Raw genomic sequence first — 283,486 nt, 5'->3', positions numbered from 1 at the left:
TCAGACTCTGGCTGCGCAGCTCCGCTAGCAGCTGGAGGCTTTGCAAAGTAAATATTTAGAATACTCACCTGAGCACTGGGAACACCAGACAGAGCTCTCTGGATGTGTCTCCTAAAGGGAAACCTGACGAATGTTTTTCAGCTTAGCGGTCCTATTCTGAATTTATATGTAGAGAATCTCGATGTAGCATGATATCGATAATAGTTGCATGAAATTATCCAAACTGTAAACAAGAGAGGAGAGGGAGTTAAATTAGTTGTTTACATAGTATTTTGCATGTTCCTGCACACGTGGTGCAAACGCTCACACAGCCACATTATAAATATTTATTGAACCAGCAGAGCTTAACAGATTCCTCTTGTCCCCTGCAGGTATCAGGCGGGTGGGGAGAAGACCGGACCAGCAGGGCCAGTCTGGATCCCAGCACCAGGGCGGACAGGGCGAAGGGCGACCTGGAGACAAGAGGCCGGACCGGAGACCTCCTCGCGAGCGGCGCTTTGAGAAGCCCGCTGAGGACAAGCCTGAGGGAGGTGGAGAGTTCTCGGCGGACAAGTGAGTATCTGTGATGAATGATGAAGAGCATATTTAAACAAGCTGAGGAGCTCCAGGCTGGCTGGTGTGATTGCAGGACCAGTGTGGAGGCGGATGCAGAGTTTGCTGCTGTTGATACAATCTTATCTCACTTAACCTCAGCATCACAGCCACCTGTAAATTACTGGGTGTGGGAGGTGGGCTGCTCTCTCTGACATTTCTGTGGAAATTGTTACTTACAAGATCAGATATGCTTGTGTGTTGATGATCGTCTAGAGATGATTGCTTCTCAAACGAGGTCACGGCTGTCCACTTTTCTAAATCGTGTCTGTGTCCCCTGTCAGGCCTTCTGGAGACAGGCCCCCGAGAGGGCGTGGTGGCGGCCGGGGTGGGCGTGGTGGAAGAGGTCGAGGCATGGGCCGAGGAGACGGCTTCGACTCTCGTGGCAAACGAGACTTCGACAGACACAGCGGCAATGACAAATCGTGAGTCAGCCCTGAACCGAGACGTCAGCGGCCCACCGAGTAGAAATCACTCACCAATTGCATGTCATTTTCAAAGAGAGCCGCCTTCTCGAGCTCTGTGCCGCGTTTATCATCACAAGAAAGTGTTTCTTAATGATGTCTCAGATTAGGATCAGCGCTACCATTTATTCTCTCGGCCAAGTTAAGTGCGCTAATCTGCTTTTGACTACAAACACAAGGTCAAGAGTTGTTTTTTTTCCAATTACTCTTCATTGTGGGCTGAGGGGAATTTTTCGACACATTCTCAATGTGTTTGTTTTTTGTTTTTGCGTCAGCAATCAGAAAACTGAGGAAAAGCGCAGTGGCTCACACAACTGGGGCAACGTGAAGGAAGAAGCGAGGTAAGTTTTTCCCAAACGGACACATGGCCTGTTTTGTCAGAGTGTTACTGTCAGTGCACATCTGATATTTGTACAAACGCAGAAATATATTGTGGTTTGATTTTTGCATTAAAACAAAGATTTTTGATCTGTATGCCACAGGACACTGCAGTCTGACATTCTGAAATGTTTACAGCTCAGTTCTAGATTTTAGTGTTAGCTAATATTAGCTTACACTTTGTGAGCTAGCTTGGAAAGGCTCCACTGTGGGATGATGTGTCAGCTGGAGGCAATTTATGATTATTGACAAGAAGTATTTCTTTATTCCCAGTGAGGCTGAACAGACTGCCGCTCCTGAGACGACCCCAGAAGGAGAGGAAAATGCACCTGCCGGCTCTGAGAACAAGTGAGAATCCATTTACTGTCAGATGTTTTGAGAGAGAGTGCGATGAATCTCACCTGTCTAAGAATTCCACTTTAAAAAAAAAAAAAAAAAAAAAAAGTATTATGTCATCAGGCTGTGATGTTTTGGATTTTGGATGTCAGTGTGTGTCGCACACAGTATTATTTCTGCATGCGCATTCTGCCTCGAAGCTTAAGTGCAAATGGGATAAACATTGTCACCGACCGTTTGGCCTCAGGATTAGAGAGCATGTATAGAGGTAAGAGGATTGGCTGTTTGAGGACTATGGCGCTACATTGTTGTGTGCTCGCATTCCAGAGAGAACGAGGTCGAAGAGGTGAAAAATGAAGGTCCCAGAGAGATGACCCTGGACGAGTGGAAGGCCATGCAGGACAAGGAGCGCACCAAGGTGGAGTTCAACATCCGGAAGCCCAACGAGGGAGCCGACAGCCAGTGGAAGAAGGGATACGTGCTGCACAAGTCCAAGAGTGAAGATGTGAGTGTGATGATTTATGATGTTATGGGACAGCAGAAAGCTTTTTTCCACAGTGTGTAGATCAGATGTTTAAGTTTAGCCTTCTGTCTCTTACTGATGAGATGATAAATGCTTGTTAAACCAGTTCATGATGTTACACATGTACTAATTTGCAACTCACTTTTCTTGCACAGAACAAAATGCTAAGACAATAGAAATGTGCACTTTGAAGGCTTACAATCCTGCTCAAGTCTTACTCCCTTTTTTAGGATGTCAGCTCAGATGTTTCGGAGTGCATGACAGAAGGTTTACTGCACAGACTGCTAGTGTTTGAGCAATGTAGTGTTTTATTTTGTGCACAATAGCAGTTTTTCAGTTTTTTTAAAATACCAATATCATGTTGTGTTTTGTTTTAGTCTGCAGTGCATTAACTTTAAACAAATCAAATAAACCTCCTTTGTTTAATGTGAAGGCGATGAAGGAGAAGTTGTAGTGCACTTCACAGCATTTATCAGCAGATAGCAATGCTTCCTGCAACTATTGTGAGAATTTATTGAACTCTGGCGGTGCCGTTTATCTTGACTCATGCCTTAGCACATCTAGTAACACTAACTCTCTCTGTACAGTGGCAAACTTCGAATTCGCTTCCTTTTTTCAAGCACCTGTTCTGCAGAATTCTCTGCTGCTTTTAGACTCAATGTATACTTATCGTGCTCTCTGAGGTGTGCTAGATTAGCAGATAACAATGGCCTCTGTGTCTCCCTCTGTTTGCTTCTCTTCTGTCCTGCTCAGTGTGTCATATGTTTAGGTTTTCCTCCACCTCTTTTAGCGATAGTAATATTTGTAATAAATGCAGCCTGTTATCAGCAGTGGAGGCGAGGCTTCCTGTCATGAAGTGCTCTGCATGCTGGCTGATGCCGATTTACTCAACCCAATTAATCAGCCGACTGATTAGTAGATCTATCACTAGTGCAGATCCAATGTGAGCACTGCTGATATTTACATTGCCTGCTGGTAACCTGATGACTTTAGCTTCTGACCGCTCTCTTCTTGTCTTTGTAAATGAAATGGCTGTGATAAAAGTTGCCACCGCCGAGATTTTGTCGTCTTGCCTTTCTTTGTATGTATTTAAATAGACAATTGTCACAGGGCTCGCTGTGATGTTCGCTCTGCAATTTCTGTGTGAAGGTAGAATCAGGTACACTCACTCTAGCTGTGGTGGAGATCATGTGGTCTTCTGGCCAGTTAGTGAGATATTACATCTAAAAATAGCTTTCTGCTGATGTTCATTTTGTTTCGTTTCCAGAGGCCTGTTGGTGCTTTGATTGACGCCGCAGAGACGGAAGCAGACTCTCACACTCTGTACCACAAGGTGTCTACATCTCTCACACTGGTCCTTCATCCACACAGTCCATGAAAACATTTGGTGTTAAATCTGTAATAAACCGTCTGTTACTGAGTGTTTTAATCCACCCTCAAGTGCTGAGAAGAGTCTAGAATGTTTCATTTTTACTTGGCTGGTTCCAAACAAAATGGAGAAGCACTGCACACAAAGAAACACTTTGTTGTAATGCTCTCTAACCTACTTGTCATCGTCCGTACTCATCAGCAGGGCACCGCTGACGAGTCCAGTGACCACCATTTCCGCAAACCAGCCAACGACATCACATCTCAACTGGAGATCAACTTTGGAGACCTGGGCCGCCCCGGCCGCGGGCGTGGGGGCGCACGTGGAGGCAGGGGAGGCCGCGGCGGGGGAGGCAGCAGGACGGCACGTGGGGGAGGACGGTCCGAAAAGGTAACAACAAAAGCTGTTATCGCTGCCAACGACAAAGGTTTAGTGTCGTTCACAAAAAGCTTTAGCCCGCTGACTCCGAACACGCTGTAAAACCACTGACTTGGAAAACGTGGTGTGGAACATAGAGGAGCTGAAATAACAGACCAGTGACCACATGCTCCACCAGGCAAAACAGCCTCCCTGACAATGGTGAGGAGGACGTCTGTTATGACAGTGCAGGGGTTAGAGTATTGAACTGACATGATGGCATCAAATCCATACTTCTTTTTAACCCTGTGAAGCCTGACCTATCCAAGAAATAGCCAGAAAATTCAAATTTTTTGGAACTGTGATGTTTATTAACCCTTTCTAGCAAAATCCACATAAGAAATGCCGTATCATTTTGTTTATGATATATTTTTTGTATCACATTCTATATGTTGGGCAGTTTTGGGAACTTTTTGCTCACAACAATATTGATTTTTAGGAAAAAAAACTAATTTTGTCCTATTTAACTATTTATCATGTTGATGAGATAGAGGTTCAGAAACTCATGTAGCAAATATGATACAAATGATTATATAGGTTTTTTCCTAATCTAAGGCTGCCACTAGCGGCAGCCATCCACAGTCTAATAAGCCACCACCCAAATAAAGCATATCAAGAACACTATTACTCAGTCCAGGAATTTGATACAATTAAATATAGACTTGGGATTATTTATTAGCATTATTAAACCTTACAGAATATTGGATTGTTTTCAAGCAGTACCTTTCAAACTTAGCGCTTAAAGTGTCTTAGTAAGGTGTTGAGCAACACTGCTGCCAAAGTATCAATGACCTTTCCCTCAAAGAAACCAGTGGACTTCAAAAAAAAAAAAAAACCACCTTTGCAGTGAGGGTTTATGCCCTGCAACTCTACTATGTCCATGTCTATTTACTCTTCTTACCGTCAGTCTGATCAAGTCGTGCTCTGATGTTCTCAGCCACCTCAGGAAGAGCTGCTCTTCTGGTTTTCCTTGCATATGTCACAAATGCACGAGCATTGCAATCATGGAATATGCACTGTCAACCACAATTTCCTACCCTTTCAATTGGTATCTTCAACAGAGGTCTAAGTGCATATGCCAGTTTAGTCACTCTTTCTGTTGCAACCAGTTGAGAAGTCTTTATGACTGAAGCTCCTGCCATCTGTACCTCAACAGTGAACCCTCTTTAAAAGTCACTTAGATCTTTTCCTCTTGCCGTTTTCATACTAAATCAGAATGCCTTGGACCCGCTCAGCATTGTTGTACCTGCAACAGACCATAGTTGGATGTTATTTGGTAAATTATAGCATGCTTTGCACCTGTGTGGAAGCATCTGCATTTGTTGTTTGTACACATTTATTTAATTAGTCTATATTTAAGTAACGTATGAGTATTATGTGATCAAACTTGGAATTTTGGTCGCTCACATTGGGCCTTTTGGGGGATGATTATGTTTGTCAGTAAGCATCATCCATCTGCGTAAAGGTGTAAATGAGTTTGTGCTGCTTTCTATGTTTATACTCAAGCAAAATAAGCAGTGTTTAACTATTTTTATTCCCAATTATTACTATTTTGGCACTGCTGATTGTTCTTTGGCGCTTACTAAAACCTCTTTGGGGGTCACCAAAATTTCCTCTATGAAGCAAAAACCCTGCAGACACACAGTACCGTCTCAGCACTAGTTTCTCAAAATGCATGTTCGCTAGCTGATTGCTAACTTTCTTCATGCTGTTTTGTGTTTTGTGTGTAGCTTAGAGAGGGTCATAATATTGCCTCCAAAAATGAGAGCAGTGAGGACGAACCAAAATGTTGCAATTTAGGGCCAGAAAAACAGTCAGATAATGAGCTGAATAGATGCTGAAATGCTCCACACAGCAGAGTTGGCTGATAAATGACATAAGTGATCCATTGTTAATGCAGATACACTGCCCAGCCAAAAAATAAATCGCACGCTATAATATTTTGTTGGGCTGCCTTTAGATTTGAGTATGGCACTCATTCGCTGTGGCATCATTTCGATAAGCTTTTGCAAAGTCACAGCATTTATTTCTGTCCAGAGATTCATCAATTTTTCACCAAGATCTTATATTGATGATGGGAGAGTCGGACAAAATCTTCTTCAGCACATTGCAAAGATTCTCAGTGGGGCTGAGATCTGCACTCTGTGGAGGTCAATCCATGTGTTAAAATGACGTCTCATGCTCCCTGATCCACTCATTCACAATGTGAGCCCCATGAATCCTGGCATCGTCATCTTGGAACATGCGCATGCCATCAGGAAAGAAAACCTCCACTGGTGTAAAGACCTGGTCCTTCAGTGTATTCAGGTAGTCAGCTGACCTCATTCTTTGGGAACATAACTTTGCTGAACCTGACCAACCCCAGATCATAACCCTAACCCCCACAGGCTGGTAGGTACTAGACATGATGAGTGCATCACTTCATCCTCCTCTCTTCTTACCCTGATGCACCCATCACTTTGGAACAGGGTAAATCTGGACTCATCAGATCACATTTGTTCCTTGAAGATGATGGTTCACCACTATCCTTCAGATTTTAATTATGCGTTGGACGATTCTTAACCTGATTTTAGTGGTTTCATAAATCTCCTTAGTTGTTTTCTTTGCTTGATGCAGGCCAGTAATTTGACCCTTCTGAGACAGATTAACATCCTTTCCATGACCACAGGATATGTCTTCCAACATGGTTGTTTAAGAAATGAGAAGCTCTTCACTGCATCAGCTAGGGTTAAATAAGTTGTTGCAGCTGAAACATATTCACCACTGCAGTAATTATCCAATGGAAGGCTCTTACCTATTTGTTTACTTAAATCCAGGTGTTGACTTTTTTTTTTTTTTTGTTTTTGCCAGACAGTGTAAATTGATTATAGCAGCTTCAATACAAGTTTTGTTAACCCGGTCCTGCTTTTTGTGTGTTTCCGCCCACCAGGCCAGTGGAGTGTCAGTCCCCAATGTGGATGATCCTGAGGCCTTCCCAGCTCTGGCCTAAAGGTTCCCTCTTTCACCACCAGCCCACCCATCAGCCCTTCCGGGGCCCCTCCTCTACGAGGCTTGCATGCTTACCACATCTTCAAGTATATAAGAAAACAAAGAGAGAAAAAAAAATAATGACAAAAAAAGACTGTCATCCCATACCACTCACACCACCAGAGGACTAAAATTTTACCTGTTTTAAAGGAGAACAAAAGACAAAAAAAAAAAAAAACGGCGGAAAAAGGACCTCTTGTTACACTGAAGTTTTGTATTTAGGAACATGAAAGCAGGGATGTTTTCATACTTTTTTCTTTTTTTTCAGAGATTATGCATACTTCATTGATATTTTTTTGTGCTGCTTGAATTTATGCATTTCTGCAATTAGGTTGAAGTGTGTTTATCTCTTTCCCCCCCAAAGCTTTTGTGCTATATATTTTTTTCTCATGACTTCAGCTCAGTATTATGGGGTAATCTTTAGGAAAGACTTTCTACTGGAGTTTTTTGTTTTCTCCCCCCAGTAAGACACACTGATGTGGTAGCACTACACTACATAAGAAACTTGTACTAGATGTCTGAAGTATGGCTTAACATGCATTTAAAGTGTAATTACTCGGATCCTGACTACCCATCCCTTTGCGAGGCACAAATTCAGGATGGGTAACCAGGCAAAGTGACTTCCTACTAAAGCTTGGTATTTTTCTGCTTGTTGTGCAGTGAAAGTTAATGCCTCTTTTCCTTTTTATTTTTTTTTTTTTTGATAGCTTGCCTTTTTTTGGTGGACCAGTGGTTAGTAATGCTTCGTATCCCCTGATCCAGATGTGCTACCTGTGTTTTCAGGGTGTCCCAGGGTCCAGTGTATCTTTAGGCTGGTCCTCTTAGGTCATACAGACTGTACTACTTGTAACTTCAGGACCACTAAGCAGATATTTGTATTTTTTTGTTAAGGATATACAGTGTGTACGTGTGTGTGCGTGTGTGTGTGTGTGTGTGTGTGTGTGTAGCTGTGTGTGTGTGTTCAGTAAAGTGCGACTGAATGTGTGAATTTGACAGCTAGTTACTTAGAATTTAAGTATTCCTCTGCTATGAACTTGCCATTCTCAAACAGTAGACCGCAAGTTCTTGCCTGAAGTAGTTCATACTGTCTTTTGAGAGGCGATTGTTGAAATGTAGGTGAGTGTGATAGATAGACCATGGACATGTCTTGCTTTTAGAGAATCTCTGCTGTCTTTTAGATCTCAAAGCATTTGGTTTTATCAGCGCCAGTCCTCTGAAGATTCGTTTTTTTCTTCCCCTATCTTTCCAACATATTTGCTGTTATTTTTTTTGTTTTGTTTTTTTATCAGTGCTGAAGCATCAATGCATAATTTGTCTGAAAGAAATGTTGGCTGTCATCGTGGAACAATCATGAGCTACAGAATGTAAGCTAATGGTGCTTTCAGCCACCTGTGTCAGCGTTGCCAGTGAGCGTTTTTTTTTTTGTTTTTGTTTTTAATAAAGCGGGTATATTTCACATCGGGAAGGGGTGGGGGGGCGTTACACTGAAGACATGGAGTGAATTTCAAAGCTTTACATGTTGTGCTCTGCAAAGACTTCCTGGCGACCTGCCGATACAGACGGCTGGAGCAGTTTTCTTGTACGACTGTTTGAGCCACGTGACGATGAAACTTTTCCCTGCAAACATCCCTGTTCTAATAAATTGCTTTAGAGGTGTTACATGTATTCTGTCGATGGCCGTCGGGTTGTTTCAAATCAATGCTGTGATTTTAAAGGTGTATACAAATGTGCTGCCGACTCTTTATTGCTTTAAACACGAGGGGGTTGTGGTGTATTACAGCTCATGTCATGTAGACGTAGGGTCTGGTTTACACTGTTGCCAATTTGGAGAAGATTCAACTTTATCGTCATGGCAGAGTGCGGTAAAATGAAGTCTGCAGATCCCAGCTTGTTGGGAAGCTGGGATCAGTGTAGGGTCAGATGTGGTTTGGGGCCTTGTTTTTGGTCCCAACTTGGCATTTGCAACCTCAACCTTCTGGTCATAAGCCCAAAGCCTTAACTACTGAGCCACTAAATAGGGATGGTAGTAGTTTATCTGGTAAACCAAGCAAAGCAAATGCAGTCTAATACAACATCTCTGCAATAAATCGTACCTTTTGTTGAAAGTTTGGAAGCTGTAGTTAAAGGGCCTTTTAAATTGGATGGCATTTTTTTGAGAACTGTCAGTCTAGGCTCATTTTTATCATTTTATTGGGCAATGTAACTTGGAAAAAAAAAACAGTAGCATCACAAACTACAGCCTCCAAATGACCATAAATCCCATACAGTTCATTCCTTGTGATTTGTATTAAACTGCATTGGTTTTAGGTTTAACCCTTGTTTTCTACTACGAATTCAAATGTGTTAGGACAATGTTTTCTCAGTTTTTTAGCGACATTTTTAAACCAAACTCTTCAAATGTCTTCGATATTAATCTGATATGTGGCAAAAGTGGGAAACAGCCGCTGCAACTTAAAATCTGTAAATTTTCACCCATTAAGCTTCAGAAAAATGTAGCTGGACTTCTTTTTTTGGGTCTTTAACCTCAGCCGCAAGAGACTCATTAATTTTGAAAATCTGTGATGAATCTGCTTTTCAAGGTTCAGGTCCTTGGGTTTAGTGAGTTGCGATATGAACAGATGAAAGACAGATAAGAGGAATTTTAAAGGCTGTTTTGAAGCAATAAAGAAGTAACCTCTTGTATGAAAGGTGAAACAGTTGCAGGTAGCAAAAAAAAAAAAAATCTTCAAGATTGACTAAAACACCTCAAATCTACCATTCAGTTCCATATTTTGAATGTAAAATACAACTTAAAATTATTTATAAAACTTTTCAGGTGTCAGTTTCTGTACTTATACTGCTTTTATATTAGAATATGATATTTTTAAGCTGTCTTTTAAAAAGAGATTTTTAAAAACTGTTAAATCCAGATGTTTTACTTCCTTAAAACTTCCGATACTTTCAACTGACGTTGTGCGCATGTGCAGACGGGTTCACAGGTTTCCGTTGGAAGTTGATCCTCGCTGCGGTGCGAGCTGGACGTTAATGATGGCGGCGACCCGAAAATGGAGGCACGAACCCCGCGACAGGAGCTCGGGCGCCGGCAGAGCATCCTCCGGGAACGAGAGGGACAAGTCCGGTGATGGCCCCACCGTGCTGGTGAAGCTGTTAGCGGCGGCGTTTTACGGAGTCAGCTCGTTCCTCATCGTGGTTGTCAACAAAAGCGTCCTGACCAGCTACAGGTAAGAAGAGCAAAGTACGAGTTATAGAAAGGACGTTTGACCAACTTCTGTCAGCGGTGACAGCTAGTAAATGGAGGCAGTTAGACAGCGAGGAGAGGGTGAAGTAAATGAAACTAATGTTGTTATCCTGAGGAAAGAAAATGTTTCTGTCCAAGGTCAACGCTGGACGTACGCTGAAGTCAGTGCTACTCACACATCTTTCTGAGTTCACAGGTGTTGTGCCAGAAACTGATTGCTATCCTGAGCAGCAGTTAACCTCATGTCTCTGCAGTGTTTTACCTGCTCTGTGCCCTTAAATACAACCAATCCAGCTGATTCTACTCGTTAAAATAGCTTTAAAGCACCAATTTCAGATCATATTATGCCATTTTCCGCTTGCCAAAAAGTGACCGCAGCCCCTACATTGTGACTGAAATGAAATTAACCCTCATGTTGTTCTGCAGGTCAAAACTGACCCGTTTTAAAGTTTGAAAATGTGGAAGAAAAATATATTTTCACAGTGAAACTTCTGATGTCCACATTTTCAACATTTTTTGGGAAATCTTTAAACATTTTTTGGTGGAAAAAAAGACATGTTAAAAATGTTTCTGAAGAACATTCACACAAAAAATCAACCAAAATCCAGCGAAATTCGCTGGATTTTGGTTGATTTTTATGTGAATGTTTTTAAAGAAAATATTAGAAATTTTACTGATATATATGTAATCATTTTAGATATTTTTGGAAGATTTTTTTGGAAGATTTTTACTCATTTTTTGAAAATATTTACAATATTTTTTTTTGCCAAATTTGGGTTTTTTGTTTTTTTTCTTAAATAAAACTTTTAAGGAATTATTGGAATTTTCTTCCTGAAGGTTTTGCAAATTTTCAAAAAATTTTGGGAATTTTGCTGAATTTTTGTTTTTTTTTTTCAGACAAGGAAACAATATTTTTTATTGCCTGTAAATGAAGATAACAGGAGGGTTAATACATCATAAAGGAAAAATAATGACTGATTTTGTGTAGTAGCATCTTTCGGAAACAAACTTACAAAATGCTTTATACTAAAAGAAATGTCAAATCGGAGAAATAATGATAGCAAATTCAAACAAATAAGATCCCAAACATGCAGTATAAGCAAGATAAAATAGTTATTGTACTTAAGAAAATATCACAAGTCTTAAGAAGAGATTTAAAAGTACTTGATGTCATATTTGTTAATTTTATACATCGGTGCCGTCTGTAAATAATGTAAATTACAGTCTGATTGCCAAATGTAAGCAACTATATTACACAGCCAAACACATACAGCCAAAATATCAGAAACCATACTGTAATATTTCCCCATAATCATAAAAGTCATGCCTGATTACACTTTGGTCACAATTATTCAGGTGATGGTGGAAACATTTAAGTTTCACAATGACATACCTCTGCTATCACCACTGATATAGAGTTGTGTATGTTTGACCCAGATAAAAGCATATAAACTGGATCAGTTTTTTTTGGAACATCTGTGATCAAAACACAAAGAAAGCAGAATTGTTTCCAGAAAATAATTAAATTCCACTTCATAAAAGTTTCTTTCATAATGGATTATTGCTGCAGCATGAAAGTAGTCAGTTGCTAGTGAGACTATTGCACTAGAAACTTTATGAGCAGAGGTGTGGAGCTAATATTTGTTCACAAGGCACACCTGTAGTGATGATAACTTTCGAGGCACTGTTGCTGCACGATGGCAATTTTAGCCAACTATAACTGAACACCTGATCAAAGGTTAGACTCACTTTATCAATAATTTCAATACGTTGAAAATATTATCAGCCAAAACATCCAGCTAAGTAACGTTAATAATAATGAACTTTATATCAACGGCTTTGGAAATAATTAGTTGTATAGTACCTTTGAAAACTGGATTTACATTCATAAACAACAATAAAACAATAAAAAAGACGATAACACAATAAAATATTATACAAATGCCATTCTGTATGTGTTCTGACAGTAATGAGTCGCTTTTTCTACAGTGTTAAGCTAAAATATTGAAAATATTGCTAATAATAAGTAGTTTTAAATGATAGCGTGGATGCAGTAGGTTGTAATTAGCGCAGATTAAGCAATATACAGTGGGGAAATACACACAAGTATTCACTGAAGCTGAATTGAAAACACACATTCTTAGGAAAGGTTGCAGTTCAGGCAGACTCAGGCTCATCTAATAGGCTCATACATGCAGTCTATGAATAGAAGAAGCTTTTTTTTCCCTGCAGGCATTGTGGATGCAGCACAAGCTGTCCATGCTTAACAAGCTGGCTTTGGAATGTTTCTTAACAAATGTGTCGCAAACAAAGAAACCATCAGAGGAGAGAATGATGAATGAAAGGATGTTACTAGTTTGCTCAGTAGTTTATGTCTGAAAGGCTACCAGCAGCTACAGGCAATTTTTTTTAGGATTCACAATTGTATCACTGGTACAATAACTGCATTAGTTCAACAGCAGAGTAAATTTACTATATTGACCCTCAGGTGTCAATTTAAAAGGGAAAAAAACACCCTTATCCGAAAAAACGTCCTAAAAATATATATTCTTATTATTTTCCAGTTACTCTGAGTTAGACTTTTTTAAACCAGTGTCAGTCTTGATCTCAACAGATGTATATATTTGTTCTTATTAAGCATTTTAATCTTTTAAATGGCTTCTTTTTTTTTGCATAATGTCACCATTTTTTTTGTTTGTTTTTTTTAAATAAAACTCAAAAAATGAATTATCTTCCATATAATTATGGGCCGGTGACATTTTCTGATTAGCACAGTCTTGGATGTGTCAGTGTTCAGCATCAGTTTGATGATCATCAATCAAATGATTTTGATGTATTTTTTATTTTTAAAACTCACACCTTGGAGTCCAAAAACTCTCCTAAAAATATTCAAAAGTGAATTATTTCCCACTTTGACAGAGTTTGGTTTTGTTAACAAACATCAGTCCTGATCATAACTGCCAAATATTCATTCATTTTCAGCTTACGTGAGGCTTTTAATTAAAAAACAACATATTTTCCATATAATATGTGATAAATGTCCCTTTATTACCCCTGGACCTGTCTAAAATACCTTCCCCATCTGTATTTCAGAGCTCACTTGTGCATATAGTCGACTCCCTGTGGTGTCATTTTAGGAGGACGATCACTGTGGCTCTGATCAGTGGTACCATGGCTTCTTCTGCCTCCTGATTACTGTAGCAACTGTGTTTTTCGCTGGTCACCAGGCGTCCTGTGACCTTTTGCTTCTTTATGAAGTCAGTTACCTTAGACATGGAGCCACGATGTAGATAAGCAGCGACCAGGTCCAAAGTTGAGAAGGTTTTGGTGTTCACAGGTCAGTTTATAGCTGTGTTCATCAGAAATCAAAGGTGTACAGAGTTGTTTGAGCCATCACAGGTGTATTCACTTGCATTGAGTCTGTAACTGAGGGCCTATATTTTCACTTTCATATGAGCAAATAATCTACCTACCTCTATCTACTTAAATATAATGCAGTTATTGAAAGATGATACAATTCAAGTCATTTGACATTTAAGTGACATTGCACTGGGGTGAAATGGGAGTATTCTATCACTCATGTCAAGTAAGACTATTTAGGATTTGTAAGGATTTTTTTCTAAAAGTAACATCAGCTGAAAGCAATTTCATATAACTTTTTGAAACAACAGTTTCTTTCTCTTGCAAATTAAACACCCTTTAACTGTGCAGCCTTGCTTGGTCTAGTGTGAGCTGTAGCTTATAGTGGTTAATGTTAGTCAGTGTAATCAGATTACTGAGTCATTTCAAGCTGCATAGTTTTGCTTTCAATGGTCGAAAGTATTAATCCTTGTCTGTATTGTGTAGTGTACTGTGTAATACATAAAATGTGTCTGCAGCATTTTAATGGTGGAGCAGGAGCTAACTCAAACATCAGTACATCGTTCTGCGGCAAGCACTGGTCCCTCTAAGCTGCGCGCGTGCGCAATTGCGCACTGCTGACACGGTCTCCGCGCACAGAAAATCTGCGCTGCGCACAAAAAAAAAATCCAACCTAAATTGTAAATAAAATAAACACGTAACAATTAATTCTGTGCTATTTTTCAGTGTGAGTCAGTGAGTGACCGGTGACTGGCTGCTGCAGCCAATGATGCGATTCACATACGCATTTACCATAGACTGTATATAATGGTGTTTACGCAGCTAATCAACGTCAGGCGTCCTTATGTGCAGCCATCGTTGTTCTCATAAGCCGCGATTCCACAAGCACCTACTCGGCGCGGTGCGGCTCGCCACTATTGTATCTGACTCGGCTCGTCTCGGTTTAGTTGTTTTTCCATATCGCCTCATCGTGGGTGGAGTCGTCATAGCACGGCGAGCCGAAAGTCCCTGACGTCATTTGTGTGCGACACAAACGCAACGTAACGGAGGAGATGGTTCACCTGCTGCTCGGTCTGTGGCTTTCTGTCAGATTCAATAGTAATAGTCGGAGAAAGCTGAGAGCGGCGAGTCGGAACACTCAGGAGACACACAGGAGAGTTTGGGAGGCGATGCAGCAGTATCAAGCTGAAGACAAGAGGATATGAACGAGACGACATATGAGGGTAAGCTAATGCTAGTTCGCTAGCTATCGTATCAGTCCTGTGAACGACCCTGTAATGGCTGCAGTTTATCGCTATTAAGTATTAAAATATGTATGCTGTGTATGTGTTTCAGATGGCTGTCTTGTGAGACTTCATGGGATTTACCTGAAGCAGCAACACATGAGCCTGTAGTGGCACAAGGTGTAGAGGAGGAGGACAGAGATGTACAGGATGCACTGATGCACTACGTGTCATGCAAAAGTTAAGTTATTCTTCTCGATATACTTCTGTTTTTCTGTCCCCGGACCGCTATTGTTTTCTTTAATGCAATTCTGACAATAAACTTTTGTACCTTTTGCAGATGTGTCTATGCTCTTGTTTATTTGTGAAGGTTAGCAAGATTAAATGAGAAATTAAAACACCAAAACATTAAAACAGCTGTTTTAAGAATATTCCAGTTTGATAAATCAGTATTGCTTTGGTGTAATTCAGTCAACGGAATTATGAACCATAAAAGAATTTGTGTTAAAACATGTTAAATCCCATTAAACATAAATGCATTATTAGGGAATACAGAATTGTTTGGTTCAGACTGTTGACTCTTTTCCTACCAGTGTCTTAACAGACAAAATGAAAAGTTATGATGCAATCACATAAGTCACAAAATAGTTTATTAGTCAGCAGCAAAATCAAAACTAATTACAATGTGCAAAGTACAAACTGTGGTGGGCCTGTCCTACAGTGGAGGGCTAAAAGTAAAACTATATACAACTAAATCTCAAGTCTCTGGGAGGTGGACTCGCTGGCTGCCCACTGCCTGCACCAGCTGCCCCAGTACACCCAGAAATGACTGGTTGAAGGCAGTATTCTGGGCCATCTCCTCCCGCTGCAAGGCCGCTTCATTCTCTCTTGCCTCGCTGAGGAGCAACTGGATGTTCTCATCATGCTGGGCATGACTCCGCTCCTTCTCAGCCTGCATCTCCACAAGTACACTTGGAAGGTCCAATTTTCTGTTGCACCTTTTCCTCTTGCCTAGACCAAAGACAGAAAAGTGATCAGAATCAGCTTTAGTAAGTACACAACATACAAGGAATTTGGTTTTGGCTGTTGGTGTCACACTAGGAATATGGAAGAGAATAATAAAATATAAAGAAACTATAGAAAGAGGAACAGGGAGGAAAAAGAAATAGTAGCAAAATTAAAACAATATATACAGAAATTCACAGCTAGACTGGAATAAACACATTAGCAAAACGATAATTGCTATAAACACAGTAGTGCAAAAGCAGAGAATGCTGTTCATGGTGAAAAAAAATACATGTCCACAGGAATAGTGACTATTGTACAGGTGTGTAGGAATGGCTCAGCTGTTTATTACAGTGATGACAGTGGGGAAGAAACTGTTTTTTGTGTCCGGAGGTTTTTGTGTACAGGGATCTATAGCGCCTGCCAGAGGGGAGGGGGGAGACAGTTTATGTCCAGGGTGAGTGGAGTCTCTGATGATGTTTTCTGCAGTCCGTACTACAGGCTGTAGTCTGTTTCTGTCCTGCTGTGTGGCTGATCCAGAGGTGCACAGGACAGACTGGATGACTGCAGTGTAGAACTGGATCAACAGCTCCTGTGGCAGGCCATGTCTCCACAGCTGTCGTAGGAAATACATCCTCTGCTGAGCCTTTTTCAGGATGGAGTGGATGTTCATCTCCCACTGCAGGTCTTGAAAGACTGTAGTCCCCAGGAGCTTGAAGGACTCCACGGCTGTGATGTGTTTAGCCACCCGTCCATTGATTTTCAATCATGATCATGTCTTTGATAGTTTTACTTTAATAAATTTTTGGCACTCTTTAACTGAAGCACAAGCAGTACCTCCTCCACACAACTAAAAACAACATGGTGTGAACTTCATTTCATCTTGTGCATATTTTGGAGTTGCTAAGAACAGCTGTGTTTTCTTATTTCTATGTATATTTTCATCCAGTCATTCAGTTTCACAGTTACCTAGTGACTATAAGAAGAATGGTTGCAATACTACACTGCACCAGAACGTAAATTAATTAGAGTGACTTGCTTGTTAAGTCAATGGGAAAAAAAATGCAGCTGCATGTGTTCTGTTTATGTGTCACTGTAGCAACATGTAGCTTTCATCAGGCGTTCCTGAGCTGGCATGCTGCACAGTTTGCATTTACACCTGCCTGAATTCTTGGTCGTTGGTCTCACTGTTCTGATCATCCTTGCAGACATTTACACCTGCAATAATAATAATGCGAAAATCAGCCATGGTCTCTGTTTACCGTGTCTTACCGGTGATAAGAAGTTGCTGTTACGTGCTGGAGGTTGATGTTGACAGGGTCGGTGTCCGAGCTGGTGCTGGTGCAGGAGAGGAGCCGCTGCTGGTGCTGGAGAGGAGGCAGGGGAGCTGGGGGCTCCATGACGGAGGTGGAGCAGGCTTCGTATGTGGAAAGGATTCTTGAACAGAAATGAACATTCACCCTAAGTACACGAAAAACACGACATTGTAACTTGTGAAAAAAGTAAACCTGTACGACCACTAGCTTAGTTCGTCATGCTGACTGATGTATTAGCTTCTGAGAGCTAAACGTTAGAAACAGCAGCACGAAAGACAAGCGGAGCACGGAGCTAGCGCTGATTGCTAACTAGCTAGCGCCGATGGCTAACTAGCTAGCGCCGATGGCTAACTAGCTAGCGCCGATGGCTAACTAGCTAGCGCCGATGGCTAACTAGCTAGCTTATTGTCTGCTACAGGAGACAACAACGTTACTTTCTAAATATACTTGTTTGCTTAAAGGGAGCTTGCCACCAATGGGATAAATGATGTAAAAGTTTCTTGAAGTCACAAAACACTCACCGTTCTCGAACGCCTCCAATAATGCAGCAGCTGAGTCTCCCACCTGTTGCTCGTCGGTGCGGTGCCAGTAAATAGCTTCCATTAAACCTCTTCCAACACCTCATGGTTGACCCACGCCGGCCGTTGTGGTCCTTGGTGGACCAATAGTCATTTTTGAGCTTTTTCAGCTTCTCCCTACGCTGCTTCTGTCCTCTTTATATACAGTCTACTGTATACGTGGGTGGCCATCCGCTCAGAGACCTCCTGATAAACTTTCTTCATCCAGCTCCCTCTGTATTCTTTGGTCCGCCACCAAAGACAGAAAAGTGTCGACCTCTTCATTCACCCACAGTACAGGTCTGGCGGTCATATTAAAATTATGACGAACAGAGAGTTCCGTGAAGAGCAATGCACACCGTCGCTGTTTAGCTTTTTTTAAATGCACACACCGGAGTGTGACAAAAAAAACGGCATCAGTGGTACAACAGGCATCATCATCCCCATTAAAACCAACAGCCCCGGCAGCTACAGCCCCGGCAGCTACAGCCCCGGCAGCTACAGCCCCGGCAGCTACAGCCCCGGCAGCTACAGCCCCGGCAGCTACAGCCCCGGCAGCTACAGCCCCGGCAGCTACAGCCCCGGCAGCTACAGCCCCGGCAGCTACAGCCCCGGCAGCTGTCCCAGCAACCATAGTCCACCCAAATTCCATACCACCATTACAGCCAGCAGCAGAAACACCAACATATACTCAAACTCTTGCAGAGAAATGTAAGATTTTCTGTGCGCATGTCCTCTCTCTGTCTCTGTTTCCTCCCTGTCGCTATGTCTTTCTTCATGTCTTTGGGTGTGTGTGTGTGTGTGTGTGGGTGGGTAGGTAGCAAAGATAGCAAAATATATATCACTTGCTTCTTTCCCCTCATTTAATTTTCTTAATAATTTTCTTCTTTTCTTATTTTGATAGATGTTAAGGACGCTTGGGCAGGAAAAGAAGTCCATGTCCTCCTCTCCAAAATAGGAGCATACAAATTATATTACTGGGACATTCACAGAGTTGGTCCCGACATGGAGTTGGAAAGCGAGGTACAATATTAAACTTTATTATTTGCTATATAGATAGGTTTTACAGCTTTACAAGTCAGCTTTAAAACAGTCAATGTATTTTTATGTTAAAAAAAAATACTATCTTATGTGGCTTAATTTTTCTTACAGGTAATCAATGCATATTTGGCAGTCATAGTGCGTGAACACAATCGCCAGAATCCTGCAAAAGCAGCATTCATTGATTCATTTGCTATGACTGCAATGTGGCAAAAAAGGACTCAGAGACTCAAGGTAAGCATTGGTATTATGAATGTTATGTATTTTCCCTAAGATTTCAATATATTTCAAATGTCAAAGCTAAATGGAAAGCTAATGCTTTCAAGATTCCAAATACATCTATTGTAAATCTTTATTTCACATATGTCAAGAGATACTGTGCTTGAAACTGTTTAGTTGTAGGAATCCACATTTCTAATAGATTTTTAATGTGCAATTCATATTTGTATCAAATTATTCCATTTTATTATTCCATTCAATTTTAGATTAAACCCCTGGAGTACGACATTATTCTGGGAATTGTAAATGAGCATCATCACTGGACACTTGTGGTAAAAAAAATTATAAATAAAACATAATATAAAAAGAGTAAACATACTAATGCAGTGCTTGGTATAAAATAGAGTAGGTGAAGAAATAATGTCTCATTAATTTTTTTTCATGGGAAAACTATTTGTAGGTCATCTACCCACAAGAAAAAAAATCCTTGTACTTGGATTCGCTGGGGGAGTCGAAGGAAGCCATTAAAAAATGTTTGAACACAACAAGGTGAGGATACTTGTTTTAAAAGCGTGGTAATAGGCATGTCAACTATCGCTACAAATTGGCACACATTTATGTAATATCAATTTAGAAATTAATCTTTTATTTCTGTAGGGCTTTCATGCGAAAAAAAGGCTGCAACTTTTCAAGGTGGACATGCGGTACTGTACAACACACACAACAATCTGACAGTACATCGTGTGGAGTCTTTGCACTGAAGGTATGTTTGCTTTGCAGAGTAATGTCATCATCCTCAAATTTCTGGATTGTAACACGACTGTCCTGTTTTTTCCCCCAAGACAAATAATATTACGCTTTATTGAGATATCTAAAACTCAGAAGTTATTAAGTTACAGCAGATTAATATCTCTATATGGTGACATATAAGCTCATAATTACTAAGAGGGATAGCTTAAGGTTATGTTAAAATGTCTTTTTCAGTTTGCAGAATGTCTGTTGCAAAAGGAAGACACCAGTTTTCCTGCCACGAAAGAGGCCATAAACAGACACAGGCTAGAAATTGCTGTTACTCTTCTCCTGGAAACTGGTAGGAGATATTTTGGTATTTCATAGACTTGTCCATAAAAATCCTGTAAAAATGTTACAACTGTATCATAGTAAATACTCTCACGTTACCTAAATATTAAGCAAATTTTGATGCATGACAATATCACACATGCTCTTATTTTTTCTGTCCTCTTTTTTTTCACAGATGACCTGACAGACAGATGCCACTTTTGTGGGGAACAGGAACATGAGTCCGATGTGAACTGGGTAACTTGAGCTATTCAGTAACAGTCAACTCTAAATCTGAAATGGAATACTCTTTAGATAATGGGAATTGTCTTTAATGCTTATGTTAGATTCTTCTGTTCTACCTAGGACTATTGTTTTATTTCTGCCTTCGCTCCACTTGAAGTAATATTTGTTGAATTGATTGCAACAATAACACAACAGTAACAATGTACAGCTTCTTGAAAGACATCTTTTTTAAAACCTGGATTCTATGTCTTTCAGATTCAGTGTGATGTTTGTTTGCGGTGGTTCCACCAAATGTGTGTTCAAGGCCCACCAGCAGAAGAGGATTTTGTTTGTCTTGCTTGTTAAAGTCCTTAGCTGGATGAATAGTATCTAGAGTTGTAATTGTTAAATAGTTGGACCAGTATGTTAGTTGTGTTTGTTATTTTTGTTATTTATCTTCAACTGGATATGCTTTTTTCCTAAAAACAAATGGTGATTGTGTAGTTATTTATATGTTATTGGTAAGCTGAGTACTTTTAAGAGACGTTGTTTTAACTGTATAGTATTAAAGTGTATTTCCTTTTTTCTGCAAGATGCATCTTTTTTATGTAACAGTACTTACTTTTTTAAAAATAGTTTTATAAGTTGAGCATTTTGTAAAACAAATTTTGCAGTAAGAAAAAAGCAGGCTGAAACAATGTGTACCCCCTTATAACTTTAGCTGTGATTAATGAAATTGGTCCTAATTCACAAGTTTTGTTGTGCATGACCACAAATGTCTGCAGAATAAACCACATGATGTTAGTACATCACCTGAAGAATATAGAGGGGGGGTACATTTTCTGGCAGGTCCAGCGAATGAGGCTGAAATAATTTGTACCCCCCTATAACTTTAGCTGTGATTAATGAAATTGGTCCTAATTCACAAGTTTTGTTGTGCATGACCACAAATGTCTGCAGAATAAACCACATGATGTTAGTACATCACCTGAAGAATATAGAGGGGGGGTACATTTTCTGGCAGGTCCAGCGAATGAGGCTGAAATAATTTGTACCCCCCTATAACTTTAGCTGTGATTAATGAAATTGGTCCTAATTCACAAGTTTTGTTGTGCATGACCACAAATGTCTGCAGAATAAACCACATGATGTTAGTACATCACCTGAAGAATATAGAGGGGGGGTACATTTTCTGGCAGGTCCAGCGAATGAGGCTGAAATAATTTGTACCCCCCTATAACTTTAGCTGTGATTAATGAAATTAGTCCTAATTCGCAAGTTTTGTTGTGCATGACCACAAATGTCTGCAGAATAAACCACATGATGTTAGTACATCACCTGAAGAATATAGAGGGGGGGTACATTTTCTGGCAGGTCCAGCGAATGAGGCTGAAATAATTTGTACTCCCTTATAACTTTAGCTGTGATTAATGAAATTAGTCCTAATTCACAGGTGTTGCTAAGCCTGTGGAAAGTGAGTTACAGCAACAACTATTGCTGGCAGTGCTGCAGCAAATGCAGTGTGTTAAAATGCTCACAGTGGTGTTGATTTTACTGTATCAGAAGTTGGACAGATTGATCTAAAGAGTGAATTATAGCGCGTTTGAATCTAGTACCCACCCAAAGAGTATTGAGCCTACGTTTAGTCAGTAGGGTGATCGCTTACACTTTATTACAAAAAGGAGAAGGAAAAGACATTATTAGGCAGCGCTATCAATATTATTAATTAGGCAACACGCGATGTATAGCAAAAGCATTTATTTAGGTTGAACTGTCATGTGCTAAATTACCAAACATGTTTGACAATCAAAGCGTGATCGTAACAATCCGCATTTTGTTTTATTCATAAACTACGCTGATATCTAAACACAGAATTATAGCTCCACCCTTCCGAATGCATGCGCGCTCCCGTGGCAGGGGATACACTTTCTGACGGGGCTAACTACTTTGGCACGACACCTGTCTTGTTTTCGTGCTGGAGTCGCTCTCGTGTGTCGTCACTCCCTGTCCAATCAGTGGCCTGCACTATGTAGACGTCACATCTCGGCTCACTTCATCTCGCTTGGAACCTCAGCCGAGAAGGTATGGAAAATCGTGCCTGATACCATGCACTAATCCATATGGAAACGCTCGCAAACAAAGACGAGCCGAGCCGCACCGCGCCGAGTAGGTGCTTGTGAAATCGCGGCTATAGATATGAATCAGTAGATAGGACACGCCCCTTTGAGCTGCTTGCTTCGGCGAGGCTAAGCTAGTGGGGGCGAAGTTTCAGTGCATTCCGTTGATGTAGACGGCGTGAAAACGGAAACAACAAGTATGCCGGCTCACTGTGCTGCATACAGTTGCACACTGCGTCGTACGATTGAGACAAGGGAACTTGGAATGACTTTTCATAGGTAAGAATAGTTTTTGGCTCTTTTCCCAGTATTAAATCTTGTTGAGAGCTTCCAGTCTATGAGAGCTAACTAGTTAGCCACTAGCAAAACACTAAGGCGAGCTAGCAGCTTGACAACCAAATACCAGACGATTAATAGTAGCTGTAGTATAGTTGTACAAGCAGTAGTAGTAATACTAAAAGTACAAACAGCAGTAGTAGTATAAACAGCTGTTAGAGGCGTAGAAGTAGTATCAGCATTTGTAATAGTACAGTACTTATAAAGCCTAACTCATGTATATCCAGATTACCATCTATGTTCTTCCTCCAAACCCATTTTATGATTGGGATTACAGGCAGTTCTTTAGGACTGCTCTCAAATAATTGAAATGTTACTAAACAAGGCTATACTTATCAAATTAAATAGCTCTGGTCTCCAGTATATTGGCGAATTCGGTTCTTTGTACTTAATTTATTAGCATGATTTCTTTTTAATATGTTGTGTACAGACTTAATTACTTCTCTGTCTACTTTTCTTACTCCATGTAGGTTTCCCAGAGACTATGGGTTGAGGAGGAATTGGAAGTTTGTCGGCTTAGACCTGGTGTCATTCCATCAGTGTTAAACTTCCCGGCTCATCTTGGAAGAGTACGTGCCAGAAAGACTACAACCAAGCAGCCTTGAGATCTTAGGCAGCGTCTCCCTGAGGTGGGTGTCGACGGTGTTCACAGTCAGGTCTGTGGTAATCCTGTCAAAAAACAAAACAGAAAAAAATCTAGATTATAAATCAACATGTAACCAAAGCACTCTGTGCATAATGCCATAGTATAGGATGTAGTTCAGAAAATGTCAAAGTATAGTATGCTTTACTCAAGAATAACATAGTATGGCCTGTAGTTCATAGTACAGCATGTTGGCAAGAAATAAAACAAAACATAGATTATTATGTGGTTCAAAAAGCGCAAAATGATAGGATTTTGCCTAAAATTGTCATGTATGATATGTGGTTCAAAAAATGTCATAGTGCAATATATTGTCAAAATAGTATGTTATTCAAGAAAACATCAGAGTATAATATGTCATCTAAAAAATGCCATAGAATAATAATTTCATTGCACAAGTAAAAGTATAGTAACTTTTAAAACTGTTCAAATTCTATGTTGCAAAAAAATTAAAACAAAAAAAAGTCACAGTAATATGTCAATTAAAAAAGCCTATAGTATAGCGTGTCGCCCAACAAACATCATAGTATAGCATGTCGCTCTAAAAACATCACAGTATAGCCTTTAGTCCACAGCTGTCAGTAGGTGAGGAGCAACACAAAAACAGTCCAAACACTGGTTTCCAGAGGGTTAGATGAGAATTTATTTGAAAGAGGAAGTTTACAACAACACAACGTGTGAGGGGGTTAAAAACAAATGGGTGTTAGTAAAATAAAAATAAATAAACAGAACTAAAAGTGAACTTCATGTTGGCATTGATGGGCATTCCAACCAGGAACAAAGTAAAAGATAATCAATACGAAAAAAAAACTCTTCCTGTTCACCTCTTAAAACCCCAAAACACACCACAGTAGCACCCTAAACTAAAACTACCAATGGGTTCCCTGTTTTCCTTTTTGAACAATTCAAAGGTCCCTCTCTATCTCCCCACACATCCACCAACCACTGGAACACATCTCCAAAGTTCTGCCGGGCCAGCTCAGCTTCCCCTCAGAAGAAGTGCCGCCACCTGCCAGATGAAGGAGTCTTTTGAGAGGCAGCTGGCATCGTGATTGGACTGTACTTTGGTCTGTTCCAATCCAGCTTCAGTTCCAGAGACGGCAGGCGGGACGAGTCAACGGAGGCCGGGTGGACGAAGGCATGCAGCTGAGTACAATCCAGAAAACAACAGAGGAGGAGTGCAGGGCCAGAATAAGCAGAGTAGCATCGTATGTCTCTTAGAAAACATCATAGTATAGCCATTGGTCTGAAAAAACGCCATCATATACATCGTATATTGTACAAATAACAAGTCAAAGGAAAGAGACATACAATGTAGAATTGTAGTAATTGTGGGCTGACTGATTTACTGATTATCGGTATTTTATTTTTTACTGATTTACGGTAATAAATACATTTAAAAATGGTGCTACTTTGGCTCTGAATCTTTATCTACCTGTGGTCGCTCTGTCTTCTGGAGTGATTTGATTGGTTATACATCACGAATAAAACTCCTTTAACTTAACATCTGTAAACAAAACAAAAACGTATCAACAAAGTTTTCTGTTAGAGTTTGTGTTCTTCTAAGTTTAACTCAAGATTTTAAATACTTTCATTTACTGCAAATGAATATCTACTCCAAATGTCTCACTAATAATCATTATCAGCCTTAAAAACCCACAAAACACCCCTCTATACTCGACCACACTTAGTACAGTCCGGTTCCCCCTTCTATAAATCTGCTTGGAATCTTCCACTTCCTGTTTGTCAAAGTGGCCTTCTACCTGGACAGGTTTTGTTGGAGCTCATGCAACAAACATTTTGGGTAACTGCACTTTAATATGGATGGATGACACTGAATTAGAGTCTGTTTTAATGAGACTGAGTTAAGATGTGTAGCTCTGTCATTAAATAGGAAATTATTTCTCAGAATTCACAGAGAAAAGTCTGAAATGTTTGCTAGGTTAGCGTCCCACATGTTCTTTGGCTCAGCTAAAGCTAACTCTCTCCAACTTCTGGATCTCTTGAGTTGCTTGTTGTTAAAATATCTTGCTGTAGGTGCTGAAGCTCAGAAAATCTGAGACGTTTGTTCAAAATAAGCTCATTCTCAAGTCTTCTCTGAACTGTCCTCGTTTGTTTTAACTTTCCCTAAACTTAGGAGTTAATGACAGAGCAGCACATCCAGACTCAGTCTCATTTATGTAGAGATTAAACTTCAGTGTCATTCATTGATGTTAAAGTGCAGTTTTTCAAATGTTTGTTGCACATGCTCCCGACCAAACCAGTCCAGGTGGAAGACGATGTGAAGAGAAAGCTCCAGAGGATGAATATCACACATTTACGTTGGAAATAAATGTCCTTTAATTTGACATTGTCATGCAAATGATGTTCAAATCTTTGAGTGTTTTGTTGATGTTGGTTTCTAAATGTTTTTTGACACTCGGCCCCAAAGATTAAAACCTTCTACGGCTCACAAGCTGCAACAATTCACACATTATCAACTATCTTTCTGACTAAACTAAGATAAAAAGTGAAAAACTGCCTGATTCCTGCATCATGAATGTAAATCTTGTTGGTTTTTATGACAGTAAACTGAATATATTTGGGTTTGACATTTTATAAACAAAACAAGAAATGAATTACTGGAGAAAATAATCAACAGATTAATGGACAAAGAAAATATGTTTTCCAACATATATGGCTGAATTACTCCAACATTACAAGATACATACAATTTTAATTCTATTTTATTTATATAACGCCAGTTACAGGTCAAATTGTCTCAAGACGCTTTATTTTATATTTTTTTGTCATACTTAAAATATGACAATGTAAGAAAGTTAAAGCTCTTGACTAACCCAATTTATTTGGTTTTTAAGAGATTAATCGACAATTAAAATAACTTTCTCCACTAAAACTAATAAACATGAGGTCAAATAGAAGGAAGAGTTTTAAATACTGCAGTCCCACGACGACAAGAATAAAGTTTGTCAACAAAAAGTAAATCTGCTGGTGGATTCCATTAAAGTCCTAATAAATGATAATAAAGTATGATACTAAAGGTTTGTGGTGCTAAAAATGTCAAAGTAAAGATATGAAGTTGGAACATGTGGATGGAGGTTGATAAAAGTTGACCTCCCTTCATTCCTCTGGAGTGACTCCATGGATTTTATGGATGGTGGTTAAAGACCTGCTCTTCTAGTGGTCTTCCTTCTAGTCGCTGTAAAAAGTCAGTCCATCCTGGCCGACTTCAACACCTCTTCATGACAACTTGTTCTGCCTCCGACCTGGTGGAAACTCCAGAAACTCGGGAAAACCTGTCGAGACTCGAGGAACTCGTGGAGACTCGAAAAACTCGTCGGGCGGGGGAAGGTGTGGTGGGTGGTGGGGGAGTAGAGGGGGGAGGCCGCCACCCACCTCCCCGCCTACTCTCCGCCCTGACTCCACCCAGGCCCCGCCTTGGCTCCACCCATGTGGTCACTTCAGAAACTACGATGCCAAAGGGACGACGAATTTATTTCTTTTCATCTGATCTGTAGCTCAGTGAGTTAAGGATTTGCCTATGGAGCTGCAGGTCGCTGGTTCAAGACCAGACACTTCTTAAATTTTTTGAAAATCCTGACAAAGACAAAGAGAGAAAATTGCCGGTGGTGGGTCTTGAACCTGCGACCTTCCAGTTGGTAGTCTGTCTTCTTTTCCCCTGAGCTACTCGCTCAGATACTAATTCTTTGTTTTTTTGCGCATTTATCATCTATTTTTTGGCGTTTTCAAGGTTTTTTTTAACTCGAGTCTCGACTCGACCGTTTTTCTCAGGAGGTTGGACTTCAGCCTTTGTGCTGGAGGGTGGAACCCTCAGTTCCAAGACTTTCCAAAGCCTCCACACCTCCCGAGTCCTCAGGACCTGAGCTTTCACACAGTCTGAGGGCTGAAATTTTCTAAGTCCCACAGTAGTTCTCTGTTAGTCTGAACCTTCAGACAGTCTAAGGACTGAAATTTTATAAGTTCCTGAGTAGTTCTCTGTTAGTTTGAACCTTCAGACAGTCTGAGTACTGAAATTTTCTAAGTCCCACAGTAGTTCTCTGTTAGTTTGAACCTTCAGACAGTCTGAGGGCTGAAGTTTTCTAAGTCCCACAGTAGTTCTCTGTTAGTTTGAACCTTTAGACAGTCCAAGGACTGAAATCTTAAAAGTTTCTCAGTACTTCTCTGTTAGTTTGAACTTTCAGACACTCTGAGGACTGAAGTTTTAAAAGTTTCTCAGTACTTCTCTGTTAGTTTGAACATTCTGGTTAACAGAAGCCTTAAAACTTGTGACCATAAGTCTTGATTTCACATTTAGACCATCCATCTGAGTTCTTCTCAGACCTTCACCTGTGGGTTTTTTAGAAATCCTCAACAAACTTTGATTCTCTTCACTGAACAGTAAAGTTAGTGGAGATCAGAAGGTAACATTAGTTTGATCAATGCCTTCAACTACTAGTAGACTTCATCTGGAAAGCAGTTTTCTGAAATGAGTTCTTAGTAAATCTGTCCACAATCAAACCAAGAACATAGAAAGAGGAAATGTTTGAAGAAACAACTTGATGTTTTCATTTCAGACTAGAAAACACTTGAAGACCTTTATCAGTTTTTGCTCTTTTTCATCTTTTTATTGTCTCTTCTGTTTAATTTGATCTTCTAAAGTCTAACTGGTGTCTTTTCAAATGTTTTGTCTTTAGTTTGATTCTTCTTAAATGTTTAGTTTTGCTCTTTTCTCACCTTTTATTCTTTTCTAATGTCTGATTTGATTTTGAAATGGTTTGTCTTTTTAATGTTTAATTGTTGTTTTTTCAAATGTTTTATCGGCTTGTTTGAAAAATTCCTTTTTCTTTCCCAATGTTTAATTTTTTGATTAAATCTTTGTTAAGGTTTTTCTTTTTAAATGTTTTACCACCTTTAAATGTTTCATTTTCTTTTTAAATGCTTCATTGTATTTTCTGTTTAATTCCTATTTAAAGTTTTATTGTCTTTAAGATTTAGTTTTCGAATTAAACATTTAATTTTTTTTAATTAAATGTTTTGTCTTTTTAAAGGTTTAATAATCTAATTAAATGTTCTGTATTTTTAAAAAATGTTTAATGATCTAAAATATTTCGTCTTTAATGTTTAATATTTTTGTTTAAAAACATTTGTTTAATTTCATAATTACATGTTTTGTATCTTCCATTTAATTATCTAAATTTTTTGTCTCTTTAATATAGTTTAATTGTATTTAATGTTTAATTTTCTTGTTAGAAGTTTTATTGTATTAAATGTTTTTTCCTTTGATTTAATTGCTTTTTTAAATGCAATTTATTTCTTTAATCTTTTTTTGTCAAGATTTTAACCCCAACCTTAAAAATGAAATAAACCCTTAAATCACAATGAAAATACTTCTGTTGTCACAATCATGAGTTAGTCAATTATTCACTTTATCAATTCAACTTTATTTGACACTTTTCACACAGATGACAAAACTAAACAAGCAAAGAGAAAAAACTACGCTAAAACTATGATTAAAACTCAAAAACATATTTTTTAAAAAAAGATTTAACATGGTAATAAAACATGTGTCCAGGGGATGGAGGGAGTTTATTGAAGTCTTCTTGGGCTCACATGGGAAATTATTTAAAATATAAACTTGATATTCAGTCTAAAGAAACTGGAAACTGCAGAGCGACAGAAAAACCAACAATATCTCCTGTTTTCTCCTTTAATGAGTCGACTCTTCTTGTGCTTTCAGACCAAAGAACTACAGACTCTTCACAACCTGCTCAAAATGTTTCTGCTGCTCTAAAGTCTGGTCTCCAGAACTTCCTAAAAACTCTCAAAATCTCTTCTGCTGCAGGTTGCTTTGTAGAACTGTTGCAGAAAACCTCACTAAACCACATGGAGGGGCCTCAAGATAGTCGTCCAAATGAAACCATACAAAAACCAAACTAGCACAACCCAAACACTAAAGTCTCCTGCAGCCTACCAGAGAACCTCTGAGAACAGAGAATCAGGACAGGAACTCTTACCTTCTGGACAACCAACGCTGGTTCTCAAACAAGAATACAGAATGTGTCTGACCAGAAACCTCTGAAGACTCACTACAGCCAAGATAAAGACACAACTCAGCTGCACCAAATCCACTAATCACTGCACACATTAGCACCATGTGCTAACTGTGGCTAAAGAACCTCATTTACCAAGACAACTATCCAGTACAAAGCCCTAAAACACACCAAGAAACACATTAAAGTCTATTTTACTGCTGGAAGCTGCAAGCCAACGCCTAACAAACTAAAGCAACGGAACCAAACCCAGTTCAGTGGAGAGAAGCAGAGGAAATGTTTGTCTGCAACTAAATAAAGCAGGAAGACACTGAGCTGCTCAGGTGTTCCTGATAACACCAAGCAGCCACCTGGACAGCCAATAGGAACACAGCTTCCTGGAAGTCCAGAGCGCTGGCTTAGTGAAGGAAATTTAATTTATAGTTGAAGCAGAAAGTTAATAAAGAAAGTTGAAAACCACCTTCTGATACCTGAAATCTCTGAGTTTTCACACAAAGAACACCTGAACATGTCAAACTTGTTCCATAGTAGAACCATCATTGTAAAAACGTCATAGTATGGTGTGTTGCTCAAAAAACATTAGGACCCAGCTGTCAGGGGACAAACATGTAAGAAACATGAGAACAGAGAGAACCCAACCAGTAGGTCACAGTTTATCATCCCCCAGTCATCTCCTGAAGTCCATATGGTGAGAGACATCAGTATCTGGTTGTTCATTTACCAGAGGATGCTTATAATCATGCTGATGTGGTCTGTACTCTACAGTATTTTAGTGACTCAATAAATGCCTAAGTTGTTTTTTAAAAATGCTTTTTAGTTTTTAATAAACATTTAACAGCCTATATGTAATCAATAAATGGCCTTTGCCTATCTTAAGAAAAATTCACTCAGAACTCTGATATGTTAACAGTACTAAATAAATCAATAAATACATGCATACACACAGAAATAAGTTAATACATTAACTGTGTTAAGATAAGATTTAGATTTTTAAAAAAGTTGTTTATGTTTTTGCAGAATCCAGTATTGCTCACTGGTTGGTCATTACATTTTATTAGTTTGATTTCACTGTTTAAAATGATGCCACCTCTTTTCAGACAGAACCTGTGATAATAAAACAATACAAAATTTTTAGTTCCGTGTTAATAAAGCACTTAAAGCTTTAAGTATGGCTAAATGCTTTTTTCAAAATTAAATATATCACTCCTTAGGTGGTAGTGGCCCCAAGTTCAGTAAAGTTGGAAAGATATTAACAGATTCGGACTTCCAGCATCAATAACTCATTAGATATAGGTTGTCAAAACATAAACGGTGCCTCTTTCCCATTGTTGCAAGGCAGACAATGTGCTACAAGCCCAGTTTTATCAAAAGTAGCTGTCTTTCAAGCTACAGGAATAACATTGGTGTCTATGGAGTGAACAGGGTCCGTCTGCAATTTGCAAAACCACTGCAACAGTAAAGAGAGACAAATATTCAATAACTTCACTCTTATACATTGTAGTGTCACTAAAATCACTGCAGCCTTCAACTGGCTCCTGTTGACAAAGTGTTTTAACAGAAATGTAAATGCTGTAATTTGATTCTTTTAATGAACCATGTAACTTGAATGGATGTGATGCTGGTGTGACCACAGTGCACACGTCTGATGTTGCTCACAGTGGTCCAAGGGACGCTCAGGGAGTTTGTGTGTTTGCTCAGACTCAGGAAAAATTACAGGGAACATTGGCGGCAAGTAATTATGTTTAAGTGCAGTAATTTAGGAAATGTACTTGGTCACTTTCCATCACTGTTATTACACACTGTTCTGCTGCCAAAATGCTGTTTTAAAAATTCTTTTAGTCTAAAAATACCATAAATTAACCTTGAAAAGTGCATGAATGCATAATGTAAACTCTTCTTCATGTGATTAACTGGGAAGTGAACCAAAAGTTGACCCATGAGCTGTCACTTGAGAATTTGCATTATTGATTAATATTTTTTTACCCGTGTGTTTTACAGATTTCCATCGTCAACATGTGTTGGAATTGGCCAAGTAAGCATCTCTTAAACTAACCCACACTACTTCCTGCTTGCTTCATCACAAAGCCTGATATTTTATTTTTCCACTTGCTTTTAAACCTCTGCAGATGCTGGCTACAGTTGTAGTTCTCAGGACGGGGAAGATGCTGGGCATTATCTCATTTCCAGACATGGATCTGAGTATACCACGCAAGGTCAGGAGTGAACTGTTGAAGCTGAAGTATACATTATAAAGCAGTTGTCATATCAAAGATCAAAACTCTGACTTACATCTGTCTTTCCAGATGTTCCCGCTGCCTCTTTTGTATGTCGGGAATCAAATATCAGGACTGTTTGGAACGCAGCGACTCAAGTGAGAACTTGCTGGCCATTGTTCTAACGTTATACCAACAATAATTTCCTAATAAATATGCATGTTGTGTTTTCCCTTTCTCAGTTTGCCCATGTTTACAGTCCTGAGGAGGTTCAGTATTTTTCTCACCATGGTGTTTGAGGGCATCTTGTTAAAGTAAGTTTAGCTCTTTACTTTCTCCTCACTGTTTACCCAGACTGTTGAGCGCAAATGAATCATTTCTTCCTGCAATCCTCACAGAAAAAAGTTCTCCACGTCCATTAAGATGACCGTGTTCACCATGATCTTTGGGGCTTTCATTGCTGCCAGGTGAGACGACAACAGACACCAACGTCCGCTGTTTAAGCTGTGTTTAAGCGCCTGTTTAATTCTTTGGCGTGCTGTCGTTTTGTTCCGTATAGCGCCGACTTAGCTTTTGACCTCGAAGGATATATATTCATAATGCTGAACAACGCTCTGACAGCAGCCAGCGGGGCGTACATGAAGCAGAAACTCGACTCCAAGGTGAGCAGGGCAGCAGATCGCACAGTGCGACGCTGCTACAACATGAATATTCCTGATAATACGCTGCTGTTCCCGTAGGAGCTGGGCAAATACGGGCTGCTGTATTACAACGCTCTGATCATGATTGGTCCCACTGTGGCGTACGCTTACTACTCAGGGGATCTGCAAACAGTAAGGGAGTTTTCCTACTACAAATTGGTGTGTTTCATTTTTTCAGACAGCTGGTGTAAGCGCCACTAAGTGTGTGTGTGTGTGTGTGTGTGTGTGTGTGTGTGTGTGTGTGTGTGTGTGTGTGTGTGTGTGTGTGTGTGTGTGTGTGTGTGTGTGTGTGTGTGTGTGTGCGTGCAGGGGATGGAGTATGAAGGCTGGACCGATCACATGTTTGTTGTGCAGTTTGTGCTCTCCTGCATCATGGGGTAAATACAGTAGATGCCTATTACTATGGAATATAAATAGGTCATATCCGGGTCTTGTCTAATTCTGCTCCAATGTGTTGCACAGGTTCGTTTTAATGTACTCCATCATGCTGTGCACGCAGTACAACTCAGCACTGACCACCTCCATCATAGGTTGTATTAAGGTAAGTCATTTCCTTTTGGTTTCTGATCAGTGTGTGAACTATAGGACAGATTTGGGCTTTTATTGACCATTTATATTAATAAGAATATGAATAATAAGATTAAAAGTAGCTGCTGCCTGGTTTCAGCACCACAGAGAGTTAGTTTAGTTGAAAAGTATGTATATTTTTCTGGTCTTTATATTGAGGTGAATGGAGTTTCTGATGTGTCATGCTTCCATGGTGATAACAAGAACATCATGCATGATGGTGTCTTTTATTTAAGTGAATTACTTATGAATCACCCTCATGCATGAATTATACAACAAAAATGCAGGGAAATAGAAATGTATGGCAACAAAGTATTCTGTCGGTGTCTTAGATGCCAACCAAAATTGAATAAATCCTGTTTTTCTATGCAAGCTCGTGTCCTCTGTCGTTCACATTCTGGCTCTGCTGATAGATGATAGATTTTAGTAAAAAATACGTGTCCAGTGACTTTCTTTGCCACATCCCTAGAATATCCTCGTCACTTACATTGGGATGGTGTTTGGTGGAGACTACATCTTCACCTGGACTAACTTTTTAGGTCTTAACATCAGGTAAGAAGTATACACACACCTTAAACTGTTACATGGTGAAGATGAAGTTGTGTGTCTGGGAGAACCTTTGTGTTTTTGTTTCCCACAGTATCGCCGGGAGCCTGGTGTACTCATACATCACCTTCACACAGGAGCAAAAAAGTAAGAGCTGTTGAGCTGGATCAAAAACCCCACTGTTTTTGTTTGGAATGATCTGAAGTATTTTTGCTTTAAATTGAACAGAAAAGGCCTAAATCATGGAGTCCCACATCGACACTGAAGAGCTACATCCAGCACATTTCATGTTTTCCATGAACTGTATGCGGATATATTTTTAAAACCTTCTTTTATAAACACTTGACTTTTGCTACAATGATAGAAAATTATTTTTTGATTCTGTGTAAACTTTTTATCTCTGATTTAGATAAAATATGCTAACTTTTATAATTGTTTTTACTGATTAAATGCAATGGCACTGATATTTTTATATGAGAAATCAATAAAATTAAGATAATTCTGACTTTTTCCAGTTCATTTACTCCGTTCACTCATAATACTTATCTTTCTATTAAGTTGTAAAGGGTTACTTTCTCTGTATTTAATTCTATAACTCACAACACGACAACTCCAATTCATTAATACATTTATTAAATATAGCCAATGTTACTCAATTCATAGTCAGTCTTGGAATACACTTCATTTTTATTCATGTCATCATTTACAGAGGAAAAAAGGATATCACTGTCAAAAAGGGAAACAAAATAAACAAAAAAAAAGACTACATGGATCAACATTATTAGAGACAAACTTATCTTAATTTCTGAATGTAAGTTCAAAAGCTGGAGTACAAAGTAAAACATTTATGCATTAAGCCGAACAGCTACTGTACCAAAACAAGTCTTCCAGGTCACACGTTCACATCAACCAGGTGTGTTTAACTGCTGGAGATCAACTGCTCTGAAGACACTTACTGAGGAACCACAGTAGATACTGCTGGACACGAAGCATTCTGAATAAGCAGCACACAGAACCACGATGTGGAGCTTTTCTGCAGCAAACTGTTGAGGTTTGAGCACAGGAATGAGAGGTACTGCCAAACAGAGAGGAGAACTGGAATGGCTACTTTTTCATTACATCCATCTCAGAGAAACAAAGGCGAAACAGCTTCCCAACAAAAAGCACAGCCTAACAAGAAAGACCAGAAAATACAGAGATGAACAGACAGACGGTTATAAAAAAATGTACCAACTGCTCAAGGTAAGAAATCTATACAAACTTTACATGAAAAGTCACAAACATTCTGTCTCGTAAAAACAAAGCGTTGAGCAAAGCACTGACTCTGAAAATCCAAAAATACAGAGATCTTCTACATGAGTTATATTACAGGACATCACTGATGTCAGCTGCTTTACACAAACAAACCTGCAGGGGGACTAACCCGTCGGTTTATTTACCTAAACAAACATACGCGAAGACAGAGAAAGAAGTGAGGGAGTGAAAATGTATTTCTGCTGGGTTCTGACACTACTCCTCATCAACAAAGATGAGAAACATACAATCAAAGTGCAACTAAAGAGAGCTAGCGGCTCTTGTTTTTGCCTAATTTGCATCTTTTCGACAACTTAAGCACATAATCGTTTAAAACATGTCCCGTCTCATTATCAAATCCTTAACAGCACACAAATGGCTTGAACAGCAATGACCCATCATTAGATTTTTTTTTCCGTTATAAAATATAAATATCTCTCGCATAAAAAAATATCACAGGTGATTTATTTTCTTTAAAGTACAAATAGAAAAAGAAAATTCTTGGCAAAATTTTGTCAGTCTCCAAAAAGGGAGATGATGAGTAGAAGATGTTTTGTCGGACATGACCTAGTTGTGGTACTTTGGGATGAGCTGAGTGGGGAGTCGATACATGGATGGATGGAGGAACAGGGGCTGAGCTGGGGCCACTGCTGCCCCTCCTGGAGGACCAGCTGCTGATTTTCATTGACCTTAAAGTGAGTCTCTCCTGTGCTCACAGGTCGATCTTCCTCATCCTCCACTCCCCTAAATTACCCACTGGTGGAGAAGTAGCAACAAATTTTCCACCCCAAATCAGAGTCTGTTAGTCAACACTGCTGAGCCGTGCAGCCTTCAGTTCTCCTGCATCCTGGATGGTTCCATCTCGCTTTGGCCTAAAGGTTCTGCCTCCGTCCTGCACCTCTTGGCTGGCCGGTCATGAGCCATCGCTACCGTGTCTCTGTGGTCCAGAAGAGGCTCCAGAGAGCCGTTTCTGTCGTGGCTGGGAGCAGTGGGTTGGCTGCAACCGTTGGAATTGTTGTCTGAAACCAGAGGAGGAGCTTCTGCCAGTGGATGTGATGGACCGTTGGACTGAACTCCCTCAAGTTTGACTTGATTTGCTGGAGGCAACGGAGCGCCATCCACTGGGTGGGTTGAATTGTGGCTTGCGATACCTGTCAGAGAAAAATAAAACCTGAGTGATAAATTACAAATTACAAAAACTGCAGTTCTATCAGGCCACTCAGATCAATGTGGATTTACCAGACCAGATTTAAGATCCTATTACATCTACTGCCTGTAGACACTACGATCCTATTATGACTCTTGAACTTGTTTTATGACACTTATCCAGGATGTTTTCTCCTGACTAGATCCTTGCTTATGTTGCATCAACTCTCAGATGTACGTCTCTTTGGATAAAAGCGTCTGCTGAATGAAATTGTAGAATTGTAGAAGATATTACTCTCAGATTTCAGCCTTTATCTGGATACAACAGGAGGAATGTGATGTAATTTCTGGCACTGACAACTTTCAATAATAATCTCTTTCCCACCAACAAAAACAAGATCAACAATTATGGGTGATGTTGCTGTAGAAGTTACTGAACATAATTGGTCAATGCCGTGAGCACCGTGAAAGAAATCCCTAACATTTCAACTGCAGTATGACGGAGGCAGAAACTTATAAACCGATATCTGAAAACCTTGAAGAAAAACTAAACAGATGGCTATTAATAATATTTTTTAGAACCTTAATCAAAAGGCATGTTATATTTATTCTTTATCTTTAAAATTTGTCTGAGAAAAACTGTAAAAACAGAAAGAGAACAGTTCTTTCAACATGCCATGTGTGACTTTGTTCTGGGAAATTAACCAAATTGAAGCTCTACATCATGATATTCCATCTTTTTTAAAGATATCCCCCAAAATAAACTGTGTGGTCCAATCAGATTTTTTAGCTCCTAGTCACAACCTTGAGACCATTAATAACTCTGCTGCCACCAACCGTCTACTTGTACTTTTTTAAAAAAAGGTTTTCTCTTGAACTGCAGGCTGTGTTTACTCTGGCCTGATAGGAGACGAGTGTGGAAACCATGTACAAAATCTATAGAAGGTAGAATCCCCTTTGTTTCTTCCAGTTATGGCGCTTGGAAAATTACTGTACATGTTGATGGAAGTTTTAACTAAATAATCTGAGGGGTTCAAAATTATTTTTTTCTAACTTATGGCATAATACTGTTATGCTGCACAAAGACCATTTTTGAACTCTCTCTACTTCAACCCATAACTGTGCTGTTTCCATAAAGGTGCAGAAGGTGAAAAAATTGTCATGTTAATAGTAATTAGTTACTTTCATTCCTTGGATAACTGTTTTTTCAAGTACCGTCTAATGCAGAAAATAGAATTGTGTTTTTTTTTCTTGTAAATTGCTGTAGACTCAACTGATAGTTTGATATTATTTTGGTTAAGGGCTGTGTTTATTTGAAAACTGAAATAACCTCTAGTAACTGTGTGTGTGCACTCATACGAGCACTTTGTATCGGCTCACCGTTCTGACTGCTGCTGTCTTCCCTCTCAGAGTGGCTGGTGCTGCTGCTGGAGGTGGTGGGAGGAGGTGAAGCCGCCCTGCTGGATGCTGCGCTCTCCGTCTCATCCAGTAATCTGTCCATGTAGTCTCTGGTGACACACAGCGACACACACTCCGTTACACACGACATTAGCTCTAGATACATTTTTTAAAAGTGTGCAGGTAGATCTTTTGCGTTATCAAACAGTGAGTACAGGTGGGACCTCGTTGAGGTGTAAAACACTCGAAGTAAGCTTCTTGTTTCATTACGTGTACAGTCAATGACAACATGTAGTAGTTAACGGACCACCACCCATGATGTCTTCACGCTGAGGTTGTGTTCCATACAGCAACTTTATCAGTTACACAAAGCTCATGTAATTACTTCCAAATCATTTTTAGAAAAATCTAAATATTCTTATTTTGTAAGAGATTTCATGGAACGGGTCTGAGGAATCTTACAACATGAAAACAGCATGAAAATCCATCCTGACAGACTGCGTTAGTGCCAGTCTTGATTGATTTAATTCTGGCTCAACTTCTGTTGTTTCTGTGGCTGGTCTAACTGTTCTGTCTTGGCAGAATGTTATTATACTACACCTATAATGCACAGAATGGGAATAAGAAATGAAAAACAAAAAACTAAACATTTTCATCAGTAGTTTTGATCTTTGTAGCCACAAATTTCTTACTGAAATACCACAAACAACAAATACATCAACCTGAAACATCAATACTAATTTTTCCATTAATAGTTTTGTATGAGCAATGTTTTTCACAATGGCACGTTTTCTGTATTTAAAAAAAAAAAAAAAAAAAAAAAGACTTACGTGACACCAGGGTGAAGGTTGTATTTCCTTTTCCCAAGTCTGGTTTGCTGTGCAAAGAAATCATAACGCTCAGACTTCTTCCACATGTAATAAAAGGCCACACATTCTCCTACAGACCTAGTTCTCACCTGAAAGATTTAATTCAGCAGACATGAAATAACCATTATTACCATCGTCTGAAGAGATCACTTCAGTGCAAATTCAAATAAAAGACAAGTCAAATTTCAGTTTTGACAAAGGTTAAATGATCTACAGTCATTTTAACATTTAAAAAACAGAGAAATTTGATTTGTCTCAAAAAGCAGCAAAGTCAAGCAGATTCCAAACCTTAGCAACAACCAGTTAATAATAAACACATTAACACAGATGTCAAATTAATGTTGTGGGTATCAAAATTATGTAAGTGCAATAAATGTATGATCAGAAATGTTAATATTTAAACATTTCTCTTACCTTGTTGGCCTGTATTAAATGAAAGTCTTTGCCATAAGCTTTTAGTCCTTGTTCAAAATTTCTACATTCTTCTTCAGTCCAGACAGATAATTCCTCTGTAGCAGAGAAGGTCAGTGTTAATGTTACATCTGTATTAAAATCTTTATAGGATAAAACTATTAAACTACTAAACCAAAGCAAAATGTCTTAGCAAAGTCTGCTTACCTCTGGCTGCTTTTACATTAAATCTTAGTCTTCTTAAAGCTTCCTCTGTGTCAAAGTCACATTTCACTAGTTCATACAATGCCTACAGGGAAAGAAGTAGGTTTAGATTAGTCGTGTAAACAGTTAAACATATGATACACCAATTCATGTGTGATTTATTACAAACTTCAGATGTGTTGCTCTCACCTGTTCGTTATCTTTGATATGGGATCCCTCTGGGATTGCATCCACTCCTTTCTCATCCCCCGTTCTCCTCGACGCTTCTGTCAAGAACTCCACAACTTTCCCTTCAGGAAGACACTCAGGGTTCCACAACAACTGGTCATCGTTTTCATACACTAAAGGATGAGTTCAAACAAAAGAGCAATAAGAAATCACCTTTGTATCCACTAGAACTCACATGCAGATGTAAACAAACCACCAGCTTACCTTTCTCATTGTCTTTATATTTACACAGGCCAACAGGAGTTTCTGCCTGATACATGGAACCCACCATGATCTCCTGTTGTGGGAAAATGATATATCACTTATTAATTTATTGCAAATAAGAAACTTGCTTGCACCATTCATTAGAACATGAATACACAAAGCCATTTCTGGACAAATTTGGATTTCTCTGAATATATTTTTCTGTTCTGTTGTAAAAGTTCCCTCTGAGAAGTTCAGTTTAATATTTATGCAGTCTCACAGTATAATTTTGAACACCAGAGATCCAGCCAAATTTGACAGCTGCGTATTTCTAGATGTCTGAAGGACTTAGTTTTTTCAACATGAAAACTGATATAAATAAGACATGGCTTGTATATAAAGTTCTGTCATAATTTAGTGTTTAAAACTAACCGTCCTGTTTTTGGTCGTTCAGGATTCAGGTATTTGACAGTGTAGCACAAATTCAGCTGTAATCTCACAGCACAAATGTCTTGTCAACAACATACCTTTTTCCAGTCTTCAGATGGAACATAGTCCTCATCCTCATCTGACTCCTCCTCTGCATCATTATTACCTGAGGCACAAGGCGAGATCTGCTTAACCCTCAAAACCTCATTAAAAATTTTAAATCCATCACCATGTAAAGTTGCAATAAGAGAAAAGACACGAAAAAAAAAAAGACAGTGCATACTTTCAAAGTACTTTAGTTTCTGGGGACGAATAAGTTCTGCTGTGCCAAGCGACCGGACTGAGCGTGTGCGACCCTCAGAAGTTGACTGGGCTTCACCCGCCTGACCTGATGAATTCTTTACATCCTCACCCTGAAATCACACAAAAAATAGAAGCAATGCTGACATTAGGTAAACAATGATCACATCCACTACTTTCAGTTCAGTTTAACTCACTTTATACAGTAAGATCGAGACCTTTCACAAGATGAAGAGCTGAAGATACAAATGCTGATTCTTTTTTTTTTTTTTATATCACAGATCACTGTTAGTGAGTACAAGTGATTCCACTCTTTAATGCAAAGCCATTCATTTGTGCTCCCTTTTCAACCAACAATTCTGACTTGGGCATCAATTCTCAGGACAGTCTCTGGCTCTTACTGTCAAAACTGAAAATGGAGTTACCTATTTGTATAAACTTTATTTTTTCAACCAACTTATTTATTGCCAATGTTTACATTTAATGCAAGTTCCACATGATAACTTGTTGACTGACTGCACAGTGTGAGCAGAGAAGTTGTGGGTTCTGGCACTCTGTGAGTCAACACGTCATACAAGATAAAAAAAAAAAAGAAAACTACCAGCATGTTATAGTTGTATACCATATAGTATACCCTAAGTATAGTAGTAGCTGTCAGACCGTCAGGTAACAATGGGTGCGCTGGTACCATGTTTCAGGTGGAGCTCATGCTTTAAATGTTTTGTTTGTGAGGTACAAAGACATACTGACATTTAAGTTTATGGAAAAAAATCACTCTCAATATGCCAATAAAAACACCAAAGTACCTCATTTCTTTTTAGTTCGCCAGTGCTTCTGCTGCTCTCATCATTATCGAGGTCCTCTTCCTCATCCTCTTCCTCGTCATCCTCTTCTTCCTCGGGTTCTTCCTCTTCCTCCTCATCCTCATCTGCTGGCGATCTGCCCCCATAACCGTAGAGACTCAGCAGCTCATGAATGGGCATCTCACCCTCCTAATAAAACAAAAGTGACATTGTTTTCTAAATTGTAAAAAAAAGTAGTTATTATTTGAACAATTTGATGTTGATCACAAATTTCAGTGTCACAATCAGATTTCCAATAGGACTGAACAATCTGGGAAAATGTCTAATCGCAGTAATAGTGGCAGATTTTGTAACTGCAATTTCATTTGATATATCATTTTATAAAAGTCAACCTTTAGTTCAACATTAACTAGTAACAAATTACAACATTTAAAAGCATTACCACACGACGCAGAATTTCTCTTGGTGAGAAATTCTGCTTAATGTATTTCCTAAACTTCAGCCTTTGCAATTTGCAGGTTCAGGGTCTTGATCTGGTGACTTTATTTCAGGCCAGTGACTCAGAACCTTAACCTCAGCTTGGCACACTTCAAGGTTTTACTTGCTTTCTTTATTTAATGTGAATCAAGGTATTTATTTATACATGTAAAAGTATTTATTTATGGTTTTCATTATTGTAATAAAATTAAAATGATCACCCGTGTACCTTGATAAATAGACTAAATTGGTTGAAGTAAAATGAAACTTTTTCCTTTATTAGAAACAGGACATTAAAATGACTTATAATTACCAACAGAACGCAATGAAACATTTCATTGTGAGATATTTTTTAGCTTTATCAACCAGCCCTACTACTAGACACACCATGCTTTCTGACAGCTGCACTGTGCCCTCATGCAGTCCCATTTTTGGCATTTGGGAACCAATTTAAAACAGCAGAAGACATAAATCATTATTCTCATGTTATCTCAGAATTAGAACCAACCATTATTATATATTAGAAAACCTGACACTAACCCGTGCAAGATCTTCAATCTCATTGGCGTTGGTCTCATCTGCTGCCTCCAACATTTCTTCTTCCTCCAGCGTTCGTTCATCGTCAAAGTCATGGACGAGCATGTCAGCTGATGGATCGAAATCATGGTCGTCGGAACCTGCTGAACCTCCTAGAAAATTAACCACAAATAGAGACACTGAAAATTTAGAATGTAAACATAGTGATATAAAATGTCTGTGGGAGGAAATTATAAACAAATGCAATTAAGATACAGTCAGTATCTTTGTTTATATATATATATATACATGAATTACAGACATTACAAATTCATTCTTAAATTGTTTTTAGAATTCATTGAACCCTTTTTAAGGAGTATTTAGCTTGGGTATATCTGGGGCAACGATTACTAAAAATCAAAGAACTTCATCACACTAATGCAGAGATCCTCAAATCTAATATTATCAAATGCTCATGTAATTCGAAGTTTTATTTCATGTGAGGGTAAGTTTTTTTAAACTATAGCACATCTGTTCTGACAATAAGTGGGAGCTTGTTCCACAGTGAATGTATTACCCTGCTTGCTATGACTGTGGGGATTTTAACAGCAATTGATTGTCTGATTTGAGGTGCAGAAAAAAAGATCAGCAGTTCTGAGATGTAGAGCAGAGCCCGACTATGAAGACGTCTAAAAGTATTAAACGGAATCTTAAACTGAATTTCATAAGGAATCCATTGTAATTCTCTTAGAATTGGAATAATATGTTCTCTACGTTGAGCGTTTGTAAGCAGTTGTGCAATAACCAGCATTGTTTAGGCAAGTGAGTGACAAGTTGCATAAAATGAGGGTGTGATTGAATTGTTGAGGCATGTTTTTGGAGAGCACTGATATCATGAAATGCAAATTGTACATAACAAGATTGAAGATTCCTAATGATAGCATAATCAATATAATCTCAATAAAATCTGATTTAATCATCCATCCTTAGCCTGAATATATTCCAACAATACAGTATATTTAGGTTTGACTTGTGGTTACAAAAATAGCATTCTTTAGTTTTTAAATAATCATGATTAAAAATAGATTTTACTATGATGGAAGATCAAACTGGGTGTAAACAAACCATCAGAAAACGCTTAACAATGTATTCACTTTTTCTTAATATTTAAGAAATGAACTGTATTTCATTTAAGCTTGAACAACAGACCTCAAAGCTATAAAATCGTCTAAACAGAAAGGCTCCAACTATATGTAAGTTACCTGGGCTAGCATTCCCGAGGGAGGGCTGAAAAAAAACACAAAAAAGAGGAGCATAAATAAAGTTGAAGAACAGCTTCAGATGCCAACATCTCATTAGAAGAGCCTCAGAAACTACTTATGACCTGCGTATAACATGACATGCTCAAGTTACTCCGGTAGAGGAAGATAAACGGGAGTTCAGAAAAAGCGCGCCCGACCCTGTGCCCTAAAAGCTGCCTCTAGTCCGGCAAGAAAAGAAACAAAGAATACCGTAACCGTATCCGGCGGAAAAATAGGAAGCAGCTCGGTAGCGACAATATCACAGGTACAGCTCTTAATTCAGCCACAGTAAGCTGCACTAGCCGAGTACTTGCTAGGTTAATTCTCCCAACTCGCTCACTCACTGCAAGTTACAAGCTAGTTAATTCTCCTTTATGCTGTGTATTTACGCTAACGCGTCCAAGTTGAGCTTGGTACCAACTGCCTGCAAAAAATGACTAGAAAACAACACAGAAAATGTCAGAGGCAGGAAAGCCCCGCTACGTATCCGATTAAAGACGTTAACACGCACAGTGAAGTATTCTTGAACAAAACCGCGAAGTAACATCGCTAACGCCGCAGCTACCTTCCGTCGGGGCTAGCCGAGCTAACGCTAGCTAAACCCGAAGTTTACTAAACATGCTTGAGTCAAGAAATGTTTGTTGTTTAGCAACGCAAACTGCTCGTACTTAATTTCGCGCGTGAAAGCTATAACACGCAAACGATGTACACATTCGACTGGACTAACTATCCCGCAGTATACATTTATTTTTTCCGAATATTTATTTCACTTTCTTACCTCCGCCATGTTTGCAATCCTGCAGGGTCACGTCAGGGGTCAGCGGCGGTTCCCGGATGTAGAGCCCCGCCCACCTGCAGTACAGAGCGTGATGCTTCAGACTGCAGGCTGCAGAGAGGCACTGATCTGTCTCCTAATAACGACATTTAAAGCTTTACTCACACATATGAATTAGATCGTTTTAGACATATTGTTTAGACTTAAAATTAGATAGTTATTTAGAAAGAAATATGTATATGTGGAACTTTCTATGTCGTTTTAAGTTGCCTAAATGCATTGATGTTAGTTCCTCTTGTAAGACATTTATTGCAGCAGAAATACTGATCCACTGATATTTAGAGCGTATAAGAACATACATATTCCTAAAGTTTTATATACAAGTTCAGGCTTTCAGTTTTATTCATAACACTGGCCCTTCAACCATTTGTTCCTGAAAAGAGCCCTCTGAAAAATGAAGAAGAATCTAATCAAAGATGTCAAGTTCATGGAATATGACTTTGTACTTTATTGTCATCACTCCAGATGTGCTCAGACCTTTTTACATAACTGTATAACTTGTGCAACAAATCACAACAGTGCCGTATATGAAACGTATTGTGCAACAAATCTATCAAAGTGATGTTATGAACATAGATTTATGCAATCTTTTGTTCTGAAAGTCCCAGCAGATATTTGCACTAGAAAAGCCCAGAAAGCAGGTAAGGTTCCTACAGCACTGACTAACAAAACCTCCAAGTTCTATTAATGTTTAAAGAAAATGTTTAGCCTAATCTACAAAGAATATATTCTATCTATCTGTCTGTCTGTCTGTCTGTCTGTCTGTCTGTCTGTCTGTCTGTCTATCTATCTATCTATCTATCTATCTATCTATCTATCTATCTATCTATCTATCTATCTATCTATCTATCTATCTATCTATCTATCTATCTATCTATCTATCTATCTATCTATCTATCTATCTGTCTGTCTATCCAGATATGTGTGTGATGGATCATCGCTGTCAACAAGACTTCAATCTTCAAAATTTTAATAGAATGAAGTGATTTAAGTTTCCATGCTAGCACAAATAAAACAAAAAAAAACCACCATGATTTTTGGATAATAATTCTTGTTTTATCACTTTATACATGGCATAACATAAACCTTTAACAGCAGAAAGTAACCATGACAAATGTGTGACTAAAGTAACTGTTTGGTTCAGTGTGTCTATTATTTACTCAAAGTAAACAGCGTAAACAGTCGCCACACCAAACAGAGATCTGTTCTTGAAAGAATATGAGGCTGTGGTGTCGTTAGATTTGTCCCACAGACAGCGGCTGTCCATTTGCATGCTCTGCCCGGTGATCTGGCCGATGTGGACCAAGATGATGATTTTATATCTGGGGATCATTAAGTCCTTCACACGGGCCCTAATCACCTAGGAGGAGAATGAGCCTGAATAAGGCAAGAATTTAAGTGCATTCAGAAAGAGATACATTTATTTTTATTTACCTCACATATTGTTTTTGTCATTTTTTGAGACCACTCTCCTTCATATCTCTCCTCTTGGAGGTAACTGGTGAGGACATCCTCCAGTATGTCTGTGACCGCAGCGACAGAGAAGCGCTTATAAGGCCCTGTGGTCCAAAGAACATAAAACAACAATCACATGATGAATAAAACTAACTTCATGTGTGATATTTTGGATAGCAGGGTTAAAAAAGTGATGCATCTTAAACTCAAATAATAATACGATTTTGTCTCAGCTCGTATTCTAGATTAACCAGATTCAAGATTCAAGACCTTTATTTATCACAAACACAATTATACATAGTATAATGCGCAGTGAAATGTATTGTGCACCTGTTCCAGACCTAAACAATAAGAATAAAATACAACCAGTTGCACATATAGTATTTTGGCAGTTTAAGGACAACATTTTACCTCTAAACATGCAATTTTTGGAGTCATATTAAAGTATAGACTTAAACTAGTCAAATTAAATAAATTCATATTGGAGCCCAAATGTGACGTTTTAGATGCACTGCACCTGTGCTGTTGTGTGTAGCTTGTGCTGCTGTTGTGGTGCATTAAGGTGAGTGTTATCTCACCCATCTGGTACGTATTCTCCATTGTTATCGCCATCCGAGTATTGTCATCATGGTGCAGTTCGTCTAAACACGACACGGTGCTTATAGAGCTGAAAGACAAATGCCAAGATAAGACGCCTCCACATAAATAGTAATTTAAACATACTGCACTAGGTTTCTGATTAGCAGTCATAACCTGTGGCAGATATGATTAGTAAAAAACCGTTGACAAAAATGCAAGAACAAAGCTGGATATGAGTTAATATTCTCTGCAAATTGTACTCACTCCTTTGTCCTGACAGTTGAATCTTTTCGTCTGGCTGCAATGTTTTTTTTTTGGACTCTCTCTTTGACCAGACTCCACATCCCAGCTTTTCCTGCCATTAGCTTGCGTGAAAACCCAAATAAATTAACATGTACTCAAATGTCTGCAGTTGTATGTATAGTGGATTACTACAGTAACTTTGAGATTAACAATGTGCAGAGGTTTTGGAGAGTAAAAGTGAGGAAAATAATGAATGATTTAATAGTTTTTAGGTGTCATGAAATTTCATAGGAAGTACACTAAACAAATGAACAAAAAATACTCAAAAAGTACCTAAGACCGTTTCACAAAACTAGCAAACATTTAAGCGCTACAAACGTTACAAGCTTGTAAGTTAACTGAGAGCCGCGTTAGCTCCTTTAAATCAAATATATTTGTGTTTAGGCTAACTGGACACAGAACAGAGGCTCAGTAGACAGTAAGTACAATTTTAGAGGACATTTTTTTCACAATGGGTGAAACAAAAATAACACTGAGTCAAATTTGACCCATTTTACCGGTTTCAGGAGATCTCGAACCGAGTTGAACTAACTGACCCCCAGAGCTTGGTGTTGCCATGGTAACACGAACAGGTAGTGGGAGGGGTTTCTGCGCCGCTTGCTGAAATCTCGCGAGATGTACAAAAAGTAAACACAAGATACTGTATTATACGTATCCTATACAGTTTTCTTAATGAGTTTTGGATTTCGAGGTATTTTTGCCTCACTCGACTTCAACAGGGACAGTGATCATTTAAACAGTGATAGGAAATTCAATTTAGAAATGTTGGGAAAAAATATTATTAGCTCTTTGGACCATTTGCTATGTTTGAGGTACTGACAACATGCTAAACAGTGAAGCAGATGGTCAGCTGTCATTTCTTTTCAGTATTAAATTCGATTGCATTATGCAATCCTTACTCTGTCTGCTGATAAAGACTGTGAGATGTGTTTGACAGTTCTTGAAAAAGCAAGTAGGGGGATCTTGTGTTGTTCTGTTTTTTTTTGTTTTTTTTTTATAACATCCTAATAATTATTGGTTAACTCATTACTGGCCTGGTCAGTTATCAGATCCAGTCTTCAGCATTTTTATGATTATTGGAACAGTTATTTTTGGAAAAATTAACACTTTACATCTTATCAGTGATAGTCTATTAGCACTGAAGGATAAATGTTGAAAAGTTCTCTTTGATTTAACATATGTAAAGCATGAATAAAAGAAAGGCTTTTAAATGTGTTGTAGTTAACGTTCTTCCAAAATTTTCACTTCTACTGCAAATGTAGATCAGTTCCAAATATCAGCTATTGCTCTACGTTCATAGCAAAACTGTGGATTTACATTTAAGGTCATTTTACATTGTGGCTTACCATGTGTGCCCAAACTGTGCTTTTATATCTTAGAACAAAAAAAAGAGGGAGAAACAAGCTTCATATTTCTTCTTCTTTATTACCAAGTAAAACAGGTATTACATTATATTGATTTTTTAATATATTTACTTTCAAAATCTTTGGATGGGAAATTTACATGAAATGTTTGCATATTCTGATTCTAACGCAGTGAAAGAATACAGCCAAAAAGTTGTAGAAAAAATAAACTTACAGAAAACCTTCGATATTGGAATATATAGTGTATGTTCAAAAATAAGGCAAAGAAAATTAAAAGCATCGTTAACAGAGAAAAAAAGTGGCCTCTTCTTATTTAACAGAAAGAACCAGTTTTTCTTTTCCTAAAAGGAAATAAATGAAATGTTACACCCGGGCCCGAACTGTGAGTCAACACATTAAAACCTTCTGTAAAAGATGATGTCCAAACACTTATGAACGTGTGGCATGAGGCAATGAACCGTTTCATGAAGAAGAGTGTGTTACGTGTGCGAGTCAAACACAGGAGGATGTCAAACACCTATATCAGATGCGTGGAATGGGTATATCAATGGACACATGCCAGATTTATTGACAGTGAGTTTCTGAAGGTGCATCAACAGCAAAAACAGAGAGCGGAGGCTTAAGTGAAGGCAAGAAAGTCTCCTCTCGTAGCACAATTATACAATAATACACGCATCATGACCTTATTGAAATGGACAGACTGGTATTGCATTGATAAGACTGGTGATGGGAAAAAAAATGCAGATTTCATGCGGCACCATTTTGGAGTTATTCATCAACAGTAACACTTCTTTCTTTTTTAGTTATTTTTTTTGTACAAGAAACCCGCATGTAAAAACACTAGATGACGTGAGTGTTGACATGTGTGTCGTTACGTAGAACCAAATGCATTATGGGTGCTGACATCAATAAACCAAAGGACAATCACAGACACATCCATATGCCCAGAGAAGTATTTGAAACATAGCTTTTTATGTACACTTTTTACACTTAAATATTGCTATTAGAAAATGATAAAACATTTATTCAACATGGTGGAAAAGGAAGAAAATAAAGCAGGGACATAAATAGTGCTGTCTTCTTGATAGACACTTCTTTTTGTTATTCTGTGATGTCCCCCAAAGGTTCCTCCTCAAGACCTCCATCAAAGATTACGGTCAAAGGAATTGGCCGAGTTTTAAAGCAGCATCAAAGGCAACTCCTACAATCTTCAGCTCAGGTCCCTCAGTATCTCTCTGGAAGGTCCTTTTCCTCAAAGTATGGCACTCTCACATCTGGCTCTGTATGTGTCAAGCATCTTAAGGGCCTTTCAAATATAACAACTTAATAAATCACCCAAACTGCTCCAGCAAAAGTAGCAGCTTCTCTCATTCCCATCACCTCGTTAGAATGCAGCTTCACCAATAAAACACTGCCACAAACACCACTTATGTTCTGTAACAGGAGAACTTTGAGGCATCTCAACCGGGGCTGTCATGATATCAGATTTGCTACACTATTATCGCGGTTAAACGAGTCCACGATAACTAGATTATCTCAATATCTATAGAAAATCTGAAAAAAAGCTCTGTTTTGTGTAGTAGTCGCACGATGTGGCAGCAGCTGACTAGCTAGTTGCTGCATGTTCTTCTTTTTTCTGTTTTATGAGTGATGACAGCAGGCATTAAGGTGTCTACCACCACCTGCCAATCCACCAGAAAGAACTGGCAATGGATTACTTACGGTGTTATTAAATATGCATTATCAACATGGTTTCAGATACCCGTGACACCCCTAATTTCAACATTGCACTTGCCCTTAGTGGAAATGTAATGCTTTTGTTCTTCACCAGGTCAAACTGACACGACTCCTAAACAGAAAACTGCAGTCAGTGGTACGGATGTTAAAGGCTGCATTATGGATCTGCATCAATCCTGAGCTCAGACAAAGATGTACTGGCTGCACATGAATGCATTTTGTAGAGAAAGTAATCACTCACTCACTTTTATGCTCAATAATATGTCTGTGTGTTTGCTATTAGCCACAATCAAGTCATTTCTGCTTGGCTGTTGTTGTCTTCAGTCAGACCTCAAGTAGGATTATCTGTTTCTACGGTCGTAACCAGACAGTAAAAAAATCATGTTCTATGTGTTTTGCTAAACAATTTTCCTCAGTTTCTGAAAAAAGGTCACAAAGTCAAGAAAAGATGTGAGGGAGAATTCGTTAAGGACAACTACAGTGAAGAAAATCTACATATACTTATTCTATGCTACGTTAACATGTGATGGTAGATCGCTGTGGATGCTGCTGTATTATCTTCTTCTCTTTCATAAAGGATGGACCAGTGTATCCTATGCAAAAAAAAAGAAAGCAAGAGAGCAGTGCAGCACCTTTCTTATCATTTACAGCCAAAACCGGCCCGCCAGAGGGTCCAATCCGGCCCACGGAGCAACTTTGTAAAGTGTAAAATTACAGAGAAGACATTAACTGCAGATTGTAAATTTGTAAAACTATAAATTTGTTATAATTTTCAGACCATGACAAGTTATTTTGATCATAAAATACTAGATTGCTCATTGTTCTTTTGTCGTTTTGTGTCTCATTTTTGTAATATTTTATCTTGTTTTTTCGTCTGACTTATTGTCTCATGTTTTTATCGTTTTGTGGTTCCTTTTTTGTCTCGCTTGTGTTTTTTGTCTTATTTTTGTCATTTTATATTTTGCTTTATTCATTTTTGTTGGTTTGTAATTTTTTTTGTCTTGTTTTTGTTGCTTGTCCATTTTTTTGTTGCTTTGTAACTTTTTGATCTAATATTTTGTCTCTTTTTTGGTTTGTTTCATGTCATTTGTCTCATTTTTTTAATATTTTGTCTTGTTTTTGTTGCTGTCTGTCTTTGTTTTTTGGTCAGACTTTGGTCATTTTGATCATTATGTAAACCGCTATATCGTTCAGTTCCAGATACCTGTGACTAAATGTTTTGTGCCTTTGTAGATACACTGTGATCTGGAAGTTGTAACGTGTAAATGAGAAACTGAGGCATAATGTTGCTGTAATTTCACTTATTTTTCTGAAGGAATTTGAGGTTGTTCACAATGCTTAATAAAAAGATAATTCATTAAATGGGAATATTTTTAAAATGTACTTTTTTGCACTAAAACAAAGGAAAAATTTGGAGTTATCGCTATTTATAGGCTGTTATGCTGTGATTTTACTGGTCCGGCCCACTTGAGATCAGTTTGGAACCTGAATTAAAATAAGTTTGACACCCCTGATTTACAAAGTTCAACAAGCTCTTATCATGGCTGCCAGTTTAAAACTTCCAGGTTATTTCCCTCAGCTAGGTACTTTCCAAAACAAAAAGACTACTGAACCACAATCTAGGAATCACTGAGAAAATGGCAGACACACACCTCAACTACACATGAGCACTTCAGTCAATTTTGGTTAATTAACCTTTCTGAAAGTCTTTTTTATCTGTTTTTGGTGGAGATTTTATCACCTTTTAAGGGATTTTAGCACCATGTTAGAAAACAGTAGCCTATCAATGCATCCTAGCAACATAGGCATAAATCTGCAGTTGTGTAAATGCCAAGCAAGCAAACAGACTTACTGAGCATATAACAGATGTTTGCTTGCTCAAATGAAATTGTCCTAATCCATCTGAAAAATACCATTCATGTGCTAGTAGAAAATGATCATGACCTCTGATCAAAATGTCCCATCAAGAGCTCAGGATTGAGGCACAAATATAATCCCACATAAAAAGCACCTAAAGACTCAAAGTGCTGATGTTCATCCAGCGCTGCAGGTGGATTTAAACTGGATGCGACACTTCCAAGGCTCTCTAAGCAGACGGTTTACTCTCGGTTTTAAAATGCACTTTGGTGACTCAAACACAGGTGGACAGTCCAGAGAGATCAGCCTACGTCACCTCCGTTAAAAGGCCAAAAGGTTGGATTGGTGTTTACACTACAAAAGATCTGAGGTGAAATGCATTCCAGACAACTTCAGTATGTAGTTTAATTTATCGACTCACAATGCATCTTGGGAGTTGTTCATACTCTATTCAGTGCTGTCCACTTGTGATCCAGTTGCCCGGGACATATTTTAAAACCAAGTGTAAACAGGATCTAAATTCTGCTTAAACTGCAACATATGGTGGAAATGGAAATCTGATCTGAGGTGGCAGTGTAAATCAGATGTTACCACGTAGCCAGTAATTTAGAGGAATAAAACTTCAGAGCAAACCTATACTACACTTTTTCCTCCATTTTCTATTCTTTTCCACCTCGTTTAAGATTGTTTCACTATTAAATCCTCTATTCACATGATCTTTGACAGTGCATGTGCAGTGACAACCAGTCAGATAAAAGAAACTGAAATGAATAAGGCTGGATCACTGTATGAAATCCACAGTAATTTTCAACAAGAACAAAGAACCAGGGTTTTCCTATGTTTTACTCCATGTAAGTGTTCCAAGTGCACGAAACTAATGATTCATATTTACTTGCATAAACTCAGCAAGAGTCAGTCTACTGAAGATGGTGTTAAAAAGTCAAATATTATCTCGTCTGTGTGTTGTGACCTGTTGTTCTATTAAATCTCATTAACTGTAACGGTTGCTAAAGATACATTTTCAAATGCACTAAACATGGGATGGATCCATATTCTTCACAGTCAAAAGCCATTGATTTTCTTGGTTCTGTTCACAAACAGCTCCACTAATTATCTGCCAAATATTTCCCTGTGAAACAAAAGGAAACATGTCAGAGAATGAAGACGTTCAGCCTGAAACTCGTGTTCGTCAGCTGTAAATTTGTGACACTTCGACTGACCTGCAGCAAATCTCTTCTTGACCAGCGAAAGCCGATATCCAGTCCCAACCAGCTGGATGTCGCAGCCCGACAGAGTGCTTCCCTCGCTGGTGAACTGGACCGCCAGCTGGGAGGGTTTACAGGGACCTTCGATCATCTGGAACCGGCCCAGGAGAGCCCCGACTCCTGCAGAGCACAGACAGCTCACATTTGTGCAAATATAACAACATTACTCACTACAAACATCACAACTCCAGCCTGAAAGCACAAAACTGTGTCCTGTGAATGAGTTTTTTTGAAAATCCAAATCACAAAAGGAAGAATGTCAATAAAAAATGTAATTAAAAATGTGTACTTTTTGGCCATCAGATTTTAAATTTGACTGTAAATGATCTTTACAATCTGATCATTTATGATAATATGTATGGAATCAGACTGTGGGGGTCTGGGGAGGGTGGGTTGGAAGCTGGAGTTCATCTTGTCTTGAACGTATGACTTGGTATGGTGGCAGTATTTCTCTGTATTCATTTACTCTCCCTTATTTTCAATTGCAATTTAGTTTAAATAATTGACTCTCAATGCACCCTTAATTTGTTTTCTTTTTTATTCTATTTTATTTATTTACTATTATTACTATTATTTCTTCTTCTGTTTTATATCTGCAATGTGTTACAACGGCATGATGTACAATTTCATGTCCTTGTGTTTGATTGTGAAAATATAAAAACCAATAAAACTCTGATTTAAAAAAAATAATGTGTACTTGCCTCCATTTTCAGACCTGTGAGACAGGCTTGGTAGCTTCCACTGTATCGTCTGCTGCTCCGGATTCCTTTATGAGAAAACATTTAAATGTTATACAGGATATGCTGCTGTGTAATATGCAATAAATTCATGTTTACATGTTAAAAACTGTCTTTTTTCTGTCCACAAAGGTATTTTTTAGTGTCATCTGAATGGTCATGGTGTACACAGAAGTCTAAAAACAGTATCTCTGTGCAGTGCGTGTATCTAACACTGAGCTAGCGGCTACACATGCACTACCAGTCAAAGTCTGGACACACCTTCTCATTCAATGGCTTATATTTAATTATTGAATACATTGTAGATTGATACTGAAGACATTAACACTATAAAAGAACACATATGGAATTGTGTTGTAAACAAAAAAGTGTTAATCTTTAGTATTAATCTATAATGTAGAAAATAATACAAATAAATAAGAAGCACTGAATGAGAAGGTGTGTCCAAACTTTGACTGGTAGCGTATTACATTATATTAAAATATAAGCAGCGTCTACAAGTAAAGAGGCGGTGCCAAGTCAATTTTAACTTTACAACATAGCATCTAAACATCCCACCATTTGGGTGGGAGGGTAGGACACTGTACTGGCTTGACCTTAGCTTCTCCATATGCAAAACCAGGCCTTGATGTGAGTCGTCCTCACCAGGTGGCTGGTGGGATCATGGCCTGCAGTTTGGCGATGCCTCCGTCAACAGGAACCAGGAAGTGGATGTTGTGAAGCGGCACAGGGGCGGCCATGGCCTCCGTGTTGTATTTGTAGTCTATTCTAAGGTCTGTGTTGGTGGCATCCCCTCGCCAGCTCACTGCCAGGTTCAGAGGAGTGGACTGGATCCCATCTGCTGACACCTGAAGGGGAAAAGAGGACAGTTGGATACAACAGTCATATTGGATTAACTTCTTTTTTCTTCCTATAGAGCTTTGGGTGGTAATGAAAAGGCAACAGTTGTAACTCCTTCAGAGGAGTCACAGGTGTCTCGGTGGCCTCGATCACTGCTCTCTTTCTTGCACGGTATCTCAGTTTCTTAGGATGGCCTGCTTTATCTTAGATTTACATGTACTATATTCCTTCTATTTCTTAATGATAGATTTACCTGCACTCCAAAGGATATTTAGAGACTTGGAAATGTTCTTGTATCCATACCCTGACTTACATTTTTCAATAACCTTGTGCCAGAGTTGCTTGAAGTGTTCTTTTGGCTTCATGGTGTAGTTATAAACTCCTGGTTATAAATGAATCACCAGTGACTAAACAATGCCATCACTTATGTTTTATATTTTAAATAAGTTAACAATAATTTGTAGCAATCTGTTTTCTCTTTGACATAAAAGAGTGGGGTTTTTTGTCCAAAAAATGTAAATTCTTTCATTCAATTCAAATTAACTTGACAACGATTCAATGTTGAAAATTAATATTACAAAAAATGACCAAGACAAATAGAAAAATATGTACAGTAAGGGCTGTCTGAGGGCATTTTTTAGTTTCTGACTCTGGGAAAGTGGACAAAACATTAAATTTTTTTAAAAAAAGACAATATTTTTCTTAAATATTTATTCATTCACTTTATGGAACATTATAAAATTACCATCCCCTGGAATGTTTCATTTGAAATTTGTAGAATAACATATTTTATGTCCAAAATAAATCCTATTAAGTATCATTTCTTCTGACCATGCAGTCACTCCGATAAGAACATCTCAAATGATGTCAATTTTTTCTTGGGACACCCTGAATTTTTATTGTTTCCATTTGACATTTTATGGTGCATTTTTTTTCAAATTAATACCTTTTTTTATTCATTTATTCATAATATATTTTACACATCATTGTTCATTTTGTATGTTATATTTTCTATTATATTAATTTGATATTTTTCTGTTGTGGTGGTCATTTTACTCTTTCTGTTTTCTGTTGAAGCAACAGAATTAGTTATTGGGGATCAATAAAGTATTTCTATCCTATAGTCTATTCTATTATTCTATCTCTTCAAGCAAATAACATATTGAAGCTAAAATGCTGTCCAAGGTAATTGTGTAGTGAGAAGCTGATAGCAGATATGTGATACCTGATATTTGATCATATCCACGTTGTAGTACGTCGCCTGAGGCTTCTGTTCAGCCACTTTCTTCAGATGGCTCATCAGGTTTGGCATATTTACCCAGAACTCCTTGGTGTCGACACTCTCTGTTGTGGAATCACTAAGAGATGGAAGCAACATATTTGATTCAGGCAGTAACACAATGAATTTTGTGACCAACATAATTAGATACTTACATATGTATTACAAAAACAAATACCATCTGTTCTATGGTGTGTGTTTGCCTGCGATGTTGTTCTCACCAGCAGAGCAGCTGTGGATTGGGGAGGACCTGCTCCAGCCGGTTGTAGTTGCTGATGCTAAAGGTGAGGATGGGCTGAGTTGGGTGACTGGCAAAGTGCCGAGTGATGCCTGCAGGGAAGGACAACACCATCTCCCCTGTGATCTTCACAACACATCTGGGACAGAGAGAGGAACAGCTCAGACTGAACCAAAACATACATTTACACATTCCCGTTGGTATCAAAACTAGAGTCAGACGCTGCTAGTTCATGTCACTCATTGTCCTGACAAGATTCATGTGAGAACTTGGAAATTCATGGGACTTTAATGTAATCTCCAAACACTAGTTATGCATTTTTGAAGTTTGGTGGTGTGAGATAAATTGAATAATTTTTGCGATTTCTTCCAAGCCTCACTAATCCCTGATCCATCACAAGGAAGAGTTGGAATTTGAACTGAACATCCATCAAACCCTGATGATGACAACTGGCAAAGTAAAATTTTCAGATTTATTCAGTGCTTTTGTTTAGTACATACATATTTGTACTGTGTTGACTTCAAGGTTTTTATCTCTGTGTGATACTATCTACTCACTGGCCATTTTTTTAGGTACATTCTTGAAATCTAATGCAAGCCAATGTAACACTTATGCCATGAATTTTACATTTACAAAGTTTCTACATTTTCCTTCTCTTTGTTCTTTAATGCAAATTATTATACTCAACTAAACAACACTCAATTTAAAACTGAAAACAGCCTCTTTTAGCATCAATCCACACTGACAGTACGTCAGAACATTAGTAATGAGTAATGGCTTACTTGCTGGGGTCAGCGCCTTTAAAGTAGGCATTGATGGTTTCTGTGAAGGCAGCTGCCACTGGCAGAGTGTCCTGTGGCCCCATTGTGAGTGGACTGGGTCCTCTGGAGCATCCTAAAACACACATAAGCACAAAAACACTTTAAAACATCTTCATGTCAATCATGCCTGTTCTGCTAAGTTATACTCTATCTGCCTAAAAGTTAAGTCATAGATTACACCCAGAGGATTTTAAAGAAAGAAAAGCAAAAAAAATATTTAAGCAAAACTGCATCCTCAGTTATGAATTTGGATTCTAGGTGAGTGAGCAGGACATGGGATGGGGATGGGCTGCAATACTCAGGTTAAAAACAGGGCAGATGCTCTCAGTCCATGCACTGGTGGAACTACAGCAGCACTGAGGCTCAACTCACCTTCAAAAGCTAAATAAAACCTGCCGTGGTCAAACCATACCAGAGGCTGTGAGGCCTCTGAGTGAGCAAAGACATGAGGAGGAGAGAATCGTGGAGAAGGACAAGACGGTGAGGTGAGGACACGATGATGACCGACAGACAACACGTGGATTCAGACTGAGATGTGCAGCTACAGTAAGGAGGAGCACGGCTGCTTTGTACCTGTGGTGGACATGTTGAGGTCCCTTCCCAAGGTTGGAGTGGACGCTGCACTCTGCGAGGTAATGGAGGAGATGGAGGAAGAGCTCTCAGCCCTGGCCAGGGGGGCAAAAGGCGGTGGGCTGCCTGAAACCGGTGGACTGAACGGCCGAGTCTGGAGACAAAAAGACATACGCTGATCAGACACAATATATCAAAGTATATGTCAAAGTAGTAGACACATAAAGCACAGCACTGATGCTTTCTTTGAACAATGAACACACAGAATATTTCACTTTTTTATTTAAACATCAAAAGAAAAAAGAACAAGACAGTGGTAAAGAAAAGCAATGAGGCTCCACATGTACCAGGTCTGTGATTGGTTTCCCCGGGGGCAGCTTTGGTCGCGAGGACGGACGAGGAGGAGGAGGTGGAGGAACCGGGCTGCCTCGAGACTGAGGCGTGGCAGGACGAGCTGGAGATGAGGGGCCTGCAGCACATACCAGTGTCTGTGGTTAGCACTGCCTTCAGATCACAGCGACACAGATTTTTATTTAGCTCCCACATTAGCGGCCTCCTTGCTTTGGGCCTGTTCGCGTCAGCTCAGTAATGTTTGGAAAGAAGCGAGAGTGGGCGCCTCTATTTGGTTCTGGGATAAAAGAAAGGCATTGTAGTTCTGATTCATGCAAAAAGCCGTGGCAAGATTCAACCACTTGATGTCTCCATTGATACCAGGGATCCTGTACTTCAAATAAAGGTCTGATATGTGATGGCTATTATCTATGATCACCGCTGAAGGTTCGTAGATTTTCTAATTGTTGAAGAAAAATATTGAAATATTTTCTGCATCTCTTACTCAGCTGCAGCTTCTTCTTCGCATTTGCTAAAAATAAACATCTGTAAATTATATTTTAAGTATGTCACTTCCAACATTAAAGCTTCTAGAGGTACTGGATCTCAACTGTTATATACTACAAGTGCATCTCATAAAATTAGAATATGTCAGATAAAGTTCAATATTTCTCCGAAAACTATACATATCCTAGACTCATTACACATAAACTGATATATTTCAAGCCTTTATTTGCTTTAACCTTGATTATAATGGCTCATAACTCATGAAACACCTTCCAAAATCGATCTCAAATATTCAGAATATTTTGCAAAGGACCACAGAGATGTCAATCAAGGACCCTTAGACCCTCCCACACAGTCCTGAGAAGGACTCTAATCAGCTAATTAACTAGAAACACCTGCAAATATTGATATTTTATGAGATGCACCTGTGCATCAATGAAATATTGTTGTTGTTATTTTACAATTACAACACTAGAGGTCAGTAAAAGCCCCATTTACTCTTAACTGTTCAACGATTCCATGTTTTTTCCTCTGGGGACACACATAGTTATTATGTAATACCAGTTTTACTCACCTATCTGAGATCCACTACTGTACTGAGCTCTGTAGATTATTTGGATTGCGTTTCTGTCCAAACTTTGGCAGAAAACTGTCAGACAAGTTGCTAAAATTAGCAACAAACCTATGCTTTGAATCTGAGCTGTGATCATGTTAAATCATCATTGTGTTTGTTGTGTTGGCACCATAATTCTCACTTTTTTTTTTTTTTTTAAAATAATCCCACTTGGCTCACAGTAAAAGCAGCCCAAACAGACCAGAGTACTCACTGCTGCCTGAGTAGGGCCCCGGGGAAGACATGATAGACCTGTAGGTGGTGGGAGGAAGAGGAGGCGGCGTCCCCCTGAAGCTCGGCGTCAGCTCCCTGGGAGAGCCCACGAAGTCCGGTATATCATCTCTCAGGTATGAACCCTCCGGAGTCCTCTTTCCCCCCAGGACCAGAGGAGAAGTGACTCCCCCCCGAGGCGACCTCCGCTCTGCTGGCAGAGGAGGCACAGGGCTGATGGGCGCAGGGGAGGAACAGTACTCCGCAAACTGCAGCACCTCCTCGTCGATCGCCTCCTCATCGAGGCACAGAGGAGGCGAACTAGAGGGGGAGAAGTCGGGGGGCAGGGGGGGAGCCGGTTCATCTGGAGGAGGAGGTCCGAGCACGATGGAGGGAGGCGAGTCTGGCGGCGTGAAGGGAGGAGGAGACCCGGGGGAGAATGGAGGGGGTGAAGGCGGGGGTTCGTTTGGTGGCGGGCCAGGAGAGAGGCAGGGGGTGGAGGGGGTGGATGAGGGGGTGTCTGGAGGAGGAGAGTCTGGCGGTGGAGGGGGAGCGGGCTCATCGGGCGGAGGAGGCCGGTCGTCGGTGAAGGTAACCCATCTGGGAGACACTATGTCCTCGCTGGGGCCGAACACGTCGTCCAGGTTGGGGGCCGGGGAGCCTCGGTAGGAAGCGGGGGAGAGGACGTTCAGATAGATGGGGGCAGACCTACGAGTTGCCCTTCCATTGGGTAGATCAGCTGCACGGGATGTAAAGAAGCATTAAAATCACAGCACATTTAACTGAACGGCTGATACAGAATAAGAGTTTAAATGTGAATTTACCAGCAGCGTCTGAAGGATAGCCGTAATGACTTCTTGATGGAATGTTTTTTGGAGGAAGCGGAGGAGGAGCTGCAACGAGGGCAACGGTTCAGCGTTACTGCAAACGTAGACAGCTGATGTGATTACTACTAAATATAAGGATAAGGATAAACTTTATTGATCCCACAGTGGGGAAAGTTCACTGTTACAGCAGCTCCAAAGAAAAAGTATAAAAGTATAAAGGCAGTGCAAGAATATATAAGAAAAAAACTGTGCAAAAATTTCAAAAACATTATATACAGATTTTTTTTTTTAAATACCATGTAGAAGACTATATACAGGAGGATGAGGTATCAGTTATCGCACAAGTAGGTGGACGCATGTGTAAATTGGGGGAAGAAAAAAGCAGCAGTAAACAGTACACAGTGAAGTTTATAATGCGGCATTGTACAGTCTGACAGATGCTGGAATAAACAACCTGCGGATATAAATATTAATAATTACATTCAATTATTAGTACAGCAAAACCAAAGTGAGGTTCACTCATTCCAGCTCACCTCCTGTTGGGAAACTTCTACTCAGCTGTGATTCTGATCGTGGTCTAGAGTCTCCCCACATGTCAGCAGGAACCACTGCCAATGATTCAAAATAAAAAACAGTCAGTAGCGCCTTTGTAAAATGAGTGTAATCATTCATGTGAAGTTATGTCCTTTGAATAGAGGACAGACCGTCATATCTGGCATATTTGCTCTCTGAAGGCAGCCCGAAGAAGGCAGGAACGTTCTGCGACAGTCTGTCACTGCAAAAGGAGACAATCAGACACGACCGTTATGTAACGACTATCTGCAGCAGAACAGTAACATGCAGTCTCAACCTAAGGGTATTTACTGTAATTTGTCAGGATGACAGACCTAGGCGTCTCAGGGGCAGGGCTGGGTGTCGGGGTGGAGCGTCGGGGTCTTGCGATCTCCTCACCTGTGAGAAAACACAGCGAAAACTCAACTTCTGCCAAACCAAGATGCTGAACATGGTAAACAATTCACCTGCTAAGCATTAGCATGTTAGCATGTGTGTAAGCATTTAAGTCAAAACAATGGAACTCTGATATTGGATTTTTGTTAACATCTAATATGCTTACATTTTTCAAGCCATTTTTGCTCATAATTTTACATGTTTTTCCACCAATTTGCAGAGAACATCGAGTTTCTCCTGCAGAAGAATTAACATCTTACTATGCCTGCTCTTATAGGCTACTGGCAGGTACAGATTTTAACTACAGTACTTTTCAAATGAACATATTCACTCCGCAAACAAGAAAACTACTTCAACTTGCACGTAAAACATGCCATATTTATTTTTATATGACATTTTCAAAGAGAACTGAGAGATTTTAACTTCATGTCATTGTTGATTTTGAGCCAATGCAGATATTCCATTATAAAGCCTTTCTTGGCCAATTCTATAATTGATAGAAAATTTATATTATTGTGCATCTATAGTCAAAACACTGCTGATACTTCAAAAAAGCTATTTCCAAATAGATATACTTACAGGACAAGTTCCTTTTTATTTGCCCCTGCAAAAAAACAGAATCCAAACAGAAGATATATTAAGGATAGAGATTGCTTTTGTGATATATTGTGAAAGTACACACCTCAAACAGACGAGCATCTTAAATCCTCTGATTCAAGATGTTACTTTTTTCTTAAGAAATTAACAAACCAGTAAGATTAGCTGGCAATTTTTTTGCTTTACTTAATTTAATATTGGCTTTAAAGGTGGATCCCTTCAGTCACATCAAGAAAATACTGATTTGTGTCAGAAACATATAAATTTCTCTCACCATATTGTCATAGTTTCACTCAAGATTTTGAGGCTTTTTACTAAATCCCAGCTGACTTATCACTATTCTTATTTTGCTGTGCATTTCTTCACTTTCTACAGTCCACAGTTTAAAACAGGTCAGGCTACGGAGGTTACAATGTTGTGTTTGAGGCTGACAGCTTGGAAGCAGCCAGCAGATGGAGTGAGAAACTCACCGGACTGCGTCTCTGAGACCAGCAAAAAGGAAGAGAGAACAGACCTGGGTCAGAGAGTGAGTGACAAATCAGTCAAATGGACACCAACTAAAACTGCACACACCGCATCTCTTTACTTCAACCGCAAAGCCTTAATAATGCAACACGAGCCATAACACCCCGGACAAGACGAATGTTACACTGAATGTAGCAAATCACTTGGAAGCGCCACTGAGACCAGATCAGTAGGTTTGGAGCTGAATGTGTGTTATGTTTACTTTGCATTATGTAACACAGATGTGCTTTGCCAGATCAGGTTAAGTAAAGCTGTTGCTAAAACAGGTAAAAACTGATTTAACTAAAAGTTTTCTCGTGGCCTAAAACGGCACAAACACAGAGAGTGAGACAGAAATTGCATGCAGAAGAAAGAGGGAAGAAATAAAGCTTAAAACTAAGCATTTTATCAAGCATTTCCACCGAGTGGGGACATGCCATGCAGTCTGTCTCGGTGGTGGTGGTGTGAAAATGCGTGACAAGCTTACCGGACTTCTCTTCTACAGGAGGACAGCAGATATGTGAGAAGGAAAAGACAAACGCAGAAAGAGGGTTAAACAGATTTGCGACGGGGCTGATACAGATCAACAGCTGTGTTTTGTGCCCTTCAGAGCTGTGCAGCATGAACAAGAGCGCTGATCAGCGGCGCTCACCAGAGATGGAGACAGCGCGAGGCCTCCCACCGAGGCTTTTAGCTCGTCCATAGATGGAGTGGCACACTTGGCACTGTCCGACACCAGCGGCTTGATCTTAATTTTGAACTTTTTCTTGCTGTCCTCGTCGTCCTCCGAGTCGCTGGAGGAGAAAAAGTGCTTTTCTTTGGAAGCTGGTGAACCCTTGTCAAGGGCAAAGTGGAACGAGCATGATGCGCTTTACAAACGATGGAGAGTAATTCAACCTTCTGCAGGATTTAAAGCCAGAACAGCGCTGCAGCAGAGACATCCACTACGTCTCAGTCTGATGTGTCCCAGTTAGCAGTATCATACCTGCTGTAACTCACACTCCTGCTCAGCTAAATCACCCTGCTCATGGGAAGACTGTAGCGAGCTCTCTATGATTCCAATTCAGACATACAGCTGCTGACACCTGCAGGAGCGACAACTTAAAATACCAGCGTCGGTGCTTAATGAGACTGTGGCAACTAGAAAGCCTATCTGAATGTGACGTGGTTCAGTCTGGCTGCTCCCCTGCTCCTTTCTTTTTTCTTTTTTTTTTTGGCAGCGCAAGGACACACACATGCAGGGACTATTGATTTGGCCTATTTAATGCTGAGAAGCACTCAACCAATGAGTCACTCAGCCAAACAGGTCAATAGTTTTTGCAGGCGATGAGACTGCTCAGTGAAAGGATATCATCGCCCTCATCACCGGGCCGGAGGCTGAAGCCCTCCTCATCCACATCAGGAGAGGCCTGCAGAGGAGAGAAAGGAGAGGTGGCACTCATTTCTAGCTCATCACACACTGTAACAGAGGCCCCGCTAAACTGTTCGGCGCTGCATAGAAATGCAGATTAGATTTCACAGATGTCTTGCCCGAGACGCTCGGCTTCCTGGCGGAGGCTCCTGCTGCTGACTCACTGAATATGCAGCTATCGCTCTATCTGCACAGTTTACTCGGTAATTTTAAACCTCACGTCACATGACACAGAGTGCAACAGCACGGTGAGTATTTCGTGCCAGGGCTGCTTGTTCAAAAACCTAAAAACCGAAGGGGTTCAAGAAAAAGCACGCCGTAGATACTCACATATCTGTCCCAGTCAATCTCTCCGTAGAAACCATTGGGAGCCCCGTTGGCCTTTTTCTAGCGGCAAAAACGGAGATGAAATCATTAAAAGATGGTATTATTATACCGTGTTGAATGTCAAGTGCAAATTCTACACAGATATATGGTTTCACTAGTGTAGTTCATGTCATCATCCCTATACCAAGTATTAGTAAATGCTAGTTTAACCCTCGTGTTGTCCTGCGGGTCAAACTGACCCGTTTTAAAGTTTGAAAATGTGGGAAAAAATTTATTTTCACAGTGAAACTTCTGATGTCCACATTTTCAACATTTTTGGGAAATTTTTGAAAATTTTTGGGTGGAAATAAAAGAGATGTTAAAAAAAAGTGTTTCTTTGGTTGATTGTTCTTAAAGGAAATATTAGAAGTTTTACTGATATATATATATATCTATATATCTATCTATATATATATATATATATATATATATATATATATATATATATATATATATAATCACTTTAGATATTTTTAGGATTTTTTTGGAAGATTTTTACTCACTTTTTGAAAATATTTACAAGAATTTTCTTGCCAAATTTGGGGGATTTTTTTAAATAAAACTTTTAAGGAGTTATTGGAATTTTCTTCCTGAAGGTTTTGCAAATTTTTAAATTTGGGGATTTTTTTTTTGCTGAATTTTTGGATTTTTTTCAGACGAGGAAACTATTTTTTGGTGCCCGTAAATGAAGGCAACAGGACGGTTACCATAACCGATTTTGATGATTATATCCAACCAAACACAGAAGGCCAAAGTTGTGACGTTACACATTATCCTTTAGCTGCTATATGCTATAAAACTAAGACAAAATACATGCCAACATCTTATTAATCCACCATGTTGTGCTTTCCTCTGATAAACAGCATCACACCACCCACAGAACAGAAAAAGAAGCAGGAACACTTTCACTTAGAGCTAAAAATGTACATACACTTCCCTTCTTTCCACTTCCAGTTCCTTCTTTGTCAGGTGAGCTCCTGTTTGGAGTAACAAGGAGAAGGAAAAAATGAGAACGTAGGGAAGCAGAGCCAAGTTTTGTTTCAAAGCATTTGATACTACTACAATGTAACGTTCTTGACTTTTCCAAAATTATATGCTTTTTAAAATGAGGTAAGTTAGATTTACTGAAAATGTGTTCTTTAAAATTCCTCTTCTGTTCTATGCATAACAAAGAATACCTTTTTGTGTTAAATATTGTATAAAATCCAAGCATTTGTCGAAGAACTTTGGTCAAGAGTGCTGTGGTTTGATATGCAGCAGTTTTTTTAACAAATCAGTGGTGTGGTTAAGAGAATGTGCCGTGTTGCATGTCAGAACGGTGGATGCCTTTTTCTGAATGAGACACTCTGCTACTTGTGTCTGCTACAGTCCTTACCTGCTTAGCTTTTGTTTAGTTTGGCTAAAAGGTTGGTTAAATCAGATTGAGGCGGGATAAGATGGAAAAGCTCTGGGACAGTTTTGCAGTGCCTGGGTGCACAATTTGTTAATTCACGAGCTGGAAAACTGCAAGAACCCAGTCATACTTGCAAAGGTAAAGTATCAAATCAAACAAATCTGTAAAATTAGTACATGTAACGTTCTAAAAAACAAGACAAAACAGAAAAACTTGTAGGATCAAGTTCTAAAAACAAAACAAACTTATAATACTAAAATATTTAGGCCACAAAGAGCAACCAAAGCTCTTGAAAACATGTACTGTTTGTGTCAAGTGTCAGTGAAGGAGGAATATTTGATGGAAAGAGATTTATTCCAAAGCTTTCTCTGTTAATCCCCTTTACCCCCCCCTACCCTCGACTGTGGATTTAACCAACTTTTTAGCCAAACAAAACAAAAGATAAGCATGCAACCACCATAGCAGGCACAGATAAAAGAGCACGTTCCTCAAAAGATGGAACCGACATGCAACAATGTGCAACAACCTGAAACATCAACTTTGCATTTCATTGTGTTGTCAGTGAGGGGCTAAGCAGACTCACGCTGTCTCTGTGTCCTTGTCTTTTCTTCGTAAGCCCAGGGCTTTCCTGGTTCGGTTTTTCAGTCCTAACACAGACAGGGAGAGAGAGCAACATCATGAAGAATTAATTTAAAGTTTTAGAGCCTAATATAAAGCTAACTATCTTGTCATTAAAATGCACTTCAGAGCAAATAACACTGAAGAGTAACAGGCTGGTGTGTTGTAACCCGAGGATGAACATATTCCTTGTGGATTCACACAGGAAATACAGTAACCACACTACGCGGATATAAATTAATTTATCGATTGGAACAAACTCGCTGCCATCTGGAGAGAGAGTCTCCACATAAAATGAAGCAGTGCTGATGTAATCCTCCTAAGTGTCCCCTTCCTGACTACATAAAATGGAAAGGAAACACAAGCAAAGGTTGATCAATGTGTCCACTTCATTAGTGAGATTCAGGAGAGAGCAGGGAGGGAGATCTACTCCAGCATCCCGTCAGAAGAGCTGAATGCCAAGATGCCTGCAGCAGTGACGGTTGGCAACATGCAGCGAGGAAATCAGGATGACGGCGATACCAAACAAAGAGACACATTTCAACGTGTGAAAAGCCTAAAGGTTCTCCAGTACAAGAAAACGATGCCTGGTTCATTGTACTGCTGCGTTTGTGTGCATATTCTGGGTTTGCTGTGTCAGTAACTAATAGTTTGTAAGGCCGATGGACAAATTCGACACCATTTGCAATTAATAAAAACAAACTCATCATTAGTCAATTAATGTATTACTCAGCTGACAGAAAATGTAAATGTTTTTAGTGAAACCTTTTCTCTGTTGGCGATTTTAAAGTTTGTCTTCTGATTGTCAGACAGAAAATGCTGTATGAAGATGTAATTTGGTTTTAGACTAATTGGCGATAAATTGATGACTAAAGTAATCTGTGGTTTTAGTCCTAAAGATGAACACATTTGCTGAGTCACACCACACACTGTAGGAGTGTAAGGATTTCAGATTTACAGCCATGCTAGTAGCTCCGTGAGGCTGTATTTAGAGGCACAGTCGTGTTTCGAGCTAACTGCTAACATCAGCAAGCTAACACGCCAACACTATCATTTTCAATTACCATGTTCACCATTTACATTTAGCATGTTAGCATGCCATCATATTGATATCTACTATGTACACCCTATATATCTTTAATGAGTTAGCATGCTAAGATTTGCTAATTAGCAGTAAACACAGTGCACAGCTGAGCTTAAAGATATTTTATTGGCTAACAGGCCTGATTATGAGGAAAATCTGTGTTGTGTAATATCATTGTTCAATATTGTGGTGATGATACAACCTGCAATGAATAAACATACTGAAATTGTTCCTTTGTTTTTTTTAGCTTTAACTGGTATGTTGCTAACACAGACCCCAAACAGTGAACAGTAATATGCCCACTAAACGTGCTTTTATTGAACAAGCTACACATGAACACCAAACCAAACAAACAAAACATTAATTCATATAAGGCATTTTAACTATATAAAGTTGAATTTTCAATTATCCAATTCAATTCAATTCACAATATTTTTGTCTGAACTCAACAAAAACATCAACCAACCTCAGTTTTCTTGCCTTCTGTAGGCGTCATGTGACTGTAAGTTAAATGTTCGGGGATAATATTAGCATGGTATCTGTTGAAGCAGAAACAAATAGGACCACCATGTTTATTCAATATGTTTATTCACTGCATTTCAGGAAGTGTTGTGGTGGTAAAAATGCTATTTGTTGGTCAATGCTAAGCCCTGTGACTGGTTTGTTTCCATAAACAGAAAGTCAGAGGAGCACCAAAGCTAGTAGGACTCATTCTGTGGGAACCATGAACGTCTGTGCAAAATTTCACAGCAATTCTTTCAGCATACGTCGAGGTATTTCAGTTTATATTTAATGGACGCTGCCATCTAGAAAGTCACGTTGTTAGCATACGAAAGATAAAAAAAACAACTGACTAGCATCTGATTTTGACCATTGAAGTAGGCACAGACTTCTCTTTGGACTTACAGTTAATGAAGTCTAATGAATGAACTGACATCGATAATCCACTTGCTTCGCAGGTCAAAGGTCTGAAGGTTATTTGATTTCATTCAACATGTGCCTGCATGATGGCAACGGATAGATTCACAGGCAGGACAATAAATCACACAGGGACTTTTTGCCCTATTTTTACTTTTGTGTGTGTGTCTGTGAGGATCAACTGTGTTGTGGGATGTGTTTTGCCAAAAATAGACAACTGACAGGTTTGCATAACTGTGTTTTTGACGACAAGTGAGCACATTTGATTCCCAAATCCATTCAAGAGCAACAGGGACACGTGTGATGGACAGTTGGGTGGATGAACATTTTGTGCTGCTCAGAGGCAGCTGAGGCAGTTTGTGGTTTGTTTTTTCATCATCTCTTTCTGTAATCTGTGTGCTTTATGTGTTAAACTGGACCATACTCCCTAAAGAGAGATTTAGCATTTATAGAATCCACTACTATATATTACAGTGAAAAGAGGAGCACAAAGTTGAAAAAGCTTACTTGAAAATCCAAATAAATACTGAGTCATTGATTTAGTGAATCATCATTGCAATCCTAATAAAACTAATGAATACTACAAATGTGAAAACTGGTGCTCAGTATCTTTACTGAGGAAGGACATGTCAGGGTCTGTGATGCATTAGTAGCTCGTTGTGCTGCTCAACAGCAAACATTATTCCTGCATCACAGCTCTTCATCAGTGCAGACAGCTCAGCACCGGGAGCCTTCTCTCCAGTCCTAACCGGCATGTGTCTCATGTGATAAGGAGTAAAAATAAAGTATCAATCCGGCCGACATTGATGCGTATCAAACCTGCTGAACTGTACGACACACAGTGAGCGAGCACAAGCGGCCTGCTCAGGTTGACTGGCTGCATAGCGATGCACATCACATTGTGCATGAGAGCAGGATTGTTGTTTTTGTAACCCATTTACAAAGTTTGCCTGAGGAGAGAATCATTAAACACAGGGATCAGAGTAATTAGTGATATTAACTGTAAATATGGTGGAATTAGGCTCTTCTTCATGACACTTCACAGGAACTAGATCTTTGCACATTGCGTGTGGTTCAACTACAAATTATATATACTATACTTTACTGCTAACCCTTTCTAGAATAACATAATGCGATGCATCATGATTCTTTACTATAGTCCCATCTAGAGGTGTCAGGATATACTGGTATTGATAAAAACCCTGATATTTAAATAAGACAATGACATAAGTAATCCAGAAACTATCTGGTTGACATTCCAACATAGTAGTTGGCAATATCACACCATAATGCTAGCTATAACTACAGCAATCATGTTGGAGATGACAGACTAGCAAGGCACTCTACAAACAACCAAAAAAAAGACCTTTTTAAAACAAAATTTTCTACAGATATTGCAAAAAGAAATTCTTATTGTGGATTCCGTTTTACACGGTATTAGTGTAGTGAAAGTATGACACTGAGACACCTAGAGTCCCATCATTCTAGTGTTCAAAGTATGGGCTTGTATTTATTGTTTTTTTATTGTATTCCTAAAAGTTCTCTTTGTCTTACATGAAAAAATGTGTATGTCTGTAAGCAGTATCGGAAGAGGTAACTGTTTTCAGGCAAGTCCACTGTATCTAGAGTTTTGAATGTACCTACAGCCTGATAACATTTCTTACTGACCTCTATATATTATAATGGATATATTACAAGAAATTAAAGAAATGTTAATTCAACAGACTAACTTCCAAATACCTAGGGAGGCCCTTTACTCCAGCTACTTCACTGTGGTATGAAATTCATTACACGCTAAACCTGACTAAGATAAAAAGTCTTTTTAACATTCTTTTTGTAATGGTCAAATGTTTCCGCAACTTTTTAAATCCAATTAACTTTGAGAAAGTTGTTTGCAACACCAACTCTAAACCACATGCTGGTGTCCAAATGGCTTTGCACTTACACTGATTAGCTACAACAATAAAACTACTGCCAGGTGAAGTGAAAGACATTGATCATCTTGTTACAATACAATGTTCTGCTGGGAAACCTTGGGTTCTGGCATGCATGTGGATGTTACTTTGACAGGTGCCATCCATCTAGGCATTTTTTCAGGCCAATCACACCTACCCATGGTAATGTCATCCCCAGCACCAGAGACATCCCCGTGCAGGAATATGCACCCTGTCACACTGCAAAAACTTCTCAGGAATGGTTCAAATGACAAAGAGACCAAGGCATTGACATGGATGCATTGGATCAAGCTCAATCCATGGAGGCTCCACCCTGCAATCCACAGGACCCTAAAGATCCTACACCAACGTTTCAGTGGCACAAAACACCCCTAAAGGTCAATGTCCATGGATAGAACTGTTTTAGCAAGAGGAGAGGAACCAACATAACTTTGAACTCAAGGTCTACTTGCAACCAGAGACATCCCCATGTAGGAATATGTACCTGTCACACTGCAAAAACATCTCAGGAATAGTTCAAAGAAAACGACAAAGACTCCAAGGTACTGACAAGGATGCAGTGGATCAAGCTCAATCCATGGAGGCCTCATCCTGCAATCCACAGGACCCTAAAGACCCTACACCAATGTTTCAGTGGCACAGAACACCCCCAGAGGTCAATGTCCATGGACAGAACTGTTTTAGCAAGAAGAGAGGAACCAACATAACTTTGAACTCAGGGTCTGTTTGCAACATTTCTTCAGGATCTTTTAGTCACACCTGGTAGCCTTTATCAGCAGATAATGTAGCCTGTACACGAAGGCTACCAGATGTGACTGAGAGCTCCAGAGGAATTGTTGCATGTGGTAAATGGTCCACACAGGTATAGCAGTTTTTAACCTACGCTGGATTCTCCAAGCATGTTACAATGTGTTTCAATTCATGTGCTAGAGCTTCAGTGACTTGCCGAAACACTTTGGAACGCATGGGGGACGGGGTTGAACCTTGATGTTTTTAGACAAACTATTTACTTTAAGGTCAAGAGTGATGCTTCACAATCGCAGTTCATGTCTGACACGTAAATCTACGAGGATGAAGTTTCCAAAAAATATCAAATCAAACCAGCGAGAAGATCTCTCAAACAAGGTCCTTCTCTCACTGCTTCAGCTGAATCTGTCCCACAGTTTTTGTAATTTCCTGAAACAAACTGTCAATCATGTATGCTTGATGTGTGTGGGTGTGTAAATTCTGCTCTTGTGGTTCTTTGCACACCTGTCTCAACCACAGCAATGTAGTGTGCTAATCAACACCATGTCTCAGTGGCAGATAGGCGAATTCAAATGAAGAAGGAACAGGAGAGCAGGACTAAGTAGGTCTGTTCAGACCAATGCTTAGAACAGGCATCCTCTGTGCTACACTTGGACCTCATTTTAACTCCATCTTTTGACCTTCATTGAATATTTTTTTCTCCCAAGGCATGGTTACTTTACTTTACCACCATGTTATAAGTTGGCAAATGAACAAACAGCACATTACAGCCACCTACTGATCTCTTAAACCAGTGAAATACACCAGTTTATATCATAATTCTGCCCTTTCTGGGATATATAGCCTCTACACCCACTCACTTGGCTGTGATCATGATACAGTCTTTCCTCTTTTTTTAAAAATGTTCCCAGCAATGGATACCCTACCTCCAGAAAATTTCCAGTTGCAGTTAGTTGATTTTTACACAGTACAGGCTTTAACTGCAACCAGAGGCTGACTGGTGAGACGGAAATCAATGTAATATCTCATGTTATGATCTGTAATGTGATCAGCAGTGAATAGTTTGATTGCATAGGACTGAAACATGTAAAATGAACTATATCACCCTCGAGTATAAACGCAGTTAAAAAATGAGTAATTTTGTCGAGGTTTTCTCAATTGTAGTTGAAATATTTACATTACTTTGTTATAAAGATGAGAAACCTGCATGATTTATCAACAAGAAGGTTCCTACTGCAGCCATCCAAATAAGACTGATCATCACAAGCTGCATTTGACCACCGATACTGGATAACTAGCCATGCACGTGCAGCCAACACAGTGCTATGAGATTGTGACATCTGCGTTGAGTGTGGAGTTCCTCAAGCTTGTGAACTGAGTAGAATATCGTGGCAGGCTGACTGCAGGCCTTTTGCTAATAATAGCCACCTTCCATTACCACGTAGGCATAAATGGATGGTAAAGGCCCAGTAACTGTCATGCAGGGTTATGTCTCTGATTCAGCTCCTCCATCATAGTTTATAATGTACATTACCTCATATGGCTGGTAACTTTGATACAGCATTTCCTTAGTTTGGTTTATTCAGCACAGGCTGCAAATGCTCTGTGGTTTAAGGATCAGTTGACCTATTGGCTTTTCATAATAGTAGCAGCAGCAGAGGTATGAATGAGTGCAGCTACTTGGACTGCTCGCTTCAATGCACGTTTCTAGGACGCAGATGTAAAGACAGAGCTGTAATCTGAACACACAAAGATGCAGAGGCATGCACAGTCACGTGTAGGAATACACACAAACACAACAGGACTGCTATGAATGTCAAGTGCTGCCTCCCTAGTCATTACAGCTGCATTTCTATAAATCTGTCACACACATTGTGACACCGGTCGTGCTTACAGCTCAGTGGTTTCAGAGGTCCACGCAGCGTGACAGTTCACATCTGTGGATTTCACTGGCTTCTAACGGCCCAGCGGGACGCAAGAGGGCAGGAGGAGGACACAGAGGAACAAGACGTGGAAAATAAAAGAGCAGAGGCAGTGCACAGATGGCTTACCTTGCATCATGGTTGCAGATTTTCATCCTACGTTGCCCTCTGGTGTGCAGGCGGACGGAAATGGAGAAATCCAACCGGTCAAAAGATGCCTGGGCAGGGCATAGCTAATTCTGCTCCCCCAGCGAAGAAGCACGATGTTGCTTTCCTCCACCCCCGAGGGCCTTTATCCCAGACACCCGCACCGGGGAGGCGGCGGTGGAGGGGGGGGGGGGGGTTGGGAGAGCTGAAAGACAGCAGCGAGAGGAGACACCCGAGGAACGGGGCTGCAGATCTGAGGGAAGGGGGCTCCTCTCCTGTTAGGCCCCGGACGCCCGAGCAGCATCGACACACGCCATCTCTGAGAGGGAGGATGCTGAGGAAAGGAAGATGAGAGAGAGAGAGAGAAAAAAGAAGCAGAGCGCTACAGAGAGATAGGGAGGCAGAGAGAGGCAGAGAAAGACTGGGAGAGAGAGAGGGGAGGCGGGAGGGAGGAGTGGGAGGCTCGCTGATGTCACATCTGCACTAAACCAATCCGTGCAGCCACCGTCACATGGCCGCTGTCCCCTGATGCCTCAGCAGTCACACTACAGCCGACTGCATGCATACTATACAAGGTCTCAGGGAATATAAGGCACAGTTTGGGGGGGAAAAAATCTGAAATTGAAATCAGAGTTTTTCTAAATATTGCTGGGTTTGATTTCCCTTTTTAAAAAATTTAATATTCTACACATTTCTGTTGGTCATTGGACATTTTGTACAATCATTTATTTATATTTTATTTGCACATAAAATATTTGATTCCTAAAAGTGGAACAAATACATCAGACATTTAGAATAAAAATAAGACGTCTGGCACAAAACAGTGATCTTAAGTCCTTTGTTGAAATCATGAATAGAGCTTACATATAATCTTATAAGAGCAGATTTTTCTGTCATTTTCAGTCAGTTACTGAACCATATGATTTTGTCCTTGACAGATAAAAGCCTAGATAAATAGGGCTGTGAGTTTATATGGAACAGGAGTTTAGACATATCTATACTGAATGCTGGGCCAAAACCACACTGTGTTTCTTTTATTGAAATTTTCTTGGGAGGAAATAGTAAGGGTGAAACAGTTTTCTACTCATCTTCGAAGGAGTCTGCCTGTAGTGGAGGCTAAACAGAAAGGCCTGAGAATCACCAAAATATAAATATACTTGTATTTTCTTGCTTGGAGCTGTATTCATTTTAGTTTCTTGACTTGTATAAAGAAGACTGGGCTCAGCTGGAAAAAGTCAGTGCGATTTACAGTCCTTCAGTGGCCCCAATTTTATTTTGTAATGTTGCCAATCATATCAGATCCAACCACATTCTCTCAGTCCTAAGCAGGTTAGTTTTTTGAACCAAGGAAACACCCAGATTCATCCTTTTTTTATTTCTTAATATCCCTAATGTAAGAAGAAAATAGGCTACTGTGGACTCAAAAACACTTCCAGATAGCTAGAGGTTAGTCCAGCAACATCAGGACTACAGACATCCTCATTCTATGTTCATTGGTGCACTCTCCATTCAAAACGAACATCTGACAATAATGTATAATTGTCTAGACCTTGAATATAAGACAACCTGCACCTTTTTCAAACCTAATATTCGTAAATTTGAAATGTCCGAAGTTTTCAGGGCTCTAATAGGGGACTGATTTCAATGTCAGCAACTCAATAAAAAGAGGAGATGTTGCATTTCTGAATAATACGGATGAATGAGGCACAAAGACAGGAAATAAAACTGAAGCAGAAATCAAGCCTAAGGGCAGCCCGCAGGATACTGAAGACAAAGATGAGCAAGAATCCCCAGTGGAACCTGCATGAAAGGTTTGTCTTGGAAGAATATGAGGGAAACATTTCCAAAGAAGAACCAGGGAGACACTCAAGCTTCAGCCGGTGGATCGGAACGATGTGGTCAGCACTGTGAAAGGCTGCAGTTAGACCTCAGAACAAGACAAGATCATTGGTCCAACTTTAGAAGGAACGATTTTAAACTGTGACAGACAGACTTGTGTTTTTACAGTACATCTACAACCATGGAGCAGACAGCTATATTCACAACATCAGCTCACTGGTAGCAGGGACCCCCATATTTTAGCCTGAAATAAAAAAGAGAAGCACAAAGGGCAAACCATTCCTGCTACTATAATGTGCTACACTTCAGCTGGACTACTCGGATGTTTTGGTGAAAGCTGTGGTCTGATTGTTCAGCTGCTTTAATGGCTGTGAACTGAACATGTGGAGCCGAGTGACTCACTGATACAGAAGGACAAACAGGCTGAGGCGGTAAGACCATGTGTGCTGTGTGTGAGGTTGTTGTTGGGGGCAGATGTTTCTCCTGTGGAGGTCATGTCATTTTAAATGTGTTTTCGCTCCCTCTGCTGTTGCTGAAGAGGCCACTGCATGTATATACTTATACTGTATGTATAATCAGATGCAGACACAACATGTGGACAGCTTCATGGGGTTTGTTTGGCTGAATATCAGTTTCAATGTCCCAAACCAGAGCTCAACAAAAAAAGACCAGATGAGGAATTATTTCAACGCGTTTGACTTTAACACAGATGTCTTTCCTAAATTAAAAGCACAGCTATGATAAAGGAATTTGCTTCTGCGTAAACCAGCATCTTCATGGCTGAATGGGAAACCTCAGCCCCAGAAACCAATACAAAGAGGCCCACACACATTTTTGTGGGTTTCTGGGTGATTCTGAGGTCTTCTTTACCTCTCTGAACATTCATGATATATGTACTAAATTAACTACCAGCTGGAATTCTGTGGATTTTCTTCATGGCGCCAGACTTAAGGGTGCAAATTTTCAAAACACCCAGAGATACAGATACTCATGATTTACTCCAGTGAACAAGTTATCACCCAAAGATACCTCTCCTGGATTTATTAAATGCCCACATTCTTGAAAATTGCATTTTATTCACTACAGATATTGACCATTTCTATTCCAATACTGATATTAATGAAGGCACACAAGCCCTAAAAATAATTTTTCAGGAATACTAGTGTCATGAATACTTTAGTTTCCCATCACTGAATATCTATAATCTATTTGAAGTCAAATAGACAAACAACAGAGACCACTGAAAACTGTAACTTTCAAAACTTTACTATGGCTAAACAATGAACTAAAAGTTATAAATAAGAAGAAAAAACATGAATGGTATGTAAAATAAATGAATATGCTTAAGAAAATAAAGGGAACATGTTACTTTCTTCTCTGCTTATACCTAACTCTACTTTCCTCAGTTGTTTCCACGTACCCTTGCAGCACTTCTGACGTATCTATTTTTTCAATAAGGAGAATAAATGGTTCCTGTATGGAGTCAAAGGTTTCTTTTATCTCCTCCAAAACATACTATAAGTGATTTCCTCCACTGACAGACAGGAAGACATCTCCTGGAGCCACTGGCCTTTTAACAGTTTTCCAAGCTATTAGACATGGAACCATCAGGAGTTAAAAAGGGCTTCATTTTTATTTGGATATTTGGATCATTTAGACAGATGTCTAGCAAGAAAGAAAGGTAGATTTCTGTTTAGAATAGTATATACTGCCTGCAATTTCTTCCTCCAGAATTTTGTAATCTTCTCACATTCCCACATATTGTGAAACAATGTTCCTTTTTCTTCACATTTCATGTATGTGTCCAGATTGTCGTTGTTAAATGTGTGTACTTCTGACTGGAATTATGGGCATATGTGCACATCAGCCTGTTAAAGTGAAATCTCCACCACCTTGGATTCACCATCTGAGTATGAGCTTCCAAGTGCACGGCACACTGAGGTTTATTTGTAGATGTTTTTGTTGTTGAGCATGCTAGAGTAAGTGTTAATGAGCTTACCTAACCTGGTGCAGCCAACCACAGGCTGCTCCCGTGTTCTTCCCTCAACCTGCTCCTTACATAAGACGCCACCCGGAGGTCAGAGGTCACGGCAGCTGGGATTAGCAGGACGGGGAGGACACGAGGAGAAAGCTGTGAGCTGTTAGTCTGTCATTATGGTGCACGGGGGGAAATGGGAACTCCTAATACATCACACACGTTTCTGAAACAAGAACAGCTTTATAAGTAAGGAATAAAAATCTAAAGACTACTCCTACATCATGATTCCCCCCATGTGTAATATAAATAGATAGTATTCAGTGTAATAAAAACTATGGCTGGACATGATGGCCTTCACAGAGATCTAACTGCAGGAAACTGACAGGATTACTATGTAGTGTAAATCCTTTCCCTCTGTGTGGCTCAGTGCTGCCACCTACTGAATGAAGTCACTAAAAACTCTCCAAAATAATTAGCTTATCATTATTATCAAGTATTTGCTCCCCTTGGACGTTTTTACCTGGTATTGCCTTTCAACATCACAGTCATGATCAATTTAATTCGACTTTTTTGATGAGAATGTATAAAAAAGATCCTTTTATGTAAAGATTTGAATAGATTTGTACAATGTAGTGTCAATAAAATCAAAATATAAAATGCAAAATGCGAGATCACACTCACCTCTTTGAAAGTGACCAATCAGATTCAACACAGGTGCGGCCACTTATTGTTGATAAAAGTGACACAATTAATAAAACGGAGCTCATATGAGTGCAGTGAATGTGTCTCAGGTGACTGTAGTATAAATACACCTGTATCTGGAAGGACCGGTCAGGGGATGGACACAACAAAAAACTCTTCCAATTCACTGAATACAGCGATGAAGTAAAGTTACTTCAGTCTGCCAATGAGACGAGAGAAGGAGGCCACCAAGACACCCCTGAAGGAGAAGATGGGAAAGACTAAGCACTGTTGCCTTTTCTTCACCAGTCAAAGCTTTAGGGGAGAGTGTTAAAGAGAAAGCCACTGTTGAAATAAGCTCATAGTAAATAAAGACTACAGTTCACCAGAGGGCATGTGGGAGACTTGGAAGTCAACTAGAAAAAGTTACATGGTCTGATGAGACCAAAAAACCTTTGGCCTTCAGATTAGACACTGTGTTTGGTGGACTACAAACACTGCACATCATCATAAACACACCATCCCCACTGTGAAGCATGGTGGTGGCAGCATCATGATGTGGGGATGCTTTTCTGCAGCCAGACCTGGAAGATTTGAGGGTACAATGAACGCAGCAAAGTGTAATAAAATCCTGATGCTGACTTCAAGAGAAGTGTGATTTGGGAGAAGATTTGTTTTTCAAGCCAGACAACTACCCGAACAAAACAGCTAAAGCTACACAGAAATTGTTTAAAGAGAACAAGGTCAGTGTTCTGAAGTGGCTGAGTCACAGTCCAGGCCTCAATCCAATTGAGAACTTTTTGTTGAACTTGAAAGGAGCTGTTCATCCATGATCCCTGTGTAACCAGACAGTTTTGCAAAGAAGAACTGGGTAAAATTGTAGTGTTAAGACGTACAAGGCTGATCGCTGAATGCCTGATATAAATTTAGGATGTGCATACGCTACCTTGTGGTTCAGCTCAGTTCTATTAATAGGATCTAACAAGAAAATCCCAGTTTACACAATAGCACATGTATCATATCTGCAGTTAACCACAAATGCACATACAGCACATCCGCCCTCAGCACCATCACAGGATTATTAACACATAATGTCCTCCTCTTTGCAACAGAGAATGTTGTGTCCTTGTGCAATCACTCCTCAGGGACTGACAGGCCAGTGTAGGTCATGTGGGTGCTAGCAGCCACAGTGAGCTGGTATAACCTTGTAACTGCTCTGCTTCAAGCTTTTCCACCACAGAAAAGGAGGTCAGCTTTGAAAGTACAGCTGCAATGATTGATTGACTAATTGATTATTTGTCAACTACCTACTACCTACTTTACTGGTGCACTGTATTGTTTTACTTTATTTTACACATCTGTTCTCTTAAAACAAAATAATTATACAGACAGACTGACAAATACATATATAGAAGCATTCCTTATTTCTGTTGAGTTCAGTGAGGAAATTCTCTGCAAACAGAATGAGGTTCAAGTAAAATCAGATGAAAGAGAACTTTTTAGCATGAACCAGGCACTGTATTTTCACTTCGCTACATTATCCTAACATGCCATATAACCCTGTTTTTACAATGAACTGTTAAACTGTTACACTGTTTTACATAACCCTTGAGAATAACATTAGTTGAGAGGTTCTAGCAACCAAGTATTTTGTCAGATTCTCAAACTTGAGAAGCCTGTGCGATGAGCCACATTTAAAGCCGCAGAATTGTCTACATTTTTCTGCAAAGACAGCCAAAGCCTGCCTGAACTCTTGGTGCAACTCCCAGCAGGACGATTAGCTCAAAGAAGTCTGATGTATTGTTTAAAGAAAGGAAGTGCTTCCAAAACTGGGAGAATCTGATGATATCATGAGCTGCTATGTGAATTACACTATGGAGGTTTCAAAAATGACTGTATTTAAAGAGAAATGAAAGCAGGAATCAAATCAAAAAGTGATATATTTTCACTTTACACTTATTTAGGTTTGAATTAGAACAGCATATGCCATTAAAGACATTCATTTAATTTTTAATTGAATTTCATGAACATCCTGAGACGTTACATATCAGACCAAATGTGCCTGATTACCACCAATATGGTCTAATATCTATTGGAACATTGTCCCTTCTGAAAAGCTTTTAGGCACCAAACTGTTCTAATTTAGCTGGAGGCCTGTGTCAGACTATTTTTGTAACTTTCTGCAACTGACAGTCCAACATAAACACCTACTTCACACCCTGACACACCAGCTGTGTAGAGGCCATGTCAGGTTTGAATTTTCTTTCCGTAGCTCTTTGTTTTTATTTGTTATGCAATTCTAAATGGAACCTTTCATGTGCCAGAAACATGATGAATGACTCCCTGGAAGGACTGCAGGAAATGTGTGCTTTCGTTTCCATTTTTAAACGGCATCACATCTTAGCTCACACTGGGTGAGAGGCAGGGTACAACATGGACAGGTCGTCAATCCACTACAGCTAATACAAAGAAAAAGACAAATCCTGACACCCACACCAATTTAGAATCAACAATTAACCTGATATGTATGTCTTGACACTGGGAGTAAACTGGAGCACCCAGTGAAAACCCACACAATTTTGAATACATTTCTTAATCAGTATATACAGAATTTTCAATTTCAATGAACAACTGCTTAATAGTAAGATAGTGATGTCACTGAGGTATAGATAAGCTGTTCTCAGCAATCCCAGCTTCTCCTAAAGACATGATCTCTCAGTGGAGGTCATTAAGCGTCACAGAATCTTTGTCATGGCACCCATTGCTAGCTCAACCCCCATAATGTTCTCTGCTTGCCAAATCAGAACACCTGTCATCTGAGTGACTGCTTCTTCTGTTCAATATACTATTACCGGTAAACGGTAAGAGGCTCCACCTGCTGGAAAAAACAGGCACTACAGCTAAATCGAACATATTTTCTTACATACATGAGAAGAATGCTGCCATCTTTTGGATCTAGGGTAAAAAAAATAATAAAAAAGAAATGATCAGGACATCCCTAACAGTAGTAATAATGCAAAAATGCCAAACATCCCCTGATAAAATAATACAAAAAAAAAAAACGCCTATCTGAATACAATATATTGGCTTCTGGCTTATTAGACCTGGCATTGTTGATTATATTCTGCCATTTTTTGCGACCAAACAACGAGCGACAACTACGTATAACAATCAATAATGCAAAAAATCTTTAGTTGCAGCCAATTTCTATTCTGATACAAATCCAAGTTATTTTCATCACAGTAAATACTGGAAATGTTTCCTCACCCTACAAGTAATAACCAGTCAGAGCTTTGAAAATCAGGATCATGCTGAATAATTAACCATTTATGGTTGCTGAGATATGTCTTTGTCTGGTCAGTGACTCAGTAATAGAAAACAAATGAAACAGACCTTCGAATAATATCTTCCATGCTGTGACAGACATGAAATATTGAGCAGAATACATGTTTGTGAAACCACAGAACAAAATCCCCTGGAATTAGTTACACTCCACTCCTCCGTCTAATAGAAAATATAAACATGAAAGCCCCCCCCCCTTAAGGAAACCAGCAATTGCTTGGAGAAACTGGACATCAAGTGGAGTGAATGGATGCACATTGTGAGCTCCTACTGTGATTTTCCAGCCTCCAAGCGAATACACAGAAAGGCGAGTCTTTCAAGGCTTTCAGATAAGCTGCTATATAAATTTCCTTATAAAACAAAATCTCTCAGTGCTGAAAATTCTTCCTCCCCTCCAGCATTTGTTTTTATGGAGGAGATAACAAAGGGGCATTAAGTGCTCATGGAAGCTGAGCTGTGGTGTCATGACCGTCTCTTAAAGTCACAGGCTCAGTCAGCTGAGCCAGTCTGCAGCACAAAGAGCTTCTGTAACACCAAGTTACGCTTGTGATTCTGATGGAAAGAACCAAAATGTAGAATAAACATGCAAACAAATACAAGCTGAGGGTTCACAATGAGCAAAGATGAGGACATTTTGGAGGAAAACGTCACAGCCTTCATGGATCTTTCTTCTCGATTTGTGCCACTAGATGGCAGAACAGCCCCATCAACACACAGCACACAACACCAACAGCATGCAGTCAACTCAGGCTGGGTTAATTATGACCACAAAGCGCTCAGATGTGTTCTACATGTTCTCACCGCTGATGAAAATTTGGCTGGATGTCATGTGATAATGAAAGCCACAGTTGACATGGTTGGTGTTGTGGAGTCTGCGTGCTGCAATGTGATCGCAGAGGAGTGATGTCAAATATCATGACAGACCAAACATGCCAGTGAAAGGTGTGCCAGCTTCAGCAGACGGCCCTGTGGAGCAGGAGGTGGCAGTGTTATACACCGGTGAATTAACCAATTGTCTCTGGGCAGAAAAGGCTGAGCACAGAGGAACACGGAGAAGAGGAAAAAGGAGCAAAGAGGATGATGTAATCCTTTAAAGGGACATTCACAAAAAAAAGTAAATATGGTAACAATGGAAACATGGATGCAGTAAAGCTGCGATGCCGGGGACATTTACAAAAGCTAGAACAAATGATTATGTTTATTATTGATCAAAATATTATAAAATACTTCAAGGCTGTCATCACAATTCCACAGAACTAAAGTGACATATTCATGTTTCTTCTTTTGTAAGATCTGCAGTGGAAATCATAAAGACCTACATCGATCAGACATATCATGGAAATTATCTACAGCTGGAGTGCTTGATAAATGGCTTAAACATAAACCTGATCATCAAAATAGACACCATATTGATGCCAGTTTCCAATTAATTTAAGTATGTGTGGTTTAATTTACAAAAGCTGTAATGAATGCCCTCACAATTCTACAGAATTAAGGAAGCATGTTTCTTCTGTTGTGAAACCTGCACGCTAAATCACAAAGACATGGTGGAATGAATGACATTGATCATCTTGTAATAATGCAAAGATCTGCTGGGAAACCTTGAGTCCAGGCATTCATGTGGATGTTCCTTTGACAGCTATCATCCACCTAAACACTGCTGCAGACCAAGCAGCCCTCACAGCAACAGCACTCTCAGATACCTGGGATCCTGTAGCATTATGTGGTCTGCCACATCACAAAAACTCGGGGACGACTCAAGGAACACGACAAAGAGCCCAAGGTGCTGTCCTGGCATTCAAACTCTGCAGGTTCCCATCCATTCGAGCATCCACATGATGTGATTCACAGAGATTATCCACATCCTGCAACCCACAGGATCCAAATATCTGCAACCAACATCCCAGTGAGGACGGTTTTAACCCTCCTGTTTTCTTCATTTACTGGCACCAAAAATATTGCCTCCTTGTCTGAAAAAAAATCCAAAACTTCAGCAAAAAAATCCACAAATTTCTGAAAATTTGCAAAACCTTCAGGAAAAAAATTCCAATAATTCCTTAAAAGTTTTATTTAAAAAATAATCCCCCAGATTTAGCAAGAAAATTCTTGTAAATATTTTCAAGAAATGAGTAAAACTCTTCCAAAGAAATCCTAAAACTATCTAAAGTGATTACATATATATCAGTAAAACTTTAATATTTTCTTTAAGAACATTCACAGGAATTCGCTGGATTCTGGTTGATTTTTTTGTGAATGTTCTCAAGAAATTTTTTTTTAACATTTCTTTTTTCCACCAAAAAATGTTCAAAGATTTCCCCAAAATGTTGAAAATGTGGACATCAGAAGTTTCACTGTGAAAATATTTTTTCCCCACACTTTCAAACTTTAAAACGGGTCGATTTGACCCACAGGACGACATGAGGGTCAATGTTGTAGCTGATTGGTGAATAATTTACAATCCGGAACCAGCTAGAGTTTGGATTGCTCCTTGATAAAAGACATAATTATTTCCTTGACAATCAAAATAGTTGCCATGTAATGTCATTTGGCAGTTAAAATAAGTATGTGTGGTTGTGGGTGGGAGTGTGCAGGGTATGTTTTGGAATAAGGGGAAGTGCTTTAAGCTAAACAAGTGCAAGAGATGAACACATACCAGTAATAAAAAAGAAAAACATATTTAAAATGCCCATAGAGTTATGTAACATCCTGCATCAAATCAAGGGGCTCATCATCCAGAAATGGAGCATAGACACATTAATTCTGTGTAGGCTACCAGTAAACAAGCAAAACAATCACTAAAACAAATTAAAAATGGAAAATGTTGAGGAGTTTTTCATTCAAGCTCTGGTGTCTCCAGGGAACAATTTCAGTCACGGTACTGAATGGGCAAGAAGTGGAGTGGGAGTTATGGCTTGTTTGAGGTGAAATTGCACGAATATCTTCCTCACAGAAACACAATTTGGCGTATAAAGGTAAGCTGTATGCAGTATTGTTGAAATGTTCATGAGTCAGCAGATGGCAAGTCTTCCATTAATAACTAGTGAAATAGGTTTAACCGCAGATGACTGGACTGGGTGACGACGGCTGGATGCACTCCAGGTTTTATGTTTTTATTGTGTTTTATGCAACTCATGTTTGAGTCAGTGTGTGTTCAAGATAAATTTCCCTTCTAAAACAATAAAATAAAGTTGATTTTGGAGGAAAGATACATGAAAACTAATGGATAGCGCTGAAGAACTGACAGTGAAATCTCAAGTCTTCATCAAATTCTGTGCAGCAGTGACTCCATTCTAATGAAATTATAATTAACATAATTACAACTTAACTCTCCCACAAAAAACATGTTTAGTGTGACAAACAAGAAACCCTGCTTCTGTGTTTATTATTATTCAACAAAAAATTCAATTTATTGAAAGCAGTCTGTGATAGCCAATTGTGTCACATAAAGTAGATTAAGGGTGTGGTGTGATCTTTTGGGCTTTTAAAATGAGTAAAATATTAAATTTTTAATAGACTTCAATTACAGAGGCTTGTGTGGACTGTTAAGAACATATTTTACGAACCTGATTAAATACATGTACAAAAGCTGAGGTCCAGGATCTGTCTTGTTTGCATATGACCTCAGCTCCAACGCCTTAGGCTAAACAGAAACACCATCCATTATGAGGAGTGGTTAACCAGCTCTCTCCCAAATTACAGTGACTCTGGGTTCCCATTTTACTGATTTAGAGGTTGTGTGGTTCCCCATCTCATGTTACTGACTGTTATAGTGAGACACACTCACGCAGGCTATCCTCCCCTTGTAAAAAGTGAGCAAGGCATTTGCTGGCCCTTTAACAGGCACCGAGCAGGCACCAAGTTAAACACATTCAAAGATCCGTGACAGGCCGTACGGAGATTAGTTTTCTTATTCTGCAAAAGGAAAGCACATTTAATCTTTAAAATAACATCGCACTTGAATATACTGATCTGAACTGACCGGGTGGACGTTGCGCAGTTGCTTCAGAAATGCAGCCTCGGGGCTCCTCGGCTGAGATTTAACCACATCCTCCGACAAATGAAGGTGGAACATTTTACCACCCTGACCGAGAGGCCGTTGCACAACAGAGACAGAACATTTCCTGGGCATGTTTATGCAGCGACTGAACCTCCATCCAGTCCCTGCTGTCAGTGCTGGTGACAGGTCATCGGTGTCACTGCGGTCTGATTGTGACGGGCAGCTGTGTAGAGGTATCCAGATAACGTGGTGGTTATAGAGCTGACCCTGCTTTTAACCTGCTGGCACACCTCCTGTCTTCACCCCCGTCTCCCCTCCAGGCTGGTCCAGACAACATTTACCCAGCCCCTTGGGCTCCACTCCTCCAGAGACATCTGTCCCTTTTTTTAATGCTGATCTTTGACCACTGAGGCTAAAGATAAGTTAACCCCTCTGACTATTTTGCAAGTGCACATGTGCCATTTCTGAATTGCATTTCTAAACAGTTCAGTTTCACGGTTAAAAATTTAAAATTAAATTAATAATAAATAGCGAAAGTGTGGAGTTAAACTGAGTTTTATGAAAGGAGCTAGCTTTGTGTGAAGTGTGAATGGCTGCAATACTATTTCCCTCTCTCTCCCACCCTCCTGCCAGCACCAGTCAAGGGATTTTCCTTCCCACCATCTCCGGCTGGAACACTATTTCCGGATTGTGTTGTTCCTTTACTTAGTTCGCAGAGCACTCGGGAATGAGAGGCCATGGAAAACTGAGTGTGGCAATGTGGCTGGAGGAGTAGGGAGGGGAAGACAGAGGAAAAGGAGAGAGAGGTGTGCGTTGGATGGAGAAAGGAAAAGACAGAGCTGAATCGTCAGAGACAAGCCCAAGCAACAGCCTTTACCAAAATAGCACAAGGAAGAATCCCTGTGGATAACATAAAATTGAGCATGATGAGGGTAATCAAACGGAGAAGGGTTAGACATGTGGCATAAACTGTCTTCATGACCATGTGATGTTGAGGATTCCTTTGTCACAGCTTGGTGTTGGCCTCCTCGTCTGCCTTCTTTTCTTGCCTGTCTGTTTGTTAATCCGGACTCTTTCTGTTTCACCCAGAATATCCTATGCCGAAGCCCAGGCACAAGCTGCCAGTGACCTGTTTACCTTTTGACATTTCCATTGTTGATAAAAGCTAACCCTCTGCGACAGGTATAATTGTCAACGTGGTCACACGAGCTTAAGAGGCCTTTGACCTTCAGGCGATGTGCTATATCCTCGGTAGATGACCAAACAGGATTGAATCCATTCTCTAAGCCCATCTTTGTCTTGACTCCAGGGGATTTTACAGAAGGAGTGGTCCAACGTGAACAAGGGACATTTCAGCCGCTTAACACCTATCTAATTACATTACAATACTGAGAACTTAACCAAGTTATGTTTCCTTAGTAATATTTTAAGCTGATAAACACATTAGCAGTTCTTTTTCAACATTCAGTATCTTTCTCTTACACTCTGGGTGCTGCGGACATGAACTTTCAAATTCCTCTTTTTTGAAGGAGCAAATTACCAATTTTACACTTAAATATCAGATTACTTGTGACAAGGAGAACTAATCAGCCTGTGCAGACTGTTGTATAATATTATCTGCAGGACAAGAAAGCTTTGTGAAATGAAAATAGACGTATTGTTTAGCATAGTCACACCAGCAGCTCTGGAAAGTTGTTCTTAGAGACAAAGTGGTGCTTTGAGCTGATGTCTAACATGCTCACAATGACAATGGGAACATGCTTATGTTCAGCAGATGTAATGTTTTGCATGACTACATGGAAACATGAGCTAATTAGTACCAGTGCTGGGGGTAACATATTTCAAAGTAATGCTTTATTCTAACATGTTGCAAAATCACACACCACTGTAACCACATTGCACATATCTGTTGTGCATTAATCACATTACAGTTACTAATCAAGAAACTATTATTTTCAGTCAGTGCCACTTTTATGCTGTAAAGCCTTACTTACTCTCCCTTGCGGACATGCACATGGACAGCTTTTTGCTGTTAACTTTGTGGTCGTACTGTATTAAAGAGCACAAAAGAAAGATTTTGTGTCTTTAGCGTGATAGGAAATTATACTGACATGGGAGCATATGTGAGGCGTAGCTTGCATTAGCACATGCTAACATGCATCCCAGATGATGTTGCAGAGTAACGCAGAAGTTATGTAGCAAATCACTGTCTATAGGGACTAAATTAAGTGTAATACATTACTTTTGGTGAACAACCTCAAGACTTTTGGGTCTGACATTTTTACAGGTGTTTGGTCATAAACCAAAGTATTAAACAAATAAAGCTTTTGGCTTGACAATGGTGCTACAGGAAAAGGTGGTTAGCTACATTAATGCCGTATAAGTGTTGCTCAAGCTAATGAGTGCACGATTGTCAAGTGAATTTGAGGGAAGCTTTTAAAATGTCAGAAAAGATGCTTTAAAAAGGCTTGTTTCCATTAACTGCTTTTGAGTGAATAAAATAGGAAGATTAGCAATGTCAGAAGTTGTCAGAAGGCAGTATAGGCTATGTTACACATGGCTGTAAATACACAGAGCAGAGGAAGTAGAGGTCACGAACCGGAGACAAAACCAGTTGTCTGCTGCCAAAAAACTTTGAAGGAAAAGAAACAAACAAGCTCTGCTAATCTACGAGACAAAGTGGAGCGATGTTGACAGGAATTTTGCTCAATTGGCCAAGTTGTAATTATTCCTTCATGTCAGACATGTTTCATGGGAGTGGAAACAGTTGACCAGTCATGACTTCAGTGTTTGCTATGTCAGAAGTTATGCAGAAAAGGTGTTTCCATCTGCCATGATATGCATTAACCCTATCTGAAGAAGTCAATATTCACCTCACGAGAGTGTAACACCGTTACTGCAAATCTGAGGATGATTTTTTAAATTTTTCCATTTATTTTGTCGAATATGAAACTTCAAAATATACATAAAAATATATTACTAAAACACAGCTAGTGATGTTAATGTTGCAGATACAAAAGGAGCACTGGGAACTGGCTAATAGCAAACATGTTATTGGTTGACATTTTAACATGCCTTTCGAGTTCCTGCAAAAGTTTAATTGGCAGCACATCACGTTTCAGGCATCAGATTGTAACTTCATATCACCAGCTTCCATTAAAAATGACTGGTAGCTAGTTGCTTTTGATCCCCCTTTTTGATCTTTGTAATTTTATCTTTTCTTCTCTTGTTATTATACGTACATATAGCTGCTGTCCAACTATCCAGCTAAACTATATTGCAAATTCTTTTACATTTTGACCTTTTGTTACTGATTTGCTGGACACAACTTGTTCTTTCAGTATGCTACTCTGGTGGAGTGATGGAGCTGTACATAGTGTTGCATTGTGTATAAACCTTGAACAACCCTCTTTGTCAATACTGTCTTTAACTATGGTCATGCCAGAAAAGCTAATATAAATGTGGCTTTATTCTGCAGAAAAAAGAAAAGAAAAAAAAACTCCTCAGGTCACAGGAATCAGATGAGGTGAACAGCCTTCGGCATCATGTTCTCGGGTCACCATGACAATTTCAACCCTGTGCAGTCAGCAGTTTTACTGTATAGCCGTCTGCTGCACAGAATCTCTTGTACCGAGATTGAGACTGTGGCGAAAAAGCCACAGATGCAGGCGTGAAGAGGAAAGATGACAGCAATTTGTGGTAAATGTTATGACAACAAATGTAATCAGTATTTTGGAACACACAGTGTGGGTACAAGCTGTATTAATAATGTAAATTAGCACTATGTGTGGGAAGGGAGTTTATGCGCCATAAGTCGTCTGGAGTGCATTCAAATTGTTGCAAGAGAGATTTAGACATTTTCATAAAACAGAGCAAAGTGACTCCTGATAATTTCATTTATTCTGTTCTTTCATGACAGAACGTTTTGTTCTCCAGAGACTATTTCCTAAACTGAGTGTGATATTTTGACTAGACTGAAAGCAGAGAAAATGGGCACACGTAATGGAATCCGATGATGTTTTATAATGTGTACGATGTTTTATATACTCAGATTTAACATAACCAACTCAAACGTCAGCAAAGACCTACTTCAGTGTGCTGCTAATAATATTATTCTTGATCTTTTCAGAAGCAGTGTAATTCTATTATCCAGGAAAATGAGGGCACAAGGAGGGTCAAACGGATGGTGACATTCTTAACCTTCTCTAATATACATCCCAACCTATGGCCTCAAAGCATCGAGTTAAATCCCAACACATGACGCAGAAAATGAGTTTACTTGCTCCCCTTATGGCTCAGGGCTGTGTCATTTACACAGGTCACCGATGGTGCTATTGTTTGAGCCGGAGTTGTGTAATCCTAGATTCTTCTGTCCTATCCTCTTATTGTTATAGCTCCTCAGTGAGTGCTTAAGGAATGCTGAAAAAACTTCCTTAAGACCTATGTAAGCAAATACCACTTAAGTATTTGTATGCACGTACACGAGAGCGTGTGTGGGCAAAAAGGGAAGGGGGCAACTTGCGTGCCGGACAGGGGTGGTTTGTTTTGTCAGCAAAATGTCAATCTGTCTTTGCAAGGTTATCCCATATGATCTCTCTAAATACACAGGGCTTGGTTGTCCATCTGGTTGGCAGTTGAGAGCTCACACCCCCCCATTAACACCCACTAGCGCTAGCCCATGTCTGGAGGTCTTGGCTTTCTACCTCCCACTGAGAGGATATGAAAAGCCCGACAAAGCTTTCCATTCTCTTCTTTTTACTGTCAGATTTTTGGATCAGTGTAATCCTCAAATGGCTGCAACACGTGTACAGCGGTTTGGTTGCTCCCTAACAACTAACTTGACAACTAAACAATGCGATGGTTCTCGCTGAAAAGGAACACTGAAGAATTCTGCACGTCCAAGAAAAGATCTGGACTCTCGTACATGCGCACACACTCACACAGGCAGGCAGCTACCCAGCATCCCCTAAAAAGTCCAAAAAAGCCAGATCCGTCCCCAGTCCAAACTGCCTCGGGCTCCCCTAAGCTATTCAGCGTGTGCAAATGAAAGATGTGTCTTGGAACAGTGCAGGCCTCTAGGCAGAGCAGAGCTAGCCTCGCACACAGATATACACAGCAGCCCTCTGGACAAGTTTGGCACCCACACCAGCAACTGTGGGCCAAAACTCATGTTGCGTGCTAACTCTCTCCCTCCCCCATCCCCTCATGCTATCCCGCTCTGCAATTATATGCTACGCTCCCACCCAAACATGCAAGAATAGGCCTTCTCAGTCAACAGACAAACCGAGTCATTCTGTCCTCAAACCATGACATCATGACCATTTGACTTCAGCGTGAAATTCAAGCTTAATTTAACTTTGTCAAGAAAGAGAGAAAAAAAGTGGTGTGTGTTACCCTGGCAGAGCGCTACAGTGGTGTGAACAGTAACTTTACGCAATTCTGGGAAGGAAAAAGTAATATATTCTCTAGAATATCAAACCTGTGAGGAATATGGGACTCAGTCTCACACATTGTGTATTTACTGCAAGAAATGTCTCGACTGGCATTCTTTAGAAGACAGCAGAACAATAATGACAAACTCAGGCATTGTTACATGTTCACTCACTATGTCAGTACAGCACTGGTGTAGATTTCAGGGGGGGATGCAGGGGACATGCTCCCCCTCAGTATCTAGTACAAGTGCATTTGTCTCCATTATAAAAACAAAAAAAGCAGAGGACATTTATTATGAGTTGCAAATGAGTACCTAGAATTCACCAAAATGAAGTATTTGACACTAAATGTGTGCCTGTCAGTGTTCAAACAAAATCTTCTCCAATGCGGAACAGACAACATTAAAATATTTTTGTGTGAATATTAATACTTAATTAAGCACTTACTTAAAACTGTCAAATAAAATAATCAAATAACTGAACAATACAATGACAAAAAACATCAAAATCCCAGATAATATTTTGACTTGTGTCTGAATAACACCACCTTTGGTTCAGAATAATGTCAGTGGCCACCACTTTCCTAAAGTTTTGCAGTGTTGAAATGCCTGAGAGGCATCTGTCAAACTGCTGACAGCTATTGTGTGAAGCACACCTCATTTTCCAAATCTGCCTCGCAACAGTGTCCTCTCCTCTGTCCTTGCGGCTCTGGGAGGGGTTCTTAATAGTGTGTGAGCGCTTGCATGTGCATGTATATATGACAGAACCAATGACAGGCACCTCAGCCCTGCCCAGCCCTTCGCAACAAAGAGGGCTGGTGGGTTTCACTGCAGCCCCACTTGCTCTCCCACACACTCATAAATAACTATACAGATTCTCAGCCCTGGCCACAGGGAGAAAAAGGAGAGAAAAGAGCCATTTAGGCAGCTCCTCTCCTCTCATGCCTTCCAACTGACCTTTTCCAAGGGTCAATCAGTCCAACCACAACTCCTTACTCAGACCCCCTCCCCTCCCCTCAAACCCCCCTCGCTCTCCTTGCTGACACTAACCTGAATCATCCCAACCCTGGCGCTGTGGAGAGAAGCCACTTAGCAGGCTCCGATCATTGTAAAGGAGCAGTTAAGACCTGGAAGGCATAACGCCTCACAGGCTCTCAGTCCCAGAGCATGTGAGATGGCAGCCGGGGTCAGAGGTGAAGGTCACAATATGGGAGGAGGGGAATAAATCCTGTAGCATGGATGACAATGGCTGCAATCCCCACTGACAATGATGCCATTGTGGGCTATGGGTTGCTTAGTGTGTCCTGGAGCTGTGCCTAATAGAGTTATAGTGCTGATGTGATGGCTGTGTAGCCGAGGAGAGTAGTGTCCTTTTATGTAAGCAGGGAAACTGCCCAGGAGCTTGAAAGAGGTCTCGGCTTCTCAATTTTGCTTTGCATGAAAGCCTGGGATTGTGTGGGTGCATTTGTGTGTGTGTGAGAGACAGCTTTCTAGCTTAACTTCAGTGAGCTTCCAGCCATGAATCCTTTGCTCACTAGCACACATGACTCCTCTCTTTAAAGAGTCACAGTTGACAAGATGCATCGCAGAAGTTCTGCTAATTTCAGCATGCAGGCGGGCTGACTGTAACATGACTTTTCTATTTCTCAACCTATTTAGTCACACTGTATAAAGAATAATACAGCATTTGTTTTTTGTTTTTTTTAGCACAGCTGCATTTACTTGCCTTTTTCTGTATTTTATCATTATAAACTGAATATATCTTTAGGGTTTGGACTGTTTGCCAGACAAAACAAAGAATTTAAAGATGATACTGATGGCTCTGGAAAATTGTAATGGGAATTGCTATATTAAGTCTGACATTTAAAACACAGATTATTTAACAGTAAAGCTCCCTATCCGACTTTGATCCATACTTAATGATACAAGATCTATAAGAACTGACAGCATCTCGTGGATATGCTCTGCTTATGCTCTCCATGGCCGGGATTTATTTGGCACGCCACTTAAGCAGAGAGGTGGGGAAAGCCTCAGGAGAAACACAAGCTGCTGATACCACAGGATCATCATCCTCAGCATAACTCAGACACTCAGCTGGCGGACGTTAATGTGGTGGCATGCCACGAGTACCTCAGTTGTCACCTCTGTTAGTAAGATTAGGGTCTGGCAGAATGGAGTGACAGATGAGTGGTGGGTATGACCACTGGGTGCTAATTCAGACAGAGAAAAAGAGGTAGAGGCCTGAACCTGACCAACAGAAACGCAGGCAGACAGACACTACAGCATTTGGAAAAGCGGTATGTCCGTTTTGCTGATGTCTATAGTAACAGTAGCCTCCAATTTGACATTCCCTCCATCTAACGTTGGTTTTCTGTTTTTTTTTCTCCTCTTTTTGGCTTCTCTTTGACCTCCTTAAAAGAACAAGCTATGTTTCCCAGGGCCCAGCTATTTGAAGCTCATAGTTTTGGTCATCCAAGTTTTTCTGTTCCAACTCAAGCCGTTCAGACACTGTCCCCACTTACATTTCCACAATGGCAGGGTCCTGGGGTCCAGACCATAGCCGCCCTACACTCTGCCCACAGTTGAGTTGCCTCTGGCAGGGCCGCTGCGTGCTTTGTGTGCTGGTTCTGGCTCCTGATCAGGGAAACCCCACAGTCTCTCCATGGTGAATGTCGAACGCCCTGCCAAGACCATTATGCATCCCTTCAATGGCCGTGAATAGTAGCACACTACAGTACAGAAGATTTGAGAGACGTGCAATTCGCTCAGGGCTACAATGCAAGACCATGACACAGATACTGACATTGGTGAACTAAACTAATCCCTGACATGGCTCCACCATATTGTGTCTGTGAGTCTTTTTCCGATGGACAGCAACAAAACAAAACAAGATAAAATGTGTCCTACATTGCACCATACAGGAAATATGAAAACAACTGATGAATAAATGTTCCTCGACACAGTTAATGAACTAAATCTAAATGAGCATTACTCTAAAAAGCCCAGAGATTAGTCCACTGAGTCAAATATCTGTCGTTCTCACTTACTGTGGATGAGCCAGTCACAGCAGGAGGTCTGTCATGTACACATTTAACACTCTTAAATACGAGGATTAACGCTTGTTCCACAATTTCACCACAGAGTTTACATACAACACACTGAACTGCAGTGACCCAATAATCTTAAAACCAATCATGTTTGCCAGTCTTCTGAGCTCTTATTTATTTGTATTTCTCTTCCTGGCACTGCCAACAAGGCCAGAACTAGTGATTAATTTAAAATTAATCTGTCTATTATATTGTTGATTGATCATTTAGAAAATCCAAACCCAAAGTATTTGAGTTTATGGTCTTAGCGAAGTCATGAAACTGGAAAATATTTAGATTTAAGAAGCTGGAATCTAAGGATTTTGTGCTTTTTTCCTCTTACCTATTAATCTATTATCCAAACAGCTGGCAATTAATTTATGAGCCAACAAGTAATTGATTAATTGCTGTTGTACCTCTTATGCTAACCTGAAAAATGTTCAAACTCTAAGTATCGCCTACTTTCCCTACTATTTGCTGCTGCTTGATTCTTCTGTACTCATTCCAAGTTGCTCGACGGATCAGTGTCAAAAAATGTAACTAACAGAGTTAGACTTGTACTGTTATCTGCATGCAGCACAGCAAAACATCTGTCTATTAATTTAGGACTCTCACACAGTTTCCCAGCACCACCACAGTCCGAGGGCACATTGCGGTGGTGGATATCAAGATGAGTCACATCAGCTAGCTGGCAGGCTTGCAGTATCAGCCTGTCTTGTTAATCTTACGATTAGCCTTCTCTGATCTCATCAGGACTGCCTGGATCTGGGGTGCAGAGCCTAATGGTTTATCCTGCATGTCAGGCCTCTTTCACCCTGACCACGACACGCACACAGCACATGTGGGGAACACACAGCAAAAGCGTAGCATGCCTCAAGTAATAACTTGCTCCGGTGCTGATCGGAGAAGAAACACATTCCCAATGCGAAGCCCAAAGACTGACGCTCATCATGCCTCACTGTCCCCCACTGATTGACGTATCTGGAGCCCCAGTGCTGCTCCGTTTCAAGAGGGTAGCAGTCGTGAAATGTGTCACAGAGGTCAGACCCAGAAGTTAAAGGGGCAAATTCTGTGCTCTTCTGACACCGGGGGTAGGAGGCAGGGGGAGGGGATTGGGTAGCAGCCAAGTGACATGCCGTGACAGGCTTCAAGGCTTCTTAAAGTAGGAAGGCATGGACGGCACATGTAGCAAACACTCAGACATCATACATCACCCACAAATACACAGACAAATGTGAGCACATTCACCCGATATGGGCACACGCCCGCGCAATTATATACCTGTCAAATGATGGATCAAATGCTTAAAAAGAGACTTGCCAACATCCCACGAGTACCATTTGGTAAGTTAAACAGCATTTGCATCCAACATGCAAATGATTCATTTCATTTTGAAAACAAAAAAAACTCTAAAAATGTTCATAGCCTCAATCTGTGTTTTCTTACATTACTCACATTCATGTGAGTGTGCATCCAAATGTGTCTCAAGCTTGGTTGTGTTTTCTTGCCATACTAGGCTTCATCATGGCAGTTTGTTTAGGACGTTTCATGGGCACAGACTGGACACAGGAAAGAATCGTCTTACTGACGGGAAAAAGGAATGCTGGAGGCAATTACCTCCGCTGACTCTCTGTGCTTGGGTCAAAAGGGGACTGGCCATAAACGCCTGGACACCAACAGAGACAGACCTCTGACCAAGCAGGCCTTGTTTCACTCTCTCTGCAGCCACTAATGTCAGCTGGTGGAAGAGGCCCTGGTTGTTTAAATTTACAGCACAATGTCATTCTGTGTCATGAGGAAACAACAATGCAAGTATTCATCCAGCACATGAAAACAGTAACGTTAATACTCCGACCATTTATAGAATGTGAATCAAGAAAGGCTGGAATGTTTTGAGGGTAAAATAATACATTTTTTTCAGGCCTGCATTCACTGATGTATACAGGTGTTAACACACCTGCCATTGTGTCTCCAACAGGATGATCTCATAGCAGCGATAATTATGAGTCGTGACAGACAAGATGCAATTTTTGCTGCTGAACGTGTTTGACAAGCTAAACCGGAATATAATAGGCTATCACTTGCCAACTCGGGAGGTTGCTCAGTTGCCTCTCAGACAAAAAGGATTTAAACCTAGTGCTGTCTGGATGCCACACTGCTAAAGACACTTTAATTATGTTAAAACCTGTAGCATGATGTCATTTTATTACTATGTATTTGCTCACGAGCAAATCAGGGCAACGCAAAAGTTGCGTAAAATTATATAATTCCTAGTTGTTGTTTTTTTTTTTTTAAAGATAAGTGTGGGTTAAATCATGTTCATTTAATGATTCAAACTATTTTTTTCCATTCATGCCCTCCAAAGAATTTTTCAGCTGTTACAGGGAGGCTGGAGGAGAGTTGAATGAAACGGTCTGGAATGTACCATTACAATTTAAGGGATGCCTGTGTAGAAATAATCTAAATATCTCTGCATGGAATTCGCCAAATGAAACGCTCTTTGTATGATAATCATTACATATTAGCGCTCTCGTGTGAGATTGTAATATAAAGTTCGCCAGGGGTGTTTTGCGTGAGAATGGATTCGTCCACAAACAGAGTCCCCCTACAGTAACAGCAGGTTGGATCGTGCCAAGATGATGCGAGGAGCAGCCCTTTAAAGTCGCTCCACTTCCGAGATGAAGTGAAGTAGAGCGACGGCAAGAAGGCAAGGGTTGACAATCTGCGTCTGTAAAACAAAGTCCCCACTTAGACAGGCTATGTTGACACGACGCATTTGGACCCTGGGATGTTTAAGGACACGGAATCTACGGAGTTTTCCTTTTGTGCAAATCTATGTAGGACGTGGCGTCTGCGACTGCACTGAAGTAGCCTAAATTTATCTGCGGCAAAAGACTTTTTTTTTAACACGCGCAAAAAAAAAGACAACAACTGCAACCTGGACTACTATTGTAAAACAGGAATGGTTTATCCTCCCGAAGGTTTATTCTACATCGAAATGGATCAAGCACCACCAGGTAAGTTAGGGTTAAAGGCAGCCATTGTCTGATCTGCGGGGGGTCGGGAGACGTTTTTATTTATTTTCTGCTTTGTTCTCTGGCTGGCATCATCTTGTGTGAGGTCTGCAATGAAGCTGACATGTGACAAAGGTTGTACAGGTGTTGGTAAAAACGTTATAATGTGCAGGTCCTCGGTGCTGCGCTCCCCCAGTGGCTTTGCCCAGGCATGCATAGCGCAATTCACTTGCCAATTACGTAATACCTTTCGGAGGACCAGGCGCAGTGGCTTGCCCCTTTTTTCTTTTGTCCCAGCGCCTATGACAAACTGACATGAGGATGCACAGGCTTACTGCATCTCTTTGCAAGACCGAAAGACAGGTTTTGATAAATGTGCACATCGGCGCAGGGTGCATTTTGAGGGGAGTTTAGTTGAGGCTGCGCTAATGAGCGCCGCATGAAACGACCGCTTTGTTCTCCTCTGCAGCCAGCCGTGCTTAATTTGTGCGCTAGCTCTGAAAGTAGGCTACAGGCAGCAGACTAGACAGCTCGTCTCGTGACTAAACTCTGACAAAACTAACCAAACATTCTGTCTTTTTTTGCCTAAATTTGTCATTTGACCGCCGCGTCATTACACTGTCACAACAATGCTTTACATCGGAGTGCTGCTAAAATTAACGAGCAGCTAGCTAAAAATCGACTTTAGCTTCAAAAATCGCTTCAAAATGTTAGCTCTCGTACATCAGTTATTTTAAAACTGGCCATTAAAAGTGCAGTGAAAAGACTATAACAGTGTCAAAAGTTGTTGTGGCTAATGTTGACACACAATAAGAACAATACAGACAGCCTGTATTGTTCCCAGACGAGCTTTATGGCAATTCCTGTGTGGTTAAAAGCTAGCGGTTAGCTTACCTATTATGCGTTTTACGTGCGTTTCAGGCTACTAATTTAGCATCTTTTATTATTCAATTCTTAAATTACGTGGCTCCATCCCGTACTAGTTTAAGCATGTGGGTTTTGGAAGCCAGTGGAGTTTTTTTGGCAGCAGACTGGAGCAGAGGGGGGAAGGTGTGCACATTTAATTTTTTTGCGGAGCTCAGGAGCCGCAGCGTTTCGTTTTGTGCCTGCTGCTGCTGCTGCACCTGCCTTTTGTTTATTTTAAGGTCAGAAAAAGAGGAGAGCGGATGGTGGGAGAAAGCCACATTTTCTCCTCTCTGAGGGTGCTCTTGTATTCTCACTAACTGCCTCATGAAAGGCACTTTTGTCCTGCAGTGAAATATATCGCCCTTCACCTTCTCTTGATGCGGTTTGCCCTCTTTTTTTCATTTTGAGGAAAACGCTTAGTCTTTTGGGCCAGAGTCACAGATTTATTTTTTTGCTCTCCAAGGTTGATGGAAAACTTATGATCTGTAGCCGAAGCTTGGAATGATTATAAAATGGGAGGGATGGTCCTAAAAGACTAAATAAAATGTATGGTCTACTTAACGGCAGTCATGCAATTCAGTAAGGCACCAAAGGTAAAGTTTTGAAAGTGAATTTACTTTGCAAGAGTTGCAGGTAATTAAATGACTATTACTGATTTAAAAAAACCAAACATTTCATAGTTGTTTACTGATCAGAAATGAGAACCACAAGCCCATTTTTAGCACTGACCACACTTAAAGTCTTAGTAATGATCTGGCAGCTCATATCTGTTGGAAACATGCCTGGGCTTGTCCTCACATCTTGACAGGCTCCATCAAGCCCGGGGTGTGACAAAGTGTGTGTTGTGGGGGTCATAATATTGAAGGGGTCATGTTTACGGTGCTGCACTGAGGATCTTGTGACACATTAATGCTTAACAGGTCTCCTTCTAGGAACCTTTACATTTTATTTCATCATCCTTCTCTGTCTATTCCTTGCAGCTCTCCCTCCCAGGTCAACAAAGCCAGTGTCTTCCAGCATGAACAACAACTGTCCTTCACCGCCTGCGTATTCGCTGGAGGACGCTGAATGGTACTGGGGAGACGTAACTAGGTAAGGAATCCCAACAGTCACGATCCATAGCGTTATTCGCACGCAGATCTTAAGTGTCGTTTGATTACTTAACATACTGGCATGCTAGATCCGTTAAGCGTTAACTGATTCTGCCCTCAGGGATGAAGTAAACGAGAAGCTCCGTGACACACCTGACGGCTCCTTTCTGGTGCGTGACGCATCCACAAAGCTGCAAGGAGACTTTACGCTAACATTAAGGTAAGCTGTGGACAAAGAGAACCGTCATTCACAACGAAGCCCAAATATCGTCAATTGGGTTTAGGCAAAATCTTACACTTGTCTAATTCTGCTGCGTCACTCTTTTAGGAAAGACGGGCACAACAAGCTGATCAAGATTTACCACCGTGATGGGAAGTACGGCTTCTCAGACCCCCTCACGTTTACTTCAGTGGTGGAGCTCATCTGGCACTATCAGCACCATCCATTGGTGGAATATAACGCCACACTGGACCTGATGCTCACCCACCCAGTGTCTCGCTTCCAGCAGGTCAGTGATTTTAGCTTTTATGATGTTTTTTAAAAACTGCAAAAATGTTAAATTAATAATGAGATTTTTATTTGATGCAGATTACACGAATTAAACTAAGTGCAATTTCTGACTGTAGGTGAAAGAGGACAATGTCGATGTTGCTGGAAGAAAACTAAAGGAAGTCCACTGTCAGTACCAAGAGAAATCAAAAGAGTTTGATCGTCTATACGAAGCCTTCACAAAGACTTCACAGGTTAATAACTAATTTTCATTTTTCAGAAAGAGCAGAATTAACATTCAACAAATCCCAGAGCGTTTCCTGATTGGATCTATTTTCTAATGCAGGAGATCCAGATGAAGCGTACGGCAATAGAGGCCTTTAATGAGACGATGCTGATCTTCGAGGAGCAGTGTCGCGAGCAGGAGCGTTACGGAGAGGAGTTTGAGAGGAGTAGTCTTTCGGAGGGCGCCGACAAAGATCTGGAGAGGTACTTCATAACACCGTGGCCTTAAAAAGAAATGTGATTTAATTTGGGCACATTTAGCCCATATTCCTCGAACTCTCTTCAGACCTGTAACCTTTACTTCTTCCTCATTAGCTTTCTGATAAATTATGAGAAGCTGAAGTGCCGTCTGGGGGAGATCTATGACAGCAAAATCCACCTGGAGGAAGACTTGAGGACGCAGGTGGAGGACTACAGAGAGACGGACAGGAAAATGAACAGCTTGCGGCCAGATCTCATCGAGCTACGCAACATCAGAGACCAATATCTGAAGTAAGCAGCAGCATGAAAATATTTTTTATTCAGGGTAAAAACTTATTGTAGCGACTCTGTTATGTATTATTATTTTATGTTGAAACTAAAAATCCCTTTGCACCTCATTTTCCAGCTGGCTTAATCACAAAGGCGTACGACAGAAACGCATAAATGACTGGCTGGGGATACACAGTGACAGCCTTGACGAGTAAGTTTCGATGCTTTCTTTAATATACAATATGTAGCTTTTCACTGATAAATTGAGAATAGTTACACAGGGGTGATAATGGCACTTTTTTTTCTTTCAGCACATACGTGTTGAAGGGAGACGAGAAGAATTTGCCACATCAGGACGAGACGAGTTGGTTTGTTGGTGAACTGAGTCGGACGCAGGCTGAGGAGATGCTTCAAGGCAAAGATCCTGGAACATTCCTGATCCGTGAAAGCAGCAAACAGGGATGCTACGCCTGCTCTGTTGTGTAAGTACATTATTGAGAACAGCATCAAAAGAACTAATTGGAGATAACTCATATTTTTATGGTGTAAATGCGTGATGCTCACTCATGTCCATTTTTTAAAATTTATTACAGAGTGAATGAAGAAGTCAAGCATTGCATGATCTACAGCACACCGCACGGATATGGCTTCGCTGAGCCCTACGATGTCCACTGCTCACTGAAAGACCTTGTCCTCCACTACCGCCTGCACTCTTTAGCGCAACACAATGACGCCCTGGATGTTCGGCTGTCGCATCCAGTACACGCCAAAGCTGCAGCCACGCCTTCGCAACATGCAGACGAACACAAACTGTTACAGACTCCTAAACACACGTCGGGGCTCCCGCCTGCCGCTCCAGAAATGTAATCCAGTGGAGAGAGAGACAGAGGAAAAACGGACATGTTTACTGTATCCTGCGAGAATGACTGCATCGAGGTGCAATGTGTAAAAATTTTGCACTACAGATCGTTTTTTTTTTTTTTTGTGAATGGGATTTCACAGATTGAAGTGGGTCGGAACTTGAATGTCAGCTTGAACTTTTTTTTTATTTTTAGTTTTCAAAGAGACTCTTTATGCTTTCAAACAAAATTTTTTTTTGTACTTCATTTATTGCTGATTGTTCTAATGGACACCGTTTCGGTAGGGATGTCGACAACCTGAAATTTGCTCACTGACATCGGGTGCTGCACCTTCGTTTGAGTTGGCGTTGCTTGAGATGTCCGTTTCCCAAATTAAAATGTATTCAGTTTTGAAAATTTGACCAATATGTTAGATATATATATATAGAGAGAGAGAGAGTTACTACTACAAAGTGCATTTGTGAGAGTATGAAAAAAATGGTGCTGTAAGCAGGCTGATTCCATCTTCTGTTTGGTGGACCAAACCATTTTTGGGTAAAATGCCACGTGTGAATATGTGAAAAGTCGTGGTGCATCTTGAGTATTTGCCCCTTTCTTGATAAACATTCATATACGATGGCTAATTATGTAGCATTAACATCCTGTAGAATACCATAGTAAAAGCATACTCAATGTTATACCCACTGACCAAAGCACTTAATAGTGAGTAAAACTACATCCCTGTTTAGTCCGGTAATTGCATTTGGGCAAGGGTAGGGCAATTTATGTACACCTGCTGATGTGCTGATCAAACATAATCTGAAGTACTGTATGTTATATTCTGTTACTCAAAGAAGTATAAGCTTTTTGTATTCTATATATATTTTTTCTATAAACATGCCACAAGATGAAAGCTTGAAGAAAGTGCAATCCAACAGTATTTCTATTGTTGCAATGTATGATGATGGTAGTGGTGGTGAAGGTAATGCTGTTATGAGAGGTTGACATTTGCCACAAAAATGCACTCTCTTTGGTGGTGTCGGTATGGTGTGGCCTCCGATGTTTGTGTGAACTGCCAGAGGTCCGGAAGTATCCTGCCTCCATTACTTGAACTGTGGCATTGCTCGAGCTATGAATGTTTTTCATGACATGCAGCCTACATAGCTTAAGAGGAAAGGAATCCATGTTGAACTTGGCACATTTTTCAAGTTTGAGGACAATAGATACTCTGTACAGAGAAACCGTAAAATGTATTTCTGAGGTTGGTTTATGGAAGGAGGTTGATTAAGCCTCTTTAAAAAAAATATAACTCCACTGGGGGATTGAGGAGACTCCTCGGGTGAAGCTGAGCAATGTGAGATCCTGACCTTTTTCTTGCTGAAAGACAATAAACTGATGAGGGTTTTGTCAACTTACGCAATCCATTGCCGGGTGTTTTATTCACTGTCTCCCTCATGCAAGCAATGCAGTGTCACTTTGTGCTATCATTCATGGCAGGGAAAGTGACCAGAAACAACCTGTAAAGCAAGTTAACTAGCTCACCGTATGTCTCAAGTGGATCCATTATACTGTAGTCCAATGAGCTTATCCTTGAGTCAGGCAGAGATAGGAGGCAGCGAGGGCACTGGAGGACACACTGTGGACAGATGGAAGAGAGAAAGGAAGCGATGAAGACAATGGCAGGATATGCGCAGGCTCTTTCCCTGGCCGCCGTTTAGTCACTGGTAAAAAATGCATAGAAACTGCTTCACCAAGAAAAATGAAAACAGTGCATTGATGCCTCTGAAAAGAAAGTGGCTCAACATTTACCAGCTTGAGTTTAGTCCTGCAAATTTTATCACACAGGCAGCGCCATTGTTAGGTGATAATGACATGGAATTAATGAGTTTCTAAATTTGCAAACTTTACTCCGTTTGCAAAGAAACAACCTCAGTGAGGATGTATCAGCGCAATGACAACCTAGAATGGCGCTCCGTGACCAGCGCAACAGGTGGCCTCTTTGGAGCATCGCATAAGGTCTGTGTTAGGTAAGGATTAATGAAGTGCAGAGGGCAGGGATGTACTGGGGGAGAGCCTCAGTTCCAGGCCACGGATTACTCCCTCTTACCTGTGTCAGCATGGAGAGCCGCTGAACAGGCCGGCATGCGTGCTCTGCCAGGATTGACCAGATGCAGTGTGGCTACATAGATAGATAGGACAGAGTGTATCGAAGCTGAGTCACCCTGAGGCTGTCCGAAATGCTGGGAGAGAGTGGGCAGAGAAAATGTGTGGGGTAGACAAGGCAGGAAAAGAGGAGGGACAGGAAAGAGTACTCAGAAAGTGCATTTCTCTCCCTCCTGTGCAGGATGGTATGTAAAATGAAGGCTGCAAAAGGTCAACTCAGGCCTTTTTCTACATTTCCCTCTAACTTGGAACATGCTCCCACCTGGCAATTTCCTAAGAGCTATTTGCTTTTATTGCAGTTTCTGCTCACTTCTGGCTCCCTCTGCTCCCAGCAGTTTTAATCTATGTAAAATCCCAACCCCCCTACATCTTTATTTTTTTGTCATTCACATACCCCCCCATCTCCTTTCTCTTTCCTTGTCAGCACACCTCAGTCACTCCCTCGTTTAAATTCATCTCATTTTTGCTTTATAGTTCTCAATTTAAATAAGTCCTGACTGGAGGAGGAGAAAGAGGAGGTGAAGGAGGAGGAAGGAGGGGGGAAAGCAGGACGAATTACCTTTGGAGTCACGCCTAAAATACACACACCATCAACTGTTTAGCAGGCTTTCAGAAAAAGAGGTTTTCGCTTTCAGTTTGCCTCAGCCAATCACGTCTCTCCTCCCCTCTGTCTCCGTCCGACTCCACAGCTTCACGCTGGCCGGGCAGCCAATCAGGGGCCGGGAACGTGCCGCGCCTCAGCCAATCAGCGACCAGTTGCTATGTTGGAGGCAGAATCGATAAGAGCTGGATTTTTTTTTTCTGTTCTCTTTTTTACTAGCTCACATTATAGCTGGCTTATAGGCTGAAGGCAAGAGATCCTGTTGCCTGCCAACCAGCATGTAGGCTTCAGACTGAACCATTAAACACTCCAGAACTACATTTTCTTTGATACCACCACAAACTAGCCATAGTTGCTGTGTATATACAGGTATATATCAAATGAGCTATCAGGTTCACGGGTCACTGTTAAGGTCACGGAAAAGGTAGAAATAGTTTCCAAGCCTGGAGGAATTATGGTTATGCACTTTTCTGTCTGAAAAATTATGTTGTGAAAGTTTGTAGATAGACAGAATTCTTGTGTTGTCATTGCAGCAATCCCGTAGGTCCGTTCACTCAGACAACTTTTAGAAAGTAAAATATAAACTGTGCAAGTTTAAAAATATTAAAATACAGCGAGAACAATGAACTAGGTTATTGTTGTCAGAGTAGCATTTTTGGGGTATTAGGAGCACTATAAAAACAGTAGTGTGACCGATGTTGCACTTCTGGATTTACCAAAACACTTTTAAACATTTATAAAAAATGTAATGGCTTATACTGGTGCAAAATATACACTCAAAGTGCAGTTGTATGTAAACATATATACAGCTTCAGTATATAAACTTCTTCAGGGACCTTTTCCCTTAAAATCCTTAATTCCTCCATAAAATAAAATATCAAATAACAATATGCAAGATTACTTAGAGTGAATTAATTGTGGAGCAGTGGCTTAACAAAACCACAAATGCTATAATCAATAATGCACAGATTCATCAAAACACTAAGGATAATAATGGGATTGTTAAGCCATATGTCCTCGCCGTGGCCTAGTTTAACCCTGCCCCGAGGTCTGTTGCTTTACTGCTCTGTGTCGTCTAATGAAATCAAAACAGAAGATTATGGTTCTATGTGCATTCAGAATCTAATCAGTTTAGAATAAGGTGCAATCTGTGTGGGTAAATTTCATTGGAACACTGGGGGAGGCATGTATACTTAATTTTCTGCATTCTGGTGCCCTTTTATGTACCAATGTGCCTTTTTTACATCTAGTTATGTTAGAAAACATAGCATTTACACACAACAAGTCAATGTTCCAGTGTTTTCTTCCATATAAAAGTGATTTGCTTCTTTCATGTTTTTGCTTTTAACCAGTTTTGCAAATTTGAGTTTCATTTACTTGAGCATCGGAGTTTTTTTTTCAATCAAGTGATCAAAGATGACTGGAAAATGCATGGATTTCTATCGAACAAAGTAACAAAGCCTCATTGTTTTGACTGTATGTGGATTAAGCTTACTGGTGTGTGTTCTCATCGCTCAAAGGCTCATTCTGAGCCACCACAAACTCTGATTTTACTTAAAAAAAAAAGTTAATGATAAGATGTAGCATTCACTGTTGTTTTGCAAAAAACAAATGCAGCACACCATTACTTCTGGAAAATGATCATTTATTGGCATATTTGGCCTATCTCAGTAATCTAAGTGCAGATCTCAGATCACACTGAGACCGGAGGTGACACTGAGTCAGCTTAGGGATAACATACTACTGCTTGTTGACAAACCATTCAGGAGAAATGCCAATCCAGATCCACCACCAAATCAGATTTGTAGATACCAGCTTAGGCAGGGATGGACGATAATCCCACCTTTTTTAAACAGGTAGAGCAGGCTGCTGACACCACTCTAAAATAATAACTCTCCTTTTTGGATAATTGCACAACACTACCATAGCTTAACATAACGTCTAATGTTGTGCGATTTCACAGGGAAAGAAAAATCCTCGCCAAAGCACCTCAACGTCCCTCAAGCTCTAAGGACAATCTCATTGCAGGAGTTCAGCTCTCAAATAGATTAAAAAAGAACCAGCAGGCACGCGGCCAGCAAATTAATGTGGCACAGGATGGGCAGACACCAGATAAAGTGCAGATGGCAGAGAAGCTTCAGAGTTCAAATCAGAAATGGCTAATACTGTATACACACTGTAGGTGGTGAACTTAGACAAGATAAGGAAGGGTTACACTGTTCACATGTCCTGTCAGGCAAGGACAGAAGCCTCGTCTGCCAACGTCAAAGCAAACATGTAGACAAGATAACATTTGCAGTACATTTTTTTACAACAGTCAATGTGCATTATTGACATAAAATACACATACCTCACCACTCAATAGGGATTTTACAGTACAATTTCTAGCAACATTATAGAAATACTACCACCATGGAGTAATTACTTGTTTTGTGTTAGATTCAATCAGTAAAATCAGAACACTATGTACTCCCATCTGAACCCTTAATCTGTCCATTTCATCTCACAATGTTTTTCTTTCCTGGTAAAAGTGACGTCTACAACCCTGATGAAAAAGTCAGACATACCCTGCACTTAAAACAGAATGGTAATTATGGTGACCACTTTCCATAGGATGACCCTCACACTATTTACTTTTTCTCCCACTACATGGGAAACTCTGGGAGCAACACTCACCACAGTGGTGAGACATAACGATCAGTGAAAATAATGATGATGCTCACGAGAAGCAAAAACATTGACTATAGGAGAAAACTGAGAGATTACAGCCAAGACCAACAAAAAAAAAATTTAAAAAAGCATAATCACACTACAACAGAATCCACAAAAAGTCTGTGTCACCACATTTATATTCATTTTAACATCTCACCTACTTATAAAAACCTTAAAACCAGTTTTACAAGAGACACCTCCCCAGGCAACAGCAAGAAGAACAAAAGACAAAGAAACGTGAACATTTCCATGTGACAAATTAAATACATACAGCATAATACTGGGAATAATGCACAAAATTCTGTCATTTAGGCGAAATTAGTGTTTTTAGCAGAAACTCATTTTCTGCCACTAGTGATGGCATCAAAATGAAAAATCTAAACTTCTGATTGAATTGTCTATCAACTTGTGATGGACATATTATAATGCTGAACTTGTACAGAACATGTATGTGCCATCTGTTGATTGAGGTTGTTGTCACGCTTCAATAAAACACTAATGAGGCTCTTGAATTGCAAAACAGCACAGATCGCCTGACGACTGCTAAAAATAAGTAATGTGATTAACACATAACTTAGGCTTGTGTGGAAACCGCCAAGTAATTGTGCCACTTTTTTATTGTCTTAAACAATTGGAGGATGAAGAATATGTTAGTCTTTTTGGTTTTCATATGTTTCATTTGCTGATAAACATGTAGGCAAGTTAAGGGTGTATTTAAATGAAGAAATATACCACATTACTTGGCAGAAATAACAGGTAAAAGCATTTGCTCAGTAGAAAAAAAAATGAATATGATGGATTTGGTTTTTGATCATTAAAATCTACAAATTTGTTCAAGATTACACATTGTGACTTCAGTAAAGTCTAGACATTCAAATCTCTCCCAGGATGTTTCACTGTAAAGACAGAAAGCATTAGTGTGACATGGATCTTTTTTTTCCAAAGCTCATAGTTCAAAGGGTAAGCTTTTCATTATATTGGCTTACCAAGAACGTAGACTGTATATAAAGACACTAAAAGTCCATTTAAGCTGTATCCAATAAGCCAATTGTTCAGCAGAGATAATGGCCACAGTAGATGGCCTTTGGGGCAACTGGAGACACATGAAATCTAACAGTACAGGCCAGCAACAGGGGAAACCCAGCCAAGGGTGTAGACTACAGGGTGGCACATGACTACCTTCGAGTTTTAATTGGCCAGCATTGGTGTCACCACAGAGTCTCTTGTGCACCACTGGCTGCTCAGTGACACATTGAAATAGCTGGAAATACAGGTCAAGTGACAGGACTTGTATTTCAGGTGTGTGGCAGGTAATCTTAGTGACTGTTACAGTTAGTAACCCAGATTGACCCAGACTGCAATTTAGAGGCGTTTTTCATGAGACAGGTTTAACGGGTCAAGGTTTCTTCAGTGTAATAACAGGTTTCCAACATAATATTTAAACTAATTTGATCCCAAGCTACTGATTAAAACTAGCTGGACTACCCAGTAACAGTGTCTAAGAGCAGGCTAGGATGTAAGGTTGATCAAATCTCCAGTGTAAGAGGTTACAGGCAACACTGGGGGATAACGCAATCTAAAATTACCATTTTGCCAGGGGCAAAAATGGTAAGAACACTAAGATAATTTACATGTTAGGCTTCTGTGGCTTGTTGTCAAGGACTTCTATTTAGGCAGCAGCTTCTTTAAAGGCAGCACTGCCACCTGGCGTCGTGTGTAAGACCAAACCAGCAGTGAATTTCTGTGAGAAATGGCCAAAAATGAGAAAACAAGCAAAAATAATTACGAAATAAGCCATGATTTTGTGGAATTTAAACGAAATGCTGCTCTAGAAGGGCAACGAGACTCATTACATCAACGATACTAAAACGCAGAAATGACAGCACGTCATCGGCGATCTATTAGTCATGGCTGGAGGTTCAACGGCCAGACCGGTGTAGTCGATCCGGAAAAAAGGATTGACAGCCTGCAGAGCGACGGAAGTTGCTCGCATCCTCATCAGTAAACTTACGGGTAAGTCGCAGCTAAAAACAGCAAAACAATGTGGCGTTTTTCTCTACATATCCTCAATTCTCTGTGAGTTGACAGCCTGTGCAGGAAATAGTCGAGCAGTAAAGCTGTCTTAGATCAGCTGGCCTCCTTACCTTTGAATATCATAATTGAAACCGTCCTGGCGAGCTGCCCGAGAGCTAGCATGCCTGGCTAACAGCGGGGGCAGGTGTGTTTTCACAGCTAATACAGCGACGGTGAGACGGACAGAGGCTTATGTTTAAATGCTTCAGCATGCCTTACTGTTTAACGACGAAAGAGAACAGCCTTTGCATGTTTATATTGTATCTCTTTAAGATAAAGCTAAAGTTTGGTGTTACACAACAGTTCACAGAGACCCTGTGTTTTCATGCTTGTGTTCTCTTTCAGGCGTTTCATGCTGAGACTCATTAGAGAGGAGGGTTTGAGGACACTGGCCTCCATGGTAACGCAGACCTGCCTCAGCTGCCATGTCCTCCATGTCTGTGTCAACATCCACTGGTAGTAGTGGTGGGGATGCTGCAGCTGCCATGGCAACCCAGGTGTCTGAGCAGGCCCTGCTGGCATCAGACCGCTACGCCAGACTCATTCTGGCCCAGATGAACAAGATGCGACTCCGCACTGACTTCTGTGATGTGGGGCTTAAGGTCGGCGGTCAGGTCTTCATGGTCCATCGATTAGTGCTCGCCGCCAGCAGCCCCTACTTCTCTGCTTTGTTCTCTGGTGGGATGAGGGAGGCGGATAAAGACGAAGTGCAGATCCTCGGGGTGGACACTGAAGTGTTTGAGGTTTTGCTGGACTTCATATACACAGGTCTGTATCAATCCTGTTATTTCTGTCATCGTATTCTTTAAAAACGAGTATAACTTTGTAGCATTTTGTGTGCTCTTTCCGATCAGGAGTGATCAGCGTCACAGTGGAGAACGTTCAGGAGCTGATGGTGGCGGCGGACATGCTTCAGCTGAACGAGGTGGTGTCCATCTGTGGGGAGTTTCTTAAGGGCCACATGGACCCATCCAACTGTGTGGGCATCTTTCAGTTCTTGGAGCAGATTGCCTGCTTGGAAATGCTGGAATTTACTGAGAATTATATCCATGTTCACTTCTTGGAGGTATCTATGCACAAGGCTTATTTTTCACATTTTATATGTTTTCCAAGACTCTAGATTTGCTTTTAACTTTTCCTGCTTCTCTGGATATACTTACTGATCAGTGCATATTAGTGCTGTATTTGTATCATTTAGCTAGTTTTCAAGTTTGAAGTTTACAGATTGTTCTATGAACTGGTTCTTTTTAGGTGTGCGTCACAGATGAGTTCAGGGGCCTGTCAAAGGATCAGTTGGTGAGACTTTTAAGAAGCGAGGAGCTGAGGATTGAGGATGAGTACCAGGTATTTACTGCAGCAATGGACTGGGTTCTCCAAGATGTGGGGAAGAGGAAAAAACATGTTGTGGAAGTGTTGGAACCAGTCCGCTTTCCTCTGCTTTCTCCACAGAGGCTGTTCAAGTACATAGAGGGTGAGGAAAATGTAAAAATGATACGTTGTTTTAAATTATTACACATTGTAAAGAACAAACGCGAACACTAAACCATTTTTTGTCATTTTGTCTCTCAACACAGGTATTACTGACTTCAGCCTGCGGGTGGCACTGCAGACTCTGCTGAAGGAATACACTGAAGTCACAAAGTCTCCCAAAGAAAATAAGATGTACAGTCAGCTCCAACCAGCCAAGATGAGACCCAGAAGAAAAGCCAGGAAATACCTTTATGCCATAGGTACTGTAGCACATATCTAATATTGAAAGACATAAATGAAGGTGGCACCAGAAATGTTATAATAGAAATGCCAAATAAATTGTTTATTCTAAATCTAAGCAGTGAAACTTTCATTCATGAAACTGACGACAGACTCTTTCTTGTGTCCTCTTGTCAGGAGGCTACACTCGGCTGCAGGGCGGCCGTTGGAGTGACAGCCGGGCGTTAAGCTGCGTAGAGCGTTTTGACACCTTCAACCAGTACTGGACCACCGTGTCATCCCTGCATCAGGCCCGCAGTGGGCTGGGAGTTGCAGTCCTGGAGGGCATGATCTATGTAGTGGGAGGTGAGAAAACTGGGACTGTGCTTGATTTTGACCTTAAATTAAAAGAATAACTTCAGTGACTAACTCTGACGAGGAATGATGTTTTGTTTTTTCACTAGGGGAGAAGGACTCGATGATTTTTGACTGCACAGAGAGATATGACCCAGTTACAAAGCAGTGGGCCGCGGTAGCGTCTCTGAATTTTCCTCGCTGTGGAGTTGGCGTCTGCCCCTGCCATGGCGCTTTGTACGCTCTTGGTAAAGACCACAGCTGTTATTATATTAAAATAGGCAGTTTTAAATGCAGTGAGACAACACAGTCTAAATGTTTTTAAGGAAATTATCGGAATGGTAACAGAAAAACTCAGTGGCAGTTTTACTGACTCAGGCACTCTGTGGTTGTCTTTGGAGAGGTTATGTAATGCTCTGTAATGCAACTTTATTTTCGTGAGTGCAATTAAATCAATAATTCATACCCAGCGTCTTAGGAATACTTGAGAGAAAAAATGTTGTCTGATTGTTGCCTGCTGCTCCTGTAGGTGGTTGGATCGGCTCTGAGATTGGGAAGACTATGGAACGATACGACCCAGAGGAGAACAAGTGGGAGGTCATTGGCAGCATGGCAGTTCCTCGCTATTATTTTGGCTGCTGTGAACTACAGGGTGAGCTCCTGCTTTTTTATTTTATATAATCAGGTGCAACTTCTAAGAACTTTGCTCAGATTTATCATGTAGCAGTGAGATTACAGCAAAAATGTAACTGCACATGCAAATAGTATCTGTATTTCTCTTCAACACCTAAACACTCAGCAAAGCTAAATGCAGTTTTCTCTGTCCAGGATTTATTTATGTGATTGGAGGGATCAGTGATGAAGGAATGGAGCTACGTTCAGCAGAGGTATATGATCCCATCTCCCGGCGATGGAGCGCTCTGCCCGTCATGGTCACACGTCGGGCATACGTGGGTGTCGCCTGTCTGAATAACTGCATTTACGCTGTGGGCGGCTGGAATGAAGCACTGGGTGCTTTGGAGACAGTAGAGAAATACTGTCCTGAAGAGGTAAAGCTGTTCAAGACGAGGAAATTATCTTAACTTAATTTTTACTGACTCTTATATAAATAGCATCTAAACCAGGGGTGTCAAACTCATTTTAGTTCAGGGGCCACAGTCAGCCCAATTTGGTGTCAAGTGGGCCAGACCAGTAAAATCAGAGCATATTAACCTATAAATAACGACAACTTCAAAATTTTTCCATTGTTTTAATACCAAAAAGTACTTTATGAAAATGTTCACATTTAAGGAATTATCTTTTTACAAAATATTACGAACAACCAGAAATTTGTTAAGAAATATAAATTAAATTTCAATAACATTATGCTTCAATTTATCTTTAACACATTACAGCTTCCAGATCACAGTGGATCTACAAAGGAACAAAACCTTTAGTCACAGGTATCTGGAACTGAACAATACAGTATTTTACTTTATGATCAAAACGACAAAAGTCAGACAAAAAAAGACAAAAACAAGACAAAATATTAGAAAAATGAGACAGAACGACAAAACAAGAAACAAAGTGACAAAAAATGAGACAAACTACAAGAAAAAAAAGAGACAAAAAAATTGATAAAAAAGTTAGAAAGTGACAAAAACAAGACAAACTACACAAATGACACAAAAAAGAAAAAAACAAAAGACAACACAAGTGAGACAAAATTAAACACAAAATGACAGAAACGAGAAACAAAACGACAAAAACGTGAGATGAAAAAAGACAAAAAACAACAAAAAGACAAAATATTACAAAAATGAGACACAAAATGACAAAAGAACAATGAACAATATAGTATCTTACTTTATGATGAAACAACTTGTCAAGGTCTAGAAATGATTGGAAATTCAGAATTTTACAAATTTACAATTTGCAGTTAATGTCTTCTCTGTAATTTTTACACTATACGAAGTCGTCCCAGCCGGATTGCACCCTCTGGTGGGCCGGTTTTGGCCCACGGTTCGTATATTTGACACCCCTGTTCTAAACTGTAACATTCTCCCCACAGGAGAAATGGGTGGAGGTGGCCCCAATGTCCACTGCACGTGCAGGTGTGTCAGTGTCAGCAGTCAACGGGCTGCTGTATGCAGTCGGAGGAAGAGCTGCCAGCAGGGATTTCTCTGCACCTGTGACGGTGGATTCAGTGGAGATCTACGACCCTCACCTGGATACCTGGACCGAGATCGGCAACATGATCACCAGCCGCTGCGACGGCGGACTGGCTGTGCTCTGACAGTCAAACTGTGAACCTCGGTATCAGCACCTGAATCATCCCAGAACTGCATAACCTGCAGAAAAGCTGCACCTTAAGGAACACATAGAAAAGTGTGTTTCAGTCTCAAATAGGCTTTTATGTTATTCTGTTATTTATACGTGGATGTTTGATACATGAATATGACAGTACTGGAAACTGCCAAAACAGCCTCTGCTTACACTGAGTGACAACACGTTTATTTTCCTTACTGATTTATATCTGAAGACAAGCCTATCCTGATGATAAGGATAGTTTTTCACAATGGAGGACTTCTATTTTTGATGAACTGAAGTTTTTTGATAAGTGTCAGAGTCCTGTGTGGACTGACAGTAATGTTCTTGGCTATGATGTGAAAGCACTGTTTTTTTTTTTTTTTAGTTTGTTTTACTTGGATTTTTTTCTCAATGGAATGCTTGAGATGTTTGCATTACTACTTTATCAAACCACTTGAGCCTGGTTAATAATGGAACCAAATGAAACTTATGGCTTTTTAAGTTTCATGGTTAGTGATTTCTGTAAACTTGAACAACATGCTACTCTTACTACAGCAGTACAGTGATCAGTACGATGTTTCCACTGGATGACTTTTGTATATATATCAGTGTAAATACCAGTGCCTCTTTGTCACTATTTACTCTTCAATTCAAGCAAGTACAGACTGATTTATCATTTCACTCCAGTGGCACTTTACATTTCAACTTTTTGATGTTAACATACTCAATCTAATGATTCAAAGAAGTCTGTTTACCATCTTTACAGTTAAGTGTCATCTTTCTTCTTCTGATGATAATGAAACACGACAGCAGTGGCACAGTTAGTGTTTTCTAACTTGTGCGGTTATCTCTTTGCAAACAACATAATGTTACACAACAGCAGCATCTTTGACTGGTTGCTTTTTAGACTTAATAAACTTAAGTGTTTGTGTGTGTTGGGTTTATTGTTAACCTACAACCCCTCCTTCAGTAAAGGTAAAATTTGAACAACTCCTCCATTAGTTCTGTGGAAACATCACTACTACTCAGTTTTTTACATGCCTCTCTGACTTACTAACTGATGGCATGTTGTGTCTGTTATGGCAGATATTATACAATAACAGTCTTTGGCCCAGTAAGGACGATGAATCACAGGATAAAGGAGTCTCCACTGAGATTGCACTTAAAGCACAACAAAAACTGTGAGCTTGCAGAAGAAAAGACTTTCTGCACTATGCAAATAAGCAAACAATAGTAGCAACATTTGCTGTGATATCACATCGTACATCTCAGTGGATCTGCAGCTCCTCATTAAATTAAAAAGTGTCATCCTGAGTGCAGTCCATCTGTTGTCATCAATACTCTAATGCTCTTTCTATTAGGCTCTCAGTTTATCCATTTGGCTGAAGTTTGCTACTCCAAAGCACCAAGGTTGTTTGGTATTGTGTGTTATGTGGCAAACTTCCAAGACCATAAAAAATGTGTGCTTGTAGCTCTGCCGCCAAAACTTCATCCTCATAGTTTTACACTAACTGTCCAGTAAAAACTATTTGGATTCATGACTGTTTAGATCCATCTCAATAATTGGATTTCAGAAGTTGTTTCTTGCAGGTTTGCTGCATAAAATTCTGCCTTCACAGTCTGTGATACAGGAAGATGTAACATCTGTACATGACAGCTTGAGGGAAATGTTTTGGAGCTATTACCATTAATAACACATAACTCTATCATTTATATTTAACAAACTAAAACAGCAGCTTGAAACACATACGAACCAACGGACAAGTGATTTTTCAGCTGCTGTTTCGACAGTTATCAGTCTGGAGCTGGGTAACAAGGAAAGTATGCAAATCATCCCACCATTCATCTGTTATGTCAAATTTAAACAAAAAGCAAAGAATGTGATTCTACAAATGTTTTCTGATAATAATTTTCGACCTCAAAGTCTGTTTATTCCCACATTTCATTATTTTAATGTACATCCTTGTGACCTGGAAATTCCTTTTCAGTTTTGCAACTTACAAAAACTGCTATTATTCATTTTCAAAATTCTGGTTTTATATTTTTTATTATATAAGTAGCAAAATTGGTTGTATGAACTCTAGCACAGCAAGAACTGTCTGCAGATCTTCCATTGAGTTTACATGTTTATTATGTCCATGTGGCTTGAAGTACCAAGCTAAATTACTTCTGCATCTCTTTGATTTTCTTCTCTGGACAGAATTCCTTCAGTGCCAGTGTAGCCACCAGTGAGAAGGTGGCAACAAGAGTGAGGATTGTTCGCATGGCTTTGAACCAAGCGGGGTAGCCAGGCAGCAGGGTCAGGTCGTAATGCAGCGACAGACCCAGTCCCATGATCACTATGAGTGCGCCTTCAGTGATATTGTCCCTGCAGAGCAGTGCCAGCCAGGCCACCAGCGACGGCACCACGCTGTTGCCCAAGTTCATCCAGTCCGGCTGAGCGGGACTGCCCTCAGGGATGGCAAACCCCCAGCGCGCCCCTCCAAGGAAAGACACTATAGAGGCTCCGTACACCATTTGAGCATACGCCACTTCAGGATAGAAGGACTGAGTGGCAGCCATCAGGAGGGGGGCAGACAGGAAGGGGATGAGCCCAGAGAAACCGAGGTACAGGGCCGGTTTGGGAGCCTTGGTGAGGGCCCTCAAGCTAAAACCCTCTTTGCTGTCGTGGCTCTCTGAGGTGCCTCGTGAATCCCCGTGACAGAGACGAGAAGCATGCCAGCTCACAGGCCTGATGATGCTCCACAACCTGTTGGTGCTGGAGGCTGGTCTGGATGCCATAAACGCAGAGGAGGCTTGAGGATGAAACAGCAGCTGAGCTTTTGTGCAGTAGTTTGGTGCTCTGTGCATTTGCTGAAGACATCCCCATACTGGAACCTGAGACCACAGCAATCACAGGAAAAGGCATTAACACTTAGGCACAGCACCACTGAGCTGTGTTTAATCTCAGTTAACTTTTCTCTTCTTCTTACCCCAGACATTAAACGTTTTCCAGATGCAAATCTAATCATTTTAAATCTGAAAAAGACACGTTGTCAGTTAATAATATGCATAAAACACCACCACCATAGCACACGCACTCTAGTTTTAGCTATGATATAACCAGCTAGCATTCAACCTCTATTAGCCACTTGCTCAACCTGATGCAATACATAGCTAACCTACTGTAACAGCCAATAAAACACAGATGATGCAGTTACCTAACCGTTATCCTTTAACTTTTTCTCATTCAAAGGTCTACCCAGGCCACTGCACGTACAATAATATATAGTTAATAGCAGCAAACTTAACGATAAACGCCTAAACTAGAGGTCGTTTGCTTGCTGGCATTTTGTCGGTGCTCGATTAAACGCCTGTCTCCTTCTAATCTTGAGCTGAACTAGACGCGTTCTGATATCGACTGGTTTGCCTGTCGGTGGCGGGCAGGTATTAAGTTGTGTTCAAGGTGGCAAAATCCTTCTATATCAGCACCTTGCTCTGAAAGTAATTTGTAAAATTCTGAAAAATATCACGTTATAATTTCATGTATACCCATATGAGTATATTTAGATCAAAAGGTGTTTAACTGAAGCTCCACTGGCAGCCAGTTGGGATTTAAAAACACTTCGGAACCTCCATAAGTTGCATAATCACGACGGACCTTGAACGCAGCACAATTGAGGCTGTTCGAATCCCTCAGTGCCACCGCCAGTGGTAAGTGCACCGAAAACCCAAACAAACATCGATAGCCCTTTTATTAAAGGGGTTTATAATTGCGAGAAGGTGTAATTCTACTAGAGTTTTGCAGAGTTTATGTGTATTTGAACGATTCTCCATCTGCGAATATCTTGTTCATCACAAGGTAGCGGTATCGTCATGAAACAGTGCAAGTTAGCTGGCTAGCACTTAGCAGGCTGATGAATGTGTGCTGCCGCTGCTAAGGTAGCCATTTTGAAACTGTGTTGTTCCAACGAAGCCAGGTCTGTTTACCTCTATTGTATATCCGTGACAGCTGCTTAAATAGGCATTTTGAGGCACCGTTAGCGCAATAAATGCGTTTTTACTAAGCTAAGCCAGCTAACCGTGCTACTTTATTTCACATGCCAAATGGTTATCTCAGGCTACTTAACAGGCTAGGTAACGCCAGCTATTAGCTAGCAGTTGCTAACGTGAGCCGTAGTTAACTAGGCAGAGTTAGCTAGCAGCGGAGTTAGGACAAGATCGGACAGCGTTATTAGTTAGAGATTAGTGTTGACTTGTAAGCGGCCACATTGCTTTTAAAATCATTTCCGTGCACTTTAATCCATTACGTTATTGTGCCAGTTAGCTTGTCGAAACGTGTGTGTAACGTTGCTGTGTTGAATCGGTCTGCTGCAGTGTCTGTGGACACAGTGGTTCCCCTCGCTGTGTAGTAATGTTAAAGGGAGTGCTGTACACACCTGGCAGTATTTGTGTTGCCATCATTCATGTGGGTATTGTTTCACAGTGAAGTAAATGTCTGCTGCGCATTGTAGCCCGTGTCCGTGGCAAACTCATTGATGTTGAGCTGTTACGTAATAGTTCAGTGGGAATACATTAACGAGCCCACGGTAGCTCTGAGTTTGTGCATAGATGGTTTATTTTTGTTTTGGTATCCAGCTGCATTATAACACGTGTTTGAAGGAAGTGTAGGAAGGAAATAATTGTTATTTAGGATTGTAACGTCATTCAATAGTACAGCCACTGCCGGGCCTGTTGAGATGTGCAGCGTTCTGGGGAGAAGAGCTGAGGAAGATAGTGTTCATGTTATTTTTACACTGATATAAATATTTCACTCAGAAAAGCCACCACAATTTTATTTAAAAAGCCAGTTTTCAGCACGAAGTGGGTCTGAGATCATCGACATGGTTCTTCTCTCATACCTTTCAAAATGTATTTGAAGTGTCAAAAGCAGTTTTCTTGTAGGGGTTAGTTGTCTCTTGAATTGGATGCTATTTTAGGGCTCTGATAAGGGTATTCAGTGATGGAGGAGTTTATTTCATAATTGTTATTCTATGCTTTAGCTATTTACAGTAACACAAATGTGTAGATATGAAGGGGAAAGTTGGTTTTGCTTATTTTTTTTAAATTTTGGAAGCCCAATTTAACCCTTTTTGCAAAAGTGTTAATGCAGCAGCCCTGCAGTAAATCGCTTACAGAGGAGTGTTTATTTAACTTCATGGTTGTTTTGGAAGGAGTGGTGTCATATTGCTTAATGTTTTGAACTGCCACGATCTTATCAATATGAGGATTCTAACCAAATAGCATCACAACATACAGCCTCCAAACTAAACATACAGTTTCACCAAAAATTGATCATTACATCTTTGGTAAAATAGATTTCTAATCTGTATTAGTTAAGCAATGTTTACTCAATTCAGTGCCAAGTGAGTTTAAGTACTGTGTGTATTTTTCAACCTGGAGATGAGTTTTCTGAATGAAGACTAACATTGCTTTTATTTGTTCCAGGCCCAGTCTTTTTTTCTGCGAGAACGCCTGTGAATCGTCAGCAAGAAAACCGAAAGCTGCACTAAAATTTCCTGTGTGAGAAATAACACATTCAAGAAGGAAAGAAAATTTTGGATGCATGCTGATTAAGGCTTGATATTTTTTTTTCCCCCCCTGAGGAAAAGAAGTTGATCGAGCTCTCTTGAGGATTTCTTTTTGGACAAGTTAGGTGGTTGCGAAAGGACTCTCACAAAGACCTTTTGACGTTATATCTTGCATATCTATGAAATCAGAGCTTCATACTAAATCTGCTTCAGTCAAAAACGTGCAGATAATTAAATGGGCATCTTACAAATGTGAAAGTAAAACATACAAAGATAGAAATAGCATTATAATGCATCATCCAGTTGCATCTCTATTTCACTAACCAAAACTGAAAATGACGGCAATGTAACATAGGGCTTTACTTCCTTCATTGTCATGTGACTTTGAATATTTAAGCATTATTTTCTTCAAACTAAGACAGTCTTTTCACCAATTTAATGAGGTGAGCAGTGGTTTTCAGTGAGCTCCATTGCCAGTAAAAGACTGTCTCTGAATTAATTTTTCTTTTTGCATGCGTTTAGGCAGATCTTAAAATGATTCGGTAAAAGGTGAGTCAACACAAAAGCATACTGGCACACAGTGTGGCAGGACAACACCTGTCTCTCTCACCCATCTGGTGTCAAAGTGGAACTGCTGCACAAACTGCTGTCCATGTTTCAGGGCAGACAACTCTCACAGACTGTTTCCTAATATTAACAATAAGACAACCTGGCTCTTCCTCACCATTGGGACAAATCACCTGTCAGATCAATTCATTTTAGCCAATCAGCATTCATTCCAATCAGGTTTTGAGTCTCACTCATGTCAGTAAGAGCAAATGGTTCAAATATATTGAAGGACCCAATCTGACTGGAATAAAGTTCCCCATACTGGAAACAGTAGAATTCATTGGAGACCGTCACAAGAACTGCCTGGATTCTGGTTGGAGAAGGAAAATCTCTCCCTCGTAGACCTCTGTGCTTCAGCTTTAAAATCTGCTTCCTGCTTGGCTGGCTCTCTGGATCGCCATTCCAGATCATTCCTGCAACCGTTTGACAGATCTTCAAGTGTTTCACCCTGGACGAAGGGATCAGCCTCTGGGGAAAGGGGCTGCACTGTCCTGGTGGAGGTGGAGAAGGGGTGGTCGGTGTGCTGCTCCCCGTCTGTCAGTGCACACACTCTGTGATCAGTGCCAACAGGCCTGAGGAACCGAGCCCAGCCGGACCGAGAGAGGAGGCAGAGGACTTCAGAGCCACAGACTCTGGGGTAATGCTAAAGCTTCACCTCACTGATAAACATGCATGGTTGTGCTAAGTAGCCATGAAATTAGCTGCTGTGATATAGTTATTTTTTTTAGCATTTTGTGGGGGAAAAATGTAAATTCTCTGCCTCATACATGGACGTCAAATTAGAAATTTCACCAAAATCTAGCACAATGAGCTGTGTAAATTTATCAAATAGACATACTGCAAAATAATACTTGTATTAAGCTGCGCAAGATATTTTCCATACGGGCTGTCAACCAGTTATCATCTTCACAGGCACAGCTGCAGTGAGTCGAGCTTTGTTGTTTTCTGCTAAGAATAGGACTCTTTTTGACTTGTCTTGTGGGACACTATCACACAGTGAATTTCTAAATTACTAACGGCAGACAAAATACTTGAAAGACATGAAACCAAAGAGGGATGGGAATGGAAAGGATTTTGATTCCATGTCAGAGATTCATGCTTCTGTGTTCTCAATTGCAGAATTTAAATATTTAAAATGTCTTTCCTGTTTTCTTTTCTTTTTGTTAGATCCTGGCCATGAGGTTTGATGCCTCGATCCACTGACCGGAAACACTGGACCTAAATGGCGCAGCATGACTTTGTCCCTGCCTGGCTTAACTTCTCCACACCCCAGCCTGCCAAGGTAGGGCTGTGTGATTGTGTGTTACGCTATGTTTGTATGTGAGCTGACCGCAGAAAGAAACGGCAACAGACAGAGCTTGAAAGTGTATCTCTCACAGTCATTGCACGCACACTTTCTAGTGCAAGTGTTTGTACACCTGAGTGTGTGCGTTTGTGTGGTCAGTGACAAATCGCCCTCAGGGAAAGACAGTGTAGTTAGTGCATGGTTCAGCAGAGGGTCACCAAAATTTTTTTTTTCTCTATGAAAAAGATAAAATACCCACAAGTAACCACTCAAGGAACTAAAATAAGATACGATGGAGTTATTGTGCTTTTTTTTCATCCATACTTTACAAAATTTGTATGGATTCATGCTGTTTTTTTGCTCCTTGGATGATAGAAATGAGGGACTATGATATTTTCTGGTGGAGCTGGAGTTGAACTTGTTATAATTTGAAAATCAAATTTCCTAAATGGTCTATAGTGAATTGATAGATCTTTTAATTTATGCTGTACAATTTGTGATATTAGGCTGCATAAAGAAAAAGTGACATGACTTGACAAGGTTTCAAGATTCAAGACCTTTATTTACAATTATACATAGTATAATGTGCAGTGAAATGCATTGCGCACCTGTTTTAGACCAAAACAATAAGAATAATAAGAAGAAATAAAAATGCACAATACATAGGTAGGTAGGTAGGTAGGTAGATAGATCTGATAAGAAATAAGAAAAATAAATATAAATAAAGTGTCAAATAGTGCAAAATAACATATATATATATATATATATATATATATATATATATATATATATACACACACACACACACATACACACGGGGAAGCGTAAACAGTATTGTGGATAGGATTTGCATGCTCATGCTGAAGTTAACATTGATTCTTAGCTGTCTTAGCATTCATTTTCGGTTTTTATTATTTTTACTGCCTAATAGTTTTTATTACATAATGTTGTGTTCCGATGGCTGGACAGCACAAGTAAGAGTTTCTTCCAGTCATTCCATCGGTTTTCTTTGCCAGGACATCTCAGATAGAAATATCAGTATCATGAACACTGAAACAAGGAGGAAGTTGTATTCGATCAACTCAAGACAAATATTTGAGTCATTTAAGAAGATTTGAGCCTGGCTATTGTGTTCTCCATTCAGCGGGCTGTGGCTAACAGGAGAGCAATGATGGGCTGAATAATATTTGTCAGCTAGGTAAGGAAGCCAAGTTGGCCTCCATAGTTTCTTTTACGAGAAACGGGCATTTAAGCCATTTGACGTGCCTGAAATTGTCAGACACAGCATGATAATGTCACAAACTTTTTATTTCCTCCAACAAAGGCCATACAAATGACCAGAGCTTTTATAACTGCTGTAGTTAATTTGGGATGTGGATCCAATTCAGAGGTCTAAAACCAGGGTGCTGGCTCACAATAGCCTTTAGCGGGTGACTCTGAACACAATGAGCATGATTGGTCCAGATAAAGTAAAGGCCACAAGGCTCTGTTACCTTATTTGACAGAAATCTTTGCATTTTCCTCTTATTTTGACCATTTGGTGAACCAAATCTTCCATTATGCTTGAGTAAAGGATACCCAAAGTAACAAAATTAATTAAAATTACATGCTTCTGGTGGTCATATTGCCACTGTTGATTTACTTTTGGCCCTGGCTGTACATCTCCAGCATTTAGTTTAGATCAAATATTGTGTGAGCTGCCTGACTGTCTGTTAGACTTCTCAGAGGTCAGTGTAATCTGTGAGCCAGGAAGTTACTCAGCTGATGGGCCTGTCTGTGAAATCAAGAGTCAAGACAGAAACAAGCGCACAATCACCGTCCTGCTGACACATGACTTCACCTCTGTGTCGTCTGTCTTCAGGGATTAGTCTGCATACACTTGGCAGGGTTGGAGCTACAGTTTATACTCATCCTCTTGATTTTTTTCGTCTTGCAAGTTAAAAAAAAAAAAAAAAAAAGAAAAATTCTCACTGATGCTTGCAGGGATATGCTGAAGAACACAATCTTATTTGATCTTTGAACCTCATCTGATGACTGAGATGTGATTCAGATGGAGCTGAGCGCTTGCAGTCTGCACATCATCCAACACACACAGCTGCGTTAGTGCAATAACTTCAGGATTTACCACTGAGAATTATGCACACTGTCTCTCTGATCTTATTGGCTTCCACAGCAGCACATTTCTTGTGATGAAGCATTCCAAGATTGCGGCTGTGATGTCTTTGGTTTTTGCTCGCTTTCCTCCGCTAAGAATAGATTCCTACAGTGACATTTTCACTCAGGGTTATTTAAGTTCTGAGATGGAGAGGGAGAGAAACTGAAGTATGGACGCTTTTTATGCTAATTTATATTTCTAAGACAAAAATAAAATATAGCCAAAAAAGAAATGTCCTGTAAAGTGGCTGTTTCTGTTTGCTTTTGACAGATTTTCCCAGAAAAGAGGCTGTTTATCGCCAGTAACTTCCCACTTTGACTAACATTGTCCCCTTTCTTTCCTCCTCCAGTCCCCTGCTGCCAACCTTGACAAACAAGGTGAGCCCCACCACAGAGACGGCACAACTGCTGTGAGCCGCCGCCGCCACAACTCCTCCGATGGTTTCTTCAACAACGGCTCCCTGCGTGCTCCAGCAGGTAACAGTCTCCACACACCAGTTACACTCTTGGTTATTAAAGCTTCTGTGGTTTATTATAGGCCTTAACTGTGTGAGGGGAAGTAACTGTGAGAATATGAGCAAAACAAAATAAACCATTATGAACTCGGGAACTGAATCTTGTTGCACTCTAGTGTCAGTGTAGCACAGAGTTGGATAAAAGTAGAAAGCGAACACCGGCAGGTTTTTTTAGTTTAGACGTCCAGGCAGTTGGAAGTTGAATGAAGCTGTGCTGCGACTTGTGCATGATTTTAATTGCCCCTGGGGACAAATGAAGTTGCCTGAATCTGAATGATCATCAAGTTCTATGGATTAATAAGAATGAAAACAGTGGAAATGCATATCAGAGAGAAGAGATGCAATCAGACAACAAAAAAACTTGTGTGTGCATGCTTTAAAGTCACTGTTTGATTAAAGTCTGCTGCCCAGCATATCAGGATCTGTCCACGCGTTTAGGTTTTTGTCCACACGCAAATACAGTTCAGGTCACCCAAATTGGAGCTGTTGCAGGGTGAAAGTATTCAGAAACACCCTTTGCAGTTTTGATGCTAAGATGGGAAGTTTTAGGAGTTCTTCCATTTGTTTACATGAGGTGATTTCGTCCCATAGAGGACATGGCGACAGTAGTGGTGATGCTAACCTTGCTAACAGGATTTTTTTGCACAGAAGTGTAAAAATGCTCTTCATTATATAAAAGAACAGAGTCAGAATTGATCCACGTATCACCTACTCTACATAGGCAGTGTGGAGGAGGTAATGGGGGAGTGGATGAGGCAGAGTAGGGGAGTATTTGGATAAAGTATGTGCAGATTTTCAGTCATCCCGGTCATGGTTATCCTAAATTATTCAGTAGAAACCAACTGAAGTTCCCTTACTGGTTCTTGAAAACGTTCCATCTCTTATCCACACATCAGAACTGAAATGAACAAAATGAAATGCCCAGTTGTGTCTACTGAAGCACTTAGAAAGTTAAATGACTTGCATTTTTGCATCAGCTGGACTTGCATGGTGTAAAGCTGATAATGAAAACAGGGCATAATTGAGGACATGCTCTGAAGACATTGTTTGAGGCAGTGATGTCTCCATGTCACATATAGCCTCCTTTACACATCTGTTCTTTGTCTCTGTAATATTGTTGGGTTTTACTCATCTGCAGCTCAGTTTTCGTAAACTACACTTACAGTGTCTCTGTTTCGATGTTTAGTCATGCTGTTGTTTGTGTGAACTAAGAATAAGTGTGGTGTGATGGCATTTTTAAATTGTTAGTTTACCTCCTTGTGAAGTCGTTGCTAAGGATTCACAAAGTTGCTGCGGTTTTGTTGAATCTGAATCTGTTGAGCTTTTCAATTGTTTCATTCCAATTTTTCCAAAGTTGTTAGTAACGGTTAATAATTATTTTACCCAGAAGAAGATTTAAATGATGTCTTCTCCGTTGTCCCTCTATTCCTGTACTCTGAAAGCCTCTACTTAGTGAAGCAGCTTAATGCTCGTCTTGCCAGATGTGCGGCAGTATGTCTGTGTAATGATATGGTTGTTAAAATAAAACAATGGCATTCATCCACAAGAATTCTTCAGTTCTCGGATTAAATGAACTAAATCACAACCAGCAAAGCATTTCTAAATGGGAACACCAGCTCTTCAAACTCAAAAATATAACTGGCTGTACCAAAACTTTAAAGTATGTGCACCGCATGAGTCATCAGGGATTACTGATGTCACTGTGAAGTACTGACAAAGATTTACGACATTCAGACGAAGGTTGTGAGGGAACCTTTGCTGTCGAAGCCACATTTCACTGGTATTTGGCTCTTGTTACAGTATAATAACTTTATATTTACGTATACTATGATGATGAATTATGATTTCTGGAGGTGATGGATGGCAACAGCCCTCTCTGCTTCTGAGGCATGACTCGGTCGACTCGGGGGTGGCCAAAGGAGGGCATGGTGGGCTGGCCGGGGGCTCCTGTTGGAAGGAAACACCCAGCTGGCACGGAGCTCCGCGGGGTGCCCAAGACAGCCACCACCACCAGGGACGCCACCCCAAACGGGGAGGAGGCGACAGGGACAGGCAGGGGGGGCACCGGCAGCGCAATGGTAACTTCCATCCCCGCAAGGGCACCTCGTACCAGGACAAGTTTCCTAACGAGGAACGCAAAGACAGCAAGGACGACAAGCTGAAGTTTGTGGAGGAGGACTTTGTGAGTAGATAACACTGTTGTTTTCTCTAAAGAGCACCACTGACCTTGTCATCGTTCTTCACTGACTAAGCTCTGTTTAAAGATAAAATACCTTGACTTAGTGGCAAAGCACTGTAAAAACTCAAAGTCTATTTGTCTTATTTTTAGTCAAAATGTCTCATCCAACTCGGCTGAAGATAAATTCACTTAACAAGTGACATTTCAGCAAGATTTTAAGACAACGCATCTTAAATATCTTAAGTCAAACAATCTTGAAATTATCTTGTTTTGAGTTGAATTTTACAAGAAAACTCAAAATAAGTTTCATACATCTCAAATTAGGAGGTTACATGAAAGCAAAAATCTATTTTTGAGTGAAAAACTACAATTTTTTTTTTTAGCACATCTGGCTTATTTTAAGACAGCTAAGCCTGACAATCCTGGTAAAATATAGCTTAAAATAAGTTTTCCCAGCTAATTTTAAGATCTCAACATTCTAAATATAATATCTTATTTCAAGAAATCTTACCAAGCCATTTTTCACTTGTTCTATTGGCAGATTTTTTCACTTATTTCAAGTTAAAAGTTCTTTGAAATAAGCTTTTTTTCTTGTTTTGACAGGAGCATTTTTTCCAGTGAGCTATTTTAACTGCTAAATAAAGGTTCAGCCAGCTATGAAAGGGACTCTGTTTTTAGAGGAATGGTGGAGAATGTGGCACCCGAAACATTTTCACTTTGCATTTTTGATTTTATTCGTCATCTCTCCATGTTTATATTGTGATTTAATCATGTCAGCAACAGCATGCTCTGATCTTACATGTAAACATAACTTGAAAGTAAGAACAATTGCATGCTGAGATATTTCATTTCTGTTTGTCTTTTCAGCCGTCCCTCAATCCTGAAACAACTGGAAAGCCTGGGACTCAGATGCGAGCAGTTGCTCCCCATGCTGGAGTGTGGGGTAAGACTTGATCTACGTTCTTGAATATAAAGATTGTTAATGGTTTAAGCTTTGTTCTGCTCCTCATCATTACCCTCGACATTTTTGCTCATTGATTTTCCTGATTATGTTCCAGAAAATCCCCCTAGTGGCAAACAAATGGTGTCCAAGATGCTGGTTATCAAGAAAGTTTCCAAGGAGGACCCCAGCACTGCCTTCTCTGCGGGGTTTGCCACTGCTGGCGCCCTGCCCACCAACGGCAGCAAAACTCCCATCACAGGCTCCAGCGTCTACAAGAACTTGGTCCCAAAGCCGGCTGTGGCCCCCACCAAAGTATGACACCCGGTTATGTGTCAAGTTAGCTGCAGCAGCTTGTTTGATTCCATTCAGCAGACATGCAAAAAACATTTATGGAAACTAGATAAGGAGCCTTGCATTGGTCAGCAGCAGTTATCTATGTGCTGGGCTGCCTCTTTTTGTAACAGATGTTCTTCCTTCCAGAGCACCCAGTGGAAATCCGGTGGTAGAGAGATCACAAAGTCGGGCCTTCACATGCCAGGCCGAGATTCAGTCTTCACCAGCCCCATCTCTGCAGCCAAACCCAGCACCCCAGTCAGTGCACCACAGCACAACACCCCGAAAGAGGTGAGGGCAGCAGAAAAAGACAAATGGCGTCGTGTTTTTTACTTTAACTGACAGTTAAGGAGTTTTCTAACCCAAGACAAGTGTACTCAGTCATGTGCCAACATAAACTTCACAGCAAGCAAACTGGTAAACTTCCTTTCTAATACTGTAACTGCACGTGTGACTTATGTAGCTGGCTTTCCTCTGTATAGGTAAATCACCAAATGAATGTCTTTGTGGTTTGTGAATGAGATGCCCTTAGCAGCAGTCCATGCTTTCTGTCATCTCGCCAATGTGTTAAAATATTTGTAATCCATTACCATAAACTCACAAATGCCACAACATGCTCCAGATATCTTTATTAAAGTGTACATTTAGCTCTGCTTTTTAATGTTGCAGATTGTTTTTCTTCCTCCAGTTTTCAGACCTACTCTGAAATTGCTGTTCACATGATTTCACAGTTGACAGATTGATGTCTCAATTGAAAAAAAAAAAATAAAATTCCGTTATCTTGTTCTTCTCTTTTTCATACATGCAGCACCCTTCCAGCACGACTCCTCCCATAGATATCGCTCCGTCAAGGCTGAAGCTGATGCGCCGTGGTCCGGATCGTAAGAGTGAGTTCCTGCGAGCTCTGAAGGACGAGGGCACTGGAGAGCTGACAACGAGCAGCAGCCCGGGAACATCAGGAGAGGTAGGCAGATGTTTGGCCTGTTTTCACAAACTTACACACAGAACTGCACTGTTGTTTCAGTTAGTGATGGGCAAGAAAATACTGTCAATTTATGGCCGGATTATTTTCTGCATGTGTCATTTCATTTTTATGGCCCAAGTTGGGAGCCATAGTTTCTGTCCACACAAAAAGGAGCTTTATTTTGAGAAAAATCTCCCCCAAAGCAGTCCTGCAAAGTAAAATCAGGCAAATGAACTCGAAAACATGATGCCAAAACCTTATTTGCTGCTTGATATAAAGAGAAAACTCACACGATTATTCTTTTACATGGTTAATCTATAAGAGAAGTCTGTCTGATACAACATGATTTACTGATTTAAAGGTTTTATTTAATTTTTTTTAACTTTATTTAAACAAGACAAAGTTTGATGACATGCAGCCTCCAAATGTGTACAGAAAAATGAGTCATGAGCAGGAAAGAAACACAAAAAAAATAGAAGATGAGGTTTCAAAAATAGAAACACGGCAGCAGTTGTCGAGCTGCACAGTTGTGGGAATATGGATCACGAATCTGGCTTCTCAAAATTAAACAAGTAAGATCAACTGCAATATTGTTTCAAATGTGAGCTCCACTCATAGAAAACAGCCCTTGTACATCAAATAACACAGTTTCAACTAGCATAAAGTAACATCAGAATGTGTTATTTTACTTTTTCAAAGTAAATTTTGATCAGAAACATGTCTGAGTTATGCTTTAATTAAGGAGTTTTAAGACTAGATGCTCAGCTAATTTCTACAGTAGCCTGCATGTGAGACGTTTAGGGATTATCCAGAAATTGTAGCATCTGTCTATAAGGAGCTGCTTGGCAAGTGAAGAGTTTTGAGTACAATTGTATTTATTTATTGCCTCGATGAAAGATACACTGAATTTGGGTGAAGAAGTCTTATTTTGATGCAGATGTGCACATTAGCAGGACTGTAGAAACATGGAAGTGAAAGTGGTGGTGTTTATTCACAGGTGAAAGTGCAATACAATACATTCTTTCTTGAAAACCAATTAGTTGTTATTAAAAAGATTGAAATTGTGGTTTCAAATGAATCATGGTTATAATTTTGACATAATTATGCAGCATTAGTCAGTTCTATGGACAATTTCAGCAGCTCAACACCTTCTTTTTCCAGCTCTGCTCATTACGCACGGCTCAACGTCCACATTTGATTGCAATATGCATAAATTCCCACTTGCATCGACATTCCTGTGATTTCTGAGTTATTTAATATAAAGTAGTGTGTGAGTGAAGTGTGGATTTATCATGTCAACAAGTTTAATACAATGTCTTTAAAAATAACTTTCAATTTTATTCAATTGTATATATAGTATTTAGAAGAGTCTTTCTCTAAAAATGCCATGTGGTGTTTGGTGATAGGCGGCCATGTTGATTTTAGGCCTGAAAACAGCAAAAATGTCAACTATGATACCTGTCAGCTATGTTAAAAAAAAAATAAATCCTGCAATAAAGTATAGACCCGTTTTCAATGTCTTTGATGCTGTATTTTATTCAGCTTTCTGACTCTGTGTGTGAATTTCATCAGGGTGAAAGCAGCACCCCAGAGCCCAAAGCCTACAGCGAGGAAGTCTGCCATGAGAATGGTCTGTCCTACTCCCTCAGTGACTCAGACACCGAACACCTGTCCAGCTCCCTGGAGGCAGAGCACAGGTAGGACTCCGCCAACAGCCTTATACATTCACACAAACACACACACAGTCAGCTAAGCAGAAAATGACTGTGCTTATCCAGGTTGCTGAAGGCCATGGGCTGGCAGGAGTACCCAGAAAATGATGACAACTTCCTGCCTCTGACCGAGGACGAGCTGAGAGAGTTCCAGACTAAAACTGAACAGGTGAGATCTCAGAGGAAATCCCGGAATAGAACTAGGTGCAATATCGCTTGCTATTTTGATGAGAAAATAATTGAACGCACCTAATTTCCTCACCGCATGCCTGTGTGCTTCGAGCAGCTGAAGAGGAACGGCATGCAAAGAAACGGGGTTCTGCCGAGGACGCGGGGTGTGACCCTCCACTTCACCCCCTGGAGGAGTGTGGCGGAGGCGCATGTCGAGGAGGGCTCCGAGTCCGAAACCAGTAGCAGCAGCCAGACCTCTGATGACGACGACTGCATCAAATCCTAACGTGGCTTTATGGAACAAAAAAAAAAAAAGAAAAACAACAACACAACAGCCAACACCACATCCCAGCAAGCAGTCCCCCCTCTTCCTCTCTCATCTTTGTTTTTAGAGCACCATTTTGAATTTTTTTGATTATATTTTTTGTTGTCGTTCTTGCACAAGGGAAAAACCAATCATATCCCAGTGAAGGGGGAGATTCCTGCTCCGCCAGACGTCGTTTTCCCTGCGTTTCCTCCTTCACTGCAGTCCTTAGCCCTGTTTGACCCTTCCCCCCTTCCTCCTCCCCCCTTCCTTTTTCTTCCTCGCTTTGTGGAACTGAAGTGTTCATCAAGAAAAGAAGGGCAATGAATGCACACTTGATTCTGCTTTAAACAGACTAACTCATTTCATTGATGATGCTGATGACACATTATTAATGATATTAATAAAAATTGGTTCCTGACAAGCTGATATGTTTCAATATGAATCTGGCTACTGTGGTGTTTTAAATTGTCATTTTACTCACAAATGATGCCACTTTGCCATCTTGATTCTTAGTATCCTGAATAGCGAGATAACAAATTATACGGCAGCTATGTCCTCTCCAGCCAGGAATAAGAAATGTAGCACTAAAAGAGTTTTTGAAATCACTCAGTGGAATGCTAGCTTTAATTTTGAAATGAAATCTGATTAGTTTCATACATTTTGTGTCCTATAAAGAGCCTTACTTTGAAATAACACTGTAGCCCAAAACTGCATCTTTTACAGGAGGATGCACAAGCAATGAAATGAATATACACACTTTTATTTTGGAGGAAAGTCTGCCAGTAATCATGTTGTTTTAGCTGTGAGTCAGATTCAGATTTGGGAAAATAATGCCTACAAAGGTGTAAGAAAAATGATTTATCTTTGGGCTTTTTTTGCCTTTATTTGACAGGACAGTGAAGATAGAAACCCAGGAGCGAGAACATGCAATATGTGGTCCGACCAGCTTGGAAGTGAGCCTGGGACCTGCTGCTCAGGGACCTATGTCCCCATATGGTACATGTTTAATTTCACATATATTTGTTCCCCCTTAAATACGGCATAAAAGAAGGACTTTTACAAGACAGATGCATGCACAGAAAACAAATTGGTGCAAGAAAAAATGACCAGAATCCAGAAAACTGAGCATTTGATGCATTTTTTTTTCTAGAAACAGATCCCTGGAGCTCATGTGTCCAACCCAACAATCAAACAAAACCTATTAAATCTAGTTTGAAAGTTATATGTGCTCATGCAGGTTTTGCAGCAGATGTTTTGATTTTTAATAGCAGGAAAAACACCAGTCTTATGTGTTATGTAATGAAATTAACTGTGGCTTTATATTAGTGTTTGAAATGGCAAAAATTCACATTAGGATCAACTCAAAACAGCCAGGAAAACTTTTCTACAGATTCAACAAGTGAACTTCAGATATGAGCGGTAAAGTTTTTTTAAAATAAAGCTGTTGAGTCTGGTGCAAAAAGGTTTAATTAGTCAAATGGCAACTGACAGCTCAAACCATTGGATTTCTCTGAGTTCGCTGAAAGCTTTTCTGACCTTTGACACCGTTATTTCGTGCATTTCTCATGTTTTTGTTGTTTTTAAAAGCTGTATTATTATAGTTCAAATAATACAGGTTTCATGCACAATCACAGATATATTTCAGGTTATATAATTGATCCAGTGATTGGACTCGGGTGGTTAAACCGTAGACTTACATGTGCTTTAACAGACATCACCACTGCACATAACAGCACAGTATCCTACTGCCACCAGTAATACAGGTTTCATGTGCAGTTGCAGTTCATGTTATTTAGTTGATCCAGTGATTGCAAGTCCCACCATCTGTGCTCATGGGGACACGATAGGGGACTCCACCCTGTCTGGGACTTAACCAGGTGGACTCAAGATGCCTGTAGTGTGTTTGAGTAACATCATTTTTAAAGCTTAAACAGGGTCCAGTACCCACCATGCTAAAGTTCATGGCTCCTGTGGTGAAGTGTGTTGGGCCTCGTGAGGAGTCGGTGGAACCTCCGGCCGGGTTAGTGCAGCTCGTCTCTGCTTTCGGTAAACCTGCAGCCTCATGCAGCCGATCATAGAAACCAGCCCGGGCCTTTTGCTCCGCCACTCGTCTTCAGAGCCAGTTGTTTGGCCTACAAATCCTGCAACAGCAGGTTATGGAGCTAGATGTTTTCCCGATCCTTCTGTTTCACCAACGTCTGTGTTTAGAGCACCTTTTCCTGCACCTCCAGGCATTGATCCTGCAGTTCTCCTTGGTTCTTTACTCATTGAAGAGGGTTAGTGGGTTAGATTAAATTCCCACTAGGATCAACTTAAAACCGTGAGGAAAGCTTGTCCACCTCCTCAACGAATGAACTGATCAGTAAAGTCATTTAAATAATGATGCAAAAAGCTTCGACTAACCAGATGACAAGTGGAAAAGAACTACTTTGCACAAGGTTATTTTTTATGTCCACAGCTAAAGACCTGGAAGTGCTCATGTCAGTTTGTCCCCGCTTTTGAAGTTCTCCCAGACAAAAAGGTTCATCCATAGTATTTTTATTCAAGTTTATAGGTTACATATGTGTACAAACAGTGACAAAAACAGGTATAGAAAAAGATACACATATTTACAACAGCAAACAGGAGCTTATTAAGACAGAGTTTGGCACGTTGGTGAATCCTTCCTTGAACTGAGGCAGCAGTCTGGCTTCACTTACTGAAAGAGACAAGAACAGTTTGATGTTTCAGCACGAGTCAGTTTATTAAATTTTGCAAATATCAATTATATATATTAGAGTTAATGCTCAGTGAACACCTTACCCATCAGTGTCCATTTTGTTGGCGTCCCCGTTGGCGTCCCCGTTGGCGTCCGTTTCCTTCACTTCATCCGTTTGAGTGTCGTCCGTTTCCTTCACTTCATCCGTTTGAGTGTCGTCCTGCTTCGCTTTCTTCGCGTCCTCCTTCACTGGACTCTCCGGTTTCCTCTGCAATACAGCACACAGGTTTATTGAAATAACAGAATTATAGTGTAGGTTCAACAGATGCTTTTTTTTTTTTTTTTTTTTTTTTTTAATTGAACTATGAAAATACATTGCTCTCTTACTTTCTTTCTGACCAGGTGGGAGATGTCTGAGGCTGGAGCAGTGGAGGTTTGTCCTTTGGTGGAAATAACTCCATTTTCTGGCATGCCTTTAGTCTAGTACACAGCAAAACCAAAAAATTAACCAGGGAATCATTTCTGTACGGGCAACACAACAGATGTAATACTTTTTAAAAATTTTTTTTTTAAACAATGCGTACAGCATGCAAACTTACTGCTAAAGTAGATGAGGACTTGATCTGTGCAGTGGAACCAGGGAACACAGAGGAAGTGGAGCCTCTATCCTGAAAGAACATCACGTTTGAATATGGAGCTCACAGCTGACTGCTATGAAGTTTTCTAGCCAACTGTATCTCACTGCCTGAAGACAAATAGAGTGGACAGGTGGCAAAAATAGAGCAGAAACCCTGAACTTGGCACTAATGTTTTGAACTATATAGTTTATCTATGCTGGTGAAGTTCGGAGATCAGTTTCATGCGTGGGGTCAAATAAAGGGTAAATCTTTAGTAACAATGAGGGTTTCAATATCCTACTTGTTATGAGACTGGTCTGTCCTACTCAAATCAATCCATTTACTGCTAGGGGTACTACAGTGGCTATCCAGGTATAGTACTTTTCATACAAATAAAATGCAACAGAAAGCGCTTTACGGACTTAAAAGCAATAAAAACAACTCCCATAATCATACATAAAGGGCTCTAAAACACAGGGATTGAACTGAGGAAACACCAGATAAGATAAAAAGAAGTAAAATGATAAATTAATGAAAATACAAGAAAGAAAAAGAAGCAAAAATTATAAGAACAGAAGAAATGGTAAATAATGAAGTAAGAAATTGGACATTAAATAGACTAAAATATGCAAATAAGGGGATATATAGAGAAATCAATAAATAGAAGAGTAATAAGTAAAATAAAACCTGACTAAAAAGGTTTGTCTTGAGTTTTAAAAACGCTCTGCTGCCTTCAGGTCTTCTGGAAGGCTGCTCCACAGATGTGGGCCTTATAAGAAAATGCTGCCTCACTGTAGGTTTTTGTTCTGGCTTTAGGTTTAACTGAAGAGTCACTACCAGAAGACCTGTTTTCAGCATAAAGTCCCATTACACAATTTTACAAAACTGACAGATTGCTGCAAAAACTGCATCCATTAACAATACCACAAAACTACCACTAATAAATCTCCAAATATCTAATCTCAAGTCAACTACTAGGTGTGTTTTTGTACAGAATATTGCAGACATCCTCATCCCCAACTCACCATCACGTCCTTCACAGTCTCAGCAGTGGTGCTCGCCGATTTCAGACCTTCTTTGGCGTCCTCCACCTTCTCCTGGATCTCTGGCAGCAGAGCCTTCAGCTCCTCCATTTCCTTCCTCTCTTCTGGAAGATCATCTGGACCCTCGGCTTTGTCCAGCATCTCCTGCAGTTTCTCTGAAAGGCACAAAGTAGAAATGTGAAACAAAAAAGGAATCTAAACCATAAAGAAGTGGGTTAAGTGAGGAGTCACTGCAGCAGCCAGCCCTTACCCAGCCTGCTCTTTATGACGGCAATGGAGCTGCTGAGTGACTCGATGGCATGACTGTACTGGAGGTTCAGGCTGTAGGTCAGACCGAGCTGGTAGTGAGTCTCAGCCAGCAGGCGGCTGTCCGGGTCCAAGTGATTTACCTGCAGCTGCAGACACTCCTGGAAATCCTCCAGTGCTTGTGTGTAATTTCCTGAGAAGAGAAGGCAAGAAACTCAACACTCAATATTTTAAAACAAGACAGTTTTAGGTGGAAAATGTTCCCAGAGAGCTTTACTGCACTCTGATTTGCAACAGGCAGCTGTTTGCAGCGAGGAAAATCTAAATATCAGAGAGTACACCGACTGCTCTGCACTAAATCGTGAACAGACGGTCTAGCTGCTGAACAGTGGAGCACAGTCTGATATTTCCCCATTATGAGGAGACAACAGGTAAAAGAGGGAAACTAGATGCACCACGTGGTCAGCAACATTTCCACAATAATGGTCATGCTGCTGTACAACTTTCAAGTAATAAGCAGCTGTTAGCAAAAAAATTAAATCTTATTGGTGATGCTGTGGCAATGTTGTGTTTACAGCAAATTTAGGCTGCCCCCAAGTGGCCAAAAGAAGACTTGATCTTGTACGTGTAACAATTAAAATCACATTTTGCTTTTAACCAAACTACTAATCACTTTAGTTGTACAAAAATGAACTAGATCCATTTCTAACTGCCTCAAAGATCGGTAGGGTAGATAACAAAACAGGGTGCTATGTCAGATGAGCTGAGGGGTTATTATATAAACACTGGGCACTTTTCATGATGCTAACTTCTGTCCTTGCTTCCTTCACATCTCTGCTCCAACCAGTGGAGCAGGAACAGCCTTCATTATTTATTTTTTGTCCTTTCTAAGTGACACATGTTACTTAAAGCGTTGCTCAGCTGTTTCACTCGTCAAATCCAACCCGACACCCATGAAGATGCAGCATTTATACATGACACCACTTCACTAAAAGCTTCTGCTTTGGACACACTTGTTCTCTTCACTTTAAGCTGCTTGAGGTGCGTTTAAGTAACTGGAAGATCCTCCATGGTGGCAGACAAGAACGGTTTCTGGGTCACAGGAGAAAGAATGCAGTAGAATGAAAAGCACCCATATTGTGCAACTTCTTAGTACCTGATTCAGCAGAAACTTCTCCCAGTTTCAGGTGAGTCTGAGCTGCCATCAGCTGATCCTCCTTTGTCCCTTTCCTAAAAATTACAAAAAAAAAGTTATAGCTCCACGTATACAAACTTCACACCCCAACAATCGCAACATGTCAGCATTGATTACCTTTTGTAGATGACTTTAGCTACTTCCAGCATCTCCCAGGCCAGCTGCAGGTTTCCCACCTCATCCTCACTGTCCTGAAAACACACCAACAGACTTAAAAATAAACACTTAAATCACACCAATTCCATTCTGAAGTGGACTTCAGCTGATTGTTTTGTACCTTCTCAGCAGTGGCAGCTCCTTCACCTTCAGCCTCGTCCTCCATTTCTACATCTTCACCTTCTTCCTCACCGTCCTCCTCATCTAGCATCAAGTAAATTCCATGTGTTTAGATAAACTGTCACTCAGAGCACCATTTATAATCAAGATCTGTTGAAGGAGAGAAGGGAAAAGGCACCTTCTGCTTCTGACTTGTCTTCCGATTCTTCCTTTTTATCTCCCGGTTCTTCCTTCTGGTCGGACGGTTCTCCCTTTTGGTCGGACGGTTCTCCCTTCTGGTCGGACGGTTCTCCCTTCTGGTCGGACGGTTCTCCCTTTTGGTCGGACGGGTCTCCCTTTTGGTCGGACGGGTCTCCCTTCTGGTCGGACGGGTCTCCGTTCTGGTCGGACGGGTCTCCGTTCTGGTCGGACGGGTCTCCGTTCTGGTCGGACGGGTCTCCCTTCTGGTCGGACAGGTCTTCCTTCTCGGCTGCTTTGTCCTCATCAGCTGGTTCTTTCTCAGCCTCCTTGTCTTCAGTTGGTGCAGATTTGCTTCCGTCAACCTCGCTGTTTTGAACCTCCTCTCCCTTTTCTGTTTCCTGTTCGTCAGTAGTCTCCATCTTCTCTGCATCTTCGCTTTGCTTCTCTTCAACCTTTTCTGTTTCTTCAGTTTTCTTCTCTGCCATGGCGTCATACACCTGAACCCTCAGCTTATCTCTGGTCTTCTCTATATAGGAGAAGCTGTATTAACAACCTGCCTTATAAAGTCGAAAAAACAAAAAACAGTCAAGTAGAATATGGCAGCTTCCTCACCATCAACATTTTCTGTGCTCTCAAAGTTGGAGTCTTTGGGTTTGTCTTCATCCGTCTCATCCTCCTCCTCCTCAGGGACTCCTTCCAGAGCATTACCCAGGACTGAGTTCTCCATCCTGCAACAACACTATCAGTTATCAGTGCCCTCTTTCCCAGAATTAAATCCACAATGTGCCACTGGAAAGGACTAAAAAGTATAATTTTAGGAAGTACTGGCCTAAGGCTGACTGGGTTTAAAAAGTAAAACTGACATTAAGAAGCGTACCGTGCCAAATCCAGCAGCGCTTTGCCGCACCAGAAGAAAGCCTCTCCACACTCATCTGCGGTGTCTCCATATTCTTTAGCGCTGAAATAAAACATCAGATCACCAGTGTGACAGCAAACACCTCTTCTTCATTGGTGCTTCTTCAGGCGAAGTTACTGTAATTTGTTCTTTGCGTATTTGCAAAAGGCATTCAGTTCCCGTTATTTGCATATTACAACTTAAACTCCCACTAAAGCACACATTATGCGCATTTTGAAGTCCAGTAAAACTTGAATTTTTCTGTTGATTTTACAGTTCTTTCATTCGTTAGTGAGGCCTTACATAGCCTAGCACCAGACTACCTCTAAAATGTTCTGTCTATGAACCAGGAAAGCCTTGCAGATCCTGCAGTTTCTCTCTTTTAGGGCTTACAATGCAGAATTTAAAAAAAAAAAAAAAAAAAAAAAAAACTTTTAGGCCATTAACACTGCAAGCTGCCGGAACAGGCTTCCAGAGGATGCTAGAGAAGCTGAAAATTCTAATATTTTTAAACTTAAACTCATGTCTTCAGTGGCTAATTTCATTGCAGTCGTATTTAAAATAGTTTCTCATCATTTATTTATTCACATTTTACCGTTTTACCAAGATCCCTTTCTTGTGAGTAATATTTCATGTTACTTTTATGACATGTAGTTAATAAAAGTGCTCAAATATTCAATCTAAAATATAATGATGGTAATTTATACAAAAAACTGCACTGCCTGTGTTTTTAATAAAAGTTGCACACTAATATTTCATTGGACCACCTTTAGCTTTGAGAATAGCAGACATTCCCCGGGCATCGATTCGATAAGCTTCTGCAATGTCACAGCATTTATTTCTGTCCAAAGTTGCATTCATTTTCTACCAAGATCTTATATTGATGATGGGAGAGTCGGACCGCTGCACAAAGTCTTCTCCAGCACATCCCAAAGATTCCCAATGGGGCTGAGGTCTGGACTCTGGAGGCTAATCCATGTATGAAAATTATGTTTCATGTTCCCTGATCTACTCGTCATCATCATCTTGGAACATGTCCATGTCATCAGGGAAGAAAAACTCCACTGATGGAAAGACCTGGTCATTCAGTGTATTCAGGTAGTCAGCTGACCTCATTCTTTGGGAACATAACGTTGCTGAACCTGACCAACCCCAGATCATAACTCTAACCCCCACAGGCTGGTAGACACTAGTCATGATGAGGGCATCACTTCATCTGCCTCTTCTTACCCTGATGCCCCCATCACTTTGGAACAGGGTTAAATCTGGACTCAGACAATATTTGTTCCTTGAAGATGATGGTTCACCACTATCATTCAGGTTTTAATAATGCTTTGGCCTGTCCTTAACCTGATTTGACTTGTAGCAATCTTCTTAGTTGTTTTCTTTGCTTGATACAGGCCAATAATTAGACCCTTTTTTAATTTTAATGAATATTATCCTTCAAATAATTTTCCAAGATTTAAGTTTTAACCTTTGCTTGTGAAGCATTTTAATTTCGATTAAAAGTGCTAGTTTTATTAATTTTAAACGCTAAGAATCTACCACCTGTTGCAATCACCGTTTTAATGCAACAATCTGCACACCTGTTGATTATCAGCTTCCACACGACCCCACTTTATTTTCAGTAAAATTATTTGTCATTAAGTTAACCGCCTTGTTTTCTGGGCTATTACCTTCTATATAATTTACTCCTTTTTTAAATCCCCTTTGTGCTTATTTTCTGTTGTATGTAGTAAAATATTAAAACAGTTAACCATGTGGACACCTCTATGAATTTAAAAGCTACATAAAATAAAAATAAATGAGGCCTCTGTACCTCTACGGACATCAAGTTCAAAATAAGACTGAATTAATGAGTAATTAAACTCAATTAGTTGCTGCTGTGTGTCAGTTTGTTAACTCACAGTATGCCACAGGCCTCCTGCAGGGCGCCCACCGCCTCCACCACCTTCCCCATCACCAGGTGCTTCTTGCCGGCGCCGATGAGCTTGTTGGCCTCCTCCATGTTCGCTAAAATACGGGACTGAAAAAATAAAAAAAATAAAAAGTTTGATCGGCTGAGTTCAGTCTGAAGCTTCTCACATAAAAGACACGTTCAAGTTGTTTAGAGCAGAAAACCTGACATGATAAATGAACACACATGTGTGAGGGAACGTGATGGTCTGACGTGGAGCCTGGTGACGCTGCCTCAGCTCGTGCCTCCCGCTGCTCAGACTGATGCTTTAATGTTTCAATTTGGCGCGGATATTTCAACACTTTCCCGTCAATTTCCGGGTTTGAGGAGCAGCGCGGGAGAATCCTTAAAGGTACAGAGCAAACACTGCTTTTATAATTACTACGTCTACTACTACTACTACTGCTGCTGTTACTGCTACTATTATCAACACCACTGCTACTACTACTACTGCTGCTGCTACTACTACTATTATTACTACTACTACTTCTGCTACTACTGTCGTTGTTTCTCTGATGTCCGTGATGTGCAGGTGGAGAAGAAACGCCCGTTGACACTGACTTTCTTAATAAGAACTTTATTAAAAGAAAGAACAGTATCATACAGACAGAAGTTGTCTGGAAGGATGTCGCCCAATGATCCTCCTCGAACAAAGACCAACGGTCAGTTTTTATACCTTCTGAAAACGTATAGAATTACAGCATCTGGTTTACATCCCCACTAAAGAACTCCTCAGACAAGACTCCCCTTCTGTGCATTCCTAAGGATTACAAATCAGCAATAGGTTAACAGTGGACTCCAAGGTCAACATAACATAGGATTTCTGGAGCCGAAAAGACATTCCTCAATACTCACTACCTCCTGTTAGTTAAAGGTTCACTTTATGGTCAACAACTATCAGAACTCATATCAGATCAGATACTTCACTACTACTACTACTACTAATACTACAAGAAGTACTACTGTTAACTCTGCTGCTCCTACTTCTAATGCTTCTAATGCTACTTCAACTGAATTTCCCTCTGGGGATTAATAAAGTCAATCTAAGTCGAACGCAACAAGTTTCTACTAGAATCGTTAAATGTTTAATCCAGTGTTGGTCAAGAGGACGATCAGATCAGAGCCAGTTTTGTAACCGACTGTTGATTTAGTCAGAATGAGCAGACAGCCAGCTACAAAACTGGTTCTTTCTGCATAACAATCATAGTTAACATTATGAATAAAATGACAACAGGGATAATAGTATCGTGACAGAAAAACAGACTTATGGACTTCACTGTAATTTGTTTAGTGTGAAAATAACTGACATAATACACGAGGCAGTGGTGTAAGTGTGTGTGTGTGTGTGTGTGTGTGCGTTTATATTGCCCTCAGTGTGCTGGTTTAGGTGCAGTACATCCTGCTGTCATGTCCTGCTGTGAGGGCTGAGGATTGTCCAGCTCCCCTCTGAGCTCCTCCTGCTGACTCCACGTGTCGCCGCCTCATCAAGACAAGTCTGGACCTGGCATCCGATCAGCCTCACACTGAGACGGTCCTGCTCAACGCACCACTCACTCACATCATTACAGATATGGATTTAACAGATATAACTCCCAGTGAAATGTACACCGCACTGCCCGCCAGGGTTCACTGGGTTACAGATTTCATGTTGTTTGACAAAGCAGTATTAGGGTGAGTGGAAATTAGGGCTGCAGCCAAGGATGATTTTTATTTTCGATTATTCTCTTGATTAATCGATCAGTTATTTGGCTTATTAAAATGCCAGAAAATGTTTCTAAAAGTGTCTTGTTTTGTCTACAACCCAAACATGTTCAGTTTACTGTCATAAGAACTAAAAGAAAACTAAATATATTCAAATTTAAGAAGGTGGAATGAATTCTTTCCCATCAAAATGTACTCAAACTGATTAATCAATTGCTAATTGGTGATTGATTTAATAGTTGACAAATGCTTGTTTGGTTTCTTAACTAATTGTGGACTGAATAAACTGAGATTACTAAAGATTTTCACCAGTTTTCAGTCTTTGTGTTTATTCAAGATGACTGGTATAATTTTCCATTTTATAATATCCCTTATTTTTCAGAGCTGATGATCAATAATAAACACCACACAGAGCAGCAAGGTACTGTTCTGACAATATATAAAGACTTAAACCACATTATACCTGCACGTGGATGCTCATGAAACTGCACTGATTTATTAATTTTGCATTAAAGGTATGCCTGTTTTTAAAACACTCTCAGTCCACCATCTCATCTGTGACTGTGACAACTGCTTTTGTTTTTCTACACGCCTCAATACAACCAGACCGATAGCCGCACAAGTGCCCTTCAAACACCCAGTTGCTTTGGAAGCATTAGCGGAGCAGATGCACTAATTATGGGCATATTGTGAGACAGGAGATGAACACATGACTGCTTTTGATCAGTAGCCCACCGCGGTGCTTCTAACAGGAGGTTATTGAATGCCCCTTCTTATCTGGCCCTCATCGCAGCGTCATGGCAACGGTGTGCAAAGACAGCAGAGAAAAGAGGCAGGATGGAGGGAAGCTGTTTGAGCTGACAACAGACTCTGTCAATACCGGTTAAATAGTCTTGGGTGAATGAATATTTTCTGAAAAACATGTCGGGCTTTTTATCCTGAACAGTCTATCAGAAGATGCACTCAGATGGTTGATGTTTGAGCAGCTGAATTAGCAGTTTTGGCTATTAAATCTTAAATTGGCATTAGGGTTTACGTAAAAAGATCATTTCCTTTAGTTGAGTAGATCCACCGTTAACTAATGGGACATAAAAGAACTCTCGTTCCCTTATATTGTTTGTTCTCTTTTGAGAGTAGTACACATAAGGCTTTATGTCACATATTAGGCTTAGGTGTAAATTAGATTAGCCCCTTCACTGTGCACATGACTCTCTGCATCTTAACAACTGTCCTGCAGAGTCAACTCATACAATAGCACCTCATCATATCATCATGCAACTACATATATATAGTTTATTTGTTTTTGTTTGTTTTATTTATTTTTTGCAATTTTTTTTCTATATTTGAGTTATGTTGTTTATTTTTTTGCTATGTTTTTCTATATTGGGGTTTATATAATTTTATTTACTTTTTCAGTTTTATTATATTTTTTCAAATTTTTTCTCATATCTGTCAATCTATCTATCTCTCTCTCTCTCTCTCTCTCTCTCTCTCTATATATATATATATATATATATATATATATAAACCCAAATGTAGAAAAAACTGCAACAAAGTAAAATAACACTAAAATTATATATATGTATATATATAGATGAAATATAGAAAAGATAAAAAAGTAATTAAACTGAAAAAAGTAAAGAATAATAATATATAAACCCAAATATATTTTAAAAAATACCAAAAAATAAAATAAAACTAAACAAAATAAATTAAAGATATATAATAATAGCCAGGTAATAAAGTCAGTTTTTAAATGATTAATAGATTTCCTGTAAAATGTCAGTTTAACTTCCTTATCCCTTTTAGCCTTCAGAAACCACTGCCAGTCTGAGAAAGCTCAGACAATGTCTGTGTTGTTCCTCAGCCTAGTCATAAAGCAAATAAAGCAGCGGTGAGTGAGGAGGAAATGAGAAAGAAAAATGCCTTCTGCCGCCCACTAAATGAGCCCAAAATGTCGCAATGAGATGTCAGAGGAAAGTGAAAGAAGTTCAGACCAGTGTGTGCTAAAGCTGTTATGTGAACATATGCAGTTTGCTCTCTACAAACAAAATTTAATGAATTGGTTTCACCAAAAATTACACATAGATTAAGCTGTTTTTGGGGAGCTGCTGCTGCTGTTGTGTTTTCCTTTCTGAGTACAGACAATTAACACTGCACTGCAAAAGACACAAATGCACAATAAGAGCCCATTTTAGACAACTTCTAGTCTTGCCAGTCAGGTACACATATTCTAGAGGGCTGCAAACTGGAACATTCTGGTTGAAACATGGACATTACATCACGCAAAAACGGTTTAAGACATTTTAAATAGTACTTTGTGTTCTGGGCAGGAACTTCAATGAGCAAATAATTGATAAATCACTGAAAGGCTACAACAGAAAGGCGAGGCAGCAGCAGCATTCTTCAGGTCCCATTTAATGTCTGTTCATGATGACAGTGGATCAGTTTCTGAAAGAGGTTGAGTCATGTGATGAAACCTCATGACTCCGTGGCCTCGACATGAAGTTTAGATCGTTGGATTAGGGAACTGCCATCAGAAACCTGCCCTTTTTTGAGCTTCAGTTTTAAAAAATTCAGCCTTATGCCTCAGAACGGGTTGCAGTGACTCAATGAATCAAACAATGCTTTTCTTTATAACTTTTCAAGTGCAACAACGTTTAAAAAACAAGTCGACACACCTTGAATATCCTACAATTTGAGAAGTTATCCATCATGACATATCTGTACAGGTGGAAGGTGTACATAGTCTTTATTCCTATCTTTATTTTCATCTTTATTGTACTTGTGTATTTCTTGTTTCTATTTTTACTATCATTCATCATATCTAGCTGCTGCAATGTTTGAATTTCCCCGGTGAGGGATCATTGAAGTTGATCTTATCATAAATACTGAGGTCAGAGATTGTTAACCAGCCGTGGCTTTAAAAAAAAAAAAAAGCAGTAAAATATTTCCTGGAAGTCTGTTCTTCCTTCTCTTTCCTTATCCTCACTCTGTGATTTAATATGTTCTCACAAGAGTACAAGTATTCCCAGAAAAGTCATGAGGAAAACTGCAAAGTCATGCTGTGTGGAGGGATGTTGAGAGTGGAGAAGGACTGGGTCGAAGTGAGCTGAGTTCACGTTCGGCGAGAAGTTATCGCGAGATGTGCGCAGTGATATAAAACCCCGAGACGATCCTGAGAGCTTCAACACTTCGTTCCCCCAAGTCCGTGTGGTGACAGCAACAACTGAGGTATGTGTGAAAAAATACATCTTACTTGTGCTTTTACTTTACTGTGTTACTTTTTAAAATTAGTTTCAGTTCAGGGAAGTTTTTAAGCTCCGTAGCTGCATGTACAGATCAACAGGTGGTTTTTTTCTTCCACAAAATGGAAAAAAAAAAACGTTAATTTTCGAAAACTCGACAAGGTTTTTTGATTTTAATGGATAGTTAAGTTAAAAACTAGTTCGTCGATAGTTTGAATCTGTTTTTTTTTCAGACAGAAATTACTCCAACTTGGTTTATTCTGAGCTGTAGGTACTTGAGCTGATGTTCATGTTTGGTATTTCACCTCCGTTCCCTTGAAAGATAGCAGACGCACCTTGACAAATGACCCGAGGTGGTCCAGTTCCTAGTTTACATTATAAAAAGAGAAACGTTGAAATCAATCGTAGATATGCGGAAACACCTGTGAACCAAGAGGAGAAGTGGAAATGCTGCGTATGTTTCGGGTGGTAAAATGCTGGGAGCTTAAATAATAGCAGGGCGAGGTACTGAATGACCCTTAATTACACATTACACTGTGTGTGGTGTTTAGCTTTGACTTCAGCAGACCTCCTTATTGTTATAATTCAGTGTATTAGAGGCAGTATTACTTATTATTCTACTCCCACATGCTGAAATGAATGACAGGCATTCAGATTATGACAGGCCTTCTGTGACGACTTTATTGACTTCACTTTTATGGCTGCAACTAACAAGTGATTAGTGATTTCATAACTTGATTTTTTTTTTATTTGCAACATCAGACAATAGTGAAAATGCCTCTTATCTTTTCTCAAAACGAACAGATCAGGATTTAAAGGTCAGTGTTACCTTATTTAACAAAAAAATTGTGCATTTTCTGTTTGATTTTGCCATTTAATCAACAAAAATGACTTTTGTGCTTACGTAAAGTTACCAACGCTGGAGTGAAATATATATTTTTATTCGAATTTCTTTGGTAGTTTTCCTTTGGTGTTGGGTTACACTTTTCTGGGCGTGGGCACCTACAACCTTTACCATCAAACATTTCTCTATGTAGGAAAATCCCTGCAGATATTCATTATGTCTGACCGCACTGGACAATGACAACCAACAAATGCTCACACTGGAGAACCAGGAACGAGAGAATTTTGGGTGTTTTTGCATGAACCACTATTTCAACCATTGCTCATTCATTTCCTGTTAGAGAAGCCCAAAGATATCAGCATCATATTCTGTAGATAATGTCTGATAAGGATGTCAGAATGCCGTATCAGCACTGGGCCAAATTGGGCAGTGACAGTCTGACGACATAAAAGTTTACCGTTTCGTAAGTTGAACTAGTTTTCTTGTTTAACCAGCAAATGTGTAAGATGACAAAGCATTGTACTTCATGTATGCACTTGCCATTATGGAAAGACTAATAATATGCTAATGCCACTACAGTAGAGACCTGATGTTCTCTCGAATTAGGTGGAAAAAAGGTCTTCATTTATCAATAATAGCTTAAATGAGTTGATCATCATTATCAGCAATAATCTTTGCAATTATAAAAGATAAAAATAAAATAGAAATGTAAAATAAATACATATAAAACTCTTTAGAATTATAATTGTTCATCTCGTCACCTTGTTCTGTTCTCTTTAACTACAGTATAACAATGACACCTCATCATAAACTATTTTTACAGAATAGACATTTTTCCACACCTTTTTAAAATTTTTAGTAGCAGAATGCATTGATTGTGTAGAAGCATACTTTCAGTGGTAAATGCATAGTAGCTAAAATGGCTCGATTGACAAAAAATTGTCAGCAGCTTCTTAAATGTGAGCATTTGCTGATTTCAATTATGCTATAGGGTAATGAATTTAATGGGCGTTAAAAAATTGTTATGGGAATTTTTAATGATTTTTTACAGGCTAAATCATTTCTAAAAGTAAGCATTAGTCACAGCCCTAAGTTGCACAGTGCCTTCTTTGGAAACTAAACTGTTGAGCTGGCTTTATATTTTACATATGAGAGATATCATTTTCTTGTCATGCATTTCCTTGTCATTCATTCATTGACATCATCACACACACAAAAAAAACGTGTGTTCGTGATTTTCAGAAGAGATTGTATTAAGCACAATCTGTTTCCCCTTTCTGCAATGCGATTAGACTGAAGATGTCTGCAGGCAACGCAAGAATTGGAAAGCTGGCCCCAGACTTCACAGCCAAAGCGGTGATGCCAGATGGACAGTTCAATGACTTGAAGCTGTCGGACTACAGAGGTACGCAACAACCTGCAGCACATGCTTTGATGATGCTCTTTCTGTAATTCGCTGTTTTGTGATCCCCAGAATGTATTGAATGGACGTTCATTTACACTACTAAAGAGAAGAATTAATTAGAGTCTAATCTGACTAATTCAATGGCCTTATTGTTGTGTTTTACAGGGAAGTATGTGGTCTTTTTCTTCTATCCGCTGGACTTCACCTTTGTGTGTCCGACTGAGATCATCGCTTTTAGTGACGCCGCCGAGGATTTCAGGAAGATCGGCTGTGAGGTGATCGCCGCCTCTGTGGACTCCCACTTCTCCCATTTCGCATGGTATTTATAAGCTTTAACATTCACAGTCATTGTGTGCAGTCACTCTTACAAAGTCCTCACACTTTCTTTTTGTGATCTCAAAGGACCAACACACCACGTAAGCAGGGTGGCCTGGGCAGCATGAAGATTCCTCTGGTATCCGACACGCGACGCACCATCTCCACAGATTATGGTGTTCTCAAAGAGGATGAGGGCATCGCCTACAGGTGGGCTTCATCATGCAGAGTTGTGCTGGTTACACCTCCACGGTTTGCTTCCTCAGAGGTGAAACTATTTCATCTAGTGTTCATGTTGGTTCTGTACCATCCTAAAGATATTTCAAGCTGGGAGAACATCGTTTCTATCCAACTCTTAAGCCATTGTTATACTTTGCCAATAAAGGAGTAAAAAAGAATCTGTGTGACAAAAAATTTGTAATTCCTCCAAGTCTGCTCGAGGCTGTGTGGACCCCTTGCGGACCCCTTTGACTCTGCATGGCCACTATGTTACGAGGTGCTGATCTGCTGTGCATGTAAGCAACGTGTTCTCCAGGTGGACTCATAAGTGGACTAGAAAGTAGTATAATGAGAACAACTATGCATCTGTGGTGCCTAGAGCTGTTTGTGTGCGCTTTTGCAAGGGAATATAACTGGGTCCTTATAGTGTTTTACAGGGGCTAGACTTTAGGCTACATTCATACTAGTGCACTTTTTAAAAGAAGCAATTATGGCCATGTTTACGGATACATTACTCTGGTGCTTTAGTGCCCCTAAAACTGAGACCTTTGGACATACTGCTGCCAAGATTTTTAGTCTGGACAAGGAGACTTTAGAAATAATCACGCAGATGCACACGTTCACTTCCTAACTGGGTCTAAGCTGTTACTACATGTTGTTACCTGATTTTTCTTGCGTCTGTCACTTGACATATTCTGGAAGAACCCCAGTAGCTAACATGAACAATGAATTTTAGGCGTTGCTGACCTAGTTGTCTATGTGAGCAGCTGTTGTGCAGTGACTGAATCTCTGGTCCTACTTTTTATCATTGTTGTTCTTAGTAGTGTTTTCTACAACAAAGCAACCAGCTGCTGCTTTTGTGTTACACCAGCACCTTCATGCCCACACAATATGTGTTTCTGGGCATGTTAGTATGCATCTAGATCATTATTGAAATGGGGCTAACAAAGCTTGTCTGGATGGGACTTGTGTTTGTTTTAAAATGCTGGTTTCAAATGAAAACTTATTAATGTGTATGTTGTCTAAGACTTTGGAGGTCAGCTGCTCTTTTCCTCTGTTTCAGGGGTCTGTTCATCATTGACGACAAGGGCATCCTGAGACAGATCACCATCAATGACCTCCCAGTTGGACGCTCGGTTGAGGAGACCTTGCGTTTGGTCCAAGCCTTTCAGTTCACCGACAAGCACGGAGAAGGTAAATTACTGCTGCAGTTCTGTGGCACTAATATTGAAATATGCAGCACTGTGAGTGATATAATTAAAACTCTCATCCTGCTCTTTGACCCAAATGTGCTCAAATTGAAAATTTAACTCCTGTTTAACCACATCACATTATTTGAATAAAAAATTGCTGCTGGCTTATTCAAGCTTATTCCATTTAAAATGTTTGTACTGTGTGCTGATATTCACGTGAACCGAGAAACTGTTAAAGACTAAAAGCAGGGCAATAAAGTCAGCACGGTCTGGCACAGAGAAATCTGACATTATGCAAGCAAACCTCTGAAACATTTGCCTTTTATACACCCAAAGCAGTGCAGGTTTTGAAGTGTGTCACACTGGCAACTCTTCATTGTTTCATCTGCTGGCCAGGACTCATTACAGGTTTATCTTTTCAGTCTGCCCAGCCGGCTGGAAACCAGGAAGCGACACCATCAAGCCCGACGTCCAGCAGAGCAAAGACTTCTTCTCCAAGCAGTGATAAACCCAAGGCCAGAGTCTGTCACCTGCTGTAGGAGATTTCATTTCATAGTCACATTTTCCAACGATATTTAAGTCAGCTGCTGTGCCTGTGGAGGAGTGTTTAGGAGACTGTTGATGTAGTCAACATGTTGTGTGTGTTTTGTTGTTTGTAGAGTTACAAGTGCACTTAGACCAAAGTATAAAACTGTGTAGTAATGCTGCGGTAATGTCGGTTGTATGCACCGTCTGACAGAGCTAAATGTCAGTTTGTTTCATCTTGTCATTCCACACTGTTGTTAGGTGCAAACATTTTCATTGGGAAGAAGCCAGAAACACTTCTGCTTTTTATGTTGTTTTTTTATTTTTACATTGGACAACATATGTTCTTTCATCCAAATAAAGAATTCAGAAAACCGCTCACATCAACAAACATATCTACTTCGCATTTATGCATTTTCAGTACTATCAAGTGAGGGATGTGCAGGATATTTTTAATTATTGTGATTTACTCATTCATTACATCTATTACCTCAGTGAACAAAACAACAAATAAAATTCAAAAGTATCTAATAAAGCTAAGGACCTATGCTGAATTGCATCCACATACAAAGACCTTTAATAAGCATATTTCTAAAACATATAATCCAGCTTTTACACAGACATAATACCTCACAGTGGACATTTTGGTGTGTCATGGAATTAAGGGAACAGGTAAAACTGAACATTTAATTTGCTTAAGGTATTTTAGTATTAGAATTCTGCATGCCTAAATAAAACAAAGCCGTCATTAATGGCATTAATTAAATCGCTTAAACAATTAAAGCAGAGCTGGCAATTGATAAGCTTCTCTGTTAAGACAGTTTTTCTCATGTTTTTCCCTCCCTGGTGATGATTTGGGAAATTAAAAAATGCATTTTCATGGATTAAGCTGAGAAGATATCTTGATATTAAAGACTGTAATTTTAATTTGACTTCTATGCTTTTTTAATACAAGAGGCTGGAACTATTAGTTACCTGTTTTTTCTAAATTCTGCTAAAATTTTGATTAATTTTTACTCTTACTGTACAGTATACCGAGTAACTGTTTTATGTGAACACATTTTGAGAAGCGGGAAAAACTCGACATGCTCTGTTGAGTCCTGGCTAATGATATATATTTTTTTTAACAATATTTAGATCTGTTTATGGTTATCATAGGTGTCTTAGACAACTTTAAGGTAATCTTTAAGTAACACTAATATCAGACGAAAGTGCTATTAGTGACATTGCAAAGAAATTAGACGTAGCTGCGCGTCATTATTTGTGTTCATTTACCCTTTTAGCTAGTTTACGCGTTAGCATTAGCAATACCTAGCGAGCTAACTCTCGGCCAAACAAAGAAGAAAACATGGCAGCAGGAAAAATGTGCCTCAGGAGGAACAAGGAGGAAACTGCAGAGGTTTGAACTCGCCGCATACTACCTAAACATAGCGTTTAAAAGGTTATTTCATCTGTTTGTCAGTATTAAACATAGCTTTTAGCCTGCGCTAGCTAACGATTAGCCAACTGCGCCATAATGTGATGAGGAAGACAAACACACTAAAAGTAGGTGAGACGGTGCTTCCTCGTAGTAAACGTCTTTGTATTGTTTTGTTTTTAAAGTGGACAGGATTGTTTCTAAACGACCTTAAAACCAAGCAAGAGTCTCTGGTCTTCATTAAGAGGATGATGGCCGTGGCTGTCTCCTCCATCACCTATCTCAGAGGGATTTTTCCAGAGGATGCCTACAGATCCAGATATCTGGAAGGTGAACACATCTAGACACAACTAACTCATAAATTCAGGGAAATCTGTTAATCTAATCAATGGGACACTTCACGGGAACTGACCAAATATTATATTAAAACTTACACATCTAACATGTTTCTACATGATAATTCTAGGTGTTGGAAACATGTAGGGTTGTTAAAAAACAAACAGAAAACACTGATGATTGTACGCATATCATGGTTTTAGTAAATATTCCTCATCAGAAAGTACTAAATGCTTCAGTTTTTGTCATATCTCTCATTTCTCTAGATTTGTGCATCAAAGTTTTGCGTGAAAACTGCACCACCCCAGGTGCCAACAAAGTTGTGAAATGGTAAATATAACATCCCAGAAGTCAGACCCATTTTCAAATTGGACAACCTGCAGTAATAGTCAGCTTTTGCAGGTAATTTCCCACCCTGATTGACACTTACATCCTTTTCACCTTGTTTTTCCAGGATGATGGGCTGCTTTGATGCATTAGAGAAGCAGTATGTAAGTAGATTTCATCCTTGAATGCTTTTATTTTTGGAATATTTAACATGATTTTCACTCTGGTGCTACTTTTATTAATGTTAATTGTTTTCCTTTTAACAGCTCCAGATTGTATTCCTTGGGGTAGGTAAATAAAGTCACTACAGCAACATAGAGGTAAAATATTTCTTACATAGACAATGAAGCCCACAACTCATTGTTGTTGCATTCTAGGTCTACACCAATCCAGATGAACCCAATGTAAGTTCTGTCTTAAAATACACAAATATTCAGTCTTAGTGTGACTGTGCAGTGTGATTATCATAAAGGGACATTTACTTTTCTTAATTTGCAGTGCATTATCGAGTCCTACCAATTCAAATTCAGATACACTGAAAAGGGGCCCAAGATGGACATTTTCAGGTTTGGATGCATCTGCATTTACATATGTCATGTGGACTGTGCTGGGGCTAGCTGACTAAGCTGATGGTGTGATATAACCCTGTACAAAACCTCAGGAACAGGAGTATGGAGATGCAGGTGACGTTGGAGGACACCAAGAAAGCCTCAGTGCTGCTCATCAGGAAGCTCTTCTTGCTGATGCAGAATCTGGACGCCCTCCCCAGCAATGTCTACCTCACCATGAAGCTCTACTACTATGACGACAGTAAGACGATTTACTCTTAATGTCTCACAGAATCAATTAAGAATCTAGGTACTCCACTAAGGAACGCGGTGGAGTTATGTGACAATCAGTGTTGGTTTGTCTGTCTGTCTATTAGCAACATTGCTCAAAAACGAACAGATTTGGATGAAATTTTCAGGGAAGGTCAGAAACGACACAAGGACCAATTGATTAGATTTTGGCAGCATTGCGGCTTATAGTCTGGATCCACGGATTTGTTTAAGTTTTCTGTATCATTACGAGATAGTGGCACGCCGTCACTATGACAAGTGAACGCTACGTCAGCTGCCTGCTGACAATCACATGATGGCAATCCTGCTACAAATTGACCGCTGCAGACTTATTGGGACTTATTCGTTGGAAATGACACAAGAAACAATTGATTAAATTGTGGGGGTGTTTCCGAGTCCCCTCAATTCTCGCCGCCTGCTACATATTTAGGTCACGCAATTTGGTATCCGTACATAATGCACACACGCATAACACACACCTGTACTAAGCGCGTGGTCGTTTTGTGGGTACATCTATATTAAATGGACACGTTCTATGTTGCTGTGATTTATGATCATCAAGAACTAAGAAACAAATGCTGCATTTCTGACAGTGCTATTTGGGGGAATGAACAGCTTTGGCGGAGTACTGCCCTCTCTGGGTGCTTCTCTAGTTTAAGTTTTTGATGAAAGCATTCGTAATGTTCTGCTCTCAAAGTCACCCCTGCAGAATACCAACCACCCGGCTTCAAGGAGGGGGAATGCGATAGCCTGTGGTTTGAAGGCATGGCTGTGCACTTCAAGGTGGGTGAGGTTCAGACGGCCTTCCACACCTTGAGAGTGCGGGTGTCAGCGGAACAAGGCCGGGTGGAGAAACTCCAGAGAGGAAACCACTTGAGGGAATCTAGGCAGGTTCCTGAAAGAATTCCTCCAGGGAAGGAAACAATGAAGGTGAGTCTCAATTATCTTATGTGACAAAGTTAGTCATAATAATGTCAGTTAATCATGATGACTCTAAACATTTGGTTACAGGTGGAAAACGATCTACCTTCTGAAGATGGTAAGTCTGTCTGCTGCTACTGTTCTGAAAATATAAAGTTTACCGCAGAGTTTACACCGCTGCTTTTCCTTTAAACAGAATCTGCACAGTTCAAGAAACCAACAAGACCTTTGGCAAAGGTACAGTTGCACTAGAGGCATAATGGTAGCACAGTTTGCATGTTGACAAAAAATGATTAAAATCTAAATATATTAGTGCTTATAATTGAATTTTAATAGGGGTTCATGCAAACTGAGTAGTTTTTTTTTTGTCTGTCTTAGAGAAAACCAGCTGCCAAAAGTCTGGCCAGGAAGAAAAGAAGAACTTAGGCAATAAGACAAGTGACCAAATGCAACAGAAATATGAGCAACTTCTTCATTTTGTTATATTCACAAACACTGTTTATGTTATGATAAGATTTATGTGATTCCCAAATGTGTTAGATGGGTTCCTTTGATAGTTCACCCTAACCTCAAGGCAGGATGTTGCATTCACAGTTCTGAATGTAAATGGCATGGTACAAAAAGCGTACATTCAAGATTAATTTAATCAATTCAATGCTTTAAAGTGTTTCATTTTTTACTATTGTATGTGTACAAAAAAGACTGATTTATGTAGTTCAAAAAATAAAGTTTGACTGTAAACATTGGTCGTACAAATACGTAAAATACAGTTGAAATTGTATTCTCTAAACAAATGATAAACACTGATAAGACCAACCTGCTGATTGCAAGTCATGAGGCACAATATAAATTTCATTTTAATTGAATTATCTGAAATCAATTGAAGCTAAACTAAAATCTTCAATTAGATCAGATTGGCTCAGACAACAGTACTTATTTTTAATTTTCTGCATTTTCACCTGCAATCTTGTCATTATTCTGCTACGATACTGCAGCCTCAGCTTCCCTTAACATTGTGTTACATACAATTGCACAATCACTTGATGTTTTTTTCCCTGAGTGATGGAAGAGATGTTTGGACCTCCTGGTTGAGTCTCTGGCTCAGTGTTACACAGCTGCAGCTTCCTCTGGCTGTGTGGTCTAGAACAGGCTGTCCACATCTCCCATCTCCACAAACACAGTCTTCAGCTGGGTGTAGTATTCAATCGTTACCTGGCCATTCTCCCGCCCTATGCCTGGTGAATGTAAGAAGCAGAAATTTACTTTCACTTCATTTAGATTGACTAGGCAGTTTTCCTGCATAGAGGGGTTTTCGGTGCTATCAAAGAGGTCCTAGCCGGGGTCTTAGTAAAAGCACGAGTGCCAAAATGTGAAGAATTGAGAATCAAAAAAAGTATACATAATTGCTAAGCCATTTAGTTAATTGTCAGGCATAATAGACATTTTTGCTGATGAAATTGTGCAAAAAAAAAGGCAAAATGCATACATTTCTGTTAAATAAGGTCACTAAGATTCCTTGATTTACTGTACGTAGACCGATGGTGTGTTGTCAAAACCTCAAAACACTCTGCTCGGATGCACTAAAAAAAAATTTTTCAAATACAAAGATGTACTCTCTACAGAGGTCATATTGGATGGGGAGCATAAGATCACAATTCTTTGCAGACATATTCACTGCAAGTAGATTTGGGTCATATACATAACTCATTACATTTATTCTAGCCTGGTCTGACAAAAAATCTGGTGACGTTTCTTCTTAGAACAACTTAATAAGTCTGACTGAAAACAGCAAAACTGTACCTGACATTTTGAAGCCTCCAAAGGGCACTTCTACAGGAGTGATGTTGTAGTTGTTGATGAAACAAGAGCCAGCCTTGAGGTGTTCAACCACGCGATGGGCTCGTCTCACATCCCTACAGACACAAACCAAGGTAAGCAGAGGTATTGGGTGTTAAATTAAGAATATTCAAGTGATCGTGCATTGGGCCGAATTTACAGAAATAGTCTGCTGCTAGGTGCACATGCCTTTCCCAACCGATCATTTGCCATATTTTTATAGTTTTTTACTGCTGTTTTTACTGTTTGTTCTTCAGGAAATCAGTCACGGCTTAAAACAAATCACACTTGGGTTGTGAGTTTTCTGCCATCACAAACCAACCTGGTGAAAACACCTGCAGCCAGACCCAATGTGGTGTCGTTGGCTCTCTGCAGCACCTCCTCTTCTGTTTCGAAGGACAACACAGACATGACTGGACCAAAGATCTCCTCCTTCACACAAGTCATCTCATCTGTGCAGTTACCTGTAGGAGGGTAAAAGAGGATGAGAACATAGGAACACTGACCACAACAGAGTGTCAAAAAGTGACATCCACTTTAGAGGGAAAGCATGGACGGCTTACTCAATACACATGGCGTCATGTAGTATCCACCTCTGAGTTTGGGATCTGACGGGACAAAAGGTTCTCCCCCACACATCACTGTTGCTCCCTAGTGACAGCGAAAAGTTAGTCTCACTCGAAGTTGTGTTTAAACCAAGAAAAATTAATTACTTGGACAAGTCTTACCTCTTTTTTTGCTTGATCAACAAAGGATAAGACTTTATCTAGATGTGAACGGCTGACCAGTGCCCCCATTCTGGTGCTCTCCAGCAGAGGGTCTCCTATTTCAATCGCCTGGGTCCTCTTCACCACCTCCTCCACAAACTCAGGTAGAATGTCCCTCTGAACAAAGACCCTTGTACCATTGCTGCAAACCTGTGATACATACATTTAAATGTGTCTAGCACATAATATTCCATGTGTGAGCTGGATATAAATCAACATTATTCTTTGGTTTAACTGTGTCAGTAAAGTAACAGGACACGCTACCTGGCCTTGAGACAGAAAGTTGGCCATGAGAGCTCCCCTTACAGCGTTCTCCAGATCACTGTCCTGGAAGATGAGCAGAGGAGATTTCCCCCCAAGCTCCAAAGTCACCGGTTTCACCCCCTTAGATGCCATCTCCATAATCTGTGGGTCAATAGAAGGTAATCCATCAGTTATTCTGGTCACATCACAGCTTAGGGCAGAAAAGGCTCAGTGGCGTTAACACATCATTTCCTTGTTTTGAGAGGTGTCCGATAACACAGACCTTCTGTCCTGTGGGCACACTCCCAGTGAAGGACAACTTGGCCACATCAGGATGGTGACACAGTAAGCTGCCGGTCTCCTGGCCGCCCTGCACCACGTTGAGCAGACCCTCTGGAGCTCCGGCCTTCGCGTAGATCTCTGCCAGCATGACTGCTGTCACAGGAGTCACTGGTGATGGCTTAAACACCATGGAGTTTCCTGTTTTGAAGAACAGAGACAAGAAATACAAGTAAGACTTTGATAGTTTCACTCATTTAATCAACTAAAAAGCTCTCAGAGTCTCTGTCTACAGTTATCCAAGCCAGTACTGATCTATAACGAAATTTAATTTGGCAAGTAGGTTTCTCTTGGCTGGGTATGACAAACAAGTAGTAAAAGACAATAAAACACTGAGTTCAAGATGTTAACAATACATTTTAACTATTTCTAAGCTGTTTGTTTTGAGCCATGACCTGCAACTGTATTAGAATGCACTAGAAAGTAGTAAAATCAGATTTTTTGTAGTGGTAAAGAAGCTATTTTCTCAACAAAAATGTATAAATTTTCTGGATATTTTTAGTAAAAATGTACAAAAACTAAACAAAAAAAATCCTAAAAATGCTTCAAATTTCATTAACATCTCTAAGACAAGGTGTCACCGTCTTTAGTCACTTGTTTCTGTCATATCCAGCAGGAAAAAAATTTAGTCAAATACAAATTTACTATAAATTATATTGTGGTAAGGATAGGAGTAATTTTAGACATAACTGTTTGCTAAATCTGCCCAATCCTTTAAACTGTCTACATAATTGCAGTGAAAGACAACAATAACTAATGATCAGCAGTGTTGATCGATTGGGGGCCTAAACTGTAGCGTTAGGCCTTGTTTCATCAGAAATGTGTGAATAAACAAGGCTTTTGCTGGGATGTGGTCATTTAAATCTATCATTGAGCTGTAGTGCCATCTCGAGGTGAACACCATTATTTTTTCTAGATTATGTGTATGTACAGTACCCGTCTTTTACACTAGTTTATGTCAAATAAGTCAAAGAATCTAACAGCAAATTACAAAACATGGAAAAGCATTTAAAGAAAGAAAGCTTTTTTCATGCTAATCCACTGTTTGAAGTACCAAATTTGGGAAAAGCTGTATATATTTAGAAGCCTTGCTCTTCCATTGCTGCATTTTGGGGGTTATCCAGACCAAAGACATTTAAATTTTTCCTTGATTCAGTCTAACTTCTTAGATTTCACACTCCCCAGATCCAAATCTTACTGAGCATCAATGGGATTTGCCAGGACAGGCCTGATCTAGGTAGATCCCACCCTGCAACCCACAGGACCCACAGAATTCACTGGTGCTACAGGACATCCCCAGAGGTCCTGAATCCATGCCCCACTGGGTCAGAGGAGTTTTAGCAGCATAAAGAGGACCAAAACAGTATTAGGCAGGTGGTCATAATGTTATGCCTGATCGGTGTATGTGTAATACTGATGTCTGACAGCTGCAGCAGAATCTCATACCACAGGCCAGGGCCGGAGCTGACTTCCAGGCGGCTATCTGGAAGGGATAATTCCAAGCACCGATACCGACACAGACTCCCAGAGGCTCTCTGCGGGTGTAGGCAAACGATCCCCCAGGCAGCTGGACATGCTGGCCTGGACAAAGGAAAACAGAAGCAAAAATGAGGTAAGATCACCTTATCAGCTATTTCATTTGCGACTTACTAGCTGAGTGTTTGGGAAAGTAAGTGAAAGCTATATCAACCTGCCAGAGTGCTGGCCAGTCCTGCGTAGTACTCTATGCACAGTCTGGCAGAGTCCACATCCAGACGGGCCTCTGTGATGGACTTCCCATTGTTGACCACCTCCATCTCAGCTATCTCCTCTCTCCTGCTCTGTGTATGGAAACCAGGGCAAAAGCAAAAAAAAAATTTGTGTAGAAACAACACTGGATGTACAGACATTAAAGATGCTCATTTCATTATTTCTAATGAATCTAGGCAAAAGATATTATTCAATACAGAATTTCAAAATAGGAAGATGATAAATGGAGTTTTTAAGGTTTAAACAATCAGCTGATACAATAAAAGTGTGATTTGAGCAAAATCAGCCACAACTCAGCATTAGAGGAAATGCCCGACTGACTTTTTTTTTTTTTTTTTTTTACATACCATATATCCTGTATGTGTATGTTTCTTCAGATCTTTGTTATGTATGAAATAACCTAATCTGCAGCATATTATTTCAGATATTCTACAATGTAAAACATGCAAATAAACACAGAATAAAAACCTCAATGATATGGGCAGCTTCTATCATGGTCCTCGCCCTCTCCATCCCCGACATTTTGCTCCAATGGCCAAAGGCTGACTTGGCAGCCTTCACAGCCTGATCAACCTCCACAGGGCCACACGGCTCCAAATGGCACAAGATGCGCCCTGCAAAGGAAAACACGATTTTTCAATTACAGCTGCAACAATTAATTTATTAGTTGTCAACTATTAAAATAATTTCCAAGTATTTGGATAATCAATGGATATCTTGAACTTTTTTTGAAAGGTCTAAACTATCTTATTCCAGGTTCTTAAATTTGAGTATTTTCTGGTTTCTCTACTCCACTATGACAGTAAACAGAATTTCTTTGGGTTGTGGACCAAAAAAGACATTAAAGGAAGTCATCTTGGGCTTTGGAACCTACATTTTTTGCCATTTTCTGACATTTATTGATCAAAAACTAACTGATTGATCAAGAGAATAACTGACAGATTGGTCAGCAATGTAAATAGTCATTAGTAATTTCGATTCTTGGTATGTCATGTACATATTGAAGAATTGACAATAAAGCTGACTTTGACTTTGACTTGACTAGTTGCAGCCATAGTCCAAATATGAACGTAAAGAGGTTAAACACAACAAAACCTAACAATTTCTGTTTGATAGGGCCATTTTGTTTTGTGTGTTTTGTTCATGTTGTTAGTACTGATTCGCTGTCACTTATCCCTCAGTGACAAAGGAAATCAAGTTTAGGCCTGTAGGTTTGAGGCTGTGGCACACTGTAGAGCTGGAAATGACAACTCCAATGATGATAATAACGATAAGGAGCATATTTTTTCCTCAGTGTGCTGCACAGTGTTAGCTCAAATTGGGTACGAAGCCACAAAGAGCATTAAAATTAAATATTAAATGCAATGGGTGCAGGACAGGCTATTATTGTTGAGGCTGTGGTTGTTGATTTTAGCCATAAAAACTAGTTGCAAATGGAAGTGACCAGCTATATGGATGTCCAGTACCGTATGTGAAGAAGTGTGTTGCTGAAATGTGTCAGTAAATGTCAAACGCAAACAACTATAAAGTAGGTCAATCAGTATCCTGGTTTACTTTACCAGACATCACCAGACAGACATCCCTGATCAAAGTACAGTTCAGAGTCAATAATGCACATAACGAGACACATTTTTGTCATTATATAAGCTCACCCGTTGCAGGTTCGTAAACATCTTCCGTGTTGCATTTCTCCGGGCCTCTCCTTCTCTTCCCAGCCCAGAAGTTCAGCGGCACCGTGATGTCCACCGAGCCCGAGGAGGCGCACCGTAGCGCCACAGCGAGAGGAGCAGCAGCAGCGGACCGCCGCCACGACAACCTAGCGAGCCTCTGGAGCATTTTCAAGCAGGCCCGACTGCTCCGAGTTTAATAAATTACTGTAAAACACACAACATGAAGGTTAACTGCACGACACACTATCACTGTACCGACATCAGATAGCGTCAAAAGGAGTTTTACTCAACTGCACCAAGTATGTAAAACTGAGACGCTAGCGACTTTTTCCTCGCCTTTTCATTTGTGGTGTTTTATTGTTGTATTAAACTCTCGGTAACACACTTACCTGCGCACAGAGACTGCACATTAAATGTGTTTTTTGAAGGTTACGAGTGTAAATCTGACTGTTAGTATAATGGTACGTTACATCTCGCTATTTTTAAGGCTCCAGCAGGAGGCGGGGCTAATGGGCTGCGACGGTTGCTGCTATGAGAACGTAGCAGGCTATTGGATATTTCCACTGTCAATCACACATATCATCTTTGAGAAAATATTCGCACATCTAAAATTGATTTAATGGTAGTTGTATGTGTGTGTTAATGTGGACCTATGGGGGGGGACACAGATATTATTGCATTTTTATATAATTAAAATTGAAACCGTCTAACAATCTGGGTGGTGTTGTGGGAGGAGCTCCGTCACAATGATGTCCCAGCACAGCAGCTCAGTCGGCACATTGCAAGTATGGCCGGGGACAGCGAGACGCATCTAAGGGACCGCAGCGAGAACACCGACATTATTCGGCAACCTTTCCTCATCGGTGTCTCCGGAGGCACCGCCAGCGGCAAGGTTGGCTCTCCAGCTGGCTAGTTTGGCGGTTTTCGCGAGGTGTCATGCTTATGTTTTGTGTTAAATCGCGGCTGCGGGGCTACCAGGCAGCCGGGTGCTAACGACCGCGTGGCTTCAGCGACGCAACGTTGAGGCTTGATTGACAGCTGATGGTTACCCACCCGGCTTGCTGCTAGCACCGGTTTAGCTTGCTTTCCCATTCTCTGTGGTGCTGAACTTTAAGCTTGTTTCCTTGCTTTGTTCTTGACTGGCACTTTCTGGACCTTTAGGCTAGTTTTAAGTGGAGCTCACTGATATTAGCCTCCTAGCTAACGTGAAATTCCATCACATGCTAGCAGTACCTGGTGGGCTTAGACAATAGCTACTGTTAGCATACCTCTTAGCTAGTTGAAGTCTGTTTGTAAACATTGTGAATCACATTTTTCAGCCTAGAATGTCCTCATTAGAATATGCAAATCCCCTATTTGCTAGTGTAATACATGTGTCGTAGTCTCAAATGTGTATTTCGGGGTGAGTGACCTGAACTGACCGCTAACGTTAAATAACGTTAACCTAGATGTTGGTTTAGCGAGTGATAACAGAGAGAGCCGCCCGCGGGAAAATCTCTGGAGAGATTTCACCCACTTCCTTTTGTCCTATCCTCGGATGCTATTAAAATGTAGAAGAAAACAAGTTTTGAGCAGATTGAGCAGCGTTGTAAAATATTAATCTAGCTTAAATTATGTAGAAATCTAAATGAACTTTATCAACACCTAGGTGAACACAATAGCGCCGTAGAGTTTTTCCGTTACTGGGTGGGCAGAGCTAAACTCAGAGCTGCTCGCTGCCGCCGACCCTCCTCTTGTTCAGGGAAATGAATTCAGACGTGGCTGTTTTTCGAAGACGTCATTAGATTTCTTTGTTGCACATCTGCTGTGTTTTCCGATTTACTAGAGGTGCCAAAAACCCACCTCGAGTAAACCGACGCCACGACAGAAAGGCTCGCCAATGACAGGCATAGCCCAGATACGTCATATTAAATTGCAATTCATCTCGATATTTAGTGGATTTTCAGTGTTCTTCCGGTCATATTTGAGTGTAGCTTCATCAGAATCAGAAATGAAGGTGAGACTGTGGGAAGGCTCTCCTCCCTTCCGTCTCTAGTTTTATCCCAGTGAGCCCCTCCTCCCAACTTTGTCCCAGATATCCTCATACTGGCGCTAAAGCCAGTGTTTTGCTTCCTGGAAGGGGGCTGGAGGAAGGGGTTACTGGTACTCTTCAACGCCACACTAGGCCAGTTTTAATTACTCATGATATGGATGATGTCATTTCCAAACTCGGATGGGTTTTCCCTTTTTATCAGACTCCCTACTGATGCTTGGGTGAAGTACAGTTTGACTTCTCTTGTACTTCTGTAAAAAAAAAAAAAATAATAATAATAATTTGAGCATCCAGAGCAGTTTTTTTTATGATGAGCTGCCAGCTTGAACTGAACCTGCTTCCTGTTAGACTACAGAGGGCAAAACAAAAACAAAACCCTGATTATCTGAATATGACCAAAATTAAAACTTCCTTACAGTTCAGGTTTTCAAATGTTTATTAGGTGATTTGTCTTGACAGCATCACCGGATTGGTTTTTAGGGTGCATTCAATGTCAGGTCCGCTTGTTTGAAACTGCTGCATTTGAGTGGATTGACACGACCTGCCAGCTCCCGAGTGGGGGCGTCCAAATTCATTGTAGCACAGTTTTACCGGCACAAAGGCATCAGGGCCTCGGGCAGCTGGGGAATGCCCAGTCAGCACTGGACATGGGATTCTTTTCGTTGGGGAGGTCAGGGAGGACAAACGTAGTGAACCACAGGGCAATTTGCCTCCGGTTGTTAGGTGACTTCACATAAGATGGGAAACTACCTACCCATCCTTTTTCCGTGTTACATAAATGATAACTCTTCCGCGGGCCACTTGTGATTTTTATTTTTTTAACCTCTAGGCATGTAGACTCATCGGGTGACATTCTCCAACTGTTTTTTTCCTGTGTGTCTATATCCACAGTCGTCTGTATGTGAGAAGATCATGGAGCTGCTGGGGCAGAACAAGATCGACCACCACCAGCGGCAGGTGGTGATCCTCAGCCAGGACAGCTTCTACAAGGTGCTGACTCCAGAGCAGAAAGCCAAGGCGCTAAAGGGCCAGTTCAATTTTGATCATCCAGGTATGAAAACTTTGGAGAGTTGGCGCCACATCTTATCTGCTGTTTTGGGTATAGCACCTTATCTCGCTGCATGTTTCCTAACCGTGTCACTGAGTTTTGATTTCATGGAGCTGCAAATATATTTTAATTGCAGGTGTGTGAGTTTTGATAGTACACAGCTTACTGCATTGAAAACTGAATGATGTATGTTATCATTTGCATAATTAATTCCAGATAAGGCTGATATATCACTATAAAGATTAAGATTAAATGCTTTGGTGGCAATGACTACAGAATGTTTAGATCAGGCTTATGTCCAGGAAGACTGATTATGTGGTTTTACTGCCACGTTGATAACTTTCCCAAAGCGTTTTTGGCAGAAGCTGACACTCCATTTTTGGAGTCTGACTTTGCTCCCTCTTGCTCCTGCTTCCTTTCTCAGCTGATTTGAAATACCCGCAGTCAGCAAGCCTTCTTCAGAGGCAGCTGCTCTAAGACTCAGAGACGGAACTCAGCACCTGTTACATGAGAGTGATTCCTGGGTTACCAAACGTGCAGCGCAGGGTCCCACGTGCCCATGGGTGCACACCACGCTGCTGTAAATGGGGTTAAACAATATAAAGGTCACAACTAAGAATATGCCGTTTCTTTTCCTCAGATGCCTTCGACAGTGAGCTGATCATGCAGACGCTCAGGCAAATACTGCAGGGGAAGACTGTTCAGATCCCAGTTTACGACTTTGTCACTCATTCCAGGTGAGCACTTTTTTCTTTCCTCCACATTTGCCCTTTAATTGTAACCCATCATCATGTGTTTCTGCAGAATACAAACTTGATTAGTTCTTATCATTCATGCTAAACAGGTTCCTGAATATGATGTTTGACTCATACCTTCATTGTTTGAGTTTAGTTTGCATTACATATTTCTAAGCATAGTCACTCACAGAAAGGAGGAAACTTTTCTGTGTGTGTTCTTTCAGGAAAGACGAGTTTATTACGGTGTATCCGGCTGATGTGGTGCTGTTTGAGGGAATCCTCATGTTCTACTCACAGGAAATCAGAGATCTGTTCCAGATGAAGCTGTTTGTTGACACAGATCCAGACACACGGCTGTCACGTCGAGGTGTATAGCGAGTCTTTGACATCCACAACTACTATTAATTTATCTGTTGACCCAGGGAGTGGGTAGTGTGGCCTTTTACATTGATGTATTGGTGTCTTTTTGTATAGTATTGGTAAATAGCTGTTTGTGTACTTTCTCTGTTTCAGTTCTAAGAGACATCAGTGAGCGTGGCAGAGAGCTGGAGCAGGTGTTGGCTCAGTACATCACGTTTGTGAAACCGGCCTTTGAAGAGTTCTGTTTACCAGTAAGTGAAGTTCCTGACTTGTTTTTGCATGTTGTGTAGAATGTGATCACTACACTAGGATGCCCAAAACTGTACCACAATTTTTGGCTGACACTGAAATGATGGTGTAAATGTTGTTCAGTGTGTAACAAGAAACTGCAGCACAAAAAGGCTACCGATTGAATCGATACAAGACCATCTTTCTATTGCAGTTTGTCCACTAGACAGTACAGAATGAGTTTTCAATATTTACTGCAATCCTTTAAGGTCAAATTGAAGGGATCTTTTAAAAAAAAAAAAAGTGACCTCATATTCTGTGTTTAAGAAGTATTGATTTACTAAATATCATCAGATTGTTTTATGTATGTTTTTCTAAGTGTTGTTCTGGCTATACTGGTCAATACACATCTGATCAAGAAAAAACTCTTGATTGTCTGTTAATTTGAGCAATATTTGACATTGTCTTTATTCCTACTAGACAAAGAAGTATGCGGATGTGATTATTCCACGTGGAGCAGACAACCTTGGTAAGGGCAGAATTATTGTTATCATTTTTACGATAGAACTCGAGCATTAAATGTGTGGTGGACAAGTTTGGACATGTATCTCTTGTGAATAACGCTGGACTGGAATCTACTAATCATCGAGCTCCTCTAGACTTTCCAAATGTTATTGATCTGAGAGCATCAGATTCTGACTATAGGGAGTCATTTAAGGGTTAGTGATACTCAGAAAAATCAATTTTGTGTTTCACAGTCACAGTGAATGATGTTTGTGTCAGTATGAGTCGCACAAGGAGCACAAACTGCGGTCTTAAATTGGTATAACAAAGATTGGTGTGCCGTGAGCTAGTCGCTACCAAATGCATAGACAAGGCACATCACTTAACGTATCCTTAACGACTTCAAATTGCAATTGTTGCTCTCTCCCCATTTATTTAGTCGGGATCAGTTTGTTCCCTTGGGGGCATTTTTAAGAGGCTGACAAGTGGCAAAATTTGCTTATAAGGACCACTTAATTATCTTGGTTAACTTGGAATGGAAATTATACAAATCCGACTTTTAAATATAGAATTCAGTAGTTAGTTAAACACACAAAACGTCTAATAATGTCCAACAGTGTTTAACAGTGAGATTTCTGGACTCGCATCTTCTGTGATTAATTGATTCATATTTTTTCTCCCAGCGAGCAACAGCTAACCATTCCTACTGGATGCTGACTTAACTTGACCGAATGTAGCACACCAAGCATAAATTGCATGAACTGATGTGACCTTTTAAACAGTGCTGGTTGTAGTAACACACTGTGGCTCATGTGCCAAAGTTGCCACAGGGCGCCATTTCTGGGGGCTTGGTTTTGACCAGGAGGAAGAATGAATGAAACAGAACAGTCTGTGGGCCTTCGTGCATCAGTTTTCATCTTTTGTGTAACTGCCTCTTTCTCCTTGCAGTGGCCATCAACTTGATAGTACAGCACATCCAAGACATTCTCAACGGAGGACTAAACAAGCGTCACAACGGCTGCATGAACGGCCACAGTACCCCACGGCAGCGACGGACCTCCGAGTCAAGCAGCCGGCCTCATTGACCTCGTCACACCTCTCTTCACAGAGCGGAGAGGGGTGTTGGGGTTGTGCTGTAAATAATGCCCGGTGGCATCACTGTATTTAAGAAGAAGAAAAGAAAAAAAAAAAAAGAGAGATGCAAAAAGAATTGAAATGCCTTTTATTATTACGACAACTCTTGTTCTTAGTTACTTTCATTGTAATTGTTAAACTTGGGATTTAGTTTTGTCAGGAGGATAAAGAGAAAATCTTGTTAATCTTGTGATAAGACCATGGGTTAAATTTGATCCCACGCATTTTTGTCCCTGATTGCAGTTTGTTTTGTTTTTTTTTATGTATCCCCTGCTGCTTCATGAAAATTCATGTTGATAATGAATAAAGGAGGGGAAACCTTTTTATTTATTATGTCTGATAAAACTTGAACCCCTAATGGCCGGGGGGGAGACAGATTAATGTTGCGGAGGGTTCCAAATGAGACGGCTGTGAATTAGAGGCCGACAAACCAGGATTGCACTCTGTATTCGTACTGACAATCTTGGGTGTTTCCTACCATTTTATTCAGTGTTTAAGTTCCTTTATTGTGTTGTATAGTGTAATCTATTACACTATAAGTCTTGTTTACTATACAAAGTGTTCTCCACATTGTTTCTGTATAATGCCTGCAACAGAAGAAACATGCTTTTTCAGTATCTATTGTCACATGTAGAGTAACATGACTACCAAACGAATGAAGCCAAATGCTGAAAGGTTCAACTGACTGCAGTGTTAACCCAGTTTAATGGAATTGTTATGATTTTTGAATTGCTTGTCCCCTAGCTTATTGAAATGTAATGATTAAAGCTCATTTATACAGGCATTCCTGTCTTTAAAAGTATTTAGATTTATGAGCAAAGTGTTCCACTTTGTAAATATAACTTTTTATTATATTCTCCCCGAGTTTAGATGCGTTCACATAACCAAATCGGCTCAGTTGACTTAAAGATAACATATTTACTCTCAGGTTCATGACACCGGTTGATTTGAAGTTCCAGGAAACAGAAATAGATGGAGGCGTTAAGTGCCACAGCAATATCCCAGGTGTGTGGCCATTAACCAACAAGACCCACCACAATGCCTCTGTAAAGCTGCCTCAGGTTACCGTGTACAGTAAGTATTCGCACTAGAATCCAGGACTGACTCGAATAAGGTTCTAAAAAAACTGTTGAATCTTGTTAATATGCCCTGTGCTGTTTTTGTTGTGTATAGTGCAATTGAATGAATGATTTGTACCTTGAGATTTGTACTGTATGGCTGTTGGGTTGGGTTGCAGGGTGATTTATAATTGAATGAAGTCGTCAGTTGCTTAATGGTCAATAAACTGATGCAGCTGATTCCTCTGTGTGAAGTGTGTGATTATTTGAGCAGCATAATATTGTTGATGCGTTAAGAAGTTGGTCGCCCAAGTTGCCTTTAATGAGTCCACTAGGGGGCATAAGTGTCTGCGGTTGTATTTATGCTCTCTTCAAGTACTGACAAATATATTATCACTAAGTAAATATTAAAAACAACATAAAAATATAGCAGAAACGCCCAATTTAGTTGTAAACAACACTACAGAACGAACTTTATGCTGCATTTACAGACCAGTTTATTGAAACGGTAGTTTCAAACTTCATGCACATTACTCTATCCGCATTTTTGCTAAATCATAGTGGTAATAGCCAGTTTCTAAAAGTCAGAACTGCTAATAAAAATCACACGCTACTACTAGTATGCTATGACTAGTATCTGTCTGGCTATCTCCCGAAGTAAAAGGAAAAAATACTACTCCTTTACGACTCAGAACTAGAATTAACGAGTGGCCCTGAACGCACCAAGGAAAGTTGTCAGCGGGGAAGCTCCAAGATGGTGGTATGTATTGCTGGTCCATGTTTAAACTCAGCACTAGTTTGTCCAGCTTTTTATTAATTTCAACCTCTCGTTTTTACCTGACAGAAGTTTGGGCTTCAGTTTAAAGCCACCTTGGAGAATGTCACCAAGGTGAGGCCGCTGGGTGACGATTTCCGCTGGTTTCTGAAGGTAGGAGGGCTGTCAAGCTAGCTATCATGCTAATGTACTTGTTTAAACATTAGCATTGCACCCTATTTTCCTCTCACTCTCTGTGCGATAATAATCATAATTTTATTGTATTGTTTACTGACATTATGACCCACACTTACAAACTAAATAAGGAAACACATGCACTTTGTACAGCTTCTGTGCCATCCTGGAATTTCATTCATAGAATTTCTCTATTTATTATGGCTGTACAGTAGCACTAAGGTGGCACATTCTAATAAAACTGATAAACCATTTCAGCGTAGAAGCATTGTGTTGTTGTTTGTTTATTGTTTTCCCCTTTGATTTAGCTGAAATGTGGAAACTGTGGCGAGATCCCGGATAAATGGCAGTATATAACCCTAGTGGTAAGGATAAAAAGCAACTTTGTCTCTTTGCATTTACGAAATTATTAAAAATTGTACATGTTTATATAATATTCAAACCATGTGTTTGTTTTGCCATAGGAAAGTGTGCCTTTAAAAGGAGGGAGAGGCAGTGCCAGCATGGTGCAGAAGTGTAAACTCTGTGCCAGGGAAAATTCAATCGGTAAATGTGATGCGACTCTTTTTGCCACAATTCCCTGAGTTAAAAACTCCACATATATCATCAAATGTCAACTTTTTCCTTACAGATATCCTGGGGGACACAATCACACCATATAATGTAAGCAAACCTTCCTGACCTGTTTCCTTGCAGCTCTACAGTCCACACAGAAGACTTACTGTGTCTATCTCTTATGCTGCCAGCTGCTTCAACACAAACTGAAGCTGCTACTCAGAATTATTGCAGATAGTGTAGGAAACAAACTGGCCAGTTTTCGAGGCACTCGTTTTTTCATTTGTGGAGCATTTTTTTCTTTTTTGATAGGCATCAGTGATTTAAAGATAAGGATTGTGCTAGATAATAATAGTTTTATATTATTTTGAGTGGAAAAGGCCCAAATTATTGTCACTTTATGTTTTCTTGTCTGTCTTTACAGTGAGAGGCAGTTCCTTTATATTAGGTTCAGTAAAATCTGTTGATCATTTTTGCAGTTATTAATTAGTTGTCTGCACTGTAAAACATTTGAAAACAGTGAACGATGTCAGTAACCTTCCCAGAATGCCAGAGGTAGTCCTCAACTGTCTTGTTTTGTCTACAAACAAAAAATATTCAGTTTACTGTCATACAAGCGCAAAGAAACCAGAAAATATTCAAATTTATGATGCTGGAATATAAGAATTTTTACTTCTTTTCTCAAAAAAAAAAATACCGAAACTAATCAGTCGATGGTCACAATAGTTTTCAATTAATTTAATAGGTGATAACTAATCAATTAACCAGTTAATTGTTGCAGATCTACTTTTTATAGCGATATTTAAGTCAAAATTGTTTTTTTTTCTCTTCATGTTGTTACATGTTTTCTGGGTTGAAGGCCGAGGACAACGAGAGATTTAAGACAATGGTGCAGTTTGAGTGTCGAGGTCTGGAGCCTGTTGACTTTCAACCACAAGTAAGAACATTTAAATACAAGTTTTACTCTGAGTCTGTGTGTGGCTTAAAAAGCAGTGTGTGGGTTCTGTCCCATCTTTTGCCTAAATTTTACTGCTAAAGTCCGTAGCCAGAGGTCAAGGTAGAAAATGGATGTACATAAGAAATGCCACTGATGGTAAGTAAAATCAAGGGATAACATATCCAAACTTCAGCAGGTGACCTAAACACTGTCTGGATAAAGAAGTAGCACTCCCACTGTGCACTATTCCTATTAAGAAACTCTGTGCTTGTGTTTGTTTAATCAAATATTTGGACCAAATGTCAGATTTGCGATAACACGAAACAGGAAAGAGTGTAGACACAAATACCTCAGATTCAGGATTTACATGTCTTATCTAAAACCTTTGATGTTGTGCTCTCAGTAACAGATAAGAACATGACAAAGTTTTTTTTCCCCCCTCCTCCAGGCTGGCTTTGCTGCAGAAGGAGCAGAATCTGGGACACAGTTTCCTGAAATCAACCTACTAGAAAAGGTGAATGCAGAGGGACTAACTTGTCACTGCACAGATTTCTCAGAATATTTGACTTGCAGCTGGATTTGGCTGTAGGATGTCATTCATTTGTGATTAGTGAATGATAGAGAATGACTGAGAATGATTGGTAGTGATCACACACAGTGACAGGACATGCTGTTTTATCTGTGGCGCTTGACATTTCAGGACTGGACGGACTACGATGAGAAAGTCAGCGAGTCGGTGGGAATATATGAGGTCACGCACCAGTTCATCAAATGCTGATGTCATCATGTTATGAAGGAATGAACACTGCAGCCAAACATGCTCAGGCTGTATCCTGAGGATGCTTCGGATGCTGAGACGGCATGGATTGGTTGATGATGAACATTTAAAGATGGGGATTAATACAGCAAGTTGTCGAACACATGTCTTGGATTGATCAACGTTCTTAATTAGACAAGGCTTTTTTTTCATTGCATCAATAAAATTTAAAGATGGTTGAAAGATTATGAGTTTAAATTTTTAGTTTGCTTTGGCTCCATCATTAGCATTAATTGAAGACTGCAAATTGTGTAGGAAAAGTAAGTACCAAGTTTGAGGATAGTGGCTAGAAGTGGAGAATTTAAAAAGTACATTATAACAATATGGTCACACAAATTCACATATTGATGGTGTATTAGTAAGGCGAGAGTGTAGTTGACTACAGTTTAAACAATGAAATTCAATCAGACATAATCAAGTAGCAAATCAAAATTGTTGCAGCTGTATGTTTCGAAGCACTTGGTAATTCGAGTTTGAGTTGGCCCGAGAACAAAAATGCGAAATCATTTGTTAATTTTTAAAACATTGTAGGCAAATGTTTGACAAACGCAGTGCAAGAGAATTAAACTTTAACTGTGTAACTATTTCAAGGTATAACACACTGCTGAGAAATTTCTCCAGTCCGTTTTCTTGCAGTTGACAGATTCTTTTGTTTGCAGTGAAGAAAGGTTTGTATCTTATAGTGAACTTATTGAAGCAAAATCAGTTCAGTGTTTGTGTTTTCATATCAGCATCTCACCGATTCACACTGTTGTGGTCATTTAAAATGATGTGTCAAAATCAGTAGCAGCCACACAGAGAACAGGGGACACACTTTGTGACATTAAGCCTTGAGCTTAACGACAAAATCCTAACTTACCTCATATGAACCACAGATCTACAGTGAAACAAATCAAACTCAGACTGAAAGTCAAATAAAGACAAGATAAAAATGTATTAATCCTGAATATATTGCTATTTCTGAGCCATGTATTGCTCAGAACACAAAATTACATACCATGACAAATGAAATACCTAATTGAAAAGTAATAGAATAGAATAAAAGTACAATTATATGACTGACAATAAAAATAAGTGCTAAAATAAGGCCAGAATAGAAAAGTTAACAAGTAATACCAGTACTGATTCTGAAGTAGTAAAGTAATATCAGACATGATAATGAAATATTGCACATAAAACTGAAATATTTTACATGAAATGTTTGCATTACACTTGAAAAATCAAATGAAGGACATAAAACTGAAATATTGATAAAATAGTGATAAATATTGCACATGAAATCATAATATTACCCCTGCAATTTAGGCATTGCAGTAAGAAAAAAAAATGAAATAAAAGACTGCACCACTGCATATGACGCTGACACACTGTACATGAAAATTAAATGTTGCCCATGAAATTAACATATTACACATTATACTGAAACTGATACAGATATTGCACAATATTGCAAATGATGTTGGTACTATTTTTCAGACCTAACATAAAAAGGCTGACGAGTGCGTAAAACAACAATACATGAACATAAAAAGATAAATAGAAAGGAAGTGCTGTTTCAGTTATGAATAGAATACACGTTGATTTCAATTAAAACACTAAACTGGTTAATGATAATGTGAGGGCTTTTTGTGTGGGTCAGTTGTGGAAAAGTAGCCTATAACAATAATAACAAAGTTTAGACAAAGGTTGCTGTAGTCAAATCTGACAACAATGAGCTGTATTTCTATTATTTTGATATCTGATTTTTTTAAAGAATAATTTACTTCTTATTACATATTACAGCTGTACCAGACGCAATAAAAGAGAGCATGAAGGTTATTTCCCTACAGAGTGAGACATCATCTTGGACATAGACGACCTTTGCTGTAGTTTCATTGCTGCTGCTGTCAGTGCTGCTGCTGTCCTCAGTCTGTCTGCATCTGTGGAGACTGTGCTGCTGAAGAGAAGCGACCATGGCTCTTAGAAAGACCAACAGAGTGTTTGTCGTCGGTGTGGGAATGACAAAGGTGACTTTGTTGAATTTATTTCACTGTCTCGGTCCGCAAAACGACACGAACGACATTAATGTAGCCGAGATTTGAGGCTAGCATAGACGGCTAACTCGACAACGCAGTGCTTTTAACTCTTAAAAACTTTAGCTTTAGTGGCTTATAATGTAGTTAGCTAACAGTTCACACTGTGTGGGACAGTTGGAGTCAATCTGTCGGACATTAATGTGTTCATATTGTGTCAAACGCTGTGTGAGAGCTGTGTCACAACGGATAGTAAACAGAGAAACATTAGCTAGCTAAGTTAGCCCAAACAGAATGTAATAATGTAAGTGTTATTAGTTGCTAAGTCGTTGTTTTTGTGTGTTATGTAGCAATAAGTGCTGAATGCTCGACGAACTTTGTGTCTATATTTTGTACCTGCTGTGACTGCATGTAGAGTCCATGGTTCATGGTCAGCAGAGATACAAACTGTGTTAAAGGTCTCCACTGAAACAGGCTGCTAACTTGTGCTGCTAACTTGTGCTGCTAACTTGTGCTGCTAATTTGTGCTGCTAACTTGTGCTGCTAACTTGTGCTGCTAACTTGTGCTGCTAACTTGTGCTGCTAACTTGTGCTGCTAACTTCTGCTGCTAACTTCTGCTGCTAACTTCTGCTGCTAACTTCTGCTGCTAACTTCTGCTGCTAACTATCAACTCCAGAGCTGGTTATCCAGTTTAAAGTATCAACAAGTCATGTGTTTACAAGAAAATTGCAATTAACAGTGATTCTTAAGTGTTTTTTCAGGCCTCTAGGTGTTAATCATGCTCACCAAAATGAAAACAGGTCTTGTGGATTTCTCAGTTTTCCTTTTCCAGCTGTTTGTGTTGATTACAGTCTGAGTTTTTATCTGTCTGTGCTGTTGTGGTGTTTGCTCAAAGGGAATCTAAAGGAGATTTTGGATTTGTTGGGTTTCTCTGTATACATTTTCTAAGATCTTCGCTTTACAGTGTGAAGTGCCTTGAGATGACATATGTTGTGTTTTGACACTATATTAATAAAAGTGAATTGAACTTCATGTCGGTTTAAGCTGTAGCTGTGAATGTATTTGTTTGTAGGAAAACAGGAAATGTTTATACATCTGTGCATCTACCTTTCATGTTTGTCAAGTCAAGTTGCACCTTCAAGCATGCTATTGGGGAAGTTTACCTCAACAGTGTGGCTCCTCTTGTAAATAAAGTTACATGTAGTTAAATTATAACTCAGGAGTTTGGTGCTTACTGATGCAAAAGATTCAATTTGAAAAGTTTAAAATCTAACTCAACTTTTTTGGCATTTTGGTGCAGTTCGACAAGCCTGGAGCCCGAGAGAACTATGACTACCCTGATATGGCCAAAGAAGCAGGTGCCTATCTTTACAGTTTATGGACATTGTTCAGACTCTTAAAAGACATAATGCCGGAATATCTGTGGCTATGTTGTAATATAGCAAGATTTTATCATGATATGTCTTCACCTTATCATAGGTCAAAAAGCTCTAGCAGATGCAGGAATCCCATATTCTGCTATTGAACAAGCTTGTGTTGGATACGTCTATGGTAAGAGCCCCTATGAAATGTAATGGTTTTATATATATTCACTGAAACAGGAAGCACATCCAACTTTACATCCCCATGCACATTCACAATATGGTCTCTGAATATGTATATGTAATTTGTATATGCACAAATAAGATGTCCTCCTTTTTTAGTATTGTGTGACTCTCTCGTGTACTTTAATGAGTAAAGGGAGTAAAATAAGTGAATAATAATAGTTCATCTTCTACCTCGCTGTCTCAGGGGACTCCACATGTGGACAGAGAGCCATTTACCACAGCCTGGGTCTGACCGGGATCCCCATTATCAACGTCAACAACAACTGCTCCACGGGCTCCACGGCTCTCTTCATGGCACGTCAGCTGGTTCAGGGAGGTGCGTCAAGCAGGAATTCTGAAAAATGACAAACCACCAAAAGGTTTTTAAATGTGTGTGGTTTGCTTTATAAAAAAGATGGCTGTGGTCAAAATGTATGAGTGGCATTTTTGATTATGACAGGAAAAATGCTAAATAAATTGAAAATCTATGAATAATAGGAGCTGCACAGTGGCGTGCTGGTTATCACTTTCACCTTGCAGCGAGCAGATCCCTGGTTCACATCCCGGCCTTTCTGGGATCTTTCTGCATGGAGTTTGCATGTTCTCCCTGTGCATGTGTGAGTTTTCTCCGGTTACTCCGGCTTCCTCCCACAGTCCAAAAATATGCTGAGGTTAATAGATTATTCTAAATTGCCCGTAGGTGTGAATGCAAATGTGATTGTTTGTCTCTATGTGTAGCCCTGCAACAGACTGGTCACCTGTCCAGGGTGTCCCCTGCCTTCACCCAAAGTCAGCTGGGATAGACTCCAGCCCCCTGCGACCCTAATGGGGATTAAGCGATGTATAGATGGATCTATGAATAATCCCTGAAAAACTTTATTTGTAACTAATTTTTGTAAAATCATTCCTTCAGCAAGTCTTGTGTCCTTTTGCAGGTCTTGCTGACTGTGCACTTGCCCTCGGGTTTGAGAAGATGGAGAGGGGCTCGTTGTCCGCAAAGGTATCAGTGTATATGTTGTTATTTCTTCCAGCATGGCTTAAAGTATTCCGGCACCGTGCCAGATTTCTGGCGTGCAGCACTGGCGTTTGGGTCGGAAAAAAAAAAGATAGGACTACTTTGCCAATTGAGTTCGTCTACCAGTGAAATGAGGGGCCAGCCCTAGTCACGTCATGAGTCAGACCCCGACCATAGAGCTGCTGTCCGCTCTGAAACTCACAACTCATTTACCGGGAGCTACAGCCATCGCTGAGGTACCAGCATCAATAACTGACTGGGTTTGTGATTTAAAAATCCATGTGTGCACATTCATTGCAGAAAAGGACTCTGTGTTCTGCAATGAACACAATGTTCACAAGATCTCAGCCACTTATTAATGTTGTTAATCCGAAAAGTAAACACTGCCAATGCCTGAACACTTACAGAAGAAGTAAAAGATGTCAGAAAGAAAGAAGAAATAGATAGGAAAAAATAAAGATTCAGCTTACCAGTTCTTGTAGCACTGTAAATGTTTTTTTTTAATTGAACTGAACTGTAATTTTCTGTTGTAAACTGTATTTGTTTATTTTCTATTTTCTTGCTTATTTCTGATTAAGTTACCAGTTCTTAGAGCACTTTAATATTTTTTTTGTTATTATTTGAACTGAACTATAGTTTGCTGTTATAAGCTATATTATTAATTAGTTGTTTTTTTTTGCACTGTAACTGTTTACATAGTTGTATTTCAGACAAATAGTGTAAGTGGTGCACATATTGTTAAAAGGTGAATCAGTGTCCTTTTCCATGTCTTTTACTGATTGGTTGCTTAACAATATATTTGCACCATGTAGTAGTCAGATGGAGTACCTACCACGACCTACTGAGTTTGCGAAGGCAGATATCTTCATTTCTTATTAGTTAGCTAGATTGTACCCCAACCTCCACCCAAAAGCAAAAAAGTTCAGGCTTACAATAATTTTTCACTTTAAGCCCTGCATCCATTTCTGTAGTTTTTACCAGCTGTGTCTTTGTTGTTGCTGAAAAGAATAGTCTGGGTTCAACACTTGCCCTCGTCCCCCATTACACAGATGGATAAGCCTCACTGATAAACATTATAAAACAGATTGCAGCAGACATTCATCTGTTTGCACACTTTGAACTGAGGATTAGTGAGTCTCTACGATTACAAAAAATATTATTTACTGTTTGTACTGTTGAAGGCTTCCTGTCACTAAAAGCAGAGTGGTGGACAGAATAAAGAGTACAAATTCTTATGAGGTACACTTTAAACACACATAGTATGTCATAATTCATTCATTTGACTATTAAGCAAGACACATTAAAATATTTGCATTGGTTTATCATATTTCGTACAGGCATAGTAGGTCGCAACTTTCACAGTCGTGTTTTGACACTGTTTTGTTGCTAAATTGCTGAACATTTCAGACATTCCAGATTGTTTTTGCAGAAATTCTCCTTATTTTTATTGAAAAAGTGCAGTGCAGAAGCTTTGGTCTCCTCCTTCTGCCAATGAGACTAATTACACAAACACAGTCAGTGTGTGCTTATGATGTATGATTTGCCTTTAATTGTGTTTCACTGTAATCTTTCCTCTGAATGTTGAACTTCTATTGTATCTGAAGTATCAGAAACTTTCTTGATGGGTGGTTTCATCAAGTGCACCATACTCTTAGTTGCTGTCGCCTAAACCGTCACCAATATTACAGTTTTAAGTTCTGGCAAACCAGTCGCTGCTCATTGACACAAACTGCGTTGCTGCCGGTGCGCCACTGTGGGAAAATCACCACAGACCCCATACTTGCATCTCTAGTATACTGTGAAATACAGATAGATTTGCAAAGTGCTCATCGGCTCAGATTGCTTCGTATAAACTTGTTTGGCTCAAATGAAAAAGACGTTAATTTATTGTGTATTTAAAAAAGTCCCACACTCCCGCTGTAAGTGGTTGTTTTTTTTGTTTTTACAAAGTGAAAAACTGAAACAATGATGAAAACAACCATGTTTTTAGTTTATGGACAGAACCAATCCTATGGACAAGCACATGGAGGTGATGATCAACCGCTATGGGATGGCAGCAGCACCAGCAGCACCACAGCTGTTTGGCAACGCTGGCAGGGAGCATATGGAGAAGTATGGTACGTGTGTTTCATAGAAAAATTCATTCATTCATTCAAGGTCTAACATACTGAATTTATGATTGCATCCTCTTTAGCTTCATCATTTTTTTTACTAAAAATGTACAGTTTGCATATCATATGTAATATTTGTGTCAATGTTTAACTTTCTTTCAGGCACAAAGCCAGAACACTTTGCCAAGATTGCCTGGAAAAACCACAAGCATTCCACCAACAACCCGTAAGACACAGTTAACTATAGAAACAGTTTATTCTTTCAAAATTTTCTTGATTTCAATTGTTTTCAAATGTATTTGTGTGCATGTTTGTGTACATTCTTGCAGGTATTCCCAATTCCAGGATGAGTACAGTTTGGAGCAGGTGATGACATCCAGGAAGGTGTTTGAGTATCTGACTCTGCTGCAGTGTTGGTGAGAAACTCACATTTACACGTAGTATTATCGTTTTAAAATAATTCAACAAATCTCAAATGTGTCTCTGCCAGGGCAGAGGTGAGCAAGTAGTCATTTTCACTCCGTTAAAATTACCACCTGATGACTTAACCATGTGTGTTTGTGTTCTCTCATCAGCCCTACATCTGATGGAGCTGGAGCGGCAGTTTTGGCCAGCGAGGCCTTCGTCAGAAAACACCACCTTGAGAACCAGGCAGTGGAGATTGTGGCCCAAGAGATGGTGACCGACCTCTCCTCCACATTTGATGAAAACAGCTGCATTAAGACGGTAAGAAATGTGACATGCTTTCTCTGAAAATTCATAGCACTCTTACCTGGATGGTTTGGCAACCGTGAATTAAGCCCTTTTTCTCTTTAGGTGGGATACGACATGACTCGGTTGGCGGCTAAAAAGTGTTTTGAGAGTGCCGGTCTGAAGCCGAGTGATGTGAATGTGGTCGAGCTGCACGACTGCTTCTCAGCTAATGAGCTCATCACATATGAAGCCTTGGGGTTGTGTGCAGAGGGTAAGGCCGCATCTTTCCAAACCTTTGTTCATCCTACAGGAATGGACTCTTACTCTACTAAACTTCTTCTAAGTATATAACTGTTCATCTTTAGTTAGACCCTTGTATACTTACACATTTTGCAAAATAGGTAGACGTTAAAATGAGTCTGGACTAGAAATATCCTTTTTGTTTTTGTTTGGACCTCCTATGTCAGTATGTATTGAATATCTGGCAAATTGATGCTTCCCAAGAGGTAACTCTGGTGCAGCAGAAAGGATGCTGAGTGTTTAATGACTAGATATAAAACAAAGAAAACTGTGCTGCTGAACCGTCAGAAAAATTGAAATTTGGTTTCAGAATGTACTTGATTAGTCGACTAAACAATTAATTGTTGCTACCCTCAGTAGTTGGCACCAGAAATACTAGTTAGTTAACCTGATTGCTAATAATTTAATAGTGTACAGCACCTGTTAGCTATTGCATCTAAGATGTTCCACAACTACCTGCTGTTAGCCGAATCCTCTCCACACAGATGTTGTAAACCACCAAGGTGGAAAGCGGGATAGATGATGTTTTATAAAAACTGCAGTTTGTCAGTATTTTGATTTAGAAAATGAAAATGAGGTTGTACTTAGGTGGAATCAGAATACACTGGTGTATAACTAGAGCAATGTTTAGCCACGTTCAGTGGCATTAAAAATACATTAGTCAGTGAGGGATGTGATTAATGGTTTCAGATAGCTCTAAGTTGTACAATATTATTGTTTGGACAATGTTAAGTGCAAACAATTAGATTGTGCTCAATTTTCTGAGTCTTTACATACTTTTAGAATAGTTGACTATTTTAAATGTAAATTTCTGTTTAATCGACAGGGAATTAGTTGTTGGGAATATTTCTAGCATTAGTATGATTTTCTCTTTCTTTGAAACTTTGCAGGCAGTTTCCTGCAGGTTTATGGCTTTGTTATGAGGACATATGGGTGTGGGGATATGTGGGTGCAAAAAAAGAATTAAAGATAAACATTTTGAAGCCCCATTTTTTTTCTTTGAAGCCTGATTTTTGCAATACAGCTCTCTTGCTCAGCTTGATCAGCTTTGTTACACCACAGAGAGCTGACGTCAACAGACACTGGCTTCCAAATGTTGCTGCCGCACAGAAATAATCAAACAAGTTCATTGTTTTTGCTCAGTGTGACTCCAAAACAGTATTAATGAGACTATGTTGTCTCACCTGGTTGACAAAGTACAATAATTGGAGTGTCTCTGGGATTAGTCAGACTTTAATTTATCCAAACATATGTTCACTATTCACTGTTTTTGTAGGGAAAGCTGGAGAGCTGATTGACAGAGGGGACAACACATACGGAGGCAAGTTTGTGGTCAATCCCAGTGGCGGTCTCATCTCTAAGGGACATCCTCTCGGTGCCACAGGTAAACGGAGTCAGTGGTGGAATGTAGTATACACATGTGCAGAACATAAGACATGTTTATCGTGACAGGTGCTATGGATCCTCTTCCAGGAATCAGGTTTAGCAAACACTGAAGTTAATTGTGAATTTTGAATTGAGCAAACTAAAAGTTTCCTGAGCAGCAGATCACAATAATCTTCAATCATGTGAAGTGAATGGAAAAAGGAAACAACAGTGCAGATTCACCATGCCAACAAGTAAATAAAGAGCAGAACCTCCAATTTATTTATGTATTGGTAGAAATATTAATCTGCAACAAAACACATTTGTCTTGCTGAATTGATTTGAGTAAGAGTAGATGCACTGCTACATTTTATTTAGTCCAGTTATTCATCATTAAACAGACTTAAATTAGCCTAACTGATGACGAAATGCTGGAATCTGACGCTACAATATGTATGAAAACACATTTATTCAGCTGTAACCTGACAGTGACAAAACACTGGTGGTAGCAACTAGATAAGACAGAGTTTTATTTGTAGACCTGTGATTGTAACTTCATAGTCTGACTCAGTTACAAGGATGATTTGTAATTGAAAAAGCTTCCAGACAAATGATTATTCCAGCCTGTAGTAAATGAAAACATAGCAAATGAAACCAATTAAAGACTAAAAACAGTCTATTTTCTAAAACTTACTTTTAAACTGCATATTTTTTTTATTATTATTTACATTGATGACATTAATGTCCACATTTTTTGTTAACTGCTTACACACAATATTCAAATTGCTCAGGCACATCTGTATATTGTTGTAGTCTTAATCACATTTAAACTTGTTAGGTACACTTTTACCATTAATCTTGTTTCTCTGTAGGAAAGCAACCTCACTTGCTTTGCCAGGCAACTGACTGACAACCTTCCAGCTGTCTTAATGTCTGACATTGTATAGATGTCATTCTGAGTTGAGGATGAAGGAAAAAATCCTCAATGTTTTTGAGAAAACGTAGCATCAGACATGTTAGATTCACAGAGTACGGCACCACAGAGTTACACTGATCTCTCTTTCTAGATCTGAAGACCAAGAGTTTCCCAACACAGGATTAACTGACTCAAGAGTTTTCATTACCCCATGTTTCTGGAATAAACCCCCTGGTGTATAGAATCAAACTTTGCCAAATCGTTTCCTCAGCGACCACTAGGTGGTGTGCGTCTCACAGTGATGGCCAGCTGGATAGTTACTGGGTAAAAGTGATCCTAAGCCGGCATGTGAGGGGGCAGCTGGCTGTGACTTTGGCAAGCCTCCCCTGTAATCTGTCCACATTTTAAACCACTGAGGGACGACACGGAGCAAACAGTGCAGCTGACTCACCCAGCCTTTGCAGCAGCAGGCCTCATATTTTTCACACACATGCATACTCGTATTAATAGCCACATCTGCTTATTCTTGGTGGTCTCTCACATACATACACATTCACTGATGAGAGATAACAAGGTGAAACAATGCAGTGCTCTTCTTCTTCCTTCATTTGATACAGACAACTTTGTTTTGAAGTTTCTTTGAGCTGTCGCCTTCATTTTTTTCTCTTTGTGACTTCTCATCTGTCGGTCTTAACCACGGCTCGCTTCACCTCATTATTTTTTCAACAACTTTCTCCATCTGCGTCATTAATACTTGCTCTGCCACTCTCCCAGTGTACGAGTGCCCTACTGGGTCACTCTCCCACTGTATGACTGCCCTAGTCTGCTAAGCTCTGTCTGATCCGTGGTGTTGCTCCTAATCTTGCTTGTAAAGCTCTGACCTCTTCCCCCAGGAACACTGTGAGCACAGATATTGATGGGTAATTGCCTGACCCGTAGAGGGACACCCCCACCTCAACTCGGTCAAAGTGCTGCTGCTGGAATACTGACGAACACCAAAAACACAGAACACATCACTCCAAATCTCAGATTGTTGCACTGACTTCCGTTTGAATCAAGATTGAAATTAGGGTGCTGCTGTACGTCTCTACATGTTCTGAGGTGTGTTTGCTCAATGGAAGGTCAGTCAGATCTGCAGGGACTGGTCAGCTAGTGGTGCCCAGTCTTCAAAACAAACATGATGAAAGGTTTTTTCACCATTATGCTGCCTAATGTTGGAGTCATCTCTTCTTGGAACGTAGAAATGCCCAAACTGCACCCATACAATGATGCTACATACTGTTCTACTTTCACTGCTTGTAATTAGCCTTTTTTTATTCCATATATTCAGATTTACACTTGTCTATGCTTTACTTTATATTTGATCTTTAACGTCCTTTTATTTGTCTGGTAACCACCTTGAATAACCTCTGATAAAGTGCCATAAAAGTAAATGGCACCTCGGGACAATGTGGTTTTTGCAGGTTGACATGACATCCAGAAATCGTGAAGCGTTACTACTTCATAGCTTGGCATCTTCATTTAATTACCACGAGTTTACACTTGAAAAAATTGAAAGACTGAGACGGCTTGTGATCACCTTTTGTTATTGTGATGGAGCACTTGAAGTCTGCTCTCTGAGCTAATGAAAAGCATGCGTCACTCTGAAGGTTCCTCTGCAATGTATAGAAAGTATACTTTGAAGGTGATATTCGAACTTTTTTAATGAACTGCTTAGTGGAACCTGCAGTTCATTTTTAAATTTAATTACACAAAATTGTAATCAAACAAACAAGCCTTCATGGAGTAGATTAGAAGACAAGTGCTGCAGAATATAAAAGACACAGAGGTAGAAGTCTTTACCCCTAAATCCTTTAGCTTATTGGGATAATGGACAAATGCACAAGCTCATTACACAGATGGGATGAGATGCTTAGCTATAACGTTTGCACAGGAGCTGCCTCTGGTGAGATTAGGGAGTGAGTTGTCAGATTAGGAGTCATCTTGTCACCCCTCTCAATTAGGAGATGGTGTTTTACCTTTGCAGAATGCTCCCGTGTTGAGATTGTTGCCATACTCTGAAAGGCTTTTTTTTAATGAGAATTTGCAGTTTTGTTAAGTGCTATGGACTGCAGGGGTTCTCCTTTCATTTCTGTGACTTCTTTTTAGATGTTTTTAAAGTAAAAGCAACAAGATATAGCTATTAGCTGCTAAAAGCAAATGTAAGTTGTTGGAAAATGCTTTCAGCATGAGCTTCTAAATACCTTTCCATCCACACTTTATCACATTATTGATGTTTGGTTCTCTTAAAGTTAACACCACATATATTTTGCAGCTCAAGTCTTTCTTTGCTTTGAATATTTGTGAAATGTACCTTTTATGTATGGTCTCTAGTCGCACAAAGCACATGAAAAAGTGCAACACAAGTTACCTTTGGTGAAACTTGGCAAGCACAGAAAAATCACTGTCCATGATAAGGGCATAGAGTAGCCCAAAGTCAAGCACATTAGTCCATTAATGCATACAACACTTCATTATTGTAGCCAAGTGATTAAAGCAAAGTCCACAGCTTATTGACTGCACAGCTTCCTCAGGGTCAAACAGCAGAAAACACACACAATGAAGTAAATTTAGCGCTGCCTGATAACATCTGTACAAAATTTTCAACACTTTATCACATATTCATTAGTGCAACTCATTGCAACACTTCCTCCTCCGTGTTTATTGATAAAAAGAGGTAATGCTATAGGCCTTGTGTCCCAAGGTGCACACTGGAGCACAATGCTGATAAAATATTCTAAACTCAAGGCTAACTTTTAATTTTTTTTCCCCCAGACATATCCTCTGATCATATTTTATCAGATGGCCAGAAACACCATTTCAGCTTAGAAGAAGATATCATGTCAGTGTTGTGTTTATGGCCAATTTCTGCTTCTCCCAAGTTGCTAAAAAAAACATTTAATGCAGGTTTAATCAGTATTTAAAAAGAAAAGAAAGAAAAAAACAGCTATACGCCTTACGGAAACTAAAAACTGAAAGGTTCATTATTCAGCGCAATGAGTGCACTTTAAGACAAAATTTTCCACTCATGCATCTTGCCTCTTTTTTGTAACTGTGCTTTTTGGAGTTGTTTGTACTTCAAAATGTCTTTTATGTTGTTGGTTTTTTTTTTTGTCTGAATCACTCTGAAACAGAATATAAGTAGACCCTAGTGGTAGTAATAACAGTGTGTTTTTCTATTTTTAAAGCCTGATTTCCTCCCTCCCGCACACACACACACACACACACACACACACACACACACACACACACACACATCCAACTGAACCAGATCGCTAGTGACCCGTGCTGCCCTCATCCTCTGTCCGTCTCCCTGATTATGCTCTCACAGGTCTGGCCCAGTGTGCTGAGCTTTGCTGGCAGCTCCGAGGGCTGGCTGGCAGGAGGCAGGTCCCAGGGGCTAAACTGGCCTTGCAGCACAACATTGGCTTAGGAGGAGCTGTCGTTGTCACACTTTATAGGATGGGTTTCCCACAGGAGGAAAGGTGACCAGGAACTTCCTGATGATTTGTCATTTTGACACTTTGTGCTGAAGAGATCCATGATTTGTAGCCATGTAAACCACAATTCAAAGAAGCATTTTCAGTCCAGATTTCTCACTAGTATCTACTTTATTGTGTCTTATATTAACGTATTTTGAAACACTGTTGCACATGTTTTGTTCTTTCTCTGTTCTTACTCATCATTAGTTGGTGCTATGTACTACACTGCTTTGATCCACTGCCCTTATTCTGAAACATACCTTGTAGATTGAAACACAAACACCTTCCAGACATGCTCTCATTTCCTTTCATTTCCTTTCATTCATGTGACGGCATCTCAACAAGCACCCTGTAGCACTTTTTCATATAAGTTGCAGCATGCATCTTACTAGATCATATCTAGTGGACCTACTAAACAAGTCTGAAGGCTACAAGCAAAAATACTTTGAGTTGTGATTTGAAGGTTTCTTTCCACATTTCAGCACCAATATTGATCCCGAAACCTCACAGAGAAAGCCAAAGACACAGTTTGCATGTCAAAATCGCAAAACACGTTTCTCATGTACTTCACATTATACGTAACAGATTGATAACAGATTAATGAAGACTGCAATGTTTGTTTTTTTTTTTAATTCTTTATTTTCAAAATAAGGCTGAAGGCTGCAATGTTGCACGTTCCGTGTATGATTTTTATCACATCGTGTGTGCTTTGCTTTTGTTTTTTCTACCTCCATCAGATCCTACATAACTGCAGTTCCTGCCAGTGCAGGCAGTAATCTGGAAGGGTTCAAAGCTTATCCTGTCTTCAAAGAGATTGAAAAGCAGCTACAGCAGGTAAAACAGCATGCTGTCAATCATAAAATCCTCCCTCTTACTTTAAACTCTTCTATGTTTGATCCTATGGAATCGGTTTGGCTGCATTCAGGTAAATGCATTCAAATATTGTCTTTCTGTATATTAGCAGTGCAGTGCCATTATGATAAGGGGATTTTTTTTTTTTTTTTTAACTTTTCATGTTAGGTTGTTCACATGCAACAAAGGATGGCTTTCCACTTTAAGTAGCGTTGTCTGGGCAGTTACTTACTCTCTCCAACCACTGTAGTCAGGCATACATTTCACTTTTGTCACTTTAGTTTACTGATACTTCCAGTAAACTCCGCTTTGTAACTTTTTTGTCTAATTTTCTCTCTTTTTTTGTTTTGTTTCGTGTCGTTTGTCTCATTTTTTGTCATTTTCTGTCTCATTTTTGTAATATTTTGTCTTGTTTTTGATGGTTTTTTTTGTCTTTTTTTGTCTGACTTTTGTCATTTTGATCATGGAGTTAAATCCTGTATCATTCAGTTCCAGATACCTGTGGCTAAATGTTTTGTGTCTTTGTGGACACTCTGTGATCTGTAGGTTGTAATGTGTGAAGGATAATATTGCTGAAATTGAACTTATTTTTCTTCAGAAATTTCAGGTTGTTCATAATGTTTTGTAAAAATTCCTTAAATGTGAACATTTTCAAAATGTACTTTTTTGCACTATAACAAAGGAAAAATTTGGAGTTGTGTTTTTTTTTTGTAAGTTATTATGTTATGATTTTACTGGTCCGGCTCAAATTGGGCTGAATGTGGCCCCTGAACTAAAATGAGTTTGACACCCCTGCTTTAGAATGTAATTTTCAGTGTGTGGGAAGCAACTACCCGTCCACAACCACTGTAGGTCAAGATTTACTTCATAGAACTTTAAACTCCTGTTGACTCCTTGCAGGATGGAGAGAAGCTTGTCAAGAAGGTTGGTGGAGTGTTTGCTTTTAAAGTGAAGGACGGCCCAGGTGGACAAGAGGAAACTTGGGTTGTGGATGTGAAAAATGGCAAAGGTTCTGTCAGCAATGACCCAGGTATGTATCTGAACAGAGATATATAACACTGCTGTCAAGGCAAATCATAGTCATTTGGTGTTTTGGTGGCGGCAGTATGATTTTAAACTATATTTTTATTGTTATTTACGTCTTTATTCTCCCATTTCTTGCTTTATGGTTAATGAATTCTGTTTAGTGTCTTTGGGTTTGTTTGATGTGCTACATTTAATTCACAGGAAGAAATCTGTAACATGTGATTTCCGGGCAATATCATGTCTGCCTTGCCCATTTTCACACTTCACAGCAGCATCTTCATTTTGTCACTTCTACATTTATTACAGGAAGGTTTCATGTGGATTTTCTTTCTTGAACAGACTACAGACACATCTGTGTAACATATTCCTTACTGATTCTTGTCTCGTAGTCCTTTTTGTGGAAGCACAGCATGTTCCAAACAGACTGTAGAAACTATAACTGAACAACATTTTTTTTTTGATTTGCTCTTTGTCATGGAAGCTCCTAAGAGGAATCTGTTCAATCCTCCCTGATAAAATCAGGTTTAAACTAAAATGACCTTCTTGTGGTTCCTGTTTACATCCTTGGCAGCCCCAGCTCATATAATATAGTGAAGAATTTGACAGAATTGAATTATAGGTATTAAAAACAGTGAATTTGTGGTGAACTATTAGAGGAGCAGGAGACCTGGTTGTATTTCAGGGAAAGGAACTGAAAAGGTTGGTGTTAAATTAGTTAAAAAAAAAAAAAAAAAAGAACTGGACAGGAGCCACAACACTAAAGCCCTCTTTAGAAAGGGAACTCATGTTACCTTGTTATGGTAGACATTTGTGTGAAATTTTCTCGTCTTTAACACATGAATTCTTCCCAAAAAGGCCTTCTGTGAAATCAAAGTGGCATTTGACAAAATCTGATCAGTTCATACTTGAATCCAATGTGCCTAATTTAATAGAACCTGATAAAATATTGCCTCTGGTCTCAGCTGTAGCCAGTAAAGAGGCATTTAAACTGCTCACTGTTGAAGATGAGTTCTGACAATACAACTGAAACAATGATGCTCAGTTTCGGCTTCAGATGTTAGAGACTACTTTGGCTGTCTTTGATTGTCCACAGTCCTGAGCGACTCTTAAAAAGCAACTTGTCTGAAGGGATTAAAGTGACAACTGAAGATATGCCATTTCGATAAATGCCTCTTACATCAATGTCTGCTGCCAACGAGGCTGCTCATTGGTGATTGGAAAACTGATGAAATAATACAAGCCCATGTGTTTACAGTGTTGTAAACTGGGTGTCGGTGGTGACTTTCCTAAGCAAAATCACAGTCACTTTTATGTGAAGCAGCATGCTGTTTTCTTCATCATCTCACGTCATTATTCCATTTTCACTTTAATGTGTGTAGACCAACTGCCAACTGACCACAGGTGTATTTGTAGCTAACTAGAACAAACCTCCCCAGTAAGATAACAGGAATAGTTGAAAGATTGATTTATTTCTCCAGTACAGTAATAAGAAATGGTTTAAGTAATAATGCTCCTGTGCTGGACATACAAAACATGAAGCTAATTCTGGAAAATGTAGCATGCTAACAAAGTCTCTACATGATGCTTTTAGAGAAGCCGATGTCTTAATATAGTGATTACAACCTGCACAAACACATCTGCTGCCTTATAAATAACTACCTGACTGTTTCCATTAGACTGGCTTCCCTGTGATGTTCGCTGCATCTGAGCTATTATTTCTGAAAAATTGCTGCCTCCACGTCAGATTTAATGTTCCAGAAATGGAAAGAAATGTTCAGGAAAATGTGAGCATGCCCTGTGCAACAATTGTTCCTGCAAGAAGAAACAACACAAATTGTTCTCTTTAGTTGAGTACATGAGCAATAAAACATTCTTGTTCATTTCCAAGGGTTTTCCAGCTATTGCCCTAACTGGTTTGGTATGGCCAGTAGTTGAGCTAATGGTAGCCAATCTTAGCAGAGCTGATGTGTACCTGAGTCTTTTTACTTGTTAAATGACTGTTCTTCTTTTGTTTAGCATGCTACAGATGTACATTTTAATACTTTTCTAACAAACGTAAAACAAGAAGTAAACTGACTGAACCTTCTGGCTCTCAGGCAGCTCTAATGATGCTTCTGAATTGTTGTTTCCAGGATGCTTTATATGCTGCAAATGTATGGAAAGTTCCATCAAGATGCCAGATTTAAGCTAAAGTGCTTTCTTGTAAGAGCTCCACAATAATGGCCACTGACATTTTCCTTTTGCGTGTCATTTTCTACAATATAGAACATCAGCGATTTTCTTTTTTTCTTGTTTCAGCAAACGTCAGTTGTTTGTTGTGCTATGTGGATTTTTACTTGTTACGCATTTGAGATTCTGTTTTTGTTCGCCATGATTAAATTTAACGTTTTCTTTTAGGTAAAAAGGCAGACTGCACGTTGTCCATGAGTGACCAAGATCTCCTGGATTTGATGACAGGAAAGTTGAACCCACAAACGGTATGTGTGAAAATGTCTTAATTGTTTATTTTTTCAGTTTTAGACATGAACAAATTGCAACAATGAATCTAAGAAGAAGATTTGTTAGATTTACTGTAAAGGATAATAAGCAGGGAAATTGTATGAGGGCTGTAAGACAGTGGTGAGGTTAGGTGGAGGTTTTCAAGGTGGAGGTGGGACTCCATCAAGGATCAGCTGTGAGCACCTTCTTGTTCGCTGTGTTGATGGACAGGCTGACAGATGAGGTTAGACAGGAATCTCCATGGACTATGATGTTTGTAGATGAAAGTATGATCTGTAGTGACAGCAGGGAGCAGGTGGAGGAAAATCCAGAGAGGTGGAGGAATGAAGGTGAGCTGCAGCAAGACAGAATACATGTGTGTGAATGAGAGGAACCCAAGTGACAGGCTGAGGTTACAGGGAGTAGAGATAAAGAAGGTGGAGGATTTTAAATACTCAGGGTCAACAGTCCAGAGCAATGGAGAGTGTGGAAAGGAGGTGAAGAAGTAAGCAGGTTGGAACAGGTGGAGAAAGAATCAGGTGTGATAAAAGAGTATCAGCAAAAATGAAAGGAAAGGTGTAGAAAACAGTGGTGAGACCAGCGATGCTGTACAGTTTAGGGATAGTGACACTGAGGAAAAGACGGGAGGCAGAGCTGGAGGTAGCAGAGACTAAAATGTTGACGTTCTGTTCAGAAGTGACCAGGATGGATAGGATCAGGAATGAGGACATCAGAGGGACAGCGCATGTTAGATGTTTTGGAGATAAAGCCAGAGAAGCCAGACTGAGATGGTTTGGAGATGTACAGAGGAGGGATAGTGAATGTATCAGTAGAAGGATGCTGAGTTTGAACTGTCCAGCAGGAGGCCTAGAGGAAGACCAAAGAGGAGACTTATGGATGTAATGAAAGAGGACATGAAGTTAGCTGGTGTGAGAGAAGAAGAAGCAGAAGATAGAGTTAGAAGGAACAGATGATTCGCTGAAGGGAAAAGCTGAAAGAAAAAGAAGACTGTTAAGGACAGTAAATTTGTTTTTGTAACTTTTGGGCAAATTATGGACAAACATGGACTGACAGGTAACTCAGTGGTTGAACAGCACTATTTGAAATGTACCATGTTAGTTCTACAGATTAGGATTTTGCTTTCCTTACACTTTATGATCCCCAGATGGATGCAACACTCTTTTCTTCAGCTTTTGCTAAAACCACACACCTGCCATCCTAAAATCCTGCACTTGCTTCATTTTGCTTTCACACCACCAACAAACTGCACCACCTGGAAGCAGCTCAAGAGTCTTTTTTTAAAGGAAGTCTCTCGATGTAGTTCTTTCATGCACATCAGTTTGATTTACAGCTTTTACACCGGGTCAAGGCACAGAAAAACAAACAGCAAAATACACTTATTAAATACCAGCAGCACCAAACAGCAGCACAAACTTCGTTACTTCTAACTACAAATTATGAAAGATCAGGTCACACTGTGGACTTTTCTTCTCATCAGCCGGGTGAGCTGCCACACACAGAGTCACAGATTATAAGCAGCAGGTAATTTGTTTGTTACAGAGCCGTCATCCTTAGATCTCCTCACTTGACTGTTGGTAAAGTAGTAGTTAGATCATCATCACACATGGACAGAATTCACAGTATTAAGGAAGTCACTGATAAACTCGGCTGTTAGTTATTTAGACACTTTAATAGGTTTGCTATTAGTCTGGTTTCAGCCTTATGCTTGTAAGTGCATTATTGTGTATTGCAGCTTACTTGATATAGTGTCCAGTGTTGCATGAATGACAAATATCGCATGCATCCCATGACTCTCTCTGAATGTAGAAAAGCGACCCACGTCTGAATGCTGTCACTTTAACAAACTCATTAAGCCAGCAGTGTTCTGTGTCCCGTGTCTGAAAGGTAAAAATACGATAGGTGTAAGATGGCAAATAAGTGAACAAGTGGTTCAGGGTCAAATGTAGAAGAAGTCATAAGTTTTTTTTGGATTTTGACGGCCGTAACTTTCTTAGAGCTTTGTTTAAGTGTGTTGAAGGTGCATCTTTCAGTGTTGAAAGCACTGACTTTACCGACTATTAACCTTAACTCCTGTCACATCAGGCGTTCTTCAAAGGGACTCTGAAGATCAGTGGGAACATGGGCATGGCCATGAAGCTGCAGAACCTCCAGGTTACACCAGGCAAGGCCAAGCTGTGAGACATCGTGCAAGCTTTTTGTTCACTTCAAAGGAAAACTTGATTCTTCCTGTTGAAATTTGCTAATTAACAAAATCACTGAACACTTTGTTAATGTGCTTGATCTAAAGAGACAGTCCATTAAATTTCACCTTTAACTGCTGCTTTGATGCTAAACTGTTGATGTCGTTGGTTCTTTAAGTCTGATTTATTCTAAAACATCTGGTGACTTTTCAGGAGTGCAATTTTCAGCAACATATTCCACTCCTCTGTGTATTATTAATCAGTCAGAAAACTCAATGTGCCTCTAATTTGTCTATGAAATAAATGTGTAGTTTGAAGCCATTTTCTGAAATGAAGCATTTTGATAGATAATGTTGCAGAGAATCTATACCTGTAAATGAAAGCATTCTAATTTTTTAAAATAAAATCTTCACTGACACTCACAACTTTTGGAGTTTTTCTCTCTTACAGTTTAGTCAGTAGTTTAATAAACACATTATTGTTTACCATATTTTGACTTTACTGTGTTGAAGCTGTTTCATGCTTAAGATAATGTGGTTTACTGGTGTTACGTCTAGATGAAGGATAATATTAATGCTAATCTTTATTATAGAGCCTTTTTCGACATCCGGATTACATAGTGCTTCACAAGGCAGCAAAATAAAACAAAATCTTTAAAATTAAAAAGACATTAAAATTTCAATGTAAACAAAATCAGTATAAAAATATTGAAAGAAACTGAAAAGAAAAGAAAATCAGAGGAAATAAAAACCCAGTTGTAATCAGGAAAGGATCTCCAGTACCTCTGCCGAAGAATCTTAAATTACGTATTAGTGCAAAAGGGCAGAAATATAGCTATGAACGAGACCATCAAAACCAGGAAAAATATAAAATATATTCTACAACTTACTGAGAGCCAATGTAAAGAAGCTAAAACAGGAGTGCCCACATTTGTTTTGGTCAAATTTTACAGAAATATTGTCACTAGAACAGGGATCTGAAATGCTTATTTTTCGTTTAGTTTTAGTAAAATACTAGGAAAATATTAAAGCTAATAATGACATACTGTATGGGGCTGCACAGTGGCTGGGTGGTTAGCATTGTTGCCTCACAGCTAGAAGATCCCCGGTTCACGGCCCGGCCTGGGGTCTTGCTTCATGGAGTTGTAGTTTCTCCCTGTGCATGTGTTGGTTTTCTCCGGGTACTCTGGCTTCCTCCCACAGTCCAAAGACATGCCGAGGTTATTTGATTGTTCTAAATTGTCCGTAGGTGTAAATGCCTTGTTTCTCTCAATATGTAGCCCTCCTGGCAGCCTTTGCTAAATGTCTAAAGTTAAAAGTGTGTGCCCTTGTGTCCATTTTAACAGCCAAAAGTTTTACTGCAGGTAGAAAAGCTGAAAAGGGATGGATGACTGTTATCTGGTGCAGAAGTACATAATGTAGTAATTTAGCGTTGCAAATGATCAATGTTAGGTATTTCAGTCATTACTTATCTGACCGTATCTGAGTACATTTTCCACAGTTTAGAATTAAAATCCTGTCTCTGTGTTTCCAGCGTTGCAGCTGATGGTGGCCTCCAGTCATGAGTCAGTGTATTCAGCTTTGCTCACTGTTGAAGGTGATATGTTTTGAGATTTGATGAGTGTTGTTTTGTTTGAAGGGGGAATTGGTTCATGTCAGATTTCTCATAGTCAGCCTACTTCCACAGCTCCTTCAGTGAATTGTTGGCTTCATGACTGATCTACAGCTGCCTCCTCTTCCTTTCTTCCCCTTTTCAGACTTTTAGAAAATACTTTACCGAATAACCATTCATAGCAAGTAAATTACACTGACTGTTGTGGCTTCAATTCAACCTATTTCACAACAATACACAGTCTGAGTGCTAAAAGACAGCTGTGACACTGAGAAAAGTGAGGAAATAGCACCATACCAACCAAATCATTGGCTCATGATTTTCAAGTTTTAGAGATTCCAGCGGAAAAATGTTAATTTATTTGAAATGAGTCCTTCCTAGATTTGTTTGCACTAAACCCATCCACACATAATTTGAAGGAAAACTGTGTTATCTGCACACACATTTCCTCTGTCAGTTTTTCCACTGGTTAGCATTCAAACAAAGGGATTTCACTTGGCTCTATTTCTGCCCTTGTTTTTTTTTTTTCTGCCTTTGTGTCCTATTTCCCTCTTTCTCCAGTTTCCCTCCATTTGTCCATTTTATGACTTTTCCCTGTTGGCCTCCCCCACCTCCGCCCATCACCGACTGCCTTCTGCCACTTCAGTCTGCTCTCTTAACTGCTCGTATCCGGCCCACTTACTGTGGCCCACTCCCCGTCCTGTCCCTGTGCCAGGTTGGCCCATGGACCAAATGGTGATATTCGGCGGCTGCACAAGCAGCAGGGCTGGCTCGTCTCACCGACCAGCAGCGGTGGGCTGACGGCTCTTTAGGAGCTGTGCTGTAACAGTGTGAAGGGGTGGGCTGAGGTGAAGCAGAGCGGTTTGGTTTGCCTCGGGTTTGCCTCAACTCCAGAAGCTCAGTCTGTGCTCGATTCAATGACCTTAGCTCGAAGGTGAGAGCAGAGTGTGTATTGAACAGACTCTAATAGTATTTGAGTGAGACCCATCAATCAGCGTCACTTTTCTCTGCTCACTAGCTGCCAGTAACTGCTTCAGAATGTGCTTTTTGAGCTGAAGGAGAAATATTCTTAAGAGGCTGCTTCACAGCTTCAGAATGCCAAAGTGCAGGACCATAGACATAAACTGAAAATAGTCTTATAAATGGAGACCATACAGGATAATAGCACAGTGAATTTTCCTTTGATACACAAGATTCTTTTAAATCTGTTGCTTTAAAACCACCAACAGCAGACATGGCTGTGTTGGGAAATGCAATTATTACGTGCATTTGTTTAGCGTTAAGTAATAAAATGGGTCAATATGTAATTGAGGGACTATTGAAATCCATGGGATATATCTTGCATACTTTTTTATTGAAAGTAAAAAAAAAACTAATGTTTTTTTTCTGTTCATTATGATCATGTCTTTACAAAATCCATAATTAGTTATTATGGAAACAATCATTTATTAATAAGAAATGACTGGATATCACTAAAATGTCAACTAAATAACCATCCAAATTTATTAACAACCACCTTCTAATTAGCTAAACAATAATAAAATGAACCTATTTAATAATTGTTTTGATTGTGTTCTTTTTGTTAGGTTGAGATAATTATAACAGATATTTCTTTTTGGCAATATATTAAATTTTATATGGAAAATAACAAATTGTATCTGTGTCCAAGAAATCACTTTCAACTAAGTTACCATTACAAAAACACCTCTCAAGGAAGTGTGTTAATTCCAGATCACATGACCTGCTCCACATGATGTCATTTCCTCCTGAAGAAAAGACTGGCAAGACTCCAAGGCTTTCTGAGTTATTTAATATAAAGTAGTGTGTGAGTCAAGTGTGGATTTATGGCATGTCAACAGGTAAATTTCAGTAAATTTCAATTTCAATTTTACTCAATTGCATATATAATTTTTTAGAAGAATCTTTCTGTAAAAATGCCATGTGGTGTTTGGTTATATGCGGTTATGTTGAGTTTAGGCCTGAAAACAAAAAAAATGTCAACTATGATAGCTGTCAACTATGTTGCAAAAAGTCCCATCATTATATATTGACCCAGATATAACCTGTCTTCACATTCTCTTAGCTTTCAGAGCAGAGAGGCTTCTGGGTAAGAGTTCAGGGAGAGCTTAACTGTTTTTGTCGTCATAAGAGCGATGAAAAATAACAAGCTTGAGCCTAACTGTGCTGTGGGGAGGCGAAAGACAGTCTTCTAATTAGCAAGTAAAAAAAAGTGTTATAATGTCCTGTGTTGATCTCTAACCTTTACATGCCCCTGAGCTCATTTGCAAGCAGCTGAATAAAATACCAGAATTTTTTGTTTGTTGACAGATTTTTATCACAATTACTGGGAGTGAGGGGGATGTTTGTCTCTTGGTCCGATTGATTTATTTATTTTTTTTATTTATTTATATATATATATATATATATATATATATATATATATATATATATATATATATATATATATATATATATATATATATATATATATATATATATATATATATATTTTTTTTTAATGGATAAAACTGTTGAAAGATTTATTAGTGATGGTTATGACCTTTGAGAAAAGAAATAATGTGGAGTTAAAACTACACTGAGATCTACATTTAAAAGAAATAAAAAAAAAACTATTAAAATATAATACAACTGAAATTTTATGGTCACACATTGTTAAGTGACAGATTACTATTTGTAAAAACACTCATTTTTGATGTGAACATAATTTATAGTTTTAGTTCCTTTAATTATTTTTCAGTTAACATGTAAATTAAAATGTTTTTCTGTGATTTCATGAGATATCTGTAATTTAACAAAACAGGGACAATGTGTAAAATATCAGCTGAACATTTTTTAAAATAATTTTTCAGTCTGTAATATACATTTTATTTTCTTTCAAATAATGATAAATATCTCTAACATAATGCATTTTTGGTAATTTCAGACAGTAACAATAGCGCATATTTACAGTCAAATGTGATAAAAGAGCAAACTATCATTTGTAAAAGTACAGATTTTTGATGGAGTTTTTTGTCACACATAGGCCAGAACACACAGAGTTGATGCTTCAGTTTTTTTATACATCAACTTGAATGACAGAAAGCCGTCACCATAGCAACTGTGCTGCTCCTTTATGCTAAGTTAATGGGTTTTTATTGTTAAATGAGATAAATGGCCATGATGTGGAGGTTAATATTGCAGCCCTTTCCTGGATAGAAGTCACAAACATTACTGTGACCAACATTATGAGAACAACTTATTCTATTTTATCAGACTGGGTTCTGTGTTACCTGAATGATACAGGATGTTGTGAAGACTGTGTCTAGACCTTCTGTCCTCACTGAAAATTCAGTTTACCAGCAAAATGATAACTTTCACCCCTGAGCTGAACATAGCAGCTGGAGTAAACTGCATAGATAATTGTGGTGACATTTTCTGATGCAGGTGAAGCTCTCCTCGGTGCACCTCTGCACCTTGGGAGCTGCTCTTTCATTGGGTCTCTTCTCACCATTCAGTCACTGGGTTTAAAATTGCACACAATTCCTGTAATTTAACCTCCAAGGTTGCCTTGGTGATGCCGTTTCTCTGAGATTTATCGCCCGGTCTCGCTCCAAGGCTGCTCCTGTTTCCTCCTGCTCCGAGCATTTACTTTAAATCAGCAGAGCCTCAAGTGAAGTTACGTCTTCGCTCGAGGGACGGTAGCCTTCAGTTTTATGTAAAGGTGTTACTGGACTGGCGCTGTGTGGAATCTGTGATAACCATCTTCTGCCTGTGAATGTGTGGTTAGGTTTTTTTTTGTTTTTATTTTACCTTGTCAATGCAACTAAGAGTGCACCCTCAAACTTATTTCAAGGTATTGCAGGACAAAATGGAAATTATATGACAACTGCGAATTAAATGCAGCTGAAAGTATGGTAAAAATGTCCAATCGGAGAATCACAAAACAGATATTTATTTGGGGCATTTCCAATCATCACACCTGGGCTACTGAGTTAAAATCTTTATTTCATTTGAACAGCTCATCATTTATTTTTCGTAATAGGTTATTCTGTGATCTTCAGGAGATTATGAATAATATCTTTCTTAGGTTTAGAGAAAAATGATCTGTTGATATTTGGTACAAACATAAATTCTGAACTTATTGTCTTATAAAGGACAGATACAATGTGGAACCTTATGTGAAATATAATTTAAGCAAAAGACAGAGATCCCTGTGAGCACAGTTACGGTCAGGAACATTACCATCAGCTTTAGTAATGCTACTCCAGAGAAGGACAGACTGTTTGCTGTGTAATTTAGATGAAGTTGAGAATGAGGTTAATTTTATATTTTACTGTCCTGTATATGAAGATATCAGGGAGGTACTTTTCAGGACGATGTCTTCTGTTTATTTTGGTTTCTTTTGGTTGCATGACCATGAAAAACTAGAGTTATGTTTTAGAAGAGGAACCTTTTTCATTGCAGAATTTCTTTGCCAGGCCTGGGATAAAAGGCAACATATTTAGTTTAAGGACTGAGCAGCAGAATAATGTGTGTTTCGGATGTATTGCTGCAATGCTAGTACATTGGTGTCCTGTAAACCCATGAGGGGTGGGCACGGTTGTGTGCAAGACATGAAAATAAATAAATCAGTCAGTCAATTATATTAAGGAAATTATTCCATGTGAGCACTTTATGACATGGAACTGAATGCCCTCATGAATGAACATGTCTTAAAAATATTTTATAATCTTTTTTAGATTGACAGGAACCTAGTGAGAACTGCTTTTTGAAATATTTAATGCCTAGAAATCCTACTGTGACAGTGATATTTACAATAAACCTAAGTGGCTTAGTGCACATTAATATGGACATTTTTACCTGCAAATTCACTGTTCCCTCTAAGCTGCGCGCGTGCGCGCACTGCTGACACGGTCTCCGCGCACAGAAAATCTGCTGTGCACACAAAAAAAATCCAACCTAAATTGTAAATAAAATAAACACGTAACAATTCATTCTGTGCTATTTTTCAGTGTGAGTCAGTGAGTGACCAGTGACTGGCTGCTGCAGCCAATGATGCGATTCACATACGTATTTACCATAGACTGTATATAATGGTATTTACGCAGCTAATCAACGTCATGCGTCCTTATGTGTAGCCAGCGTTGTTCTCATAGATATGAATGAGTAGATAGGACACGCCCCTTTGAGCTGCGTGCTACAGCGAGGCTAAGCTAGTGGGGGCAAAGTTTCAGTGCATTCCGTTGATGTAGACGGCGTGAAAACGGAAACAAGTATGCCGGCTCACTGTGCTGCATACAATTACACACTGCGTCGTACGATTGAGACAAGGAAACTTGGAATGACTTTTCATAGGTAAGAATAGTTTTTGGCTCTTTTTTCATTATGAAATCTTGTTGAGAGCTTCCAGTCTATGAGAGCTAACTAGTTAGCCACTAGCAAAACACTAAGGCGAGCTAGCAGCTTGACAACCAAATACCAGACGATTAATAGTAGCTGTAGTATAGTTGTACAAGCAGTAGTAGTAATACTAAAAGTACAAGCAGCAGTAGTAGTATAAACAGCTGTTAGAGTCGTAGAAGTAGTATCAGCATTTGTAATAGTATTACAAGTTGTAGTAGCAGTGCCAGTATCAGCAGCAGTAGTGTACTATCACTACTACTACTAGTAGTAGTCACATTGCTATTACTACCACCAATACTACCAATAGTAGTTATAAAGCCTTACTCATGTATATCCAGATTACCATCTATGTTCTTCCTCCAAACCCATTTTATGATTGGGATTACAGGCAGTTCTTTAGGACTGCTCTCAAATAATTGAAATGTTACTAAACAAGGTTATACTTATCAAATTAAATAGCTTTGGTCTCCAGTATATTGGTGAATTCGGTTCTTTGTACTTAATTTATTAGCATGATTTCTTTTTAATATGTTGTGTACAGACTTAATTATTTCTCTGTCTACTTTTCTTACTCCATGTAGGTTTCCCAGAGACTATGGGTTGAGGAGGAATTGGAAGTTTGTCGGCTTAGACCTGGTGTCATTCCATCAGTGTTAAACTTCCCGGCTCATCTTGGAAGAGTACGTGCCAGAAAGACCACGACCAAGCAGCCTTGAGATCTTAGACAGCGTCTCCCTGAGGTGGGTGTCAACGGTGTTCACAGTCAGGTCTGTGGTAATCCTGTCAAAAAATAAAACAGAAAAACATCTAGATTATAAATCAACATGTAACCAAAGCACTCTGTGTATAACGCCATAGTATAGGATGTAGTTCAGAAAATGTCAAAGTATAGTATGCTTTACTCAAGAATAACATAGTATGGCCTGTAGTTGATAGTACAGCATGTTGGCAAGAAAAAAAAACAAAACATAGATTATTATGTGGTTCAAAAAGCGCAAAATGATAGGATGTTGCCTAAAATTGTCATGTATGATATGTGGTTCAAAAAATGTCATAGTGCAATATATTGTCAAAATAGTATGTAATTCAAGAAAACATCAGAGTATAATATGTCATCTAAAAAATGCCATAGAATAATATTTCATTGCACAAGTAAAAGTATAGTAACTTTTAAAACTGTTCGAATTCTTATATGTTGCTAAAAAAACAAAAAAATAACTAAAACAAAAAAAAGTCACAGTAATATGTCAATTAAAAAAGCATATAGTATAGCGTGTCGCCCAACAAACATCATAGTATAGCATGTCGCTCTAAAAACGTCACAGTATAGCCTTTAGTCCACAGCTGTCAGTAGGTGAGGAGCAACACAAAAACAGTCCAAACGCTGGTTTCCAGAGGGTTAGATGAGAATTTATTTGAAAGAGGAAGTTTACAACAACACAGCATGTGAGGGGGTTAAAAACAAATGGGTGTTTAGTAAAATAAAAATAAATAAACAGAACTAAAAGTGAACTTCATGTTGACATTGATGGGCATTCCAACCAGGAACAAAGTAAAAGATAATCAATACGAAAAAAAAACTCTTCCTGTTCACCTCTTAAAACCCAAAAACACACCGCAGTATCACCCTAAACTAAAACTACCAGTGGGTTCCCTGTTTTCCTTTTTGAACAATTCAAAGGTCCCTCTCTATCTCCCCACACATCCACCAACCACTGGAACACATCTCCAAAGTTCTGCCGGGCCAGCTCAGCTTCCCCTCAGAAGAAGTGCCGCCACCTGCCAGATGAAGGAGCCTTTTGAGAGGCAGCTGGCATCGTGATTGGACTGTAGTTTGGTCTGTTCCAATCCAGCTTCAGCTCCAGAGACGGCAGGCGGGACGAGTCAACGGAGGCCGGGTGGACGAAGGCATGCAGCTGAGTACAATCCAGAAAACAACAGAGGAGGAGTGCAGCGGTAGTAGCATCGTATGTCTCTTAGAAAACATCATAGTATAGCCTTTGGGATGAAAAAACGCCATCATATACATCGTATATTGTACAAATAACAAGTCAAAGGAAAGAGACATACATTGTAGAATTGTAGTAATTCTGGGCTGGCTGATTTACTAATTATCAGTATTTTATTTTTTACTGATTTACGGTAATAAATACATTTAAAAATGGTGCTACTTTGGCTCTGAACCTTTATCTACCTGTGGTCGCTCTGTCTTCTGGAGTGATTTGATTGGTTATACGTCACGAGTAAAACTCCTTTAACATCTGTAAACAAAACAAAAACGTATCAACAAAGTTTTCTGTTAGAGTTTGTGTTCTTCTAAGTTTAACTCAAGATTTTAAATACTTTCATTTACTGCAAATGAGAACCTGCTCCAAATGTCTCACTAATAATCATTATCAGCCTTAAAAACACACAAAACACCCCACTATACTCGACCAAACTTAGTACAGTCCGGTTCCCCCTTCTATAAATCTGCTTGGAATCTTCCACTTCCTGTTTGTCAAAGTGGCCTTCTACCTGGACAGGTTTTGTTGGAGCTCATGCAACAAACATTTTGGGTAACTGCACTTTAATATGGATGGATGACACTGAATTAGAGTCTGTTTTAATGAGACTGAGTTAAGATGTGTAGCTCTGTCGTTAAATAGTAAATTATTTCTCAGAATTCACAGAGAAAAGTCTGAAATGTTTGCTAGGTTAGCGTCCCACATGTTCTTTGGCTCAGCTAAAGCTAACTCTCGCCAACTTCTGGATCTCTTGAGTTGCTTGTTGTTAAATTATCTTGCTGTAGGTGCTGAAGCTCAGAAAGTCTGAGATGTTTGTTCAAAATAAGCTCATTCTCAAGTCTTCTCTGAACTGTCCTCTTTTGTTTGAACTTTCCCTAAACTTAGGAGTTAATGACAGAGCAGCACATCCAGACTCAGTCTCATTTATGTAGAGATTAAACTTCAGTGTCATTCATTGATGTTAAAGTGCAGTTTTTCAAATGTTTGTTGCACATGCTCCCGACCAAACCAGTCCAGGTGGAAGATGATGTGAAGAGAAAGCTCCAGAGGATGAATATCACACATTTACATTGGAAATTAATGTCCTTTAATTAGACATTGTCATGCAAAAGTTGGATTTCCCTTTAATGATGTTCAAATCTTTGAGTGTTTTGTTGATGTTGGTTTCTAAATGTTTTTTGACACTCGGCCCCAAAGATTTAAACCTTCTACGGCTCACAAGCTGCAACAATTCACACATTATCAACTATCTTTCTGACTAAACTAAGATAAAAAGTGAAAAACTGTCTGATTCCTGCATCATGAATGTAAATCTTTTTGGTTTTTATGACAGTAAACTGAATATATTTGGGTTTGACATTTTATAAACCAAAACAAGAAATGAATTACTGGAGAAAACGACAGATTAATGGACAAAGAAAATGTGTTTTCCAACATATATGGCTGAATTACTCCAACATTACAAGATACATACAATTTAAATTCTATTTTATTTATGTAACGCCAGTTACAGGTCAAATTGTCTCAAGACGCTTTATATTTTTTTGTCATACTTAAAATCGGACAAAGTAAGAAATTTAAAGCTCTTGACTAACCCAATTTATTATTTGGTTTTTAAGAGATTAATCGGCAATTAAAATAACTTTCTCCACTAAAACTAATAAACATGAGGTCAAATAGAAGGAAGAGTTTTAAATACTGCAGTCCCACAATGACAAGAATAAAGTTTGTCAACAAAAAGTAAATCTGCTGGTGGATTCCATTAAAGTCCTAATAAATGATAATAAAGTGTGATACTAAAGGTTTGTGGTGCTAAAAATGTCCAAGTAAAGATATGAAGTTGAACATCTGGATGGAGGTTGATAAAAGTTGACCTCCCTTCATTTCTCTGGAGCGACTCCATGGATTTTATGGATGGTGGTTAAAGACCTGCTCTTCTAGTGGTCTGCCTTCTAGTCGCTGTAAAAGGTCAGTCCATCCTGGCCGACTTCAACACCTCTTCATGAGAACTTGTTCTGCCTCCAACCTGGTGGAAACTCCAGAAACTCGGGAAAACCTGTGGAGACTCGAAGAACTCGTGGAGACTCGAAAAACTCGTCGGGCGGGGGAAGGTGTGGTGGGTAGTCGGGGGAGGTGGGGGAGTAGAGGGGGGAGGCCGCCACCCACCTCCCCGCCTACTCTCCGCCCTGGCTCCACCCAGACTCCGCCTTGGCTCTGCCCATGTGGTCACTTCAGGAACTACTATGCCAAAGGGACGACGAATTTATTTCTTTTCATCTGATCTGTAGCTCAGTGAGTTAAGGATTTGCCTATGGAGCCGCAGGTCGCTGGTTCAAGACCAGACACTTCTTAAATTTTTATTGAAATCCTGACAAAGACAAAGAAAGAAAATTGCCGGTGGTGGGTCTTGAACCTGCGATCTTCCAGTTGGTAGTCTGTCTTCTTACTCCCTGAGCTACTCGCTCAGATACTAATTCTTCTTTTTTTTGCGCATTTATCATCTATTTTTTGTCAGTTTCGAGTTTTTTTTTTAACTCGAGTCTCGACTTGACTGTTTTTCTCAGGAGGTTGGACTTCAGCCTTTGTGCTGGAGGGTGGAACCCTTAGTTCCAAGACTTTCCAAAGCCTCCACACCTCCCGAGTCCTCAGGACCTGAGCTTTCACACAGTCTGAGGGCTGAAATTTTCTAAGTCCCACAGTAGTTCTCTGTTAGTTTGAACCTTCAGACAGTCTAAGGACTGAAATTTTATAAGTTCCTGAGTAGTTCTCTGTTAGTTTGAACCTTCAGACAGTCTGAGGACTGAAATTTTAAAAGTTTCTCAGTACTTCTCTGTTAGTTTGAACTTTCTGGTTAACAGAAGCCTTAAAACTTGTGACCATGAGTCTTGATTTCACATTTAGACCATCCATCTGAGTTCTTCTCAGACCTTCACCTGTGGGTTTTTTAGAAATCCTTAACAAACTTTGATTCTCTTCACTGAATAGTAAAGTTTGTGGAGATCAGAAGGTAACATTAGTTTGATCAATGCCTTCATCTACTAGTAGACTTTATCTGGAAAGCAGTTTTCTGAAATGAGTTCTTAGTAAATCTGTCCACAATCAAACCAAGAACATAGAAAGAGGAAATGTTTGAAGAAACAACTTGGACATGTATTGTATAATGTTGAATGATCTCATTCAATATTTTGTCTGTTTAATATAATTTAATGTAATTTAATGTTTAACTCTATTAAACAGACAAAATATTGAATGAGATCATTCAACATGATACAATACATGTCCTTATGAAATTAAACATAATTTTAAAAATACAAATATTCAAAATTACAGATAAAATATTTTCCAGAATTAAACATTTAAAAAATACAATTAAACAAGAAGAATATCAAACATTTAAAAAAATGCAAAACAGTTAATTAGATCATTAAACCTTTAAAAAGACAAAATATTTAATTACAAAATTAAATGTTTAATTAGTAAATTACATCTTAAAGACAATAAAACTTCCAATAGGAATTAAACAGAAAATACAATGAAGCATTTAAAAAGAAAACTAAACATTAAAAGGTGGTATATGTATATATAATTTAATTGTATTTAATGTTTAACATTATTAAACAGACAAAATGTTGAATTAGATAACTCAACAAGATACATGTCATTATGAAATTAAACAAAATTTTTAAAATACAAATATTAAAAATTACAGCTAAAATATTTTCCATCATTAAACATTTAAAAAATATAATTAAATAAGACAAATATTGAACATTTTAAAAAATGCAAAACATTTATTTAGATCATTAAACCTTTAAAAAGACTAAATATTTAATTAAAAAACTAAATGTTTAATTAGAAAATTACATCTTAAATTTCTTAAATCTTTTTAATAATAAAACTTTTTAAAAGTTTTATTGTATTAATTTCTTTCCCTTTGATTTAATTGCTTTTTGTTATGTAGTTTATTTCTTTAATCTTCTTTTTCTTTTAAGATTTTAACCCCAACCTTAAAAATGAAATAAACCCTTAAATCACAATGAAAATACTTCTGTTGTCACAATCATGAGTTAGTCAATTATTCAGTTTATCAATTCAACTTTATTTGTTTAGCACCTTTTACACAGATGACAAAACTAAACAAGCAAAAACAAAAAACTATGCTAAAACTATGATTAAAACTCAAAAACATAAAAAAAAAAAAAGATTTAACATGGTAATAAAATATGTTGTGTCCAGGGGATGGAGAGAGTTTATTGAAGTCTTCTTGGGCTCACATGGGAAATCATTTAAAATATAAACTTGATATTCAGTCTAAGGAAACTGCAGAGCAACAGAAGAACCAACAATATCTCCTGTTTTCTCCTTTAATGAGTCGACTCTTCTTGTGCTTTCAGACCAAAGAACTACAGACTCTTCACAACCTGCTCAAACTCTTGGTACAGGACCTCACCACACGGGTCAAGAAGGTTTCTGTCTCATTTCTACTCTGAAGCTCACCTTCTCCTGCTCAAACTGCTGACAAATGTTTCTGCTGCTCTAAAGTCTGGTCTCCAGAACTTCCTAAAAACTCTCAAAGTCTCTTCTGCTGCAGGTTGCTTTGTAGAACTGTTCCAGAAAACCTCACTAAACCACATGGAGGGGCCTCAAGATAGTCATCCAAATGAAACCGTACAAAAACCAAACTAGCACAACCCAAACGCTAAAGTCTCCTGCAGTCTACCAGAGAACCTCTGAGAACAGAGAATCAGGACAGGAACTCCTACCTTCTGGACAACCAACGCTGGTTCACAAACAAGAATACAGAATGTGTCTGACCAAAAACCTCTGAAGACTCACTACAGCCAAGATAAAGACACAACTCAGCTGTACCAAATCCACTAATCACTGCACACATTAGCACCATGTACTAACTGTGGCTAAAGAACCACATTTACCAAGACAACTATCCAGTACAAAGCCCTAAAACACACCAAGAAACACATTAAAGTCTATTTTACTGCTGGAAGCTGCAAGCCAACGCCTAACAAACTAAAGCAACGGAACCAAACCCAGTTCAGTGGAGAGAAGCAGAGGAAATGTTTGTCTGCAACTAAATAAAGCAGGAAGACACTGAGCTGCTCAGGTGTTCCTGATAACACCAAGCAGCCACCTGGACAGCCAATAGGAACACAGCTTACTGGAAGTCCAGAGGGCTGGCTTAGTGAAGGAAATTTGATTTAAAGTTGAAGCAGAAAGTTAACAAAGAAAGTTGAAAACCACCTTCTGATACCTGAAATCTCTGAGTTTTCACACAAAGAACACCTGAACATGTCAAACTGGTTCCATAGAAGAACCATCATTGTAAAAACGTCATAGTATGGTGTGTTGCTCAAAAAACATTAAGACCTGGCTGTCAGGGGACAAACATGTAAGAAACATGAGAACAGAGAGAATCCAACCAGTAGGTCACAGTTTATCATCCCCCAGTCTTCTCCTGAAGTCCATATGGTGAGAGACATCAGTATCTGGTTGTTCATTTACCAGAGGATGCTTATAATCATGCTGATGTGGTCTGTACTCTACAGTATTTTAGTGACTCAATAAATGCCTAAGTTGTTTTTTTTTTAATGCTTTTCAGTTTTTAATAAACATTTAAGAGCCTATATGTAATCAATAAATGGCCTTTGCCTATCTTAAGAAAAATTCACTCAGAACTCTGATATGTTAACAGTACTAAATAAATCAATAAATACATGCATACACACAAAAATAAGTTAATACATTAACTGTGTTAAGATAAGATTTAGATTTTTAAAAAGTTGTTTATGTTTTTTGCAGAATCCAGTATTGCTCACTGGTTGGTCATTACATTTTGTTAGTTTGATTTCACTGTTTAAAATGATGCCACCTCTTTTCAGACAGAACCTGTGATAATAAAACAATACAATATTTTTAGTTCCGTGTTAATAAAGCACTTAAAGCTTTAAGTATGGCTAAATGCTTTTTTCAAAATTAAATATATCACTCCTTAGGTGGTAGTGGCCCCAAGTTCAGTAAAGTTGGAAAGATATTCACAGATTCGGACTTCCAGCATCAATAACTCGTTAGATATAGGTTGTCAAAACATAAACGGTGCCTCTTTCCCATTGTTGCAAGGCAGACAATGTGCTACAAGCCCAGTTTTATCAAAAGTAGCTGTCTTTCAAGCTACAGGAATAACATTGGTGTCTATGGAGTGAACAGGGTCCGTCTGCAATTTGCAAAACCGCTGCAACAGTAAAGAGAGACAAATATTCAATAACTTCACTCTTATACATTGTAGTGTCACTAAAATCACTGCAGCCTTCAACTGGCTCCTGTTGACAAAGTGTTTTAACAGAAATGTAAATGCTGTAATTTGATTCTTTTAATGAACCATGTAACTTGAATGGATGTGATGCTGGTGTGACCACAGTGCACACGTCTGATGTTGCTCACAGTGGTCCAAGGGACGCTCAGGGAGTTTGTGTGTTTGCTCAGACTCAGGAAAAATTACAGGGAACATTGCCTGCAAGTGTGTGTGATTTGCATTAATCCAAGGCTAATGTTTATTGGACTTTTAAGAATGACATGTAATCAAGTTCTGCTGTAAGACACATTTATCAAGTCGCTTCCATCTGCAGTTTTCTTTAAGTGAGAGTTAGTTTAGGATCTAATATTGTGTTAATTGTATTGTAAGTGATCACAGTTGTGTTTAGAGGAGGAACAGCCACCCAGAGTGTAGTTTGACCTTACAACTGCCTTATCTGTTTATTATTTGATTGTGCATTACAAGAACATATGTAAATATAGATTTAACAATTGGGAAATTAGCATCAGAAAAAAATTAGATATATAGGAAAATAATAATAATGCCAAATTGGTTGAAATGGAAAAAGTGACATGTTCTTTGCTGGAGAAGTTGTGTTGCTTTATCTTTCTCTTTAAAATGCCCCAGAGGCATATTATTTGATTCAAATCACTTTATATTCTTGGCAAAGTCATAGTATTTTCTCCTTTATAAACTGTTGTGTGCTTCGGATTGTTATTGTGCTGGAATATTTCTCTTCTGCTCAGCTTCTGCAGACTGAGAGTCATTTTGTCAGTCAGTATCTTGGTCTTACAGATATTTATGTGGCTATCTATGAATGTTTCCACACGCCTGCCTCCTGCCTACCTGCTTCACTATCAGGACTATTCGTTCACTGTGGTTGTCCTGGCCAAGTTCACCCCAAATGTGCTCGACTCATCTGAGCGGAACAAATTTATCTGACCAAAGAATGTGCTCCCAGTAGTCACTAGGTTTCTTTTCGTGTTCTTTAGCAGTTTCATCTTGTGGTTTTGTGCCAAACAGCAAAGAGGGTTGATTTTTTTTTAACAGCATCCATAGAGGCTGTCTGAGCTGTTAGAGAAACTCTGATTTCCAATGATAATTCCTGTGGGAAGTCTGAATTACTTGCCCATCTATTTTTCAGCGGTAGATTGCAAAAGTGGTCCGCTGTCCTTGGGTCATTATATAAGGACGACCACTCTGACTCTGATTAGTGGCGCTGTGGCTCTTTCTACACCTCCTGATTTAGAGTTAGGGTTAACCACTTCTGCAATTGTGCCTCAGCTGATTTTTAGTTGGCCGCTGAACTTCATGTATATTTTTCCATATTAGTCATGAGTCGTTATCAGATTTATCAGCTCCTCTGGCAGTTCTTTTCAATGTGGAGCTATGATGCACTAATGCAGATAAAACAGCTGAAACTGAGAACCGTCTTGTGCTCACATGTAATTGTTGTCGGGCATTTCGGAGATCACATCATGTACTCGGTTCTGTTAAATTGATCACAGGTTTTCTAACTTGTGTGTCAGCAGTCACAGGTTTGCTCACTTTTGTTGCATGGAGTTACTACTTTAGGGCCTGTATTTTCTATATGATTTTTCGAAAATATTTATTTTTGATTGTTCATTGGAAAAAAAACATTCTATTTCTCAACTTAGAAATAATGCAGTTATGGAGAGGTGATATATTTTCAATTTGTTTTGACATTTAAGTGATCTTGCAATAGAACATTTGTTCAGTTTAGGCAAACAGCTGCATTTTCTTTGTGCTTTTAAGAGAATTATGCAGCTTTTCAGAAACACAAGTCAAGTATTTGCACTATTTACCCAGTTTTTAATACCTGGACGTTTATTGCACCAGCAGCTCTGTAAATGACAAATAACTCAAACAGTGTAGTGTTTCTAGATTTTGGATATATTTTTCATTTCTTTTCCATTTTACAGAGTTGGTACATTTTTATAAATTTTGGACTACAGTGAAATGTTCCTTTAAAAGAATACAGAATGGCAGCTCTTGAAGCATACTGACATGGTGGTAAAATCTAGATTTTTTAAACTTTTGAAATACATACATGTACAGCATATATTACATATATATGGACAGAGATCAGAGTACGACTTGTGATTGTTGACTTGCGTTGTTTTGTCTCAGCTGTTATGCGCCGGTCCCGAATTCTTCTCCTTTGGTCGTTTAAGGCAAAGAGGGAATGCAGTGGGGTGCAGAGACAACCTGACATGACTTCAACACAAGGGCAAACACTCATCTTTCTTTTAATTGTGATCTTTATCATTATGTTGCCTTAATTGCACCGTACTAGCGGTAGGAGGAAGAGGACCCACTTAGGCTCAGGACAACAAGGCAGAGAAGTATAAGGAAAGGTATTGCTGAAAAATTTGGGGAACTTGAAAAGAATCCCCGTTTTTTACGTCAAAAAATCATATATTTCCATATGTGCATTTAAGCAGATTTTCTTGTTACAACTCAACCATCTTCTTTGTCCCACTTTCTCTGTGTTTGCTAGCTTTATTGAGATCTGTTGGTAATATGTCCCAAACAGGCAACATTTTGCCTGAGATTCATGATAAAGAACACAATGACAAAAAAAAGAAATATACAAAACCCCCAACCAATATTATGCTAAAAACCACATCAGACCGTAATAAATGAAAAAGATATGAGTTGATGTTTTCCGTTTCATCTGCAGTCCACAGATGAAAAGGTGCCATTAATTAAATCTGATATTAGCTATTGTGTTTTCCATTTCCACTCCTTTAAGAGGGGCTGGCTCACAGATCTGATGCTAGTCAATCATCAGGATCTTTATTTAAAGTCACTCAGAGCAGCACACTGTCACTGCTGCTACCATATAATACATCTGTGATAAATATGTACACACACAAACATACACAGTCAAATGTGGGTCATCATTTAGGTTATGTAGAAAAAAATAGTCTGTTTTTTTTCCCCCCCAGCGTACATCGACTCTGGGCCGCTCTCCAGGAGAAGAACAGTGTGTGAACTCAATCACCCCAGCTCTTCAGTGTATCTTCCTCTCCTGGTGATTTTCGCTGCTGTAGCTGTGCCAGTAGATGTTGGCAGAGCAGTGGGTTTTATACATTAGTCTCCAGCCCGTTCATGTCAATGGAACAGTGGTCCTTGTCCCTGTGCTCTCTCTTGTGATGAGAAGAGTGAGCGTGCTTCTTCTTCTCGATTGGCCGAATCCCCTCCTCTAGCTGGATCAGGCGGGCCACGTCCGGGGAGATGTGGTCCTGTTTGCTGCCCGGTGGAGGCGGCTGGTAGCAGCCGTTCTTCTGGTTCTGGTAGGTCATCATTTGCTGGATGCTTATCATGGGTTTAGTTTCACATATCAGAGGTACCTAAAGACACAAGAATGAAGAAGAAGAGTTCCTCAGAGTGAGTGAGTGGCAGAAACGTGCCTATAAGCAGGCTTTGCATATGTACTATGCACATAAAGCTAACACCGAAGGAAAAATGTTAATTTATTAGAAATGAGTCCTTCCTAGATTTGTTTGCAATAAACCCATCCACACATCATAGGAAGGAAAATTGTGTTATCCACACACACATTTACTCTGTCAGTTTTTCCACTGGTTAGATTTCTAAAAAGGGATTTCACTTGGCTCTATTTCCGCCCTTGTTTTTTTTCTGCTGTATGAAGCTGACAATTTATAGGCCCTATAAATCAGAAAAGGTTGGCAAATTCCACCTCAACCATCACTTTGCTGGGCGATATACACATTAGGAAGTGGCGACAGGTAGCAAAAGGGCGTCAATACTCTAAGACAAGTTGACAGAAGATGCAAAAGATTAAGCAATGGCTCAACCAACAGTTGCTAATAAAGAAAGGTAAATCCACCCTTCACCGATCACATTTTCCTGTTATCTCGGAAAAATTTGGAGCGCTATTTGGCTTTGATGTAATTTTCTGCTCCTTGTTTTGGGGCTCAATATCAGGAAGGTTTTACGCCTCCACCCCAGTTGGTGAACAGTAAACATTAATCTTATGCATCATAAATATATAGTTTTATCTTGTTTTTGTGCTGAAATGTTATGATCTACAATCTTTTTATCTATTCTGAACTCCCTTTAGGAAGCTTCGTTAGTTCTTGCTAATTGTTACATTCATACAAATCTCATGTCTGTGCATTACGAAGCAACAGCCAGGATTGATTTAGCTGATATTGGCATAAAGACTATAGGGGGGTGGTAATAGCTAACCCACTTTATTGACTGTAGGTTCACAAGTCGCCAAAATAGCCGTTTCCATCTGCTTCCACTGTTTCCACTAAGGTAAGCTTTTAACTGACAACTCCATATTTGAGGTATAAACATAAGAATACTATCAATTTTCTCATCCAACACACAAGAAAGTAAAGTAACATATTTTTCTAAATGTCAGACTATTCCTTTGATTTTCCTATGCAGCTTATTGAGTTGAACTTCAGTGTGCAAAGGGACATTTTATACTCTTCTGTAAATCTTTCAGATAAAGATAAATGTCGCTGTGCTTAGGTATACTTAGGCACCATCAGAGAGCATCAATTTGGCTTTGAACGCTCTCACCTGCTCTCCCTCTTTGACAAAATCTTTTCTGCAGATATGAGCCATGATGCCTGTGGCCAGAGCGTCACCCATCACATTCACCATGGTCCTGAATCGATCCCTGCATGAAGAAATCAAAAGTCACACACAGTGTTGATGAAGCTTGGGGAAAAAAGTGCTCATAATCGCTGCATATTATCGAAAACAGAATTGGAGGCCATTTGGCTTGCTGAGATTTACGTAATATGCATCAATAGTACATCAGGTGAGGCACAAATGTTCCTGTATATTTTGATGATTGTATCTCCACTTAATCTCCAGGTAAGGAGCTTTAGATAAGACTTACTGTAAGTTAGCTAAATGCCATAGCATTTCCTGAAATGGAGACTTTGATTGCATTCAACGTTTCTATAGGGAAAGGTGAACCTTCACTCACAAAGCCCAATCAACGGCGATGATTAGGGTGATGTCATCAGTGGGCAAACCCACAGAGGTTAACACGATCACCATGGTAACAAGGCCGGCCTGAGGGATTCCAGCTGCACCGATGCTGGCGGCCGTCGCAGTGATGCTGAGAGAACAGACAGTGGAGGGAACAGTTATTTTCACAGGATGTACAGAAAATTGTTCTCAGCAAAGCCTCAGTACATGATCTTTCTGAGCTAAAAAGTGCAGCTGTATTAGAAGTGGAACAGCAGGAATAACGTGGATGCAGGGATGCTGGTGGGAAGCAACAAGGACAATTCTGAACTACTCATAATTTATTAGTGCTATTTTGTAGTCCTTTATCTGTAGACTTCACTGCATTTCAGAGAACAAAATAGCACTATTCACTCAGCATTTATTTGGCAGCTACAGTTTGCAGATGATCAGCTTTCAACAGGGCCAGGAACTAGTTACCTAGCATATTTTTGACTACATTTAGTTCAAAATCAGTATATTTTTGCTAGGATGCATGACAAGGAGTGTTACAATGCACTATAAGAACTGGAGAACCAGCGGATGAATCAATAATATTGATTTCTGTATTCATATTACGATAAAACTGGGTATCAGAAATTGCAGTGTTGTAGCAGCAGTTCAAATAAATCACAAAAATACAGATATAGTACAAAAGTACACATGCTAGGTATAGTATATACATAAAATGAATATAATTAGTTGTGATTTTTGACATTATCAGTGTTATATTTCAGAAGAAGAGAGTAGCAGCAGTGATAGTAATAGTAGCTGTCTTTATTTAGTGGCTCTGTTTGAAGGCCTCTATGTCACATTTGCAGTTAATGCTAAAAACTGTGGCAGATTTACTACTCAAGCATCTTGACATTTTTCGAACAATTAGTCATTTATTTCATCAGTAAACAAAACCAGTTTCTACTTTTAAAGCGGTTGATTTAGCTACCTGAGATAGCTTAGCCATTGCTAGCTGCATTGCTGTTTATTATGACACCTAATTAAGTAAAGAATCTGAATTCAAGATTCAGTGGGAATGACCGAGGCGATGTTTTCTTTCTGGCATGTTGGATCTCTGAGAACGAGCTGACAGGGCCGGGGAGGTTGGGCTTGAGGTTGGGTTAGCATGCAGATGGAACAGCCTCATGGTCAGTGGCCAAACGGCACGGGAACAGGGCGCAGAGAGGGGAAAATTATTATAATTCTGGCGTGACAAGGGAGATAAGTAATACAGGTCATATGGGTTTTACCGCCAAGGGATTATGAGGGAATGTGCACAGACTGCAGCCACGAGGAGAGGTCTGCTCTTAATGTTATTACAGTGGGACATGTCATCAAATCAGAGGAGAGACAGGACTTTTTCCTGGACCTGTGAGGAAGGGGGCGGCTTGTTTACCTGGAGTTGAAAATGATAGAGCTGTGGTGTGGCTGGATGTGGGCTGTTGATGTTTTCGTCTGTTTGTCTATCTGTCTATCTTTCCCCAGGGCTTCCAGACTGATTTAGCAGAAATCAGATCAGACTAAGAAGCTCATATGAGGCGTAATCTGTGTGACATTTACATATATGTGTATCTAGTAAATCCCATAATATTTGTTATTAATTCAGAATTAAACTAAATGTGTGACGTTAGATTAATTCACATGTTGCTCTCAAAACACCACAAGTATTCCTCTTGGGCCATTTTTTTTGACCCAGATGGAATTTGCTTGCGCTGTCACACTTTCGGGTGTTTTTCCTCATTTGCAGTAATTGTTGAGATAAATATCTCTCCACAGAAATGTTCAAGGGAGTCATTTTTAAACAAAACAGTTATTTGGGGTAAGTATGCATATTTAATTTCTTCGAAGGTGTTAGATAAGAAGATTGTTGTTGGAGCCAGCAGCCAGTTTGGTTCGTATTAAAAGCCGAAGCAAACAAAGTGGTTCTGAAATAGCTCCATTACTTCCCATAAAACCAACAACAAATGTCTACTTCAGACAGGGCGAGGGTAGTTGTTTTTCCTGCTCCCAGTCTTTATGTTAATCTGAGCAAATCGATGCCAAACTCCAGAGTAAATTCACAAGCATGAGAGCGCCAGTGCTAACACTCCCAAGAAAGTAAATTATCGACTAATTTGTCAAAGAGTTACTTTATATATTCCTTAAATGAAATCTGTTTAAAAACCAAAGTGTTTGCAGGAAATAGCTTGCTATATAAAGCTTTGTAATTTGGCGTTTCACTTTGGTTTTTATAGGGATTAACAAATAAACAAATAAAGTATAACGGATGGATTTTGTCACTTTTGGACAGACACAGTTTCAATCATCTCATCTCAACTCACAGCAAGAAAGCAAAACAAAAAAATCCATTTTGCAAAAAGTTGAACTAATCTTTTAAATTGATAAATTTTAACAACAGTATAGTTAGATATTTATCCCAGCAGTTACTACAAATTAGGTGTTCTTTTAGCAAGAAACTGATTTCAAACTATTCCTTTCAATATATTCCAGCAATTTAGGAATGTGCTTCAATTTTTCCAAATTTAATGAAAGAATGCTAAAAATCATAGGTGCAGTGGAGTTATTATGGCCTTTACTGTCAAATAAAGGAAAATATCTGTGACTTTTAAACTCTACTTCCAAGCTGAAGGCCTTAGAAAACGTCTCCCTATCTACATCAGACATTTTCAACAATTTTCACAGGTGAAAAGGTGACGGGTTTTTTGTTTAAAAAAAAAACAAAACAAAACAAAAAAACGTTTTAGCAGTTTGCTCTTCTCACTCATATTTGATAAAGGAGTTGTGAGAGTTCCATCCAACTGTGAAAATTATCCTTCTTTCTTTACCCTCCCCCTCCTCCTGACATTTATTTTAGTTCATGAAATGGTCCATTGAAAGTCAGTCTTTATGAACATGCTCTTTACCTTATGGTGATGATCTGCCCAAAGTCGAGCTCATAATTATTCACTTGGGCGATGAAGATGGCTGCCACCGCCTCGTAGAGTGCTGTACCATCCATGTTGATGGTGGCCCCGACCGGCAGCACGAAGCGGATGATGCGTCTGTCAATGTGATTGTTCTCAAGGAGGCACTTAAAGGTGATAGGCAGAGTGGCAGAGCTGCAGCAGGGAAAAATACAAAAAAAAAAAAACTGGTCACGAACCTTCTCTGAGGCAAGCAGTGAAGCAGCACAACACCATGAAATACCTTCTAAAGGAAATGCAAATGTGTAAATAATAGATGTGTTTTCATTCAAACAACAAAGATACCATTCAAAATGTGTATTTTAATTATTCAAAGTATCAATTTTGTCCCCAGAGAGGAGGTGGGAGATGGAAAATCAATGCTAGTAGAGGTTGTATGTTTTACATTTAGTTCCATAGTTTTCCTATTAAGCTAGCAGTAGTCACATACAATAAACAGTATTATATTTACAAGAATTTGCAGCGCAGGTACAGAATAAATCCTTGAAATGTTTACAATCAGGAGCAAAGCATCTGAAGGGAAGTAAGATGATGACTAACATGCTGATTGTAAATTATAAATTTAAAGCAGCAGCATTGTTAGACAAGGCCATTATATACGCAGCCGTATCGTAAAGGATGGCCTTGAAGTTGAGGTTAGGGTCACAAACAGCCATTTAATTCAAGGTAACTTCCAAGATTCTCTCCATTTACACTCTCAATAAAGCAAAGAATGTACATCTACTCCAACCTTGGAACGCTCTTAGTTGCTTTGTGTGTTCGGACCATAAATTGAAATGATTGTTGTGATATTTAGTCAGTTTTTTGGAGTGGTTGTTCTGGTAAACAACATGACGGAAACCTTCCCCATTATACTTTCAGGAAAGCTTTCTCTTCTGTGTGTTCTTTGAGAGACTCTATAAGAAATGCAAATGGCTACACATAGTAACAACTGAAGGAACTTAAGTGAGTTTCCGCTTCACAACATACTTGATCTTAAATACATAAAGGAAAACAGTCAATGCATTTATACAAAGTCAAATTTTCCACTTTTACCTGGAGGAGGTGGCCAAGGAGATCAGCAGGGCCTGTAGAATGCCTCTGATGTAAACTATAGGGCTCTTCTTAGTTATGAAGAAGTACATAGCAGGGAGGATGAATAGGCCATGCAGCACCAAACCCATTACCACAGTGATGGCGTAAAAGCCCAGCTTCTTTCCCATGGCGGAAGGATCGTCCATTTCCAAGATCTTTCCAGCAACCAGGAACACAATACCAAAGGGGAAATACCTGCAAGTGACAGAAGGATAATGGTAGAACAGATGTTGACGATTTGATTTCCAAAAGTTTTTCCCAGAATATTAACTTTCTTTAAGTCGTCATAGTGACACTTTGTGCCAAAATCAACATGCTTAATAATAATCTTAACATATATGTAGAATGTTCACCATTTTAATGTAGTACGGTAGGATGTTAGCATTTCCCAAGTATCACCAAAACACAGCTGAAGCGGATATAAATGTCCTCAGTTTTATGTGTATTTGGCCATGAAACACAAGTACCAGTCATTTATTGTGACGAGATGCTAAAGGAAAAGTGATAACTCACTAAGGTGATGAGGATTTATCCTCAGGGGAGCATGAATGTGTACACACAATTTCATAGCAACTCATCCCAGAGGAATTTGTATAATTTGTTATTTATTGCTATTACCATTTATTGAATATCACTTTATTTTGGTGCACGTTACTTCCAACCTACCACACTTACCAAATGACAATGGCAACAATCTTCAGAACTGCCTCATTCAAACTCTGGCAGAAGTTGACCAAAGCACTTCCATTGGGTCCCATTCTTCCCAGCATTATTCCTGGATTGAAGACAAAAGACAGTAATTGTGCCGCATACACAAATGGATAATCACTGTAATTATCTGCTGTACACCTACAATAATGTTTTCAGCAGTGTTAAATGATGAGTGAAATAATTTATTTGTTTTCTACCTTCCTTGTGGGAGCACAAAACATTTTAACCTAAGTTATGCAAAAAATGGATGTACCAGTTTTGCAGTTATACCATTTATGTGTGTGCATTACTCTGTGGTGGGTCCAAAACACTCACCCATAGTTGCAGAGAAAATCACAATCCCCAGCACGTTCATGCCTTCACTGGTGCCGGGTGATGTTTTCATGATGACGTCAGGAGGCGGCGTGAGATCCAGGGAGAAGTTCTGGACATCGCTGCCGTTGTCATCCTGAATGCCATAGATGTAGACCCTTCGTGTGGTGGTCTCATCCAGGAGCTGAGCCACCGTTGGTTTGGGGATGAGTTCTGGGACTCTTTGGGTTCGATACTTGAAACCAAAACAAGCACAAGCCCTAACATCAGCACAGCACATGGGGTACCAACAGAAACATGATACTGACACGTGTGTGGTAATATCAATGAGTTCAGCTGACAGTATGCTGTTTATAACCTTTATTTCTACACTATCTTCCTATATAAATGAATGCCAGCAACTCATGGATAATACAGGCCAAAGATTATTTATATGCTAATGTATTTTTTAATGTTAATCTAAAACAACAATTTCATGGTAAAAGAGAAGGGAAAAAAAGGCCAATTCACGCTTTCCACAGCGAGTGTCCACAAGGCTACACGTAATTTTCAGCATTCACGTTAAACCCTTGAGGGTCCACTCGAGACTGCTGGGACTGTTGACACTGTGCCGACTGTCCATGTGCACAGGAAACAAATGATGCATAAAACAAATGCTTTTCATGAGGAGAAGCTGTCCGAATACATTCTAGGGCATCAACATACAGTATCTCATAAAAATGAAAACACCCCTCACATTTCTGCAAATATTTAATTGTATCTTTTCATGGGACAACACAGAAGAAATGGCACATAGATACAATGTAAAGTATTCAGTGTACAGCTTGTTAAGCAGCGTAAATTCGCCGTCCCCTCAAAATAACTCAACACAGAGCCATTAATGTCTAAACTGCTGGCAACAAAAATGAGTACACTCCTAAGTGAAAATGTCCAAATTAGGCCCAAAGTGTCAATCGTTTGTGTGGCCACCATTATTTTCCAGCACTGCTTTAACCCTCTTGGCCATGGAGTTGACCAGAGCTTCACAGATTGCCACTGGAATCCTCTTCCACTCCTCTGTGACAACATCACAGAGCTGGTGGATGTCAGAGACCTTGCTCAATAGGGTGTAGGTCTGCAGACATGCTTGACCACTCCATCACTCCATGTGTTTTGGGTCATTATCATGTTGGAATACTGCCCTGCGGCCCAGTTTCTGAAGGGAGGGGATCATGCTCTGCTTCAGTGTATCACAGTACATGTTGACATTCATGGTTCCTTCAGTGAATTGTAGCTCCCCAGTGCCGGCAGCACTCATGCAGCCCCAGACCATGACACTCCCACCACCATGGCTGACTGTAGGCAAGACACATTTGTGTTTGTACTCCTCACCTGGTTGCTGCCACACGTGCGACACCATCTGAACCAAATAAGCTCATCTTGGTGTCTTCAGACCACAGGACATGGTTCCAGAAATCCATGTCCTTAGTCAGCTTGTCTTTAGCAAACTGTTTGCAGGCTTTCTGGTGCATCATTTTTAGAAGAGGCTACCTTCTGCTGGACAGCCATGCAGACCAATTTGATTCAGTGTGCGGCATATGGTCTGAGCACTGACAAGCTGACCCCCCACCTCTTCAACCTATGCAGCAAATCCTCAGAGAGTTCTTTACCATGAGGTGCCATGTTGAACTTCCAGTGACCAGTATGAGAGTGTGAGAGCGACAACACCAAATTTAACACACCTGCGCCTCATTCACACCTGAGATCTTGTAACACTAACGGGTCACATGACACCAGGGAGGGAAAATGGCTAATTGGGCCCAATTTGGACATTTTCATTTTAGGGGTGTACTCATTTTTGTTGCCAGTGGTTTAGACACTAATGGCTGTGCATTGAGTTATTTTGAAGGGACAGTAAATCTACACTGTCATACAAGCTGTACACCAACTACTTTACATTGTATCAAAGTGCCATTTCTTCAGTGTTGTCCCATAAAAAGACATAACTAAATATTTGCAGAAATGTGAGGGGTGTACTCACTTTTGTGAGATACTGTATTTTTTTAAATTAATCTTTTAAAGACTAATTAAAGTAGTTGCTGCCAGAATTTAGAGGTGATTCAGCAAACGGGAATGAGAGCAGTATTGATACCCTCATTTAAATCATTTCAAAGCAATGCTTTAATCTCAATTCCAAAACACAGTAACACTGTTTCCTATATGAAGTCTTTACCTTCAACATTTTTACTCACCTGTTGAAACGTAGCTTGAACCAAGTTGGCTGGAAACATGTTGCTGGGGAAGAGAATTTAGGAAATTCATTAATGTCGTTCAGTGAATAACTGAAGTGACCCTATAATGTAATTTTTAAGATAATCCAATGTAAAACTAATCTTAAAAATGTTATGCACATTTGAAATCTCAGGAACACGTAAATAAGAGGAGAACTGATATGCGATAGTATGTTTTCTTGTGTCTCTTAGTTTTTAATTGAAACTATATGATATGTACAGTGGCTTCATGGCCACGTAGCGTCCTGCAAGACAGTGAATTAGCATCTTGTCCTTTGCATGATCCATATCTCTTCTATCTGTGAAAATAAAATCTCTCCCCCGCTGTTGACAATAGTTCCATTTGTACCTACTCTCTTGATCCTCATTAGTGCTCCTTTGGGAAACAGCCTGTCCATAGTAGTTTGTTTTGTTCGCTATATATTTTTCTGTTCCCTCACATTCTCCACTGAAAGCTGCCCAGCTGCTGTCATACACTTTAATAACCCTTGTAAAAAGCTGACTCATATCTCCGCTGAGCAGCAGCCTGTTGAGTGCTCTGCTTGATCATTTTAGAATAGAGTAGTCAGGTGTTCAGCAGTTCAAGAGCAATGAAGAATGTAATCTAAAGATGTAGGAGCAGGTTGAATAAGCAAAACAAGGGCAGTGAGTGGAAAAGTGGGTATGATGTGCATCTGGAGTTAAAAATAGAGGCTCATCAACCCTCAGAGATGAAGATGATTCAAAAGGTTGTTCACTCGAAGGATGCAGGATAGAATTATATATGTTGAGTAGCTATTATGAACCCCCGGTTGGATTATTTACATTACATAAACACCCCTACTTCTCTGTGTGGAGTTTGCCTGTTTTCCACAAGCCCAGTCACATGCATGTTTGATTGGTTACAGGTTGTACATAGGCGTGAATGTGAGCTTTGGTCTGTCTTTTCTTTTCATATCAGGTCTGTAATAGGCCAGACGACAGTGCAGAGTGAAGCTCAAACTCATCCACCATCACCTGCTCCATCACACTATGCATAATGGATGAATATATGGTTGGATGAGCACAGACATACACTGCAATCACTGTAATTTAACTGTCACAGCTCAATGATTTTCAGACATGCTTTTGCTCTAATTAAATGACTCCCTTGTATGTAGAACTGGGGTTATACAGAATGTGACTGAAGTGACGCTGGCAGTATTATGAAACACCACAAATGCACATTGATGATGCTCCAATGACCCAGTAAAGTGGGCTATAATAAAAATAAAGTAATGATGGATGATGATGAAGTGCCTAAAAATATTCTCCACTCTTTTATTTATTTTCAACATGGAACTGTCGCCACTGTAATTTGGCTTTTTTGACAAGAATTTGCAAAAGAAAAATGACACTTTCATGGCGAAGTGAAAACAGATCTGAGAACATAATGTCAATTAATTAAAAAATATAAAATATCAAATAAATGATTGCAATTGTATTCACCCTTTTCAAATCAGTATTTGAAGATGCACCTTTGGCTGCATTTACAGCATTAAGCCTCCCTAAGTGGGGTGAATATTTTTATATGCACCATATTATTAATCAAACTTGGGTAAACTAAACTGTATTAAGTTACTGCTTTTTAATTGTGACCACATACAGTATTAAAGTGTAGTAATGTGTTTTTACCCAGTGTCATGTTTTGCAGTCTGCTCATCAAGTGCAAACTGAACTTTAGAATCAATCAGAGATTTTAGCATTAATTTAGACTGATGACCAGCCAGGGCCAGTCCCTGAGAGATTCTTAGACTAAGGAGGAAATCCTTGAGGTCTCACTGTATTCAGACAGTTAGTTTTTTACTCCAGATGTTGTATCAATATAAAAATATGGTACATAATATTAAAAAACAACTACACATGAAACAATGCAGGGGCATATTGATGTAAGTCAATGTGTTGCCTGGGTGCACACTGGGAGTCTTCACTGAATGCCTACCTGCTAGTAGTTTTTATTGCCAGACCCTCGTATCTCCATAGTGCTGTCATGCAATTATCTTTTTGCTATAGGCCAAAAAAATGCCCTGGCTTCTTTGTATTTCCTTAAACCAAGGATGCCCCTGCAGAATAATGTTGGGGGGAATTGTTTAGGTAGAATAGTTGTACACTGAGAGGCGAGCACTATCATTAAAATGATTAATTTACTGAATCAGATCTATCTATCTATCTATCTATCTATCTATCTATCTATCTATCTATCTATCTATCTATCTATCTATCTATCTATCTATCTATCTATCTATCTATCTATCTATCTATCTATCTATCTATCTATCTATCTATCTCTCTATCTAACACTCAGACACAGGCAGTGGAAGGGGAGGAGGAAGTGCAGCAGACGTTGCATGCTCTCTGCATCTGATCAGCTGAGTCAAACTGCTAATCTGCAGCATCTCATACAAACTATAATTTAGCTTGAGTGGTTTCCACCGTTGGAGTCATGAAACATCCGTGAATTTAGAGCTTTGTTGTATTTTCATTAGAATAATTGAGTCTAAATTGATTTGGCAATATGAAGCATCTTTTGTTTGCTCTGCTTCCCTCTACAGCCTGCAGATACACTATGAAGTATTCTTTCTACTAAGAGTGTTTGTCACTCAGCAAAGTCAACATTGCATTAGCACTGCTTGTAAATCCAACAGCAACACACAACAGCTCGGATCACAATCAGATCTCAAACACGTTTCCCATGCAGAGAGATTAAAGCCATATTGTATTGTACAGCCCCTGCATTTAACAGAGGGACGTTTAAAGGCATATGGTGAAGATATCCAGAGAGTATATATAGTGACTCAGTGGACTGTAGTGACTGTTCTGTGTGGATTTGACCACTTAACCATTCAGCAGAATATCCCGTGTCTAAGACAGCGCAAAGCAGGCTAATGAAGCACTCTGACCCCAGGGCTCCTAATAAATCCAAGTATGTACATATTCATACATTGTGTACTCATTATACATACTTATCACACAAACACACATGACAGCAGACAGTCGGACCCATTTGTGAGTGCACTGATATAGTATGCCTGCATGATAGATGAAGGCTGTAAAGAAGCTTTGTGAGATAAATCCAAAGCACAGCTGTGCTCTGTAAAACACACAAACACACAATCAAACGCACACACACACGCATGCACTGAGAGCCTGGGAACAACTGAGCTTCACCACTGCACATGATCAGTGCGTAGTTGGATTTCATGGGCTTGACCAGTTTATTATTCCTCCTTTTTCTTTTTTTACATTCAGATTGAAATTGAATCATCCCAGTAGATTTGTATCATAAAAACGATACCAAAATCAGCAGAAGCTGAAAACATACCAAACTTTAAACGAGTAAATGATAAATATTTTTCAAACTAAAATATAAATAATTTGTATTTTTTTTCTCCAATGTTCTTTAGTTCTATATATTTGGGCAAACAGCAATTACAGACCAACACAATTCATCCACTTGTTGATTGTAGGGTCAAACTTCATTCTAGACCTTCACATGGGAATTTGCATTTAAATAACTCTGATTCTGGTGAAGGTCTGAACACCTCCTCAGCTCCATTTTGCAGGTTGTTCGCTTTATTTCACTCACTAACAGACATGACTCACAGTCATGTTTCTCACCGCAGGCTGTCCCAGGCTGACCTCTAAACCTCAAACCCCCATCTCTCAGCAGCACTAATTAGCTTAGCACAATAACCGCTTTACACCATGACCTCAAGCATTTCTGCTTCAGTCTTCGTGAGCACGCAGAGCAAGTCTGCTTTCATTAGCGCTGTTTTCTTAATTTGTCATCTCATTTACAAATCCACAAAATCCAAAACAATCACGAGTGACATTTAAATTAGATATCTTCTTAATTAAAATAATGTTCGAATGGATTTAGCTTTTTTCTATGTTGTATTTTTCATAGAATGATTTCATGTGACTTTGCTAATGGGAGGTTTTACATGAAGTTCCCGAACAAATTGTTTACTTTAATCATGTCTACAGCCCTAATTAGATGAAGAATTTTACAAAAAAAATGTGAAAATTTAAAAAAAAAAAAAAAAAAAAAAAAATGTCACAATAAACTGCATTTTCAGTAGCTGAATAAACACCTTCCTGTTTCCTGTCTTAATAACTATCTTAAAACTCCTCAGGTTTATCTGGCAGTCTCTCTTAGGAACTCATTCAGCACAACACTGAGGTGTTTTTGTACATCTCCAACATATAGGACACAAAATGAATTTTACAGTCAAATGCAAAAGAATGGAGGCTGCATCATATAAACATGGTTCCTAAATGATGCTTTTGTTCCCATTGTACTACCTTGTGCCTGTTTATATATATATTTACAGCATCCGTACATGTGCACTTTGTCTATCTAAAAATGCACCATTAATATAATAACATTATGGTCTAATATTTAGACTGTTTCAAATGGGCAATTTCAGTGTTTTTTCTTATTACAATTGAAAAATGAGTATAAAAGTGTAATTCATGTGAATGCAAGTCATGTCCATGGCTGTATCTTTGTGTGCACCTCTCATTAAACCATCTCTCTCTTTTGGACAGAATTATGTGGTTTCATCTGAGCCAACTAACGCTGTAACACACAACAGCCTCTTACCGAATGAGATCCAGCAGAGCATCAGCAGAGCTGGTCATCGGCTTCTTGCTGTCCTCAGAGTCCTCCTTCTGAGCAGCTCCACCCGGGTGGATGATGTACACCATGACGATGCCCACTACCACGGCAACAAAGGTGGTCCAGAGGTAGTAGGAAATGGTCATGATGCCCAAGCGGCTGGAACACTTGGCGTCCAGCGCTGCTAGACCCGACATCAAACTGAAGCACAGAGGACCAGTGGAGCGGCAGAGACAGAAACAATAAGGAGAGAAGAGACAGACAGAGGATATGATTAGAAACTGAGAGGGAGTTTCAGAAACTGCTGCTTGAAGAGCTGCTTTTGTTGAAAGTTGAGAAAGAATTTTAGCTTTCCTGCAGACACAGACTGAAGAAAAACATCAATGCTCAGTGACATGCTGCTCTAAATGTTTAGCTAGTGTTATAAATAAGTGTCACTATACTTCACTACTGAGCTGTCTTTTAAAGTTACTTCATTATATTACTGAACCATACATTCTCAAAGTGAGATGCTACTTCATAAATTTCCGAGAAATTACTTTCCAAATAAAAGAAGCAATGTCAGTTTTTCACAGTCACAGCTGTGTAACGAGGAACATAAACCAGTGAGATTCAACAGGCTCCAACTGCAACTGATAATTTTTCAACACATCAGAAGGAAACTTCTGGCAGGTTGAAGTATAATATTCACGCTAATAACATATTTTATGTGCATGCACTGGAAGGCCTTTCATCAGACCTTCAACTGAGTGTCTGTGCAGCGTTGAGACGACTGTTCAAGTTAACTCAAACCCTACTTTAAAGCAGAGAAGCCTTCTGTAAGCTGCTGCCTCTGCAGCATTAAAGAAAGCAATCTGTGACACTGGGAACATGACTTACATGACGGAGAGAAGAAACTGATTGAAAAGATTTCCTCGATCTATCTGTATTTCAGTATTTGTATCTCTGTCATTTCGTTTATTTCTCTCCAAGCTAAATAAATTGCCAGTCTGTCCTTCAGGAGCTTTGTACGCCTCTCTTTGCTCTGAAATCCTGAGGGCGGAAGATAAACAACTTTAGTTACATTCTAAACAGATGAGAGTAATTTGCATTTAAATGAGCAGCTTTGAATAGTGCTCCTGTTCAGATTTTCACTTTCACTGTACTGACATGTTGACATTTGAGAGTCTTTTTCAAAAAAGGAATATAACATCCTGTCTTTCATCCCTGATGGCTTCTCAGTATGTATAGAAAAATGGAAAATGTGTGAGCACTTGCAATTAGTTAGAAGTGTGGGAAGAAGCAGAGAGTGGTGCCATTGAAAGTAGAGGGAGAGAGCAGGATGAAGAGATATGGAGCTGCAGTGACGAGACTTCCACCCATTCATTCATTCATTCATTCATTCATTCATTTTCTATACACTGCTTTATCCTGTGGACAGTCTTGGGGCCTGACAAGTGTAACCTGGTTTGACTTGGCAAGTGTTTGGATGGAAGTGGAGAGTCAGTCTGTGCAATTGCCGTCTGTACAGAAACTCATACTGTTGTTGCTCCTTTTATTGTCGCTAAAATCTATAACAGTGACAGTAAAAGAAAGAACAGTTTAAGCACAGCCACACTGTAGATACCTCTAAGTGTTTAGTCTGCTACAAAACTGCATGCATTGTGTTGCAAAATAGCGTCTCAGGAGGATGTTAAGTTGTGTATGTGTTTGTGTGAGTGTGACTGTGTTGACTCATCAGAAAGCATCTGATTTTCAAGCTGTGTGACTTCAACTATGCTGCTGGTCTATTCAGCCTGTAAACACTTCAGGACTTTCTTTTAAAAAGTCTGAATTCGGCTGAGGGTAATTTTTTTCTCCACGCTGCAGCCAGGTCATCACTTCGCAGCCAAAAAAAATGCTGGGTTCTGGTGTCACATGGATGTGAGTTTGACACATGCCACCCACCTAAACACTGTTGCAGACTAAGTACAGCCTCTAATGGCAACCACGCTTCCTTATGACAGCAGCCTCCCTAACAGGACAAAGCACCATGTCACACTCCTAAAACTGCTCAGGGTCAGCTTGACAAACACAACAAAGAATCCAAGGCATTCAATCCAAAATCCTCAGATCCAAATAGGAGAAAGCATCCATAAGATGGAGGATGGAACAAACCAGATCCACAGAGATCTCACCCTGCAACCCACATGACTAAAATAATTTGCTGCCAAAATGTCAGCGTCAGACACCACAGGACGCCTATAGAGGTCCTGTGTCTTTGCCCTGAAGTGTCCAAGCTGTTTTTCTTGTAATAAGGTAGACCTGCACAATATCAGATGCATGGGTTTTAATGTTGTGGCTGATTGGTGTACATTTCTGTCCAAACTGGCAGTGATTCATATGACATTTTCTTAGAAAATGTGGCACAAGAACCACTGAAAAAGCAAATTTCACTTAAAGCAGACTGCAAACTTTTGTTGAAATGTTGCTACACGTGTCAGATATAGGAAAATGTTAAATGAAAAAGTAGCATAAGTAGTGAAGTCAGTGAACAAAGAAGTTACATGTAACATGCACATCAAGTCTGACAACACTGGATAACATTAGCTGTAATGGAAAAATCGCTTGGTGTTCTCAGTATAACCTCTGTTCAAGTAAACCTTAGTATAACCAGCCAGTTTAACCTGACAGGTTAAACTGACAGGTTATGAGTTTGAAAGTTACTCCAGTTAACTTTTGAACTCATAAGTCTGACTGCGAGGTTTAGCTTCTAGATAATGTCATTATTCCCCCAGATGTAGCTGTTTCACATCAACCGGTCGCTAAAGGAGGAACTTCACCAAACATGTAAAAGCACAAACTCAGACTCTACCAAGAACTATGTAGGCGATAAAACAGCAATGTGTTCAGTGTAACCTGCCCAGCAACAGCAGGAGTGTGATGACAGCCATGTTTTTGTACCTCTTGCTGCAAGATAATAAATGACTCAAAAACAGATCCAGCCTGATTGAAACTTTTGTTTCTCACCTTGAGCCTTGTTAAACCATAATCTACTAGTCCCACATGATCAAGAAAGTATTTAACAACAAAAACCCCAAGTGTATTGAACCAAGTAATGAGAAAAAGAACACAGCTCAGTCTCATTTTGAAGATTAGCTTGTCATTTAGCAAAATATGCACTTTCTTCCAATTTTATGTGTCTAATATGAAGCTAAGTGGTCAATGCCTCCCACCCACTCAACACTCATATGACACCTAGTCCCTCAGAAAACCGCAGGTAACTTTTGCACTAAAGCTTTTGCATGGATTAAACCAAGTGAGCTTTAGATGTTCCAGTAGGTGAATATTGTTCCCTTTGGATACAACCATAGCAACTGTTTTTCCCATTCTTTGAGCCTTTAGTATTTAGTGCACATCCTTGTGAATGGTCTTGACCTCCTCACTACTGATGAGAAAAAAAATAAGCATAGTGTAATCCCCAAATGTGCAGCTTTTCCTTTAAGTGCAACAAAGCAGCGAGCTCTGAATGCGTCACCCTTTATCCTGGCTGCAGTTAAGTTGAAAGTTTTTATTTTTTAGCAGTCTAGCCTTTTATAGTCATCAAATTAGATATTCAACCCAACAAAATATTCAGTCACATATTATATAGAATACTATTTCTCACAGTCCTGGACCATAAAGTAAAGCCCGATGCTTCTAAGTTACTGAGTCGCTGCTGCTGCAGGGATGCTGAGCTCCGGTTAACCCTTCACATGGCACTTTGCACATAATGCACATGCATGTTGGCTAGTACATGAAATTATTTGAACTTTTCTCAAAAAAAGACATTCAACAACTCTAAGCAGAGCTACGAGCACATCTGCATTTCTTATTTTACAACCAGATCTCTATACTCTTCTAGCTGTCCTTCATTTTTGACCCATTTGATTGTAAATTGAGTGCAAGTGTACCAGTAAATTGCTGCCTATATATGACGTACAAGACACTTAGATTGAATGTACAGTGCTAATATGCACAAATGAGACATTATGGAGCCAGTTAATATGCGTGCTTCATTATCCAGCAGCCATCATGATGTGAATACACAGCAGCAAATGGACTGGCATGCAAGATCTAATTACTCCACCCACTGTGTTGTACATGTCTATTAAACTGGAAAGCTTTTTAAATTATTACCAAAGGTGATGTACCTTCGTCTGTTTCTCGGTTGCGTGAACTAAGTGTCGTGATGTGACTGGAATTCACAATCACAGAGTGATGCACAGTTTGTGTGAATAATCCCTGCAGCCTCTGATATATCGGACAACAAATGCAACTACAGCAGTGATAACTAAGGGGCTTGCCCTGAGCTGCTCAGGGATTAGATGACCTCCAGCAGGAAAATCAAAATGTCATAAGTAGGATGTCAAACTGAGGTGAAACGGTAACACATCAAAACATTAATCTTCGGGGGAGTGGCAGACAGCAGAACTGGACTGTGCTGCATTGTAGGCTTGAGATATTGTTGATAATGATGAGATTTTTTTCCTACAGCATCTGTGTGGGAAACAAGAAACTGCAGTCAGGAGATCAAAAAGAGAGAGAGAGAAAAAAATTAAATGTTGGATTTTGTTGGAAACTGCTTACAAGTCCCTTCTAATCTTGTCTTGTGATGCAACTTTCAAATATAATGATGAAAAGATAAGAAATGAAAATAAAGCAGTTTTCCTTATTTCAGTTAATTCACAACACGTTTTCTTTCCTGTCAAGTCAACAAATTTGCATCAGTTGTTGATTCAACGCAATTTGTGATTTCTATGTGCTCTCTAATGTTCTCGGTCGCTTTATTCACAGACACATATTCATTTTATCAGCTGTAAATAAAAAATATTGAAATGAAGCCATGTCTGTATCATCACAGGTTATTTGTCCAGTAAAATAGAAATGATGAGAAGCTAAAATTGATATGGTTTAGAGAATTGCATGTCTGCTGTGAACCCCTGGTGGGGAAAGCTGTGGTATATTCTGTTCTGTACACTGTGTGTAGGTGGAACTATCAGCACAAGGCTGTAACCTGGAATGCACAGAAGATTTATGTGCAATATGGAAGTGAAATTGCTTCCACAGAAACAGGAATACTAAAATTACATATCTGCACTTCTTCTTTTTGGGGCAATTCATTCCTTATGAACTCAGAGGGGCAATACATTCAGAGAACATCAGTCGTCTATTTGGATTTTTGATACTGGACGCATTTGTTTGCCCTGAGATGTCCCTCCTGCTCTCTGACATCTGAGTCAAGGTGGGATTACAGCGTGTCGCCTGCCATGTGCATAGCCGCCGTGATCGTGATGTTTTGAACACACGTACAGCAGATCTGTGGCAAGATTTTTGGACCATATGGTGGCTTACAGGCCTTCCTGCTCCACCTTTGCTGAGCTAGAGCATTACAGTAATCCCGCATCCAGATGAAAGAGAGGAGGCCAAGGCTCCTTGGAAAAGTGTTCTCCATGACATGTAGTAGTGACACAGTGGCTTTTGTTTCATTTCAGCAGCTCAAATCATTATAGACCACATCTTTGGTCTGGTTTAGAGCTGTTTCACTCTTTGATGTTCCAGCACCTTTCATAGTTCCTACAAGTAACAGCAGCGAATCTCACAGCTAATTGGGAATACTAGTAATATATTGAAGTAAAAGCTTCGAAGGACTGATATATATATATATATATATATATATATATATATATATATATATATATATATATATATATATATATATATATATATATATATATATATATATATATATATATATATATATATATACAGTTTTGATTGTTTTGTCTTTTGGTGTTCCCCATTAGTGGTGACATTTGCTGCTGTTACTAGTATAAGTACGAAAAATGATTGAGCACCTTTACTGAGCAAGGGCATATCCAGTCCATGACTTAAAACAACCTTGAGACCCTGGACCAACTCACTGACTGCTCATCTAGAAGAAATCTACTGCTGGCCTTGTGGAGAATCACCTGAACGTCAGTTCGTGTCAATAATCAGATATATCAACACAGACTTTCATCGTTTGCAGTCAAGTCACACTTGTTCGCCGACACCTGACCTGTTACTCGTTAATAGTCAATACATGTCAAAACAGCCCAGGAAAGCTGCTGCTGCTGGTTGATGAAAAATATTGAACTCGAAATGCATAAATGACTGCTTGAGTGAGAACGGGAAGCGTCTTTGCTCTGCTACACTGCTGCGTTTATCTGTCTTTCTGTATGCAAGATTAAAGAAATGGATTTTCTATAAACCTCTTGTTCTAACTCTGCTGCCTGACCTGCTGAGCAAACTAATGTCACTATGCAGTGCGTAGTTGAGATTTAAGCTGTAGGTTTAGTTTTTCCTACTCATCAGGACAGATGTCTGGTCGTGAGAAAAAGTGGTGTGGTAAAATTCATGCCAACACCTTTGTGAAATACTGGAGCTTTTGTGAGGTCTACTGGTTGGACTAGTTGGTATGCAAGCTAATTTCTAACACGCTAACCTGTTAGGTTGGCACTAGTCAGTTGCAACATCTCTCTTTACAGAGTGATTTACCTGCTTCCTCTGTATTTTATCTCATTTGCTGCCATAGCTCAGTCACTAAAAGACAGGAAGTACACACAGTTTATTTAAATTTGTATTTGTACCACTGAGTCCAACTGTCTCCAAAGAGCTGCTCTTTTGTGAATCAGTCAATACTCCTGTGAGGGTCGGGACCTCTGGGAGACACCAGATGGAGTTGGAGAAAATGATTCTGGCCAGACAACCTGGAAATTAGTCCCTCTGAGGCTGAATCAAGAGGAGCTTCTCTGCAATTGTGTTTGTGGTCGATTTATAATAAGAGCTAGTGTCAGGACCAGCATGTAGTGACCAGGCTGTAGTTTCCACAAGTTCCTTTCAGTGGAGTGGTGGAGAAGGGCTAAAGGAGTTGTTTCCAATGAATTCTTAGATAAGATGTCCTCAGGGTCTGGGTTAGCTGCCAGTAAAGCTGCCGCTGCTCTGATGGAGGATCACTTGTCCTGTTTGCAAGTGCCTTAAATCCACCAGGAATAGACCTTGCATCTTCCTTGTCACCCAGGTGTCTGCATACTCACAGCTATTGAGCACAGACTGTCAATAAAGATGGGCAAGCTTGAAGCTTAGTATGGTCACTTTGCCTGTTTCCATTTTGGCAGTGCTTAACTCTTGAGTATTTGGAAAGTAAGCAGAGATGGAGCACAAGGGGAGCTGAGCTGAGCTATGATGACATCCATCTGTCACTCAAGCAGCCAAGCCCTTAATTATGCAAAACTTTTAAGTTTAACGCAGTGGAATCAGGTGAGTTATATAGAATTTCAGCCCCTATACATCTGTCACGGACAGGAAAATTAGCTAAAGATACTAAAATCATTTTTTGTTCCAGGCTGTGCAAAAGTTATTTCTGTCATAAATTTTGACCTTTTACCATTGGGGTCTATGGGCACTGACTCGCTTTAGGGGCCAGCCTCATGTGGTCATTCAAGGAAGTTCAGTTTTTCAGCCCCAGAGGTTGCCAGGTGCTAAACATCTGTGAGGCTTTGGATGTCAGCGATACAGGTTTCCACCAGAATCTCATAATAACAGGCTTCAGATCTGATCCGGTATAGAACAAAATTGAACTGTGGCCCACTCAGCATCACTGAGAGTGGCACTCATCTTGAGGTAATGCTTTGGTAAATGTTGGAGCTACACGGCAAGCATGAAAGCCAAAGATGGTGGACATTTACAGCCCATTTACAGGAAACAGATCCACGAGCTCGCTCAGACACACACATGGTGGCGTGTTGCTTCTGTGCAGCTCAGGTGAAGCATGTGTGGAAGCTCTTGTTCCCAGGAGATCCATCTGTCTGCCAGACTTTGCGGTTGGATGGGATCATCCCAGCATCTACCCTCCTTCCACAAGTCCTGGATAAGCGTGTTGCTTCTCAGAGTGAGTGGTACGGTGAAGCCCAGGAGAGCATATTGGCAGGCTAACGCAGCAGACTGGGAAGAGATGTAGGTCTACACCTCAGGGAGTCACAGCAGTGAGCAAAGGTGTTTTTGTAACAACTCCAGCAAGGGAGGATGAATAAAACCAAAATATGCAACAGATCTAATGAGCCTCATGCTTGCTCTATTTGAATTCTCTCGTCTTAAGTCTCTCACAGCTGCCTAGACAACCTGATGTTGGTTAAATGTGCAAATTTGCAGGCCAAAGTTCAATATTCATATCACTCTTGTAATCAGATTCTATAATTGCAACCACTCCATTTTAATGAACTGAATTAGCTGTGAAATAGTTTTAACAGATTGTCATTAATTCATAACACAAGACAAGACCCACTTCATCAACAAGATGTCCTAGCAAAGGAGAGATAGACAAGTTGGAGATGCTATCAGCTGTTGAACGTACGGCTCTCTTTGAAGATGATTTTAGTTTTTTAATCTCTTCAGTGTTGTTTGCTCTCTGATGAGTATCGCAGTTTTGAACCTGGTCTGTCTGCCGCTCAACTGATTCAACATTGTTACTGAGTAGTGCTGTAAAGGAAGAGCTGAATGAAATATCTAAGAGTAATTTGAAATGATCTCCCTTGTGGTATCTGAAAACCAGTTAAACAAAGCAATATATATATATATATATCAAACTGAAGAGATGTACACTTGCACACGCCTTATTTTCCACAGCCTGACAACTGATCATCACAATGTGACTCATGACCCACTGAGTCACTCAGAAATGCAGGAAAACACACTCCGCTCCATCCACTTACACAGCACACTGTGTCAGGCAAATTGCCGTAGCTCATTATGCCTCTATTGTTCAAATATTTTCTTAGGCAGGGAAATATCCACAGGAGATTTCTGTGCAATTGACCACCATGATCCTGTCTGAGCACTGAATACAGTCTGCAATAAGAGCAATCTCACTGTGAAGAACAAATAATACAACACTAAAACAGATCCTTAAAAGCGTACTGTGTGATTTTAACCTGAAATCACGTGTATAAAATCCATATAAATCACAACACCGTGAGCCATTTAATATAAACATGCTGCACAAATATTTTTTTTTTGAGGAGAGTGGAAGCTAACCAAAGCGACTGAGAAGCACAACCATGGCAACCAAATTACCACACAAGCACCATCATTTTCTGCAAGGAATACACCCACAGTAGCTCCACACGCAAGCAAATACGCTTTCTAGTGATTCATATTTTAAATCACGTAAACAATTTGTAAGACACTTCCACTCACATTCCACTGTTTCGTAGCATTTATCTGCCATGCCAATTATTTCTCCTTCACTGTGTGGATGTGCTGCCGTCTTTGTGTGTGAATGCTGCATTTTATTAAGACCTCTCTTCACCTTTGACCTTCACATCTCAGCCAAAGTATTGTTTAATAAAAGCTTTGGACGCCTTTAAGTAGAAACTCTAAGTAGAAACCAGGATAAACCGAATGAACATATCTTTTTTTTTGTCAGCATTTGATTCTATTACAGCATGATTTTTAATTGCAATCCCTCCCTAAAAAATAAAGAAACATGAGACATAAGGAGGTGGTAAGCGTAGTGGCCATTGATTCTGCATGACGCGTTTATGGGATAATCTGGTTTCCGCTTTGGCTGCTGCGCAGATGGCGCTGGGAGAGGAAAAAATGGGGACAGACAGGCTATAGGGCCAGGGAGGATATTCACCCCCTGGATAAGCTTTACTGCACCACGCACCAAGTCAACCAGCCGGTCCCAGCATCGCTGCTGCTGCCATCAGTGGACACGGCAGAAGAGACAGGAAAGCAGGACTGTGTTTGCATCTGTGGCTAGACTGGCATGCATGCTGACAGAGGGTTGGGGGAGAAATTTTGCAAACCACCTCCAAGTTGGGTGCATGATGATCAGTCGAAGCACAACAACTGTGAAGCAACAAGTCATACCTTCCTCTTTCATTATCCATTATTGCCTAAATCAAGTCTCAAGCAGGAACCAGGAGAACTAAGACTCAACAGGAGCTCCAGCAGCCTGATCTCATGTTCAGAGCGCTGAATATTTGCCCTGATTGCTTTTACATTGCTGTGTTGCTGTGGTGGTGTGTGGAACTTGGCTTGGTTTGGCCTCCTGCCTGCAGGCACCGTTTCAGATTAGTTGTAGTTAACGTCTCTCGCGCTCACGTGCCTCACGTTTGGCAGCAAACCTGTGCTCAAGTGAGCTCCTGCCCTGAATCTGCAAAAACTGGGGGTATGGATTGAGGCCACGTGCACACAACACAACCCCACGCTGCCCTTTGCCTTGTGCTTCAACAACACAGAAAGAGATAGAAGGAGAAATCTACACGAGACAAGTGTATAAACAGTGGCAGATAGAGATAAAGACAGAGAGGGAGACAGACAGAGAGAGACAGAGAGAGGGAGGATTAACTTCTCATCCAGTCTTTGCTGTTGCATAGATTGTAAGTAGCTTATTGCACAAAGCACCCTGCATGTAACCGGTGCGTTTGCATAATTTGTTTTGGGAGTTTTTTGTGTGTGAGGGACATCACTGACCTCATGCAGGCAACTAAGAGCTTTGTGCTTAAAATAATCAAAGTGGAGAATCCGGCAGGCTGTGCTCTGCTAAGAATGCATCTGAAGCTACAAAAGGACAACAGCTTCACTTCATATAAACATTATTCTTTAATCCTTGATGTTAAAGAAAAGGTAATTGGGGGCAGTAAAAATCTCATCTAGGTTGTACTTTTCATCCACATCAATCAGTCTCTGTATGAAAAACTAATGACACTGCATGGAGAAAACATAAAGGTAAATCTGAGATGGCATTATGGAATATTTTCATCAAAAAGAAAGTATGATCAAATATTTATATGCTATTATTGATTGAGGACAGTGAGTGCATTTGTTTTGTGAATTTTCCAAGGACGGTTTTGTCCACTTCTATTTGGTAAAAGTACTTTCATTTCCGCTTATTTGAGGCTAAAAAGTTTTGTGTTTGCTTCTGCCTTTCATTAAATTAAATGAATCCATTACTTCCCTGCACTGCAGGGCAAATGGACTGCAAAACGTAATGTCAATTTAATTAATATTATTCAAATTTATTTTTATTTGCACCTTCTTTTGTATTTCACTCCTTTGATATTGCATTAGTCTTCTTTAGACTGCCTCATTTTCATTTTATATGCTCGTACAGCTTATTCTCCTTTGTCTAGTACTTTCAGTTGTTGTTTCACATTGCTTTTGAAGCCTACTTTGTGCTCTAACGTTTCTCCTCATGGGTTAACATATGCATGTGTAATAAAATATAGCATTTTTAAAGCACACTTTAAGTTTTGGACACACTTTCTTATTCATTTGAATGAGAAAGTGTGTCCAAACTTTTGACTGGTTGTGTATATTTCAACTAAACAGCTATTCTTTCTGAATTCTTCATTCTGATATAATCCCAGTGTTCTCAGCAGAACATGTAAATTCCTCCCAGGCTGAGCAGATTTTTATATTTCATCTGTTCAGAATAAGAAGTGAGACATGAGAGGTCAGCAGCCCTGAGATGTTACATTATTAAAGCACTGCCCAAAGCAACAGTGCGCTACCTGTAAAGCACTCTGCAGCATATGAGAGCAAAACTCAGGTTTTTTACATGTGGAGGTAGAAGGAGAAGACTGCAGCAACAACGAGGCTTGTGTGGAGGATTCGTGTACGTCTCATTTGCATGAGTGTATAGTTGTGTGTTTACTGTGCCCAGTTTAAGCTCTTTGTTCCTTTTTTTCACACATTCAAACCCTCAAAATCAACACACACACAAACAATGAAGCAACTCCTCCACTCAGTAAGGCAAACATGGCGTCAGTGTTGCTCTGCTGTTGTTTAATGTGTTGCTCTTACCTGGATACGACGAGGGGCAAAATTAACATTTTCAGCATCCTCATTAGCAGCTCTCCGGGAAACTGGAAGTACTTCACCTCCTGCAAGCGGCAGAGAAAACAGTTTTTCACTCCAAGAATTGTGTCGACACGAGTAGACAAACTGCAAATACTATAAAAAATAACGCAGACCTTGAGATGTCTCTGCTTTCTTTGGCAACTTTAAGAAATCTGTAATAGATTGCTGTAAAAATAGGGCCAAATTCTAACAGCAGCGTTCTGATTTTCTCAAAAATAGTTTAAAAAAAACAAAAAACTTAATGAATCTGACGCAGTGTTTAGAGCAGGAACTAGATTTAGGCAGCTAAGAATATCATTGCTAACTTTACAATGATGCCCTGAGATATGCAAGTTTTACATTTTCTTTTTTAAACATTAAATTCCATCTTTAAATAATGTTTCTAAAATATATTTAATAAATGAAAGTTTGTCACTTTGAAAAATGTTTACAATCCTTCATAATTTCTTTGGTTTGGGTGTTCTAGTGCTATATGCGTTTCTTAAATGTTGAACAGAGTTGGTAGATCTCTGCTCTGGATCATAGAGTTCAATACACATCCCAGCAAACAGGAACATCCAGAGAACCTTCAAGGAATGTTCCCTGGATGTGTCTGTTTTCTGGGATTATTTATTGTATTGGTTTGCTATTCACACTAGTGTTTGTACATTTTAAAAGAAGAAAATGTTGCAATTTTACAGTTACAGTGGAAACTCTGTAAATACAGTATATTATTGGACAGTTACAGTATTAAACAGTAAACCTCACTCTCTGCTATAGAGTATTGCAATCAGTCATACTGTAATTAATTGTTTAATTTTAATTACGATTGTTTGACTATAGAATACATGCAAAAAAAGTTCACAGGACAAGTTGTTACAATGAATAGAATCGGAAACCAAAAAAACCTCAGAGGACTGTGCTGCAGGTCTGATGGCTGCTCCCAAACAACATATTGTGCAGTGGTTTCAGCTGACTTATAGATGTCTGGCTTTTATACAAAGAACGAATGACCTCGCTGCAGAAATCAGGCTGGATGTTCTAAAAAGCTTTGAGCCACTCAGACATCTCAGATCACTGGCACTGATTTCTTGCACTTTGGTTAGAAACCCGCAGTACATTTACATTTTATGTTCTTTGCTGTTGAAAAAGTGTCCCAGAGGACACCAAACAGCTTTATTTTTTCACCCAGGAGCTGAAGGTTTCTCAGTTTCCCGTCAGTAACTGAACGAATGTGAAAAGATTGCTTTACATTTGTTGTCATCACCTGTGAAAATCGACAAATGTTCAGAATCTAAAAAAACCCAGCTGCACCCACATGTAGTGGCATCAAAACACAGTGTGAAAAAGGATATAAATAAATGTATGAACATCAATATCTCCAGCAAACGGCTCTGAATGCTGACATTTAGAAGGTATGAACCATTTCTAGGCACATACTGACTAACAACAGGTCACCGACAGTCTTGCTGCGAATTCTTTCCAAGTCACAAAATGACAAATGGACAGTCTTCAACCACTGTAAGCATAAATATGTAGCGTAAAGACTTCACTAATTATTTTGATCACATCTGTTACCTGTCATTCACACGTGTTTGAGTATTTGCTGCAGGCTAGAAGTAAATCAGATATTTTTCACACCTTGGTGCTGTGTTTCCAAATCCATTCATAATTATTCATCCATTAATTATGCTTTTTTCCCCTTTTAAATAAAATCTCAGGAATGTACTTTCAGCTCAGGGCATCACAAAGGAAGGTTTTCATAAGCAGAAGCTCTTTGGCAAATTAAAGAATAAAAAGAAAATGTTTTTCATAGCAGCAATGAGAAACAGGCACCATGGAATGAACGTTGGATAGAATCAGACTGAGATGAACACTGAGAAATATTTGAATCCTCAAATTAATATGTTCAAATATTCTTGTTACTACTGGCAGCAACAAGTGAGCTGCTGCTACTTTATATTTAAATCAACCAGTAGCAGATCAGGATTCTTCCCAGACTAACATGTGGACCAGACAAAACTACAATGATGGAAACCTAAAAACAATGTAATCTGACAACCGTGACAGGAGAAACAGGAAAACGTTGGAAAAAAGCAGAAGTAAGGACGGAAAAAGAGAAAGTAGTGGCTACAAGGAAAGATGACTTAAACTCAACTCCACAACTTGGCATTAAACTGAACTGAACTTTGAGGATGTTATTCTTGTCCAGCTTCCCTTAAAGCTGCAGTAATCAGTATGTCAACAACCAATCAAATGACTGTTTTTCATTTAAAAGTGTTGCTGAATTTCCCTCAGCTCTGCAGTGTTTCTCAGCCATTTAGCATTTCTTTTAGATTGCTCATCAACTTTGTTTCCAGCAATAAAGCTTTGACATACGTTAACCTTCCCAGCAACAACCAAAATTAATAACTAGCAGTTGAGGATTTGCTGTAAAAATAACAATGCATTATTTTACAGATTTTTACAGTTTGGGTAAATTATGGATAATATCTGGTAAAATAAAAGAAAAAAGTGTGTATTAACTATTAAAAAACCTAAACTAAAACAAAAACAAGCTTAAACTGCAAATAGTGTCCACATCAAACATCTGCATTTTCCCAATAAAATCATTATTATTTTTTACTGTATCTTTTGTTTTGTTTTTTTACTGTATCTAAATCAGAAAAAATATTCTTATTTTAGAGATATTCAAAAGAAAAATTGTATATAAAGAACTGAAAAATGGTAAATAATTCTTTCAACTGTCATTTTTTTAGTAAATTACAGATAGTAATTTGTAAAATCATAGGAAAAAAGTGTTAATGTAAATAGTGACTATAAATAAATGGTCAAAACTGTACATTACAGCTGCATCAAAAATCTGCATTTTCAGTAATTCTTTTTTCTTTCTTTTGTTAAATAATATGTGAAAAATTACACTGTTTTACCATTGTTTTACAGGCATCAGGCATTTGCCATTAAATGGTCTGCACTTATACAACACTCTTCTACCGTAGCGGCACTCAAAGTGCTTTACAATGTTATTTTCCATTTTAATTTTTTCCCTTATTTTTCTTTCTTTTAAGTTTCTGAATGTTGCAGTACTTTAAAAACTTTTTTTGGCAGTTAGATTTTCCCTTTTCTTTCTTTCTTTCGTTTTTATACTATATATGTGTAAACATGTAACTTTCTGCAACAACTTTAAAGGTGATAATGTTTCAGGGGCAATAACAATTAGCCAGCATATCAATTAAAGGAGGTGTCTGCAATTCTAAAGAAAGATTTCCCCAATTTGTGCACAAGATCATATGTGCACAGGAGAGTTAGAACAATGTTTCTGTGGATTGATCCAAGTCATTTAGTTTGTTTCCCGTCTACAGAGCCAGGACTGTGTTCAAACACCAAAATATTTTCAGCATGCACATGAGGACATATTCACCGCAGGGTTTTAGATTGTGCACTTCACCTTTAATTCAGGTTTAACTAAGGTTTTCCAAACAACGAGTGCACTTAGCTGACTGCCTAATCAAGCAGGTCAAACAGATGAGAGAAAGACACGTGGGGGGAAAAGCCTGTTACAAAACAAAGCAGAGGTGAAGAGCTGGGAATGAATAAATGAATTTTAAGTACATCACATCTGTGCAGTGACATGATGGAGCAATGAAAGCTTTTTGCTTCTGTTTTGGAGAGGGGGAGTTTTTGGACCAAATGGCACGAGTGTGTGTGTGTGTGTGTGTGGGGCGGGGGGGTTACGTAGTACGTGAACACAGCATAGACACGTGTGTGTGTATGTGCATATGCCTAAATGTGTGTGAGTTTGCATTTTGTGTGTGTGTGTGTGTGTGTGAAGGACAACCGCAGCTGTCACTGAGTTCTGGCATCTGCTAACAGTGGAACAAACGCTCTGCTAGACATTTGGTACAACCATGTACACACACGCACGCACGCACGCACGCACGCACGCACACACACACACACACACACACACACAAACATAAAGTGCATGTGCTGGCATATGTACCGGTCATTTTTGAACACATATCTTGTCTTTAGATGTATTCTCACGGCTTTTATTACAAAAACCTTGTCTTGACATTGATTGCGTTGCAGCCAAATGATGCTGAGATTAGTTTATGTGCTGCAGCTGGGCAACAAAGTCAAGCCAGTTTTTGTTTTTTTTCATTTGACAAAAGCAGCTGCCTGAACTGTGTGCTTCATGGAAACTGGATGAAAATTATTCTCTGTGCTGGTAGCGCTCCAGGGTCAATAAACAATCCACCTTTGAATACTCGTGCACTGTTGTTGTCGGTGCACGAGGCACATGTTAACCACAAATGATCTTTAAACCTTAAATCTGCACCATGAAAGTTATTATTTAGTGCCATTTATGGTGCAGAAATTTAAATGCAAATATTTACATTCAGAACTATGTGAAATGTGCAGCACAAATAAAGTTACTTTGACTCAGATGTTAGGGTTTAAATATTTCCCACCACATCGTCTGTCAATCCATGACCTTCTGTGTTATCGCACTGTTTTGCAGACACTTGTTTCAACCCACAATGTCTGGTAGAGATAAGCAGATGAGAGCTGTTTAGTATGCTCTGCATGCTCATTAATTTACTTTCTCAGCACATGAACCGACCAAACCTGACCATCAGTATGACGGAAATTCTCAACTCAGGGTCCACTTACTAGATTCCAATCCCATTTGAAATACGTCTCCGCAGCAGCAGTATAGAATTTGGCACGTATACATCACTATTGCTCACACAGTACATTTGCAGAGATGTTTTGTTTTGTGCTGGGGTGTTGGTGAGGCTATAGAGTTACTATAGTGTGGAGTAGCAACACAGTGTGAGTCTATCTAGTTTAAAGAAATGACCAAATTAAGAGGTCTGCATGTGAATGTGGCAGTGCAGCTCGTGTTGACTGCCTGAACTTTATTGTGGTCTTAGCTTTGTTTCTTCTGGAGCCTTTGTGTGTGTTTTTTAGGCCTGACAGCTGTGTGGCTCTTTGGATGGCATCACTTTGGTCCAGATTGAAATATTTTGAAAACTCTGTAGATGTAGTTTTGTGCATTTGCGATGTTAAGAGCTGCTGTCGTTATCATGTATTTTCACTGAGGTGAAAATATGAGAAACTTTTGTGACTAAAATAACCTGACTGACTGACTTTGATAAAGACAGCAGGCCACACAGAGAGCTGAAGTCATGACATGGCCTCTGAGCTAGCATCTGTTCCTCTGACTTCAGCGTTGCCAGATGCTATAAACCCAATAATCGTACCAAGACTCCAAAATTATTGCATTTCAATGATTGGAAATTCAAAAGCCAGCGTGGCCTCGGTCTGCAGAGTTTATAACAGGCAGTTTTAGATGCGATTGGATCGTTGTTGAAAGGTCAGAATAATCAGGTGGTTCGACATCAGCTCAAAACAGGCTTCATTTAGAGACATTGAATGTGCAAATGGGCCCTGAATATTGTACAAATATTACTGTTACCCTGCCAACACAGACAATCTGGAGAAGATAGAGTGTGTCCTTGGGGTTCACTTTCCATGTTCAAATTATTGTGTGAGCACAGAAAAAAAACTGCAGCCCCCCGATGGAAAAAACTATGAGGTACTTCCCCTCCTGTCTCCATTGCAACCCTGCTGTTAGCCACAATCCCCCACTCCAGCTTCATGTCTTCTGTCAAGCAGGGATGCTTATGGGAAACAGCTAAACATGTAAATACTGAGCTACAATATGAATAAAGTCAGATTACATGCTGTTCAGAGAGGTGCTCAGGGATGGATTTTTATTTACCGCCTTTGAACAGAATGAATCTATTTGTGGACCTATAGCTTTCAAATGACAAAAACATCCTTCCTGTCACTTTAATGAATTCCACCCAGTGCTTCCTGCAACCACAGTGACCTTTAATAGATGACAATTATAGAAAATACATAGAAAGGATGTACACTTTCATGCAATATTCTCCAGTTGAACATGAAAGAACGTATATCTTCATGTATGTGGGAGGATAAAGTCATTCACTGCACTGAAAATGTCAGACATTCAGAATTTAAGATTGTATCAGTGAAGTAGGAGTTTGCTCACATGCACACTGAGTCCTCAATGTAGAATACACGACTGCTGCTGTCATCAAAGCACATTTATGCAGCACATGGATCGAAATGAATCCACCAGGAAGGGCTGAAGTTACCCTGTGTTTGCTTGACTCTAATTTGAGAATACATGCCAACTCAAACAGCTGCTTACATACATCTTGCATCATACAAGCACACACGCACCGACCTCCTCACCATGCAATGTCAAAACAATTCCAATTTTTCCGCTGTTTCATTCACTTTATGAACGGTATCCCGGTCAGTTAAATTTACTGCTTCCTCAGCAGCTTCTCTGTATTCACTGAATTCCAACTGTTTTGTTCTCATTCAGCCTCGTGTGAATTATATAAGTGAGCACGGATGCTATGACTTGATGTTTCTGTGAGCGATTGACAACTAATCTCCACCAGCAATCCCCTTGCATGGAATTATTTAGGCCATAGGCAATGTGAGCGACTAATGAGATACTGTTTTACATTTGAATAAAAAGAAATAACAGCTCGTTCACGCCTAGGGATGCCTTTCCCATTACGATGCGCCCTCACTCCAGATAGGATTTTGAATGAGTCTGAACTTTAATGATTTTCCAGCCAACCACTTTCATGAAGTGATTTTTGTTCTTCATCAAATCCCCTTAGGCTTTTTCATATATTTGCGACTCTGTTTTGCAATTTCCAGCTTGAGCGTGGAGCCTCCTGTCTGCCACTTTAGTGTAATTGAACGGTCATCAGCAGCATCCCAGTGCTTTTCTCAGTGCATGAAACAGATAGGGTGGACGGAAACCTAAATTTTGGTAGCATTAGAGCGGCGCAGAGAAGCCGGTTTACAAAACTGTGTGTGCGGTTTGACTGTGTTGTGTGTATTTTATCCCATTTTGGGGACTTATCTGCCATCTGGGCACAAACATCAATTCCCCACATGGTTAATGATTAATTTGGGGGTTAAGGCTTACTTTTAAGGTTACAGTAAGAATTATGGCTAGATTAGGGCAAAGGTTGGAGTTAGGCATGTAGCGGATATGGCTAAGCCTTTGGGGAATGATTGTAAGTCAGTACTGTGCCCTCACAAAGTAGATGTTTTTGAAAATGTTGTGCGGCACAGATGAAGAGGACAATGAGTCGGGTAATCTGTTGGGTAGGAGTTGGGGTGTCTGAACCATCTCGGCTTGTAAGAAGGGGACAAGGAGACACTTCACAGTAGGGGGGGATACTATAGGAGGGGTGGATGTTCAGATTGTGCTGGAGGGGGGTGTCACATTCAGCATTTGAAGCAACTGACCTGCTCGGAAAGCTGCTTGCCTCTGAGGAAGAAGCCCAGCAGGCAGCCGATGACCACGGCCAGCACAGACAGGATGAGCAGCCCGTTCTGCTTGCAGACGTTCTTCACCCGCCCCCACACTTCATCCAGAGCCACCGCCATCCTCCTCCACTTTGTCCCGGTCCTGACTGCAACTTCGCGACCCTCAGAGAAAACCACCAGAGCAAGCCCCCCTCTCTTCTTTCAAACCACTTATTCAGCCATGTAGAGCCTGCAGAGAGCCAACAGCTGCCACCGCACTGGATCAAATATCAGGGCGTGGATGCGGCGGGCGGGCCGAAATAGTGGGATGCAGACTGATGATGAAGAAGTTGGGTTCGTGAGAGAGAGAAAAAATATATACAAGAAAGTATAAAGTAAGAAAAAAGTGGGATTTGGTCAATGGAGGAGGATTAAAAGTGAAGTTAAAGAGGTAGTCGTCCAAAAATAAAGCACTTCAGGAGTTTCTCTTCCGAGCTGCTTCCTTCACTATTTCACATTAGACTAAGAGCATCACATAGACTCTATCTCTGTCAATCTGTGTCTGTCTCTTGCTGTCAGTCAACCCGTCCGCCCTCTTTTACCCCCACCCTCCCCTACGGACACATTTCCTCCTGGTGGCCAACAGGGGGCTCTGCGACAGCTGGTGGTATTGTCATCACAGTTAATACTACGATCCTATTAGGCTGCGCTGCACAACTCAGATCTAAGGCTGGATTAGAGAGCTCTCTGAACAATTGGACAGCGGATTGTCCCAGACCACCAAAAAGAAAACAGGGGGGGGGGGGAAACAACATTTGTACGAGTGATATAAGGTAAAGAACGGTGAGAATAAACAGCAGAGTCTTCCAGTTACGGTGAGCTATTGGCCTGCTTTTCTGTTCCAGAGGAAAATGATGGAACATAACGATGACGCATAAAGGTAAATGTGTGCAAACATGCACACAGTTTGTCAGAGGTCATTGATATTCATCAGAACATTTGTGTGGGTAGAAGGCCATTACATCCACAGTGCCACAGGTGGAGTGTGTCGAGGTGATGTGGAGATAAAATTTAAAGTTACACAACCACACACGTAATCTGCAGTGACAGAACATTTAACTTTATGTATTCAACATGTTCTACATCATTCTGGTAATATTAATGGGTATTTATTAGGGCTGAGACTTTAACGCGTTAATTTTGATTAATTAATTACAAAAAAACAGCACACCAGTAACACTGATGCAGACTCCAGCCTAGTAGGTGGCGATGCTTGCCAGCCATGAAGAAGATACACAGGACACACTGAGTGATGTCAGCGCACAAGAAAGTTTGGTGAACAGTGAGAGAAGACGAGACCGCATTGTTGGGCAGAAAGTTTTCTTTTAAAAAGTTACCCGATGGCAGCTTGGGATAAAAGCGTGGTTGTGTGCAAATTGTGGAACAAAGAGTTTTCTGATCAGTGCAGCTAGGGTTGCAACCTTTCAGAAATGAAAATAAAGGACGCCCACCACGGCTCCTCGGGGCCACAGTTCAGTAAAGCTGGAAAGATATTTACAGATTCAGACTTCCAGCATCAATAACTCATTAGATATATGTTGTGAAAACATAAACGATGCCTCTTTTCCATCATTATAAGGTACACAATGTGCTACTTGATAAAACTGGGCTTGTAGCATATTGTGTATCTACAGAGAACAAGATTGAAGTTATTGAATATTTGTGTCTCTCTTCTACGGTGGCCGAGAGGTGCAAACCAAATTTACATAATGCAAAACACTTTTACAACCTCCAAGACAAATTTACAAGCGACAAAACACTTTTACAAATCCAAAAACAAATTTACAAATTAAATTTAACCGGAAAGGGAATGTCCCAACTCTGGGGTTGAACCGGAAGTGACAACTAGGAGCAGCTAATGCAACTTTTGGTTGTTGTTGATGGTGAACCAAGATGGACAGCGAGCAGGTGATGTTTTGCCCGTTTTGTGGGGAACATATGAACCGCTCGTTGTCCATCTTGGTTCACCATCAACAACAACCAAAAGTCGCATTAGCCACTCCTTGTTATCACTTCCGGTTCAACACTGGAGTTGGGACATTTCCTTTCTGCTTAAATTTAATTTGTAAAATTGTTTTTGGATATGTAAAAGTGTTTCGTCACTTGTAAATTTGTCTTGGAGGTTGTAAATGTGTTTTGCATCTTGTACATTTTTTTTTCTAAAATGTAAATTTGTTTCAGAACTTGTAATTGTGTTTTATGATATGTAAAAATGTTTTCCTAAATGTAAATTTGTCTCAAGCTTTGTAAAAGTGTTTTGCATTATGTAAATTTGGTTTGCACCTCTCGGCCACCGTACTCTTCGCTGTTGCAGTGGTTTTGCAGACAGTGCCTGTTCACTCGTTACACAGCTGGCTGCGCATAGACATCAATGTTATTTGTGCAGCTTGAAAGACAGCTACTTTTGATAAAACTGGGCTTGTAGCACATTGTCTGCCTTGCAACAATGGGAAAGAGGCACCGTTTATGTTTTGACAACCTATATCTAATGAGTTATTGATGCTGGAAGTGTGAATCTGTGAATATCTTTCCAACTTTACTGAACTTGGGGCCACTACCACCTAAGGAGTGATGTATTTAATTTTGAAAAAAGCATTTAGCCATACTTAAAGCTTTAAGTGCTTTATTAACACGGAACTAAAAATATTGTATTGTTTTATTATCACAGGTTCTGTCTGAAAAGAGGTGGCATCATTTTAAACAGTGAAATCAAACTAATAAAATGTAATGACCAACCAGTGAGCAATACTGGATTCTGCAAAAACATAAACAACTTTTTAAAAAATCTAAATCTTATCTTAACACAGTTAATGTATTAACTTATTTATGTGTGTATGCATGTATTTATTGATTTATTTAGTACTGTAAACATATCAGAGTTCTGAGTTTTTCTTTAGATAGGCAAAGGCCATTTATTGATTACATATTGGCCATTATATAAACGTTTCTTAAAAACTAAAAGGCATTAAAAAAAAATACTAAACTACTTAAGCATTTACTGAGTCACTAAAATAGTGTAGAGTCTAGGACCACATCAGCATTATTATAAGCATCCTCTGGTAAATTCACAGCTATATACTGTAGGAAATCTAGCTGATCTCATCATGATGTCTCCTTACCATATGGACTTCAGGAGATGATTAGATGATGATAAACTGTGACCTGCTGGTTGGGTTCTCTCTGTTCTCATGTTTCTTACATGTTGGTCTCCTGATGCTGCTTTACTTCAGCCAGTCCATGAGCAACAGAAAACACAGTCTGCCTTGTTCCCGTTGCCAGGGGTTCCAGTCTTCACACTCGCGTCGGTAATTTTGCAAACGTTTTTGCTTCTGTGGACGTGGTGGAGTTTCGGGTGTAAACATTTTTAAACGCAGGTGCAGCGTGATCTGCTGGACCTGGCATCGGGTCTTCGCTACGTGGGTCCTACGAAGTTTATTATTGGTTGCCCTAAGTATTTCCTGTGTTTTATTTTGTTCCTTATGCAGTTTTGATGGGTGTGTGACAGACGTGTACGGGGCGTTTATGAAAATACGGAACAATTGAATCAATACGGGAGGCAACAATTTATTGTCAAATAAAGGACTATTCCGTATTTTAAGGGACGGGTGGCAAACCTAACTGCAGCACTTCAAGCCAACGGTATCACCTCAATGCAAAGCATGTTGCTGTTAGCACCAGAGCTAACATTAGCGACGACAGTCCTGCTAACGGCTAACGGTGTAGCCATCCCATAATAGACCACTTTACAAGACACTGAAAGTGCTTGAATTTACAAAAAATCGTAAAATGTTGAATAGAATCGCTATAATTGCGCTTTGAGTTTGCAGTAACCTGTGAGTGTAGTAGAAGAAAAATGCAGTATATGTCTATTCATTGATTCAATCGTCAACCAAAAATTATTTGAATTGAAAAACTTTGCTTATGGTGTCAAATATTGCCATTTGACAAAAACGCAATTCATCACAATTCATTTTTTAACCGTGTCCCACCAATAGTATTTATGTGTAACCCAGTAAGGCCTGAGGCGTCTTCTAAATAAACAAATATAGATGCACACAAACGTTGCATCAGGTCTCAATGAGTTAAAGGATAAGGTAATAGTCCAATAATAATGAATCCATAAAAGAACCAACACCAACAATGTGTCTCATTTGATGAGATCGATTTATTTCTTAAATTTCAAAAAGTAAAATTTTTTTTTCATCTGGAACTACACATTTACTCACACAGGAATAACTAATTAATTTACTAGAGAATATTTGCAGCTCCTTTTTTGGTTCACTTGTGAGTCTTTGTAGCAGATGATGAGTGTATGAGCAGCTCACACCATAGTGTGTAAAAGCTACACTGGGGAAAAATGTGTTAAATTCACAAAAACATTGTTGAAAAAGTGTGAGATGATTTCTGTTTTTTCACCCTAGCAATCAAGAAAACAGCTTTGTGGTTGGTAGCAGCTTGGATGTTTTTTAATCCAAATCTGGATGTTTTCCCTAAGCTGATATAACCTGAAGTCATGTTGGTGCTCAAGCTTAACCAGGTAGTTTCTTAGTGTAAAGCAAAACAAACTGATGGTGATGGAAAATAAAAGTAAAAAACAAATAAAAACCAGGCAAAAGCCCCTGGAGCTGAACGATGAAGCCAGTAGTGACAACTGCAGTTCCTCCAATGGCTATTTAGGGCCGACTCCAAAAGTGAGTCAACCTCCATGGACTCATGTTAAAATGCCCAACTTTACAGCAAAAATAACATGCAAACATATATACAGTCTGGTACAAAAATCAATACTGGGACTGCATTTTTTATATGTCTCAACCACTGAAATTGTATTAAGGCTTAAAGTTATACATAATTAAGGCTGTGGCCACTTTGAGTGACAGGAGGGTGCTGTGTTTCAGCAACCAGGCATCATTTAGCTCGTTCACTCGTGATCTATCCTGATGCTAATGGTTGGATTAAGTGGGAATGTGTGGCATTTGTAGGTAAAGTAATGCTAAAATGTGAGAGAACAGAATGAAGAAAGTTTTGTATAATATATTCGAAACAATGAGCACATAGAGGAATTGTGCAAATAGAAAATGGAAAATGGATAGATGAGAGAGTGGGAGCAGAAAATAAAAATAGATAGCTTTGCAAAGCTATACAGACAAGAAAGAAGCGTATTTTGGGGGATATAATGAGAACAACCAAAGAGCTGCACATTGGTTTCTCTGATTTTCACCCCCAGGTCTGACACACCACGACCTCACATGTCCATCAGGCTGATTACACCAAAGTCCTGCACAATGCAAATAGTTTATTCCATTTCCATTAGCAACAATGCCCTACACATGGACAAAACCAGAGGCTCTCCTGTTATGCCAACATAACAAGCTTTCACATGATGGCTTATATTAGTCTAATTGTAATCCGATGCCACATCTGCTCTGAGGCTGCTGTGTAATCCATCACTGGTGGTTCTGTTGTCTCCAGCGAAACATGTACAAGAGGAATCTGCTGTAGTCTGCAAAATCAACCGTCAAGGCCATTTCTGTCTGCTGCAAAACATGGAATTAAAAAAAGAAAAGCCACAGATCAGTTTAGTCACACATCAGAAAAAAGGCAATTCAACATCTCTGCCTTCAGCACTGTGGAAAATGAAGAATTTCTGACACTTTTCAACAGTTTTCACATCAGCATCTGTAGGCTGAGGGACATTGGGAACTCATTAAAAGCAAAATACTGCAGGAGGAATGTGCACGGCATAAATAAACATATATATCCTTCATAAACTGAAAGATTTATCTTGTCGTTTAGAATCCTTTAAAGAACAACTGAATTCAATGTTCAATTCAGTTTTTGCCGTCCAAAGTTTGAATGTCTGCTTCAGGATTTTATAACTCCCAAGGATTGTGTTCAATCTGAGCAGGACACTTCAAACTGGAACGTTTAGTTCAAGGAATAGTGACACTGTGGAAAATATGCCGATTTGCTTTCTTGCTGAGAGTTATATAAGAAGATCAATGCCTCTCTCAACACAGTAAAAATGTTTTAACTGTAATTATTTTTGAACAATTTACTGGTATTAAAATAAAATAAATAATTCAATAATACAGATTTTCAATGTTCTGTTGAATTAACCACAAAAAAATAGAAATACATGACATGTTAACCCTACAAATAGGCCAAAACTATGCACATCAAAAATCAGTATTTTCACAAATACTAATTTTCTCTTTTATACAATGTGACCAAAAAGTACTCTATTTTTAAACTATATTTAAATCATCAAAAAATAATTATTTTTATAGATATTTTTCATTATTTGAGAATAAAATTATGTATATTAATGATTTTTTTAAATTGAAATTTTTTTTATTTTACAGTCTTTCCCTGTTTTGCTAAATTCCAGTTAATATCTACTAGAATCACAGAAAAAAAAATTACCATTTTGTCAGGCCAAAACTGAAAACTATGCTGTTTTACTGTATTCAAATTAGCTAAAAAATCACTTTATTTTACATATATTTGTTATTTTACAGTTTTTGAACATTACAGTAGTCTAGCATTTTTTATGTATTTTTTCTGGCACCCATGATGATAGACTTTCACATTTATTTTTCCATTTTTTTCCCCTTTTTACTGTATAAAGTGGCAGCCAGCAGCCAGTTAGCTTAGTGTAGCATTAAAACCAAAAGTGCTTTATTCAACTTTTCTGAAATGTGTGACTACATTTATATGACTGTAATTACTCTAACAGAAAGAAAGAAATGGTGATGCAGAGGAAATTAGGTAATCTTTTTATGACATTTACCTCTGAATAAGAAATTTCTAATAGTAACTGTCAGCACAAAAGGTGACTAATCTTTCACACAATTAACAACGTAAGAAAAAAATGATTTGTTTTTCCCGTACTGATGAGAAATTGATTAACTTGTTAAGTCTGACAGGTGTAAAGATGCCTGTTCATATGAAATGTATATTTAGGTCAGTGATTGGACAAAATTTTATCTTTCCCTGAAAAACACATTCCCCTTAATAATACTCAAGCTCTAAATATAACGTGTAAGGAGACATGCAGGATAGAAAATGTCAAGATGTTTGGTTTCCTCTGATGCTGAGACATTCAAAAGCTCTTTCATGCATGTTAGAAAAAATGTTGATTGCAGGCTGCTTAATGGTTCAAGCAATTAGACTAAAACACCGGTTGCGGTGCTGCTCACACTTGCAGTGTTTTGGTGATTGTTGCTATGCAGCGCATAGGGTGGTCGCCATTATCTGTCATGTGGCGGTTCGCAGTGATGAAGGATGTTTGCTAGCAGCCTCCCGAGTCTCTCCTGATAGGGGGAGGTGAGATGGATGGAAGAGAGATGCTGAAAGAGGAGGACAGAGGTCAGAGCAACTGCTGTGATCATTCACCTCTGATATGGATGAACAAGTGATGAGAGGAGGATGGACTGAAACCTGCATATGTGCTCAGTTTTTTTTGCATATGCACTTCTATTTGTGTTTCACGTTTGTGTGAATTATTTTTATGAACAAGCAACCGCCACGCTGCTCCACAATTCATCCTCCCCCCCGCCCCACCTCCTTCCACCGTCAAATAATCCCCTTTCTTCTGCCAATTTTTTCCTGTTTCTGGATTGGTCTGGCAGAGATAATCTGGGATTAGAGCGAGCAGTCGGCAATGATGTGCTCCTCATTCATTTAGACCACGCGGACATGTTCAACATCCACAGGTCATCTACTGTGAGCCTCAACATATTCCATTACATATCATCTCCGGGCAAAGTTTAGCACATGATTCGGGTGCTTTGCATCCTCAGCAGGGATGGGGTTTTTCCTAACTCTTTATAAATATTCTTTCTGTTTCTTTTTCTGCAACTTTTTCCAGTGAAAATCCACATTATTCCAGCATCACTGTATCATATATCAACCCTGCCTATTGGTGACAGATTACTCTCTTTGACAAATTCTGGCCTACTCTTTGCTTGTTGACATCCATTTTTTTTCTTCTGACACCCACTTTGTAAAGCTCAAAGGCTCTGTACTGTGATGAGAGGACACGCAGGCAAGACAGAGAAAGACTGGACCAGCATGGTGTTTTTATTTTAAAAAACGCATACAAAATCAATACTTTTTTCCCGCTTTTGTTTGGTTCATTTCAGCCTTTGAATCTCCCAGAATCCTATGAAACTCAAGACAATCATTTAGAAATCTGAAGTGCAGCAACAGCCTTCTGTTTCCATAGATGTTACCACTGGATTAACCTTTTCTCTGTTTCTTCATTTCAAAGGATTAAACTATTTGCTTGGTACCTATCAGGACGTCCTTCCCTCAAGTATCACACAGTATTTCTGACCTGTGATGATGGCTGCCACTTCTTCAAAGTGATGACTGGAGACTCCTTCATGTGAAGCCTCCTCACACCAGAAGCTGCTCCCCCTGCACCTTGTTATCTTAATGGAGGCTCCTGACCCTGGAGTCCAGTGGTCTCATTAGGAACTTAACTGGATTAATTCACCAGCCACTGTCAATCATGTGATAATTAATGTCTAATAAAAGCAGGGCACCTCACACAGGAGCTCCCTGTCACTCACTTTCATGCCTCACAGTCATTGGAATGGATGAAATGCTTTTATTTAAGTCACTCTCTGGAAGTTCTTCAGCAGCAGCAGCTTCATACTGGTTACAGAAGATAACATCCCATCATCCCAGCCTAGGATTCTCTCCACTTCTCCCTGTTGGTTTTAGAATTGATTTTTAGATTTTATTAATTACTTTTAAAGCACATCCGGCTCTGGCTGCCGAGCTGCACTGCAGAAATGTTGATCTAATATGAGCCAGCTCACAGTCTCAGATCCTCAGGTGGGAGGATCGACCTGCCAGAGAACCAGCTCACAGCATCAGGGACTTCATTTTAATTACAGCTGAAAACGCATTTTTATAGACTTGCTTTCATGTGATATCATCTTTCTGTTTGTGATTGGTTTTTTTTTTTTTTTTTTTTTACTGCTTTGTGGTTTTATTTTTATTTACTTTTATTTTTTGCATTGTGTCTCTTCTTGTTTGAACTTTAATTTAGTTTCACCTTAATCTTGAATTGTTTGGCCTTACTGTCTGGGTCCCTGCACTGTAAAATAAAACTGAATACAACTAAATACGTGTATTTTAAAGTAAGACCAACAATTTCAAAGCATAACAAGAGAAGCACTCAGAGAGCGCAGCACTCCGCCAAGACTGTTCGTTCCTCAATTTGAGTATTCGGAAATCACGGCAACATAGAATCTGTCCGTTTAATATAGATCGACCCACAAACTAAAAAAAAATTTAAAAAAATAAATAAAACTTGCGTGAGCACTGGCATGTGTTGTACATGCCTACGTTATGTACAAATACCGAACTGCGTGACCGAAATACGTAGTGGGTCGAGTGAATTGATGCAGGTAAATGAAACAGCGTTCACTTGTTGTCATGGTTACGGTACCGCCGTGCCGGCCGCTTTATCTCGCAATGGGAAATCCTTAACAAATCTGTGGATCCAGACTATAAGCTGCATCACTGCCAAAATATAATGAGGTGGTCCTTGTGACATTTCTGACCTTCCCTGAAAATTTCCTCCTAATCCCTTAGTTTGAGTAATGTTGCACACAGACAGACAGATTGTCAGAGATGTTACTCCGCCACGTTCCCTGGCGGAGTAATAGCTCTCTGAATTTATTCTTTTTAATAACGCTGTTATACTGAAGCTAACCAAAAATAAATAAAATACTTCTCACCATTAATGCGACTTCTGGAGCTGCATGGTTTTGCTGATAGCTTTGTAGTCTGGTTGATAGGTGGTGAAGTTAAGCTTCATGCAGGCGTGCAGGCTTCCATCCGTTCAACGTGATCGTAGGTTGGTCTTAATGTCTTTTAGATGCGAGAACGACTGCTCACATGTATACGTTGAGCCGAACATGGTCAAAACAGCAAGACTTTCCTCACGCAGTGTGTCACCGGCAGCATACCTGGAAATCACGCTGAACTGGGATAAATGGCTGACGTCTGTTGACTCATCCAAAGCGAGGGAAAATATGGCGCTGCATTTATGTCCTTCACTTGTGTTTCCTCCACTTGATTTGCCATCATTATGGTACGATGGTGAACAGTTTTTGCTGACAGAGGCATGTCTTTTATTCGTTTGTTTATCTTGTCTTTTGAAGTATCTGGTCTGGTGTGGGTTCTGGTGGTTATTGACCATAGAGTGAACTTTTAACTAACAGGTGGTTCTGGTGGTTGTTGACCATAGAGTGAACTTTTAACAGATGGTAGTAAGTACTGAAGATGTGTTTTCAGGCTCCAGAAATCCTATGCTGTGTTGACTTTGGGGTCCACTGTTAACCTATAGCTGATTTGTGACCCTTAGGAATGCACAGAAGGGGACTCTTGTCTGAGGAGTTGTCACTCTTTAGTGGGGTTGTAAACCAGATGCTGTAATTCTATACGTTGCTAGAAGGTATAAAAACTGACCGTTGGTCTTTGTTCGAGGAGGATCATTGGGTGACATCCTTCCAGACAGCTCCTGTCTGTACGATACTGTTCTTTCTTTTAATAAAGTTCTTATTAAGAAAGTCAGTGTCAACGGGCGTTTCTTCTCCACCTGAACATCACGGACATCAGAGAAACAACGACACTTTAACCGAAAAGTCGTCAAAAAGTTCATTGGACGCTTCAAGCATGAATGTTTCGGCATACTCGCCGTCTGTGAATGGCTTTCCGTTCCTCGCTGTAGCTAAAGCACCAGCAAAGCTAGCCGAATTCCAGTCACCTCGTCTGGTCCATACACGGAGTTGCTGCTGGCTAGCTTGTACTCTGCACAGTAGCTCTTGGCATACCTTCTTCCTGCTGTCCCCCCGCTGGATATTTCCATGCAAATGTAGCATGGCGTGTGTCGAAGTACCACTTTATTTTTGACCGTTTCATCGATGAAATTTTATACACACTGCTCTCTGTCCATTCCTGCTGAAATGTACGGTATTCCTCATCTTTTTTTTCTTTTCGCCATCTTCTTCGGCAGAAGAGTTTGCTCAGCTACCTGACTATTTGATGAAAGGAGAGAAGTTTACTTGTTGACCTCACAACGACCCGGGTAGGCTACCGCATTATCCAATAAAAATAGAGGTTTGGTGTCGCACCCGCCTTGTACCCCGAAGGACAGCTGGGATTGGCTCCAGCCACCTGCAACTCTGAACAGGAGCCGTAAAAAATGGATGGATGGATTAAAATGCATGAGAATATTTTATATTTTAAACGTTATTTTTTACACAATGATTTCTGTAATGTTTTACTTTAAAATGCCAGCAGAATTATTCATTACTTACCGTGTTAAGAAATGTCAGCTAATATTATCTGCGAGCCAGATGCAGTCATCAAAAGAGCCACATCTGGCTCGCGAGCCATAGGTTGCAGACCCCTGCTTTAGCCTGTCTGTTCTGTTCAACAACTTGTGAAGTATAATAGCAATAAAAGCAGTTGTCTTGCCTTACTTGGTGCTTTTTAGAACTCCAGCACTGTGTAGGTTGCAGCTCCTCCCTGTATTCTCCAGGACGTCCATTTCCATTTGTAATTTAGCGTTGTCTTTATCTAGCTGGCTGCACAGAGCTGCAAGAGAATCTATCAGATTCTGAATTTAAACCTTCTTCATGACTAGCGAGATGTGATTTACACAGATCTAATTCAGCTCTTAGTGGAATTTCTGGTTTGAGCAAGGAGACTTAATCCTTTAAATTTCATGCATGTTTTCCAGCATACTGCATTGTGTGTTACTTTCACTGGTGTTGCTAGTTCAGCCAGCAGTTGCTTTGCTTTGAGTGAATGACAGCTGCAAATACAGTCTGTCCACAGATGACACAAAACCTAAATCTTAACCAAAGTCAAGTATGCAGTATATTGAGTCAACCTGGTCTCCACAAACTGTACAACTAAACTGCTTTCCATTAGAAACCATTAGTTTTAGTCTTACATTTTGTTTTCTCTTCTCTTCACTCATTTTCTGGTTAGATTTAGGCACCAAAAGTACGTGGCTAGATTTAAGAGAATGTCACACTTTGCTAGACATGTTTGAATATTAGAAGTTTGATCAAGATAAGACACAAAAATTACTTGATTATGATGAGGAAAGATGTCATTGCTTGCATTAAAATACTGCCTTTTCACTGCATAACTGCAGCTTCTCCTCCATTTCCTGGTAACCAGGGTGACAAGTCCTACTCCATTCAGTATATGATTGGTTGGCTGAAAATGAACAACCATGAAACAACAAAATAAATCATGTTTCCCTCAAAACGTAACTGAAAATGCAATTTAGTTGTTGTTTTGTTCAGACTGAGTTGGTCAAGTCAAGCAGTAAAACTATACGATTATAATCTATTTATTGTTTAGTATCGAAGCACTTGTTAGATCTGTTTACTCCACTTGACAACCCCTTGTGGTTTTCAAGCAAGCCAAATTTATAAGTACTTAATACTCAGATATCATATGAGAATTGACTGCACAACATCTGCTACTTTAGAGCCAGTAACTGTGTCAAAAACCTGGTTTAACATTTGCAGGCACAGCAGTGTTGCACCCGCTGAGAGCTGAATAATGATTTACCTGCATGTATAAGCACCACACCTCCAGGGAGGATCAAACCGTATGCATCCAATTTGCTCAATTACTGAAAATGTTAGTAAATCCCCACTCCAGCAGATGTAATTACCTTTGTGTGGCTTTCACACCTCTGGAACACCACGAAGAAAAAAAAAGTCAGAGGTGTAGCCTACTGTGGCTCTATAGCGGCTTGTGCTCCCTATAGACTGTATACCTGAGGTGTCCACCAACTGCAATAATGATAGTGACTGTACATAGCACCTTTTGAAGTTAGAATGTGCTTTACAATAAAAAAAAATCTAATTCAAGCAAATACATATGATCCTAAACATATAGTATCAACAGGATACAATAGTCAATTCAAATCAATGTTTATCAAAAAAAGATTAGGATTTTTGTTATGAAAGTAACCCAACAAGTATAAATATTGGGGTTAAGGTCCTATAGTATTATTTATGGTGTGATTTTACTGGAATAATTTACATATTCAGGGTTGAAACCCTACAAACATTACATAAAACACTAGTTTACCTGAATATAGGACATTACGAAGCTGGGACCTTACACTATTGACACTACTGGATGGACTACAGTCAGTCTGATGCAGATATTTGTGACCTTTGTGAACTTTATCTCAACACTATCTGGGCAACATTTTAAATACTTTGCATTTGCATTCTAGAATCAAATACGAAACATTATTATAATACAGAAACCAATGCAATATTATGGCTAAGACCCCACAGCATTATTATTTATGGGGGTTAACTTGACCATTTTAAAGCTAAAGTTTAGCTCCTAGTAAAAATAAAATAAATAAAAATAAAAAACAACAAATCCAAGGACTCCTGGATCCACAGTGAGCAAGTTTCATTTATTATTCATTTATATTTTAATGGCCACTGTGATGGATGAGACATCGGGACATTAATGCAACTGAATTTAAGTCAGTGCACTTGTAAAATATTTTCAAACACTATCAAAACGATGGAGGTTTGACGTCACAAATTTTAGAGACACTGCTGAGTGGACTTCCACTGTGCGTAAAAACGCAGATTAAGAGCAAGACGGTGACTGTGTGTGTGTGTCTTTGCCATTGTGTGTGTTTGAGAGATAGATAGATAGATAGATAGAGAGAGAGAGAGAGAGAGAGAGAGAGAGAGAGAGAGAGAGAGAGAGAGAGAGAGAGAGAGAGAGAGAGAGATCTGCACTTTTCTTCTCATTTAAAGTTTTCCACCTCCGTCTCTGTCATTCACCGGAAACCGCGCAGCTGCTACAGAAACGCGCCCCGCCGCTGATCTTACAGCGAAGCTCCCACTCATCCACTCACGCAGGGATCTTCTCCTCCACTGTTTTTTTTATGATTGTTCTTCTCTCTGCTGCACCATGAGCGCTGAATGCAGCAGCTACTACAGCGCAGACGGGCTGTTTGTGGACGCCTTCTCCTGCCCCAAACCTGGAAATGCTGCTGCTGCGGTCTACTGCTGTGGATTTAATGATGTCAAGTACTGCTGTGATGATCCCAACAGTTTTTTCCCGTATGAGTACGGATACATGTGGTGGCTGAGGTAAGTCCACTTGATTCCTTTTTTTTATTTCTCTCGAGGTTCTTCTGTGTTCGTGTTATACTCGTTGGAAGTATTAGAAGAGTCAGTTGTGCAGCCAGGCTCTTATTATCAGTAGATGAATTAATTCCTGTGTACCTCAAAGTTTCATTATCATTTTTTCTTCGCTGCTATTAGTAATTTAACTGACTTGTAGATATTATTACCTGATAGCTGGAGCACATACAGAATCTTTGAGTGAGCTGATGACTTCTGCTGCAGGTTTGTATCCACCCCCTCACTAGACAGCAAGTACATCTGCAGCACATTTGATCTAATTCATTTGTGGATTTAAAGAAAAAAATCAATTGTTTGCAAATGCTCTTCATGTTTTTTTCATGCAGTGTGCCCCCTCATGCTCTTCACTCCACCATAACTCTGCATATTGATCTTTCCCTGTTCAATATTTCCATCTTCTCATCACCCTCTCCTCTCCTCAGTATCGGTGCTCTGGTTGGTCTGTCCATAGCAGCAGTCGTCCTCCTCGCCTTCCTCATCACTGTATGTGTCCTATGCTACCTCTTTATCGCCACCAAACCCAGTCGTCTTGACAATGGCCTACCCCTAAGAGCTCCAGGTTAGTGTTTGTGTTTCTCTCAGTCAAGCTCTCACTGGCCGGAACCCATTTATTGAATCTTTTGCCCAAACCATTAACAATCTTCACAAAGTTGGACACAGTTTACAGATCTCACTGACTCATATTCTCACTCATGAAGACACAGTTTGCACTTGTGATGCATGTTTGTAACCATAGGTGACATATGTTTAACTCAATTAAAGCACAGGTGTCATATGTTACACACAGTTGTTCAAAATTGATTGCACTTGTTGCTAATGATGTAATGAAACCAATATAAGCTGGTTCAGAGGGGTTTAGTCCATGTTGTTGAATGCTGACAATAGATACAACCAATCTAAGCAGTCTTGGGTCTGTATAACACCCACAACATCTTCTTACATTTCTTCAGGATGTCTTGTTTGGGTGTTTGCAGCAGGATCCTGAACAGGCGTCCTGTCGATGGTGTTGTTTGGGATGAAATGAGCTTTCATGGTCCTCTCCAATAAGGGAGTGGTTTAACATCAACTAGAAATTCACACATGTTTGCCTTCCACCATAATCCTCCTTCCTTTACCCAATCGAAGAGCATTTTTTTCTGCGTATGACAGACAGCCCCATACCAGGGGAAATCTCCAACAGGCTATGAAACTGGCCTATGATGACATGATGTGTGTAGTCTTGCCAAGGCTGGATGTGGCCTTTTCCTTTGTTGCCTGGCTGTGGAGAATATTGGCTGCAATGTAGATGAAGTCCACTCGAACCAGAACAAAGACTTGATGCTGAGGCAGAATGAGTCACTTGAATTTGATTTTTCAGCTCCATTTACAGTGACTGTAATGCACTTTTGCTACAGATTTTGTAGTGTTTGTTTAGTTTATTGTTACTGTAAGTGCTGAGTGCACCTTGCTGTAAATATTTTTTGAGAGAACTCATAATGCAGTGACTAAATTACATATTTATTTATCCCCTAAACACTGTATTTTTCATTTTTTGATGTATCGTATAATGAATACTCTGGGGTGTTTTAATTTTGACTGGCTTTGAGTATAAGCTGAAAACATTGACTTTTTGAGCACAGATAACGGTGTTTTAAGGTGATTGTTTGATTTTGCATGAAGGCTCAGAGGTTTTCTGAATGTACTATGAAAACGGAGTTCTGTGTTTACAGTTTTGACAAAAGGGTGAAAGCTTTCAAGCAGTTGTGAAAAGCTGTATACGCACTTTAATAACAGGAATTACTTTAGTTGTGTGCCATTTCTAAACCCTTGTTTGATTGATTCTAAGAAAATTACGTAATTGAGGTTTTTTTGCATGTACAAAACACACGTAAAGAATAAAAGGCTCCCTTGCACTCATTCAAAAGCTTTTCACAATTGAAAGCTTTCATAAAGAGCAAATAATGAGAATAATGGTAGTTTGACTGATGACTTTTGAAAATGTCACCATTTTGTACTATTATCTGTTCTTTTCAGCAGGCGATCCCAATGAGGGACCCAGTCATGTGAGAGTGACCTCTGGTCCGCAAGGATTCAGAAAACACTTAATGAGCAGGAAGCTGGACTGTGCCAATCAGCCGCCGGAACCTGATCGCCTTTTCCAGAAATGTTTCACAGCTACAGTCACTGGTGTAAAAGTGGAAAGTCCCTCATAAGCCACTGAAAAAAACACCCTGTTTACAAACAGAACCAGCAGTGCACAAGTCAAACAGACAAGTGAATGTGGAGGCAACCTGAGCTTGAAGTGGACCAACACAAGTAGAAGGAGAACAACGGTAACTGACAAATTGTGCAATAGAGTAATGGCAATTGAGTGGAATGATCAATGACGGAAAAAAAACCACTGCTGCAGACCAGTCTGATAAAGCATACTGGCCTTGATGAGCTTGAATGATGAGTGGCCTCCACATGAGTGGAAATGAGTCATTCTCCATCTTCTTGGAGGTCATTACATACAACTGGCAAACTTAAAGCCAAAGCAACACTGTTGAGTCTTTAAGGAAAACTCTAGAGCAGGCCAACTGAAGGACCAGTTTACATTAAGGATGTACAACTTCATGTGGATTCAGGTTTGATGCTGAAGATGTAGCAAATGGCAAGCAAAATATATGGCAACACAACTGCAGCATCTGTGCAGCTCGTATGTAAAGTCAGGATTGAACATTGTGCAGCTGAGCGCTGTTGATTTATAGCTATCTGCTACATTTCACTCAGGGACTGATGGATTTGTGAGGAGAACCTGCAATGTGATAAGACTGTCCGAAAAATGGACAAAACAAACTACCAAAACATCACCATCAGTTGTTTGTTAAAATGCTTATGTAAATTATTTTTTATTTTTCAGTGACAAGCAACCTCGTGTAAATGTCCATGTGGTGACCGGAGGCTGGGGTGGATGGTTGGGTACGTCTAACTTTCACACAGGAGCCTATGATTTTCATTTTGTCTGTTACCAACAGTCAGTTGTTTTCTTTAAAGCATGAAGAACCACGGTGTTTTCAAAATCTGGAGGGCATATAAGTGCAGACCATTTACCATGTGAGATCGCTCCACAGAAATTTTTTTTTACCTTTTCAACCTTGAGTCATTCCTGACCAGGCAGTTTCGCAATCATTTACACCTGAGGTCATGAGAGTCTTGGGTCAGTAATGGTACATTAGCCATGTGAGTTGGTGGTGACGCAATATATCTAGGACTCAGTCAGAAATGAAGAAGCCTCCTGGATGAGAGATGAAACATCTTCAAGAATCAAAAAGAGAAGTCCAGTTGCTATTTGTCGAAGCTCTACTGAAGACCTGGACGACTGAGAATTTGCACTGAAACCAGAGACAGTATCACTGAAAGCTACTAGTCAGCTGATAGCCTGGTGAACACACAACACTGTCTCCAAAAAATGACATTCCTATACAACTAAACTGCACTAAACTAGATGGGAAATGAAATTTTGTTTAGAAATAAACATAATTTGTGACCTGTGATGTGGTGGGAAAGGTTGCTTGTTTAAAAAAGTCCATATTACTAGTCAACAGGGGTTGTTGGTGGCATAAACCAGCAATCACACTTTCACCCAGAGGAGCAGGATTTGTATCCTGTGATGGCCAAGAGAGCATCAATCTCACAATTAAGTTTTATTTTCTGTCATAGTTCACTTTCTGTTTTCACTTGCTTTCTGGTTAGGTTTAGGTACAAAAACTACAAGGTTATGTTTGGGAAAATATCACACTTTGTTAGATACTTTTACATGTTAGAAGCTTGGTTAAGATTTGGCGCCAAAATGACATGGGTGGGGTTTGGAAACATGTCATGGTTAATGTTAAAATAGGACCCTTTTACTCCATGTTTGAAGATTCTCCTCCATTTCCTGGGGTGACTAGTACGTGATTGGTTGGCTAAAACAGAGTGACAGTGAGGCAGTAAAATGAAAGGCATAAATGTGTTGATTAGAAACATATTTGTGATAGGCTATGAGCAATATGCTCCCTTTATAATAATTTATTGAAAATGCCCTTAAGATGCATAGGAAAGTTATTTTGTTGAGAAGAATAAGACAGCAATTGTGGAGCATGAATGAAACTCTGCCTCAGATAACGCCATGATTCAATAGTTTTACAAAGAAGAGTTACACTCAGAGGGATTTAAGTGGCACATAAAAGTACCATAACCTTCTTCTACCATTCATTTGACTGGATCAAGTCTTGTGATGAACGGGGAATCACCGGGAAAGTGCTCAAATTAAAAAGATGAACCTGGTTCAATGAAATTCAATTCAATTCCCTGAATGTCAGAAATAGACACCATGAGATAGTAACTAATTCTTCTAATCGATAAACAATGAGAAGTTTGCCTTTTAGCATCTGCTTTATGTTGGGAAAGGGTGTATTTTAACCCAAACCATGAACTTTTCCTGAACATATCCAAGTAGTTTTAGTAGTTAAAACAAAATGAAAAACAACAAGTACAAATAAAACCCAAGTGTCAAAATGAATCTGAGTGTAAAAATAATGGTATGACACAGGATACAAACCTCTGTCTCCTGGGTGAAAGTATGATACCACCCCTCCGACCTACCTATCCAATATATCTATGTTGCTTTTTTAAACTGGGAAAACTTTATTGACATGGGTGGAGCCACCACTAAAGGACACCTTGTGTATTTAAGATAAACAGTTGAAGGAAACAGTAGTTTTTGAGGCACTGGGAAGGAGAATGGGTTGAAAGAATCATTTACTCACTGGATGTAGAATGTAGTTACATGGCCGCCATTTCTGCCATCCCCTTCTGCTATCTGGGTGTCACTGTCACACAGCCTACACACTAAAAAGGGCTAGCGTTGATGAAGTTTTGCTAGTGCGGTAAGCGGTCTTGCGCTGTTCTTTCAAGTGAATTATACATTTTAATGGGTGTTCACCTTCTTGTGTGCAAAAACAAAACAAATTCTATTTTGCAGGGGCACCAGTGCTGCACCCTGGGCTTAGCACCCAGCATTTCTTTTAACCACGATCGTTCCATAACCTCAGCTGTGTGCTGCCTGTTGTATCAATGACAATGGACGTTACTGTGCCTAAGCCTAACTACACAGAGGTGAAAAATATGTGTGATGAAAGATGTAAGATTTTCAGGACAAACACAAAGCTTTCTGTCCACTGTGCCATTCAGCTTTAACTCAAAGATTCCACAATAACCAACAAGTGATCTATTCTATTTGTAGGAAACATACAATAAGAAGGAAGTTATAGACTAAACTTCTTTTGCCAAATACGGTATGACATATACAGCATATATGTAGTATACAGTTTGTTTTAATCAGGACTAACTCCTTTCAAAATAGATAGCATAGTAAACTGCAGCATGTGCTTCTCTGACCTTCTAACTTTTGACTGAGGAGTTCTTGCTTTACAGTGTAAGTGTATATAAGAAGGCATTTATGAGAAAAAGCTGCATTTCTGTGGACCCACTAACACACTGTGCTCTGTTTATACCGGATGGTCAACTTCAAGTGCCCTTCTTTTCTTTAAACTCTGAATTGTAGCATAAATATTTCTAAATTCATGAAAAATGTCTCATATGTTTGATTACATTTTGTTTTTGTACTCGGAAGAAAAGTGACTAATTTTTAATTTGTTCACCAGGTTTGCTCCTTTGTTAACAGTCTGTTATTTTGTCAGTTAGAATACGCTGCAAAACGAACTTTTCAAACAACAGAACAACAGAAAGGGCCTCATTTAACAGTGTGTTTCTGTACAAATGTGTGTACTTATTACCTTATGACCTCCTGCAATCAATGGCCTGCTGACTGGTCAAAGGTTCGGAGGCAGAAAATTTCTTTTGTAGCCCACTGATGCATTTGTTCCTCACCTCCGTTTGTTATGTGCATGAAGCAAGTCACAGAGACTATGTTTCTGCTAAAATGCAAACATGAGCTCCATGTGCAGTTCAAAGAATGAAAGAGGAAGACAGGAGGGATGGTTCAGTTTATTTTCATATAATGTCTGTACGTTTGATCGCTTTTCAAATGCATTCCATGAATGTACACACTGATTTATTCACACCGTCCTTGAAAGAGCATCAATAAAATCAGAATCAAAGCACACAGCCTGATTATTATGCTGTTTTGCCGCCATTTCAGTGATCAACAGTACAGATGTCATGTTGTGTGAAAGCAACAGACAAGTTTCAGCTGATATCATGTATATAGCAAGATTTTATCGCTCATCCACTCCGATATACACAAACCTATGCCGTCTACAAATGAATTCAACACAGACAATGATAATGCCAGTTAAATTTTAAACTGCACTGACATTATTTATCTCCTTCTGTGTATTTTTTGATGGTTTCTTGAAAGGTTTCTCTGCACAAACCTATTTTTCAAAGACAGATAGACCAACAGCTCCCCTGCCAAGCTGATGCTTTGTGTGAAACACTTCCAGCTGAGCAGCCCTGAACATGACACCTTCCTTTGGCTGTCTTTCTGTTTTTAAAGCCCGCTGAAGCGTTTAAGAGAAAAAAGATTAGAAGGGTCACTGAGACTTCAAATTAGATGCTTTCCTGGCTTTGGGTTCCTAATCTTTCCTCTGCAGAGAGGCAGAGTCTTGGAGATGACAGTGACAAGATGCTCTCTCTGATCATTGCAGTTACCTTATTTTCTTGGGTCTAAGATAAAGCATTTAATATAGATCCAGCAGCTCTCAATGACAAATTTTAGCACATTTTAGGATCATAAGTATCAGATTTTGTTCAGCTCCAACAAGAAGCCAAATGAGGAAGGCTATTATGGGTTAATATGCAATCTTCCTTTTCAGACTAACTGCACAATAATCTGCACATGAGGTGAGAAATGTGTTGTAATAGAGAACAACTTGACTTGGCAAACCTCCATTCACATCTACTTGCTTCAGACCAACCAGAGTGTTATTAAGTTATAGAAATATATTATAGGGAGGTGATGAGAATTAACTGTTAAATGGAAATGGAGCAGTGTAAAATGAGCTCCGTATGTTTTTGTCTGCATTAAGCTTTTTACAGATGTTTGCCATAATAGCAGGAGTTTGAACAGACCAGTGGGACATGTCTGGTACTGGTTTGTACCATTCAAGAGTAAATGGCCTTAAAACTGACATATATAAGTAATAGTTTCTGTATTTGTACCTTGTTTTAGTTATTTGCATCTAAACGCTGCTCATATGTCAAATTGGTGAAGATATTTTCTAAAACCGGCCTTGGTGAATTTTTACAAGAACTCTTTTTACAAGAAATGGATTGAATCTAATAGGCTGACACAAAAAGTGCTAATGCATTATACGCACATTATGAACCACTAATATCAAAGGCTTTAATGCCATCTCATTAAGTGAATAGAAAACTGGGAGCTAAGGGACTGTGCACAAATTATTACCATGAAGAGACATCAAACATCCTGTTGGTGGAGATGTTAAAAATATCAGTAAGTATATGCAAATGACGGTTCTAGAGTTCACTTAACAATATGCAGAGGCAACAGTAAAAAAAAAAAAAAAAAAAAAAAAAAAAAAGGGTCTTCTTTCACTTTCATTTGCATCATAACAAGAAGTGTCACAGCCACACAAAGAGAACTATTTGCTAATGGTCACCAAGTTGTGGTAAAAAAATACAGATTTAAGGTTTCAGACATTCTCCTCCATTATTCCCATATGTTTAATTGTGTTCCCTGTAGTCACTTAGTTGCTTAAAACACGGTGTAAAATTTGTTTATTAGCCATTTTGACACTACACTGTGTCCCAACTTAAGTGTACACATATCTATGTTTTGTTGTTTTTTGGTTTGTTTAGCCCCTTAAGCTCTAGGAATTTTTCCCATAATGTAAAATCTCAGGTGGATTATTTGGTCAGTTACAGCTAAAAAACCTTAAAGTCAAAATGAACAACCTTGTGCTTTATAGATGAAAGACACCTGGGATACTTTTGAAACACATAAAATCTCTTGATCCTTATTTCAAGGGTGGAGTAAGATTTTAAAAACATCTGCAAAAATATAGTCATTTTCATTCTTGTCTAATTAAAACTGTGAATTAGGCAGGAATTAACGCCCTCATAACAAACAATTTAGATACTTGATGAAAATTTTCTGCATCAGAGAGGAAGCACAACAAACGTTACATCCGTTCACAGTCATTGTATCACCTGAATGCCTCTTCAGTTAATGTACTGCACTTGGCAAGCTCTGAAAAATGGTGCTGGTAGGGCTGTTTTTCACAGATACACCCATGGTTCCAGTTCAAGCACTTCCATGTTGGAAGGAGGTAATTATAGGAGTTGTATTAATTCATTTTGATTTGTTAACATCTGAGAGCTTGAGCTCAATTAAGGGTCAAGAAGAGACCAGAGAGAGCATCAAATTGAGAGCATAGCACTTTTGTGCTGAGTATTGTATTTGTATTTTGTATTTTTTGTATTTGTATTATGTAAAATGAATCCAAGTTTTTGAAAATTTAAACTGAAACTCTCTTGTTGCTTGACTGCTCAGTTACTATATTATTCTTTAAGTTCATCCTCATGTTTGCAATATTTTCTATAAATTTTGAAATTTTTCTTAGTAGTAGTAGTAGTAGTAGTAGTATCAGTATAAGTATTAATATGAAAGCAAGTAACTATTCAATGCATATAATAAGGTTTTCAATTAGATTACACTCCTATATTCTTTATATTTGTGAGCTTGTTTATTTACTTATTTATTTATATTTGTATTGAACTAGCATGTATTTCAAGATGGACGAGGTAATCAATATTTTCTAAGCCAAATCCAAATAAAACTTGAATTGCACTTAGGTGGATTTTGCTACTTTGAACACTAAAATTTACAAAATATCCACTTTCTTCACCTGAACAATTTTCACACAGTCCCGAGATGAAAGTGGAATGTGTTGGTTGGAGCTGATTAAAAAGGGGAAAAAAGCCACCAAGAAAAGGATTTCATTCATGTTAGATGAAAGGACTTTGCTGCTGTCAAGACAGAAAGCAGTGCCAATTTTAAAGATTACTGTGTGCTTTGAGTTTGTCACTTTGAAGTCACACCAGTCTTTGGAGTCATTGCATTTAAAGAGTCTAGTTCATTTATGATCCTAATATTTAAAAAGGTTCTCATGTTAATGAAGTGTAAATACAATCTGATTTTTTTTTCCAATCTTAAAGGCTTACACCTCCACTTCCACAGTGTTCCTGGTGATCCCCTTGTGAAGTTCTTGACATTTTCTCTTTCAGTCACTTCAAGTTGCTTTTGAACACGCTCCCCTCAGCTCCACTGATTATAGAGCTGATGGTTTCGTGGGGATCAGTGGGGATCAGTGGGGATCAGTGGTGTAGTTGTGTCTCTGTGAAACCCCACTCTGCCTCCACAGCACCCTGATGGTTCCTGTCAGACCAACTTTATACTTGTGTTTTGCAACAATTCAACGCATATACATGAAAGTTTTACACACTAAAGATAAGAGAAGACGAGCTGCAGATGCTGTGGTCTTTTAAATTAATTTCCAGAAAATATAGAATAGTTTAAATTGAATCCACTTCAACCAGTTACAGCAATATAATGCTGCCTCTCCTCAATAATGTATTCATGTTATTGCATGGCACTCATAATTTTCTAATTAAAGAGTTCTTTTAGTGCATTTTCTTGACATTTTTAATGCACCAGATTTACTTGAAAGTGAATATTTATAAATTGCAGCGTCTGTCGCCCTCCACAGATCATGTAGACTCTACGTCTAATGTGCTCACACTGCCACTCTCTGGCCCAACAGCACAAATGCAACAACTGTCACACGTTTAAGCATTAACTCCCTCAGCAAATTCTCAGTTACTTCTCCAGACAGCTGGATTCAGAGAGAGTAAATTGTAAAATTATTCCATATTCTGAAAGAAAAATTTATCTATTTATTTTCCTCCCCTGGCTGAAAAAGTAAGTTGCAAGGGAGGAACCTAATGAAGTTACTCATTAACGCCAGTGTTTTAAGTGCACGGTTCAGGAAGGGTGACATTATAACAGCTCCTGCAACCTTTGAACAGCAAGTGTCTTTGTTTTGTTCCAAAGGAGCGGGAGAGGAAGACACAAAAATAAGTCAGGACCTGGAGACATACACCTGCTCTGTCAGTTAGATTCTACAGGTAAGACTTTTACATTTTTTTCTATGTGTGATTTAGTGTTTTTTGAGAGGTGGGTTAACTTTAAGTGCCTGGAAAATGTATGTGACACTAATGAGAGACAGTATTTAGGTCATATGACTTCAGTGGCATACCGAGACACTGTTGCTGCTGTGTTCTGACCAAATAAACACTCATTTTATATTTATAAAGCAAAATCTATGGTCACAAAGTATAGAATACTACAGTAGCTATATTCATTTATCCATTAGCTGCCTTGGATTAAAGGTAATATGCGTGTTTAGTTTATGTTTTGAAGTTAATTAGTAAGCAGGATTGTGGCAATGAACATTGCCCAATGCCTGTCAGGTTAACTCCCCAACATCATGTGACATAGTTTGGATGAATAAAATATCTATCTATCTATCTATCTATCTATCTATCTATCTATCTATCTATCTATCTATCTATCTATCTATCTATCTATCTATCTATCTATCTATCTATCTATCTATCTATCTATCTATCTATCTATCTATCTATCTATCTATCTATCTATGTAAATGCAATTATTCTGAGTATTTCCTCTCCAATGCCACAAGAGGGTTGTCTTTTTTTTCTTTGTTTTTTTTTTGTCTGGATGAAGGCGGCTGCAAATTTTAACATTTACACTCGTAACAGAAATGAAAGACCTTTCTACACTCTTGACTGATGGAGGAATATCTCCAATATTTCAGGGTTGTAATTCCTGAATAAAAGGTTACAGTTATTTATAGTCATGGGAGAACTTATGTTCATTAAAAACAGATCTACTTTTCTAATTCATCCACACTTGAATGTGTTAAACGGTGTAAATTAAATGTGCTATACAAATTGGAAACACCAGGGAACATAAAGAGGTCTTTGTTTCTGCATTGATCAAAGGTTAAATCATACTTCAACATGTTTTGAGTTTGGAGAGGACATTAAACGTCTGATATTCAGTTGTCAGTGTTATTTGGTTTTCATGAGACACAGGTTATTGGTTTATGGGTGATGAAACATGACTTTCTCAGCACATTCATATCTCATGTCTCATATGTCTCAGGATATCTCATCAGCAGTATTTTGAAGGATAGTTTCATATGCTGTTTTTTGTCATCCTTGAGCAACACAGATAATCCCACATGCACAATGAAAAAGACATTGGCTGTAGTTCTTCCTTTTTTCCATACTGGCTGTACAAACATTCCTTCCAAATGCAGTTTGCAATAAAAAATATTAGATATGGGCGGCAAAATCACAGCTGTTGTAAACCACTTGAAGCTTTCAGTTAAACAAATCAAGTCATATTCAAGCTATATTTAATAGTTATGGTCTTTTGAGTCCAGATTTCCCCCCTCGTGTTTCCCTGAGAGGAAATTATGCACTTTGATGATCCTGGAAAATGCAGTGGCTTCTTCATGATTTTACTTCTTTTTTAGGTTTTGTCTTAGGACAGAGAGATGGGTCAGTGGAGCTGCAACATCTTTGCAGTGGCTCTGCTCATTGAGATCTTTATCAGAGATGCATATACCATTGCTGTATTTGAAGATGGCGACCACAAAGGCTCCAAGAGACACCTTCTGATGGAGTTGGAACAACTCGAAAATAAGAGTAGCAGTAACAATACTGTCATGGAAAGTACGTACCAAAATTACAGTTTTTCTAAGTCGCTTTGGTGCATTTCTCCAATCATCCTCGACATTTGCAAAACAGTAAGTGCATTTCTCAAAACAGTTTGTACAAATAGCAAAACACCATGGATTACCTGCAAAAGCCAGTCTCTTGCTCAAAATCCTTAGTTCATCTCGCAAAGGTAAATATCTGTGTCAATGAACATGTCAGTGTAAACTATGGCTAAAGTTTTGATGACAATTATTGTGAATGGTAAGCTACACCTTAGTGTATGTGGGAGATTGATTGCAAGAGACTGGACAAGATTCACATTTACGCTTTTACTGTTTGTATTGTAATTTGTTGACAGACTACGTCATTGTGATACAGAAAGGAAAACAGCTGCATAGCACAAAGAAAAAAACAAGAAAACAAAAGCAACAATGTGAATATAGGATAATCTCCTCAGGGAAAACTGTACATGCAGTGCTGTAGGAATTACAGTACAGTCTTCCTACACCTCCTGATGTTCCTGTCTGTTGGGACACAAATTCTCATCCACATCATCAATATCTTCTCTTGTGTCCTTGAGTGATTTCAGAAAACCCAAACCTTCACACATTTCCCTTTGTAGAGAAAGTCAACATTCACCTGGGAGCAATTTACCAATTCAGGATAGATTTAGAAAAAAAGTCTAATGGAAATGTACAGAAATATCCTTGACATATTCTGACAACTTGTTCAACCATTTTGCATGTAAAGACTTATGTGATGAACTAATGTCTAAATGTTGTGGAGGGTGAGACTATTCAACAGAGACCCCTTATAATACATTTAGATCAACATGAAATAAGCAATTGATATTATAGGAAACAGCAGAGAAATGTATATAGTCATTTGCATGGATGGACCAAAGCATTTGCAACTTGTTCATAGAAATGAGAAACTGCTTTTTTGATGTGCACAAGTGACACAATGATGTGAAGATTGAACAAGTGGTTTTGAGAATTTCAATTCTGATCTGAGAAATGTACCAAAGCGACTGAGAAAAACTGTTACACAATTTTACCAGCTTCTTAGTATTTACAAGTGGGTGTGTTTGAGGACCTTTGTACTCAGTAACGCTTCACTTCACTGGAAGCATTATGGCTTTATACAGTGCATTTTGTCCCTGATGTTTTGTTCAGCTGAAACAGGCCCAACCCCAAAGTCTCTGGAATGGTCCTATCTGGCAGGAGCACTCGGCACAGTCCTCACCATCTCCCTCCTCATCGTGATGGTGGTGAAGTTTCGCCTCTTCCATCGCTTCCTGGCCAGCTATAGACACTCCCTCCTCCAGGAGACTGATGGAGTCAGCCAGTATGGTCAAGAGGAGGTGTCTTATCCAAACAGCGTGTCGGGCCGAATGGGAGTGATTGGAGGGACCCAGGGTGAGCCAGATGACGACGACGACGGCTTCATTGAGGATAACTACATCCAGGCCAGCGAGAAAGACAGAGCAGATAGAGACAGAGAGGAGGAGGTGCAGATGGACACGGAGGACACGGAGGACAGTGACGATGACCTTCAGTTCACTATAGGGTGATTAGATGAACTCAAAAACAGTTTAAAGCTACAATTTTAAAACCAAAAACCCTTACAGAGAGGTTTTGATTGACAGTGAAGCAGGAATGCCAAAACTTTCTGGCTTGTGACCCCTGAAAATTAAAGACATAACTACAAACATGATAACACAATGGCAAAGTGTAAAGAAAAGTCAAATAAGGGAAACAAAATTTGTTTATCAGAATTTCTTTTTTCTTTTTGACTGTTGTAATTACTTATTTTCTGATAAGATTTATCTCATGACCTCTTGAAAGGGTTCCAACCCTTAGCTTGGAAACTGCTGAAAGTGCACAGTAGGTGTTTGATGAAGGGAAAATGTGAAAGAGCCAATGTTTCTTTTATGAAACATATAGATCAATGTAGTGAGGGGAAAAAGCAGAGTTATTTGAATACTGGATTAGAGCCATGGAAACTCCGTTAGACTGAGACAAGCAATGCTTTTAGTCGCACTGGATTACGATACATTTAAAGCGACGATGAGGGTATTTCAATACAGCAATTCTGCGATACATGACACATTGCAAGATAATCAGTTACAATACATCATATCTATGTAACTGAAGAAAGAAAAATAATTGGAATTTGACATATCAAATACGTTTAGAGACAAAATGTTTTTAAAAATTGCTCTTTGATCTACTTGCAGCACATTTTTTTTGTGCATCAAATATTGAGGCTGTGTTTGAATCACAATGTCTCAGGAGCTGTTAAAGATAAAAGTCTGAGGTGTTTACTGGTATTTCTCATCATGTCCCTGATTTTGGATCTGCAGTGTTGGTCAATTAGTGTCTAATTATGTTCAAGTAGAATTTTTTAAAAATTCAAGCCATCATTAAATGTCCAATCTTTAAGCTCACATTCACACAAAAAATGATAATAAAAGCAAAATATAGAATACTTTTTAATATGAAAACTCCAAAATATTGCTAGATAGCACAGTAAATATAACTAGTATTCTTCAGCACTGATTTTCTATATATTTTTTTTAATGTGTGCTCAAACATACAACTTTTTGAGACATCTTCAGTTTTCATATTTCAGCTCATTCATAATCAGAGATGATTCGATCTACTTGTCTGATATTGCAGCTATTTCATTTTCTGAATCAGTGGCATGATGAAAAATAAATGGATTAAATGAAAATAATTTCATGCTTTTATTAGTTTCCAAGATATTGTCATTCAAACATAAAATTCAGTTTCAACGTGTGAAAAATGCAGTCGGTTGACAGACAATTGTCAAAAACCTTTATCTCTAAATATTTGATATACCACTCTGAAATTTAACAGATACCGTTTCAAATATCCATAGTTGCTGTTTAAAAAGTTTCAAGCAGATTAGAAGACTCTGATGATTTGAGATGAACAGACCCAGGTTGCACCATTAGAAGCTCTGAAGAAGAGACCGTGGCGAGTTAATGCATGTTTTAAAAAAATGTTGATGTTTGGTTCCAGTGTATCAATAATGTGTCACAAGAAGAAATCATACAGTGTATTGCAGTGTCGATAATTTGTGCCACCTCTACACCTCAAGATGAGTATGTGTTATAAGTATTACATTTTTGCTCCACTTGGTTTACTTCACAACTGTCTATATTTACATCAACTGATGATGCTGCCTGTCAGAATCTCTACTTCTTCCTTTTATACTGTGTAGAAACTGTTAAAGCTGAAATTCACAATAGTTTTTAATTAACATATTGTTTATAAATCCAACTGTATGCAAAGTGGAACAGAATACAATAATTACATATTTAAAAAGAAGGAAATTGATGCTGTCTTCCTAAATGAGAAAATCTGATTGCACTTAACAATCACTTGAGTATTCACATTTGCATTCCCTGATTGGCTGATTATATTTGAGCTCCATCATCCTTGTTGCATTCTGAATGTTTGCGTGTATAGTCTGAACTGATTTTTGTAAACATACACGTCATAAATAAATTCATTCTTTTTAAATTCTTTATTTATTCATTCTAAAATATACTTTCGCAGCACTTGGCCTTATACTCAGTGACACAGAACTCACAAAACACAGCCAACACCGTGATGTTTGTATTTCATGTTACACTTCCTGAGCCTTTATTTACAACCGTAAATACCCAGATGCAGTAAAACTGTGTACTCAGAGAGTGAAAGTGCACATAGAAAGTGTGCACTTGTTAAAATATTGAGGATATTTGACAGCAGTCTTTTGTTCTGTGAATGTTTAATTCTGATGATTCAGTGGTTGTCAGTTTTTATTCTTATCTTTTGTTATTTCTACACGATTTTCCTGATTTTTGTATCAACTTGACACATTTCATCCAGTCTTTCTTCTCAAAAACTCTCTTTCACTGAGCATTTCTGAACATTTAGTGCACTCAGATCAGACTGGTCCTACTGGAAGATGCCTCTCTCCTGGCCTGACTCATCTGTCCCCCTGAAACACTGAACACTCGGACAGCTCGACTCCCCAGCCTCCTCGCTCTGTTCATCCTCATCCTCCTCCTCATCCTCTGCTCCCTTCTTCTTCTGAGGTACACCAGCACACTATAAGCCACCACAGCCAGAGCCATGCCCGTCCCAGCGGCCATCAGCACCAGGCCAGACACCAACATCTCCCTGCTGTCGTGACCCTGAGTGCCGACGGCGGCCACACAGAGCAGCACCGTCCCGCACAGAGTCACTGCCAAACCCACGGCTAGAATCAGCGCTGGGTCAGCCCTCCCTCCACTCTTCAGCTGGTCGATCCGACGCCGGCTGCGCACACAGTTCATGTCCTGGATGGCAGAGCTGAGGAGCTGCTTGAGGAGAACGGCGAGGGCCAGGAGGCAGAGGGTGGTGCCCACGCCGAGACGCCATTCCCCAGATAGGCTGGTGGTGGTGGAGAGCAGGCCAACGCCACCGAGGCCCAACCCCAGAATGAGGGCGACTGAGGCACAGTAGCACAGTAAGGAGCGTCGTGGCTCATTGAACCACCACAACTCCACCTGATCCTCCAGGACCCGTCGCTGCATGATGGTGGGGTCCAGGTAGAGGCTGGGGGAGCGACGCATGGTGTGGAAGAAGGTCTGCATCTCAGGCATGGCAAGTCACAGAACCAGGCCTTGAAGGATTGTGCAGGGTTGAATTGATAAGTAGTAGACACTAGAACAGGTTTCAAACTTCAAAGAGTAATAACTTCTCAAGGAACAAGAAACATTCTGTACTTGATCTCAGCTTTTGTGAAAACACTTACTTTGTGCTTGTTGCGCCGCTGTCCATCCACCTACATCCCATCTGACAACTTTGGTCAAAGCATCATGGCAGCTTGTTTGGAAGGTTCCACAGTTGGTTTCATCATGTCATTCTGTAGATGCGATGTTGTCCATTTTAAGTTTAAATCATCCAGCTTAGAGGAAAAACTTCCAGTGGTCCTGAAGTTGGTTTCAGGGGTGAAACTGAACACAGATGGTGTTCTGACTCAAAGTGGAGGCAGAAACTCCAGAAAGCAGGGACTCCCACAGTGCTGAAGCAGGGAAGTGATGATGATAGTTACATAGCTCGTGTACGTGTCAAGCCTCCATCACCACAGTGAATGTACTGGTGCCATGGATCGATAATCTGTGTCCTATTTACACTAACTGCTCCAGTGCCAGGCAGAACAGACGCCCTCCCTCCTCTCATCACTCAGGAAACACCATCTTGTCTGGTTAAGTGGGAAAGGAGACGTTTCACAATAGCAGCGTTGGATCATGCTTTGGACAGAGATTGGCGACATTGTCCACCAAGCCCCAACACAGACAATGGGCTGACCAATGAACACAATGACTGTGCTGCAGGAGGCGGGAGGCGGCGTGAGGGGGACGTGGAGGGCCGAGTGATGTCATTGTGTGCTGATAATGGTGTTTCTGTGATCCTAAGGATAGCGTCATTCACACTCTGAGCTGGCTGCGTAGATAGGCCACAGGGAATGCTGTATCTCCTCAGTGAGGCGCTGGCTAACCTGCTGATCTGCTCCTTCCAGTAACAAACCTGCCAATGCTGAAAATTTATGACCTTTCATGGTTTCCTTACCAAGATGGTTGCACCTCTAACACTCACTGATTAAGACATTTGATGAAGTTGTTTGCCTAAAAACGTGCAAAAACAAAAGTGTAAAAGCTACAAGTTGTGGTTTTATGGCTATTTATGTGTTGAACTGTGCTTGAATGAATAGTTACATGTGTCAGATTTTTTATGTTTGGACAGATTAAGGTTACCAGCTGCCTCCTCGTCCAGTCTATGCTGAGCCAACCGTCTCCCAACTGTAGATTCCTATTTAAGAGACAACTGTAAGAGTGGTTCCAATCTTCTCATTTACTTGTTTTCATAAAGGAAACTAAACCAAATTATTCTTTAATAACCCAACCCTTGCCTGCTTTAATGTACTTGCATTTCTTCCCCAGATTCATTTTAAGATATTTGACCAACTAGGACTTTTGTTTAGATTTGTTTGTAACCATTAAGTCTTCTTGGAGAGACTCTGTAGCTGTGAGAGTCACCATTAGTGTTACTGAATACAGCTCAGATGTTACATTGTCAGTCAAGCCCATTCTGGCACTCTGGCATTCTTGGCACCCTGGAGTCTAGAGGCTGGTAGTGGTGGAGCAGATGGTTGATGAAGACTGTGGTTGAGACCCTCTGAACAGAGGATGATGAGGGACCCATGACTGACTCTCTGAAAGGCAGAGTGACGGAATTACATTGAATTTAAAGATCGGGGACTAGGGGCTCAGATTGGCTCAGAGTTAATGTACAGGTGGTGACTTTGACAGCGTGGAAAGCGAAAGTGAGAATAGAGTTGGTTGCAGAAGTTGGTCATTTTCACCAAGAGGAATTGAAACAGAAGGTGAGGGAGCAGATCTTCCTTAATGAACTTGGCAAAACTTTGACGAATGGTAAATGACTGTATTTGTAGTACTTTTGTCCAAAAGTACATCATATTTTGCAACTCTTATGGCTCCATCTGCATTTCACAATGAAGAAACTGCCAGAAACTGGCATCCATATTTGTTTTCATCCATCAGCCATGATGAGATGATGCTGAGCCTCTCTGGAAGCCTCTTATGGACTATCACTGCTTAATCGCCAAGTCAGTGGGACACAAAGCCCACTTTCTCCCCCTAGTGGACAATATCATTAAGTGTACTGTGCATACAATCTATACTAAAGTCATTCACCACTTTATTAGGAACACCTGTGAAATCAAATCTAATGCACAGCTCTGCTATAAATTTTACTTTTACAAACCTTCTACATTTTTTGAGTTTTTCTTGACATTAAAATGGTGATGGCTCTGCTTGTTTAAGTCTTTTTTTGAGACCATAGATAGTGGGAGGTGGTGGTGATATATTGGGCTGCAATATATTCAGAAGACTTCCTAATATTACTAACTTTCATAAATGAGGAAATAACCACCGCATTTTAGAACTTCAGTTATCAAAAGAACATACAAACATCACCTTTTGATGTCAACAAAAAAAGTAGAAGCCTCTTAACCGCAGAAATTATGGCAGAGCTGGTATTGCATTAGATTTCACAGGCGTTCCTACTAAACTCGCCAATGAGTGCATATTAACATTTGAAGCTCCACTGATCTCACCAAATCACAGTACATCTTAAATATATCTAAAAAGTTCATTTTTCTATTGTTGTTAAACAGAGTGAGCCATAAGAACACAGAATAGGTCAAAATAAACAAATAAGAGAATGAATGGATGAATTCACATTTGTAACTCTAAAGGAAACATGGCTTTCATTGTTAAAACTGCACCCTTGAGGACATTGTTTATAACAGTGACGGGAATTAGTATTGATTTCTGAAGTAAATATCACCAGTCTGTCCCTGGTCAATATGATTCATCCACAAGCTGCCCTTTAATCTCGTACAGTCATTAGAACAAAGCCATAAGGCAGGACATATCGATTTACAATAATTACTCTTATTATTGATCACAGATGCAGATTTGATGCACCGTCAAGTAGACATATTGCTAGTTGCTTACTTTTTTCTTTTTTTTTTTACTAATTCACAAGGTACAGTTTGTATTTGTCATTAAAAACATTAAAGAACAAAAGTGGCTGAAATTAATTAAAAGAAAGAAGCCAGACATTAAGCAAAAATTTAAACATATTTTTAGCAGTCATGGCGACAGGTTATTATGTGTTTGGCATCTCTGTGAACAGCTGGTGGATGTTTATTTGTTTGTTAGCCTTGTGATGGAGTAGCCTGTCATTTGCTGGCTATTCTGGGAGTGGCTCCAGAATGCAACAGGAAAAAAAAAGAGCTGGATGTAGAAAACTGATGGACAAATGGATGAACAGATGTGTGAACAAATTACATATTGTAAATTCCTGAGCATAAAATATACAGTGTAATATTTTATCACATAATTGTAGCGTCCCTCACTGTTGCTTTAGTGAGGGAGGCTACGATTCTGGAATGATATGTGTTTATATAGTGGTGTCTGTGCATGTTTTTGCTTTCATAATCACTATACAATCATGACGTGTCCAAAAATAGGAACTATTCATAGAAATGATACCTTAAAATTGGCAGAAAACAGAAAAAACAGTTGAAAGACTGCAATAAATAGCTGTAAATATGGCCACATTTGACAATAACATTCATCAAATATTGTAGGTATCTTTATACTTCCTATCTTTGATTTATTTTGAGTCTCACAAATGCAGCTTATAACACCTCTACAGTACAGTCACATCCAGTTTGTGTTTCTTTGAAGTGTGTGTGAGACTATGTTGTGGACACAGATGTACCTGCAGAGGGCAGCAGCCTCCAGGTTTGGACAGAGGCGACAATGTATGGATACAAAACTGTACATGGGATTGAATGCAGCAAGACACCAAGTACTGCGATTTTTTTTTTTTTTTTAAAATAAAATGATTATGCAAGGAAAAAATGCTGAGTTTAGGCAACCTGATAGTCGAGTGGTGAGGGTGCATACAAAATCAATGCAAATGCTGTCAAAAGACTTGGCTTAAAAATGTTCCTCTTGGTGTTACTAAATGTAAAGTAGCATTGCATCTAATCATACTTAAATTATTAAAAGTCAAAGTACTAAATTTGCAAAAACTTCCCCTTGTGAATGTTACATTATTATATATTAAATTCCTGGCTTGCTAATACATCCATATGACATTTTATTTTTCTGTTTAATTGCTTAAATGGGAGCTTTTCCTCCAAATTTAAAAAAAAAAAAAGTATTTCTTTCGCACACTAAAATTTAGGAAGCAAGAAAGAACTGATTAGCAGTTATATCCACAGATTTCCGAATAAACAAGTAATGATGTAGATAAAGCACAGTCAGCGTGTCTTCATGTAATGACTGACTCTGCAATATTGAGATCAGGGCTCTGTCGGGGTCACGCCATCTGCTGCAGGACTCCTTGTTCTTCTAGATGCTGAAATTACTTCTTTATGACTCTGGATGTGTGTTAGAGGTTGAATGCTGCAGAATAAATGAGAGAACAATCAGAGGTCTCCACAGTGGTGGTGTGCAATGGATGGCAGTTGTGCAAAAATAGTTTAAAGCATGTTTCATTCTGTGCATTTACTCCTGCAGATTTAGTGGAAGCTGTGCTTTCTGTGTGGAGGAGGGATAAAATTCTCCGTACAGCTTTAAAAAATGCTCACTGTTTGTGGAGTGGATTAGAGTAAGGGGCCTGTGTTAGGAGTGTTGGCCCTGGCAAACCTGCATCAGTATGTGACTGCAAGGCAGTTGTTGTCCAAGCTCTTCTTTTGTAAATGCTTTCTCATCCATATCCGACACTGTGGCAGCTGATTTCACTGACAGGTGCAACATCAGCCAGAGTGGATGAACTAATCTCGCAGTTGCAGACCACTGGGTTAGACAAACAGGGCCATCGCTGTTCCAGTTTCCCTTTAAAAGGCCGGTGAAATGTGACAGAAAACAAGAGCCAATGTGATTCTCTCATCTCTCAACAGCAGCTATTGAGGTGTTCTTGAGCAAGGTACTCAAATCTTATTGCTTCAGTGCTCAGAGGCCATCAGCCAGTGCCTCGACTGTAACTGAACCATGAAACCCGTCAATGCCAGCTCCTGCAGCCGAGTGGATGTAGAGCAGAAAAAACACAGCATGCACGCTCAGCAAATGCTCCCTGAAAGGTTAATTAAATACGAAAACTGGCCAGAGTCACACTATTTACTGAGATGCCGTTCACATGAGGAACTGCAGATTCCTTAATGCTGTGACTGTATGAGAGGATGATGGAAGCCTCTCCTGAATGTTAAACTGATGTGGTGCATCGTCCTGACTGGCTGCTGTGAGAATTAAAAGGGAAGTGCTGCCAGTTCTCTGACAACCAGTAACACACCAGGCAAAAACAGGAAAACTCTACCAATTCTGACATTTTAGAGGCTCCTTACAAGATATATCAAATTATGGACTCTGAGATAACAGTAAGAGCACTGATAATTCTGTAGACAGTCTGTCAAAGCACCAGAGTGACGAGTGACATTACATTTCAGACAATCATGGCCCTCAGAGGATAAATCTGTGAAACTTAGATTATCCATTGACATTTCATCTGGTGCCTCCAGCAGGTCAAAGCAGTCAATTATCCAATAACAAATCTGAACAGCTTCTTATGGCTCAAATAGATTTTGACCAGGATTTGATGGTTTCCAGATGACAAAATCTAATGACTTTGTTGATCCTGTTTACTTTCCTCTCATGTCAGGTGCAAGATGACATGCTGTTTGAAGTGACACTTTAACAGCTGGTGGTGGTGGTGTGTGTGTGTGTGTGTGTGTGTGTGTGTGTGTGTGTGTGTGTGTGTGTGTGTGTGTGTGTGTGTGTGTTTGCCCAAAGAGCCTTTTTGTCAAAGTTGTTTTTAAAATTTAATTTAATTTTATTAGGGTCCGAGCACCGAATGGTGCGAAGACCCTATTGGAATGCAAGGAATTATTCGTATTAGGGTCCGAGCACCACGAAGTGGTGCGAGGAACCTATTGAAACCCTAGGAATTATTAGGGTCCGAGCACCACGAAGTGGTGCGAGGAACCTATTGAAACCCTAGGAATTATTATTATTATTATTATTCTTCGTCCGCCGGGAAATCGGCCTTTTTGACGCCCTGAACATACACGAAAACGCATGAAAATCGCCACATACATCAGGACCGGCGAAAAATTTGATATTTTAGGCGAACATGTATGATCAGAGTCCGGCCCTAATCACATCTTTGCGCCACTAGGCGGCCATTTTGGATTTCTCGCCATGAAACAGGAAGTGCTGTGTAACCAGGCTGTACAGCTCCAATCTGCCTGAAATTTTACATGTATGATCACAGTCCGGCCCTAATCACATCTTTGCACCACTTGGCGGCCATTTTGGATTTCTCGCCATGAAACAGGAAGTGCTGTCTAACTAGCCTGTACATGCTCCAGTCTGCTTCAAATTTTACATGTGTGATCAGAGTTCAGCCCTAATCACGTCCATAGGTTGATATACACTCACAGTCATAGCGCCACCTGGCGGCCATTTTGAATTTCTCGCCATTAAACAGGAAGTGCTGTGTAACCAGCCTGTACATGCTCCAATCTGCCTGAAATTTTACATGCATGATCAGAGTCCGGCCCTAATCACATCTTTGTGCCACTTGGCGGCCATTTTGGATTTCTCGCCATGAAACAGGAAGTGCTGTGTAACCAGCCTGTACATGCTCCAATCTGCCTGAAATTTTACATGCATGATCAGAGTCCGGCCCTAATCACATCTTTGCACCACTTGGCGGCCATTTTGGATTTCTCGCCATGAAACAGGAAGTGCTGTGTAAGTAGCCTGTACATGCTCCAATCTGCCTGAAACTTTACTCTCTCAGTTGCAACGCCTCCTGGTGGATATGCGTGGGCCAGTCGGGCCGCTCGGATGCGAGGACCCGTCCAACGCTGCTTGCAGCTTTTATTGGTTTAGTGGTTGGAAGTCAATAAAACATTAGCGTCAGTCAAATTGAATGCGTCAGTGGATGGAAGTGGTGGTTGCCTTGTGCTGCTCTTCACTTCACTGCAGCTCCATGGCTCCATCTGCTGGACGGACAGAAGTGCAGCAGCTGATGGCAGCTTCTTTGACCTCACGCTGCTGTCAGACCCCAGATTAGGGTTTATTTCAGATATATATAATAGAAAATAGTAATTAAAAAATAAGCTGATGTTGTATTTTTGCAGCAGTGAGTTTTACAGGGTTAAGAGCAACCAGTCAAAGGTTATTACTGAGGATTTTAAACAAAAACATTCAGGCAAACAGTTAACATCATAGGGTGCCTGACATGTTTGTTTTTTTTCCGGGTCGATACAGATTTTTTTTGTAATCAAGGAGATCAATAACCAAGATTTGGAATCACTACACATTTGCAGAAAAAATAAAGTTTTTGAACAGCACATAAAGTTAAGTTAAAATTAAAATAATCACGAGTTGCAGCCTTTGCTTATTTATGTTTTACATGCTGAAGTTGTCCTTCAGTGTTTCACTGATCAGATTGTGCTGTGGGCAGGAACAAGATCAGAGGGAGGCAGGTGCAGCAGACCCAAAGTAGTTTCACATTCATTTATCTGATCAGATTTCAGGGGGCTTTTTTTTTTTTTTTTTTTTAAGAAATGGGACCAATAATTGAAAACATGCTAAATATCAAATGGGATCATTGGTGTCACAGGACATCTGCAGACACAGGTCAAAGATTACAAGGAGTTTATTTAACGAATGAAACTAAAACCAACACAGAAAGGATAACTAAACCAAGGTGAAAACAAAAAGGGGAAACCAGACTAATTGTAGGAGAAAGGTTCTGGTTTCAAAGTCTCTGGTCTGGCAGAGAGCGGAAGAATGAAGAACCGGGCCTTCGTGGATTAAGGTGATTGAGAACAGGTGAATCAACCCCCACACCCGTGAGAGAGATGGATGGATGGATGGATGGATGGATAGATAGGTCGGGAGGTAGATGGACCATAGATAGATGGATGGATAGGTAGATCCTGCAGTGGGGAAATTTTCAGTGTGGCAGTAGCAGATAGGAAAAAAAGTAAAAAGAAAAGCAGCACTCAGTGCACAGATATAAATAGATGCTTTCTCCTTAGAGAAGAAATAGAAATGCTTGTAAAAAAAAAAAAAACCTTGTGAAATTGCACATATTGACTTATTTACATTTTATTGCAGTTACTTCATGGGTGATCTGAACTACTGGGAGCAGGTTTGATTGAACACAGTCTGACTGCTGCAGGAAGGAAGGACCTCCTTCAAACATCGTGGGTGAAGCAGTCTGTCCCTGAAGGAGCTGCCGGTGATGGTCCTGTTTCCTGCAGGGGGTGGGAGATGTCCTCCATGATAGACAACAGCTTTGTCATCATCCTCCTGTCTAACACCAGCCCAGGACAGAGCTTGCTTTCTTAACCAGTTTCTTTAGTCTCTTCCTGTCTGCAGCCGTGATGCTGCTGCTCCAGCAGACCACTCCATACAGGATGGCTGATACCACCACACAACCATAAAAGGTCCTCAGAATTGCTCCCTGCACCCCGAAGGACCTCAGTTTCCTGAGCAGGTGAAGTCTGTTCTGACCTTTCTTACACCGTGCGTTGGTGTTCTATCTCTAGACATGTTTGAATGTCTTTATCAATAAATGGTCAAACACATGTTGAGTGTCAGTTCAGCTCTTTGTTCCACACATGTATATGTTCCTATGTGATTGGTGTCTTGCAGTCAGAGTGTAAAGAATTGAAGCTGTCAGAGGCTTTCTGTGGTGAAGAGGCTGCAGGACATCAGCTGCTCCAACAGGTGATGCCTTTGTTCTTTGGCTCCAACCAGAACCAGCAATAAATCAGCATGAGCTGCAGCTTATCCACCTCATAGAGTGTATAATAAAGAAACCAAGAGGTTTTAGTTGATAGCTGTCTCTAGTGAATGACCAGCAGTGTTTTGTTCAGGTTGTGAGGAGAAGTAAAAAGCTTACAGCAGCTGGTATTCCCAGGTAGTCTCCCATCCAAATACTAACCAGGCCCAACCCTGCTTAGCTTTGCAGATCAGATGAGATTGGGTGTATTCAGTCTCAGAAACAAACCTGCAATGTAAGTTCTGTACCTCACATGATTCAAATCTCCACTCACACCTTTTATTTGTCCTTTGATTGCTCCAGTACTGATTGATGCCATCATTTAAGCCAATTTACAACAACACCTTGTAGGAAATGTGGTGCAGAGGTAAGTTCTGTGCCTCACATGTTGAAGGTCCATGGTTCAAATCCCCACTCACACTTTTTATGTGTCCTTTGGATGCTCCAGTACTAATTGCTAGCATCATTTAAGCAAAGTTAGAGCAGCATCTTGTAGGACAGGTGGTGTAGAGGTAAGTTTTTTGCCTGGCATGTTGAAGGTCCCCGGTTGAAATCCACCTTAGTACCTTTATTATCTTCACCTCCTTAATAGTTTTGTGTACCATCATTTACGAAAACTAACAGTTACACCCAGTAGGAAGGATAGCGCAGTGGTAAGTTATCTGCCTCTCATCCAGGAGGTTTTTGGTTCGAATCCAGCCCAGGGCTCTTTTGACACTTTTTAAGATAAGATAAAGATGAGATAAAGTTCTTTATTTCTCCCCACTCCAGGGGAAATTTACATTGTTACAGCAGCTTTATTTACAATATATACATACTTTGGCTGTATGACAACCTCTTTCAACCATCATTACAACAAAGTCCACGAAGGACCTTGTGTGAAAGATAGCTCACACATAGGTTGTGTGTCTGTCATGTGGAGGGTCACGGTTCGAATCCCCACTGGGAACCTTGCGGAGGATGATAGTGGAGTGGAAAGGTTGTGGTTTGTGGTGTGGAGTGTCAGTGGATTGGAGTTGAAGGGTGGTTCCAGCAAAAACAAGAAGTTGCCTGAAAGAGCGTAAAGAGCGTAAAGAGCGTAAAGAGCGTAAAGATTTTTGGCGAATTTTGCCCAAATGTGAAAAAAAAGCTTGAGCAGAGTGGGGGATTGAACCTGCACTCTCCAGGTTCCAAACCACCATCACTACCTCTGGACTACCGGTCCTACATACCCAAATACAGGCTTTTCTTCTATTCGTCAAGGCGGTGACATCAACACTGAAAGAAAAAAAAACAATCCACAAAATCAAAAAAAGAACATGATCTACCTACAACTTTTAAAGAACACGCTAAAAAACACAATACTAAAAAGTCACACTCTTCTCCTCATCACTCATTTTTACATTTTAACACAATTTCAAAGCCACACAAATCACATTCTTCATGTCAAATCACTTCTCTTCACTACAAATGGGAGAGAACAGCAAACAAATAAAATACAACTTATGGCTTAAATATCTTCAAAATCTCTTTGCTATTCCTCTGCATTCAAATTCCTCAACACCACTCAACAATCACCTGCAGGATCTCTTACTTCTTTCTTAGCTCTGACAAAACATCTTCAAGACTCTGAGAAGACAACTCATTTTCAACACATTTGCTGCTTCGTCTAAGTGTCCACACACATCTCCAGTCATCCACAGGCCTCACCACTGATCAGCTGCACAAACTTACATGTTAAACTTCTCCAAAGATAAAATACAGGCCCTTCTGTCTGATCACAACTTTTACTGGTGGCTCATATTTCAAGTTCATTTCCTTGCAAAGTCTTTATTTTGGATTAAAGTGGGATCTGTGACCAGGCAGATCACTTGTTTATTCTTAGCATTTGGATTTCACTGACATTCCTGTCATGTAGAAAAATAGAAATATCTTTGCATTGATTCAGCTAAACTAACTGCAGACACTGAGAGGCGTAAAGTTCAACAAATGCTGTTTTTATTTACTTCACTGGTGACATCAGTAGATGCTTGCAGTGAAACCACCACTGCAAATATTTATGCATTAAAGTATCGCAACTGAAAACTCCCTACAAACGTCCACTTCTAACACCACAAACATTGTCCAGAGGAAATGATATTAGCTGAACATAAAAACATACACATATGTAACTCATCAAGACACACAAAAATGTAATTGACACCTATGACCAAAATCCAACAGGAAGTCGGCCATTTTGAATTATATGTCGTATGTTTTGACGATTTTGGGTCATTTTTAGACATTTTCAAAAGCTATAAACTCAAACAGGGTAACACCGAGAGAGATGAAATTCGGCCAGGATGTACTACACACATGGGTGATCAAAAGTTATCAAAATGCTCCGCAAAAGTCTGAGGGCGTGGCCATGGCGGCCTCCTGAACTTTGATGCTTCGCCATGAAACATCAACTGCTGTGTAACCGCCCTAAACATGCTCCAATCTGCCTCAAACTTTACATGTATGATCAGAGTCCTGCCCTGATGACATTCACATGCTGAAATACAGCCACAGTCATAGCGCCACCTGGTGGATAGAAGGAAAAGCTCTATAACTAGCCTGTACATGGTCCGATCTGCCTGAAATTTTATATGTGGAATCACAGTCTGACCCTGATCACATCCATTGGCCAATATACACTCTCGGTCGCAGCGCCACCTGGTGGATGGACAGGAAGAGCTCTGTAAGTAGCCTGAACATGCTCCAGTCTGCCTGAAATTTTACGGCTGTGATCAGAGTCCAGCCCTCATCGCATCCATAGGCCGACATGCACTTTTGGTCGCAGCGCCACCTGGTGGACATGCGTGGATTCGCCGGCCAGCAAGGATGCGAGGACCCGTCCAACGCTGCTTGCAGCTTTAATTATTATTATTATTATTATTATTATTATTATTTTACCGTCTTTTGAATTGCCTTTTTGGCGGCCTTATCATACCCCAAAACGCGTCAAACGTGGCATGCTCATCAGGACTGGCAAAAAATTTGATATTTTATGGGAGTTGTGCATGTGTGTGGGAAAAAGGCTCCATAGCGCCCCCTGGAAAATTGAAAATTTGGTCATTAGGCCAACTTGAACGACGTTTCATCTACAGTTACAAAATTTTGTCTACATATTCAACACATCAGGAAACCCAAAAAAGTCAATCATGGCCACGCCCTAACACCAACAGGAAGTCGGCCATCTTGAATTAGCTGTAAATTTTTCAAAATTAATAACTAATCAGAGATAAGTCCAAGGGACGTCAAATTTGGCCAATATATGCAAACACGCGACCTGATGAAAAGTTATCAAAATGTTCATCTCATTTCAAAGGGCGTGGCCATGGCGACTCCCAAAAAAATGGATCCTTCGCCATGAAACAGGAAGTGGTGTCTAACTCAGCTGTACATGCTCCAATCTGCCTGAAATTTCACATGTGTGATCAATGTCCAGCCCTGACAACATCCATGTGGTTATATACATTCACAGTCATAGCGCCACCTTGTGGTAGCAGGAAATTGACATTTTTCACACTTTGATGTACTATTCTCAGCACGTTGATCAGATTCACCTCAAATTTGGTGACATAAGCCAGAACACATTGATGATGATTCCCAGAGAAAATGGTGGCTCGACATCAAAGGGCGTGTCTGTGGCGGCGCGGCGAATTTTGATTTCTCGCCATGAAAATTGAATTATTAATATCTCAGCTGGAAATCGTCCAATCTGGACCAAACTTGATATGGTGGACACCAGTCCGGGTCTGAACACATCCACACTCATAAATTTAGAAATACTCATAGCGCCACCTATAGGCAACAGGAAGTAATTGTCATTACATTTGCACCTACCATTGCCTGAAACTTTGCCATGTCATCCTGAAAATTGGTCAGTGCAGTGGTCCCCCCTTGAGGATGCCACAGTGTGAAGATTTTGACAATTGATGAAATTCTGTTGCCGTGGCAACGCATCGTTGCCGTAATAAACAAAGTACTTTTTCACAGGTTAAAAATGCTCAAATGCTCGCCAAAATTACCACACATATCTGGACCGGCAACCCATTTGATATTTTAGGGAAACTGCACATGTGTGTGGCAAAATGGCTCCATAGCGCCACCTGGAAAATTTCAAACAGTTACTACGGCCAGTACGTTTCAGCTAGAATTATGAAACTTGGTAGGCATATGTAACTCGTCAAGACACACAAAAATGTAATTGACACCCATGCCCAAAACCCAACAGGAAGTCGGCCATTTTGAATTATATGTCATATGTTTTGATGATTTTGGGTCATTTTTGTGCATTTTCAAAAGCTATAAACTCAAACAGGGTAACACCGAGAGAGCTGAAATTTGGCCAGGATGTACTCCAGGCATGGGTGATCAAAAGTTATCAAAATGCTCACCTTAAGTCTGAGGGCGTGGCCATGGCGGCCTCCTGAATTTTGATGCTTCGCCATGAAACATCAACTGCTGTGTAACTGCCCTAAACATGCTCCAATCAGCCTCAAACTTTACATGTATGATCAGAGTCCTGCCCTGATGACATTCACATGCTGAAATACAGCCACCGCCATAGCGCCACCTGTTGGATGGACAGGAAATGCTCTATAACTAGCCTGTACATGGTCCGATCTGCCTGAAATTTTATATGCGTGATCAGAGTCCGACCCTGATCACATCCGTAGGCCGACATACACTCTCGGTCGCAGCGCCACCTGGTGGACGTGCGCGGATTCGCCGACCAGCAAGGATGCGATGACCCGTCCAATGCTGCTTGCAGCTTTAATTTTTAACTTGAGTTTGG

The 283,486-nt window shown here is 39.6% G+C and overlaps 20 protein-coding genes and 1 long non-coding RNA gene across 33 annotated transcripts in view; 13 read left to right on the top strand and 8 right to left on the bottom strand.

Annotated features, from left to right (window-relative positions):
• serbp1b (SERPINE1 mRNA binding protein 1b) overlaps nt 1-8,835 on the top strand; it is a 9,577-nt gene extending 742 nt beyond the window's left edge. The window contains exons 2-9 of one of the 2 annotated variants that reach the window (XM_023297302.3): nt 372-552; nt 876-1,016; nt 1,331-1,396; nt 1,707-1,781; nt 2,097-2,274; nt 3,560-3,625; nt 3,866-4,051; nt 7,008-8,835. In XM_023297302.3, coding sequence (XP_023153070.3) covers nt 372-552; nt 876-1,016; nt 1,331-1,396; nt 1,707-1,781; nt 2,097-2,274; nt 3,560-3,625; nt 3,866-4,051; nt 7,008-7,067 — 953 coding nt within the window. In that variant the 3' untranslated portion in view covers nt 7,068-8,835. Of the gene's footprint in view, nt 1-371; nt 553-875; nt 1,017-1,330; nt 1,397-1,706; nt 1,782-2,096; nt 2,275-3,559; nt 3,626-3,862; nt 4,052-7,007 lie in introns of both variants that reach the window. The other variant, XM_023297294.3, reaches the window with a different exon arrangement.
• A 1,219-nt stretch (nt 8,836-10,054) lies between these two features.
• LOC111587410 (UDP-N-acetylglucosamine/UDP-glucose/GDP-mannose transporter-like) lies at nt 10,055-34,026 on the top strand. Its single transcript, XM_023297357.3, has 13 exons — nt 10,055-10,326; nt 31,493-31,526; nt 31,621-31,707; nt 31,798-31,865; nt 31,950-32,021; nt 32,106-32,174; nt 32,267-32,369; nt 32,448-32,540; nt 32,718-32,785; nt 32,871-32,949; nt 33,445-33,527; nt 33,616-33,668; nt 33,750-34,026. The coding sequence occupies exons 1-13, from the start codon at nt 10,064-10,066 to the stop codon at nt 33,758-33,760; spliced, it is 1,083 nt and encodes a 360-aa protein (XP_023153125.3). The 5' UTR covers nt 10,055-10,063; the 3' UTR covers nt 33,761-34,026.
• A 106-nt stretch (nt 34,027-34,132) lies between these two features.
• mier1b (mesoderm induction early response 1b, transcriptional regulator) lies at nt 34,133-43,969 on the bottom strand. Of its 2 annotated transcripts, XM_023297460.3 has the most exons (13): nt 43,858-43,969; nt 43,041-43,065; nt 41,803-41,951; nt 40,789-40,974; nt 39,966-40,095; nt 39,781-39,848; nt 39,275-39,347; nt 39,032-39,183; nt 38,846-38,927; nt 38,642-38,736; nt 38,189-38,316; nt 37,341-37,468; nt 34,133-35,965 (listed from the first exon to the last, which is right to left on the bottom strand). In XM_023297460.3, exons 1-13 carry the CDS (start codon nt 43,864-43,866, stop codon nt 35,646-35,648), a joined length of 1,545 nt encoding a protein of 514 aa, XP_023153228.2. In that variant the 5' UTR covers nt 43,867-43,969; the 3' UTR covers nt 34,133-35,645. The 2 variants fall into 2 exon arrangements, with proteins under 2 accessions (XP_023153228.2, XP_035798636.2); XM_035942743.2 differs by lacking the exon at nt 43,858-43,969 and having other exon boundaries at nt 38,189-38,235.
• Nucleotides 43,970-44,206: 237 nt separating this feature from the next.
• On the bottom strand, nt 44,207-47,472 carry dynlt5 (dynein light chain Tctex-type family member 5). Its single transcript, XM_023297724.3, has 5 exons — nt 46,749-47,472; nt 46,213-46,313; nt 45,948-46,036; nt 45,349-45,473; nt 44,207-45,274 (listed from the first exon to the last, which is right to left on the bottom strand). The coding sequence occupies exons 2-5, from the start codon at nt 46,308-46,310 to the stop codon at nt 45,071-45,073; spliced, it is 516 nt and encodes a 171-aa protein (XP_023153492.1). The 5' UTR covers nt 46,311-46,313; nt 46,749-47,472; the 3' UTR covers nt 44,207-45,070.
• A 184-nt stretch (nt 47,473-47,656) lies between these two features.
• On the bottom strand, nt 47,657-74,980 carry sgip1b (SH3GL interacting endocytic adaptor 1b). The gene is made up of 24 exons (XM_055014221.1): nt 72,039-74,980; nt 65,249-65,312; nt 64,204-64,249; nt 63,237-63,293; nt 62,847-62,904; nt 62,148-62,323; nt 61,983-61,994; nt 61,462-61,473; nt 60,974-60,998; nt 60,334-60,397; nt 60,151-60,221; nt 59,980-60,054; nt 59,444-59,512; nt 58,624-59,358; nt 57,307-57,428; nt 56,963-57,113; nt 56,762-56,818; nt 56,351-56,462; nt 55,552-55,707; nt 55,277-55,409; nt 53,857-54,059; nt 53,176-53,240; nt 52,430-52,594; nt 47,657-52,338 (listed from the first exon to the last, which is right to left on the bottom strand). Exons 1-24 carry the CDS (start codon nt 72,046-72,048, stop codon nt 52,316-52,318), a joined length of 2,661 nt encoding a protein of 886 aa, XP_054870196.1. The 5' UTR covers nt 72,049-74,980; the 3' UTR covers nt 47,657-52,315.
• Nucleotides 74,981-95,083: 20,103 nt separating this feature from the next.
• LOC111587052 (phosphatidylinositol 3-kinase regulatory subunit gamma-like) lies at nt 95,084-100,921 on the top strand. Its single transcript, XM_023296875.3, has 10 exons — nt 95,084-95,427; nt 97,311-97,422; nt 97,543-97,641; nt 97,750-97,930; nt 98,049-98,165; nt 98,258-98,400; nt 98,512-98,688; nt 98,804-98,878; nt 98,979-99,149; nt 99,261-100,921. The coding sequence occupies exons 1-10, from the start codon at nt 95,373-95,375 to the stop codon at nt 99,532-99,534; spliced, it is 1,404 nt and encodes a 467-aa protein (XP_023152643.2). The 5' UTR covers nt 95,084-95,372; the 3' UTR covers nt 99,535-100,921.
• Nucleotides 100,922-106,899: 5,978 nt separating this feature from the next.
• On the top strand, nt 106,900-112,320 carry ipp (intracisternal A particle-promoted polypeptide). Of its 2 annotated transcripts, none has more exons than XM_023297486.3 (10): nt 106,900-106,995; nt 107,401-107,823; nt 107,910-108,121; nt 108,307-108,526; nt 108,630-108,785; nt 108,943-109,110; nt 109,209-109,346; nt 109,628-109,750; nt 109,927-110,147; nt 111,149-112,320. In XM_023297486.3, the coding sequence occupies exons 2-10, from the start codon at nt 107,481-107,483 to the stop codon at nt 111,371-111,373; spliced, it is 1,806 nt and encodes a 601-aa protein (XP_023153254.1). In that variant the 5' UTR covers nt 106,900-106,995; nt 107,401-107,480; the 3' UTR covers nt 111,374-112,320. The 2 variants fall into 2 exon arrangements, with proteins under 2 accessions (XP_023153254.1, XP_054870258.1); XM_055014283.1 differs by lacking the exon at nt 106,900-106,995 and adding an exon at nt 107,089-107,228.
• A 962-nt stretch (nt 112,321-113,282) lies between these two features.
• LOC111587564 (transmembrane protein 69-like) lies at nt 113,283-115,891 on the bottom strand. Of its 2 annotated transcripts, none has more exons than XM_035942487.2 (3): nt 115,806-115,891; nt 114,360-114,405; nt 113,283-114,264 (listed from the first exon to the last, which is right to left on the bottom strand). In XM_035942487.2, the coding sequence occupies exons 1-3, from the start codon at nt 115,832-115,834 to the stop codon at nt 113,551-113,553; spliced, it is 789 nt and encodes a 262-aa protein (XP_035798380.1). In that variant the 5' UTR covers nt 115,835-115,891; the 3' UTR covers nt 113,283-113,550. The 2 variants fall into 2 exon arrangements, with proteins under 2 accessions (XP_035798380.1, XP_023153345.1); XM_023297577.3 differs by lacking the exon at nt 115,806-115,891 and adding an exon at nt 114,588-114,755.
• Nucleotides 114,949-128,550, top strand: gpbp1l1 (GC-rich promoter binding protein 1-like 1). 3 transcript variants are annotated; one of them, XM_023297627.3, is made up of 12 exons: nt 114,949-115,080; nt 116,854-118,182; nt 118,713-118,827; nt 121,335-121,461; nt 123,353-123,681; nt 124,546-124,621; nt 124,737-124,933; nt 125,102-125,245; nt 125,763-125,918; nt 127,491-127,615; nt 127,697-127,799; nt 127,917-128,550. In XM_023297627.3, the coding sequence occupies exons 3-12, from the start codon at nt 118,768-118,770 to the stop codon at nt 128,085-128,087; spliced, it is 1,488 nt and encodes a 495-aa protein (XP_023153395.2). In that variant the 5' UTR covers nt 114,949-115,080; nt 116,854-118,182; nt 118,713-118,767; the 3' UTR covers nt 128,088-128,550. The 3 variants fall into 3 exon arrangements, with proteins under 3 accessions (XP_023153395.2, XP_023153386.2, XP_023153404.2); XM_023297618.3 differs by lacking the exon at nt 114,949-115,080 and adding an exon at nt 115,104-115,346; XM_023297636.3 differs by lacking the exon at nt 114,949-115,080 and adding an exon at nt 115,208-115,228.
• A 2,080-nt stretch (nt 128,551-130,630) lies between these two features.
• LOC111587430 (histone-binding protein N1/N2-like) lies at nt 130,631-137,549 on the bottom strand. 2 transcript variants are annotated; one of them, XM_055014284.1, is made up of 15 exons: nt 137,402-137,549; nt 137,166-137,284; nt 135,241-135,321; nt 134,976-135,091; nt 134,362-134,889; nt 134,185-134,267; nt 134,025-134,098; nt 133,869-133,942; nt 132,717-132,905; nt 132,449-132,621; nt 131,406-131,474; nt 131,194-131,286; nt 131,028-131,074; nt 130,911-130,994; nt 130,631-130,806 (listed from the first exon to the last, which is right to left on the bottom strand). In XM_055014284.1, exons 2-15 carry the CDS (start codon nt 137,264-137,266, stop codon nt 130,800-130,802), a joined length of 1,719 nt encoding a protein of 572 aa, XP_054870259.1. In that variant the 5' UTR covers nt 137,267-137,284; nt 137,402-137,549; the 3' UTR covers nt 130,631-130,799. The 2 variants fall into 2 exon arrangements, with proteins under 2 accessions (XP_054870259.1, XP_023153156.2); XM_023297388.3 differs by having other exon boundaries at nt 130,911-131,074.
• Nucleotides 137,550-142,097: 4,548 nt separating this feature from the next.
• On the top strand, nt 142,098-147,056 carry prdx1 (peroxiredoxin 1). Its single transcript, XM_023297078.3, has 6 exons — nt 142,098-142,150; nt 144,301-144,413; nt 144,579-144,732; nt 144,816-144,938; nt 146,011-146,141; nt 146,563-147,056. The coding sequence occupies exons 2-6, from the start codon at nt 144,308-144,310 to the stop codon at nt 146,643-146,645; spliced, it is 597 nt and encodes a 198-aa protein (XP_023152846.1). The 5' UTR covers nt 142,098-142,150; nt 144,301-144,307; the 3' UTR covers nt 146,646-147,056.
• A 142-nt stretch (nt 147,057-147,198) lies between these two features.
• zte38 (zebrafish testis-expressed 38) lies at nt 147,199-151,023 on the top strand. 3 transcript variants are annotated; one of them, XM_023297134.2, is made up of 12 exons: nt 147,199-147,843; nt 148,268-148,412; nt 148,685-148,748; nt 148,873-148,909; nt 149,012-149,032; nt 149,123-149,149; nt 149,244-149,311; nt 149,407-149,555; nt 150,282-150,514; nt 150,596-150,623; nt 150,702-150,742; nt 150,884-151,023. In XM_023297134.2, the coding sequence occupies exons 1-12, from the start codon at nt 147,811-147,813 to the stop codon at nt 150,929-150,931; spliced, it is 894 nt and encodes a 297-aa protein (XP_023152902.2). In that variant the 5' UTR covers nt 147,199-147,810; the 3' UTR covers nt 150,932-151,023. The 3 variants fall into 3 exon arrangements, with proteins under 3 accessions (XP_023152902.2, XP_023152895.2, XP_054870108.1); XM_023297127.3 differs by having other exon boundaries at nt 147,199-148,064; XM_055014133.1 differs by having other exon boundaries at nt 147,199-148,412.
• aldh9a1b (aldehyde dehydrogenase 9 family, member A1b) lies at nt 150,964-157,630 on the bottom strand. The gene is made up of 12 exons (XM_023297115.3): nt 157,499-157,630; nt 157,092-157,313; nt 155,908-156,053; nt 155,381-155,510; nt 155,137-155,271; nt 153,635-153,831; nt 153,373-153,513; nt 153,070-153,258; nt 152,905-152,992; nt 152,664-152,805; nt 152,306-152,418; nt 150,964-151,740 (listed from the first exon to the last, which is right to left on the bottom strand). The coding sequence occupies exons 2-12, from the start codon at nt 157,273-157,275 to the stop codon at nt 151,646-151,648; spliced, it is 1,560 nt and encodes a 519-aa protein (XP_023152883.1). The 5' UTR covers nt 157,276-157,313; nt 157,499-157,630; the 3' UTR covers nt 150,964-151,645.
• Nucleotides 157,631-157,841: 211 nt separating this feature from the next.
• On the top strand, nt 157,842-164,450 carry uck2b (uridine-cytidine kinase 2b). The gene is made up of 7 exons (XM_023297226.3): nt 157,842-158,001; nt 160,033-160,192; nt 160,830-160,926; nt 161,151-161,293; nt 161,440-161,537; nt 161,995-162,043; nt 162,967-164,450. The coding sequence occupies exons 1-7, from the start codon at nt 157,897-157,899 to the stop codon at nt 163,101-163,103; spliced, it is 789 nt and encodes a 262-aa protein (XP_023152994.2). The 5' UTR covers nt 157,842-157,896; the 3' UTR covers nt 163,104-164,450.
• Nucleotides 164,451-164,902: 452 nt separating this feature from the next.
• On the top strand, nt 164,903-167,654 carry czib (CXXC motif containing zinc binding protein). The gene is made up of 8 exons (XM_023297566.3): nt 164,903-164,970; nt 165,055-165,138; nt 165,468-165,524; nt 165,624-165,705; nt 165,791-165,822; nt 166,574-166,651; nt 167,100-167,165; nt 167,352-167,654. The coding sequence occupies exons 1-8, from the start codon at nt 164,965-164,967 to the stop codon at nt 167,427-167,429; spliced, it is 483 nt and encodes a 160-aa protein (XP_023153334.1). The 5' UTR covers nt 164,903-164,964; the 3' UTR covers nt 167,430-167,654.
• Nucleotides 167,655-169,318: 1,664 nt separating this feature from the next.
• scp2a (sterol carrier protein 2a) lies at nt 169,319-187,970 on the top strand. The gene is made up of 16 exons (XM_023297645.3): nt 169,319-169,474; nt 170,782-170,839; nt 170,961-171,032; nt 171,273-171,404; nt 172,003-172,067; nt 174,073-174,199; nt 174,356-174,419; nt 174,523-174,609; nt 174,769-174,919; nt 175,010-175,157; nt 176,463-176,570; nt 180,838-180,991; nt 181,726-181,822; nt 182,741-182,870; nt 185,264-185,343; nt 187,448-187,970. Exons 1-16 carry the CDS (start codon nt 169,421-169,423, stop codon nt 187,541-187,543), a joined length of 1,623 nt encoding a protein of 540 aa, XP_023153413.2. The 5' UTR covers nt 169,319-169,420; the 3' UTR covers nt 187,544-187,970.
• Nucleotides 187,971-193,326: 5,356 nt separating this feature from the next.
• On the top strand, nt 193,327-203,088 carry LOC129349949 (uncharacterized). 2 transcript variants are annotated; one of them, XR_008603115.1, is made up of 3 exons: nt 193,327-194,511; nt 195,141-195,299; nt 200,960-203,088. It is a non-coding gene; the product is annotated as an uncharacterized LOC129349949 (long non-coding RNA). The 2 variants fall into 2 exon arrangements; XR_008603114.1 differs by lacking the exon at nt 200,960-203,088 and adding an exon at nt 196,241-196,665 and having other exon boundaries at nt 193,335-194,511.
• A 1,698-nt stretch (nt 203,089-204,786) lies between these two features.
• Nucleotides 204,787-239,693, bottom strand: slc1a7a (solute carrier family 1 member 7a). The gene is made up of 11 exons (XM_023296906.3): nt 239,139-239,693; nt 231,729-231,808; nt 219,864-220,079; nt 215,201-215,243; nt 212,973-213,204; nt 212,622-212,721; nt 211,908-212,141; nt 210,813-211,007; nt 207,893-208,027; nt 207,478-207,577; nt 204,787-206,270 (listed from the first exon to the last, which is right to left on the bottom strand). Exons 1-11 carry the CDS (start codon nt 239,277-239,279, stop codon nt 206,004-206,006), a joined length of 1,743 nt encoding a protein of 580 aa, XP_023152674.1. The 5' UTR covers nt 239,280-239,693; the 3' UTR covers nt 204,787-206,003.
• A 13,310-nt stretch (nt 239,694-253,003) lies between these two features.
• LOC111587699 (protein shisa-like-2A) lies at nt 253,004-261,022 on the top strand. Of its 3 annotated transcripts, XR_004846335.2 has the most exons (4): nt 253,004-253,375; nt 253,852-253,988; nt 255,443-255,741; nt 256,311-261,022. XR_004846335.2 is itself a non-coding variant. In XM_035942438.2 (3 exons), exons 1-3 carry the CDS (start codon nt 253,194-253,196, stop codon nt 255,619-255,621), a joined length of 495 nt encoding a protein of 164 aa, XP_035798331.1. In that variant the 5' UTR covers nt 253,004-253,193; the 3' UTR covers nt 255,622-261,022. The 3 variants fall into 3 exon arrangements, 2 of the variants coding, with proteins under 2 accessions (XP_035798331.1, XP_023153547.1); XM_035942438.2 differs by having other exon boundaries at nt 255,446-261,022; XM_023297779.3 differs by having other exon boundaries at nt 255,443-261,022.
• A 2,425-nt stretch (nt 261,023-263,447) lies between these two features.
• On the top strand, nt 263,448-268,776 carry LOC111587473 (leucine-rich repeat-containing protein 19-like). Its single transcript, XM_023297438.3, has 3 exons — nt 263,448-263,602; nt 265,042-265,240; nt 266,401-268,776. Exons 2-3 carry the CDS (start codon nt 265,063-265,065, stop codon nt 266,796-266,798), a joined length of 576 nt encoding a protein of 191 aa, XP_023153206.1. The 5' UTR covers nt 263,448-263,602; nt 265,042-265,062; the 3' UTR covers nt 266,799-268,776.
• tmem125b (transmembrane protein 125b) lies at nt 265,540-270,524 on the bottom strand. Its single transcript, XM_023297793.3, has 2 exons — nt 270,038-270,524; nt 265,540-269,905 (listed from the first exon to the last, which is right to left on the bottom strand). Exon 2 carries the CDS (start codon nt 269,883-269,885, stop codon nt 269,181-269,183), a length of 705 nt encoding a protein of 234 aa, XP_023153561.1. The 5' UTR covers nt 269,886-269,905; nt 270,038-270,524; the 3' UTR covers nt 265,540-269,180.
• Nucleotides 270,525-283,486: the final 12,962 nt, after the last annotated feature.

This window comes from Amphiprion ocellaris, chromosome 10 (genome assembly GCF_022539595.1).
Source record: "Amphiprion ocellaris isolate individual 3 ecotype Okinawa chromosome 10, ASM2253959v1, whole genome shotgun sequence".
Lineage (NCBI taxonomy): Eukaryota > Metazoa > Chordata > Actinopteri > Pomacentridae > Amphiprion > Amphiprion ocellaris.
This window is presented reverse-complemented; position numbering and strand designations above follow the sequence as displayed.

What these genes read in the sequence shown, in the direction of transcription:
- LOC111587410 (XM_023297357.3), top strand. Translation starts at nt 10,064, where the DNA reads ATGTGCAGACGGGTTCACAGGTTTCCGTTGGAAGTTGATCCTCGCTGC. An exon ending in TTTGGAACGCAGCGACTCAA is followed by an intron (nt 31,866 to 31,949) that starts GTGAGAACTTGC and finishes TCCCTTTCTCAG; the next exon opens with TTTGCCCATGTTTACAGTCC. An exon ending in CCATCATAGGTTGTATTAAG is followed by an intron (nt 32,950 to 33,444) that starts GTAAGTCATTTC and finishes CCACATCCCTAG; the next exon opens with AATATCCTCGTCACTTACAT.
- mier1b (XM_023297460.3), bottom strand. An exon ending in CATCTGAAGACTGGAAAAAG is followed by an intron (nt 39,348 to 39,780) that starts GTATGTTGTTGA and finishes TTCCCACAACAG; the next exon opens with GAGATCATGGTGGGTTCCAT. An exon ending in AACCTTCACCCTGGTGTCAC is followed by an intron (nt 37,469 to 38,188) that starts GTAAGTCTTTTT and finishes GTGTGTCACCAG; the next exon opens with AGACTACATGGACAGATTAC.
- dynlt5 (XM_023297724.3), bottom strand. Translation starts at nt 46,310, where the DNA reads ATGGCAGGAAAAGCTGGGATGTGGAGTCTGGTCAAAGAGAGAGTCCAA. An exon ending in TCAACTGTCAGGACAAAGGA is followed by an intron (nt 46,037 to 46,212) that starts GTGAGTACAATT and finishes TTTGTCTTTCAG; the next exon opens with CTCTATAAGCACCGTGTCGT. An exon ending in GGAGAATACGTACCAGATGG is followed by an intron (nt 45,474 to 45,947) that starts GTGAGATAACAC and finishes TTTGGACCACAG; the next exon opens with GGCCTTATAAGCGCTTCTCT.
- sgip1b (XM_055014221.1), bottom strand. An exon ending in CTATCCTTCAGACGCTGCTG is followed by an intron (nt 59,359 to 59,443) that starts GTAAATTCACAT and finishes CATCCCGTGCAG; the next exon opens with CTGATCTACCCAATGGAAGG. An exon ending in GTTTTATTTAGCTTTTGAAG is followed by an intron (nt 56,463 to 56,761) that starts GTGAGTTGAGCC and finishes TGTGTGTTTTAG; the next exon opens with GATGCTCCAGAGGACCCAGT.
- LOC111587052 (XM_023296875.3), top strand. Translation starts at nt 95,373, where the DNA reads ATGGTTTATCCTCCCGAAGGTTTATTCTACATCGAAATGGATCAAGCA. An exon ending in AATGGATCAAGCACCACCAG is followed by an intron (nt 95,428 to 97,310) that starts GTAAGTTAGGGT and finishes TATTCCTTGCAG; the next exon opens with CTCTCCCTCCCAGGTCAACA. An exon ending in CACAGTGACAGCCTTGACGA is followed by an intron (nt 98,879 to 98,978) that starts GTAAGTTTCGAT and finishes TTTTTCTTTCAG; the next exon opens with CACATACGTGTTGAAGGGAG.
- ipp (XM_023297486.3), top strand. Translation starts at nt 107,481, where the DNA reads ATGTCCTCCATGTCTGTGTCAACATCCACTGGTAGTAGTGGTGGGGAT. An exon ending in GAAATACCTTTATGCCATAG is followed by an intron (nt 108,786 to 108,942) that starts GTACTGTAGCAC and finishes TCCTCTTGTCAG; the next exon opens with GAGGCTACACTCGGCTGCAG. An exon ending in AGAAATACTGTCCTGAAGAG is followed by an intron (nt 110,148 to 111,148) that starts GTAAAGCTGTTC and finishes TTCTCCCCACAG; the next exon opens with GAGAAATGGGTGGAGGTGGC.
- LOC111587564 (XM_035942487.2), bottom strand. Translation starts at nt 115,834, where the DNA reads ATGAATGATGGCAACACAAATACTGCCAG. An exon ending in GGCAACACAAATACTGCCAG is followed by an intron (nt 114,406 to 115,805) that starts GTGTGTACAGCA and finishes TGTCTTTTTCAG; the next exon opens with ATTTAAAATGATTAGATTTG. An exon ending in GAAAACGTTTAATGTCTGGG is followed by an intron (nt 114,265 to 114,359) that starts GTAAGAAGAAGA and finishes CTGTGGTCTCAG; the next exon opens with GTTCCAGTATGGGGATGTCT.
- gpbp1l1 (XM_023297627.3), top strand. Translation starts at nt 118,768, where the DNA reads ATGGCGCAGCATGACTTTGTCCCTGCCTGGCTTAACTTCTCCACACCC. An exon ending in CCACACCCCAGCCTGCCAAG is followed by an intron (nt 118,828 to 121,334) that starts GTAGGGCTGTGT and finishes TTCCTCCTCCAG; the next exon opens with TCCCCTGCTGCCAACCTTGA. An exon ending in CGGCTGTGGCCCCCACCAAA is followed by an intron (nt 124,934 to 125,101) that starts GTATGACACCCG and finishes TCTTCCTTCCAG; the next exon opens with AGCACCCAGTGGAAATCCGG.
- LOC111587430 (XM_023297388.3), bottom strand. Translation starts at nt 137,266, where the DNA reads ATGGAGGAGGCCAACAAGCTCATCGGCGCCGGCAAGAAGCACCTGGTG. An exon ending in GAGCACAGAAAATGTTGATG is followed by an intron (nt 134,890 to 134,975) that starts GTGAGGAAGCTG and finishes TCTCCTATATAG; the next exon opens with AGAAGACCAGAGATAAGCTG. An exon ending in AGTCCTCATCTACTTTAGCA is followed by an intron (nt 131,287 to 131,405) that starts GTAAGTTTGCAT and finishes GCTGTGTACTAG; the next exon opens with ACTAAAGGCATGCCAGAAAA.
- prdx1 (XM_023297078.3), top strand. Translation starts at nt 144,308, where the DNA reads ATGTCTGCAGGCAACGCAAGAATTGGAAAGCTGGCCCCAGACTTCACA. An exon ending in GATGAGGGCATCGCCTACAG is followed by an intron (nt 144,939 to 146,010) that starts GTGGGCTTCATC and finishes CCTCTGTTTCAG; the next exon opens with GGGTCTGTTCATCATTGACG. An exon ending in CACCGACAAGCACGGAGAAG is followed by an intron (nt 146,142 to 146,562) that starts GTAAATTACTGC and finishes TTATCTTTTCAG; the next exon opens with TCTGCCCAGCCGGCTGGAAA.
- zte38 (XM_055014133.1), top strand. Translation starts at nt 148,187, where the DNA reads ATGAGGAAGACAAACACACTAAAAGTAGGTGAGACGGTGCTTCCTCGT. An exon ending in CAGATCCAGATATCTGGAAG is followed by an intron (nt 148,413 to 148,684) that starts GTGAACACATCT and finishes TCATTTCTCTAG; the next exon opens with ATTTGTGCATCAAAGTTTTG. An exon ending in CGATCTACCTTCTGAAGATG is followed by an intron (nt 150,624 to 150,701) that starts GTAAGTCTGTCT and finishes TCCTTTAAACAG; the next exon opens with AATCTGCACAGTTCAAGAAA.
- aldh9a1b (XM_023297115.3), bottom strand. Translation starts at nt 157,275, where the DNA reads ATGCTCCAGAGGCTCGCTAGGTTGTCGTGGCGGCGGTCCGCTGCTGCT. An exon ending in ACTTTCTGTCTCAAGGCCAG is followed by an intron (nt 153,259 to 153,372) that starts GTAGCGTGTCCT and finishes TATGTATCACAG; the next exon opens with GTTTGCAGCAATGGTACAAG. An exon ending in CATGACGCCATGTGTATTGA is followed by an intron (nt 152,806 to 152,904) that starts GTAAGCCGTCCA and finishes ACCCTCCTACAG; the next exon opens with GTAACTGCACAGATGAGATG.
- uck2b (XM_023297226.3), top strand. Translation starts at nt 157,897, where the DNA reads ATGGCCGGGGACAGCGAGACGCATCTAAGGGACCGCAGCGAGAACACC. An exon ending in GTTCAATTTTGATCATCCAG is followed by an intron (nt 160,193 to 160,829) that starts GTATGAAAACTT and finishes TCTTTTCCTCAG; the next exon opens with ATGCCTTCGACAGTGAGCTG. An exon ending in CACACGGCTGTCACGTCGAG is followed by an intron (nt 161,294 to 161,439) that starts GTGTATAGCGAG and finishes TCTCTGTTTCAG; the next exon opens with TTCTAAGAGACATCAGTGAG.
- czib (XM_023297566.3), top strand. An exon ending in TGCCAGGGAAAATTCAATCG is followed by an intron (nt 165,706 to 165,790) that starts GTAAATGTGATG and finishes TTTTCCTTACAG; the next exon opens with ATATCCTGGGGGACACAATC. An exon ending in AAATCAACCTACTAGAAAAG is followed by an intron (nt 167,166 to 167,351) that starts GTGAATGCAGAG and finishes TTGACATTTCAG; the next exon opens with GACTGGACGGACTACGATGA.
- scp2a (XM_023297645.3), top strand. Translation starts at nt 169,421, where the DNA reads ATGGCTCTTAGAAAGACCAACAGAGTGTTTGTCGTCGGTGTGGGAATG. An exon ending in CTTGGGGTTGTGTGCAGAGG is followed by an intron (nt 175,158 to 176,462) that starts GTAAGGCCGCAT and finishes CTGTTTTTGTAG; the next exon opens with GGAAAGCTGGAGAGCTGATT. An exon ending in ACATCCTCTCGGTGCCACAG is followed by an intron (nt 176,571 to 180,837) that starts GTAAACGGAGTC and finishes ATGCTCTCACAG; the next exon opens with GTCTGGCCCAGTGTGCTGAG.
- slc1a7a (XM_023296906.3), bottom strand. Translation starts at nt 239,279, where the DNA reads ATGGCGGTGGCTCTGGATGAAGTGTGGGGGCGGGTGAAGAACGTCTGC. An exon ending in ATTGTTGCCATTGTCATTTG is followed by an intron (nt 212,142 to 212,621) that starts GTAAGTGTGGTA and finishes TGTCACTTGCAG; the next exon opens with GTATTTCCCCTTTGGTATTG. An exon ending in ATCGCCGTTGATTGGGCTTT is followed by an intron (nt 207,578 to 207,892) that starts GTGAGTGAAGGT and finishes TTCTTCATGCAG; the next exon opens with GGATCGATTCAGGACCATGG.
- LOC111587699 (XM_023297779.3), top strand. Translation starts at nt 253,194, where the DNA reads ATGAGCGCTGAATGCAGCAGCTACTACAGCGCAGACGGGCTGTTTGTG. An exon ending in GGATACATGTGGTGGCTGAG is followed by an intron (nt 253,376 to 253,851) that starts GTAAGTCCACTT and finishes TCCTCTCCTCAG; the next exon opens with TATCGGTGCTCTGGTTGGTC. An exon ending in CCTACCCCTAAGAGCTCCAG is followed by an intron (nt 253,989 to 255,442) that starts GTTAGTGTTTGT and finishes TGTTCTTTTCAG; the next exon opens with CAGGCGATCCCAATGAGGGA.
- LOC111587473 (XM_023297438.3), top strand. Translation starts at nt 265,063, where the DNA reads ATGGGTCAGTGGAGCTGCAACATCTTTGCAGTGGCTCTGCTCATTGAG. An exon ending in TAACAATACTGTCATGGAAA is followed by an intron (nt 265,241 to 266,400) that starts GTACGTACCAAA and finishes TGTTTTGTTCAG; the next exon opens with CTGAAACAGGCCCAACCCCA.
- tmem125b (XM_023297793.3), bottom strand. Translation starts at nt 269,885, where the DNA reads ATGCCTGAGATGCAGACCTTCTTCCACACCATGCGTCGCTCCCCCAGC.